This window comes from Crinia signifera, chromosome 2 (genome assembly GCF_055691185.1).
Source record: "Crinia signifera chromosome 2, ASM5569118v1, whole genome shotgun sequence".
Lineage (NCBI taxonomy): Eukaryota > Metazoa > Chordata > Amphibia > Anura > Myobatrachidae > Crinia > Crinia signifera.
In genome coordinates this window covers 346,985,192-347,194,990 of record NC_139218.1, presented here as the reverse complement: position 1 = coordinate 347,194,990, position 209,799 = coordinate 346,985,192, and the positions used below count along the sequence as shown (strand labels likewise).

Below are 209,799 nucleotides of genomic sequence, written 5' to 3'. Positions count from 1 at the left end.
GCAGTGAATAATAAATTACAAGCTCTATCTGGCGGCGCGGGAAGTGCTTCTATTTTGAAAACACTGGCCGCACGCTGATTCAGCCAATCAGCGTGCGGCCAGTGTTTCTTCAAAATAGAAGCACTTCCCGCGCCGCCGGATAGAGCTTGTTATTTATTATTCACTGCAGGGACCCCCGCCGCCGCCGCCAGGTACATAAAGCGTCGCAGGACAGGTACCCGCGCGGGCTCCGCCTCCTGTCAGATTCCGGAATAGACACCCCTTCCTCCCCAGAAGGCGCAACAGGTACCCCCCCCCCCCCCACACACACAATGGCACTGGGGCGCCCCCACCCCGCCTCGCCTGGGGCGCTCCGGTGCCTTGCGCCGGCCCTGCCTTCTCCCTGAAAAGACTAACTATGAGCAATGGTAATTCCTGGGCAACCATTAACTGTAGCCTCTGATTAAAATATTGTATAAGTACAATGCATTACTACTACTTATAGTAGAATATAGCTACAGCAGAGGTACTCATATGGAAATGACATTTGTATTAGCGACTATTGGAGCTCTGGGACCAACATTTGTGGGCTACTAAACAAACTTTACGTCCACTGTGGGTCCTCAGTGATGAAGACAACAACTTGTCTGCTATTTTATAATGGCAAAGCCAGTTGATGATTGTATATAATATAGTGTTTATGTGTATATGATATAGAATATCACAACAGATTCTTTGATTTGCCAACTAATTCCTCACTCCTATAATTGTATCTATATAGCTGCTTCAACAACATACACAATCATTTTTAGTTCTGTTTCACTGATTATAGATTTTAGAAGGTGTTCACTGGAATTGGTTCCTTGTTTCAATATTAGCTGCAATGTTTGGTACAAGAGATATCGTCCAATTCCTTGTCAGGAGTGTAGGTCTGTAAAGGTTGTTTGTTACAGCTTGGTCGTCCTCAATGAATTACTCCACGGAATTTATTTAATGGGGAGAGAGTGATCAAATTCATGAAGGTAGGAGGTAATACCTTGATTGTTGAACTGTATGTTCTAATCGAATCTTACTTATCTACTGTGTCACAATTTTGTCATTTTATATACCGTGACACTATGGGCCTTATTCTAGTTCACTCTTTCTGACAAATTCCTTAGATGGACAAAACCATGTGCATTGCAGGGGTGCAGATGTGAAATGTGCAGAGACAATTAGATTTGGGTGAATTATTTTGTTTCTGTGCAGGGTAAATACTGGCTGCTTTATTTTTACACTGCAAAATAGATCTCACTTTGAAGTAAAACCCCACCCAAATCTAACTCTCTCTGCACATTTTACATCTGCCCCCCTGCAGTGCACATGGTTTGTCCATCTAAGAAGGATTTTGTAAGTAAGAGTGAACTAGAATAAGGCCCTATGTCTAGGTGATGCTTTGAATTTCACACTGCAGTATCACTGTATGGGGCCCATTTATCAAGCAATATTTGCGGCTAAATCCCCGAAAACACACGTTTTCGTGGTTTAGCCGCAAATATTAAGTATCACCTAAATGTATTAAAGGGGACCGCAGCAGGAATCTCCGATCCCTGGTGCGATCCCCGCCTGCAGCATACCCCATAGGTTTCTATGGGGGATGCGAAGCTGCCCGACGTATCAACATCAGGCAGCCCGGCATCGCAGCCCTGGGCTATCGCCATTCTAATGTGGCGATAGCCCGTTGTAGCCTATGGCTACATATCGCACTACCAGAGCGGCAGTGTGGTCAGCGCATAACCGCGCATGCGCAGACCCCCCAGCTTCCGGGTCAGGGCTTCGCAGGGACGGGCTCCTTTCGGAGCCCTGTCCCTGCGCCCTGCCAGATGATACATGGGGGCGAAATTATCGCATTTTACAATGCGATCCTGGGTGGTAATATTCCACCCAGATCGCATTGTAAATGTGATCATGATAAATGTGCCCCTATATCTCTTGTTAGTCTGCTGTGTCACTATTTTTTTTATATCCTGTGACACTTTATCTAGATGGTGCTGTGGGTTTCACACTGCAGTATTACTACTATATAATATTTTCAGGTATTACTGCTCCTCCTTCTTGTTTTTCTAGCCTCAATAGGCTTTATAGCATGTGATAGAGAGTTCGGGGGTTAAATATATTTAGGATTTTGGATCGATCTTTAAGGTTTTATCCTTTAGATTGGTCAGTCCTAATTATTGCTAATGTTCCACTGCCATCTAGTGGCCGTTTGTGGAAAATACCAGGGTTAAATTTCCCTGTAAATTGCCAATGACCGGACTTTGAGATTAATTAATTATTGGTCTGTGTGATTATACTCTATAAAGACTCTCTTATCTCACTCCGTTTGGCTATAACTGTATCTATTTAGCTGCTTCAACAACATACATAATCATTTTTAGCCCAATAAGCAAAGTTCTGATTCACTGATTATGAACCAGTGGGTCTCCTGGAATCAGCTTGCCTCTTCTTCTTTTACATGTATTTGTACTACAATAAGCCAAATGACAGCATGTCCCCTTTCCCCAACTATCCCTCATCCATGAATATAAAGACAGTTGCCTACAGCCCCATACACACTAGAGGATATTGTGAACAATATCGCACAGAAAGAGGCTCCTGCGCGATACGGTTCATAATGCAGATTGTAAGCTTGCGAGCAGGGCCCTCCTACCTCTATGTTGGTTTGTTTCTACCCAGTTTCATTTTCATACGAGAATATTCTATTAGATTGGGGGGTCTCCCAACTGCCACCCCCCGCAGCGGGACAATGCCTGCCGCGGGTGGGACAGCGGGACAGGACCCGAAAATCGGGACTGGCCCGCTGTAATCGTGACAGTTGGGAGGTATGATATATTATAACAGAGTTTGGCTAGCCAAGCTCCAATCTTTGTGGTTTGTTTCAAAAATGATATTATCCTCTAACTATAATTTTGGCTTACCCCCAGAAAATATTCACACGCCAACGTACCTGCCCATCGTCACGGGCCGCTGCATATCCTGCTCGTTGTCAGAGAATCCCCCCCCCCCCCAACTGCCGTCTGATACTCATGCTCAAATAAGAAAAAATGTCTCTCCCAAAATGGCCACCGACTACTCTAGCATACTTAACAACGGTCTCTTGTGAGACGGTTGCCATTTTAGGAAGAACATTTTTAATAGTAGCAGGAGCGCTGTGACCACAGTACCTGACATGTCACTGATTATTCTTATATAAGATTCATTTTTTGGCCACAGATATATAAACGAATAGCTAGTTGCGTGTTTTAAACCACAGAAACTTATGTGGACATCATGTTTTAGTATAGAGAAAATTAAATCACCATTTAAAAACTTCCAAAGAAGCCTCTCAGACATACAGAAAGTGTTACCTATTTCTTGTTTAGCTCAGACTTTAGCCAAAGTATCCCCAATGTTGGAATATTTTAGAAACAGTGATGCTGAAGATGTAGGTCCACTTTTAAACATGCTGGTTCTATAAGAAACAAACGAGTCTAACATCGAAGGAGAGGAAACTGAAAGTCATCAAGAAGAAACTCTCACTATGTCATAGGCCATAAATTCAGAGATAGAGCTAAAAACTTTGCCCTGCTATAAAACAGTGCAGCCAACCAGAACTGTGTGCAGGCCAAAGGCCAAATCATTACCTTTTTTTTTTTACATATAGGGGGAAATTTACTAAACTGTGAATTCTACTTCACATGTGATGTTGCTATGGGCGACCAATCAGAATCTACTTATTATTTATTTAGCAACCTCTAGAATATACTAGACAGGATCTGATTGGTTGCCCATAGCATATACTTGGCGAGAGAAAATGAAGCAACAAACAATCAGCTTTTGTCAGCTTATCAAACACAGGGACGGATTTATCAACAATTCCGAAACTTTTTGTGTATTATAAAATGGCGCTCTTGCCAATAAGGTCTGGTCATGTACACACCTTTGAGAAAGCTGTCAGTTAGACGGCGAAACATGTCAGGGAGCACCTGCTGATTCCACTTGATTGGGTTACTCTGGTCTGAATTGGATTCCCCGTTTTGGAGACTGACTTCGCAACTTGCTATACAGTACCTTGGGCCATCAACTGAAACCAACTTCTGGATACCACCACCTGCATACTGAGGATTAAACTTTCACACTATCGTTGAGGACTCCCAAAATCCAATTGGGGTTTACACTTACCCTCCAGCGTTCTTACAATTCGGCAAGGTTTATGGACCCCCAATTCATCCAGCTATAGGATGGACTCACCCAAGGGAAATGAAACACTTGCAAGTGTTTCCAATAAAGGACCATAAACGGGACTCCACGCCAATAAGTATAAAACCCATATTCTTTTATTATTTTTATATATTTTTCTTATCATGCAGAATCGCAATTAATTGTCTTACATATGTTGTTTATACCATATTCAGTGTTTATTGATTTCATTGCATATTATCAATTAACTAATCAATATTACCTATTGTCTTTTACAAATGTAACCAATTGATCCAATTTCTTAGCGCTCCACCTTTGATTTTTGTTATTTGTATTTCCCATAGGGGTTTGACGCCCCCTAGTAGGAGCAGCTTGACAAACCACCCTATTAGGCACCCGCTTACTCTTAGGCGTGAGGCTATTAATGAACCTTCTGCCCCTGGTCATGTATTTGAAAGATTCCAGTTGGGAGCTGATTGGCTACAACACGATTTATCCTACTCAAGTCCAACATCTTGTAAAACAACAGCTAGGAGTTGGTACTTTGGGCCCAATTCAGACTTGATCGCACAGCAGGCGATTAGCCATACACTGTGCATGCGTACGGTTTACAGTATGCATTGTAAAGGCCGTCCTGCGATGAACTCCTGCAGCTAGTTCCATTCGCTGGTTGTTTCCAAGGTGACTGACAGGAAGTGGGGTGGAAACCAAATGTTTTTTGGGAGTGCTAAGAAAACTGCTAGGCATGCCTAAAAAAACGCTGGGAGTGGCAAGGAAAATGCAGGTGCGCCAAGCCGGCTCAGGGGAGGGTTAATGACATCAGCTTCAGCGGCGCCAGCAATGAGTTGTGCCCTATATAAAAATTATTAGATGGCGAGTCTGTTACAAAGGATTCCAGACATATTCGCACAGGTGCGGATGGATGTGAACCCGTACACACCCATTCGCACAGCGAGCACATCCATTCGTAAGGTGGGATTTCACTGGAGCAGGGTGGTGGTTTAACTGATTGCTGTCTGTGGAATTCCACAGCCATGCGATTACCGGTAGGTCTGAATTACCCCCTTTATCGCACTATGGCCTGATACATTTCCCCCTTATGCTGGGGCATGCACAATTAGATAAAATCGCTTGTCAGACTGACCGGTATTTCATCTGCCAGTCTGTAACCCTGCATATATCATGGCAATACACAGCGATCTCTCTCGGTATATTGGCCACAGTATCTGTGGCCCCTCCCCTGTGGAGGAGACACTTCCCTGTTAATTTGCAGGAACAGGGGAAAAGTCCACAGGGAAAACACAGCCAAGTACACACTTAGAAATATAGCCTGGAACATACTGTATATGCTGGATTTTCCTGCTTGGCTGACTGATATTTACGGATCAGTTTCCTACATGCTGTACATGCAATTATCTAAGTGAATTTGTGCAGATCGCCCAGATAACAGTGTGTATGCCAGCATTAGTTGGTTATAGTTGATTTCAATATTTTAGTACAATTTATTTTGTGATTGCATCCCTTCTCACAAACATTCCGCAGACTGGACGATCATATACAGTATCACCCGACCGTGAGGAGCGAGTGTGGCTCATTGTACAATATGCAGATTTGTCCATCAGGTTACAACAGTCGTCCTTGTCCCTAGAATCCACCTCCCCAAACAGCAGTTACCCACCGCAGCAATTAAGCATTTGGTCTACAACATGATGGTCGACAAGCATTGGGTCAACACCATTAGGTAGACATGGGTCTAGGTCGACATAGGTCAAGGTCGACATGTCATTAGGTCAACACAAGCATTAGGTCGACGTGGTCTAGGTCGACGTCAAAAGGTCGACATGGGGTTTTATATTGTTTTTGAGCGGACGTGCCGACAGGCGGTAATTCATGCCACCAGGGCGTGGTGGGATAATAAAATAGTGTGCCGACCGTAGCGAGCCATGTGAGCGGATGCAGTGCTACGTTTCGGTGTCCATGTCGACACGGCATGTGCCGACAGGCGGTATTTCATGCCCTACCATCCAAAATAGCGTGCCGAGCGGTGCCGACAGGCGGTAATTCATGCCACCAGGGCGTGGTGGGATAATAAAATAGTGTGCCGACCGTAGCGAGCCATGTGAGCGGATGCAGTGCTACGTTTCGGTGTCCATGTCGACACGGCATGTGCCGACAGGCGGTATTTCATGCCCTACCATCCAAAATAGCGTGCCGAGCGGTGTGAGGCACCGTGCCCGAGGCCTGGCGAGCATAGCAAGGGGAGCGGTGCACTTTAACCTGTGTCCATGTCGACTGTGTCGACATTCGGGTAAAAACACTGGGAAAAAACAAACGTTGACCTTTTGATCGTTGACCTAGACCATGTCGACCTTAAGCCAGGTCGACCTAGACCCATGTCGACCCAATGTTTGTTGACCAACTGATCCCAACCCAACTGTGTATTGATTACTGGACCATGCAAAGGATTTTGCTTCTAGACACATTTATTTAAGTCCCGTTTAATATACAGCAGGGGTCAGAGAACTTTTGTACCTTTTACCCCAAAATATATTTAGATACAATGACGTTAACCCCTTGATTTGAAAGGAAGGAAATCATATAATTGAAGTACACACTGTCCCCCCCCCCCCCCCCCAAATTGATGATATATCCTGCTAGTACGGTACACAGCCTGGCTGCCATTGATGATGATGATGATGATTACCATGAATGGCTGTGTGTGGTACAAAATTTGTTCTGCCGAGATGGCGCAGCAACTAGTCGACTCTACTGAAGAAGCGGGCAAACTTGGAGGCGGGACCCGGGGCATCACAGAGGGAAGTGTGTTATACACAAGGGACTGACGCACTGCACTGCATCAGGTTCTTGTACACTACAGTACTGTAAAGGCCCCCATACACTATGCGATTTTGGGACGATTTCATCCGATTTCGGCACTTTGTGCCGATAATCGGGTGAAATCGGCCCAAAATCGCAGGTGTGTGATATATGATCCGATCCGGTGCGCGGTCCCGTGCGCATCGGACCGGATCAGGGAGGTCGGACGGTCAGTACATACGATCACGTCCGACCTCCCTGTATGCATATGCCTGCCCACCTGACATGCATATGCATGCAGACACCGGGGTAGCAGTGGGGCGGGCAGCGGGTCCCTGAGTGCTAAGCTGGCGGCGCCGGGGAGTGCTGACCTGTCGGGGCGCAGGGGGCGGGCAGTGAGGAGCAGGGGGCGGCGGTGCTCTTACCAGGGGGAGCAGTGGGGCGGGCAGCGGGTCCCTGAGTGCTAAGCTGGCGGCGCCGGGGAGTGCTGACCTGGCCGAGCGGTGATGATCATAGATATCAGCACAGCAGCGCTGTGGGACGGGACGGGACGCGCAGTGGCGGGTATTAGATTTTAAAATTCCTGTCAGATGACTAGCCGTTTTCTGATTGGCTGAGCTCTCAGCCAGCCAATCAGAGAACGGCCAGTCATTTGACAGGTATTTTAAAATCTAATACCCGCCACTGCGCGTCCCGCAGCGCTGCTGTGCTGATATCTATGATCATCACCACCTGGTCATGTCAGCACTCCCCGGCGCCGCCAGCTTAGCAGTCAGGGACCCGCTGCCCGCCCACTGCTCCCCCTGATAAGAGCACCGCCGCCCCCTGACCCTCACCGCCCACCCCCTGCGCCCCGACATGTGATATATCGCAAGCAATGTATCACATGTCAAATTTGGCTCATCAAGTGCCAAATTGTGTGTGAGCCTCCCGGGGAGCTCCCGGGCGGCTCACAGGAGAATTGGGTCTGACTTGTCCTAAGGACAAGTCGGCCTAATGTATGGGGGCCTTAACACACAAAGCCGGGCATGCACATACAATCTATATATAGATTCAATATGCAATGAAATGAAATTCCTTGGGGTAATGGATGGTCACAGTGCCGAGACACAGCCGGGCATGCATATAGATTCATATCTCGGCAGCGCGACCGTCCATTACCCACAGGAATTTAGTTTTTACCCCATTTGGGGTAATTTACCCCTGTTCCCTGACAACTGATATACAGCATTGCGTAACCGGACAATTACACTGCGTGTTAGATTATCTTCGATGCTGACATTTTTATTCATGGTCGAGATGCAAACATAATATGTATTTATATAAAATACTGTTTGGTCTGCTTTTAGTTCAAACACAAACAACTGTGTAAGAAAATGACAGAAAACACAAAAAATGAATAAATGACACACGTATAGGTATCTAAATAGGAAATAAACATTTATCACAATGAAAAGGAAAACAAAGTATTTACAGGACAATTTCATATGCCTCAGTGATATGTGGCATCCGTTACGAGGTATCTTGGTCATATAGTTATACTTTTGCAGGCTTTCGTACCACACAAGCAAGGAATTTCATTTTCGGGAGCACTTCCAATATGGTAGTTATATTCCCAAGTTAACTCAGTGCCGGCTTTTAGAAAGCTGAAACAAACACATGAAAAACAATTCAAATTTAAAGGAGCGGTAAAGAGACAGAGATAGAACAGTGCTGATCATCAAACAGGGCAAATCTGCATGGGTGGCAAAGAAGGGGGCGTGTCCTCAGGGCATGATCCCTTTTTCTATGTGATGCTTATTTGTCTTGGTTCTATTTCTCTTTGACCTTTGCAATCTCATCTAAATGGGAAAGCATTGCAAAAGCATGGAGATTAGAGAGAAGTAAGGAGGCAATTTCCATGTGTGTTTTACATGAACATGGTCAATTCCTGTATTATCACTGACACGTTACATACCATCACACTGTACTGGGTTAGCCAGTACAGTACAGACTTATGGTCTGTATCAGACTGGCCTGCAGTGAGCTGCAGTATCACTTAATAACAATAGATTTCTATAGCAGCGATGCCACGCCCCTTTTCTCATGGCTGCACCCCTTTTTCTCATCGGTACAGGTTTTCCTCTCATAGACGTTGGAGGGTAGGATGTTAACAAAACCATATTGGATATGCTTGTAAATGCATCTAAACTAAGGGGGGTATTCAATCTCCTGCAGCCATCTCCAGATAGGGAGATGGATGCAGGGCCCTATTCAATGCGGTCTTCCCCGACAGCATTGAATAGGGGATCTCAGCAGAATGAGCCCGACTTCACAAGCAGTCCGGGAAATGACGAGCTCCTGGTTGCAGCTCGCGGCCGTGATCCCCCTTCTCATTCCGCTCAATCTCACTCTATGTCCTCTTGGATAGTAAGTATGCAGGTGGGGCAGATGTAACATGTGCAGAAATATTTAAGTTTGGGTGAGTTATTTTGTTTCTGTACAGGGGAAATACTGACTTTATTTCTACACTGCAATACAGATCTCACTTTGAAGTAAAACCCCACCCAAATCTAACTCTCTGCCCCACCTGCAGTGCACATGGTTTTGTCCATTTGAGCAGGAATTTGCCTTTGCAAGTGAACCAGAATAAGGTCCATAGAAGTTACTCATATTACAGCCAGAGCCATGTGGTGACAAATACATAACACCAGCTCAGCCATATCTAATCGCATGTAGAATATACTGCCAATGAGATAAATACAAGTTTTCATCTGTCAGATGTAATAAAAATTGAAAGTGCTCAAAATCTGTCCCTACAGTATCTGCATCTGTACCAGTAACACTGTAATACTGTTCTTCCAGTATAGATGTAGAGGCCTACACGTGATGGGATTTGTGCCAAGCGATTTCAGGGGATTTCCTGTGAACTTCCCGGTGTCTGGATCGCTGATGCACACGTAGTAGTGTGTTACGCAATTATTATTTTATTTATTTATTAACAGTTTCTTATATAGCGCACACATATTCCACAGCGCTTTATGAATGCCACTTTGGGTCTCACAGAGGGTACTGGTCTGCCACTGCATATTTATATGAACACATCAACATCAAATGATTTTTCCCCTGGTCACCACTTGGAGTAGCCAGCGACTTAGGGCCAGATTCTCTAAGCTTCAAAAGTGATAAAATGGAGAGTGATAAAAAGCCAGCCAATCAGCTCCTGTCTGACATTATTCAAACACAGCCTGTGACATGTCAGGTAGGAGCTGATTGGTTGGCTGTTTTATCACTTTTGAAGCTTAGAGAAGTCGGCAGCTGCGATGAATACAGGCCTATCCGGCACAGAGTAGACGTCACACACCTCATCTAAATGCTTGAGCACGCCAGTGTTTTCCTTAGCACTCCCACTAACCGGCCGGTTACCACCCCCAGATGCTGGCTTCCTGTCAATCATTTTGCGAAAGGCTAGTGAAGGAAATTAGTTGGATTTTTTAGCTAGCAGGCATCACGCAAACGTTGCGCCCATACGCCTACGCAGTATATCGTTAATCGGCCGCTGTGCGAATGCACACAGCAGTGATCAGGCCTGAATCGGGCCCATTGCGCCAGATGTACTAAAGCTTGAAAAGAACCAACCATCTAGCTCCTAACTGTCATTTTTCAAAATTGGGGCAGATGTATTATAGCGGCGCATAGCGCGCTGCAATAATACTTCCTGCTTCGTCTCATTAATGAGGCGAAGCAGGAAGGGACATCGACAAGATGCATTAACATCTTGTCTGCCGAAGCGGGGGAGCGCAAACTCACCCTCTGCCAACATCCCCCTCCTAGAGGCAGCGCATCAGTTCACACTGTCGCGCTGTCTCCTTCACCCCCAGCCGGCAAGACTGGGCATGCGCGGGATCTCGCTACTCACATGAGATCCCCAGCACAGCCCAGAGCCAACAGCAGGGACAGCGCTCTCCCTGCTGTGGAGATAGGGCTTTGCCACCCTGCTGCTGGCGAAGTGGGTGGAACGGTCAGTGATGCTGACCGTTCATACATTCGCCCTGCGTATCGGCCTGCTATCATTTAGATAGCAGTGCTGATATGGACAGGGGCGCATAGCATCTGACCCTTAAAATGCAGACAATAAGAATGTAATATAATCAAGAAGTGGTTTCATCCCATAACTATTACTAAGGAAGACATTTCTATATTTTGCAAATTGAACGGCACCTACATACAATTTAATAACGCAGCCATAGTAGTATTTGATGTGCAATAAATCCTGGCTGTTACAGATGGAACACGCCTCCTGGTTCCATCCAATCATGTGATTATCTCTACGCCTAGTCCAGCAGAAACAATTAGGTAAAGTGCTAAAACATGGTACAAACCTTTTGGTGAAAAACGCCACCCACGGGAAGCTTTTACAGTGGGTTTCTACAAATACTTGCTGCACAAACAGGTTTGGTAAACAGCTATGCTGTGTTATGAAAGGAGAACAACACATGGAGTTAGATACTGCATGATAATTCTTCATAATGTTATTGCACTCATAACCATGTACCACGCTCGGTGGCGTAACTATAAATTTTGCTCTCCCCTGCTAAAAAAAAAAAAGTTTGTTGCACCCCCATATAGTGTGTGTGTGTGTGTATATATTATACATATTACCCACATACATCTGTGCATAGAAGTAATCAAGCACTCAGCAGATATTAAAACCTGTACAGCAATCAACCAATATTTCGGAGCCCAAACCCCCATTCATCTGTTCTTTACACCTTGACAAATGGGCGTTTGGGCCCTGATACATCAGTTGACTGCTGTACATGTTTTAATACAGGCATTTGAAAATATTTGCTGAGTGCCGATACTTGAGTACTTCTTTGCACATATTAAATATTACCAGAGGGCACGACATGACGATGTCACACACAGTACTTGCGACACAGAGGGAAGCAAATCCAATTAAGGCTCATGGGGCGCGGGGTACTTAAGACCTGTGGGTCCATAAGGACTAAATAAATGCATACACACACAAGCCATCACGGGGTCTGCGGCATTGTAATTACGCCACTAACCACGCTTACAAAATTCGGATGTGCCCTTTGAACATAATCAAAGCAATGTTTACACCCTTTTGGGGAAAAGGTAAATTTTTAAGAACAGATTGCTCAATCCGGTAGTCTGCCCCCGTCGTACCCTATGTATGCTCTGTGTCATGTCTCCAAGGTGGCTTTAGATGAAACTTGCCAAAGCTTTCCGGTTGTGTGGGTAGTTTCTTGGAAACAAAGGTTCCTACCCGCACAACCGGAAAGCATCGCCAAGTTTCATCTAAAGCCACCTTGGAGCGTACATAGGGTAAGACAGGGGCAGACTACCGGATTGAGCAATCTGTTCTCAAAATTTACCTTTTCCCCCAAAAGGGTGTAAACATTGTTTTTAACAGATTTTACGTTACAGGTACCACTCGCTTTCTTTATATCAATTAACATATAATTATTAGCGCTCTTTTTTCTAAAAACAAAATGTTCTGATAGCACAAACGCGAGGTACATTACAACATAGGTCTGCGCTGAGCTTTTATAGTAAAAAAATAAAAAAACCCAAAACAAATAGCTAAAATGATTCAACTGTAACAACAATTGTGCTTGTACAACTTACACAATGATGTACTTACATTAAAAAACCTGGCGACATTTCCTTCTTTTGAAGCATCGAAGATACAAGTACTCTCCTCTAAGCTTGGATACAGAGACACCGCCTGTTGTGGAGGACAATCATCAAGTTGGGTAGATGAGCTGCTCTCATCGGACACATAACCAGCCTCATCGGTCTGTGCTGTGCCTTCTCCATGCACCGTCCTGTCACTTTCACCAACATCCTGCTTCTCCCCTTAGGTACAGGAAGAAAGTTTAACATTTACTACATAAGCAGCATAGAGACATCCCTGATGACTTTATTTCTATGAATGTTTGCCTGAATTCCCCTGACTGAGCTATGGACAAAATCCCATACAGGAAGAGTATCCCTTATCCGAAATGCTCGGGACCGGGAGCATTTCAGATTGGCCAATTTTTTTCATACTCCTGTGTCCTCAGCTTCCATCTTCAGAGCCATTCCCGATCACAATGATACATTGTGCGGGTGTGCCAGTGATGTAATGACGATGCACCCACGCAATGCATCATTGGGACTGGAGATGCCTCTGTAGATGGACGCCGGGGGACCAGGTGAGTACGGAAATAAATGAAAATCAAGTTTAAACCCTCTCCCAAAAAAACAAACAAACTGTGATTTTTCAAAAACAAACGTAAACCCTATTTAAAAGCAATAAACAGGTTGAGTATCCCTTTTCCAAATTATTCCGATAACCATAGTCTCCAGAATGTTTTTTTTTTTTTAAGAAAATGATACTTGGCATTCAAATTCAGTGCCTGAGATAGTACACAAACTTTATTTCATGCACAAATAAAATATATTTGTGTTCATTTCATGCATTTGATGTGTTTAAACATCATGCATGCAAGACACCTCATTCAAATATAATCCTTCCCCCCGTTACCCCCACAACCCTTCCCTTTATACCAGGCCTGGCCACCCTGTGACTCTACAGATGTTGTAAAACTACAAATTCCAGCATGCCCAGATTTTCTAATAAGGAAAGTGTGGAAGGGGATACTGAGATGTTTCACAACAGCTGGAATGCCACTGGTTGGTCAGGCCTGCCTTATACGCTAGGAAATGGACATGGTCAAGCACATAAGTGCAGTACACCAGCAGAAATCTCTGGAGAACAGAGTATTACAGCAGGCAGTAACGCTCTGCATAGATCAGGAGCAGTGCTATCCCTGAGGGTGCTAAATAAAAACATCATGTTTTAATTAGTAGTACAGATAGAGCGCCTCTCAGCTAGTGCAGGGGCTCGCCAGATTGGCCCCGCTGGCGAGCGTCCCACACGCATGCGCGTCCCAGTTACCATGCGTGGGGGGACACGAACCCTGCCCGTCTCCGCTTCAGTGAGACAGGCAGGGTTAGGGCGGAGAGGGGGGAGGTGGGGACCAGCGGTGAGGCAGCGGGCACCCGGGGGGAGCTCCGTTAGAAGGGGATGCAAGTGCTTCTCATTGTACTAGCAAAATATATATTTCCCATGATCTGTTTAGTTTTAAAAATGTAATGTTTGTTGCCATGGAATGGCCCTCACGTTGCTTTTTGGATTTTTTTTTAAATCATGCTTTGAATTCTATTGAGAAGTAATATTTATAGTGTGATTATATAAGCGACATTTATTTTGAAAGAATTAATTGTGGAGACCTTAGAAAAATACCCTATAGTATATCCATGAGGTAAAGTACTGTACACTAAGAAAAGAAAATCAAAGCCTCTTAACAAGTCAAATTATATATATATATATATATTTCAAGCTTTTGTATTGAATATTGATTTTACAGCAACTTTATAGGGTGAAAACTTTCTGCACATTAACGTGTGTGGGGAAGATGACATCACAATCACTTATGATGTCACAATGATGTCATAGAGAGACGGAACCTTCAGGATTCCCTTTATACAAGGATCAGCAATAATTTCTTCTCATTCTTGTTGAAGCATTGAAAGGAGACAGAGTTGCTAGACAAGTGATTAGATAGTATACAAATATTATCAAAAGTTATGGAAAGAAAAAACCTTTTCCTTGTTGGAACCTCATATGGTACAGCAGGGAAGCCTAAACATGAGATTTTAAAAGATCACCATCATGTTTTTAATAAGGATCAAGCGCATGAAGCTCAGCGTCCAGCGGAGCCAAGCTTGACTAATGGAAAGAAGAAAATATTAAGGCCCCAAATACCACCATTACGTTTACAAACATTGCCAGGGAAGGAGAAGTGCTCAGATACCACAAAATCCAGGTATGGCTCCACAAAGTCCATCAAAGCCACCACATACCTGAGTCCTGAGCAAGCACTGAAGCAATACAAACACCTACTGACAGCTTACGAAGTGCAAGAGATAAGAGACTTCCCTCAGATATACTTTGTGGGTCAAAATGCAAAGAAGAGCCATGGAGTTGCTGGTACACCTACCAACAGAGGGTACGATGATGAAGAAGGACGCTATATATTGGTACCCCATGACCATGTAGCTTATCGCTATGAAATACTGGAGTTTATTGGGAGTGGTTCCTTTGGTCAGGTGGCAAAGGTTTTTGACCACAAACTCAAGAAGCACGTGGCCCTAAAGATCATCCGCAAAGATAAGCTGTGCCAGCAACAAGCCATAAAAGAGATCAGCATCCTGGAACATCTAAGGAAGCAGGACAAGACTGGAAGCATGAATGTAATTCACATGCTGGAAAGTTTTATATTCCGAAATCACACCTGCATGACATTCGAGCTACTGGACATGGACTTGTATGCCCTTATTGAGAAAAACAAATTCCAGGGATTTAGTATGGATGAAGTTCGTAACTTGGCCCGCTCCATCCTAGAGTGTCTAGAGGCTCTTCATAAAAATAACATTATGCACTGTGATCTAAAACCAGAAAACATTATGCTGAAGAAACCAGGGCAAAGTGGAATTAAAGTAATTGACTTTGGAGATAGTTGCTTTAAGCACCAGAGAGTCCTCACACACTTTCAGACCCGTTACTATAGGGCACCTGAGGTCATCCTGAGAAGCGACTGTGGCATGCCAATCGATATGTGGAGCTTTGGGTGCATTTTGGCAGAGCTGCTGACAGGCTACCCACTGTTCTGTGGAGAGGATGAGAGCGACCAATTAGCTCGCATAATGGAACTTCTTGGATCTCCACCAACAAAGATCCTACAAGGAGCTAAGAAAGCCAGGTGTTTTTTCACTTCCAATGGCTACCCTCGTTACTGCACTGAAACACATCATGCTGGATCTATAGTCCTAAACAGAAGCAGGCTACGCAGGGGCAAGATACGTGGTGCTCCCGGAAGCAAAGACTGGTTTGCAGCATTAAATGGGTGTGAAGATGCTCTTTTTATTGACTTTCTAAAACGCTGTTTAAATTGGGATCCAGCATCACGCTTGACACCCAGTCAAGCACTAAGACATCAGTGGATCTGCAACCAGAGGCCTCAAATGCTAGTAAAAGACAAATCCTCAGAAAAAACTAGGATTACTGCCAATACCAGCAGCTTACCAAAGATGGACTCCAAAGTACCCTCATTAGGGCGTGTGGTCCCTAAGTTACGTCACAATCTGATCTAAGACTCTAAAAGTGCCCATACAATTTACAATTATTGTATACAATATTGTATACAATATAGTATACAAAAGTTGTAACATGTATGGGCACCTAATAGGCATATCTTCTTTTCCATCATAACTCAACATCTGGGGATTAGGGCTACTGGCGACACCCCAAAAACAAAAACGACATCAGGCAGCCACCTCATGGGTGTGTTGGAAGAGCTGCTAATTATTTTTAAAATGTTGACAGTTGAGGTGGCCGTACACTGCTGTGCTGTCTCCTAGCAGTGTACGCTCATCCGATTCCCCGCGAGCCGCCCGGGACTGCGCCAGGGACGCATATGATCCATCACAATTTGTTGTGATGGATCACATTCGTCCCTGCTCCCCCCACAGGGAAGGAGGTGCCAGGTCGGGTGGTCAGACACCGGCTCAGGTCCGATGCGCATGGGACCGCACATCGGTCCTGAGGGGACATCAAACTGAGCCGATTTGGGTCGATTTCACGGAATTGACCCAAACTGGCTCAGTGTATGGGCACCTTTACATCCAACTCATTGATAACTTCATAATTTGAACAATTTAACCTGGGCAATGCTGGATACTATAGCTAGTGATCAAATAAATCTCACTAGATAGCTAGAACTGCTTACAAATAGCAATAGCTGTGGGGTTTTTTTCATGCAGGGGACAATGCGTGTTTTTCTTGTATCATTTTTCATCTGTGCATGAATCTGAGTTACGCAGCACATGCTTGTTCGTAATGGGGTTCATAGAGAGTTGCTGTAGATTCAGACCCATGTACCAAGTGTATTAGAAATGTGTTGGGCATTTCTAGGTAGATAAACATGGTTGGCTAATCAGATGCAATGCAGCCTAGGCGTGTTACTGAAAGTGGTTGCATACAGACATGCTGAATTGCTCACATTGCTGGCCATATTCAGACGACTGATCTGCACCTAGCATAGGTCTGAATGAATGCTGAATTATACTCAGGTATAATAGCCACAATTAATTATTATGTAATAGTAAAGGGATCCAGATTATGTAGGTTCACCTCAGTCTGTTCTCGGCTCCACCTCGCCATCTGGTCTGTCTGGCCACACACCCTTACCATATGCAGCTTTCATCCCGCTTGTCTGATCCCCCCCCCTTTTTATGGGATCAATAATGATCTATTTCTTTATTACCAGTTAATTATATAACGTCAGCATATTCCGTGGCCCAGTTGCATGTAAGGATATGGCCCTAACCATATCCTTGAGATATATGAGAAAACGCCCAGAAAACATAAACCCTATGTAAAAGCAATATAATGTATTGCACCGTAGTTCTCATACCACCGCATACACTTGTGAGTCTATCCACTATTAAAGTCACTTTGACTACCAGGAAAAGTTATTTTCAATGACCTTATCACATATAAGGAATCTTACACAGCTGTGGTCTCCAGTAATAAAGGGTCCATAGCCAGGAAACTCCCTGGACCTTAATCCTATTTAGAACTTGTGGTCCATCCTTATGAGATGGGTCTACAAACAAAAACCCACAAATTTTCGCAAACTCAGAGCACTGATTAGACAAGAATAGGCAGTCATCAGGCAGTATAATGCCCAGAAGTTGGTGACAGGGCCACATACTGAGTCCTTGAAGAAGAAGAGTCAACACTGCACTTATTGGGGTCAATTTACGAAGATGGTCTGTTGTTCTGATTGGTTTACCATCTGAAATAGAACTCCAATCTTAGTCAATATCCCCATTCACTTAAGGCCACTTAAGGCCCTCCATACACTATGCAATTTGGTCCCGATTTCACCCAATTTCAGTGGATCGCAATGTGGAGACATTAGGTGAAATCGGCTCAAATCGCATTGTGTTTGACAGCCAGTCCTGTGCGCATCGGATTTGAGTCCACAAAGGTCGCACATAAGAAAATTACTATGTACAGCCATCGGCAGTACATCACATGTGATTTTTAACACTCGCGCTGTATCACATCCGATACGGTCTGTAGGTGTGTGCCAGCGGTGCGCCCCCGCTGGCATATACTCATCTGCAGAGCGGGGAAGCCCCGGGCAGGAGATTAAAAAACCCGTACAAAAGAATGGGCGGCCACTGATTGGCTGAGATAGAGTTCTATTAGCCAATCAGGGTCTGCCCATTCATTTGATAGAGTTTTTTTTTTTTAATTCTCCTGCCCCCCGCCTGCAGCTCCCTGAGACTTACATATGATAAATTGCATGCATTTTATGGTATGTAAAAAAGGCACATCAAGTGCCAACTGGCTTGTGAGCCCTCCTGAGAAGCTGGCTGGGGAACTCAAGATTGTTGGAAACGGGCCAAAACCTGTCGAATTTGGCCCTGTTTCCGACAATTGCACGCAGAGTGGTGGGCGTTTTGCCAATCCACGTGGCCTCGTGACCTATTCAATTTTATTTCTTTTCCCCGAAACGTCAGAATGCTCCAACCTGTCGGAAAAAAAATTTGAATAGGTTGAATCATGGATTAGGCTAAAAAAAGTCGCTTTTCAACAAATGGCAGGTTCAGACTGTAATTAAATAGACCCCATAAAGTATATTCTATGCGCAGTAACCATTTTAGGATTAGACTTGCAATGCTGAAGGTCTGTCCACTTCCTTCCCCCGTTACCCCCCAACCCTTCCCTTTATACCTGGCTACCCTGTTACTCTCCAGATGTTTTAAAACTACAAGTCCCAGCATGCCCAGTTTTTCTATTAACCCCTTGAGTGGTAGGTTTTGCTGGGGCAGGACAAACCTACCAGGGCAGGACAAACCAGCAAAACCAACCACAGCGGGAAGCCCACCCTCCCTCACCTCTGCTCCGGCGTTAGTACGCCAGAGCTTCGTAGCTTCCTTGCCGCCGCTAGTGTCCCCGCTGCCTCTGTCACATTGAGCAGTGACGTAGGTGGCAGGCTGGGGGATGTTCACGGCGGCTCGGGAGGACTCGGGTGCCTGAGCGCTCCCGAGTTCCCCCGAGCCACCCCGAACATCCCTGAGCCTGCCGCCAACGTCACTGCTACTAAAAGTATGGCGGCAGGCGGAAGCGGCGGGGGGAGAGGTATTAGTAGAGCACAGGTGATGGAGGGTTGGGGGGGGGGGGGGGGTTGATTGAGGAGGGGGGGCTCTAGAGGTGCTTCGCCAGTGGTGCACACCTGGACACCACTGGCGCGCACCTATTTCATATTTGTGGTATGCCCGGGACAGCCCGCTGCGGCAGCGCAGCTAAGCCCGAGAAATTTCCGGGCATACCACTCAAGGGGTTAAGGAATCCTACAAAAGAGGAAGGGGATACTGAGATGTTTCACAACAGCTGGAATACCACTGGTTGGTTGGCCAGGCCTGCCTTATATGCTAGGACATGGTCAAGCACTTAAGTGCAATACCCCAGCAGAAATCTCTGGAGAACAGAGTATTACAGCAGGGCTTCTCAGTAAAGCTCTGCATAGATCAGGAGCAGTGCTATTCACGCTGTTCTGGTGCTCAGGTATTTAAGCACGCTCGATCCCTCAGATATTGGGGCACTCAGGCTTTCAGGTGATTAACAGGGGTAGCAGCAGCGGGCGTTGTGTAGTCGACGGAGTGAGTGACATGTGGGGGGGGGGCACGATGGCGCACACCTACATGTCAGTGGCATACCTCCGAAGGGGGTTCAAATTTTTCTGAAAGCTTAAGATTAATCTTTGTCATTACGTAATCTTTGCACAAAATCTTTTTTGACCAGAACTGACGGGGAGTTCAAGGGAAATCTTAAAATAAATCTTAAGATTACAGATATTTCTAGTGTGTGGGTGCCTATACTGTGAATTCGTTAGCAATCAGAAAGTACATAATTTTACAAGAAGTTAATAATGTTAGAAAAATAAATGATAATAGACGATTAATGACGAGGGGCGGTGATTACTAATATGTATACAGTTTTTGCAGTATAAAGGTTACACACAACACATATATATGATTACCTGGGTCACTGGTGGGCAAACATTTTGGAGAAGCAGGAGGTGTGGATCGATCATCATCTGAACTGTGCTGCAACGTGACTGCTCCCTGGGATCAAACACAACCGATTAACATACACAAAACTATGGGGTAGATGTATGAAGCAGTGATAAAGGAGGAGAAGTGATAAAGAGCCTGGTACTCACCGGCCAATCAGCTACTAACTGTCCCTTTTTAAACCCAGCCTGGAACTTAGCAGTCAGGAGCTGATTGGCCCGTGATAAAGTACCAGGCACTTTATCACTTCTCCTCCCTGATCACTGCTTCATTCATCTACCCGTATGTGTCCTATAATAGTCAGGTGTAAGTGTACTGTACCACTGGTGCAACCACTCTAGCAAGTGCAGTGAAAGTGTCACGGCTGACATGTTTAGTCTACAACGTTTCTTAAATGTGGTGTAAAATTGGTTACGTCAATGTCTACAAGGCTGAACTTCCTTCCTAACAGAGCAAAACCCAGACAGACAGTAAGGGGTACATTTACTAACGTTTCTAAAATGAAAAAATAGATATTGCCCATAGCAACCAATCAGATTCTATCATTTTCTAGGATGCAATAGAGAAATGATAGACCTCACCTCATTGGTTGCTATGGGCAACAACGCCTCATTTGATTTTAGAAGCTTTGGTAAATTGACCCCTAAAGCTGGGTACACATTATGCCATTTTTGCACACAATATGCACGATAACGATATAGTTAATGATATTATTGTGCACTATTGTGTCTATTGTGTGCCTAGTGTATAATGATCTATGAGTATTCCCACGGGAAATTTGCTATCCCCCTGAAGTCTGATCATGCAGTCAAATCGGACAACATTCCGATCAAGGAATGTATATTCAGCATGGGGCGGTCTGGGTGACATCACTAAACAATACCGTTAATGATATTGTTTAATGCAGTGGTTCTCACACTCGCCCTCAGGACCCCACACAGTTCACGTTTTCCAGGTCACCGGACAGGTGCACTCATTACTGACCGACACATTTTAAAATATCCACAGGTGGAGCTAATTATTTCACTTGATTCTGTGAGGAGTCCTGCAAAACATGCACTGAGTGGGGTCCTGAGGACCGAGTTTCAGAACCTGTGGTTTAGTGTTTTAGCGCTAGATCATTCGCTTATGACTGCACCAGTTATATAAACACATTAAAGCAACTGTTATGAATATTGTCCCAGCCGACCCACTGGGTACACTATACACATGGTAGTAAATACTACTCTTTTAGACCAATTAGTGAAATAAATATAACATTTATTGCTTCATTTTAAAGCACAATTTTTATTTGGTTTATTTCATTTTATATTGTTTAACTAGTTTTAGTTTTGGACATTCCATAGACAAAAGAGGCAAAAACGGCCAAGACTTTTGAAGACCTCAGGCCTATGTAAGATATAGGGCTACACATCCAGTCCAAAAAATGGAAGTAGGTGGACACTCGCATGGAGATTATGGATGTCTATGTGCATACGGGATGGGGAAAAGAAAATGCTTTGTCATGTCTCTCCATAAGAACAAAATGCACACACCAACCAAAATGATCAAGAAATGAAATGCAATTATACACCACTCCATCGTTCATCTGGGGGAGTATATTGAGGCATCAACAAGGAACACACTAAGAATCAATGGTAATTCTAATGCAGACTCAGCATCCGCACAGGAAAGAATCCCAAAATAACTTTCCCGCACCCTGCTAGATACAGGCGTAACATGCAACTTGCTTACTGTACGTTGGGCTAAGCTGCTCTCTGCCAAGGCGGCCCCTCTAAGCCGGGACCTCTAACACATGAGGCACTGCAATTATAATAATAATAATAATGATATTTGTATAGCACTTTTCTCCCAATAGGACTCAAAGTGCTTCACACATTGTCTTTACAGCTCGAAATACAAAACAAGCTTAACAGTAGATGTCAGTGAAATGCTTGAGTAAATAAGTATGTCTTTAGTCTATTTTTAAAGGATTCTATAGTGGGCGCTTCTCGCACTGTGCGAGGAAGAGAGTTCCACAGAGTTGGAGCAGCAAAGTTGAAAGCTCGACCCCCAGATGAATTCAGGGAGATTCTGGGTACTGTTAGTAGTCCTTCTTCAGTGGATCGTAGTAATCGAGTAGGACAGTAAGGGATCAGCAGCTGTTGCAGGTACCTTGGGCCCTGGTCATGTAGGGCCTTGAAAGTGAGTAAGCCAATCTTGAAAACGATTCGCCATTTTACAGGTAGCCAGTGAAGGGCGTAGAGAATGGGAGTTATGTGGCAGGAGCGGGGCTGGTTAGTTAATAGTCTGGCGGCTGCATTTTGTACCAGCTGCAAGCGGTGCAATTCTTTTGCTGGAAGACCCAGGTAGAGAGCATTATGCACTGGATTACAGGACTGTGTGCCATAACTTATGTCCCTTCACATGATTATTATCTATAAGCATCGCAAATTGACTTGGGATTTATGCTGACTGCAGCTACAAGCAGATGTACAGTAGCTATGGGTTTAGCCATCCCTATATGCATTGTACGCTTTCAGTGGAGTTATAGAGTGCTAGTTAATGCAAGTTTGTAAGCTGATATAATAAACTAAACTAAGTGAAAAATCCATTCAGACTGTTCTAACCCCTCTTTTTCTTTACCTCTCATTCCTGCCCAAAAGTACTGGGATACATTTACAAGTTACAGGGTAGTGGCTGCGTCAGCCTGGCCACAAATGTAGCCAAGATTGGCCAGGAGCTTTTGCTAGGATGTCAGATTCTAGTTTGTGGTCATCATTCATGCACCCCGTCACCTACACATGATTGGCTTAGATAAAGCGGACATCTTATACGTATACACATGTGAAGGTTGCCAGGTTTTCTCTGAATGTTACCTCTTCAATTAGCTGCCGTCTACGTTTCTGCAGCATGGAGGTCTTGGTTTTAGGTCTCTTAATGGATGCGAAGTCTAATTTCCCAACTTTGGCAAGGCAGACTGTTTTTCTAGAAAGCAAAAAGGGAATATAATATATCATTTTTTAGAATATTACATCCACGCCACTTAACACATTGAGGATAAAACAGATTACTAAAATACACTAATTATATATATATATATATATATATATATATATACATATATATATATATATATATATATATATATATATATATATATATATATATATATATATATATATATATGTAAACAAAGAATGAGTGGCGCTACTTGTGTATCCTCAGTCCAGGCACCAGGTATCAATAGGCAATATCCCCTTAAATTATGGGGTGTCAGCCAATCTTCAAGGGTAAAAGTAATGGTAAGTTACTCGGGGTAAAATGTGTATATTCAATAAATGAAGATGCGGCGACTGATTGCTCTAAAATAGTAAATACTATGTGTGCTGGTATGCACTTTAGGAAACCAAATAAGTTATCTAATAAAAAGTGGGTCTAAAACACGATAAAAGATTCACTATGGATAAAAAATTTGTGTCAAGAGGTACGTATAAAACACATAAGCATTTATTTAAACAAAGTAGACATTACGTCCCTTTAAAAAAAAATACAGACAATTTTTTTTTATTTTTAAAAAAATTATAAAGTCAGAAGGACGAAACGCGTTGGGACTCTATAGCCCTCCTGTCTCATCTCTACAAGTTAAGCTACCCTTTTTTCTCTCTTATTGCACCTTATAATTAATTTAGATTTTTTAGGTTAGATTATAGATATTAAAAAAAATTTTATAATTTTTTTTTTTTTTTTTTATAATTTAAAAAAAAAAAAAATTGTCTGTATTTTTTTTTTAAAGGGACGTAATGTCTACTTTGTTTAAATAAATGCTTATGTGTTTTATACGTACCTCTTGACACAAATTTTTTATCCATAGTGAATCTTTTATCGTGTTTTAGACCCACTTTTTATTAGATAACTTATTTGGTTTCCTAAAGTGCATACCAGCACACATAGTATTTACTATTTTAGAGCAATCAGTCGCCGCATCTTCATTTATTGAATATATATATATATTTTTTTTTTTTTCTTAAGGTGCCCATACACGTTACAATTATTGTATACAATATTGCATCTCATCGCATAGATGAGATGAGATGCAATATTGTATACAATAATTGTAACGTGTATGGGCGCCTTTGGAAGATTGGAGTGCGGCCGTTTAATATATATATATATATATATATATATATATATATATATATATATATATATATATATGCAAGCAGGAGATCCGGCACTCAGGCAGAGGGTGTGCAAAGTCTTAGGTGCTCTTCTAAGTATTTTTAACGACTGCACGGCGGCAGTCTAAGCAATAAACAAGAAGACACTGGTACAGTGAAAAATGGCAGCCAGCACATTCGACCCTCTGTCCAATAACCCGTCCCTCAAAACATTTGCCAGGATACTGGAGAACAGCAGCAGCACAGTGCCCAGTACAAAGTCTCGTAATTTATCAAGAGAAGAGCACCTGGCATTGAAGAGTTTGGGGGATAGAACGGACATTGTTGTTCGTTCGGCGGACAAAGGAGGGGCGGTGGTGGTGATGGACTTATCTTACTACAAAGAGGAGTGCGACTGCCTTTTGTCCGATGGTTTGACATATGAACTACTTGCTACGGATCCTACACCAATGCACCGGCAAGAATTAGAAATCATCTTGGACAATGCCATCCGAGATTACTTAGCGTCATATGAAGTGAAAAAAAGCCTGTTGCGCCTGCACCCGATAACTCCGGTATTTTATATCATACCGAAGCTACACAAGAACGCACAGAGACCTCCTGGCAGACCCATCACCTCGGCCAGGGGGTCTCTGTGTGAACCGGTGGCGAGATATGTCGATGCGTTCTTGCAGAATTGTGTGCAGAACACCAGCACATATCTCAAGGACACCACCTCACTGTTAACTAAATTGCAGCAGCTGGGTGAAATCCCCATCGACACGCTTTTGGTGGGGATCGATGTAACCAGCCTATATACCTGCATCCCCCATGAGCAGGGGCTGCGAGCGGTAGGAGAACTCATGGCACACAATTCCAATTATACAGGCCCAGATTTCAATTTCATATTACAACTGTTAAGGTTTACCTTAACACATAATGTTTTCATGCATGACAAAAATATTATAATCAGCTGTCAGGGTGTGCCATGGGTTCTCCGTCCGCTCCAGTGTATGCAAATGCATACATGTATCATGTCGAAAGTAATGTCTTTTTGCAGAACTCAGTGTTTGTACAATTTGCACTGTTTTATTATAGATATATAGACGACCTGATACTAATCTGGACAGGACCACAGGAGACCCTGGTTGAACTGCTTGAGCAGCACAACCAATCAAGCAGTCCAGTTAAACTAACTTATACAATAAGTCCCACCCAACTTGACTTCCTAGATGTCCGTGTCATCAAAATGGGCAATAGACTTATTACCCGGCTTTACACTAAGCCCACCGACCGCAATATGATGTTGCAATTCAAAAGCTTTCCTCCCAAGGCCACCACTGCGAGTTTGCCCTACTCGCAATTCATACGAGTGTGCAGGGTCAATAGTGATGAAACAATCAGAGATGCCTAACTAGAGAGCATGGTTAACAAGTTTTTGGAAAGGGGGTATCCCTACCAATTATTAAAAGAAGCACAGAAAAAAGCCATTAGCATCTCTAGATCTGAATGATTGAAAAGCAACCCTAAAAAAACTAACCAGGCCAACGAGACCTTTACCTGGGTCAAACATTATTCTGACAAAAGCCCAGGAATAGTTAAACAGGCCAAATCCATGTGGTCCATAGTAGCCACTGATCCCCACATACCAAGCCTAAAAAACACCAGATTGCAAACAGGCTTCATCAGGGGCAGGAGTATAGGGGATAGAGTTGTTAAAACGGACATCTAAAAATGAAAAACAGAGGCTAAACATTTCCTTTCTCGTAAAGGGGGCAGCTACAGGTGTACCGGTTGTGTCACCTGTAGCTATATGAGTTCAGGGACATCTTTCCGTCACCCCCACTCGGGCAAGAGTTATAACATCAAACCAGTCTTGACTTGTATGTCTAAATACGTTGTTTATCTTTTGACATGCCCGTGTGGGTTAAATTATGTCGGGAAGACAATTGGTACCATTAAAGAATGGATGGCAAATCACAGAACTGCCATCCGTGCGGCAATAGAAAAGGGCCACAGCGAACAGACTGTGGCCAGACATTTTTTGGAAGCCAAGCATGGGGTGGCCAACCTAAGATTCCAATTGATTGACCAGGCCCCAGAGTCCGTAAGAGGGGGAGATAGAGGTAAACACCTCTTACAAATTGAGAGCAGGTGGATCCACACCTTGGGGACCCTCAAGCCAGGGGGTCTCAATGAAACTATGAATCTGGGCAGTTTCTTATAAATCTTATAGATTTTTGTGTAGAATAATAAGAATAAAATCATTATAACAACAGGACAGGTTCCAGTTAAGAGCAGGAGAGCTCTCTGCCGATAAACAGAGGGGATTCATGCAGACATCAAGGATGCATTTGTTCCCTTTAATACAGCGCATTTATTAAGCTGAAGGTATAGCTAAGTAATTCAGATATAAGAGAAGAAGCTATGCCCTTACATACATGAGATAGGAATGTGTTGTGCCACAGAGCCATCTAGTGGCCATTAGGGAACAGGTCCAGGGAAAGTGCACCGTTTTTAATTGTATGATGTGTACTGTATGTTGTTTTGTGCTTTCATCACAAATATATTAGCACTTTATATCAACATAACTGTAAGCACAAAGCACTTTATGATGAATATTAAACTATTGGCACTGTTCACTTTTCACACAGTGTGGCCTCCTCCGCTGTCAGGACGGACGGGTCACTTCCGGGAGCACCTGGAAGTCGTCATCGGGAGTCCCAGACGGAGGAGGACGCTGCACAGCGGGTCCCCTATATGTAAGTTCTTTTTTTCTGTATCAAGTTGTTGTTGCACTTGTTATATACTTCTGGTCCTGACGAAGGGTTTATCCCGAAACGGCGTAGACCGTAAAGGAGGAATAAAGTTTCACTTATTTGCACCAAGTCCCGGAGTGACGCCCATCATTCTGACATTGTATTGGTGGTGAGTACACAACAAGGGAAGGCACCCGGTCACAGGAGAAAGAGAGTAAGCGGGGAGTGCCGGACATTCCAAAGAGAGAGATATATATATATATATATATCTATATAAGGGGACGGGGCTCGGCACTCCAGACGGCTTGAATAATCTCAGGCAAACACAGATATCAGGTACAAACCTTTTAATGTGGCACTTTCGTCAGGTAGTGCCACATTAAAAGGCATTGAAACGTTGTACCTGATATCTGTGTTTGCCTGAGATTATTCAAGCCGTCTGGAGTGCCGAGCCCCGTCCCCTGCTATACTACATCAATCTGCCCGGGCACCCGACGCAGCATTACACAGTACAGGAGAGCCGGATCTATATATATATATATATATATATATATATATATATATATATATATATATATATATATATATATATATATATATATATATACACTGTTTCAGATATATATATAGGAAAATATCCAAATTTTATGTAGACAAAATGTGCAGCATGTCAGCATACAGTCATGGCGACGTTTCAAAGCCGGTGCGGCTTTTTCTTCAGGACGTGAAGTACATAAGGTGCATAAGGTGTTCACAGCACCATATGCACCTTATGTACTTCACGTCCTGAAGAAAAAGCCGCACCGGCTTTGAAACGTCGACATGACTGTATGCTGACATGCTGCACATTTTGTCTACATAAAATTTGGATATTTTCCTTAGCCCTTTGAGTGCCGCCTGTTTCTTGGGATCAGCCCCTGCTGGGACCCCCTGAGATCCACCTTTCTACCAATTTAAGGAAGGCACCTGGGTGTTTGCCCCTTGCGGATGAGAGTGCCGACCAATCCCTCTGCTATATATATATATATATATATATATATATATATATATATATATATATATATATAGCAATCCTGGCGGCGGCACTCAACTAAATAAATGACCAGTGCCTACGGTGTGGTCATTTATTTAGTTGAGTGCCGCCGCCAGGATTGCTACATTTGTAGGAGATTCCTACCTTCGGAAGGCACCAGCGCTGTTCATATACCTACTTATGACTTTTTGACATTGCCCCAGGAGTGCCTCCTCTATGCATTTCTCTCTCTCTCTCTCTATATATATATATATATATATAGGGGGAGACTGTGGTGGCACTCCGTATTGACACCACTGTGCGTGGTTACTGTAACAAGCTCCGGTGCCCTCCTGGGTGAGCGTGTAGGGACGCTCTGTACAAAAAATGCAGCGGGGGGGGGCGGCACTCAGAAATAACGACAGTAGACGGCAGCTCTTGTGACCGACGTTTCAAAAGCCCTTGGGCTTTTTTTATCAAGGTGCTGTAATGGTGACAGCACCTTGATAAAAAAAGCCCAAGGGCTTTTGAAACGTCGGTCACAAGAGCTGCCGTCTACTGTCGTTATTTCTGAGTGCCGCCCCCCCCCGCTGCATTTTTTATATATATATATATATATATATATATATATATATATATATATATATATATATATATATATATATATATATATCTGAAACAGTGGTTCCTAACCCTGGTCCTCAAGTACCCCCAACAGTGCACGTTTTCCATTCTCCACACAGAATCACAAGTGAATAATTAGCTCCACCTGTGGATCTTTTAAATTGCATCAGTGACTAATGAGTGCAGCTGTGCACCTGCTGGGTGGCCTGGAAAACATGCACCATTGGGGGTACTTGAGGACCAGGGTTGGGAATCACTGTGCTAAAAGATGTCATAACAGGAAGTGAAAGCAATTTTTGTAGGGACACTGATCTGTTTCAAACTTGCTGTATATGGAGAGAGGGAGCTGTGAAGACAGAGATTGTAGGTAGGAGCAGACAGGGACGGGGTGGGGTGGAGAGTTTGTGGGCTAAAAACAGTCACAGCTCAAAGTGTAAGTACATTGCAGAAGCCGTCATTTTTATGGACTTTTAACTAGTATATTATAACAGCAGACAGTGTACAACAGAAGTGTCACTGATACATTAGTGTAGGACGAATTCAGGACAATTACACAGAGCTGTGCGCATGTAAAATCATGGGCCTAATTCAGAGCTGCATGATATGCTGATGTTTTTGCAATTGAATGATTATTAGCAGACTGCGCATGCGCTACGATCACACTAGGCATGAGCCAAGGTTCCTTTGTGACCGCGCGTTCAGCAGTGAGTATATAATCAGAGAGTGATGATGGAAAGTTTCCGTTTCTAGGAAGTAACGGGGGGTGGCGCAGGTGTATTGTGGTCCAATGTCTGCTGCAATCATGTACACAGAGGAACATGGTGCCTGCATCCCTGCTGCCAGGGCCAGCCTGCATAGCCATAGACCTACTCAGACAGACAACGTTCCTCTTTGTTGCATTTCTGGGCGGCAGCTTCCGGAACAGACAATCACATTAGTAGGCATTAATAGGCCAATTGTCATAATTGTAATAACGTCAACAAGATGAAAGACATCCCCGACAATCGGAATTATGGGCCAGGATTGAATACCCTCCATAATTGTACAGTTTCTACATCTGCTTTGTATAGCAACAGAATTCTTCCAACGGAGACATTTCAATCCGCAGGGGTTGGCAAAAAATTGGGGAAATCTACTAAGATGTGTATTCGACTTCACATTTGATGTTGCTATGGGCAACCAATCAGAATCTACTTCTTATTTATGTAGCACCCTCTAGATCAGGCATGTCCAAACTGTGGCCCTCCAGCTGTTGTGAAACTACACATCCCAGCATGCCTTGCCACAGTTTTAGCGTTCCCTAATAACAAAACTGTGGCAAGGCATGATGGGACTTGTAGTTCCACAACAGCGCGAGGGCCATAGTTTGGACATGCCTGCTCTAGAACATAGTAGACAGGATCTGATTGGTTGCCCATAACAACATCACACGTGACGTAGAATACACATCTTAGTAAATTTCCAACATTATCTTCTGTATATCGGCGAAGTGCAAATATATTTTTAACAAGATAACATCTGTGGGGACGGGACAATAAGGGCTGTTGCCAGAAAAATTCCTTTTTGTCTAGTACCACTGCAGTCAAGGTTTTTGAACCAAGTGTTGTTCCCTGTATGCTTCTATCGTCATAAGTAGTTTCCCCAATAATTGGTTGGTGGTTTCTCTCTCCTGAATTTATCGTTCTCCAAGGCTTGGTATATCTGCCTGCTAATGAGTAACACTGTGACTCACTGTCGCTAATGAATGTCATTCCTATCACAGGATGGAGCGGTAAAGTGTATTGCCCTATGTAAGCATATATGTATTTATATAGAAGTACATTTAATTCTAACCAAGCTTTCCAGGAATATGAATGTGGCTACAGGTGTTACACTGTGCTGCAATCACTAGAGCAGAGAGATTCTTTCAGTGCATACAAATGACTACTTGACTATTATATATAAAAGAAGCGAGATGCTCAGCCAGCACTAATGTATGGAATGTTCAGGAGATCGCATACACTAGAAATGTGCATACTAATATGTATAACGTAACAAGCTTATATGTATACTCACCTCAGCATTGCTGGTCGGCCACGTCCCGGTTTTGATGGCGAAGCCCCGAGCTTCTGTTTGCTGGCAGAAATGGAGTGTGAAACCGTAATCTCGGAATCGGAGTGAGAAACGCGCCTTCGTTTAGGTTGAATGGAAACTCTCTTATTTCCGTTCGCTGGAATCACACATACATTAGGATCCTTTTCAGCATTTACGTCAGCAGATTTCATGAAAACCCGACCTGCAAAATGACAAGGTAAGTGGCTGATACATCGTCATAGTGCTGGAACTTCACCTAAGGGCCTTATTCGGCAAGGCTCGCTAAGCAGCAGTCATTCACTGCCTAGCAAGCCCATAAGCGCAAGGGTGCCGCCCCTGATGCCCCCGGTACCATGTGAGGGGATGTACCCGAACACATATCCTCGCATGCGAAATCATTTGGTGGTCACCGACCATCGAATAATTTCTCTACCCTTCGGTAATAAAAGTCAGTCTAAACGGACTTATTTCCATCAGAGTCCACCAAAGAGTCCGTCCAGATGTCTTGTGCCACGCGCCCCAACCAAGCATTGGCCTTTCTGCGTTCCCAGGGGATTGCTCAGTGTTTCCATGGGGATGCCCATTAAAAACAGGGCGTTCCCCTGCTCTGGGCCGGTGTCTGCCCTCACCAGCCCTCCTCCCTCCTTTAACCACGTGGATGCCTTGGCGAGTGCAATACTCGTCGAAGGCGCTCGCACCGGGGGTCTGTACGTTCACAAATACGCACATGCGCAGACCAACCCACTATTGGAAGGAGGCGAGATTCGGCCCCATCTGATCACTAGAGAATCACCCTCTAAATCACATCTGTACACGTGCATTTATAAAGGAGGAGAACTAGTGTGATGGGTGTCAGTGGTGGCACAATGTCATAACAACGCACAAAGCATGAATACAAAGGCAGGTCGGTGATTCGCTGATGCAGAAATCTCTTATTTGCTAAAGGAGATAAAAGAAAAATTATTCAAATTGTGTTTGGAAGATGTATCCAACAATTGGACTGTGAATTGCAGCTGTTTATGTGGCGGCCCTATAACATATGTTTGGTACGTTTTAGTCTGTCCGTATGACTAGAAGTTACCTATGTAGCAGTATGGCAGAGGGCCATCAGACGTGACAGGCAAATAGCCCCTCTAAATGCATCTTCGCTGCAGTGCAGTGTGACTAGGACGCACCAGAAGACTGGGCCGATTCACTTTATATATGACAATTGTATACCTGTGTGTGATGGAGTCTCTAGGGTAAATACACTAAGATGGGCGTTCTAGAAACAAGGGGGTGATCGATCGCACTGGAAATTAAATTGAAATAATCAAATTACCTCTTTATCAGTATTGTAATGGCATTATATATAGGATGAGGTGTGCTACCGCCAGACAGTAGAACGGTAGAATCAGGGAAACAACAGAAAGTCTTTTTTAGGAGAAGAAATTATAAAATATAACTTTTATTAATTAGTGTTTAAAATTACTGCAAACCAAACATACAATAGATTGACTAATTGTAATTTGATTGTTGTAATAGAATTGTCAGTAGTGCGTCTATCGGTTACAGTCAGCCGGAGCGGTGTGCCGGTCACTATTCAGTGATGGCATACGCTACACAGATGGCGATGCAGATAGCAGGAGACAGAGAGGCTGCATTTATTGCCTCATTCATTCTGCAGAGGCATTGTAGTGTATAGCAATTGAACTAAATATCACGCAGGGATTTAGGACGCATTGTCCTCCCCGGACCATACTATTAGCACGTACATTTGCCTACTACATGTCTGTAATAGGAGGTGACAGGAGCAGCCAGGACGCTGTCCGCACCTAGTCTCCTCCCAACATATCCTTACTTAGGTGATGTGGCAAAATTAGGGACATGGTTCCTCATTACTGATATACATTGCCAATCACTGATTGGATACTCCATTAATTATACTGTGATCCGACACACACCACACAATCTTGCAGATCCTTGATTGTAATAAAACCAACGTACTTACCCCCGCTACGTTAGGAAAGCCATTTCCTTTTTAGAAGTCCTTAGTCGATCTATGTTGTATGTTTGGTTTTATATTTTAGCAGTAATTTTACACATTAATTAATAAAAGTTATATTTTATACTTTCTTCTCCTCTTGTGCACCGTAAAAAAGAATTTCTGTTGTTTCCCTGATTCTAAGATGGGAGTTCTATTGAAGATGGGATGTTGCTATGGGCAACCAATTAGATTTGATTATCTTCTAGAACGGTGGTTCTCAACCTCAGTCCTCAGGACCTCCAACAGTGCACGTTTTACAGGTCTCCACAGAGAATCACAGGTGAAATAATTAGCTCCACTTGTGATCTTTTAAAATGTGTCAGTGAATGAATGCACCTGTGTACCTGCCGGACGACCTGGAAAACATGCACTGTTGGGGGACCTGAGGACTGAGGTTGAGAACCTCTGCTCTAGAAGGTGCTAAATAAATAAGAAGTATATCCTGATCTTTAATAGAACTCCCATCTTAGTAAATGTACCCCTATATGTATGAGGACATCTGTTGGTAAGGGTGGTAGAATAACCGTGTGCCATTGAAGGATTACATTTCAATGAATGCATTATTTGAGCCGGTACAAGAGGCACTAGGCCCAACCAAATAGATGCGTCTTCTACTATTATATTAAATTCAGTCTGATTATTTGATATATTTTAAAAACCTGGCAGCTAATAACATTCACAAATGTAAATGTCTGAATAACTACAAAGAGCAGCTATCCTTAGAAATGAAATCATGCCCTTTACTCTAGTTTATTCATGTGTTACAGAGAGTTAGTGTCCTCACATTACAAGAATCCTAGTCCTAACTAAATGGAAGCTGCCATTATTATTTCTATGCATCGGGAGTTTGAAGATCAATGACTGATTGGAGTTACAGCACGTGCAGACAGATTAATTGTCAATAAAAAAAGACCTACCTGTATAATATCACTGATTCCTAATTGCCTAGTATGCAGCTTCAATAAATAGTCACCTATCACCTATCACCCATCGCTAACCTACCCATATAACCCTGTATAAATAACATATATCGTCTACGTAACTCCCATACTTACAGTACTGTTCTGACAGATACATGTAAGGTAATGGTAAACATCAAATGTGCTGCCGCTAATTCTTCATACAATATTACAGCAGTACATAGAAATAATGCTAGTGTCTACAGCTGGCACTTGCCTGCATAGATGCACACAAATGTTCCTTTGTCAAGGTCGTCCAGGCAGCGCACCCCAAAGCCTTTCTCTTTTGTTTTGTACACCTGGAGTCGCACTTGAAGTCCATGCTGTACAACCCGGTTCTGACACATCTTTCGGTCACATTTACAAGATACGTTACATTCATACAGTCTGCATTAAAAGTTTAAATTATTAAATGACAATTCACATTGAGCCAAGCGACTTTTGTAACAGAGTTAATGAACTCAGTTTATATTATTTATATATCACCACAGGATGCCATAGCACCATAGGTAAGGGTGAAATACAAAAAAGGGGATTTTTGTCCTTACCTGGAAAATCCTTATTTCTGAATCCTTTGGTGGCCACTGGGACAGTGGGAAGGGGGCGGAGCCATGGCGACAGGCACCAAGTAGCTAACACTTTAGTGGTGCAGCCCAGGCCCCTCCTTCCCCACACTCCATCCTACAGTAGGTCAGTTTAGACTACCACCGGACTTAGGAGCACAGGAAAGGAGAGAATGAAAGAAAGAAAAAGAGAGATCTTGTATTACCATGAACAAGAGCATTCCCTAAAACCAACCCATCCGCCGATCAGGGGCGTCTGGGCGGGCGCCCAGTGTCCACCAAAGGATTCAGAAATAAGGATTTTCCAGGTAAGGACAAAAATCCCCTTATTTCCTTCATGCCATTGGTGGCCACTGGGACAGTGGGACGTCCCACCGCTGTCCCCTCACGGGAGGGAACGCTCCTGAGCTGCAGAAAGAACGCCACGGCCGAACGCAGAGTCGACCTCGGTGAAAGTATCAAACCTGTAGTGGCGTATAAAAGTGTGCATGGAAGACCATGTGGCTGCGCGGCACAGCTGCTCTGCGGAGACTCCTGAAGCCGCAGCCCACGATGATCCTACCGAGCGAGTGGAATGGGCCGTGAGCCCTGCTGGCGCCGGCCTATTCGCCAGGAGATATGCCTGCTGAACCGTAAGCCGCAACAACCTGGCAATGGACTGTTTAGATGCGGGCCAACCCCGCTTCTGATGATCATAAAGAACAAACAAAGCTTCTGTTCTTCTAATCTCCCTGGTCCTATCCACATAGATGCGAAGGGCCCGAACCACATCAAGAGCCCCTCCACTTCTTGAATCCTGGAAAGCAGGAACTACGATTTCCTGGTTTACGTGAAACCTGGATACCACTTTTGGCAGGTAACCCAACCTGGTACGGAGGACTGCCCGATCTTGGTGGAAGACCAAAAACGGTGGCTTACAAGATAGAGCGGTCAAATCCGAGACCCGCCTAGCTGACGCAATCGCCAGAAGGAAACACACCTTCCATGAAAGCCAACGCAACTCCACCGACTCCAGAGGCTCAAACGGAGCCACCTGAAGAGCTCTCAGAACCAAAGGCAGATCCCACGGGACTACGGGACTCCGAAAGGGAGGAGTCACGTGCATGACCCCCTGGAGGAAAGTGCGAACCTCCGGTCTTGTCGCAATGCGCCTCTGAAACAGAACCGAGAGTGCCGAGACCTGAACCTTCAAAGTGGAATGTTGAAGGCCCAAATCCACTCCCGACTGCAAGAAGGCCAAAACCTTGGGCAACGAGAACCTCCTTGGATTCTTCTCGTGCTCTTCACACCAGCGAAAGAAAGAACTCCAGATCCTGTAGTAGACTCTTGCTGAAGACGGCTTCCTGGCCGCTATCATGGTTCTTATCACAGAATCTGAGAACCCCCTGTCTCTTAAGATCTCCCTCTCAAGAGCCAAGCCGTCAAACCGAGACGAGCTAGGTTGGGATGTCGACAGGGTCCCTGAGACAGAAGGTCTGGCCGGAGAGGTAACCGCCACTGAGGTTCCTCCGCCATGAGCCGGAGATCGGCATACCAGGCCCTGCGTGGCCAGTTTGGGGCCACCAGGATTACCCTTACCCGTTCCCGCTTGAGTCTTCTTAGGAACCGAGGAAGAAGAGCCACCGGCTGGAAGGCGTACACCAGATCGAATGGCCAAGGTGCCGACAGAGCGTCGACCAGAAATGCGCCTGGATCCCGAGTCCTGGACCCGCAGCAAGGCAACTTGTGATTCCACCGGGATGCCAGGAGGTCTATCTGAGGCCTTCCCCAACGAAGGGTTAGAGAGTGAAACACCTCTGGATGAAGAGACCATTCTCCGGAGTGGATCTCTTGGCGGCTCAGAAAGTCTGCTTCCCAGTTTTCGACGCCGGGAATGTACACTGCCGACAATGCCAAGAGGTGACGTTCTGCCCAACGAAGAATTGGCTGTACCTCCAGAAAAGCTGCTCTGCTCCGAGTTCCCCCCTGGTGATTGATGTACGCCACCGCCGTGGCGTTGTCTGTCTGTACCTTGACTGCACGAGAGCAAATCAGGGGGGCCGCCTGGAGAAGGGCTAAGTAGATCGCCCTGAGCTCTAGAATATTGATCGGCAACCCCGACTCCTGGTGGGACCAAACTCCCTGGTAGGATCGGTCCTCCACCACCGCTCCCCAGCCCCTGAGGCTGGCATCTGTCGTCAAGAGTACCCAGTCGGAGACTAGGAAGGGCCGTCCCATGGACAGGTGACGTGGCTTGAGCCACCAGAGCAACGATAGTCGAACCTCCTGAGAGAGTACTACCTCCTGCCTCTTCAGAGCCTGTGGTGAACGGTTCCAATACTTGAGGATCTGGTGTTGCAACGGACGAGAGTGAAATTGGGCAAATTCCACCATCTCGAAGCACGAGACCATCTTGCCCAAAATCTTCATACATAGATGAAGAGAGACTCTCCTGTGCTTGAGAAACCCTCGTAAGAGGGCCTGCAAAGCCAGCCGCTTCTTGTCTGGAAGATAGACCCTCTGGGCCTGGGAATCCAGACGCGCTCCCAGATGTATCATCTCCTGGGAGGGTTCCAGGCTGGACTTGCGCCAGTTCACTAGCCAACCGTGAGCCTGGAGCAGGTCCAGCGTAATGCCTAGATGTTGCAGGAGTAGTTCTCTGGACTGTCCCAGAATCAGAAGGTCGTCCATATAAGGCAGAATCCGCACTCCCTGGAGGTGAAGGAAGGCTGCCATAACTCCCATCACCTTCGTAAAGACTCTTGGTGCTGTAGAGATTCCGAAGGGTAGAGCCCGAAATTGGACATGAAGATCCTTGGTTGCAAACCGGAGGTACTTGCGGTGATCCGGATGTATCGGAACATGCAGGTATGCATCTCTGATGTCCAGAGATACCATGAAATCCCCCGGCTCCATTGCCTGTATAATGGACCGGAGGGACTCCATGCGAAACCGCGGAATGTTCAAGTAACCATTGAGATCCTTGAGATTCAGGATTGGTCGGAATGAACCATCCGGCTTCCCGATCAAGAATAAATTGGAGTAATAGCCGTGGCCCCTCTGCTGAGGAGGAACCACTTCTATCACCCGAGACTGGAGAAGAGTCTGAACGGAGGCGTTGAGAGCCTCCGCCTTCAGAGGACAGGCCGGGCGCCCCGTGATAAAGAATCGGGTCGGCGGACGCCTGTTGAAGGAGAGATAGTATCCTTCCGACACTATACTCAAAATCCAATTGTCCGATGTCGTCTCCCTCCATCTGTTGGCAAAATGGAGGAGGCGAGCTTCTACCGGCAGGGAGTCGACCTGAGGGGTCCCCGAGTCATTGGGAGGCCTTCTCCGGGGCCTTAGGAGGCTGACGTTTGCCAGACTGGGACTGTCTGCTCTTACCAAACGACTCCCTCCTGGGAGGACGGCTTCTTGTTGAAGATTGTCCCCTCGGCTTTCCCTGCGGCCGAAAGGAACGAAAGGACTGCTTCGGCTTAGAGGGTGCCGACGGGAGGAAGGCTGTCTTGGAAGTGGCTACCGTAGTCACAATCTTGTCCAGCTCCGGACCGAAAAGCATATCGCCCACAAAAGGAAGGGCCTCCAGGGCCTTTTTGGACTCTGCATCCGCATTCCAAGTGCGGAGCCACAAGGCTCTTCTGGCTGCAACCAAAGACGCCGAGATCCTAGAGGCTAACGTAGCCGTGTCCAGGGCCGCCTCGCCCAAGTACATGGAGGCTTCTCTGATATGGTCCACCAGAGAAAGCAGCTCCGACCTGCGTATGCCTGACGTAATGTTCTCCGTCAACATATCTGCCCATTTGCCTACCGCCCTAGCCACCCAGGCCGAGGCCAAAGCTGGCCTATTAAGCGTACCCGCATGAGTAAAGATAGATTTAAAGACATGTTCCATCTTTCTATCCGTGGGGTCCTTTAGAGCCGCCACAGTGGGAATAGGCAAGGTAGTAGCCTTTACCAGCCGGGCTATGTGGGAATCCACCTGAGGCGGGCGTTCCCATTTTGTGCGCCCGTCTGCCGGAAAGGGATAAGAAGAAACCATCCTTTTAGAAATTGTAAATTTCTTATTAGGAGCAGACCAGGCCTTTGCCAGGTCTCCCTCCAGCTGCGTTGAAGATGGGAACACAGCCGGATCCTTCTTCTTGCGCTTAAAAGAGGGTGCCTCCTCCGCAGGGGGTTGGTCTGGCTCCTGTATGTTTAAGCAAGAGCGGACCGCCTTCACCAGCGCATCTACCCTGGACTGAGTCATAACCTCGTCCTGGGATGTAGCCTCCTCGTCAGGGTCGTCCGGGTCATCCAGGTCAACAGGGTCATCTGTGTCCGCCTGGTCGTCCCCTGAAGTATCCGTCCCCGTAGAGTCAGCTCTCTGGGTGCGGGCTCTGGGGTTCTTGCGCTTGCTAGCGGCACCCAGCAGGTTCTGTAGAGAGGAAGAAACCTGAACCAGTCCCTGCACTGAGGAAGAAAGGCCCTGTACCCAAACTGGCTCAGGCGCCAGCGTCAGCAACTGAGGCTGGGACTGCGTGAGCGGAGCCGGTTGAGCTGGTGGAAGAGTCGCCTGTGAAGGTTGACTCAACACTGGTGGGGGCTGAGGGTGTGAACGGGAAGCGGCTAGCTGTCCAGCAAGGTCCCTCATGGCTGCCGTCAGGGCCTGCGCCCAACCCGGTTCCCCGGAATGGGATGCCTGTGACGGGGCCGAATCCACAGAGTCCCCACCATTACAGCGTGTACACACACCCCCATGGTCTGTCGAGGTGGAAGAAAAATTCTCCTTGCACCTAACACACTTAAAGGCCCTCAGGGCAGGAGCGTCCCCTGACCGCGAGGGTCCTGCGGACTTTGAGCCTGACTTAGAAGTCATGGCTATGCTCTATCCCACTTCAATACAAGACAGAGTGAATAGAGAGATTTGCACAGAAAACCCCTATATAAAGAGGGGTGTGAAAACACAGCACTGAACACCTCAAGGGTGCAGTGTCAATGTAGTACAACCTGACCCGTCTGGAGACCGGGGAAGGAAGGGTGCCACAGTGTCCACACAAAAGCTACTTTTCTGCTGCTCCTCTGCACCGATGTGTGACAGAGTCAAGCCTCCATTAGGACAGGACGCTGGCAGTCCCCGGCGGGAACTCATATAGAGGCTCCCTGCCGGGGATTGGGCGGGGAGGAGGTGAGGGACCTCCCGCTTCCTCCTGGAACCTTGCCAGGGCTGAGAAAAATATGGCGGCCCCCACCGCAACAACAATAGCCCTGGTGGTCTAGTGGCCTCGGTTTCCCCTGTGGGGACCGAGTGTCACCGCCAGGAAACCGCCGGGAGCGCACCCACCCCCGGCGGCTACGTGCGCTGGGTTCCCTCCCTCCGGCATCTATCCAGACGCCGCTGCGAGACAGAGCGTCTCGCGGTCACCGTTGCGGGACAGAGTCAAGCTTCTATCGGGAAGAGTCTCTGTCTCGCGTCTCCCCCAGCCGCGATACCGCTGCGTGCTGTGGGGAGGGAGGGGGGGAAGTGTGGCTTACCTGCTCCGTGGCGCACGGTCCCTCTGTGCTGGGACCCAGCCTGCAGGTCCGTGGCAGTTCACGACGAGCTGGCTCCGGAGCAGGTGAGCAGCCTGGGTGGTCCACCCGGCTTGCTCACCGCAAGTGTAAAAAAAAACCTTTTTTTAAAAAACGCTGCAGAAAACTGCAGCAGCTACTAAAAACGTGCCTGTGCTCCTAGGCACCAAGAAAAAACTGACCTAGGATGGAGTGTGGGGAAGGAGGGGCCTGGGGTGCACCACTAAAGTGTTAGCTACTTGGTGCCTGTCGCCATGGCTCCGCCCCCTTCCCACTGTCCCAGTGGCCACCAATGGCATGAAGGAAATAAAAAAAAAATATGGGTACTGTCTAATACAAATATACATTAGTGGCAGTACTCAAATTACATAGCTAACAAAGGGGAGAGGGCTCAATTCGTAAGTACACATTCTAGGGGACACAAAGATGCAGAGGGGAGTAGAGATGGGGAACGTGGAGGTTAGAAGGGTAGTAGGAGAAGCTGTAGTCTTGGAGGATGGAGGCAAGATTGTTTGAGCACCTGAGGGCATTCCTGAGGCTGCATGCAACAAAGAAGGAATCCTGAAACCAGAGATAAAAGCGACAAAAGACGGTAGGTTTGGGAGACAGAGGAAAGAGATACAGTATTGTCACGGGAGAAAAAACAGGAAAGGGCAGAGATAACCTGAAAACAATGAATTCTGTGTTAAATATCTTAGGTCTAAGGAAACATATGGACATCCAAGAATAGACGACCAACAGACAGCAGGTGAGAAGTGAGATTCATTTGGGTGTCATTAAGGTGGCATTGGAGGGTGTAAGAGCTAATAAGCCCACCTAATAAAGAGAAGGGAAGTGGGACATAGAAAGAGGAGGGGAGTGTGGAGGTAGGTGTGAAGATAGAGAAATAATGGTTGGATAATGGTAGGTACTAGAGGAGAGGGATAAGTAGACCAAAAATGGGCAATACAGGAGCAGGTGCCAGGCGAAAAGGGATAGTGTCATGTGGAAGGTATATTGTGGATGTCAACCTCAGACACAGCAGAAGCAAGGCTGCCAGAACTTCAGCTTACTGCCCTCACCGCCACACACAATACCAATACCGACTTCTCAAAATTGAAAGTGTGGAGGTGGCATTTTAGAAGTTTAACACCTGCTGCTGTCTGAGAGTCATCCTTAATGTTGTGATAGTCAGACTGTGGAGCCCCTAGGAAGCTGCCTAATGGTAGAGGGGGCCCTGAGCAAGACGAAGACAAGGACAAGATGGCAGATACACTTAGTTTTAGAGGTAAAATTGTTGGTGAAGTGCAGGGAGAAAGGAGTGAGGGGGAAGGTCTTAAAGGTGGGAAAGAGTCAGCTTTCATGCAAAATGGCAATATTCTGTCATCAAACATATCACACAACTTTCTGAAGGAATAAAGCTCTATTTCATGTTAGTACATAGCGAAGTGATGTATACACTTACTACTTACCCAGTGGGGATAGGTGTTTTGAGTCGTTTGTATGTATAACCTGTTGTGAGGTCATTTTTTGGTGAGGTGACACTTTTATTACATGCTCTGGCTGTCAGCTGCAAACATGCACATGTGGAACTGGGGAAAAAAAAGTGTGAATTAAAAAATGCATGATGATAAATGAATATACTAAAAAGTTACAGGAATAGGCTCAGTCCATTATATAGTTCCTTTATGTTACTTGGAAAGTATAGCTATAGCAATAATTATGCACTGAATAGTACACAGGGAAGTGGATACATGCTGGAGCCCGGCCAATATATAGAAAATATGAAATCTATAGTATAGGGGATCCAGTGGATATATAGCTAGATGTTGGTGGGGTGTGCACAAACTGACACCTAAATTGCAGTGTAAAAATAAAGCAGCCAGTATTTACCCTGCACAGAAATAAAATAGCTCACACAAATTTAATTCTCTCTGCACGTTACCCCACCTGCAGTGCACATGGGTTTTGTCCATTAAAAAAATAAATTTGCTTTGCGATCCACTCTGAATATTAACATACCAGATCAGTAAAACGAATACATTTAAAAGGTAACATACTAAGGGACTCCCAATACTACAGTATAAATGATACATGGGGTTAACCTTTGATTTTTTTTATTAATGGTGACCTGGAGCAAAGAGACCGTTAGCTACAGTACAGAAATACTACAGGAGGCGAAAGGTCAGGGGAAGAGCAGTCAATGTAAAAGGTAATTATATAACTCCACCCCCCTCAACCAGATTGTGGTTTTGAAATTTGCTGGTAAATTGTGTTAATCTGTACACTTGCCGCATCACAAGATATTACATCTGGCTCCTCACTGTGCATCTGCTGGCTGGAATTGCAGGACTAGTGCAGTGTTCATGTAGAAAGAGGCAGCTTGATCTGCACAGCCATCTAGGAGAGTATTCTAGTGATAAATGAGAACTGGACTGGATCCAGAGTACCTGGCTGTTGCTATGTGCTTGTGTATAAGGGGCATATGTATCACAGCCTGGAGAGAGATAAAGTGGAGAGTGATATTGTACCAGCTCCTATCCGGGCCAGAAGGTGCCTCCACACATACACGGTGGGGTCATAGCCGCCAGGTCAAACCGCAGCATACGGATTTCAAGGGGAACACATACATATGAATGCAGATGAGTGCCGCACTGTGTTCCCCTTCAAATCTGGTCAGCAGTGGCTGGATCACCAAAACCCTCCTCATTTAAACGCTGCTCACATTAATGCCGCCCCACCCCTCTCACATGCCAAGGACCAGGGCAAAACAATTCAATGATCGACGACCATCGAATGTTTTTTCGGTACTTGTTTATTATCTGGGCGCCCGATTTTTTCATTGCATGCCACTACTTAAGGCATGTGATGCGATGCGATTTTTCATTGTAAAGACCGATTTTTAATTGTATAGTCAGCCATGGGTAATTTCATACCCCCAATATCCAACTACGCATGGCGTTTAATCTATATAGTGTGGCGAGCGCAGCAAGCCACCGAGCCCGAAGCGTGGCGAGCGCAGCGAGTTACGCGAGGGGTAGTGGATTACTTTACATGTTTTCTTCGTCCCCTCGCAGGGCACGCTGCGCTCGCCACGCTTCGGGCTCGCCACACTATATAAAATCAACTCCATGCGTAGTTGGATAGTGGGGGTATGAAATCACCCATGGCTGACTATACAATTAAAAATCGGGTCTTTACAATGAAAAATCGCATCGCATGAATTGTATGCCACTATATTGCATGCGATACGATGCGATACAATGAAAAAATGGGGCGCCCAGATATTACACAAGTACCGTTTTTTCAAGCGCTCGCAGATCTAAGAACCAGAGAGGTGTCTGTACGAGTGTGCGGGTCCCAGTACGTCAGCTGCCGGCACCCGTCACCAGCGAATTTCCATGGAAACGCCCATGAAACGCTGAGGGGGTGTGACCACAGCCCACTGCCCCCCACCCAATGTGTGCCAGCGAAAAATCAATTTGCCCTGCCCGCTTGCACAAAGAGGAATGAGCAATCTCTAGAAAAATCGCTCCCCTGTGCAAATGCAGGTGAGAATTAGAATCACCTCCTGTATCTCTCTCCACACTTTGAGACATGTGCCCCTAAGAATAGAATAAAATTAAATGGAATTAGATCAGGTGTTCGTCACACTGTGTGTTAGACAAGAGATAAACTCTTCCAGAGAGACCAATAGATGAAGTAAAAGAGACTTGGGGGTAGAATTATCATTTGTCTGTTTTATAAGCTTTAGAAAATATACCCCAAGTGGTAAATATAATATAGGAAAGTTCTTCGGGTGTCTACTTTCAAATGGGGCAATCATTTAAAAGGCAAAACCAACCTACAAGATGGAAAACATTCAAAGAAGTGAAAACAAAGATGGATTAACAGTATTCAAAACTTTTAATGTAGGAATATATTAATCCAGAGTATATATATATATATTATATATAAAAGAAGAATTAGCTTGCTAGCAGCTCCGTTTGTGTGGATGTCTTATTGCTTAGACTCAGGGAACCAATATACGCAGAGGGCGATATTCAATGTCGCCGGGGAGGGGGTTTATGTGGCGAGGGTGGCTGGTTTTCAGTGAGGATCGCTGAAAACAATCCATCCTCGTCGTTTAACCCCCTCCCCGGCCACTCGCCCTATTCTATGTTCCGGGGGAATCCTCAATGTCAGAGGATGGCAAGGATTTCACAATTTGGTCTCCATAATTCATAAAACAGTCCCTAAATTATTATTTTTTTTCGAAGAAAAAGAAAATCTATGTAGACACAACTCTTAAAGCCCATACACACTGGGCGACTTTGAGCTGAAAATTGCTCAAATCAGCAAGTTTGAGCGGCTTTCAGCTCAAAGCCGCCCAGTGTGTATGGCCCGGTAATGAGCGGTGAGCGCTGCTGTGCGCTCCCGCAACATCGCCGGGAAAGCCGTTCATCTGCTGGTTATACCAGGCAATGAGCGGCTTTCAGGACGGCTTTGCACTGCGCTCTGCTATGCAACGCTGTCGTCGTCCCCCCCCTCTGTCGGCGCCGGGCAAGGGGGAAAGCTGCTCAGTGTGTAAGCACTGAGCGGCTTTCCCCCCCCGCGATGATTGTCATCATCGCTGTCCAGTGTGTATGGACCTTTACAGTTTTATGTGAATAGAATATATATGCAGATTTCTTCTATACATATAAAAGCACTAGGTGATTCATCGCGCCCTACGGGCGCTCTTCACACCGTCGTAAGGGGCTGCGCCCCCTTAATTTGTGAACGTTTGTGTATGAGAAATATGGTTAGAATTGTATGAAAGATGCCCTGTATTGCAACTTAGGTGTCCGCGAATCGCGGGAGGGGGGGTCGCGGAGGGTGCCGCGAATTGCAGGAGGGGGGGTCGCGGGGGGTGCCGCGAATTACAGGAGGGGGGGTTGTGGGGGGGTGGATGCTGCGAATCGCGGGAGGGGAGGGATTGCAGAGAATCGCGGGAGGGGGGTCGCGGGGTGGGTTGCCGCAAATCGCGGGAGGGGGGTTACGGGGGCGGGGTTGCGGCGAATCATGGTAGGGGGGGTCGCGGGGGGTGTGCCGTGAATCACGGGAGGGGGGGTCACGGGGTGGGGTGCCGAGAATCGCGGGGGGTGTGTGTGTGTGCCGTAAATCGCGGGAGTGGGGGTTGCGGGGGGGGGGGGGGTGACGCGAATCGCCACAAGAAAAAATCAACACAGAAAGGTCAACACATGTAAATGTTGACATAAGTGTGGCACTTCATTGGTGTCCATGTCGACACATGAGAATGAATATGAAAACATTCAAAAAATGAAAAAAAAAAAACTTCAAAAACTCATGTCAACCTTTTTCATTGTCGACCATAGCCATGTCAGTGTTTTCCATGTGCAATTTAATTCTGGAGCTGCCGCGAATTGCGGGAGGGGGGGTCGCGTGGGTGCCGCGAATCGCGGGAGGGGGGGTTACGGCAAATCATGGGAGGGGGGGTCGCGGGGGTGTGCCGTGAATCACGGGAGGGGGGGTCACGGGGTGGGGTGCCGAGAATCGCGGGGGAGGTGTGTGTGTGTGTGCCGTGAATAGCGGGAGTGGGGGTTGTGGGGGGGGGGTGTGACGCAAATCGCCACAAGAAAAAATCAATACAGAAAGGTCAACACATGTAAATGTTGACATAAGTGTGGCACTTCATTGGTGTCCATGTCGACACATGAGAATGAATATGAAAATATTCAAAAAATGAAAAAAAAAAAAACTTCAAAAACTCAACCTTTTTCATTGTCGACCATAGCCATGTCAGTGTTTTCCATGTGCAATTTAATTCTGGAGCTGCCGCGAATCACGGGGGGTGCCGCGAATTGCGGGAGGGGGGGGTCGCGGGGTTGGGTGCCGCGAATCGCGGGAGGGCGGGGTTCACAGGGGTTCCGGTGGGGGGTTGCCGCGAATTGCGGGAGGTCACGGGGGGTGCCGCGAATCGCGCGGGGGGCGGGGGGGTGTGACGCGAATCGCCACAAGAAAAAATCAACACAGAAAGGTCAACACATGTAAATGTTGACATAAGTGTGCCACTTCATTGGTGTCCATGTTGACACATGACAATGAATATGAAAACATTCAAAAAATGAAATAAATCTTCAAAAACTCATGTCAACCTTTTTTATTGTCGACCATAGCCGTGCCAGTGTTTTGCATGTGCCATTTAATCCTGGGGCTGCCGCGAATCGCGGGGGGTGCCGCGATTTGCGGGAGAGGGGGGGGTTGCGGGGGGTGGGTGCCGCGAATCGCGGGAGAGCAGGGTTCATGAGGGTTCCGGTGGGGGGTTGCCGCGAATTGCGGGAGGGTTGCAGGGGGGTGCCGGGAATCGCCGGAGGGGGGGTTGCGGGGGGTGTGACGCGAATCGCCACAAGAAAAAAATCAACACAGAAAGGTCAACACATGTAAATGTTGACATAAGTGTGGCACTTCATTGGTGTCCATGTCGACACATGAGAATGAATATGAAAATATTAAAAAAATGACAAAAAAACTTCAAAAACTCATGTCAACCTTTTTCATTGTCGACCATAGCCATGTCAGTGTTTTCCATGTGCAATTTAATTCTGGAGCTGCCGCGAATCACGGGGGGGTGCCGCGAATTGCGGGAGGGAGGGTCGCGGGGGTGGGTGCCGCGAATCGCGGGAGGGCGGGGTTCACAGGGGTTCCGGTGGGGGGTTGCCGCGAATTGCGGGAGGGGGGGTTGCGGGGCGGTGTGACGCGAATCGCCACAAGAAAAAAATCAACACAGAAAGGTCAACACATGTAAATGTTGACATAAGTGTGCCACTTCATTGGTGTCCATGTCGACACATGACAATGAATATGAAAAAATTAAAAAAATTAAAAATAAATCTTCAAAAACTCATGTCAACCTTTTTCATTGTCGACCATAGCCATGTCAGTGTTTTGCATGTGCCATTTAATCCTGGGGCTGCTGCGAATTGCGGGGGGGGGGGGGGGGGGCCGCGAATCGCGGGAGGGCGGTTGCAGGGGGGGTGCCGCCAATCGTGCAAGGGGGGGTCGCGGGGGGGTTCTTTTTGCAGCGAATCGCGGGAGGGAGGTCGCGGGGGGGGGGGGGGTATTTTTTCCGCGAATCGGGGGGGGGGGGGGTCATGGGGGAGGGTTTGCTGCGATTCGCGGGAGGGGGGGTCGCGGGTGGTGGTTATGCCGCGAATTGCGGGAGGGGTCGTGGGGGAGTTCTTTTTGCAGCGAAACGCGGGAGGGGGGGTCGCGGGGGTGTTTTTGCTGCGAATCGCGGTAGGGGGGGTCGCGGGGGAGCGGGTGTTTTTGCCGCGAATCGCGGGAGGGGGGGGAGGTTTTGCCGCAAATCGCGGGAGGGGGGCGCTCACCTGGTGGCTGTGGAGTAGCAGTGCTGGGCAACATGGGAAGGCAGTGGGTGTCTGGCACTGTCTGTGGGCTCACTGGGCTGGTTCTCTGTCACATACCTCCCAACATGACCCTCTCCAGGAGGGACACAATGCTCTGTTTCTAGACTTCCCCTTAATGTATGATTGCCATCACCTGTTTTAAACAGGTTAATTTCTCAGAAAGGTGTTCAGCACAGATGAAGGCAATCACACATTAAGAGGAAAGTCCAGGAACAGAGCGTTATAGACACAGACACCCACTTTGAGTGACAGATGTAGCCAAATATATAGGAGATCAGTGACGTTTCCGGTCAGAGCAATCAGGTGCACCTGCACAGCAACAGGATGGACTGACCGTACACACCGCTGAGACCCAGAACAGAGCTGCGCTCTGTCACCCTCACTACAGCAGATGGGTACGTGATCAACAGATCTAGGTCGCCACAAGTTTTTCAAGTTTTTTTGGCAGCTATGTCGACAGAAGTCAACATGGACACCAAATTAATGTACAGTGTCCGCTCTCCATGCTTTGGATGGTGAAGTATAATCCAAGTCAGCCTAAAGCGGAAAACGTGAAAAACTCACGTCGACTTGTGACTGTCAATCACGTTCCCGCCGACCTAAAACTTGCCTCTAACTGTCATTAATGTCGATTCAGACGCTGTCGCCTATCTTTAGTCATCTAACTAGACGCGTTCAACTAAGCGAGGTCGATCATAACATGGACAATAGAGACACCCAGAATCTATGTTACTGTATCGAATGCACAAACCGTTACTTCAACTGCAGCTGAAATCCAAAATGTGATTCTCCTGTGTTGGGACACTACTCCTACACCCACTGGATAAATGGAGTCTAGTTATTTTACTCTGGGTTACCTCACCAATATTGATTGAGCTCTTTTTAGTTTTATATTTCTTTACATGTCATTGCTATTACCTGCTTTCTCAATATAATACTGTGTTTAGGTTTCTTATTTCCATTTCATTAAATAAGCAAAGTGTTAATATATATATATATATATATATATATATATATATATATATATATATATATATATATATATATATATATAAAATATATTATATATTATTGGTATGCATTTACGGTTTTCCATGTAACATCATACTGTAGTTGCATGGTCATACCCTTCCTCATTTCCTAGGTTTCTCCCACTATACAGGTGACTATCCTGTACAGGCTGCTGCATACCTGGGTGTGTCTACAGCAAACCCCCCCCATTTGCTCCACCACTATTAAACCCTCAATACAGCCCCAGTTGTGCCCCTCTTTGCACATAGCAGCATCCACATCTCTATTTCAAGAGAACAAAACATATAAAGACTAACCAATGTAACGTTTCGCACCTGCTAACTCTACATTGTCATCTACAGTATCTCCAAACTAAAGACTAAGGGGGTTATTCAATCCCGGCCCGACAGTCATGCCCCAGTCCCGTTTTCCATGCGCTCGACTGCTTCTCTACAGGCGGGATGCAATGTCCTGCCTGTCGAGTGCCGAAAAGGAGGCGTGGCCGTGAGAAACAGCCATGGATCAATGAGATCTGGCAGTTAGCTCGACAATCCACAGCTGTTCTCGGCAAAACGAGCCAGACTGCTTTGAAAGTTGGTCTTGTTTTGTCCGAGATGCCTGTTCAATGCTGTCGGGAAAGACCGCATTGAATAAGCGGCTGCCGCTATTTCCCCCGTCAGAAATAGCGGCATTGGATTGAATACCCCCTTAATTCTTTTTTTCGCACTTTGTGTAATTGTTTTCTACGGTAATTTATGTCATGTGCAATTACTATAAAAAATACTTACACATCTAAGCAGCCATCAGTGCAGTCGCAGCATCCAATAAACAGGTCTGTGAAATTATTGATGGAGTACCCACGTGGCCAAGGGGACTTCCTGTACGCAAAAGGAGAGGGTCTGGTATTATCGATCTCATTGCAGAATGAGACTGGCACCGATTCCGCATCTCTACTTATGTCAGCTTCCTGAGCAACAACTGGACTCTTCATAGGATTTCTGTCTAGCTGGAGGTAAGTGTTGAAAGAGAAATGATCCAGAAATAAAAAGCGGCACTCCGTTTCTAAGAGGTAGGAACGCACTTCGTCAAAGTCTCGCAGGCACCTTCCACAGGGGGCTTTATAGAGGACATCTAATGGCCTTGACATTACGCTAGACTTTGCATGTCTCCTTTGGAAGTGACACATGATCGGGAACTTCAGTGGGTTCTCTCTCTTTGTAAAGTATGGATTCACTTCAGAGAGACACATCTGTCCACAGTTGTGTGTTTCAAAATGGACACTTGAATCGATCAGCATTAAAGATATGTCACCGACTTCCGGTTCCGAGCATTTCTCTTTTTCATTGCTGTTTAGAATATAATAAAATTAACTTTATTAATACAAATCTATTGGAATTCTGTTTGTTATTCACTGTCTGGGGGAGTATTTCAGTTGTTTTGGGCACCTGTAGATTCTGTCTAAAGTGTCTGGGAGCTATTCAATAGTTTTGGGTGCTCTCCCCTGAGAATGCATTCATCGCAGTTTACTGCTCATACTTTCTACAGGTGCGAGCAGAATTCCACCAAAAGTAGGGCTGTGGGGTTGAATTTGGGTGCCTGGAGAGACTTAACTGCAGTGCTCCCGGTATTTAGCATGGAAGGAGCCGCTTTATGTAAAAATATGCAAATGTGAACTTGAGCTTGAGCCAAACCCTGCAATACCCACTTAAGCAATGCTAAACTATGCTGGTGGATCAATAAACCCCACCATCGATTCTCTCATAACATTCTCAAATTCTGCCCACCGTGGCTGTGGTGCTGCAAAAGAACCACAGCCACATGATAAAATCCGCCCATGACACTCCCCCAAAACGTCAACTTTTTAAAATAATGGTACTTGTGGAGTATCACGGCTCCCATCGTATGGCATCGTATGCCATATGTAGTGGCATACGATGGCATACGATGCGATGCGATGTTTTACCGATTTTTGAGCATTTTTACTCAAAAATCGTATACCATCGCATGGCATCGTATGCCATATGTAGTGGCATACGATGTCATACGATGCGATACGATGTTTTACCGATTTTTGAGCATTTTTGCTCAAAAATCGTATGCCATCGCATGGCATCGTATGCCATATGTAGTGGCATACGATGTCATACGATGCGATACGATGTTTTACCGATTTTTGAGCAAAAATGGTCAAAAATCGGTAAAACATCGGATAACATCGTATGCCATATGTAGTGGCATACGATGTCATACGATGCGATACGATGTTTTACCGATTTTTGAGCAAAAATGGTGAAAAATCGGTAAAACATCGCATGGCATCGTATGCCATCGATGCGATACGATGTTTTACCGATTTTTGAGCCATTTTAGCTCAAAAATCGTATGCGATCGCATCGGATGCCATACGATGGCATCCGATGCGATGGCACCCGATTTTGCACTGAAATGCATCAGAATGCATTGAAATGTGTATTAAAGTAGTGAAATGCCCCCAAATGCCATTTTTCATAGTGCACCACCCCCACTATCAACGCCAACCCGAAGCGTGGCGAGCGCAGCGAGCCCACGAGGGGCGGCGGTACGCGTCCTACGACCTTTTCATACCCCCACTATCCACGTCGGCGTGGAGAATAGAATAGTGTGGCGAGCGCAGCGAGCCACCGAGCCCGAAGCGTGGCGAGCGCAGCGAGCCCCGCGAGGGGACCTGTAAAGCCCGCGAGGAGACGCGTATAGCTGTGAAGGTATCCGCGTCCCCTCGCGGGGCTCGCTGCGCTCGCCACGCTTCGGGCTCGGTGGCTCGCTGCGCTCGCCACACTATTCTATTCTCAACTCCACGCCGACGTGGATAGTGGGGGTATGAAAAGGTCGTAGGACGCGTACCGCCGCCGCTCGCCACGCTTCGGGTTGACGTTGATAGTGGGGGTGGTGCACTATGAAAAATGGCATTTGGGGGCATTTCACTACTTTAATACACATTTCAATGCATTCTGATGCATTTCAGTGCAAAATCGGGTGCCATCGCATCGCATCGGATGCCATCGTATGGCATCCGATGCGATCGCATACGATTTTTGAGCTAAAATGGCTCAAAAAACGGTAAAACATCGTATCGCATCGATGGCATACGATGCCATGCGATGGTTTACCGATTTTTCACCATTTTTGCTCAAAAATCGGTAAAACATCGTATCGCATCATATGACATCGTATGCCACTACATATGGCATACGATGTTATACGATGTTTTACCGATTTTTCACCATTTTTGCTCAAAAATCGGTAAAACATCGTATCGCATCGTATGACATCGTATGCCACTACATATGGCATACGATGTTATCCGATGTTTTACCGATTTTTGACCATTTTTGCTCAAAAATCGGTAAAACATCGTATCGCATCGTATGACATCGTATGCCACTACATATGGCATACGATGTTATGCGACGGCATACGATTTTTGAGCTAAAATAGTCAAAAATCGGTAAAACATCGCATCGCATCGTATGCCATCGTATGCCACATGCGATGCTATGCGATGCGATTTTTAGCATACGATGCAGGTCGTGGGAGCCGTGATACTCCACAAGTACCAAAATAATTTCCCAGTCTGCACCCTTGAACATCCATAGATCATAGATGTTGCTTTAAGTCATTGCGATGTAATAAGTAAACTTGTGTACAATCACACACATTAGTCCGCAGTAAGGGTTTCCTAGGTTATTTGCGCATGTGCAGTGGTAAATAATCCCTCAACTGTGCAAACATTGGCACTGTGTGCTCCCAGACTCAGGACCAGTGTCTCTGCATACATACAGTTCCGAGGTGATGTCAGATGATAACTTCTCTTCTATCCTTACTGGTGGACAACCCTGATCTTCTTGCAGCTCATCTGCAGTATTCAAACCTGCAAAAAATGTTACATTTATGGCCAAAGGATTTTATTATTTAGCTTTAGAGCCAAATGTGTTAGTCTTTCTTTCTGAGAATAGGAAGCATGTTTCATCCACTGGTTCATCATTTCTACAGTAAAAGGCACATACTGTACACACGAGGAAAAGTACTCAGAGTCAAGTCCTCCATATAAGTAGTGCAAAGACAGACAGCATAATATTCTGCTATAATATAGAGGAATGCAATCTCCACATATATATTTATATATAAATAGTAGTTAGGCTAGCGGGATCCGGTTAGCATACTAGTGGTCGGAATGCTGGGGGTTGGGAAAGCAACACTTATCAGAAGGCCAGCGATGGGATCCCGACATCACACAATGCCAACTTTTAAATTCCGACTGTCGGCGTCCAGATCGTAAGTATACCGGGGAGGGTTAGCATAGGCTGAGGGGGGTAGGGTATGGGTTAGGCCATAAGGGGGTATGATTAGGGATTGGCCAGCTAAAAATGCAACTGCAAACAAGAATGTAATTCCAAGTCACAGTCACAATAAGTTATAATTCTGGGACCATCAACCACGTTGACGTCAAATATAAATCAATGTGAGCATAACAGCATTTCATTGACATACTAATAATGTACAGTACTATGTACTTACTACATTCGCCGGTATCATTGTCGTCAAAATTGGTCACCCAGAATAAAGCTCTCATGTATTCTATTTTAAAAAAGGAAAAGAAAAAAGAAGTTTATGGGCAGAAACATGTTAGTCAATGCAGACTATGGAGCTAAAGCAGGTTAAAGCAATCGAATTTGCAGATTCCCCGATGGATGGGAACTGTACACACTGTGATCACTGTGGGACAGACAAGAGCACACCCCCCTCATGCTCGGGATATGGTCGGTTGGTGGACCTAAAGATGGTCGTTAGTCATTCAGTCGATATACTGCAAGGTCGACAGGTCATTAGGTCAACATGGTCTAGGTCGACAGTCAAAAGGTCGACATGCCCAAAGCATGGCGAGTGCATCGAGCCATGCGAAGGGACGCGGTGCCATTAATCCTGTGTCCATGTCGACTGTGTCGACATTGGGTCAAAAAACAGTGAAAAACCCCATGTCGACCTTTTGACTGTCGAGCTAATGCTTGTGTTGAACTAATGACCTGTTGAACTTGTCCCATGTTGACCTTGCAGTATGTCGACCTAGTGGGGTCGACCTAATGAGTGTCGACCATACAATCCATATCCGCATTTTCTAGGAGTGGCCAAGCCAAGGACTACGCTGCAAAGCGCAGTTTCCTTGTCATTGCAAACCGCCCTGCGATCCAACCTGAATCAGGCCCAAAGTATCTCTGTTGTCTACGAGAAAGAAAGTTTATTTGAAAATATGAACGGGTTGAACTCAAAGGCTTTAGAAATGTACATAAAAATAATTCTTAAATCTAAATGGCAGAGCCCTGGGATCGGGTATACGTGGCCCCGGATTATTAGCTAGACAGTGTTTAGATAAACGGTCAATAAGTCTACCTCAAAAGGTCAACAGGGTCAAATATCGACATGGAAAAGGTAGACGCATGATAAGGTAGTCATGCTTTTTTCCCACTTTTTTGTGTCAATGTGGACATGAACTCCCAATAAGTGTAACGCGGGTGCTCATCTATTGCCTGTCGACCTTTTAGGGTAGACCTATAAACTGTCCTATCTAGACATCGTGCGTAGATCAACCAGAACCAGTCAATAGGTCAACCACTATTAGTCGACAGTCAATAGGTGGACTCAAAATGTCAACACAAAATGTCAACACAAGCAAAAGGTCAACATGAAAAAGGGTTGACACAGGAACATTTTTTTTTAACTGACTTGTTCTTACTTCGCAATCCAAGTGGGCATAGAGTTAGATTCTAATAGCACGCAGAGCGCAGCGAGCCATGCGAGGGGATGCAGTACACTTTTACGGTGTACTCATGTCAACCTTTTGTCAATGTCGACCAATGGTGGTTGAGCTATTGACCTAATGATCCCCATCCATTTGAAACATGCCGGCCGAAAGCTCACAGCTACGGAAGTTACATGAACGAAGGCTGTATTCCTGCTGCTTGGGATCAGCCAACTCAACCTTGGTTTGTTGCTGACCCATCTTTGATTTTCTGCCATAGTAGCTGCAGCTTGTTCTGTACTTGTTTAAAGATCTCGTCTACTTTCCCTTCTTTGCGCTGATTCTGCCAGAATGTTTGTGCTTCACCTACAAAAACAAACATTTATATCAAGTGTCATCTGGTTGCCTAGATCAATATGCAAGCATTTCAGTATTGTCTATCAGTGCGTTATTTGCTATCCCTTAGGAACAGATTTCAATTGTTAACAAACTGTAATCATTTAAAAAGAACGCCGAAGGGTGTACCAAACGTAGTACAAGGCGCTGCAAGGAAATTGGAGAAAGCTGCGTACACTTCTGTACAGTTACAATAGATAGATCTGTCATCTTTCTAATCATCACCCAAACTGCAACAAGGAGCCAATTCTGAATTTTATTTTTTTCCAAAATAGTTTTTATTAAAGGTTTTGTTCCGTTAAGCACGGAAGGGGAGGGGGGTACAGAATAAAGATGGGGGGAGGGGGGGGGGGGGGGGGTACAATCCAAGGTACATTGACATATATAAGAAAAAAAAAACAACACTGAATGTTATAAGGAACAATAATATTGTATGGAACGGCAATGGATATAGTAACAATAATATGATACATTTTCTAATATGTATAAGTATACTATGATGATTCTCCAGTAGGTTAGGCCATATCAAATAAGAGACTTGCCCCTTCAGTTGAGGATATATAATCCTGCCAGCAAGACCATGCCCTCATTGTAGAAGAGGGTTTAGTGGAGGAGGGTAGGCCCATTGTTTCCATTTGGAATGAATGGTGAACTTTCCTGACAATTTTACAGAGTGGGGGGGGGGGTCCGGTTTTTTCCAATCCTGGGCTATCGCCGCCCGTGTGGCTATGAAGAGGTGGCCTAATACATAACATTTGAGGTGAGGAATATCTGATGGATAAACATGGAGTAGCGCCGGGAGAGGGGATTCTTGGACCAGGATTCCAAGGATTTTTGAGGCAAGGTCGAAGACTCCCCTCCAGAGTGATCTTATTTTCGGGCAGGCCCAGAAAATGTGGAAAGTGTCTCCTATGTTGTTACATTCTCTCCAACATAGATTTGAGATTGAGGGCCAAATTCTGTGCAATTTAGCAGGGGTAAAGTAAAGGTTATGTAAGAGTTTAAAATGCATTTCTATGTGGTTGCTGCATTTAGATATCTTATGTGATATGAAGATAGATTTTTTCCCACTGTTGATGGGAGAGCGAGAGCGCCAGGCTCTCTTCCCATTTTGTTTGTATAGAGGATTTAACCTCAGGGGTATCGACTTGCAGCCCAGAATACCAAAAGCTTATTGAACCCTTGGAGTTACCCATAGCTAGTTTTGTTAGGATATTTGGGGGGGGGGGGGGGGGGGGGGGGGGGGGAGTAATATCGGACCTGAAAGTCTTATAACGCTCTTAATCCAATGTACAATTCGATTATAAGAGAATAGTTCCCTGTCCGGGATGTTAAATTGAGTTTGGAGCGATCTAAATGGGGTTATTGAGACACCGTCCACCAATGTAGCGATAGAGTCAATGCCGCAGGCCATCCAATTGGATAGGTTTATATTAGACATTAATTTCGATAGGGCCTGTAGGGAAAGAGAGCCAATTCTGAATTTTTAATAATGTGCAAGAAAAGAATTTAATTCACTAAAAAAGTCACAGTTGCAAAGGTGGGACTTCCCTTTTAGCCACTGCAATTTTTATTGGCCCGTATCCCTATGGGTTCTCTTCCCCCTTTTCTACATCAGGCTCATAGAATATGGGTAGAGGTGGAGGTTTTGCTGGGGGATCCTACTTTAGATGCTTGCTCCCCTATTTGGAAAAACAAGAAGTTTACTGAGCTTTGTTTTTTGGAAGGTACAGTAGCTCTGGCTGGATGTCCTTTGGGGTCTCAGTGATAGGTCACCTTTACCAAGATGGGATATTACACTCCTGAAAATCTGGTGTCCCTGTACGGTAATCCCTGGCATTATTTCTATAGAGATTTGCAGCTACGTCACGTGATAACTGCACAGTAGGGAGATACTGTTCCACAATTCTCTGAAACCCCTGTTCATGCACCGGTCCGTAAGATGCAGAACCGGAGAAAGATATCAATTCTGTACTCCTCTCCTTCTATGGGACCGGAGGTTTATGTTCATTGCCTACTAAATGGGTGACTGATTTGGGGAAGATGAGGAATGGGCCCATGTGCTTAGTTCCCCTACAGGTGCCACAGCGTATGCCAGATTCCAGCAAATCCAACTGTATATTTTTCACAGGGTCTACTGGACCCCCACCAAATTGCTCCGGATGGGCAGTTCTGCGTCAGATGCATGCCCCAAATGCTCTACGGGTGGAGCTGGTTTCTGGCATCTGTTATGGCAATGTCCTCGGGTGTCTTTGTTTTGGACAGAGGGTAAATCCAATATCCAGGATACAGGTATTCAGCCACCTCTTCTGTCTCCTCGTATATGTGTTTTTGGTTTGGATTTGGAGGAGGCCCTTCCCACCCACCTCAAGTTATATGTTATAAATCTCCTTGCTTTTGCCCAAGTTTGGATTACCCGTGCCTGTTTGAGTTCTGATCCCCATCTCCAGCTGCATGGATTGCACTCGTCAATACTACCCTTTCACATGAGCGATTTAAGTATACTAAACAAGGTTGTAAGAATAAATATGCCGGCTCATTGTCAAGAGTCACATGATTATATAAAGTGTGGCGAGTGCAGCGAGCCACCGAGCCCGAAGCGTGGCGATCAGACGCGGAAAACGAGCCCGAAGCGTGGAGAGTACAGCGAGCCCCGTGAGGGCCCACGGTATACACGTCAAGTAATACCCTTGCGGGGCTCGCCACGATTCGGGCTCATTTTCCGCGTCCGCTCGCCACACTTTATAAAATCAACTCCACACCGATGTGGACAGTGGAGGTATGAACAGGTCAGGAGGATGCGTGCCACGTCCGCCTGCCATGCTTCGGGCTGACATGGATAGTGGAGGTGTGCTAAATCGCATTGCAGGCAAATCGTCTGCAAATCGCGATCCGCGACCAGTGCCACCGTGAAACTACACAAGTACCGTCTATTAAAAATGTGCTTGGAGTTCGGTAAACAAACTTTATCGGAAATGCGCTCGGGGTTCTGTATACAGTCTATTGGAAATGTGCTCGGGGTTCCTGTGCTGTGGCTAATCAGACGCATGAAGAGAATACTTCTTATGGGCGTGTCACTGAACTGGTCACAAACTCAGTCACTTAATCACTCACATTGGAGACATACTCAGATGCAGGGCCGGATTAAGTTTACAGGGCCTGGACACATAAGACACAGGAACCTGTCCCCACTCCTCCGTAGGGCGGTGCCCCTGCATATCACCTTCACCCTCATGGAAGCTCAGCACACACAGGATACGATCACTAGGATGACAAGCATTAGATCGACCACTGAAGGTTGACATGCATGAAGGTCGACTCGGGTTAGGTTGACAGGTACATTAGATCAACACAAGCATTAGGTCAATATGGGGGTTTTCACTTTTTTGAGCCGACAGGGAGGGAACGCGGTGCACTTCTTTAGTGTCCTTGTCGACTGTAGAAAAAAGTGACAAAGCCCATGTCGACTTCCCCATGTTGACCTAATGCTTGTGTCGACCTAATGACTCTATCAACCTTCATGCATGTCGACCTAATGCTTGTAGACCTAATATCTGTCTATCCTATGATCCATACCCCAGTGCCACATGCTGCCTCTACTCTCATACCTTAGCTTTCCCCAGCTGTGCTCTGCACGTGGTGTCCCTCCCTGTTAGTGATAGTGCCTGATCTTAACCCCCCCCCCCTACCTGGAGCTTAAAGGTGCCCATACATGGTGAGATGATGGCACCCATTATGGGCTGGATCAGATCGCAATGCATGCGTTTTGCGTGCGATGCGATCAGAAGGCAGTACAAAGAGTATGTGCAGCACATACTTTTTGTACTGTGCGATGAGATGCCCGTGGGAGCGCGCATTGCATCACACCGTGTATGGGCACCTTAACACTAAATACTATCCTAATCCCTAAACCTAACCCCAAAGCCCCCTATCCCCTTACTCTCCCCAAACCGTTTTATGATTAGGGTGCCGGCATCCACATCTCCATCGAAGCACCAGTGTTTGGACATGAGTCACGATTCGGGTGTTTTTGTTTTCTCTGCCGGCATCCCGATGACTGGGATGTTAAACGCATCCCCCTTTAAGGATTGCCTCAAAGCACGGCCTATGGAGGAGAAGATTTATGACACACAACTTACAGACAGAAAGGTCTTCAGCAGCGTGCAGGCAGGAAGTGGTAGGTGGATCCGCAGCTTCTGACTGTTTCATTTCCCTGCATAAACCAGAACATGTAAAATATAAAAACAAGCAGGTTCAGTGCAAATATTTGTAGTAGAGCTTTATTTTAAATAAGCAGTAAAATACATAGACATCATTTCCTAATATAAAACCAGCAGCATATTTTCATTTTAGACGCAAAGATATAAAATTAAGGTCTGTTCATTTCAAGTTGCTTTGAGAAGCTTACAGTGCATCTGGAAAGTATTCAAAGCGGTTCACTTTTTTTTCCCATATTTTGTTATGTTACAGTCTTATTCCAAAATGGAAAAATTCATTTTTTTCCTTCAAAATTCAACACACAATGCCCCGTAATGAAAACATGAAAAAAGTTTTTGGGGAGATTTTTCCAAATTTATTCAAAATGAAAATAATTCACAGGTACATAAGTATTCACATCCTTTGCCATGAAGCTCAAAATTGAGCTCAGGTGCATCATGTTTCCACTGATCATCCTTGAGATGTTCCTACAACTTAATTTGAGTCCACACGTAGTAAATTCAGTTGATTGGACATGATATGGGAAGGCAAACACCTGTCTATATAAGGTCCCACAACTTGGCAGTGCATGTCAGGGCACAAACCCAGCAAATTCAAAGGAATTGTCTGTAGACCTCCGAGACAGGTTTGTTTCAAGGCACAAATATGGGGAAAGGTACAGAAAAAATATCTGCTGCTTTAAAGGTCCCAATGAGCACAGTGCCCTCCTTTATCCGTAAATGGATGACGTTCGGAACCACCAGGGCTCTTCCTAGAGCTGGCCGGTTGTCTAAACTGCCAGGCATCATGTTTGGAGGAAACCAGGCACCGCTCATCACCAGGCCAATACCACCATCGTTTTTCAGCAGCGGTAACTTGGAGACTAGTCAGGATAGAGCAGGCATGTCCAAACTAAGGTCCTCTGGCTGTTGTAAAAACACCATGCTTTGTAGTTTCCTGTGTAGTTTCACAACAGCTGGAGGGTCACAGTTTGGACATGCTGGGATAGTGGGAAGGATGAATGCAGCAATGTACAGAGACATCCTTGATGACAAACCTGCTCCAGAGCGCTCCTGACCTCAGAATGGGGTGACAGTTTATCTTTCAGCAGGACAACGACCCTAAGAACACAGCCAAGATCTCAAAGAAGTGGCTTCAGGACAACTCTGTGAATGTCCCCGAGTGGCCCAGCCTGAGCCCAGACTTGAATCCGATTGAACGTCTCTGGAGAGATCTCAAAATGGCTGTGCGCACCAACACTTCCCATCCAAACTGAATAGGAAAGGGAACGGGCGAAACTGCCCAAAGATTTAGTAACTGTGCCAAGCTTGTGGCATCATATTCAGAAAAGTACGAATTATAACTCACCGATAATTCCTTTTCTTGTTAGAGATCCCATGGCAGCCATAACACTGGGATATCCTCCCTTCTCCTAGTTCAGACAGAATGTTTTTCAGGGACCGACCACCTTGGGTATAATAGTCTCCTCCTCCCTCTCCTCTGTGTCTTTCATTCGTCTCCGTTCTCACCGGTTTCTGAAAAACACATATATCTGGGAGGGATCTAAATGGCTGCCATGGGATCTCTAACAAGAAAAGGAATTATCGGTGAGTTATAATTCGTACTTTTCTTTTACGATCCCCATGGCAGCCATAACACTGGGACATACCCAAGCTTACAACAAATGGGAGGGAGACCATGATATATGCAAGTAATGATTTATTTCTCTAGTCAGTTCTCTTTCACTGACAGAGCTTCATTTAACACATGGTTCCCAAAGTGGGCAGTTGTTATATCCAGGGCATAATGCCTAGAGAATGTATGAAGCGACGACCATGTTGCCGCGAGGCATATGTCCTTCACCGACGCTTTGGCCTTCTTAGCCCATGACGTTGAGATTGCCCTAGTAGAATGTGCCTTTATGATAGAAGGTACTATTTTATCTTCATGTTAATAGGCGTACGTGATCACTTCCCTGACCCATCTAGAAATGGTCTGTTTGGCTGGACATAACCCTTTCCTTGGACCTTCTGGGATGATAAATAAATGATTTGTCTTCCGTAGTTTGGCTGTTCTCTCTTTGTAAATAGATATGGCTCGTACCAGATCTAGCATGTGCCAAGTCTTTTGCTCCTCATTCTCCGGTTCTGGGAAGAAGCTTGGCAAAGTTATATCTTGGTTCAGATGGAAGGATGATATCACCTTTGGAAGGAAGTTCGGGTTCGTTCTCAGGACTACCCTGTCTGGAAAGATCACCAGGTAGGGTTCTTCGACCCATAAGGCCTGAAGTTCTCCGATCCTTCTTGCCGAAGTTACTGCAATGAGAAACACCACCTTCCATAACAGAAATTTCATGGGAATTACTGACAGCGGCTCAAACGGTTCCTTTGCCAACACTTGTAGGACTAGATTCAGGTCCCAGGGAGCTACTAAAGATCTTATAGGTGGTCGAATCTTTCTCATGGCTCTAGAGAACCTTTTCACCATCTTCTCCTCCGCCAGACTACGGTCCAGAAGGATGCTCAAAGCCGAGATTTGCGATTTAATCGTAGCGGTTGCTAGACCCATCTTGAATCCGTCCACTAAGAACTGTAACACCTTAAAAGTTGGTATCTCGTGAAATTCTTCCTTAAATCCTCCTCAATTTAGGAATTTAAGCCATGTCTTATAGTACACTAATGATGATACCTTCTTTCTGGCCTCCAGAATCATCTCTACTACTTGATTAGATAGATCGTATCTCTTCAGGACTTTCCGCTCAATCTCCACGCCTTTAAGGAAAATATGGTTGGATCTGGATGACAGATTGGTCCTTGTATCAGTAGATCGGCTTGTATTGGTACACTCCAGGGCTCTTGCACCATCATGTTGAGAACCTTCGAGAACCACGCTCTCCTGGGCCAATTTGGTAAGACGATTATCACCTCTACCTTGTCCTCTGCTATTTTCTTCAGAACCTTGCTTATCATCGGAATGGGAGGGAATACGTACCCCAGCTTGAATTTCCATCTTACCGACAAGGCATCCATGGCTAGAGCCTGAGGGTGATAGAATTTGGAGTAGAAGGTCTTCACCTTTCTGTTGCCAAATGTCGCCATGAGATCTATCTCTGGTTTTCCAAATCTTCTCACAATTGAGTCGAAGGCTGTCTTGCTTATTTCCCATTCTCCAGGTAGCATTTCCTTGCGACTCAGGAAATCCACTACTACATTTTCCGGACCCGGAATGTATACTGCCGATATCGACTGGAGATTCAATTCTGCCCAAGCTAGAATCTTCTCTGAGATAGTCATCAGCATCTTGGCTCTTGTACCACCCTGGTGGTTTAAATATGAGACTACGGTCTTGTTGTCCGACATGACTCTCAAATGCGAATCTTGAATTACTCGGGAAAGCCTTTCTATCGACCTCCAGACTGCCAGCAACTCCCTCGCATTGGAGGATCTCTGACTCTCTTCTATCGACCAAGTTCCTTGAACTGACCTTGTTTGAAGATGAGCTCCCCAACCCGACATACTCGCATCTGTAGTCAGTATTAGGTACTCTGGACTCTCCAGTTTTGTGGATCTTGAGTCCAAATTCTTCGTCCACCATAGTAATGACCTCCTTGTTTTGTCGTGTAGAGACACCAGCTGACTTTCGTTGCCCCTGTCTCTTGAATAGTGAAGAAACTGCCATTGGAGAGTTCTCATTCTCCATTGGGCCCATGGTATTATGTGAATGCAGGATGCCATCATGCCTAGTAACTGGAACACCTGACACAAAGGAGATCTCTTCTTCTGAGACAGTAGTTTTGCTAAACGATGGATCTTCAGGCACCTCTCCAATGATAGAGCCACCGTGAACTCTCTGGTATCTATTCTTATTCCTAGAAACTGGATCTTCTGACAAGGTACTAGTTGGCTTTTCTCTGTATTGATAACCCACCCGTGTCTCTGTAGGAACTCGATAGTTATCTCGATGTTTCTTTGCACCTTCTGCTTGGACTCTCCTGTCACCAGAAGGTCGTCCAGATACGGCCAGATTTGGATCTTCTTTTGTCTCAATTCTGCCATTAAGGTTACCAACACCTTTGTAAATACTCTGGGCGATGTTTTGAGGCCAAAGGGGATGCACGTGAATTGGAAATGGCTTCCCATCACTGCAAACCTGAGAAATCTCCTGTCTCGATGACACACTGGTACATGGTAGTAGGCGTCTCGCAGGTCTATTGATGCTAAGAATTCGCCTTTCTTCAATCCCGTCATAATAGAGCTCACACATTCCATGCGGAATTTCAGAGTCTTTATCCATGCATTGAGATCTCTCAGATCCAAAATGGTTCTGAAACCACCTGTGCTCTTCTTTACTAAAAACAGGTTCGAGTAGAACCCTTTCTTCCTTTGGGATTCTGGTACTGTCTCTATAGCCTCCATATCCACCAACTGTTGGATCTTCAATAGCAGCTCTTGCCTCTGTTTTATTTCTTTTGGAGTCTTTGAGACCAAGAACCTGTTGCAATAGGGTACCTTCATAAATTCTATCCTGTACCCGTTCTTGACTATGTCCAGAACCCATTTGTCTCCTATGGTCTCTTTCCAGATCTCCGCAAACATTAATAACCTTGCTCCCACCTTCAGTGGATAGTCATGACCTTCCTCCTCTCCGAAAGGACTGACGAAAAGTCTGCCTGGATGTACTGGCACTGCCTCTTCTGAAGAACGGCCGTCCCAGCCTGTAATGCTAGGTACACACCAGGACGACTAGGGCCCGATCAGCACAATCTAGATCCAATTCCGATCAATCGGATGTAGATTGTGTGCTGATTGGGCCCTTTTCTGACCTGGTGTGGAGCGATTCCGATCCGATGCGCGGTCCCGCGGGTCGGTCGGTCGTTATTGAGATCCTACCTGCTGCAGGTAGGATCTCAATGACGACCATAGAACCGGGTGCGGGTCGCCATCGGATCGGACCCGCTCACGGTGCACATCGTGAGCGGGTCGGACGAGACACTGACGACCCGCTCACGATGTGCATCGTGAGCGGGTCGTCCTGGTGTGTACCCCGCATTACTCTTCGCGTCTCTATAGGCTTGCTTGCCGACACTCGGAATAGGGAACTTATTTCTCTTGTCTTGGGGTAATCTGGTTGACTTCCCCCCGGAAAGCTTCTGTATCATACTGTCCAGCTTAGACCCAAATAAATAAGTACCTTCAAATGGAAGTGTAATTAGTCTATTCTTAGACCCTGCATCCGCACTCCAAGGTTTCAGCCATAAGGCCCGTCTTGCTGAGACCCCAGCTGCCATCGTCTTCGCCGCTAATGAGACCGTGTCCAGAGAGGATTCACACAAGTATTCAATGCCTTTCTGCATGATCTCTACACTCTTAATCAGGTATTGCTTGGAAATACGCTCCTCAATATCTGTATGTAAATTAGTCGACCACAGTCTGAGTGCTCTCACCACCGAAGCTGTAGCCACACTAGCTTTGAGTGACGTCGCAGCTGTAGAATGTACTTTACGTAAAGCATTCTCCATCTTCCTGTCCATAGCATCTCTGAAAGCCGCCCCATCCTCTACTGGGATTGTGGTTTTGGATACAATTTCGGCTACTGCACCATCCACCTTTGGGACAAGGCACCAATTGAGCAGCTCCTCATCTTTATATGGGTACATTTTCTCCAATCTATTATTTGTTCCTATTCTTTTATCAATATTTGACCATTCTTTGGTTATTATGTCTCTAACCATCTTATGGACTGGAAAGCACCTGTTCTTCTTAGACTTATCCTGAAACAGTGGATTATCCTCTTCAGCGTCTACTGGCTCTTTAAAGTTCATAGCTTTATAAATTCTCTTTAACAGGCCCTCTACTAATTCCAAATTAAAGGTCCTGGAATCTTCAATTTCCCCAGGTTCATCCTCAGAATCCTCTTTATCGACAACTTCTCCTGGATAATCCTCTGCTTCCTGTGATAAATCTGCTTGTTCCCTGGATCTTTTAGGATTTTGACTCTGTGCAAACTCTTCCTTAAATACGAATGAATTCTTCATCCACTCCATAAGATTCTTTAATACATCTGTTTGCTCAACTTGCTTAGTGATCTTTGATTGGGCTTGCAAACATTTCCCACAAACTGTAGCTTTATCCGCTGATGAAAACAGCATATCACATGCCATGCAGGTACATGAAACAACTTTCTTCTTTGCAGTCCTCTTTTTGGGAGTAGGTGAAGCAGGCACACTATAAGCAAAGGAATAATTACTATCTATTCTATAAAAGAACAATCTAATGCCCATAAAAACCAGGGTTACCTCATTTGGGCATCAGCAGGCTTAGGGGAAGAAGGTAGATCCATCTCTGATCCAGCCTAGCAGACTCCTGAAAACGAGTGACAGTCTGCCAGCAGCACAGGTTTAAATAGCGCGCTTTAACCCTGCGCTCTCCGCTCTGTCAAGGCGGAACTAAAAAATCCAACCGAGTACCCGGGGAATCATTTAGCCAGCGCACCTGTGAATGCGCTGGGCGGAAGTGAGACATCAGCATGCTTCCGCCCCTTCTGCCTGCGGCGCTATTACAAATCCTTTCGCCGCGATGGAGCTGTAAGTTCACAGCATAGAATCCAGCCGCTGCTGCCCCTCCGCTATGGTCCCACCAGCGGGAGTGACCTGCCGCCCTCCTACCACGCGCCTTGTCGGCGCACTACAGGTACCATGTGGCGCGGTCTAACCGGCAGCTTCCAGCTCTCTTTTAGGCAGGTATACTTAGCTTGTATGGCAGGAACCCAGTCCACACTCCTTACATGCTCATCCTCTTCCCGGGCAGCTACCCTTCAGCTGAGGCTGATTCTGAGGCACCCGTCTTAAACAAAATTAACACCCTGTACTGTCTAACTAACGGAGACAGAAAGAAAAGACACAGAGGAGAGGGAGGAGGAGACTATTATACCCAAGGTGGGCGGTCCCTGAAAAACATTCTGTCTGAACTAGGAGAAGGGAGTATATCCCAGTGTTATGGCTGCCATGGGGATCGTAAAAGAAATACTTTGTAATTGCTGCCAATATATTGAATACTTGTGTACATGTGATTTCTTATGGTGACCACACACGCACCGATCCCGGCGGTGCGATGCTATGCGATGGGGTGCACGCTCCCGCGGCACCTCATCGCACAGTACAAAAAGTATGTGCTGCACATACTTTTTGTACTAGCTTTTTATCGCATAGCATCGCATGCACATCGCATGCACATCGCATGCACAAGGCATACGATGCAATGCTATGTGTGCTAGTTAAGCACAGAACGCACGCCGGGATTGATGCGTCTGTGGGCACCTTTAGTTTTTGTTTTTAATACATTTGCAAATATCTCCCAACACTTTTTTCACATTGTCATTATGGGGTATTGTGTGTAGAATTTTGAGGGAAAAATGGATTTATTGCATTTTGGAATAAGACTGTAACATAACAAAATGTGGGAAAAGCTAAGCGCTATAAATTCTTTCCGGATGCCCTGTAAATATAAAAGAAAACACAATTATTAATTATTTGTCATTGTACACAGTGGTTTGATAACTATACCAAGCAGAGCATATAACAGAGCAGCCACATTTTAGATGCATTAGTAGTGAATACTTACATTTGAAACAACTTGTCATATACTCCTAAGTACTAGCCAGTGCTAAACACTCTTCCTATAACACTATAAGACTAACCCCGTTCCTCATCTCTATGGCAGAAATTCAAGCGCTGTGCACTGTACATCAGCAGCCACTAATTGGCACCTGACACAGTAATGTAAGTGTCGCTCCGTTAGGGCGTGCGCAGCCGCTGACATTACTATTATGTTGTTCCATCACTTTGACAGGCTGGTAACCAGTACTGATATAATTAGCAAAATGACTACACTTGCTGTACATGGGAATCCACAGCCCAAACATAACACAGCCACTGAACAAATAAATGTCTGAATTATCATTATTAATGTTGAAATATTCCAAACTCTAGGTGGTAACTCTCTGCACTGTGCGCTTTGCAATCTGGTGGGACCATTATCTCGCAGAAATAAGGAAGACAATGGTCTATAATGGGGCCGACACACAGGGAAATGAGCGTTCTCAGTGATGCTAGATTGCTCAGCACACAGCAGTGCACAGCGATATGCTGCACACTGGCCCTGACACCAGCGATTATAGATTTATCCAGCCTACTGGATATTAAGTGATGGACGGCGGTACCGTGTACAATGACATGCTATCGAATGCAGCATGGCATACCCATTGCACAGTTGTACCGTGTTTTGCATGTGTGCACACTTGCAGATGCAGGGTTCCATCGCAGAGGGGCAGGGCGCATATTGCCCTTTAAAAATCGGAACCAGCCTAGCGGGAACACTAGATATGCTCTGCAGTCAGGCATGTGTTTGGTTCTGCATTGGCCTGGCACTCTGCAAATCAGCTATGCATCTGGATTGTGGCTATGGGATATAGGGTCGACATGCATCGGAGCGACCTCTGAAAGTTGACATGAGCCAAGGTCAACATATGGGAAGGTCTCCATGGGCTTAGGTCGACATGGTCTAGGTCGACAGGTGGTATTTCACTTTTTTCCCCGGATGTCAACACAGTCCACATGGACACCTTATTGGTGCACCGTGTCCCCTCACTTTTATTCTCCCACCACGCCCTAGTGGATGGTGGTAGAGCATGAAATACCGCCTGTCAGCACATGTCGGCTCAAAAAAGGTGGATAAACCCATGTCGACCTTTTAACTATCAACCAGGCCATTGTCGACCTAAGTCCATGTCGACCTTCCCGTGTGTCGACCTAATGACTGGATTGTCTGCCCAGCACAGATTAAGATGCATACCAATGTCCATGCTCAGGAAACATGTGTGAAGCAGACGACTATCACTGCCAGTCAGAATGTTTCATTTTTTATTTTGTTATTTTCAATTTATTTCACCTCAACATTTTTTTAAGTGGGTGAGATCAGCAGATAGAAGGGGTGACATTATGTCAGTCTGCATGTCCCTTTTGTAGTTATTTCATATAGCAAGCAGCACTAGAGCATAGTGCACATCATTATAGGCTTGATTCTGATGCAGGGTGCTGATGATGGATACAGTTGAAAAGTGTTTTGCATCTAAACCTGGATACACACCTACAGATCTATCTGTCCAATCTGTCTGGTGGGAACAAAAATCTGGTAATAAAAATAGGAGTACATGACAACCAGCCATTTGATCGCAAAGGCTGGAAAATGGAAAGAAAGATTGGGTACTTGTTTCCTAGCACGGCCACAATCTTAAGTAATCGTGTCCCTTAATTAAGGGACACGATTACCCCGATGGACCCGATTTCTTTTGAAATCAGGTCCATTTTGCCGGCTAGGAAACAAAAATCGGGGGCATCGCGTCGGTCGGGACCATTAACATTGGTCCCGACGCGACCGACGCGATGCCCCCGATATTTGCATTGACTTCAATGTTAAAAAATTTTTTAACATTGAAATCTTGTCGGGAACGGTAAAATATCGGGGGCATCGCGTCGGTCGGGACCATTAACATTGGTCCCGACGCGATGCGACGCGATGCACCCGATTTTTACATAGGATTCAATGTTAAAAAAAATTTTAACATTGAAATGGTGTAAAAATGTAAAAAAAATGTGAAATGGGTCAATATGACCCATTTCACATTATAAATGTCCCCGTCGTCGGCCCACGATAGACGGCAACCCGAAGCGTGGCGAGCGCAGCGAGCCCGCGAGGGGCGGCGGTACGCGTCCTCCGACCTTTTCATGCCCTACTATCCACTAGGGCGTGGAGTGAGAATAGAATACTGTGGCGAGCGCAGCGAGCCACCGAGCCCGAAGCGTGGCGAGCGCAGCGAGGGGACGCGGATACCTTCACAGGTAAACGCGTCCCTTCGCGGGCTTCACAGGTGTCCGTGGCGACGCGGACACCTGTGAAGCCCGCGAAGGGACGCGATTACCTGTGAAGGTATCCGCGTCCGCTCGCCACGCTTCGGGCTCGGTGGCTCGCTGCGCTCGCCACACTATTCTATTCTCACTCCACGCCCTAGTGGATAGTAGGGCATGAAAAGGTCGGAGGACGCGTACCGCCGCCCCTCGCGGGCTCGCTGCGCTCGCCACGCTTCGGGTTGCCGTCTATCGTGGGGCGCTGTGTACGCGCTTCAATTTGGGGGGGTTTGGAATTTTTTTCATTCAATCCAATGTAAAATTGGGTCCCAGGGACCCAATTTACATTGGATTTAATGAAAAAATCGGGTCAAAAATCAGTCGGTCGCGTCGATCGCATCGCATGCGACCAAATCGCATGCGATGCGATCGACCCGATTTTTTTCAGCACGACCACCCCGATCTTAATCGGTGTGGCCGTGCTAGGAAACAAGTACCAAAGATTGTTCAGATAAATGTGTTAAACCAAATGGATGTAACCAATGTGCCTGAATGACCACTGCCTGTTTGACAGTAAATGTTCGATTGTCATCTCCCATACATTGCCATATGTTTGTTCCCACCAGATAGATTGGACAGATACATATTTAGGTGTGTACCCAGCATTAGTTGCACTGCACATACATCTGGATGGTGTTTGTACAGATGTGCAGTACAGATTTAGACACACACAAATAAACGTATTAGTTGGGCCTTCCCGGACGATTACAGGGTCTTGGCTAATAAGATACAGATGTAATGTAGTATGGACATGTTGCTTAGAGGCGGCGTCACTCACATTAGAGGAGACCATACTCAAACAGATAATCTGCACCTAGCAGATGGTGAAACGGACACACCACTGTATTGCAGAATCTGTAGATGCTAAAAGTCTTTACGCATTCAGACACACAGATGTACACCAGGGAAAGGACTTTGTAGCGGCATTAGACTAAAGTCACAGACGCAACTGCAACAAAAGAGGTAAGGAAGGCTGCAACGGGTATGGGTAAAAATCGGAACCGCATAGAACCCTGGAACACCGGACAGGTTCCATTCATCAATTTCTGTCATTCCGGAGCTTGTAGTGTCCGGTCCCGGGGAGTGCCTGTCCAGGAAAGCTCCCTCTGACACCTGTCATCAGGGAGAGAATAAAGTCTCCCTGTATGCTCCGGGCATGTAGCAAAAGCCGGAACAGTCCGAACCACACGAGGAGTCCATGTCCCTGGTGAATGCAATCACAGGCATCCCCCAGGACCGGACACTACGAGGCCCGGTATGCAGAGTTTGATGTCCGGTACGGTTTTTACTTACCGTAGTCCCATCTGCAACTGGCTCCAAACCAGAATGAGGCCTTATGAGGGATCCCGCACCACTTAACAAACCTCAAAAGACCCCACAAATATTAAGGCTGCTTCCAGAAATTTCCTGGGCTGATTTTACATCCCAATCCGCGTTTAGTGTGACAGTGGTATTAATTAAGCTAATCAATGCAGTCATTTCCCTGTCATTTAATGCATATTTTCTAATTAGCAGTCAGTACTGTACTTCATCTGAACTTCATCAAAAGATACTCTGGGGGAAACACTAACTAGAAGGCGATTAGTTGTTATGTGCAGTGCAGCTTCACCACCTGCCCGCTTTAGTGGGTTACTATTAGCAAGCACACACGTACACCAGAGTAGCAGGTACAGTAGTTTAACCTGTGTTTTTTCAAATTGCTAGTGAACTACAATTACCAGCAAACTCTACCACCAAGCGGCTGAGCATGCACAATGCGATGAGACATTCTGCAGTGTAGCGTGACGCAACCAATACCCACCTGTAAACCTAACAGACTCCACCACCAGTTGTAAAACGTCAGCATCAGCAACGGCCGACCCGGAACTAATCCCAAATTCCCAACAGTGTACTTCCATCATGCTTGGTGCCATCTTGCATGTGGGCGGCACAATTCGTTTTGCCCATACTCAGAAGAATGGGGAGTTACTTCGGGCACGCTCGCAAGGGGAGTCATCCCACAGCTGACAGGTTGTCAAGCGTGTGCAGCCTTCTCAATAAAGCTTTGTCTGAGGCAGTGAGTGTACCCATGTAAACGGCCCCGCCCTCCCCAGTGTCAGTCACGGCCGTTGCCATGGCAACGCGCAGTGTCAGAGCTGGGCAGCGGAGTACGGAATACGGAAGCGGCTGCTCTTCCTGACACAGGAGGAGGTGGGAGAGCTGAGGCAGAAGCTTAAGACGCGGACAGGTCGGTGTGTGTATGGCCGTATGTGTGTGTCATGGGACAGGTGGTGAGCAGTCTGTACTGTGTGCTCACGCTGTGCGCGGGCTCCGGGTCACCGCCAAGCTTTATATGCTCTGTCGGACTGGGAGCTCCATCTCCTACACGCTAGAAGCCCCGTCATTTAAAGGCTACCTCCTGGGACTTGTGGTTCTACAGCAACTGGGTAGAAGTCCGGCCAGTGTCACGTTGTGGGTGTGGTGACTGTGAGCTGCTGGCCCTGTCACTGTGCTGTGCGGGGAGAGTGCCATCATGTGACGCTTCTCATTATTGTAAGAGTACAAAGCCTGCTGCTTCCTGTGTCTTAGACAATGTTCCCCAGGCATCCTGCCAGCTCCCATCACCGGGTTCTCAGTGCTGCTGGGCTCATAGCACTTCACTGTGATATGTGTTCCTGTGCTTTGTCACTTCTACAGTGTACTGTACTTATGTCGCCAAGGTTCCTTGTTATTACTGCAGTATGCTCTGTGCCTGGTGCACCTGTGCCGCCTCCTGCGCATACTGTGTGCCTCCTCATTGGTCTCTGTGCTTCCTCATTGGTCTCTGTGCCTGGCACACCTGTGTGCCTCCTCATTTGTCTCTGTGCCTGACACAACTGTGTGCGTCCTCCAGGGTCTCTGAGCCTGGCACACCTGTGTGCCTCCTTCTCCGCATAGTCTGTGCCTGGCGCACCTGTGTGCCTCCTTCTCCGCATAGTCTGTGCCTGGCGCACCTGTGTGCCTCCTCAGGGGTCTCTGTGCCTGGCGCACCTGTGTGCCTCCTCAGGGATCTCTGTGACTGGCGCACCTGTGTGCCTCCTCAGGGGTCTTTGTGACTGGTACACCTGTGTGCCTCCTTCTCTGTATACTCTGTGCATGGCGCACCTGTGTGCCTCCTTCTTTGCATACTTTGTGCCTGGCACGCCACCTTCTCCCTCCTGTATTCTGTGTGCCTCCACATACTCTGTGCCTGGCGCACCTGTGTGCGAGGTCCTCTGCATTCTCTGTGCCTGGCGCACCTGTATGTGAGGTTCTCTGTGCCTGGCGCACCTGTGTGCCATCTCCTTCATGTACGCTGAGACGGCGGCACCTGTGCACCTTCTCCTCAAGGTGCTCTGTGCACGAATGTACTGGTGTGCTTTTTGCTCAGTGTATTGTGTGCTTGATGGATTTCTGCTCTTTCACTGTAGTTTACTCTGTGCATCTGTTTGCGCTCTTCTGTGTACTTTGTGCAGTAGTGTACAGTGCACCAGCATGCATACAATGTGGTACAGTCTTCATTGGAGTGTGCTTATGATTGTACTTATTTGATTTAAAATATGAATCACACCCTTTGCATATTTTTAATCTATGTAATCGAATCAGTAGCATCTTGGATGCTTTAACCAACCCTACTGCCACCAGCAACCATGCTATTTCATGTTATTTGGCCTGAAAAATGACTGCACCGTGACCAATTCTGCATGGTTTGTGCATTGAGTTGCTGCCACATGATTGACCGATTGTTATTCGTTAGCTCCATATATACACAAAACTGGTGGAAAATGGTGAAACTGCACCATAGTATTTTTTTTCTTTTTTAATTTTCACAAGTTTTCTGGAAGTTTTGTTTAAAAAAGTTTTTATATAGCTAATTTAAGAACCTGAAATTTATTATGTATAACCTCTTAAGATTTATATTTGGCATATTAAATTTGAAAGTAGTTTGACAGTAATCCTATAAATTGACTTGATTTATGTGCACAGTAGTTTACATCAGTTAGTTATAAATATTGTTGAAATCATGTTAAACTCATAAAGCTTATGGTAATCTCACCACAAGCAATGTAGTAACAAATATGTTATCCCCCTCAATGTCTTATGACTGTATAACAAGTACAAAGCACTTCATTATATTACACAGCTTATTGCATTACTGGACCCTTTCTATCTAGTAACATGTGACTTTATTACCTGGCATTATTAATGAAGGGAGATGAAGAGTTTCAAACAAAGAGACAGTGTTTCCTCTTGACATGGAAAGGAAGAAATAGTAACTAGTTTCTATACAGATTGTTTTGTAGCATTTGCACAACTAGGAAATGCACTTATGCTTGGTAAGTAAACGTTTCAGAATCATGTTGTCAAACAGGTTTTTCATTAGTTCTGTCTGTATTCTTCCTCAGGCTTAAAATAAATATCTTGGGTCACATTGGTTTTAATTTAAAGTGTAACTATAGCAGAATGAAATATTTTGCCGCCAGCAGTGTATGCTGCATGTGGTTTTATTACATGACACTAAAAATAACATTTGGCGCAAATTCTTCTTGATACTTTATATTTTATGTGATGTTTGCTTTCCATATGTAAAGCTTCTGTCCACCCACTCCTGGCAGCTTCCGGGCCTTAAAGGCCAAGATTGCAAAACTGGTTTAACTTTCAATGATGTCATGTGAATACTTATTTAAGCCGTCAAGTGATTGTTTTAAAGGAGCTGCCCCGTTTTGTACAGCTGCTCCTATAAAATGACTGGCACATATAAAATGACTTGCACATATAAAATGTCCTATTGTACTATGAAATAGAGCCGCTAATATAAATGTAACTATAAGGCCCAGAGAAATTTTAACTGTGCCCAGTGCCACCCTCTTTTAAAAAATTCTACTGTATCTTGTTTTAATTAAATTTGGTATAATAAATGTATTTATTTACAGTTTCTTACATAGCTCAGCAAATTCCGTTGCGCTTTACAATAGGAATCAGTTATAAAACAAACTGGGTAGTAACAAACCAACATACAGTAGGTGGTAGGAGGGCCTTTACAATCTAGTATAAACCACTTTCCACCTTCTCTTAAGCCCCGTACACACTGGGTGCCTTTCATGTGAAAGCCGCTCAGTTTTCTCGTCTGAGTGGCTTTCAGCATGAAAGCCGCCCAGTGTTTACAGGTCAGCGATGAGCAAATCATGGCTGCCAGCCGCCGCTCAACTGCTGGTATTACCAGCAGATGAGCGACAGAGTGGGCAGCTTTCCATAGCCTCCTGCTGTGGAAAGCTGTCCACCCCTGGGAAAAATGGCTGGGGAGGGGGGTAAAACCGCTCAGTGTGTATGCACTGAGCGTTTTTCAGTCCAGCTATTTCCCCCATCATTGTGCACCATATACACCCAGTGTGTATGGACCTTAACTGTGGAATGTGGTTCACTAAAAATTGAAGGCCCGGGCGAAAATCGCTCAGTGTGTATGCCAATTCTAAAAGGACATCTATTTCCACAAGTATAAAAACTTTTTATAAAAGTACTTAAGAAATAGTCCAGTCTAGGGCCCTACTTCAACACCACCACCCACCTTTTTTTTTTTTATTTTTTTTTTTTTTTTTATATGTGAGACTATTTTTTCATTTGACTTTGGCCTGCAGATGTGTAGTATTATAGTACTAGCATGGCCCAGGAAACGCTATGAAGTCATTTCTGTCAGTTCTTTATTGATGATGGCTGCCTTAGCCTAAAACATTCCACTTTCAATGAAGGGTATTCATAGCAGTAGCGGACTTCTTGGCTGGCTTCAGTGCCACTTGCTTCATATATAGATCAGTTATGTAGAAACCTCTGGATGGAAGTAAGGTGCTGTACGGTATGTACTTTTTACCATTTTTTTTTTTTTTATCACGGTGCCCTTGAGTATTAGGGGTGAATTTACTAGTCCACATTTGATGATTGGCAGCCATAAACAAAGGTTTGTTGCCTATTACATTGAAAATAAATCATTTGAATTGGTCCTGGATCGCCAACAAAAGGCACCGCTGCAAGTGTCACGAGAAACCCCAGGATGCCAAGGCACTCAGTTTAGGAACCATTGGCCTAAACCTAACCTGCTCTGCATATTATACGATAGGGAGTCCTCACCTATGCTGGGAATCTGGCATCCTCATCCATGCCAATGTTGGCTTTCTGACAGTTGGCAATATCCCATCCGCCGGAATCTTAACCGCATCTCTTTAGTGACTACCCTTCCACAAGCTAACTGTCTTGATGCAAACCTACTTATATAATGAGTGCAATTGGTTCCCTTTAATATAAATTAAAGGGGATGTCTGTGGCTTCAGATGCAGCAATCAGTAAAATACACATGAAGGAGCAGAGGACACTCTAATCCACATTCTGTGTTCAGACAAACAGTATACTTTCTTCCCGATTGGTTATATGCAGCGTTAAAGGAAAAACTGCCTAAGCATTTTTGTATCGTTCCCTCAGGGTTTTTTTTTTTATTATTTTTTAAATGTATAGTCAAAATAATATTTCTTAAAGAGGTTCTTAGTATTTTCCATCTTTTCCAATCTTCTGTACATAGTTGAGAACCTGACTATGTTGGGCTAGTTGTGCTATGTTATACTAGGCTTAAGGACCCTCCGATGGATGGATGGGTGAACGTTTATGCGGTACTTGTGTAACATCTGAGCGTTATGTGATTGTATGCCTTAACTTAAGGCATACAATCCGATGCGATGCTACGAGATTTTCGGCAAAATCGCATCACGACCAAATCGCATGCGATGTGATACACGCGATTTTCCATAGGATTCAATGTTAAAAGGGTCCTGTTCATTTCCCCACTATACAAGTGGGCATAGAGTTGATTTTATATAGCGTGGCGAGCCACCGAGCCCGAAGCGTGGCGAGCGCATGCGGATTACTTAAAATGTATTCCGCGTCCCCTCGCTACGCTCGCCACGCTATATAAAATCAACTCTATGCCCACTTGGATAGTGGGGAAATGAACAGGACCCTTTTAACATTGAATCCTATTGAAAATCGCGTGCATTGCATGCGATGCGATTTTTCCGACCCGATCTCAAAATCGGGCGCCCAGATATTACACAAGTACCGTTTATGCTTATGCATTTCTTGTTCCACCTAACCTTGCCAACTACAGCAGGGCAGGAGCTGCTGCAGCAGGTACAGAAGATCCCGAAAACCCTCAATGAATAAGCAAACAATCAAGAGAAAAATTAACTGACTGGGGATCGATCTCGCAACAATATCTTTTGTTAGTCTGTTTGATTCACAGACTACTACTTATTCGTTTAAGGGTCCACTTTAGGGAGTCTCTTTATTGTGTTGTATTCAGAAAGTCCTAAGCTTTCCAGCGACATATAACAATGCATGAAATAGCATGGACTCTTTTGGCAGCATCCTTTTAAGTGCTCATCCGAAGACTCATCTTCGAACTTAGATTGTCCCTTAAGATGATACGGTAGTGTGCAAAGTTTGAAGACTATTAAAGTCGAGATTTGTCGTGGAACACACACACACATTGTTCAATTATACTTAGGTAGATGCTTTTACATGTTCATAGATCTGTAGATAACCCTATACACAAATAATCCACCTAATTAAATATTATGTAAAGATCATCCAATTTTCACTTCTATTTAGCTGCTATTCTTTTTCGACTTTTCCTTCTTTTATTGTCTTTTTGTTTTTTATATTTTAATACTCCATATTTAAGTTTTTTTTTTTATTTTTTTTTATGAGCTGCCATTTTGTGTCATGAATATCTTTTTAGTGCACAAAATGGTTACCTGGACTGCGTAGGTGTGTAGACATAGCTATTTTACCAATATGTGTAGCTGTGTTCCCAGCTGACAGCCTGGCAGTTAGAGATTAGTTGCAGCTGACATAGATTACTATTTTTACTATTATAGATTACTTTGTATATGACCTTGTTGTAATACGAATAGCCATATTTACTTTAGGTTTGCTAATCATTGTAAATTCATTTTGCTGTCTATTTTCTGTTGAAAGTAGGATTTGTTAAACCGCTATTGAATTACATGCTGTTCTGGCCTGATAATTATTAGTCAATTCAAGTCTGTATGTTTCCATAGACCCCCAACTACGATTATTTCAATATTATGTCATTGTTTTATGTAGGTACACCAAATTAAAGGTTAAAAGCTCCTTGATCTCTATGGGATGAGATCAAGTTTGCTATTACTTCCCTTACAATACAACTTTAGTTTACAGTCCTATAGTGCTGCATAGAAAATTCTGCATTATCATGACGCAAGGGGGACAAGTTGTGCTGCTGCAATGGCAACACGCCACTTCATGACTAACAAAACTGACCCCTATGAGTGTTCATTGGTGAAATACATGAATAAAAGAGGAGGAGAATAATAAAAATAAGTGGTTGGCATTGGGCACACAATAGAACAATAAAGGGTACACACAACTGTGTTTAGTTCTAGCTTTTTAGATATGTTTAGCTAACAATTAGCAGCACAATTCTTAGTACCCAATACAGCTGAGATGTAGGGAAGCAAAGGAGCTGGTTGTCATTGGTGGAGGAGAAGGAACCACAAGTGAGAAAGATATAGATGGTAGCTGAGTAAGGGCCAGATGTGATCAAAAAGTGATCGAAGAATGATAAACAAATTCAGCCTGAAACATGATCGTTAAGAGCTGGCTGCTTGTAACTGAAGTTCCAAGGATCTTACAGTCTCGATACAGACAGATAACGCGGTTCAGGCAAGGAGGCCTAGAGGCAGGAAGTAAGGATGGCAAGGGCATAAAGCAGCAGGTATGAAGAGCAGTTTCAGTAGGTTTTTTTCTAGACGGTGCTTTGAACATGTGGGTTTTCAGTGCCAGTATGAAGCTTTGTAAGGTTGGCTTTTGCACTTCTTCTCCACGGGAGGTTGTACATTGGCGATATGTGCTCCATTCACATGGGCCCTGATTCTGGTTGACCCGGTAAGCTGCAAGTTTCAGAGGGCCTGCCCTGCCACCCACTGAATCGCCGCCGTATCCCCTCACAACCAGCACACCTCCCGGCCGAAGTCTCATTGGAATGCCCGACTATATATGTCGCCGAGTCCATTTGCCCGAGGACCCTGCACATGCAGATAAAACATTATGCGCAGTAGACAAACATTGGTCCCCCATGCGAACGCACGGTGAACCAAATAATTCAGAATAACCCCCATGGTGCGATTATCACTAACTTTATATTATATTTTGGCTATATAGTCAAAATTGAATAGAAATCGAATCAAACGGTTTTCAGCCATTTAGAACAAATCGCGTAGTACAGGTTTTGCTTGCCGTGCAATCCGATGGAATCGCACCATGTGTACATCAAACCTTACAATATCATTAGCGACACCATGCATGCACAACTGTCCTGCTGTACCTCCTGCAGGTCACAGTGTCCCGCAAAGGGGGGGTTGTTGGGGCTACCCAACAATCACCTCTGATGCAGGTGATCTACCCGAGGCCCTGCCTCCTCCCTCTGCGGCCTTGCAAGTCCCGCTCATGGGATTTGAATTGTTGGGAGGTTTGTACATGCTAATGAAGGGTGGAACAGTGTTCATTCCATTCTTCCTTAACATTGCTGTAGTGTGTACACACAATCCGGGCTGACTGGGATTTTTTTCAATGTTGGAATGAATCACTGTTGCTTCAATGTGTATCCAGCATTAGATCCTTTGAGGCTGGGACTGATGTCACTTATTAAACATTCTTGGTAAAGCATATTGTTGGTGCTATATAAATAATGTATAGATAGATGAGGGAAGTTGGTCAGAAGGGGTAAAAATGATTTGTGGAATGCAGTAAAGGGGACGACGACATTTGGTTTGTATATAAAATATGTTTAAAAATTGCCTTTTGTTCATTAAGCAAATCCGAGTAATAAAGGTAGCACAATGTAAGTATCTGTGTACATTATTATCATCTTGACAAAATCCTCCACAGATACAGTATATCAGCAAGACTGATTGTAACAGCTACTTATACCCTGTGGTACGGTGCAGCTGCAAGGTTTGCAGATACCATAATTATTATACTTTTAATTATAAGGTGCCACAAGTGCTTTGCAGCGCCGTACAAAGGAACAATACAGGGAGACAAAGCTTGGCATAACATTGAATAAATAACAAAAATAGAGTACAAATAAAGAGTGCCACAGTTCAATACACATTACAGCTTAAATGTAAGTAGTGAGGACTCAATCAACATACAACTAGAGGCTTGAGGCCAATGATGGAGAGGAGTATGCAGACAAAGATGGTCACTGAGTGTTTGAGTATGGGAGAGCTGTGAGTGAAATGTGAAGAGAAGTGGGCTTTGACAACAGGAGGGAAGAGGGCCCTGCTCAGAGGAGCTTACAATCTAGTAGGAAGGGGAGAACCATAGCTTACAATCTAGTAGGAACACCATAATGTGTATAAACATGTACTTATTTTTGTCGCTTGTTGATAATGTATTTTTGCAGTTGGCCAAATGTCCAGTTTGCTGATTCCTGGACCATTATTATTGTAAAGCGCTTAAATAATCTCTTCTATCTCTCAATCACCAGGGTCTCCTGCCATCATATAAACTGTAACTGAAGCAGGCACCCGTGTGTTTCTTTAAAGCGACACTTCCACTTGGTTGCTCCATGCAGCTATGGTGTCTGACTGGGTGTGAGTCGGAGGCCAGTCGGTGCATGCACTCTGGTCCTTGCGGAAAAATGGCTGCATGTAGAAGGCACCCAATTTTTGAGGGGAGCAAACTGTCGCCCATGATCTGTACATCATGTGGACATTCTAAGAGGGAGCGGATGTTTAGATTTAATGGAACAAATCATCTAGCCACACTAGTCCCACTGGACTGGGGTCATTTTCAGACAAGAAATATGGATGTAGTTAACAGACCGCATATAGTACATAACATATTCGTGTTTGACTTTTTGTTTTATGTACAGTTGTATCTGCCAGAAGTCCGAGTTGGTGCTTATATTGGTTCTTTAAATTATAGTGAATTGAGACAGTGTAATCGAGGCGCTAACCGATCAGTAGCAGCTTCGGTAATTAACCAGTCTTGCCAAATAACAAGAAATACATAGAAAAAATGAGGATCATTTCTGGAGCATTGTCTGTGTCAATGTCTGGGTCCTTTATTTATCTTCTACTCCTGAAATGACCATGTATAAAGAAAGGTAAGACGTGTTGTGTTGTGTTGCATTGTCATCAAGCAGGTGTAGAGAGGGCCAGAGTAAGGGATCCTAGTGTTGCTGGAAGGTGTTTAAATGTTCTATACTGGTGCATAAAGGTATCTAACTATCGCTATTTTATTTTACCAAGAAACTTATGTATGACACCACGGAATCTGTACATCTGTCAGACTAGACTTAGGTCTACAGTCATTAGGTCGACATGGGCCAAGGTCGACATGAGTTTTTCAGTTTTTTTACCCGAATGTCTACACAGTCGACATGGACACAGATGGAGTTGAACCGCAGCCCCTCGCTTCGCTCGCAATGCTTCGGGCACACTATTTTATTCTCCCACCACGCCCTAGTGCATGGTAGGGCATGAAATACCGCCTGTCGGCTCAAAAAAAACTGTAAAAAACTCATGTCGACCTTGGCCCATGTCGACTTTTAACCCTGTCGACCTTGGGGCCAGTCGACCTTCCGGGGTCGACCTAATGACTGTCAACCTAAGTGTGGTCTGACAGATGACTGTTTCCAGACACCACATGAAGAGATTACCTCAATGGCAATCATAGGGATGCACCCCACTTGCATATAAAGATGCTAGATCAAGTATATAATGGTATCTTTGTAGAAGGTATACCGAACTTATTCGTTTTAAAAGCTGAATAATCGCATAAAGGTGTCTTTTGGTCCTTCCAATAAACAACGTCCACTTTATTTATGACTCGTAATATATATGTTTACAAAAAATTTTTTTAGAAACCACACGCTTAAAACAAAGAGGCAATAAATAATCCCCCAAAAATCCGATACAGTGGATTGTCCTACAATTTAAAGTAACGGATGTTTTTCAGAGTAACAGTTTTTAACGTTTAAATACCTTTTTTAAATGGGGGTCTTCACCAATGTATTCCATGCAGCGCAAATCTCTAAAACTGGTGACCCTGAAATAAAATGATATCTTGTCACAACTACAGCTTTTGTTTTAGGAGCGTACCATTATTTGATGGAAAGGCTTAGTGCTTGTTTCTGTTTTAGGCGCTCTGTAATCTTTGAAGTATTTGACAAAGAATCCCCCTCACTTTGTATTGCGCAAATTGCTGCTCATTTACACCAAGTAGCCTCTGCAGCACATTGCATGGCAGACGTACTTAGTTTTTTATTTGTTTCCGCAATTTCCTAATGGACTTTATAACTTAATCCTGGTAGTGTTTCACGCTGGAAATAACTGTAAGATGTTCTGAATTTTTATTCATGACGAATGTCCGTACGTATACCTGTACACGTCCAGCATTTATGTTGGATAAACCATACAGTATGTAATGGTCTCTTCACTGAATAATTCAGTTTTATTATTGTGAAGCCAATACACTTCATTTACTTTTAATTGTGCAGTCATACCCTGTGTAGAGAGAGCGTTATAGAGAAAAAGGGTATAGGGTCATTAAGTCTACCAACCCAAGGTCGTCATGCATTTTGGTCAACATGGCTTAGGAACAGGTCGACATTGTTTTTTTTAACTTTTTATTTGTCCCGAATAGTAACATGGACACCGTATGAGTGCACCTCGTCCCCTCGCATGGCTGGCTACGCTCGCCATGCTTCCAGTACTATTCTCCCTCCACGCCTTCGTGGATGGTAGCGCGTAAAATACCGCCTGTTGGCACATGTCGGCTAAATAAAAAGAAGCGATAATCCCATGTTGGCCTTTTGACAGCATTGTTTACTGATTCAGAGCACAGTTGCTGGAGAAAGATTTAAGTGATTGCTTTCCCTATCAGGTCATATCCTCTTTAGAGGCTTTTTCTATTCCTTGAACAAAGTTGGAAATAGATGCATCTCGCGGGATCCAGTATAATGCTCATGCGCAAAAGAAACTGGCAACTGCACAATCTTAAAGCGGCAGTCATTTACAAGGCAAAACCAGGTTGCCACTTTAAAAAGTACAGGCAATCCTGCACATCCTGGCAGCTTGCTAGCTATTAAATTTAGCCCCACATCCCACCCATTAAGCATCACAGTCTCTCTGCAGTGGGCACATGTGTAGTCCAAAAGACCAGAAAATGTGTTTTTTATTGTTTATGATACGGGAGACCAGACAGAGAGATTCTTCGGCGGCAAAAGGAGATCATTGCTGCCTCGATATCTTTACTACGTCAGATATATATATATATCTTTACTAACCTGTTGCAATCTGTTTGTGTATATGTAATATGATCATAGTATTGTTTTAACAGGGTTGGCAACTTTTTTTTTTTTAACAGCCCAATCTCAAAGGACTACGGCTCCCACCCACCCTTTCCGGTAACTTGATGCACTTAGCAGTAGAGGATTAAGTCTGTACACGGCTCACAATGTGTGCTGTGTAAGCAATTCTATGGAACTGTATTTTAGAGCTTCAGTGACATCAGATGAAGCACTGCACCTGGCTTCAGGTAACAGGAGACTACATATTTGCTGAACAGGGAGGATTACTTTTTTTTTTTTTTTAAGTTTTAGCAACAGTGGCTGTTGCTGCGCAGGGTTATACACCAGCCACCCCATAGCAGTTTACACAACTTCTTTTGGGTGATGCCATTAATGTAGATCAGGGGTGGCCAAAACGGTCCTTGAGATCTACCGATGGTCCATGTTTTCCAAATCACCTAGCTCGATATATCTATGGACCATAGGCCAGTATGTACCATCTATATGTCTGAACGGCATCGTTCACAGATCTGTCGTGTTGCATCGTTCTGTGTGTACGGGTGATCCGCCCGTACAGCTGCTGCTGGAGCCTCCAATAATTGACAGCTCACTGGGTACCGCCCAGTTTTGATATCAATCATGACAAATCGGGCATTTTGTATAGAGAACAAGCTGCCCGATCTATTTGTAAATATATCTGCAAATCAATCGATCTGTCAATCTTTCTACTAGTGTGTGCCCAGTTTAAAGGTCATGCTGGAAGTTGTAAGATTGTGGGGTTGATGCGCTCCCATGCTAATTTGCACTTGAGTGCGATGTTTTCACCTTTCTGTGCATGCGCTGTGTGCGAGCGGCCATGGCAAACAGAGTCTTTGCCGGGCACTCACATGCAACAGTGCGGGTGGGGAGCATGGGACAGCGGGCCAGGGTATTCGCCCCCCCCCATAGGAACACCCCACGTTTTATGGGCGTTGCCAATGCGAGCAGGGGGGTCAGGCTAAAAAAAGACATGCAACGCTGCGTGTCAACCAGAATAAGGCCCTAAATCCATATGGGGATCTGGGCATTTTGCTAGTCTGCTCTCTGGGCAGAGCTGGCCCCCAGCTGTATGTTGCAGGAGCAGTGCCAGTGACATCACTAAAGATTTCTTCCTGATAGGCATTCCTGGGATCTGGGATAGGTAACTTATTTGTAACAGGTCTATCTACAACTGATACTTAAGGCCAGGGTATACTATTTTGAGCGGGGCTGGTCGTTTTCCCATACTCTGAGATCCACCAGCTATCCCAGTCTGTTAGATAGCGTTAGTTTGCTCTGAAAAAGACATTAGAAAGTTTATTCCCTGTGAAACTGAAATGGCTTAGTCTTAAAAAAATCGTGGGTCGGGTCAAGTAGCTTCACACTGCCTCCAGTTTCCAGAGCACATATTCATGACTCACTCTTTGGACAAGCTGTGTTAACAAAATATGTTGTTACCATCCTCTCACAGACACCTCTTGTTATTAATGCTGTAACCATGCCTCCAACATCTGTAAATTCCTATGGCTTTGGTTTAGTACATACGTCTCGTTTTATTAAAACAAAAAGTCTCTAGAGCAGAATTTCTCCAATGCTGTACAAAAGATCCTTAAACCAATGGGCCCTACACACATAGCGGGCAGTGCTGCGCCGCTGTAGCTCAGCACACAGCGCTGACAGCGCCAGTGTTCTCTGGTGGAGAACACTGGCAACCAGCGAGATTGATGAACACTGCCCATCAATCTCGGACGGCGCATTGCTGTCGCTATAGCCCCCACACATCGATGTAGGGGCATTTTCTAAGCGACTTTGCCAAACTACGCAAAGTCATGAAGAAAATGCCTTATTAACGGCATGTGTGTAGGCCCTATAAGACCAACCTATCCCATAAGCTTGTGTTTATTTAGTAGTCCATATTTGTAAGGATCATTTACACATCTGAAAATAATACATAAACTGTGACCTACTTCTTGAAATAAACCAAGATTCCTAGAAAAGTAATGTGTAAAGAATTATTTGTGGAATGTCTAAGGTGAAAGGTTCATGGTTTGGATATGTTAGTCATTTATTAGTAAAACAACTTAAAGGGAAACGCACCCATGCGCTCATGTACCAGCTATTTACCATTTAGACCACACAATTCAGCTGAATAAACATCAAGTCACATCAATGTATTTAGTATTGCAGTACAATTCTCATACCTAGCTGTGAATGTTTCCAGCATGCTGGTGTGACCAGTATAAAATGTGTACCTTTGTTTAGACACTACAAAACACTTTTTGGATATAATTCAAACCCTAAATATTTGATACACCGATACGGGTGCATGGTTAACTCATCCACATTCTAATTCACTTGGATGTGCACTCTTCTGATCCGCTCTCCAAAGCAAAAGGTGATGCTAGTGTGCAACACAAGCAGCTCCAAATACTGGTGCAAGTCGTGTGCACCAATTCTGGTGTAAGTATTCCAAAACATTGCTCAGTCTTCTAAAACAACTACTGTATTTGCTTCAGATATAAAACAATAAAAATGGTGGGTACTTGTGTAGTTTCACGGCGGCAACTTATGCTACGTTTTAAGCTATGCTATCAGCGTAGCCCAACGGCTGCCTTACTTGCGTAGTTTCATGGTGGCAGCAGCTACGTTATCAGCATAGGCTGCCACCGTGAAACTACACAAGTAACTACCGTACTGTTGCCGGGAACAGCATCTGTCACCAGCGTCCCTGGCAAGCCTACTTGGCACCTCTCTCACACCACCGGCGCCAGCATGATCCCCTCTCTTTGGCGGAGAGGGAATCATGCTGGTGCCGGCAGAGAGGCGCTCCATCTGTTTGACAGCAATGAGACGCTCCTGCGTCTGAGTAGCTATTACGGCAGGGTACAGCAACCCTGCCTACAGGGTTAGGGGTTCTGTAGTGCCTTTTCAAACCCCCACTATCCATGGCAGCCTGAAGCGTGGCTAGCGGACGTGTTACGCGTCCTCCCGACATTTTTATACCCCCACTATCCACGCTCCTGCGTGTCAAACAGATGGAGGGAATCATGCTGGCGCCGGTGGTGTGAGAGGCGCTGAGTAGGCTTGCCGGGGACAGAGATGCAGTTCCCGGCAACAGTACGGTAGTTACTTGTGTAGTTTCACGGCGGCAGCCTATGCTGATCACGTAGCTTATAACAGGGATGCTTAAGCGGCCGTGGGAACACTACGCTACTTCTGACTAACTACGCTGGCCGCGGAAACACTACGCTGATTCTGACAGGAACGCTACGCTGACAGCGTAACTGCCGCCGTGAAAGTACACAAGTACCAAATGGTCACCTACAGCTTTTATATTCAGCAGTTTTTAAGATCAATACTGAGCTTAGACGTATTTTAATTGCCCTCTCAACTGTGGCTGTGTGTACGTCCTTGCACGAGCTATCAGATTAATATTGATATATGCACTGAGGTGTAATGGGGGCAGCTTGCTATCGTATATAAATACATACAGGTCAGATCCTGTTGAAAGAGTATACAGGGGGAGATCTATCAAGCTTCCTAAAAAGTAGAAAGTTATTTGTTGCTATGGGCAACAACTCTGCCCAATATATTTTACAGCCAAATTGGAATGGCATATTGCTCAGTGTGTATGCCTGATATGCAGGTGCCCACAGTCGCATATGACGTCGGCTGTGCTGCATGGCCGACCAGACTCCTTCATTGCTGTACAGTGTAATACAGAAAGGAGGGATATGTCTGTCTACCCTACGTTACCTCGTTCTGGTGTGTACCCATGATCCATATCCTGCCTGACATATGGTTGGGTACACATCGCCTAAAATGTAACTATTCAGGCAACCATACATCATGCCTGGTACTATGTTAAGGTTCCCCTACACTACTGTGATGTATCGCAGCAGTGTTTGGACCATCCAACCCCCTTCAGTGCAGGGGACCATGCTGGGTGGCAGGATCGCATGCGATACATCGCCGCTGCCAGGAGGGGGGCTGAGTTGGAGGTTGAATGGGCAGCAGGTATGACCTATGGCTCAGGTCCGATGCACACAAAGGAGGACATCAAACACATCCAAAATGGGGCAATTTCTCTGCCCGATCCGTCGGATCGGGGGAAATCGGACAAGTGTAAGGGCACCTTTTTTTGATTCCACATCTTCTGGCAATCTTTACAAAACCGGCAAATGATAGACACACTATTAAAAGAGCTCACATTGTTATTGTACACAGTGTGGAATGCTTTTCTTGATTTTAAAAGTCATTGTTTTGGCCTCTAGCACATAAGTGGGAAGTTTTAAAACCTTAATAAATGTATCTATCTATAACACTGTGTACTGTATGCACCACATGTGCACAGCCTTATATTGCATCTAGAGAACATTCCTTTGCAAGTCTCAGGAGAAGCCCAATGAATGACGTAGATCTACTCCACTGAACACTTATTACATTATACCATGGAAACACTGAAGGTTTAGATCAGTTTACTAATAGACTGTAATACATTGTACAGAGAGGCTGGGGGTGAAGATCCTACTAGTGAAAGCAGCAAGTGTAGTTTATAAGCAAGATGTTGTACATACAGTAGTGCATCAGTATAACACGTAGAGTGGTTGATAGATGTTCTCCCACATAGATCTATGTGATGTGTTATTGGCCACATAAAGGTCATGGCTGTTCTGTAACGTAGTCTTTATACTGATTTATGTGCATGGCGTATAGGAGCAATATCTAATTAGTATAATTTAGTCAGGCAGAATTCTGAACTGGAATCAGTTGTATTAACATTCTGTTCTGCTTTACAATAGGGAACAAAACTGCAATAAAACATCCAGGATGTTTCTGTACATTGCTGCATTCATCTTTCCCACTATCCCAGGCATGTCCAAACTATGGCCCTACAACTGTTGTGAAACTACAAAGCCCCTCATGCCTTGCCACAGTTTTGCTGTAGGTAATGCTAAAAATATGGCAAGGCATGCTGGGATATGTAGTTTCACAACAGCTGGAGGGCCACAGTTTGACCAAGCCTGACTTACAGTCTATAGAGAAATGGTCACTTTTGGAAACTACTGTGTTGTATGACATAAAATGATTTTATTTTAGCATGTTCACCATAACCTTTTAAAGCTGGGGTCCCAATACACAAGGTTCTAGCCAGTGGGCGCCACACAGAAATATTGTTGGTTTAGGTTTAGATGTCACCTGCTTTCATTTCTTAGCTATAGAATTTTATATACGAGCCCTAGAATGGGTTAATTCCGTCTGTAAGCTGAACACATGTGGAGTGTGCTGCAGTTGCTTGTGAGGACTTTAACCTCAGAAGATTCTCTTGGCAAATACTTTATTTTGTCTTTTGTCTTACACACATTCCTGTGATGAGCAGCTAAGTTCAACAGCGAGAGCTGGTTGAACCAGAAAGCGCACCGCCTATATCAGTAGGAACAAGTAAGAATCTGAGCACAGCAAAAGCTGGAGTGGAAATTTACAGCTGCTCTCCACTGCGAGTCATTGATGATGTGCAGATAGTCCAGGGGATGCTGGCTAGTCATCAGAGGGACGCGGAAGCTGCCTTCATGCAGTATTTCGGCTCAAGCAAGAAGTGGTTAACAGCTGGGGATATGTAATCTGACCGTCTATTCGCTGGTCTGTCTCCTTAACAAAATTGGCTGGAAAATTTCTAAGTAAGTGCTGCTGAATATACCCACATGTAATTTGCTGGACAGTAGTAAGCAAGTTGCCGACCTGCACAACCTCCCCACCACCACCACTATGGAAAAAATCCTTTTGTTTGTATGGTTATATGGTTACTGTTTTAGTAAGAAAATATATTTATACATTTTTTATTTTTTTTCCGAATGTGATTTTATGCTTAAAGTGGTAGCAATGCTGGGGGGTGTATGAAGTGTTCTTTCGGAATTGTGCGTTGACTAATCAAGCTTGTTACGTGGTACCTACAGTACCGTTCTCGTTCCTTACTGACTCACTCCTTTTACATATGTAGCTGAGCATAATGCACGCTGGTCTTCTCTCAGCCAGTCTTGTGTATCATTGTAACAATAATGATAAACTGCATGAAAACCACATTTGTAGTAAAAAAAAAAGGTGTGTGTAATTATACCCAGTTCAAGAGTGACCGCAATATTGGAATTGCCTAGTAATGTTTTTGTTTTGTTTTGTTTTTTTTTAAATATGTTTATTGGGTTTTTCAAATAAGTCTAATGGTGTGTACACACGGTCGAGATGCCGTGATATGCGAGTCCCGATGCGATCAGATCGTATCAGGACTCGCATCGCACGGCATGCATGAGTGGCACAATTTAGACTATATAGTGCAGATCTGCACTATATAGTCTTGCCTGCCCTCTCTATCTGACTGCCGATGTTCACTCACACGGGAGCGCGCATCGTTCTGAGAAGCCCTTTCAAGTAAATTATTTGTTCCGTTCAATGCTAAGAGAAAAGGCATGACCTAAATTCTTAAACATTTCTCAGAGTAATCTGATATGGAAGTAAACAAAGGAGTAACCATCAAATCTGGTGGAGACAATAAACAGTAACAATATATCTAAAATTGAACTTAAACCAGAATAGGAATAAGGGGAGGGATGGGGATGGGGATGGGGATGGGGATGGGGATGGGAGGGGGGGGGGGGTGATTATATCTCTTTGGTAGCTGTTGTGAATAAACCTACCTACTAACATTGTTAATTACAGAGATGAAGTGCTAATGGGATAGACTGGAAGTGAGATTTATAATGGAGAAGATGTATTCGCTTGGTTAAGTGGAAATAACGCACCAGCCAATCAGCTGTGTCTGAAAAGTGACAGTTAATAGCTGATTGACTAGTGCGTTATCACTTTTCCAGGCTTAATACATCTGCCTCAGTGTGTAGTCCGTAGCATGACATTAGTTTTAGAATAGTGGCTCTACCTGTTGAACTATTATGCGGCCTTTGAAGCCATTATTGCATCTTATGGGGCATGCCGTTGCTTACAAAGTGTGACCATGTCTTGTAGAGGCAGACCGTCCCTATCATATGTGTTTTCTGTAACCTATTGTGTTACAGATGGGTGTGCTTGAAGTTGTAGTACACAAAAAAAAAAAATAACCTGCTTAATAATCCAAAAATGCCCCTGACACATTATGCCACATACCGCAATGCCCCAGACACAATATGCCACACAATGCAATGTCCTATATGCTGCATACATACATACCTCCCAACACTGGAGGTAGAGGAGAAGGGGGCATGACCTACTATCATGGTATCCTGCAAGGCCACATCCCCCATTTTTTCCGCTATGAGGGCATGGCTGCAGCTCTCAGAGCTGTGGCCATGCACCCAGCCTCTCTGAGTAGATGCTGTGCCATATATACACATGCCACCAGCAGTGCCAGTTACACAATGTCCACCCGATTGTGGTGCCATTCTAAATAATACTCTGTCAGTACTGTGTGCGCGTGCCAAAAAATGGGTGTAGCTACATGGGTTGTGGCAAATTAAAGGGGGGTGTGATATACATAGGCCCAAATAGTGCCAGATACACATATGACCCCACTGTGCCAGGTATGCCCCCACTGTGCAGCAGCAGCACAAATCACCATTGTTGTTCCTGCTGCTGCTGGGTGGAGGAGAGTCCGGTGTTCCCCTGCTGGCTGGCCTGGTTGTCTTGTCCTGTACTGTTTGGCTCCCCTGTGGCATCTCCTTCTTCTCCTCCTCCACCGCTGCTTCCCTTCACATTGGGTGTCCCCTCACTCCTCCATTCCCTTACTTCCATGACTGGGTCATCAGCAAATCAAAGCTCGCAGGCCGGCTCCTGATTGGCTGCCGGCCTGTAAGCTCTGATTGGCTGATGGCCCTGGCACAGGGCAGCAGCCGATGACCGCACAGCAGCAGGTGGCAGTGAGTCATCCTCCATGCTGTCTCCTGAGTCCCGCTGATCATAGTGCGGCAGGCAGGCTGTGCTCGGCGCTGACAGACGTGCAGTCGCCTCCTCTCTGCGGTGCAGTGGTCGAGCTCACGAGCGACGGGTTGGCGACCATTGACCTAGACAGCGTTGAACCTTCGCCCAAATACTGCATAGCTAATGTGGCAACTAGAACCGCATATCCACTTTACTGACACAGGAAGCTGTCATCATTTTGAGGCTTCATACAAATACGATCACTGATAAGCCAGAGAAATTGCAGCTGTGGCTAAAAATAAAATATTATGTCTTTAAAAAGTGACCCTTTTAAGCATGCAAGTTAATATTTAGCTCCTATTGTTACATTTAGCTGAGCATTATGGAGACAGTAGGTAATCAGAGAGCCAAAGGTTGCCCATCCTGCTGTTGCCTGTGCTATTTTTGTTCACAGAGAGGTCAAAGCAATACACTACTCTTATTGGATGCTTGCCCATGGTTACATAAATTATTGACGTGCCAACCTTTTCATATTTGAATGAATGAGGGAAAGCTGCAAAGTATGTGTGGCGTTTGTCCTCTAAAAGCAGAAAAGCAGAATATTCTTTATATTGGCTGAGTCTAGATAGGTTTGTGTAGCCTTAGCTGCCAGGACATGCTGAGACTTTTATTAGGGGCAGATGTATTAAGCCTGGCAAAGAGATAAACTGGAGATAAAGTGGAGAAATAGTGGAAGGAGATAACGCACCAGCCAATCAACTTCCAACTGTCATATTTCAAACACTGCTGATTGGTTGGTGCGTTATCTCCTTCCACTTTTTCTCCACTTTTTCTCCACTTTATCTCCAGTTTATCTCTTCGCCAGGATTAATACATCTGCCCCTTAGTCCTGTAGAGGCACAGGAAGACTACTTAGTAATATACTGGGTAATGCTGAGTGGAAATGCTGATTAGAAGTTACATACAGAGGTCACCATAAAATACTTCACTGTAATGTCACATTGGAATATTTGTCTCTGTTTCTCAAGAAGGTGTAACTTATATCTGAGGAAATTGTGTACTGTATAACTGAGTATAAATACTACACAGTCCATTGTCCCCGAGAAGAGCGTATTGGGGATATCTACTGTTAAGTCATTGCAGGCTTCCGTGAGGGCAGTTTCTTTAAAAGCAAGTGGATGCAAGTCAGACTAAAATGGTTCAAGCCAGGAGTGGGAGAAAGAAAGGTAGCAAGTCCGTTGTAGACTGTTCACTCGTGGAGTTTGGAGGCAAAATCTTTCTCCCAGGTCACCTTTCGAATTGGCATCTAGTTGGATGTTGCATTTCTCGGGTGCGCATATTCGTGTTCTGCATTGGAGTTTAATGGTACAAGTTTACGAGATTGAGCCCGTGTTTTATGTTAGGTTCCTGAACAAAACCTTGCTTTTAGATGTTTTTAGTGTAATATGGAAATATTTTTATGCTGGTTTTGGTGTGACTATTTTTACCAGTACACCCAGTCAGTACTTGACCTCTGTACACATAGCAATGAAAGAACGGATGAAAGCAGAAATGGGAAGTAATTAACAACTATGTAAAGATATCAAATGTCTAAAAAATCAATGTTTGTTTTATTTTAAAGAGAATCTGTCACTAGCTGAGATTTGTGATTGTCCTTTTTGTCATTTGGTTCGGTGTTTATGTAATTGCCTTGTGTACTACGCATGTTGCCCAGGACAGCGATTCTAAAATGAAAGGGTAAAAGTATGCTAAAAGGCATACTGCTTCCCCTCTCTTCCAGGCTGTTGCCTTGAGTAGATATAGTAGGGCAATATTAAAGTTGAATTGTATGCATCCGAAGAGCTATCTCCCAAGCAACAGTAGTGCACAGACGCACAGCCTTTAGTTTGGTGTTTACAGCCTTGCACTACGTAATGTTGCACTTAGTGACTGGGGCATCCTTACTAAATGCTGACTAGGAGCACATACAGTATCTAAAGCTGGCCATACATCAGGATGACCAGCATCTGTTACAGGTGGGTTGAGTTTGAGGAGACCCACATGAGTAGATCAGTGGTTCACAAACTTTTTTTGAATCAAGGCACCCTAGGGTATCATAATTTTCTTCGTGGCACCTCTTGACCAAAGTATTCTTATTGGGAAATTTAGAGAGAAAAAAAATATGTAAATTGTATTACAGATGGAGCCGGGCTCCCTCTTGCTGGCGAATCGCCAGACTGTCTCCGCTGGCGATCCGCCAGCAGCGAGGCGCTCCATCTGACTGAGACGCGCGTCTACGTTTCCGGGCGACGGGAACCTGTCTGGCTCCGATTCTGGGAGACGGACAGGGTTAGGGGGGGGTGCAGGGAGGCGGTGGGGACCCCGGGTGACCGTCAACAAGTCGGCGGGGACCCGGGGGAAGCGCCATCGGAAGGGGACGCACGCATCTCGTGCGCGCTTCCCCTTTCACTGATACAGATGGCCTGCCACCATCCCCTGCAAAGACCAGCCCGGCTCCATCTGTATGTCATATGTGAGGAGGGTCAGGATTAACTTCTGTTTGTCCACATATGTTATGACTAGAAGCCTATTACACTGGCCATAAATAATATAAATTGGTCCTGGACCACCAACCTGAGGCACCCCTGCAATTGTTCCAAGGCACCCCAGGGGGCCACGGCACAGTTGGGGAACCACTGCAGTAGATACAATACAGCATACACATCATCAACTCAGGAGCCCCGCCCACTGCATCAAGAGGCTGGGTGGTTTCAGATCTTCCTGGCTCTTCTGCAGTCAGTGTTTCTTCCAAGAATGAAGCTATCTAACCCTGATCGTCCCGCTTATATAAGTTGCAGAACTCTTTACTAAACGAAAAAAAACAGTAGATGGCATGTAGCCTCAATTATGAGTATAAGACACAATGTGTACATATCTTAAATAGAGCATAAAGTATTGTCCAAGGATTAGGAAACAAGGAAGAAAAACACTTGACTTGGTTCCACTGAACAACACTTGTCTGGTTTGGTCTCGTATAACCAGACTGTGGTCTTTGTCCTTCAAAAAAACAACTATCAGAAACAAAAACTGCTTATATCAGTTTATATAATAATATTTTTAATATGGTGGTTTTAATAGGACAAGAAGGGAGTGTAAAATATATATATAAATTTATATTAACATTAATTAACAGTTTCTTATACATATTCCACAGCGCTTTATAGAGAATATTTGAACATTCACATCAGTCCCTGCTCCAGTGGAGCTTACAATCTATATTCCCTACCACATGTACACGCTCACTCATTCATTCTAGGGTTAATTTTGTTTGGAGCCAATTAGCCTACCAGTATATTTTTGGATTGTGGGAGGAAACTGGAGTACCCGGAGGAAACCCACGCAAGTACGGGTAGAATATACAAACTCCGCACAGTTAGAGCCATAGTGGGAAATGAACCCATGACCTCAGCGCTGTGAGGCAGTAATGCTAACCATTACACCATATGTACTGCCCCATGATTATTATTATTTTTGCCAAATTAGGTTGAAACCTAAGCTTCCTCCTGGCACATTGCCTGCCATTGTGCATTATTTATTGGTTCATGGGATACTGAATTGATTTGTTGACTATATAAACTCCTCCAGACTGGATTAAACGATTTATAACCTATATCTTTGGTAAACATGGCAATTTTAAGGGTGTTCCACAGTGAAGAGACACGGTGCACATGCAAGATTGTGCTTTAGAAGTGCACCGTGAAACATGGACACGATGACCTGGACACATCCCTAACATAACGTTGTCACATAACTGGTTTATTTAGACATTTCTAAATGTAATAATTTCATATGTTGGCAGGTAATAAACATAAATTCATATTTCATGCAGTATAGTGAGTAACAGCTGGTTAATATTAGGACTTTTTTTATGCATGAAAAGAAGATTCTTTGTAACCTTCCTTTGGAACTAAACCTTAAGAACCGTAAAATAACAACCATTAAAATGTATTGAGATGTTCTCTACAATTTAGGCCATGTTCTGAGAAAACAAAATGCAGCTGTACCCTGTATAGTACCAAGCACTGCTAATGAGAAGAATTCTAATAAACTCTATCATATAACCTAAATCGAGGTGATTGGCACAAACCATATCAGTCAACCAACCTGTCGAGCACCTTGATTTGCTCTATTAGTATCTAGGTACACATTAAATGATGTGTGCAGGCGATGGTACTTTCCTATACTGGCAGCTGAAGAGTGTTGGCACAACTCATACTCTGCATTCAACAGCATGTTGTTCTGCATGTATAGGTATCTAAGGATGTCGCCAAATGCATTGTCGCAGACATATTTATTCTAGTGTATTTGCCCGCATTACGAATTGACCGATGTTGTAGATCTGCTCATATGCGCATGTGCATATCTTCTCTGCGGGTGCCCTCAGAGACTTGCATAGTCTCAAAGGTGCTCGCATTGGTGGTGGTGGTGGTGGGGGGCGGGGGCGTGCTGGGCGCGTTTCCTGGATGTACACTATGTTTCCTGGATGTACATTATGTATTTCCTGGATGTGGCATCCCCACGAAAATGGGTTCAGCTTCCTGCCTTCCGTGGGCAGGCAGCTGACATCATCAGATGTCAGCTGCTGGCCCTGTTCACGTAGTAGGGTGCCACAAATTCGAGTCACCAAAGAGTGACTTAGATTTGCGAGTGCTACAGAAATCATTCAAAGGTCGGCGACCATGGAATGATTTCGGGCCCACATTCAATGCTGCAAATGGATGTTTATGCAAAACATCCATTCCCCTGCCTGCGGAGACATTTGCCATCCAGCGGGGGACGGGTGTTCGGGCAAGCAGCAGTTGTTAGTTGGCTCGCAAAACAGCGAAATTTGCTGCTGTGCGAGTAAACCAGAATGACCTCCATAGTGCCTACAGCAGTGATGGCTAACCTTGACACTCCAGCTGTTGTTGAACTACACATCCCAACATGCCCTGCATCCGTTTTAGCATGGCCAATTAGTAAAACTGTTGCAGTACATGCTGCGATGTGTAGTTCAACAACAGCTGGAGTGTCAAGGTTCGCCACCACTAGCCTACACACTGAACAGTGTGCCGCTCAGAACCCTCGTAATTGGCAAAATATTGTCTAGTGTGTACCCAGCTTTAGATTGTAGAGTTCATTATAATTCCGATTAGCAGTGCTTGACACTATAGAGTGGGCATCTGCATTTTTTTATTTTTTATTTCTATGTGGAACTACAATACAAGGTATAGGATGATGGCACCACTTATGTTTGTGATTAGGGTATACCGTCTAAGATCCCACCACCAAATGTAGATCCTATTGTACAGATCTACTATACTGTAGCTTACTAAAGTGTGGATACAGTATTTTAGAAAGATGACTAGAACTTCCAGGCCAGCAGGATATGAGCGAAAACTTGCTAGCTCTCTGTGTTACTATATTTGTGCACATGGGTTTGAAAGACCATATAATTACTGGTGTATATTGTGCTTGACTCCAATAGCGCTGCTGTGAAGTAAGTATGTTTTGTCATATCAAGGCAGCTCACTATTTGCATAGATCTCGGCAATGTAATTAGTAGGGGGAAACAATGCTGCCATATGGAATTATCTGCACTGTGACTGTTCATGTGGAAAGATGCTCAGAATTCATATGGGAACCTTAAAGCATATTCTGAATATATTTTGGGACTTAATGGGGCAGATGTACTAAGCCTCGGAGAGAGATCATGTGGGCAGAGAGAAAATCCCAACCAACCAGCTCCTGACAGTCATGTCCGAATTTTTCGGGTACCCGAATAATCTGGACATCCCTATTCAGTGTGGCCGTTTTCGGCTGGCATTCCTGCTGATAGATACAACTATGAATATTTTCCACAGATACAGATTCAACTTTAAACAAATGGCCGCGTTTTTGACTAAAACACATGGATTGGAGAGTAACTCGCCGATCTTTGTGTATTCATATTTTTCTATCAGTCGACATCTGCATGGGAATTAAATACAAACATTGTCGTAAAGTACAGATGTTTCCGAGTGTGGAAATCTCCGGCGCAGCCTGTAAAGCTGCATACACACTATACAATAAAGGCAGCTGACGATATCCATAACCATTTCCCTTAAATTCCCTTGAGCTGCAGAATGAATGATTTAGTGCATACACACAATGATTTCTAATGAGTTTGTCTTTTTCACTGACCATTTTGTTTTATGACAAATGTATCTTTTGTATACACTGAGCCATATGCACAGAGTCATAAACGACAGTCATATCTTGACTGCATGTACAGATGAGAAAGGAGGCACCATAACAACCCACTGGAGCCTAATTAAGCATGGATATGAACAGCAGCGGTTTTTACCTATGGGTAAAATCTACCACTGTGAGAAGCCAGATGCAGTCTTCACTGTGACTGGCAGTGGCTTCCTATTGGAAGTCCGACCTGCCAGTCACCCAAGGCAGTTCCTCCGGAATGCCTCTTTATGGGCTGCTGCGCTGCAGCCCATAAAATGGTTTCTGTGCATGCGCAGTACTGAGAATTAGGCCCTTATTCTGGTTGACTCTCAAAGCTGCCAATTTGCACACTTGCGTGTTCCTCCAGACACCACTGGTCTTAATGCAGCCCCCCCTTGCACGGCCGGTTTGCCTGCACTGCTGAGAATGAATAAACATCCATTCGCAGACCATGGGGAAACACCTACATCAGTCCGTGGAAGGTGCACGCATATCTAAGTGACGCTCTCAGGTCACTTCGTTTTGCGTGCACCCTCGACAGGCACTGGGTGGGCAGATGACTTCCTGTGATGTCAGCTACCCACACCTGCATCACAACCATCAAGCTTGCTTTCGAGCATTCATAATGCATGAAAACTGCAAACAAATCCCAATGTCGCAGCAGTTGGACTGACTGTACTGATTTTGGTGGAAACATGCCATTTTGTGGTTGTGGTCTCTGATGTCAGCGATAAACTCTTCCTGTCACAGATTAGTGAAAGCCTCATACCTACACACATTTGAACAGACAGCATAGACCAGGCATGTCCAAGCTATGCCCCCCCCCCCCCCCCAGCTGTTGTGAAACTACACATCCCTGAATGCCTTACCCTAGTTTTAGCATTCCTTCTCTTCATAGTCCACTGTGAATTCTCTGATTAATTATTAAGGCTGAGTTAGGCCCATAGACCCCCTACTATATATACATTTTTGACCCAAGATCTGCGGCTTTATAGAGGTGGATTCAAGCTATTCTCTTCTAGAAGGTGCTTTCCAAACTTTTTCAAATTGGCAAAAACCAAGCAACATGTTAAAATTGCCAAGGCACACCATCCGACCTGAACACGAGGGGGAAAAAAAACATTGGCCTCCACAGGACAAAGATAATATACCTTGACCCTCACATGGAAACCAATATCACTTTTGGGATCACATTTTTAAAAAAACGCATATTTCCCCTAAAGAAAATTGACCTCAAGATGAGCACAGTACAGTCTGTGCCAGGCTCATATGCTGGCAGAACACAGAAGAGACCTTATGCCAATGCCCATTGTTTTCATTGTGTAGTGCCCCAGGGGGTAGAGTTAAAAATGTCCTCATGTGAACACAATAGGAGTCACTGTCTGGCTGCCATTATGTCCCCTAGGGAGCTAGTGGGGACCGTATATATAACAGCAGCTCCCTGGGGCTTGTCTTCTATAAAAAATCGGATTCTTGTCCTTTGCAATCTCCAGGCAGCTTCTTAAACAATGAGCCTTTGAACTTACTGACACCGACACCATTGATGTGAGAGGGGGCGCAACAACAGATGTTGCCAACCAGAACGTGGTGGTCTTGTATGCCTATGATACAGAGACCGGACTAGTACATGAAGAGACCAGCGAATAACAGTTGAACTTTTGGTTATGGCTGCAAACTGGTGGGGACATCTCTAGCTCTGGCGGCTTACTTGAACAGCTCAAGGCACACTTGTGTGCCATGGCTCAGTGGTTAAAAACACTGTGCTCGATTACAGGTTAAGTAAAATCGTATCGGTTGCAATGGGCAACATCTCCACTCCTATAAACCCGCACCTTTGAAAATATATGCCCCTCTGTTGTCTCTTTTTCAAGTCCCAGTTGTGTTGCTGGCATATAGTTAATGTGTTTAATTGATGTGCTTGTGTGTTCACAAAAGTAGAAGCGTAACTATATTTGTAGGACCGTGGTGTAGTGGTTAGCATAACTAGGATATTTAGTCACGCCGTTCACATTTGCAAATATTCGTGACTCAAAATGGGTCGTTCTGAAGAGCTTGGTGACTTAATTTGTGGTACTGTGATAGGATGCCACCTTTGCAGCACGATGGTGCATAAAATATCATTCCTACTGATATTCCAGAATCAACTATACGTGATATTATTACAAAGTGAAAATGTTTAAGGAGGATAGCAACACCACGTAAACTCACATAGTGGGATTAACGACTGCTAATTCACTTGGTGCGTCACAGTCGCTAATGCTCTACTGATTTCATAGCTGAAGGTTTTTGAAATACCACCAGCATTGTAAGCACAAACACTGTGTGGCGGGAGCTTAATGAAATGGGTTTCCATGACCGAGCAGCTGCATGTAAGCCTCACATCACCAATGTCAAGCATCAGATGAAGTGGTGTACAGCTCACCGACACGGGACTGTGCAGCAGTGGAAACCTGTTCTATGGAGTGACGAATCGCGCTTCTCTCTTTGGCAGTCATCTGGGCGAGTCTGGGTTTGGCGGATGCTGGGAAAATGTTACCTGCATGGCTGCATTATACCAACACTGAAGCTTGGTGGATAAGGAATAATGGTGCAGGGCTATTTGTCAGTGTTTGGGCACGACCCCTTATCTCCAGCGAAGGGGGATCTTAATGCTTCAGCATACCAAGACATTTTGATCAATTCTGTGTTTTTAACAGTTTGGGGAAGGCCCTTTTCTTATCCCACATGACTGTGCCCCAGTGCACAAAGCAAGGACTACAAAAACATGATGTATTGAGTTTGGTGTGAATTTAAAGAACTTGACTGGCCCACATAGAGCCCTGATCTCAACCCCATTGAGCACCTTTGGGATTTATTTAATTTATTTATTAACCGTTTCTTATATAGTCCACACATATTCTGCAGCGCTTTACAGAGAATATTTGAGTATTCACATCGGTCCCTACCCCAGTGGAGATTACCATCTATATTCCCTACCACATGTATACGCACACACAGACCATCTAGGGTTTGTTTTATTTATTGGAAGCCCAATTAACCTACCGGTATATTTTTGGATTGCGGGATGAAACCCGAGTACCCGGAGTAAACCCACACAAGCACAGGGAGAATATACAAACTCCATACAGTTAGGGCCATGGTGGGATTTCAACACGTGACCTCAGCGTTGTGAGGCAGTAATGCTAACCATTACACGGTAAGTGCTGCCCTAGTTTGGGATGAACTGAAACAGAGATTGTGAACCAGGCCTTCTCGTCCAACATCCGTGTCTGACCTCATAAATGCTCTTCAGAATGAATAGGCCCAGATTCCATCAGAAACACTCCAAATGCTTGTGGAAAGCTTTCCAAGAACAGTGGAAACTGTTATAGCTGGAAGGGGGACCGACTCAATATAAAAATATATGTATTTGATTACAGTGTACTTAGTCGTTGGTGTATTGGTCTGGCATCCAATATGGACTTTTCACCATATACAGTAGTTCTAGAATTTGTGTGTGTGCACGTCTGTTCTCTATAGGGATGTTTTAATGTAAGGATAAAATAGTAATTCATTGAAGCTTCTACTATGAAAGCTCATCTGTAGTTTTTGTGTTTACATGAAAATCACTACGCCTGTAGTAAAATGGCAATTGAAGTGGTCTTGTTGGGATTGGGCTATTACAATTCACTCCCATCATGTATTTGTTATTGAGCTGTAATATAATGTAGAAGAATGCTGCCTGTTATTAACTATTGTTCAAACACAGGCACACAGTGTGTTGGGGCACAATTATTCATCTCGAGCCCACATTCCTCTTCAGTGAAATCATTTCTATGCTTAATAAATAAAGCCAAGTGTTAACTACTTGGTGTTAATGGCAACAGAGGGAATGTGACATGAAATATGCAAGAAGAGGCTGTGATAATCGCAGCTTACATTGGCTCACACAGAGCACAATACAAAATGTCTACCCAGCTTCCACCCAGTCATTGAGTCACTGCTCTTCAGCATGAGTGCATTTTTGGGGGGATGCCCTTAGTGTAAGTAAGTCTGATTCATGTGTGATGTCCTTGTTCAGTGGTGAATAATACAAATAGGTGAAATGAGATTTTAATTTTAGACATTTTTGGTATTCCACGGTCCTCAAATACCACATGCCGAGAGTTATAGTTTTCATTGTTATTGTACCCATCTTACATTTCTTTGTAGTAATACCTTGTAACTGAACCATAGCCCTGACCATTACCGGTGATTATGGTGCACAGTAAAATAAACGTCACCCTATTGTGCTACCTTATTACAGCACATTTTGCACCCTTCACTTGCCAGGTCAAGGGGACTCCCTTGTCACACACTCTTCCTCTCCTAAGCTGCACTGTAATTATACAGAATGCATACATTGCGGTAAATTTACTAAGATGTGAGTTCTATGGAAGATAGGATGTTGCCCAATCAGATTCTACTTATTTAGAATCTTCTAAAAGATAATACATCTGATTGGTTGCTATAGGCTACATCCAATCTTCAATAGAACTACCATCTTAGTAAATGTACCCCCTTGTATATAGTTATAGTAGCCTAATCATTAGAACTGATATGTTCACCTCTGACCCTAATCGTTACCTAATCATAACCTCTAACTCAGGGCTGGGCAACACCGGCCCTCCAGATGTTGATGAACTACACATCCCAGCATGCCTTGCATCAGTTTCAGCATGGCCACATTGCAAAACTAATGCAAAGCATCCTGGGATGTGTAGTTCACTAACATCTGGAGGGCCGGTGTTGCCCAGCCCTGCTCTAACTCCTGACTCGTTACTTCTGATTTTGTGACATCAGACACCCCCTGACTATGTAACGTCACGCACCACATGGCCTTGTGGCATCAGGCAGCATATAAAAGAGTTCCACAAACTAACCTAAAAAGCCAGGTCATAGGAGTACAGCATCTTGGGATACATCCAGAAGAATTATATGATCCTACTTATCTGCTCAGTGTTTTTTCAGGGTTTGAGATAGATATAACTCTCTATCTCTGTCCCGTATTTTGGATCGGTGTGGCACTCCAATGGTGAGTCAGAGAACAAAGATAAATAAGCCGGTGCCCTCCAGGTAATCAAACAATGAAGCTTGCAATATATCGTGGTGACGGCGGCACTCCAATAAATGACACACTTCTGGCAGTTTGTGTCATTTATTCGAGTGCCGCCGTCACCACGATATATATATATATGTATGTGTGTGTATGTTTAAAGGGCAACATCTGTCAAGAAAATATGGTTTTGAGATGTTTTAGGAAAGTTTATTCCCATGTAGTGTGGGCTGCCGATGGCTACTAGATGTCACCTATACCTCATCAGTCAGCCTATTATAGAAGTGACCAGTTTCTAGGCCTGGGCATGTGATGTTGAATGCCAGGTGATACAACAGGCAGGGCATCAATCTAGTGCAGATGCTGCACACTGTTTTATAATGGTTGATATTTTTAGCTACATGCACTTGATAGCTGGAAGGGGAACACAAGGAGCTTCATGTCTTAACCAGCTTAGCTACGTAATAGACTAAAGCTGGCACACCTAAAGTATGACTGGCATTACAGACAGGACAAATGATTAATGACTATGTATAACCTGATAAAACCCGAGATTACACTTTGATATAGTTGTAATTCACAGTGTTGAACACATGAAACAATCAGAATTGAAGAAATGTCCATGTTAGTAAAACATTCTAATGAAACCAAAAAATACAAAGTAATAGAGCACTTGAACTTTGGTTCCCAAAGTTAGTGGTCCGATAACACCATTGGTGAAAATAAATAAATTGTCACCAATAGTTCCACATTACAGTCTTAAATGGTTCACATCCAATTCTTGGTTAGTAAGCACTTCTTTTCTTCTCCAGTACTCTAAAAGGTTTATATGAAAAGTAAAAAGAGAGAGGACATAGTGCGTAACTTTAAAAACAAACACATTTAATAAGGATGTACTGTACAAGGTGGGATGAATAAAAACATGTAAAATGAAAACCCATGGGTCAGACATGTCCTTACAGCTGGGGGAAGTGGCTCCAGTTCTGGATCTGGTCACTTGCATCCACCAAGGTCCATTAAGCCTGAGGTCCAACCTGGTTAGAGTCATCGATGTAACAAGGCGCGCTTTGTATTATTTTGTTTCATTTGTACTTCACTTTGGGTGTTTGGTATGTCACCCATTACATTGTTTATTTAGCAGCTTTTGGCTATTTCTGTGCGCACATTAGATCCAACTTTTCTATACAATAAAACATTCTCGGCATAGTCTATTATAAATGTAATGCCAGAAAGTGGTCTCCCCCAGTATAACAAGATGCCATGTAACCAATGTATGGGGAATTCATTCGGCTCCACTTTGCCATCTCCCACAATGGTGGGTTAGAGTAGTGAAGGGTGGGTGGCTACAGAAGGTGATAGTTTAGTTGTAAGTTGTTGTTTTTATTTAAATTGTTTAATATTTTAGCTATGTTTACCCCATACACTATGCGATTTGGGCCCAATTCCGATGGATCGGGCGGTGTACTACATCCGATCCGATGCACAGTCCCGTGTGGATCGGGATCCCGTGAGTCGGAGGTCGGACGGGCAGCCTGAAGCCAGGTGGGGGGGGTGCATAGAGGCAGATGATGGGTGGCAAGCAAAAAAACTCCGTAAAAGAATGGGAAGCCTCTGATCAGTAGCTGCCCATTCATTTGCATGGGGTTTTTTGCAGCTGGGTTTCCGGCTCCTGACTCCCTCCTCCTGCAGCTCCCTGGGAGTTGCATGTGATTTATCACATGCAAAACTTGGCACATCAATTTCCAAATTTTGTGCGAGCCCTCCCAGGGAGCTGCGGCCTTATACAGTAGTTACGCCACTGCCCCCACCCCATCCCCAGCCAGCACATGCCATCCCTTCAAAGTTTAAAGAGGTCACTCACTGTCTTGGTGACTTGTTAATGCTGCTTGGTGGGCTTCCTGGGCAGGAGAGGAGGAGACAAGACAGATAGGCACGTGCTGATCTCTGAATCCGCTGAACCAGCAGGCGGCTGCATTCGCAAGAGCCCGCGTCTCCCTGCCCAGGCATACCAATCATGGCACACGTGTCACTCAAAGTGCCTTGGCGTGTCACAGGTTAGCCATCAGAGTTCTAGAGGAATATCAGTTGCGCACAGAATGGTTCCTGCACATGCACAGTTTCCAGATAATCGGAAGTTTGCAAATGGGATCAATTCTGAATCATGCCCGGACTCTACTAATACCCCTTTCACATCGCAAATGCTGGGTCACAACCAGCATTTGGTCAGTGGTCTTTCCCGGGAGCGACCTGGAATTTTGCAATGTTTTTCTGCCCACAGCAACCTGTCAATACATGGGACGAGCGGCACCACGTCATCGGGAGAGGAGGCAACACCTAGGGGGTTATTCTAGTTCATTCTTTCTGACAAAATCCTTCTTAGATGGACAAAACCATGTGCACTGTGAGTGGGGCAGATGTACCTTGTGCAGAGAGAATTAGATTTGGGTGGGGTTTTTCTTCGAAATGAGATCTATATTGCAGTGTAAAATAAAGCAGTCAGTATTTTCCCTGCACAGAAACAAAATAACTCACCCAAATCTAATTCTATCTGCACATGTTACATCTGCCCCCCTGCAGTGCACATGGTTTTGTCCATTTAAGAAGGATTTTGTCAGAAAGAATGAACTAGAATAAACCCCCTAGAGCTGATGTTGTTTCCAAGCGCGGCCTCCTCCATAGTGTGAATGGGACCTAGGTCGATTGACCTGTGTTACCTGTTCACACTGCAACCAAGTAAGACCCTTCTTTTACCTGGGTCGGAATGCTGGGTTAGTGGACCCGGGAATTTCAAAAAGGCCTCTTCACACCAGGCCAGGGTTATTTTTGCGATGTGAAAGGGGTATTAATGAGTTTCCCTGTCTGATCAAAGCGAAGGGTTTCTATCATCACGCGTCAACTGCTGCAGATGCATTAGAGTTTAAAACCGACTGTAGAATGAAGGATGAGCCATTCAGGTGTAGTCAGCGAAGTAGTCGACAATATTTGTTATACATAGTAACTTAGTAATTAAGGCTGAAAAAAGACGTTAGTCCATCGAGTCCAACCTATCTAACTTGTAACTACTGACTTGAATAAGTCATATCTATAGGATTCCCTTAGTGGCCAAAAATGCGTCCAGTTTTGATTTAAATTCATTAAAAAGAGTTGCTGTAACCACCCCCACCGGCAATGAGTTCCAGAATTTAACTGCTCTAATGGTGAAGAATCCTTTTCTTAATTCACTACTGCATTTATTTTCCTCGAGCCTCAGTACATGCCCAATCCTGTATTTGAACATACTAATCCTATCACCTTTCAACCTTCGTTTCTCCAGTGAAAACATATTCAGCCTGGTTAACCTATCTTTGTATTCTAGGGATTCAAGACCTTTTACTAGCTTAGTTGCCCTTCTCTGTACCTGTTCCAATTCATTTATGTCCTTTTTAAGGTGCGGTGCCCAGAACTGAACACAATATTCCAAGTGTGGTCTCACCATAAAGAGGCACTATCACATTGGCATCCCTTGAATCCATACCCCTTTTAATGCATGCCAGTGTCTGGTTCGCTTTTGAGCAGTGTGCACTATTACCCAATTTTTCATCTATGATGACCCCCAGTCCTTCTCTACAGCAGAATTTCCTAAAATAACTCCATTTAGCCTATAAGTAACTGGTTCATTTTTATTCCCATAACGAATTACTTTACATTTTGAACGTTAAACTGTATTTTCCATGTTTCTGCCCGCCTTTCCAGTATAAGTCACTTTGTAGTGTTTCCTAATCCTCTCCTGAGTTAATTTCCTTACTCAACTTTGTGTCATCTGCTAATATTTCAATTTTACTCACTATGTCACTTCCATTAATGACTATATTAAACAAGGGGGGTCCCAATATTGAACCTTGTGGGACTCCACTTTGGACCTTACCCCAGCTGGAATGTATGCCATTTACTACCACTCTCTGTCCCCGATTGTGCAGACAGTTTTTTTTTTTTTACAAATTTGATCTCCTAACCCTAAATTACCTAGTTTCATTAATAAACTTTTATGAGGCACTGTGTCAAAAGCTTTAGCGAAATCAAGCAGGATTACATCAACAGATTTCCCTTAGTCCAGCCCCCTACTGACTTCCTCATAGAAGCTAATTAAATTAGTCTGACATGATCTATTTTTGACGAACCCATGCTGAGCCTTACTTATCACTTTCTCCTGTTCTAAGAAAATTTGGATACTATCTCTTATTATTCCTTCTAATATTTTCCCCACAATGGATGTAAGGCTGACCGGCCTATAATTTTCAGGGTTAGTCTTGCTACCTTTCTTCCATATTGGTACTACGTTAGCTTATACACTGTCTGATATTCTTCTTATTATTATTAACAGTTTCTTATATATATATTATACATATTCCGCAGCGCTTTACAGAGAATAGTTGAACATTCACATCAGTCAGATATTGACTTTAATGTGCAGTATTTTAAATATATATAAAAAAAATAATGTATATCTTTTTATATTCGTGGCCTACACTACATTTGCTGCTTGGTCTATTAAAGCCAATGCGAAGGAGTAGAACATAGAAATACATTTTAATATTGGGATTTATTTTCCCCGTTGATATCGGTGATAAATGTGTTAGAAAATATGTCAATTATTAATGAGTCATTGTAAAAATGAAATTTCTTATAAAGCCATTAGCTGGATGTGCGAGAACCAATATTTGGCAATAAACGTTCAGCAATGACAATATACAGTATTTGGGCTCTTGTGACTGATCTTCAGAGTGTTTCCATTAGGCTTTAATGTACTTTTTTAATCATGTTGTAGAATGCATTGAGCACGCGTTCCTTTTGGCTGTAGTATCCTTGTAATTTAGATATTGACAGAATGACAGACATGTATCAAGCAAAACAGATCAACAGAATGGCATGCATTGCCATATAAAGAAAGATTTAAATATAAAGATAGCAGCAGTGATAGTGTATTAGGTAATTGATGTGTGCAGCATAGAGAAGCACCAGTTCCCTTGTATATATATCTGCATGACAGAGCAGTAAACTATGCATTTTATGGTTGCTTTACCCCAGTGGTAAGTCCCACTGCAAAAAAAATACTATGGTCACAATGGATTTCTGTAAGAGAAGATATAGAGCTGGATTTTAGATGTATTCGTGCAATCACAATTACCAATTTGAAAGGAAAATAAAAATCAAAATTCATATTGACAAACAAAAAAACAGTACATACTGTAGTGTACTAATATGGGTAATAGGAAATTGGTCAAGATCTTATGATCGCTGATATATTTGGGAAAGACTAGACTAGATAATGTACTGTAGCCACTGCTTAGAGGCAGTTTTGTCAGAAGTGTTACTTGGTGGCGATTGGAGCATGGGGTCACTGTTCCGCTCACCCCATCAAGCTCCGATAGTAGGGCGAATGATGCAAATTACCATGCACTGCTAGAACCACTGCCTACAAGGCCCAGCACTGGGTATGAGACCCAACAGGTGTTTTAGATCTTACATCAGGGCATTGGGCCCTCTGTTGGATATTTAAGAGATTGGAAGTTCTGCTAATGTGACAGGAAATTACACTACAAGGTTTCATTCAGAGTGTCTCTTGCCAGTTATCAGACATTTCAAAGAACCCCTAGGAATAATACTTTTCAGTTGATTATCAAACCATAGTACACACCATCTTATCAACTACATCTGTTTGTATACAATATTTTTGTACCATAATGTGTTTTAAGTATTTTGTTACTGATATAAAAATTTTTTTTTTTTTTAACTAATCGGATTGAATTTCTTTCTTTCAGGACACAATAACACTATAATACGCACCAGAAAGACATGAAAAAAATGCCGTTATTCAGTAAATCGCACAAAAATCCTGCAGAAATCGTAAAAACTTTGAAGGAGAACATGACGTTGTTGGAAAAGCAGGACAAGAAAACAGAAAAGGTAAGATTGTGCTGTCGCTTTTCTCATATTGCAGTTAACGTATTAAACATCCTTATTTATAGATATATTGGGCGCTATCCTATTTGGCCCTGATCCCATGAGTTTTCCCGAGCCCGCCGTACTTATCCAGAAGTTTGCTTTGCATGCTCAGTACAACTATAGCACTTCAATTTAAACTTGTTCTCATTATGGTATTTCCATAATCATCACATTGTATATGTATAAGTTACATGTGATGTTGGAATTGGATACGGATTTTGGTTATCATGGTTTCAAATGAAGATCCTCCGTTATCAATGGAACAGATTCATTAGAAGGCATAAATAGTGTAATGTAATCGTTTTAAATCGCAACATTTTATTCAAGTATAATATTCAATAACCTTGACATAGATAGCAGTTGATATTATGAATTCCTTTTTATGGGAGAACAATCCACAATTTTTTTTTTTTTTTATAAAAGAAACAACAATAAACTCAATCACATTATAATAACATATTCTAAGATCTAGTGAAAATGTAGTGGGTGACCTTCATAATGAACTTTGACGAGCAAACATCGGGAGAAAGAGGAAAAACATAGGTAATGGCCAACAGCTGATGGAGTTGGGACAGGGTCGACAAAGGATATTATAAGAGCACAATGGTCTGTGTACGATATAACATTTTTGGACATGTCCTCCAAATATGGTAAAATGTGTCTTGTAGTCTAAAATAGTCTTACATTTTAGGAGTTGAGATATATATGATGAAGGCGAACCGGGACTAGATACCATTGGGTGTATAGTTTGTGAGAGTTTTCAGGTATTGCCACGCTAATGGGCCATTTGTAGATTGCGATACGAATAGAGTACCTTTCTTAATTCTCAAAATGTCTCAAGTCTCATTCCCAGGCCAGTTCATGAGGTTCTAATGTGGAGGGTTCCTGTATTAGAATAAAATTGTATAATTGAGAAAGTGCTCCTTTATCCGTAGATTGGAATATACAGAATGTTTTTATTGGGGAGGGGATTCGAGGTGGTTTAGGCTTGCAAGAGCAAGAGATGAAGTGGCGTATTTGAAGTGGCGTATTTGAAGATATTGATAGTGTAAAGTGTTAGGAAGTCCCAAATTTCTCTTGTATTTCTGCAAAGGAGTGTGGAGTGAAGTTTCCTGTGATACGGTGGATTCTAGTAATGCCCGATAAAGTCCAAAGGAAGGCCAACATGGGAGAAAGGCCAGGTGGAAATGCAGGGTTATTCCATATGGGAAGTAAGAGAGGACTGGTGCGAAAAAAGTTTAACCCTATTTGAATTGTAAAAAAAAAATTTGGACTGCAAACAGTCTGGTTAAAATATAAAAAAAAAAATGTTTTAATCCTAAATGGTCTACATTGAATGTTGAGTGATGTTAATGTTCTTATTTTAAAGTGGCTCACCGCTGGATCCGCTATTAGTGCTAGGGCTGTTGAGCCTGACTAGACTTTGGATCTATATAATAGATTGGGAAATGGGGAGTTTGATACACATATCTGATATAAATACAGTACAGTATCCACAATGTAATATCAATGATACGGTCATATCCGTCACTCCTGTGGAGGTGCTCCCTAGAGAGTAAGATAATACAGAAAGGCAGAAAGAGAAAAGTACTACACGTTGGACCTGAAAAGGTTAAGATTTTTATTTAGAGTATCCCAGACTCGGAGCCAGAGAACAAGGTAAACATAGAAATCATAGAGACTTTATGGTAGAACTAGAGGGGGATCTCTACAGGAAAGAGCGATGTCTGGAAGATATGTAGTTGCAAATATTGGAACTAACATCATGGCTGCTATGGCCAAAATCCCACCTTTAACCCTTTGAGTGCCAACATCTGAGATCCCCAAAATATTGGCAAAAAATGCCAGCATCGCATCACATTCGTTATATAAATTTGAATATTAAATATTGTGTACAAAAAAAAAAAAAAGTTATTTCCTATATAAAGGTAAACATTACAGGTCATTATGATGAATAAAAATGTTTGCTTAGCAATATTCACACCTATTTTGTAAAAATTCACTTGGAGCTCAAAGGGTTAATAAAACTCCCATCCCATGTCTATCTTTCAAGTCCAAAAGGCTGGGAAGGAGCTAAGCTGGACAATATTGTTAGTAAAAAGAAAAGGCCTGCTTGTATCCAATATCTAAAAGCATGTTTATCACATCCTGCAGGAAAGGCTGGGTTATCCCAAGGGGGTGTAGAGCGGAGGGGAGGATAAGAGAGAACCCTTGTGAGTCTACCACAAAATAGTAAAGTAAATGATATAGTAGGGTGTGTGGACCAGTGCGCTGGTCTATGTGAACGAGGCATCCATAGGAGGGAGGATATATTTCAAATATGGACTAATTCAGATTCTGTCTGTAACCATCTACGTTGGAGTGGGTCAGAGTGCCAAAGCCCTGCTCGAGATAAATGAGCTTCATATAAATGTAATCGCTTATTTGGTACCCCCTAACCCCCCCTGTTTTGGTTGTATTGTACAGGCTCTTATGCCACAGACCCCCCAAAAAAGCGCGAAAGCCGTCTCTGCTAGTCTATGAACACTGTTGAAGGGAGTTGGACTGGGAGTAAACATGGGAGGATGTAATTTTTTTTCTTTTCTTTTTTTAAGCGTTTGCTCATGGACAATAGACTAGTGATTGAGTAAAGCATAATATGCGATGCAGGTATTAGGCTAATGGACTACTCCAGGGGTCCTCAAACTATTTTGATCTGGGACCCCATCAGACAATAAAAATAATTACAGGACCCCAGCAAGTTACCGCAGAAGGCCATCACATCACATGTCAGCAGAAAGCGCATACATGGCCGCATTGTGGAGGCACAACATGATGGGAGGAGTCTAAATTTACTGACAAACAGATTCTTAAGACTCCTTGATTCACTGACTGAGATTAGAAAAGTCATCAGCCTGATCAGCAACATGGTGAGACCCTATGCTGAGGAAGTCGGGACCAACTTTGGGGTCAGGACCCACAGTTTGAGAACTGCTGGACTACAGCATCTGGGCTAGTAGGATTGCCCCCTTGAACCTATTAGCAGCGGTGAAGTATGGCATATCCCCCTTTGAGTAATACATAAGCTGCTGAGGGTCTTGGAGGAAAAAATTAACCACAAGGTTCTCTGCACTATGTATGTGCAACTTTCCTACTATGGTTTCTGTTGTTAAAGGCAGTGTCTAGTACTGGGAGTTCTATTTCTTTGGCATAGAATTTTTGCTTTCATTCTGTAGTGCACACAGGGATTTATAACTTAATCCTTTTGGCTGTCATTCATAAATTCAGTTCCACCTCGTTCATCATTTTTCCTGGCAACACCCCAAACTATTCTGTTGGAGGGTGAATTTCTCACTGACAGGAGGGCATAATGGGGCAGGAAGCCATGGCAGACTTTCCAATAAGTGAGCTGGTTGAGAGGCTAGCACAGTAGTAAGGAAACAGGGGTAAATTACCCCAAGTGGGGTAAAAATTAAATTCCTGGAGGTAATGATGGTCACGCTGCCAAGACATGCCCAGCTGTCTCTTGGCAGTGCAACCGCCCATTCCCCCCAGGAATTTCCTTTAATTGCATATATAATCTAGATAGAGATTCTATATGCACGTCTGGCTTTGTGTGTTACATTAATGTAGTGTACAAGGAAATAACGCAGTGCAGTGCATCAACCCCTTGTGTATAACACGCGTCCCTGTATGATGCCCAGGGCACCGTCTTTAAGTCCGCCCCCTTCTTCAGTAGAGTCGACTAGTTGCTGCGCCACACACAGCCATACAAGGTAATCATTATCATCAATTGCTGTACCGTACTAGCAGGATATATCATGAATTTCTGGCGGTAAATTGTGTATTACAATTGATACCCCCTTGATTTGGAAGGAAGGATAACAGGCATATCTAAATATATTTTGGGGTAAAAGTTAAAGTTCCCTGACCCCATGGCTAGCAGTTTTGTAGAAGCTAGTTATAGCATACTTACCATCGTCTAAAAACTCCTCTCTGGAAGAAGGTCAGAGAGGCGACGCATCTGGGCACTTGTTGGGACCGGGCTATGACCGCTGTCATGCCAAATTGCTAATTTCTGTGTAAAAGGGGTGATTTTTTTTAATTAATTTGCATAATTTAATGTCATCCCCTCTACTTGGACCCGCAATTCTAGCAATTGTTTCTCATCCTACCTGCAGGTGGAATGCAGGGGGATTATCCACTCTTCCAGGGGTGCAGGGTAGCATACCCTCCAACTGTACCGATTTTGCCGGTACAGTACCGTTTTTTAACAGTCTGTACCGGCAAAATCAGTTTGTACCGAATGTACCGATTTCATTGCTTCACTACTACTGGAAATGACATGACGTTGTTGACTCTAGCCTGTATCATATACTAAGATGTGATTCGTCAGCTGCAGTCCGTGGGCGCGATGTTATTGGCTGGCTGCCCTCCGTTTGTTCGTTGTGCAGCGGTGTGATTGGCTGGCTGCTATCTGGGCGCTGATTCTGCAGCGATGTGATTGGCTGGCGGCAGTGCCGTATGGAGCAGTACTACAGCTGAGCTGCTGCCTCTCCGGGAGTAGAGGATGCACACAGGGGAGAGCTGGCAGCTGTGCGTGCTTCTCTCCCGGTTCTCGCTGTCTTGTACGGGGTGTGCTACGGCGGGAGATCCCTGCCGGCTCTCAGTGGTGACATTCCCTTCTCGCTGGTCAGTCACCCGGCGATAGCATTGGGGCTTGCGCTGACTGAGAACAGGGTGCAAATATCTCTGTAAGGGAGGCCTGCCCCGGCGCGTGTGAGGGATGATCTCCTCCACGTCTTCGCAGCAGTCACTGTCCGGAGCCTCGAAAGCAGTTGATTGAATGTCACAGCACATGATCTATCATCATCCAGTACAGTGCAGCAAGTAGGTGCTCAGCCTGGCAGGCTGCACTAAATCACTCCAGCTGTCTTCTTCTATCAAGCATCCTGTCGCACCTGTTTGCCTGCAGCTCATGTCACATGGTGGCTTGGTGGGCTGCTGGCATGTTAAGTATATTTAATATACTTATTTAATATGCCAGCAGCCCACCAAGCCACCATGTGACATGAGCTGCATGAGTACACATTCGGAAAGGGGACGTGGTTACACCCTTTTTGCCCACTGACCACGCCCCTTTATTCATGGCCACGCCCCCTTCCTGAATGTGTACCGAATTCTTATCTTCAAATGTTGGAGGGTATGGGGTAGTACCTAACAAATCATGAGTCTCCCGCAAATTCTGCATGAGTAAAGCATTATGAACTAGAGAGCAACAATATCATACATTCATGTATTAATATTTAAATTAGACAAGTAGAACACAAATTAGGGTTTGTATGCTAACATTAATGAGGGTTATGATAAATAGTTTTCGTGGCATCTGCATTTTATTTGTATATTTTATTTTTTTTGTATTTTTCTCTGTGTCTGTAACAGGCCTCTGAGGAGGTTTCCAAATCCCTCCAAGCCACAAAGGAAATTTTGTGTGGTACAGGTGAAAAGGAGCCTCAGACGGAGCCAGTGGCTCAGCTAGCACAAGAATTGTACAACAGTGGCTTGTTGGTGACATTGATAGCTAACCTGCACCTCATAGACTTTGAGGTACGTATGCTTTCAAGTATTCAGAAGCTGCTTACTGTGTTTTGACATGGGTATCTTCTTCTTTTTTTATTTTTAACAGAATTGTTCTTACTTCTCCATCCATGTCTGCATAGAGGGGGAATGATAGATCCCGAAGCATGGCGAGTGAAGCCTGCCATGCAAGGGGATGCGTTATACCAGGCATGTCCAAACTGTGGCCCTCATGCCTTGCCACAGTTTAGCTATTAGGGAATGCTAAAACTATAGCAAGGTAGCCTGGGATGTGTAGTTTCACAACACAACACCGAGTTGTGTTAGAGAGTGATTGTGCCTTTCTGAGTGAATCAGAATAACCCCCATAATGTGGCACATAACTTTTATGTAGGAAACGATTTATTACTTTAAAGTGTTAGGGGGGAATTCAATCTGAGGGTCAAGGCAGTCGAGCTTGCTCGACCGCCGTGACCCAGTCCCGTTCTCGTTCAGCTCGACCGAGAACATGCAGGCGGGATTCAATGTCCCGCCTGCCGGGGACCGAGAAGGGGGCGTGGCCACGGGTTGCGGCTGGGAAGAGGCGAGCTGTGGCCAGCAGCTCGTCACTTCCTGGCCGTTCTCGGCAGAACGAGCCCGACAGCTAGTGATGTCGGGCTCGTTCTGGCGAGAAACCCTGCTCAATACTGTCGGGGAAGACAGCATTGAATAGGGCCCGGCGGGGAGATGCTCGCCGGGGATTGAAAATCCCCCTAAGCATGATGGAGGCTCTGTTTTCTTACTTGTCTCCATTTGTAAAGCATTGCCAAATATGCTGGTGCTACGTACATTTTATTAATACATATTTATACTGTATATAGTTTAGAAATCAGACAGAGGAAAAATAAATTAACCTCCATCTTATATAATCAACTATTGCAAGCAGAAGGGGGCAACTTGGGGGAGCTAAGAGAGAAATGGGAGAGGGATGTGGGGCTGATGGAAGAAAGTGATTGATCCAGTGCGATGGCTTCAGTAGCAAAGGCTACAAACTCAATTAGAGTACAGCAAGTACAGCTGTTTATGTTGCATAGGTCCTACTTAACAACAACTAGACTGCGGAAGATGGGAGGTAGGACATCTGACAACTGTCCAAAGTGCCAGGGTGAAGCGGGTTCCTACTATCATCTGGTCTGGGCCTGTCCAGTAATACAGGAGTTTTGGGAGAAAGTTATACAATGTCTGGTAGATATGGGGCTGAAGAGGGAATGTATGACATCAAAATGTTGCCTGTTGAATATAATGAGCGAGGGAAGTCTGAGTAAGGAGGAAAGGGCTTTTATTATCAATGTTTGTGCTCTGGCCAAGGAAATGATAGCCAGGACCTGGCTTGCTGATACAGGCCCTGAATTTGAAGGCTGGAAAGCACTTTTAGAATACACAGTGACACATGAAAAATATGTACACATACGCAAAAACACACTAAGTAAGTTTAGCAAAATGTGGAGTAAGTGGATAAACTATACACAAAGCACATAAACACGAATATAAGTATACACCCACAAAGAAAAAGAAGTATTTTGCAGGGTGCACTGAGAATCAAATATTCATTAATTATTTATCATAAAAAGTAGCTTTTATTTATTCACTTAAAAAAGGTCTCTCAATTCAAAGGAGACCATATAACCTTGTCTCAGAGTGAAATATTAAAAAATAGAAAGAGTGATAAAGAATGAAAAAGAATGTGTACAAATTTTAAAATCAAAAGAAAAGGATGAACATGTGTATGTCAGATTATTACTCAAATCTTGGCTACAATTGCCTTTATTAGTAGCTGTTATCTGTTATTGTTATTATGTTGCAATAATGCAAACAGATATATTGTCCAAGTAGTTCATAGGATTTTACTGATATTACAGAGGCATTGTGCTATTGTCAATATTCCTCTTGTGTGCCACGTTATTCTGTCCAGGGATACGATAGTGCTTACTGAAAGGTGGTAATTTTACACATCTGCATTGAATCGGTATGGGGAGGACCTTTACAATTTCATATTAAGCGAGAGGTATCCTTTATATATATGTTATCAAATCTGCATATCTCTGTATCTGTACTTAAGCGGATTAACCGCCAGAACAGGTGCAGTTGGATACTAAGAATTTGTTATTTGTACCTCTCCTTCTATATAGAATTAAATTAATTCTTATCATACAGCCCGTACGTATAGAAACTCTGTTACCCAGAAATAAGCGAGATCCTCGCTGGGATCAGAGTGGCTGTACCGTTATGTAACAGATGAAAACTGGAGTGGTTTGTACTAGCACCCCATTTGGTGCTCCCCACCTCTTCTGAAAACCCGGTAATGAGCGGTTTTACCGCCGGGAAGTGCTGTGATAAATATATTCAGCGTATTATTTTATTCATCAGGTGTACATTACCAATTCATAAAGATTTCAAACGTGCCTCAGGTCGGCATTCTATTTAATGCTTCAATTCTCATACACATATCATTTCCACTGAACAGTAGATATTCTATATAGGTACAGAGCAAATATATATCTCCCTTATTGTTACGTCTGTGTATACTGTGTGATTATTTCAGTGCTATTTATATTATAAGACGCACATATATCATATTTTTATTGTGTTATATATACACGTCCAATTGGGATCTCTGGGTCTGTGTGTGCATACACACTATTCCCTCTCCCAGTCTTGGACTAAAGGGATGTAATAGCCTCTGTGTCTATTACAGGATCGCGCTGTGCGTGACTCCTGGTTTAAACAGTGTTCTTTCAAAGTTTTCTGTCATATACGCATGGTAATATCATACAATGCCCTCAATATTATCTGGGGGTCCCCCTGTTTATCAGATAGGGACTACCCTCTTAACATGGGCTATTAGAGGCAGATACTTTGGCGGTCGCATATAAACTTGCGTTACCGCTTTCTCAGTGCAGCAGCTGGGTAGCACAGAATGTGTGCCCCCAGCGCTGTCTGTCGGAGTAACCTTCCGGGCAGCGCTTGTGCTGTGCTCCCGGCAGTATCGTACGCTGCGGTCGCGCTGGGTATAGCGCCGCTATTGAGACAAGCAAGTCCCGGGTAGCACTATGTCAGTGTTCCCGGCGTTCTCTGCCCGCTCGTGCCGCTATCAGAAACTGATCACGGATAAATGCTTAAATCTAACAGTAAACTATACACTGCTTTAAACTGACGTGGTACATATCCTATATTCTACATATAACAGCTACAATTGCTTACTACACATGTTCACCCTATTCTAGGGTGAGAACGCCGGGAACACTGACATAGTGCTACCCGGGACTTGCTTGTCTCAATAGCGGCGCTATACCCAGCGCGACCGCAGCGTACGATACTGCCGGGAGCACAGCACAAGCGCTGCCCGGAAGGTTACTCCGACAGACAGCGCTGGGGGCACACATTCTGTGCTACCCAACTGCTGCACTGAGAAAGCGGTAACGCAAGTTTATATGCGACCGCCAAAGTATCTGCCTCTAATAGCCCATGTTAAGAGGGTAGTCCCTATCTGATAAACAGGGGGACCCCCAGATAATATTGAGGGCATTGTATGATATTACCATGCGTATATGACAGAAAACTTTGAAAGAACACTGTTTAAACCAGGAGTCACGCACAGCGCGATCCTGTAATAGACACAGAGGCTATTACATCCCTTTAGTCCAAGACTGGGAGAGGGAATAGTGTGTATGCACACACAGACCCAGAGATCCCAATTGGACGTGTATATATAACACAATAAAAATATGATATATGTGCGTCTTATAATATAAATAGCACTGAAATAATCACACAGTATACACAGACGTAACAATAAGGGAGATATATATTTGCTCTGTACCTATATAGAATATCTACTGTTCAGTGGAAATGATATGTGTATGAGAATTGAAGCATTAAATAGAATGCCGACCTGAGGCACGTTTGAAATCTTTATGAATTGGTAATGTACACCTGATGAATAAAATAATACGCTGAATATATTTATCACAGCACTTCCCGGCGGTAAAACCGCTCATTACCGGGTTTTCAGAAGAGGTGGGGAGCACCAAATGGGGTGCTAGTACAAACCACTCCAGTTTTCATCTGTTACATAACGGTACAGCCACTCTGATCCCAGCGAGGATCTCGCTTATTTCTGGGTAACAGAGTTTCTATACGTACGGGCTGTATGATAAGAATTAATTTAATTCTATATAGAAGGAGAGGTACAAATAACAAATTCTTAGTATCCAACTGCACCTGTTCTGGCGGTTAATCCGCTTAAGTACAGATACAGAGATATGCAGATTTGATAACATATATATAAAGGATACCTCTCGCTTAATATGAAATTGTAAAGGTCCTCCCCATACCGATTCAATGCAGATGTGTAAAATTACCACCTTTCAGTAAGCACTATCGTATCCCTGGACAGAATAACGTGGCACACAAGAGGAATATTGACAATAGCACAATGCCTCTGTAATATCAGTAAAATCCTATGAACTACTTGGACAATATATCTGTTTGCATTATTGCAACATAATAACAATAACAGATAACAGCTACTAATAAAGGCAATTGTAGCCAAGATTTGAGTAATAATCTGACATACACATGTTCATCCTTTTCTTTTGATTTTAAAATTTGTACACATTCTTTTTCATTCTTTATCACTCTTTCTATTTTTTAATATTTCACTCTGAGACAAGGTTATATGGTCTCCTTTGAATTGAGAGACCTTTTTTAAGTGAATAAATAAAAGCTACTTTTTATGATAAATAATTAATGAATATTTGATTCTCAGTGCACCCTGCAAAATACTTCTTTTTCTTTGTGGGTGTATAGGTTAAACTTTAAGTAGTGGGTAGCACCCCCAGATCATTTTAGGCGAAGACTTGTTCTCACCTAAATTTTTTGAAAATAACTGGGGGAGGAGAATCTGAATTAAAACTAATAAGACTGGTGCGGGAATTTCTTTTCTTGTGTCTCACGAATATAAGTATATAAATAAATAATTATCACTTTATTTTGCCGGAAAATATAGGTAAACAAGGATGAAATGGTCAAAGTAGGCACAAGTTATTTAAAATATAACTTTGATAGAATAGGATAGAATAACATAATTACTGACACAGACGCATAAGAGAAACTGAAGCTCCTTATTAATACAATTTCTATTTTATTATTTCTTTTGTATTTTTCCTTTTTTTTTTTTTTTTTTTTTTATTATCTTCTCACATTCACTAAAGCACTAGAGGATAAGTAATATCCAGCTTACTCTAGAAACGAGGCCAATAAGGTATAGTGAATATCGGCACAAACCAAGGAAGCCGACAGAGTAGGCTATCACGACGAAATAGTAAAAAGTAAATATGGCTGAAGGACATACCAAAGGGTTAAATAGAGATGAAAAGGGACAGGGGTGGGGCAACAAGGGGCAGGTATTGTATTGTTTAGTCTGGTTAGGTCTTTGTCTTATGAAAGATTGATAAAATAGTGCGACTATATGCATTATGATGATACCTGTATAATTCTGTATGACCAAGTGTAATTCTGTGCAGCTGTGTGAATTGTTTGTCTTTGTGTCTTTTTTGGTATATGTATTGTATATGTTGTTTTATATTGCAAATGAAATTGAATAAAAAGAATTAAACAAAAAAAAAAGAAATCAGACAGAGCAATAATACATGTGAGAATAAGGTATAAAAAGAATACCACCAGAAAAAAATAGATTTGACATAAATACGGTTCTAAAAGGAAACATCAACTGTTCTGTTTAAAGGGCTGACTAACCAATTCATGGATTTAGTGTGTGCGGGAATAGTCATTGTTTTTTTGTTTTGTTGTTTTTTTTGTCCTGAATTTTGTATTCTCTGGTTTTAGTGATATTGTGATGCCATTACTGTAGTTCTTCAGTTAAATGTGTATGACCATACCTCTCGTCATGCAGGGTAAGAAGGATGTGTCTCAGATATTCAACAACATCTTGAGAAGACAGATTGGCACTCGAAGCCCCACTGTGGAGTATATTAGTTCCCATCAACATTTACTCTTTATACTGCTAAAAGGGTAAGTCATAAAGGAATACATTGGAATCACCACAACAAATGATGTCTCCCTATTAATAGATATCCTCATCAGATGCAGCTGTGAATGTTGCATAGTTTGGTAAGAAACGCAGGCCACTGTGGACTGACAGGCTGGCACAGGAGTGTGTATTCACTGGGGGCAGCGGGTTAATTAGACCATTGTATACTACCGCTATTGTGTGTAAGCACAAGAAGGATAAACTCTTCCTTTACCGTTGCATTTCATATAAGGCCAACTACATCATCCTTTAACAAATATAAAAAAAACTAATGATGTGAGCAATAGATTTTATTACCAGTTATTTCTGTACTGCGCGCACATTCTGACACTACCAGTAGATTTTTGGTGTTTTAGGGCGGAAGTCTGATTACCCGGAAGAAACCCAATCAAGTACAGGGGCAGTTTTAAAAACTTAATTGCAATAATATTTATATAGTGCTTTTCTCCAATAGGATTCCATGCACTTTACAGATACTATAAACATAATACTGTTAAGATTTTCAGAAAGTACAGAAACTATAAACACAATACAAATGTGATCCAGCCATTTTCATGCGACCAACAAAGGATCCAAGTGAGGCAGCCATTTGGGCAGAATAAGCAGTGCCTGGAAGAGCGGACACCTGTTGGTGGAGATAAAATATAGACACACAAAAGGGGATTACTATTCGCACAGGACCCTCATAATTGTTTGAGGATTATGGGTGGACCCCCAATACATTATATACACTGAAAATTTGTGACGTGTACTGTGGGGGGTGTGCTACCTCTGGACATCAAAATTGACACATTAACAAAAGAGAGAAAAGTATGTCCTGATGTGGTGCACCTACTAGGACTCATACGAATAAAAATTAACTTTTATTAAACAATCTTAAGATAGCGAAGTATAAAAACACACAAACAAAAAACATGTACGTGTTTAAAAAACGGCGGCTCCCTAATCCCACACTTTTGTTTGGGATGTAAATGGTATTAATACAGGAATAATGTTGCCGGCACCTTTTGTAGTATTTTAAATTTTATTGAAATATCTGGGTGTCTATCGGCTGTGATCCCCTGTGTATAGGCGCATAGCTATAGTATCGGTGTGATTAAGATGTGACCGTAGGGTGGCACAGTATTATGGTGCAAGCCACAGAATCAGAAGTAGTATCCCTGTGTATCTGTCTGGGCTGCTGCTAATACTGCAGATGCAGGTATGACTTAATATCCTCTAAATGAGTTGACACTGGTGTCGACCAAAATGTTGGCCCACAATCATGCGTTAGTCTAGGTTATAGCTGGTCGTGATCAGTGATAAGATCAAATATATAGAGCTCCCCAAACACGTGTGAGAGAGAAGTCCTCTATTGAAATATGTTGACACCGATGTCGACCAAATACCAGCCAGCAATTTGTGTCAATATTTTTGGCTATGATAAAGCCAGAGTCAGTTTAAAGCATAGATTAAATATGTCAGCCCCATTTGGGTAAGCCCCAGGGATAGAAGAAAACTTCTGAGGAGATTCACTGTGTTATGTGTCCATTCCGAGGACTACTAATAACATACACAGTGTTATAGGGGGGTTGAGACAAGCGTTATAAACACTGGGCAGTAAGTAACTGCTAGATATATCAGTCTCAGTGTGATCAGCACATACAGTGCATAGACTGTGTTAATAACGCTTCTCTTAGCTGTTCTGTATAAGCATAAAGATTTGCAACAAAAATGAGTAGAAGCTGCATCAGTGTAGCCACGTAGGAGTGATAATACTAGGTGTCCCCCCTGAGACCTGTGGCTCGAGAGTATCACCACTTGTGCCCAATCACACCTGTGATTTGGTCGACACCAGTGTCAACTCATTTAGAGGATATTAAGTCATACCTGCATCTGCAGTATTAGCAGCAGCCCAGACAGATACACAGGGATACTACTTCTGATTCTGTGGCTTGCACCATAATACTGTGCCACCCTACGGTCACATCTTAATCACACCGATACTATAGCTATGCGCCTATACACAGGGGATCACAGCCGATAGACACCCAGATATTTCAATAAAATTTAAAATACTACAAAAGGTGCCGGCAACATTATTCCTGTATTAATACCATTTACAGCCCAAACAAAGTGTGGGATTAGGGAGCCGCCGTTTTTTAAACACGTACATGTTTTTTGTTTGTGTGTTTTTATACTTCGCTATCTTAAAAATTGTCTAATAAAAGCTAATTTTTATTCGTATGAGTCCTAGTAGGTGCACCACATCAGGACATACTTTTCTCTCTTTTGTTAAGGAGATCAAATATAGTAGGCAAGATCCTTACAAAATAATGAGAACCATTCATTGTACACAAGAGCGTACCAGGTGAGACAGCAACCTAGGGCACAATACATAGGATACATTGAATAAGGGACCAATCAATATGATACCCCTTTCACATCGCACAAAATTATTGGGTCCATACCAGTTTCTTGTCGGTTAGACTCTGTAATTGTAAAAAGTGTTACCGGTTACAGCTAACGAACCGGGTAAAAAGAAGTGTTCTTACTGGTTCGTTGCTGTGCAGTGGTGTGAACAGGTTAATTGGGTCGAGCGATGCTCACACCTATGGAGGAGGCATCGCTTGGAGCAGCTCCAGCTCTGTGCTGCCTCTTCACCCGCCCCCGATGACGCCGCGCCCCCACACAACGTCAGCGAATCGGCAATATTGCTGGTTTGCTTATGCAATCTTAACAGACTGAGCATGCAGGGTCGCACCGAGACTGAACCATTTCAAATTCCCGGTGTGACCCTGTATTTGCGATCTGAAAGCAGTATTAGTGTAACATACCGTAGGGAATTAACGTACAGTAGTAATCTGTAACACTACATATTAATTGTGGATTTCTGAATTTGTCAGCCATGTTCTTGGCCTGTCATGTATCTGAACCGTTTAGAGGGCATCCCGTAGATGTCCCAGTGCAATTGCAAGCCAAGACTTCCCAATTGTTAAAGTTTAGTCAAATCTAATGTAATCAAGTTACAATCTATCTGGGGTGCCACTCTAGCACTGTTCCGAAAATAGCTGACCTGTCACATCTCTGTATTGGTGGAAAGCAGAGCAGGGGAGAAAACTAAACCACCTTCTTTGTGAGCCATAGTCAATGAAACTAGGTTTATTAATATTTTATTAGTTTGTTAATCATTTATGATACCAGTTTCCACTGGCTTGTTTAGGAATTCCATGTTATAGGTATTTGCCTGCATGGTAATGTACACAGATGAATAGATTAACATGTAGCCGACAGAATGTCAATGATATATGCTGCCTGAATGTCACACAGGGAAACATGACTGTAAAGCTTATTATTGAGGTCAGTTACCATGTAATTGTGGCATGTTACTTGTAGATATTCACCCTCTTTCCAAGGATTTGTAGTTTACTCTGTCAGAGTAGAATCCGTATTACGTGCTTCCGGCTGATAAATGTTTTACGTTTAAAATCCCATTGCTATTTAATTCATTTTTATTTATTTTTAAATGGATTGAGCTTAATATTTTCCAAATTATTTCACCCCTGTTGTGAGTAATCTTATTTAACAACGTTTAGATTTTAGCAATTACACCAATACCCCTTTCACACCAACATGCCCAACCTGGGTTACTGAATACTGTTTCAAGTTGTATCACAGTGGCTTGAAACCCCGTTTTGCGCTACAGAATGGACCCGGGTTATTGCCATCTTTGATTTGCCTGCACTTGGAGATGACCTCTGTATTGGTTTTGCCGATGTACAATGGTTGAGCAGAGGACAACCCATCAGGAGGCGTCTATTTAGGCATATTATCGCACGGCCGCTGCTTACATTGACGCAGTTGCAGTGGTTATCTCCGAATCAGGCCCCAAGTTGCATTACTTGACGTGTGAGTTGTCCCGTTTCTACATTATGTTCTTGTCACAACATAATGACCTCTTGGAATGACCTAGTCAATGAAACTGGGTCCTCTGGGATTTTCCTTTGCAAAATGCACTTTACACAACAATGGTTTGAAAATGCTGCTGGAACTTAAAATAACCCATGCCTGCTGGCTTGTACTGTGTAAGTGCCTGCGGCCTGTAAGATTTATTTATGTCCTGGTGCTTGAGGTTTTAGTGTTACCATTTGGGATTTTTCCAGTGTGCAACATACATTTTGTGAGTCACCCAGGAAATCTAGCAATGCTATTATATTTCCTGCTGTGTTAATAATTGTAGGTTATCTGCCTGAGATTTCCATAACCTTATTGTCAGTAAGTAGCTAAAATACTGTTCTGCCTATCCAAGCTTATGGATATCATCCAGGGGTACCTGAGCTACAGTCTGTACCCTCTTTGGATGTTCCTGCTGCCCAAGTTACCCTCCGGTAACAATAGTTCTATGTTGTTTGAGGCTGACCTCTGCACAGCAGTGATATCTACAGAGAGATCTGGTCATTCACTGACCAATTTTAGTGCACATTCTAGATGAATGGCGTCAGCAGGAAAAACACAGCAATTCAATAGTGCAAATGGGATTTTCATAATTGGTGGAGTTTGTGTTTTTCTGATCTGAACTTTGGGCTGGTTGTTTGTATGAAGGAATCTTGGTGGCCTTCTGAAAATCCTATGCATGGAAGAGAACAGCAGATGAGGTATGGATTAAGAGCATTGGATATGCTGGTGCTAGGACCATCTATGCTGGATGCAGGGTGCTTAGAACAACTGCAGGCTATACTGGATGCTGAGCTCAGTTTAGCCAGGCAGGGATGGACTACACTGGATACAGAAGTAACACAGATTAGGAAAGGGGACGACTGAGCTGATTGAACTGGAAATGGGATAACTGGTAACAAAGATCAGACTTATCTGGAGCCAATAAAAGGCTTTGAACAGTACTGTTGTAGTTAGTGTTATGGAAGCTTTATTTGGCAGGATAAGTTGGACTTTTTGGGAGCACTGGTGCTGCAGAACAGATCAGTACTGGAAGCTTTGTTAGTCAGGCCGAAGTTGAGTTGCTGGGAGAGGTGGAGTTGCCCTAAACAACCATTCAGCTTATAGCTAGCACTTATCAAGTACATTTTATGCAATGATGGCTAGGAGCTGCGTGGTTGCCATGGGCAACTAGTCCACTTGCAGAATCTTTTGTAGTTTTAATACATTTACCCAGTAGTCTCTTATTTTATCTTAGAAGAAGGTACTTGTGTATTTTGGAGGCGCCCATCGCATCGCATACCATTACGCATGCGATGGTATGCGATGTGACGCGATTTCGTTGATTAGTGTACGATGGCATACAATTTTCAAATTGTATGCCATTGTACATGGCATACAATGCCATACGATGCGATGCGATTAAACATTGTATAAGCACCCTAATGGGTGCTTACAATGTTAAATGCACCCCCACGCCACCCCCCTACTATAAACGTGAACCCGAAGCGTGGCGAGCGCAGCGGTACGCGTCCTATGACCTTTTCATACCCCCACTATCCACGTCGGCGTGGAGTTGAGAATAGATTAGTGTGGCGAGCCACCAAGCCCGAAGCGTGGCGAGGGGACGCGGATACCTGTGAAGCCCGCGAAGGGACGCGTTTACCTGTGAAGGTATCCGCGTCCCCGCGCGGGGCTCGCTGCGCTCACCACACTAATCTATTCTCAACTCCACGCCGACGTGGATAGTGGGGGTATGAAAAGGTCGTAGGACGCGTACCGCCGCCCCTCGCCACGCTTCGGGTTCACGTTTATAGTGGGGGGTGTCGTGGGGGTGCATTTAACATTGTAAGCACCATTAGGGTGCTCAAAACCACCCTTTAGGGTGCTTATACGATTTTTCATCGTATAGGGGGTCAAAATCGCGATGCGATACGTTCATCGAACGATGCTGAAATTGGGCGCCGCCAAAATACACAAGTACCTAGAAGAAAAGTGCTGGGCAAGTCTGTTACATCAGTGCATATGCAGCTATTCTATTGTCATTGGAGGCTTGCAGACTGCTCACACAGGCCCCGGAAATCATCCGCCTCCGCAGAGCCAGGGATATGGAGCACACATTGCCTCACAACCATGAACATTTGGAAAGTAGGGTATGTTCTGGGTTATACACTACATTGGCAACCAATAACACAGAACTGCAGAGCTACCTTATTAATAAAGTACATGCAGTCCTGTATATAATTTTGAAAAGACCAGTGCCAACCCACATCTGGCGGCCAGTGCACAGTGCCAACCCACGCCTGACGGCTAATGCACAATGCCGACATGTACAGTGTGATTGTTATGCATACAAATGTAGATGCAAATCTAATGGCTTTAGACGACCCCAATAATGGTGCCTAATATTCAAGGCACATTCCTATGCTGCTGGATAATATGCAAAGAAGGCCACATTTTAATAACTAGGGGCAGGCTAGATAGTCTAAATGGTTCTCATCTGCGAGCAAATTCTATGTTTCTATACAAAATAGACCACAGATCTCTGGGTTGGGGTACCATTTTCTACCCCCATATAATACCTTTTTACTGCTTAACAGCACTAAAGCCCTGAGTTCAGTATCCCTGTCACTGTGGACCAGATGCATAAAGCTTCAAAAGTGATAAAATGGAGAGTGAAAAACAGCCAGCCAATCAGCTCCTGCCTGACCGTTTTCAAACAGTCTGTGACATGACAAGTAGGAGCTGATTGGCTGGCTATTTATCAATCTCCATTTTATCACTTTTGAAGCTTAGTACATCTGTCCCTGTATCCTTCCTGAATTATATCTTCTTCTGTACAGTAACTAGCTAGCAGGATAGGCTGAATGACTTTCTTACTTTGGATGTGCTTACAGTATGTGTGCATGTTTGTGTTTTTTTCTTTTAGGTATGAATCCCCCCAAGTGGCTTTGCATTGTGGGATAATGCTTCGGGAATGTGTCCGTCATGAACCGCTGGCCAAAACAGTCCTTTACTCTGACCAGTTTGGGGACTTCTTTAAATATGTAGAAATGTCAACATTCGACATAGCTTCTGATGCCTTTGCTACATTTAAGGTAAATTATTTAATACTCTGTTCAATGTTTATGTAGTTTAAAATAGAACTCCTACCAAATGTATTTGTCTTCCTGTGTCATTACAAGGCGAGATTTCTCAGAAGTTATTTCTGTAGTCCAAATCGAAATACAATACTCTGTATAAAAAGGACCAACCAAGACGCAAGATGGTTATTAATAAAGAATTGATGCATTTCTCAGGTTAGGAATAAAATGAAAGTCTTTTCCCCCGCCATATTAGAGGGGTGCCGGACGGGTTCCCGACAGTCATTTACCCGACTGTCAAAACGCCGACAGCCGGGTGCCCGACGGCCACCCGCTATTTTTCCTCGTGGGGGACCACGACCCCCATAGAGGGAGAATAGAATAGGTGTGCCCGCAGCGTGGCGAACGCAGCGAGCCCGCAAGGGGCTTTTTTGTGCTCGCCATGCTGTCTGACTCCGGGCAGTCGGGATGACTGTCGGGATCCCGACTGTCGAAGTCACATACCACACCCATATTAGAGACCACCAGGTTGTTAGATGTATTGTATTATTGTCTTACCGAAAAGCAGGTTTTCACGGAACCTGATGTGTTGGACTTGGTTAGCGGTGGATTGCTATTGGGCTTTTACAGTACATTACAATCTGAATGCAGGGCTGGTTGAGAACATTTATCTGAATTCTCACTTGGATCATGACCTTTGGGTGAAATGATTAGAAAATAAATAGTTGTAAGATTTTTCTAGCTATCCCCTATTTGATTACAAATATATTTACATTTTGGGAACCTTGCTCTGTTCTTAGGAGTGTGTATGGGTCATGAATTTTGCAGCATCTTTACCATTCCTGGGATTGGTTTTGTCCATGTTTTTCCTTCCATAACATTTGTTTTGTGTACATTTCTTATGAAGTGGCAAGTTAAAAGTTTGGGGAGGCTGGGAGGTTCTAGTAGGGTAACAGTGAGATGGGGGCAGTGTACACATGGGATTACCCCCACCCAATGGAATGCTACCCGTGTACTCCCACGCTATACTGGTGATTGATTATTCCCCAGCTGCTGCCTTGCACAAAGGATGAAATGTCATGTGAACTGTTTCCGGCCCTGAGACAGGTGGGGAGAAGAAATTGAGGGTCAGGACAGGGAGCAGACCTGAGATTAGAGATTGGGATCTGGCGGCAGGCTGGAAGCGGCAGGATGTCTGCAGGTGTAAGACTCAGGAGCTGCCTGCAGGAGCACACTGAGATGTAAAAGAAGGCTGGGAAATGTATGGAAAGCCCTAATGGGGTGGGGTCTATATTCACCACTATTATGATTACTGACCCCTCGAAGTTACACATCACTGTAAAATATCAGTGTAAAACACTGTTAAAAATAATGCAAAATGTAAAAAGGACAAAGTATACTGACAAGACACAGAAACATTTGGGGGAGGGGTGCGTGATGGGATAGGAAAACACTGCTGGAAGATGTTGTTTTCCATGTTAAAACACTTAAATATGAAAAGTGCTCATCCCCCTTCCCCCAAAGGAAACCACTGACCAACACATTATACTCCTACTAATAAATAGAACACTCATCGTCTCTTCCTCCCACCCCCATCAACAATCCTCCCCACTGTCAGGTCCTTCACACACCGCTCCGAAGGAATGTGCCATATACTGCTAACTCGGGTCCAGTCCAGATATGTACATAGGGACAAGCTTACCTAAGTACATACCTAAGTGGTTATCTGCTGTTAGATTCTTGACAATACAGTCTTTTTATGGTGTTCTGAACCTCTTCATTGTAATGGACAATTCCTCTCTACTTATTTCTCTCATCTGAGCACTGCTACCTTCTTTTCTGGAGTCTCCCGATGCATCCTGGTCACATCATGTTGTGCTAAAGAAGCATTTTCAGTAAAAAAGATACCAGGCACTAGCAAGGTATCACAGGACCTGGTGTTTAGAGAGGGGCTGTCTGGTGCGACCGCAGCAATGACACATCGATTTCTTTAAGCTTCAAAGGAACCGATCTCTGATGATAATTTATCAATATTTTGGTATAGAAGGAAATATTCCTTGAGAGTTTTTCTTCCTTTAACCCATTTGAGTGCCAACATCTCTAATGCTGCTTTCAGACCGCATAACTGGCTTTGACCCTGTATTTGGAAACGTTTCCAAAAACGGGTCTGCCAGATAAAACCCCTTTCACACCGCAGCACTTAAACGGTATATTACCGTTTAAGTGCCGATTTTTTGACACTGGCAGACCCGTTTTTGGAAACTTTCCAAATACAGGGTCAAAGCCAGTGCAGCCTTCAGCCCTCCCCTCCGTGCAGTTCCCCCCCCCCCCTCGCGTGTCGACCGAGAGCATGTCGACGCCCCCCGCACATGTCGACGCCCCCCGCGCATGTCGACGCCCCCCGCGCGTGTCGACGCCCCCCCACCCCACCCCGCGTGTCGGCGACCCCCCCCCCGTGTCGACTTACCCCGTGCCGGTACCTCCGTTGTGGACTGCAGCTCAGTATGCTCGGAAAGCACTTATGAAAAAAGTGTCTTCCAGAAAATGGCTGCCCCATAGGAAACCCTGTTTAAAAAAACTGTCTTCCGTATGGGGGGCAGCCATTTTCTGAAAGACACTTTTTTCATAAGTGCTTTCCGAGCATACTGAGCTGCAGTGCCGGGAACCACAACGGAGATACCGGCACGGGGTAAGTCGACACGGGGGGGGGCGCCGACACGCGCGGGGGGGTCGACACGCGCGGGGGGCCGTCGACACGCGCGGGGGGCGTCGACACGCGCGCGGGGGGTGTCGACACGCGCGGGGGGGGGGCTCCAGTGCTGTGAATACTTAATGAGCGCTCATTAAGTATTCACTGTGCTGAATTTAGGACCCAGCTCATTGGCTGGGTCCTAAATACCGTTTCTGAGCCGATTTTTGCGCTAAAATACCGGTTCAGAAACGGGTAGGACCCTGCATTTTAACCGGTTAGAAAAAACGGCATTTTCTAACCGGTTAAGTGGGACTGGACCTTTCAGACCGCACACATTACCGTTTTAAAACGGTAAAAAAACGGCAATTTACCGTTTTAAAAGTGCGGTCTGAAAGGGGCATCAGAGATGTTCAAAATATTCTCAAAAAAATGCCAATGTTTGCTTGGCAATTTTCACACCTATTTTGACTAATTCACTTGGCACTCAAAGGGTTAATGATCCTCTTATATCCCATTTTATATGCAATATCAGTGCAACTCTAGCTGGGTGCATGTTAAAAGACCCTTCAAACGATGCAATGTTACCTACGATATCCCTTGAACTGGCTGGAACTCTGACAAATGATATAGTGCATACACACTGAACGATTTAACAAACAATATCGTCCAGTATGTGCCACATACAGAACCATGCTGTCGTTCACTATCTAGTCAGGATTTTACTGCATGTACAGAGGATGGAGGACATCGCTAACAACCCACGAGAGCAGGTATCATTAACGATATAGTGCTTACACATTAGACCAGTGGTAGCCAACCCTAGCCCTCGAGAGCTACCAACAGTTCACATTTGCCATACAACCTAGCTGCTGCACAGCTGCACTCATTAATCACTGACACATTTTAAACGATACACAGATGGAGCTAATTAGCTCACTTGTGATTCTGGGGTAGATTTATTATAGCGGCGCCTATCGCGCCGCTATAACAGTTCCTGCTTCGCCTCATTAGCGAGGCGAAGCAGGAGGGGACACCGACAAGATCTGTTAAAATCTTGCCGCCGGAGTGGGGGAGCGCTAACTCCCCCCTCCGGCGATGTCCCTCCTGGAGACAGCGCATCAGTTAATACTGATGCGCCTTTTCTTTCCCCCCCCATGCCGGCTCACTGCGCATGCGTGGGATCTCGCTAGTCTCGCGAGATCCCAGCGCAGCTCAGCACCAGCAGCAGGGACAGCGCTGTCCCTGCTGTTAGGTATAGGGCATCGCCGCCTGCAGCTGGCGAAGTCGACAGCTGCTGGCGGCGGAACGGTCAGCGATGCTGACCGTTCATAAATCTGGCAGGAGGCAGGGGCGCAGTGCAAAATATCGCCCCTGCGCTATGCCTCCTGCCCCACACCGCCGGCGTTAGAGTAAACGCTCGGCGGGTGTGATAGATCAGGGGAAGCGCTATCCCCTGCTATAACGCACGGGGATAGCGCAGATTCCCCTGATCGCCTAGTCATAAATTTACCCCTCTGTGAGGAGACCTGCAAAACATGCACTGTTGGTAGCTCTCGAGGACTAGGGTTGGCTACCCCAGCATTAGACGATATGCACAAAAATATAATTACTGATATAGTTGTTGAGCATATTGTTATAGATAATCATTTAGAGTCTACGCACCTTACAAAAAAATGCAGACACCCTTTCTTAAAATCTCAATGTTCCATAATGAAATGTAAAATGAACTGCAACAATAAACCTATATTGAAATTCTTCTAGTCCATAGAACAAGGAACACCTTTTTATTTCCTATTTGTTAAAATTTTTTTAGCAAAAATTCAATCTTTACGGAATAAAAATTACAGTTTTAAGTTTTACAAAAGCCCCTACTATTTAACCCCAAACGGAAGAAAAGCATTTCTTCATGACTTGTCGATGAATGTCACAGTCGGGATGTATTTGGATCGTTAAAGTTGTCCAATACAACAACATTTTTATTTCTCTTTGAATTAAATGTATTCGTGTTTGTATGACAGTGGGACTGATTCAGAGATGGAAGCAGGACAAGTTGCTGCCGCGTCTTTGGGCAATGTGTAAAAATGCTAATGCTGACAGGAAAATTATGGCTTCTGCGAGCATCTATAATCCAAGGGCAGCATTGGAAAACGCAGCATCATATTACCATTGCAATCGGTCGTGATGTGTTCAGTATTGGTCACCTCAATAAGCAAATCCTTTCTCAGAATGACCCCTGGAACTGTTCAGCCGGGGCCCGGAAATCTGCACCCTGGCCGCACAGCACCCAGAAAACTGAGGCCACATTATTGTTACTGAATTTGTTTTGATCAGTTATATAATTTATTATAGCATCATTTGGGTGCATTGGGTTCTATTTTAGATGATTATGATGCCAAAAGCAGCAATTTATGTCCTTTTATATTGCCTTTAGCTTTTTTTGCAGCAAAATGTGAGAGTAAACATGAATACTTTACTTTCAAAATGTAAGCGGAAAGTATTGAATTTAATAAAAGATTTACTTTAGTATTTTATATAGTATTATATATAAATGTAATATTTTACACCACCTAATGTTCATGTTGAACATTGAGGCCTGTATTTGGATTTAAAAAATAAAAAATGAAAGACACTACGTTACAGAAAACATCCAATAAGCAGAGGAAAAACAAACAGTAAAAGGAACAGCCAAGAATTTCGCACTGTTCCAATATTAGCACAACGCTGTGATCTGTAGCGGCTTTTACATTTTACAACTAGGCAACACAAGACAGCATAAGGTACAGTAGTAGGTAAACAGCAGCAGTCCTCAAAATATAATATGACCATAATCTGAATATTGGAAACCTAATGAAATAATAAGGTATCAAAGAAAGGGAAGGAGCAATGGGATCAAAATAAGAAGGGTAGAACAATAATAAACAGCGGCAGCTGCAGTACAGACTACAGGGGTTCAGCCAATTAGCGCAAATGAACATACATGCAAATATGTATGTAACATGCTGGCTGCAGATCCCCAGGGATTGGCAGTGCTGTGTCGATCACTCAACGATGCAGCACTCTGCTTCACTTTCCTTAAAAGCCCACCCCCTATTGAGCCAATGTGAGTATGGGGGTGGGCTTAGCCTAATGCTTCATTCCAGGTACTACGCGGTTCCAGCGATACAGCGCTGCTGATCCCCAGAGGCCTGTAACCAGCACATGTTACATACATCTTTGTATGTGTATTTATGTGTGAACTGGCTCCCACTTGCACTGGGTCATCTGTTCTATAGCTGCCGTTGATAAAAAAAAAAAAAAAAGATATTAATAGGTTCCCAGCATTGCTGAGTTCTGGAAAGTGAACTCCGAACTCATGACTTGGTGATATTTTTGAAGAGTATCCTGTAAAAGGGAGGTAATGGATTTTATAGAAGAAACCTACCACAATCTGTTGGCAAGAGCATCATGGGTGGGAGGATATTTCGCGATGAGGAGTATAGACGCATTGCACCAAACTAAATGCAAGGGCCCATGCACCAGGAGCACAAGTGGGTCCACTCACTTTTATATAACCTCACAATTATTTCTGAAATCACAGGACTTTTTGTACATCGTATAATTAAAGTTGCATTAAGTTATTAATTTAATTACACCAAGGAATGTGTGGAACAGTACCTTACTGTTCTGCCAGGCACAGCATAGTTTTAGGTGCTGACAGGCCTGTTCAAGGCTCATTACAGTGCACCAACGGAACAAATTGTATTAATGCTTTCTCCTGTAGTAGTTACATAAGCTGGGATCTATATCTTACCCGGAGAACAGCATGCAATGTACTGGAACAGTGTCTATTGTAAAATTTATATAGCTCCACTGTAGTTGCTGTATAACTATAGCAACAAAAATCTGAATCTCTGATAGGGGGGTTGGCAGCGGACCCAGCCCTGGTAATTAGAACACCCAATCCTCAGCTCCACTGTACACCGCTGCGGAAAGTGATTGGGATGATCTTGTGGAAGGCATTGACCTGAATACTTGCTCTATAGCCTGGTCACCCATTAGGCAAAGTAGGCGGAACATGTGACTGAACAATGCTATGATGTAAGGAGGATATAAATTGGAGTAGGTATCCACAGCCTGAAGCCCCATACAAACGACACAATTTTTTAAAAGCTATTGTTTAAAATTACCCTTCTGAGTGACCGCTTTTAAAAAGAGTGTAGCGTGACACCCACTGTCTTTGGAACAAACGGCGAGGGTCCCTTGTTTTTGGCAATCCACGCCGAAAGCAAGCCACCCTCACCACAGACACCCCCTCCCCGTGGCATTGAATTGGCCCCTTCAGTGGTCAACCCAATGCCTGTAGACCCAACGGCAGTATACCTTAGAAACACACGGCATGTTCCATTTAAGTTTTTTGCCACCTCAACGTACTTCACCTAACAGCCTTCATCTTCAGTGATCAACTTTTTTTTCCCATTGATTCTTCTGAGCAGGAAAAAAAATTCTAAAATCACTACAGAGCTATGTAAACGTTCATTTCTGTTCTCTTCATTCAGGACTCTCTCTGGCCAGGCTTCTCTGGGTGTGTAGAGCACTTGGCTGGAACATTCTGAGTGCTTATTCTATTGGCACAAGCAATAAAACACCAGCAGTTTGTAGCGAATAGAAATGAAGCATATGAGGTCATATTTTCCTGCTTATTCCAATCTATGTAGATATCTGGATCATGCAACACACACTCCATTTATTGAGCTAATTAACTGTGGTGTCTCATTACTTACGGGACAGTAGCCTTATGGCTTGTTCTCGCTATTTAATAAGCGGTCCGGTGTAGATGTGATAGTCACTTGTTAGGTTATGGTGACATCGCGATTATAAACCATGGGGTATCTACTACAGTATGTTCCCTATATTTTAACGTGCTAAAAACTTTTGTGCCACAAATGCATCGTTGGTTACCATCAGAGGCGTACCTAGATATTCGTAGGCCCCATAGCAAAAGTTTGTAAGGGCCCCTTATTTAGCAACTGATGGTGATAGATGTATGTAAAACATATTACTTACACAGCAAAGATGGGGCCCCTTCAGCTCCGGGCCCCATAGCAGCTGCACCTCCTGCACCTATGGTAGTTACGCCCTTGGTTACCATGGTGATTGGTGCGTTCTGTGTCAATGATTTTACACTTGAATAAACTACTCCCCAAGCATGACATGGATTGAGGATTTCTGTGGAAGCAGATGGGATAAATACTAACCCAGCAAAAGAGAGAGACCCTACTTTGTATTATTAAAGAAGTTCCCAAAACATAACCTGTATAGCAAAACTCCTCCCTTGTAATACAGATTTTAAGATTATCCATGCTTGAGCACAGGTGACTTAATTAGTACCATTGTCAATTTGACTTAACCATCTGCAAACGAGAAAGGAAAGCAAACTGGACTGTAATGATTAAGTTTGGAAACTCTCTTATAGGGGGTACTCAAGGACTGGAGCGGCCAACCACTGTATGCCAGTGGTTCTCATACTTTGTCTTCAAGGTGGCCTAACCGTTTCGGTTTTAAGGATATCCATGACTGAGCGCAGATTGTTTAATCAAATGGACCGAGGTCTTAATTAGGTCACGTAGGCATAAGTATGGTTATCCTTTAAAATCTGGGTTAAAGACCTAATTTGGGAATCTTTGCTGTATACTCTGATTGGGAGATCTGCACTGGCCTTACGGGGCCTACACACAAGGAGATGTTGCTGAGTGATCTGAGCAATGTAAATCGCTTAGCACACGTTCTCTGGTGAGAACACTGGCCCTGACCAGCAATTAACCAGATTTATCTTCGCTATCGCCCCTACACGCGGACCAATGTAGGGGCATTTTCTATGTGACCTAGTGATATTACTTAGAAACTGCCCTGGAATCGCCTCGTGTGTAGGCCCCACAAGAGTGAGCAATCCAAGGTCACTGTGCATATTGCAAGAAACACTGTTTAATCAAATCCTCACTGAAATACTTGAAGCTTTAAAAGAATAGAATACAGTAATAATTATTGCAAAAAGGAGGTTACCTTTTTTAATTTATGGATAAATATTTATTTTCCTACTGTATCTAGGAAATTATACATGGCTAGATTTTGACTATACTCCATACATACAGTACATATATTGAAGCAATACTGCCATACAGTCATCCCTCAGTGATTTTTGTTGTTTTACAGGACTTGCTAACAAGGCACAAGCTGACCGTAGCTGAATTTCTAGAACAGAACTACGATACAGTAAGTATGTCAAATCTTTCTTGATAACACAGCGCTACATAATTAGGACGAGTATATCAATAATTTAAATGCCAAATGTAAGTTGGGGAGAAAGCACTCTGTTCCACTTACAAATGCGAGTACCATGCCATGTTGCTTATTGAGCAGATGTACATATTAACTGCTCATTGCAAGACCTGGTAAGAAAGGAATATATTGTTTCTCTCCAGCACAATGAATGGCATTATTAACCAGTCTTGAACACTACATGATAATAGAATCCAGAGATATTGGTTACATATATTTGCGCAAATGTATGATTTCAAGCCCCCAAGCCGTCACCAGGGCTTCTCTGTATATTGGATATCCCTATTGCTATATCTAGGTCCGGGTGCTGTATCTTTTTTTCTTATCCAATATTACCCGCACCTGAGGGGTATTACTAAACCCTCTGGGACTTCTTTAAAAGAGCACCATGCATATATACACTCCTGGTTGTGAGTGCGGACCCTAAATTATATATATATATATATATATATATATATCCTATCCCTTACGTCCCCACCTTGGCGGAGAAGAAATGACCAGCTCTCAGGATAAATAGCAAAAAGGAAGAAAGTGTGTATAACCCCTTGAGTGGTGGATTTTGCAGGGGTAGGACAAACCTACCAGGGCAGGTTTGTCCTGCCCCAGCAAAACCCACCACAGAGCGTAGAGTCCCTCCCACCCACCTGTCCGGGCACCCCCCTCACCTCCGCTCCAGCATTTGTATGACGGAGCTCCACTGCCGCTTCCCCAGCTGCCAGTCACAGCAGTGACCACAGGCGGCAGGCCCGGGGATGTTCGGGGCAGCTCGGGAGGACTCAGGCGCCTGAACTTCTCAGCACTCTTGAGTCCCCCCGAGCCTCCCTGAACATCCCGAGCCTGCCGCCTGCTCCCTGCAAATAATGGCGGCGGGGGCAGCGGCAGGGGAGCTCCGGCATATGATTGCCAGAGCAGAGAGGTGCGGGGGAGCGACGGGCGGGAAGGTGAGAGGAGGTGGTGGGGGGGGGGGGGGGGTGCCCAGACAGGTGATGCGCCAGTGATGCACAGCTGCAGGCACCACTAGCACACACCTTGATATTAGTGGTGCACCACTAGCACACACCTTGATATTAGTGGTGTGCCCGGAAATTTTCCGGGACAGCCCGCTGCGGCAGCAAAGCTGAGCCCGGAATATTTCCTGGAATATATACATATACATAGGGAAATGGCTTCCAAGATTGCAGCCTTTCTCCCGTATCAGACAGCATGTTGCCTCCGCATGTAGCTGTTCCTTATGCAGCAACTTATAGTTGGGTTATTTGATTGCAGGTTACATTGTTGCGAGTAATAAATAAAGCCCTCTGCACACGATCTTTGCAAACATGTAACATGTGTACTTGTCTATATTCTGGACTATCAGGACTGTAGGAAAGGTCTCGTACTAATAATAAATCAGATGAGGTGTTTATTGAATATGGTGATCATTTGCTGCGGTATCACATACTTCAGTGACGGGAACATTTAAATGGATGCTAAAATCACTGGAAATAGCAGGGGTACGAATCTATATATTTAGAACATGTGTATTGTGGGACAGAAGATTCCATTCAGAAGTATTTATTTTGTGGTGTTCAGTTTTATGATGAGTGTTAGTAATCCATATTTAGTGCTTACTATTAATGGTCTGAGTTCTGAACAGTGTTACACTGACACCATATTTTCCTCCTTTTACTGTTGTGTGGTATAAAAGTTTCAGACTGTAAAGAAACATTTTTGCGATAAACAAATATTTTTGAGAAGACATTCTATCAAATCACTGGGAACCAATGGTATTACTAAGAAATGGTACATTATTTATACTAATGACTAATGTAAAACCATTGCTCCCAAACCACTTTTATAGTTCATCCATAGGGTCTGTTATGTGGAGAGTCAGGATTTGCTTATTTTTGTTAACATATGTTATGATTGGCAGCCAACAGCACTGGTTGCCCTATTAAATTGAGCATAAATAATTTGATTTGCTCCTGGACCCACCAACCAATGCCAGCAAGTGTCCCAAGACATCAGACGGTGCACATTTTGGGAACCACTAATGTAACCACTACTGTTAGTTAATAATGCGTGCCCTCACATTTTTGTGGGGCCTCCAAAATCCTTAGTTATTGCAAATTGAGTATGGAATTCCACGTACATTTTATCACTATAAAATTTTGTTTGTTATTTTAAGACCAAAGCGAGTCTACAAAGACAAAAGTATCCATATAATACAGCAGTTACAAGTTACAGAATTAAGGGCCTTATTAAGCATTGATTGCTAATTTGAAAACCTAAAATCAAGCCATTTATGGTCCATATCTTAAGTGACAGGAAGCCAGCGTTTCTGGGTGGAAACATTCAGTTTTCTTGGTGTGTCTGTAAAAACCGCTGGTGCAGCAAAGCATTTTTGGGGTAGGTCTCTGAATTCAGTGCTAACCACATCCAGCCTGTTTCAGTCACAGATTAGTGGAACCCTCAGACTTGTTCACATTTACTCTAATTCGAAGTACTCTTCAATGTTCCCGGGATTTGAGAATGTTCCCAGGATTTGGGAATGCACAGCGATTTTTGCAATTTCGCAATGGGCATTTATTTCCTACTGGGCATCGGCTTTTTGCTCAGTCAACTGCGTTTTCTCTATATATAGTAATCCATGCTGAATTAGAGCCAAAATGTGCAGCCTATTTTGCTGTCCTGAAGTTTAACAGTTGCTAAAGGAATAATCATGGCAAAGTATATTTATGAAATGCCTTTGTTTTTTTATTGAATGTCTGTAAATTGAAAAAGGTAATTTATTCAGCTATGGCACTATCTTTCCAGCTGTCCCAGTGACGTTTATACAGTGCTCAGCATTAAAATGTTTAAACCAACCACCTTGTTTGCAGTTATTGGTGGAATCAATGTCAGATGTCCTTCACTGTACTTCCCAAGCACACTGTTTAACCTGTGATTGCATACTACTAATTTGTCTATCAATTTGTCTAGATATTTAATGACTATGAAAAGCTTCTACACTCAGAGAACTATGTGACAAAAAGACAGTCATTGAAGGTAACCCCCATTATATACTCTTGTATTTTATTTATTAATTAATGTTGTTGATAAATACTTCATATTATGCTTGTGTGAATGTATATCTATGTGTTTGATCTATTACTGTGCATAATTTTTTTTAGTTATTATTGTTAGACAAAAAAAAAACAGTCAATTGCAAAAATCTGTTAAGCGGTTAGTGCAGGTATAGCCAATAGTGAAGTAATGTTTACATTTGTTTAGCACGTGTAATAGGGCCCGTACCGTTTTGAGATGGTCTACTAAAATGTAGAGTAATGTTGCAGAGAGACAATGATGTCACCATAGGCATTACAGCTCACATGTTCCCAATGATGGTGAAAATATGCAATAGAACAAATCAGAAAATAGTGTAGCACAGTTTTAATCTATAAAAACACACACAGAATAAAAAGCGGGTATCTCAATGCGGATAGGACTCTCACCAAACAGGTGGTCCACCAAAAAAGTAGACCATGAAGGCATCCCTGTTTGTCCGTTGAGTCGCTCCTCTGCCTTTATTGTCTACTTTCTGGCGAGCGCTGGCAGAGAGGGATTCCATTAAACTGGGATCTGCATGCGTCTCCACGCCCGTCCCAGTCTCTTGGCGGCTGGGCAGCGGGTCCCTGCCTGTCTTTGCTTCAGGGAGATCGGCAGGGTTAGGGGGGGTCGGGACGGCGGCGTGGAGCTCCGTTGCCATGAGGAACGCGAGCGTCTCCTGCGTGCGACCCCCCCTAATAAATAAACCTTTTTTAGAAATTGTTTTTAATATTAAAATTTGTAAAATATACTTTTCGTCAAAATAGCTCATACTGTATATGTAATTTTCCATGATCCTAGCATTTTATTGATGTGTGTTTCAAATGAATGTATTGTCCGTTTTGTTTTTTACTATCTTTTAAAAAAAATGCTGTTCTATTGTTTTGTAATTGCTAGACATGGGAGTTTATATCGCTGTGTTTCTTTGTCGCGTGTGTGTTGTTATACCAGTAGATGTACATGTACAGTGACCAACGTCTAAGAATGTTTTACAATTGGCTTTGTAGTTGCTGGGTGAGCTGATCCTTGACCGACATAACTTCTCCATCATGACCAAGTACATCAGCAAACCAGAAAACCTGAAGCTTATGATGAATCTGCTGAGAGATAAGAGCCCCAACATTCAGTTTGAAGCTTTTCATGTCTTTAAGGTGAGTGCGTTACTTTGCATCATGGTAGCTCTGTGTTTTGTCAGGCAGTAGAACCATGGAAAACCTGTTACTGGAGAACACCAGGCAATATGCATCAGGCATCTGGCCAAAGTCCCATGTACGTCACAGGTAATGGAAGCACATAGCTTGGATCTATTTTTAGGTGCTGCACTGGGAATAATAAATAGGAGGATATTCACAGTGCCATTCTCTTCATTGTAATCCAACAACATCACACCCTCCAACATCTGAAGGGCAGAAGCTTATACACATTTGGGAAGGGCTGTGGCCACTGGTAAAATGGGCATGGCCACAGCTAAAGTGGGCGTGGTCACACACACTTTCTGAATGTGTACTGAGCTTCTTTTTTGAAGGGGCGTGGCCAAATGTAAAGTGGCATTGGCACGCTCCCTTCCTGAATGTACTGGCATCATATAAACTTCATTACAGTTGCCCAAACAAGAGCCATCACATGTCACAAGAATGAGAAGATTGATAAAATAAAGTGTAACCCACCTTCTTTGCTGCTTTTTTTTGTTTTTTATGCGCTCACGACTAGCTGCACATACCCTCGTCCCCGGCCCACTGCCACCGCACACCCCACGCAGTGCTCAGCTCTCTGCTGCGCTTGGCAACCGTAAATCACCACTGCACATGTGAGAGAGTGCTAACAGACACAGTCCTGTCCCCTGAGTACGCCAGTGTCATGGTGTGCCGCACGCTGGCCCGGGAACCGCAATGCACCCTTGGGAACGGGTGCTTGGCCCAGGGAGCATACCACTGGCAGCTTGAAGCCAGGAGGACAATGAGCAAGAGAGAAAAAAAACTACATTTGGTACAGATTTTATTTGACATACGGACCGTTTATAAAAACTGTACTGTACCGCAAATTCGGTACAGTTGGAGGGTATGCAACATGCATAGATACCGCTTCATGCTATATAAAACCTATAATCATAAAGGAGCAGAGTGGTACACAGGCACCCAGCCTATGACCGCAGTCTAACCATGCACTTTCTGTGGAAGGAGTTGTGCGCTGGATGAGCTACTGGGGTTTCTTCCCAGAAGTAACAAGCAGGGTACTGGAAGTGGTGAAGGTTCCCATAGTCAAGGTCAAAAAAGCTTGTATTTTTGGAGCTTGAAGAATTTAGGTCCCCATACTTGTGTGGGGACAGCGGGCTAGATTGGAAGTGAGAGGTAAGCAGAATAACTGAAATATCCTGCATTATCTTTATAATGAATATGCCTTACCTTATTTTATACAAAAGTAAATGAAAATGTAACTTTTCACCTGCTTTGTGTAAACTGATGAATTGACTACTGAGGGGCTATTCTATTCACCTAGGTGAAAAAGTAACACTATTTTACCGCTATTGTATTCAATTGCGGCCTTTTATTTTGTGTCATCTTCGGTGATTTGGTGATCCACGTGTTTTTTGACTAGGTGAAATATCTGGGTACTTGTGTAGTTTCACGGCGGCACTTTCCTGCGGATCGCATCGTATGTAAATATTGCATGCAATTTGCATCCGCTTTGCATACGATTCAATCCGCGATGTGAATATTAGTACACCCCCACTATCCACGTCAGCCCGAAGCGTGGCAAGCGACGCGGTATGCGGCCTCGCGACTTATTCATATCCCCACTATCCACGTCAGTGTGGAGTTGATTTTATAAAGTGTGGAAAACGAGCCCGAAGTGTGACAACAGGACACGGATTACTTGACGTGTATTCCGCGTCCCCTTGCGGGGCTTGCCCCAAGAGTAAGGCCATGGCTATCTTTACTAGATCTATCTGGATGTCAACAAGCCTGTGATATTGCTATTCCAAGAGAAGGGCCCAAACAAACTATGTACTAGCACAGCATGAACAATGGTGAGGTGGAATTTGTCACAGTCCACTGTCACTGGATTGGGTAAGAGGAAGTATCATTACCACCAAGTTCTCTGTGCTTGCTTCTATTGCAGTGGCCTGCTCTTCATTATGTATATCTCTGTTCTCTGAAATTGTGACTTATTTCAAACTGTAAGTTAGCTTGGACCTAAAAAGTGCGTAATTTTGTTTTAGAATATTAGTGCAGGCCGTTGACCTTATTAATGCGTAATGTTGCTAATATTGAAATGGCTAATTAGGTGTTGTAACCAGCTAATTGAGTATGGGCTGCTTAAGAACATATGATTGTTCAGTTACATCTCATGGAGTATTTTTATTGTTTTGTATACTCCTTATGCACTGCTCCATTAATTTCTCTGGAATTTAATGATTATAAATACTTATGTGCAATTTGTTATAAGAAAATGCCAGATACAAGAATAGACAATGAGCACTGCCTCACTTTCCCAGATCCTGCCTGCTATGATGTTAGATGAACGCGCCTATAATGTAATTTTCAGAAAACAGACGTTATGCCCATCTTAGCACAGGCTTTAACATTTATTACATTGGTTTCTGGGAATCTAGTGATACAAAAATAACCGTTTTTTATTTTTTTTTGCACCCCACCGTCAAAACCAAAACAAAAAAAAACTTTTTATTTTACACTAAAGTCTCAATTTCAACAGACTGAAGAAGGTTCTTGATCTTTCTAGAAAAACTCAAAAACTGGCTATAGTGCAGTATTGTACAGAATATGGTTCTTTATTGTCATATGTCCCACTCGCATTTCATAGGGATCAATAGAGCAGGTAAGACTATGATGTTTTTTGAAGCAGAAGTCTCCATATTGCCATAAAATCTGTGAAGGCACATTGAATACCAGAAGGACTGATTGGGAAGATGAAGGACTGATTGGGCCCAAAAAAGCGTTCAAGCCAAGTAATACCACCTACTTTGTGGGTAGCATGGACACATCAACTAACCTCATTCGCAACCGCTGCTTCGGAAATGGGAAGATTGTGCGGCCCTTGAGACGAGAGAGCATCCACACCACACTGTAAAGCTGGCCATACATCAGAAAGATCGATCTTAAGATCGATTGCACTCATGATTGTGTACAATTTCCCTTGAAATCCCCAGCAGTCCTTGGTGGTTTTTGGACACACAATCTACACACAATCCATCATACAATCAGTCATGCAATCCATCTGCTGCATGATTTTGTACACAAGATGTGCACACAATCTGCATACAATCCATCATACAATCAGTCATACAATCCATCTTATGATGGATTGTATGATTGTGTACACAAGATGTGCACACAATCTGCATACAATCCATCTTACAATCAATTGAGATTGTATGATTGGGTACAATATCTTTCTGATGTATGGCCAGCTTTAGTATTCAATGTGCCTTTTAACAGATTTTATGGCATTTAGAGGAGGCTTCTGCTTGAAAAAAACATTATAGTATTACACACTCTGTTAATCCCTATGAAATGTGAGTGGAACATGAAAATTAAGAACCTTAGCTATTCTGTACAATATTGCACTTTGGTCAGTTTTTGTTCAGAGTTTTCTTTTTTTGCAAAGAATCAAACCATCAAGAACCTTCAATCTGTTGAAACTTTTAAAAAGTTTTGGTACTCTTTACCTAGCACGGCACCCACGATTTTGATCGTGGGCATCGCAGGTAAAAAAATCACGGGCATTGAATGCACTAAAAATCGGGTGCGACGCGATGCCCGCGATTTCCCATAGGGAACAATGTTAAATGTCTCAATTGACCCGATATTCATGTTCAGTGCCTCAATTGACCCGATTTTTCCATAGGAAACAATGTTAAATGGCCCACAGAGGCCAAATAGCCACCCTGAAGTGTGAAATGGCCCCCACAATTGTTAACGCCACCCCACGATCAACGTCAACCCAAAGCGTGGCGAGCGCAGCGGTACGCGTCCTACGACCTTTTCATACCCCCACTATCCACGTCGGCGTGGAGTTGAGAATAGAATAGTGTGGCGAGCCACCGAGCCCGAAGCGTGGCGAGCGGACGCGGATACCTTCACAGGTAAACGCGTCCCTTCGCGGGCTTCACAGGTATCCGCGTCCCCATGCGGGGCTCGCCACGCTTCGGGCTCGGTGGCTCGCTGCGCTCGCCACACTATTCTATTCTCAACTCCACGCCGACGTGGATAGTGGGGGTATGAAAAGGTCGTAGGACGCGTATCGCCGCCCCCGCCATGCTTCGGGTTCACGTTGATCGTGGGGTGGCGTTAACAATTGTGGGGGCCATTTCACACTTCAGGGTGCCTATTTGGCCTCTGTGGGCCATTTAACATTGTTTCCTATGGAAAAATCGGGTCAATTGAGGCATTGAACAGGAAAATCGGGTCAATTGAGACATTTAACATTGTTCCCTATGGGAAATCGCGGGCGCCGTGCTAAGTAAAGAGTACCAAAGTTTTTTTGTGTGTTGGTTTCCCCAGTGGGGTGCACGCCTTGTATTGTGAATTCTGTATATGTGGACTTTGGTGAAGGCTCCTTTTGTTACTCCGGGCTGAAATCATATTTGCGCTGTGGAGATTTATTTCTATTTTATATTGCCTTTTATTTCTAACAAATAATATATTCCAAATTAATTTTACAAGATACCTTTTAGAACTTTTTGGGGGAATTATATTTTGATGTATTTATTACTTTTATTAAAAATTATTTACACTATTGAAAATTATATTTAAATAAAGCACAAACCACACCATAAATAATAATATTGATTCAGTGGGGGGGGTATTCAATCCAGGATCACGGCTGTTGATCCCTCCCGACAGCCGTGATCCTGGCCCGTTTGTGGTTTGTTCGACAGCTGAACGACAGACTGGATTTAATGCCCTGCCTGCCGAGCAGCGCAATCGGGGCATGGCCACAAAAACGGCCATGAATTGTCGATCTGCGGCCGGGATCACGACAATCCACGCCCGTTATCGGCAGAACAAGCCTAGCTTCTAAAGTCAGGCCAGTTCTGCCGTGATCCCACATCAATGCTGTCGATAAAGACCGTATTGAATAGGGAGCTGCAGCTATTTCCCCCGTCGGGGATATCAACGGCACATTGAATACCCCCCAGTATCTTTAACAGCTGTGCTACAATATAAATTTACAATTCCTCAGACAGGAATAGCACAGACGTACGATTGCATATGTACTGGCAGAATCCGTTCTTTTTCTTTACCTTGTGCATTTGAGCAAAATACTATTCTCAAGACAATTCCTCTGTCTTACATTCTAGGTATTTGTAGCAAATCCAAACAAAACACAGCCAATTGTGGATATCCTGTTAAAAAACCAGACCAAGTTAATTGAGTTCCTGAGTAGCTTCCAGAAGGAGAGGACGGATGATGAACAGTTCTCTGACGAAAAGAACTACTTGATCAAACAGATACGAGACTTGAAAAAACCCACCCCATGAAGATCTCCGACAGTGCGTGTACCATCGATCATCTGAATTTAAAGTGTTTTAAGGATTGGTCATCATGGCATTGTCAGTGCCTATGTCTTTGTTTCAGTTTAGTTTATTAGCTGCCAAGAGTATAAAGGTTTTATATTAAAACTTAAAAAAAAATGTTTTTCTTAATTCGGTCTGTATGGGATGTGATATTTGCAGTTGGGGGTACGAGGCGTCAATCACTGCAAGTAGGGGCTGTTGCTGCTACTACTGTTGATTTGACTTGAGTACTCATTTGGTTTCTAAGTCTGAAGTTTTCTCTTTACCTTTTACAACTTGTAGTTGTAGAAAAGAGGGAGTTCATCTTCTCTGCCTTCTTATACTGGTTTCTGGAACCAGGTCATGACGCAATTTCTTTTCTCTAGCGATTAAAACCAGATCTATAGCACTTTGTCTGAAATTGCTCCTCTATTGGAGTGAGTACAATATATGTAACTGTAAGATTGTTTTATGGAAGTCTACTTGTAACTAATAAATTCCTATGAGTGATAATAGTCTATTATTCTAGGCCATTCCCCTCATTTGCCACCTGCCACCCAGGTCAAGGCATCACAGCATTTGTCCTTTGAGTCCTCTAGCATCCAATATATGTGCATGAATGTCTTCACTTGTCATTGTGAAATGATTGTCAAGACAATGACAGCTTTTACTCTTATCTACACCAAAGGGCGTGCTAGTAATTGCATTTTCATTCTACCACTGGGATGTTCTTTCAAAATGCACCTGTAACTTATTCTTAGTAGCTGGATGGGTGATGCTGTTATAGAATATATATATGTAACACCATTTCTGGTATATAAAAATCCTCAAAAAAACAATTGGTGGGGGGATGATTACAAGACTAAGATCTATATTGTGCGAAGGGCCATCAGGGTGGATTTACATAGGAATGACGTCCTTTGGAGCATTAAATGTGGTCACTACTTTTAATACGGTCTAAAATACATAAATTATGCTAAAATAAATATACAGTACATAGTTAGATCCATATATATTTGGACATTGACATAATTTTCATATTTCTCTTTCAATGGTCCTGGTGACACAGCTTCACATTGGGATGTAGGAGGGTCCGCAGGAGCCAGGCACCTATCCTAAAGCTTTTGGAGGGTAGGCTCCTCCCCTACTGCATCCCAGATTCCTCAGTTCGTGTTAGGTGCCCACTGGAGTGGGTGCTATTCTAAAGGGCTGCTGGAGCAGCCGAAGGAGTAGAGTTAGTTAGGGTTTTTATTATTTTATTAACTTCTACACTAGCTAGGTAGGCACAGTGTGAGGATTCTCATTAGTGAATCCTCACACTGCTAGCGCAGCAGGAGCTGACAGAAACGATTCCTGTCAGCTCACTGTGCACGAGGGAGACGCTGTCTGGCCTCCCTGTGCAGCGCTTACAGCTTCTTTTAAGAAGCTGCCTGGGCTCCGGAGCGCTCTGAAACCGGCTTCACGCTAGGTGGGGATCATGGGGGACAGGCGCTCCGTGATGGCGGCGGCCATTTTCTGCGGAGCTTACACACTGAGCTCCTATACTGAGAGGACAGCAGTGTTGTTACAGGCATGTTCCGAGTGGTCCCCAGCTGAGGGGGAGATACTGGAACGAGGAGATCCTACAATGGGAGCGGCTGTCTGGGGGTAGTTGGCGCCAAAAGTCACAGACCCCGCAGCAGCAGGGACTTGGTCCCTTCCCTCACTCTGTTTTTGGCGCCATTCAGAACGCTTGCAGCGGAGCTGAGCTGGCTTACTGATCCTGACAGAGTGATTGGATTTCCTGGGCTTCGCTTTCCCCATTCTGAAGACTACAGAAAGCTAAGTGGCTGAGTACACTGTATATAATGTATGTACATTTAATGCTGTGACTGTGTTATTGAGAACATCATGTCTGAGCAACAGTCTGTGGTTTTGGGGGAGGGAGCCTTTAATGCAATGAGCGCTTGCAGTGGTTGTACACTGAAATTTGTCCCTAAGGGGGGCTTTTGTATTTTATGCGCTGCTGTGAAACCCATGGGGAGTGAACCCCAGAGGGTAGTGCATCGGACCTTGCGAGGGTTAAGTCCCTGAGACAGGTCGGAAAAATGCTTTGGTGCATTACTGGACAGGCAGAGTGATGGCTGGTAATTTCCCTAGACCAGGGCCATTCTCTCAGCAGTCCGGCCAGCTCTTTGCCTCGGACCCAGACAGATCCTGACTTATACAAGTCATGCAGGATACTGCTATGGGAATCAGCAGGTTTAAATTACTTGTTTGACAAGCTTTATGGTTACTCTGGGGGGACCCCTAAAAGGTCTGATTCAGTGCCATTATTAGCTGCTGATGAGGAGGGAGAGTACACAGACATACCCTGGGTTCAGGGTGATGTTTCTGAAGAGTCCTCACCCTCAGGGGTGGAGGATTTGATTACTGCTGTAAACAGGCATTGAATTTGTCTGTGAAGTAAAAAACTCCTGCTAAGGTTGTTTTTAAGAGACAGCGTGAGGGAAATGATATCTCTCTGCAGACAAGGGTTTACAAGATTTATTGGAAAACCCCTGATATCTCTCTGCAGACAAGGGTTTACAAGATTTATTGGAAAACCCCTGACAAAAGGCTTTAGATGCCAAAATAGATGGTTAAGCCTGTATCCCATGCCTGAGGATCATGCAGACCTCTGGGAGAAAGTTCCAGTGGTAGAGGCTTCTGTGGTATACTTGTCAAAAACCAACTGTGCTACCAGTGCAAGCCTTCAAGCAAGCAAGTCCTCTGATTGGCTTCAGTCTGGGTCTCTAAGGCCAGGATTGGTGGGTCAGTGACCTGTGCTCTAGTTGACATACTGTCTTTTGTGTGTTGTTACTAGGCAGAGAAGTATAATGCTGCTGCAGAAATGTGATGCAGGCTGAGCAGGAAGCTCTCAAAATGGCTGCCAGAGTTTCCTCAGTGTTTGGAATGCCAGGAGAGTGCTCTGGCTTATAGCTTGGAAGGCAGATAACAAGTCTAAAAAGGCTTAGAGGCATTTGCTTTTAAAGGAAAGCTGTTATTGGTTTACAACTGGAAGAGATTAATAAGCAGGCCACAGGTGGAAAAAAGCACTTTCCTGCCTACCCCTGCAGCCAAAGCAGACATCAAGGTTTTCTGCTTTCAGGCCATCCTTTCGGCCCTCCCCTAGAGGAGGTGCGTCCTTTTGAGGACAGTCTTTTAAGGGATAGTCTCAGTCCTCCAGGGGCAAGGCCCCAAAGTCAAAATTTGGTTCTTTTTATAAGAAACCATAGGAGAGGAAAAATCCTCCGCATACTGCCAGGGGTTTTGCCCGGCGGTGTTTAAGGAGGGGGGACGTCTGTCACTGTTCAGAGACGCAGGGGCACTGTTAAGACCGGAACGCTTGGGTTAGAAATATAACCCAGGGTTAAAAGATTCCCTTCAGAGTTCTTCCACCGAGAAGGTTCATTCCTACACCACTGCCAAAGGAGGCTCGGCTCCGTACAGCTCTCTTGGGAGCGGCTCATTCTCTTTTAGAGAAGGGTGTGGTAGTCCCGGTCCCCAGAGCGGAGGGAAAAAAGGCTTTTATTTCACTCTGTTTTTGGTGCCCAAACCAGACGGGTCTTTCAGCTGATCCTAAACTTAAAGGCATTAATAGCTTTTTGTGGGTAGACCATTTCAAAATAGAGTCTCTACGGTCTGTGCTGCTAAGCCGGGACCAGGGAGAATTTTTAGCGTCCATGAAGGTCCAGGACGCATACTTGCAGGTTCCTATCCACCCGGAACTATTGGGGTGTGCAATAGGAGACCTTCTCCTGTAATTACAGGCGTTGCCTTTTGGTCTGGCCACAGCGTCAAGGGTATTCACCAAATAATGTCAGAAATGGCGGATGTGCTTCGACTGACGGAAATCATGGTTATTCCATTTTTGGACGACCTGCGGTTTAAAGCGGAGTCAGCAGACAAGTGAAGAGTCACTTGGCAGAAACCATCAGGTTTTGCAGATTCACGGCTGGCTTTTAAATTTACAAAAATCTCTATCGGTGCCGTCACAGAGACTCCAATTCTTGGGGATTGGTCTGGATACCCAGTTGCATTGGGTGTTTCTACCAGAGGCATAGGCCAGGGATCTGGCTGCCTTGGTACAGGAGAGCCTAGGGTCTCAGAGCACAGCAGTATGGGGGTGACTCAAACTGCTGGGGAAGATGATGGCGTCTTTCGAGACGTTACAGTTCACCAGGTTCCACTCTAGAGTGTCCCAGCGGACAGGGAACTCTCAGACCATGAGGTCAGAACAAATGGTGTTGTTTTCAGAAACTCGATCCTTCCTAAAATGGTGGATGGAGGTGGATTCCCTTCGGGGGAGTCGGTCCCTGCAGTCCTGGAGCTGGGTGGTAGTCACTACCGACGCCAGTCTCAGAGGCTGAGGGGCAGTTGTCGTGGACCTGCGTCTGCAGGGCTTGTGGACTTTAGAGCAGAAAGACTGATACTTTACAGTCTGCCTTACTGATCAACATCTTGGAACTGAGGGCTGTGTGGATGAGGTTTTCTCTGGCGGGAGAAAAGATTACAAGAGCTCCCTTTTAGGCATTCAGACCGACAACGTCACAGCTGTGGCGTATCTGAATCACCAGGGAGGCACACACAGCAATCTGGCCATGTGGGAAGTGTCCCGAATCTTCTTGTGGGCGGAACAGAATGTTCTAGCATTATCAGCAATCTTCATACCAGGAGTGGAGAATATAGAAAATGGAGGCTGAATCCACAAGTATTCCACTAGATTACAATAAGGGGGAAACACCGGATAGGGACCTGAAGGCATACAGGTTCATCCATCAGGTACCCAGGTTGTATGACAGGACGTGGGATCCACTGGCAGAAGCAGTGGATGCCATGACTATCCCCTGGGAGGGGAATCTTCTTTATGATTTAACGCCAGTTCCAATGCTGGCAAGAGAGTTGAAAACAATACAGGCCCAGACAATTCCAGTAATTTTAGTGGCCCCAGATTGGCCAGGGAGATCCTGGTACTCGAGGCTTCAGAGATTCTCTGTGGACTCGTGGCGTCTACATCTGAGGTCAGACCTTCTAAAACAAGGACCGTTCAACCAGCTGGATTCAGCTCGATTAATTTTGACGGTCTGGCTGTTGAAAACGCCATTTTGAGGAATATAGGATTCTCAAAGGCGGTGGTTAACGCAATGAGGAAAGCCAGAAAGTCAGTGTCTTCTGTAAATTATTTTGGGGCCTGGAAGACCTATATTTGGTGGTGTGTAAGACAGAGATCACGCACATCGAGATTTAAAATGGCTAAATTGTTGGAGTTTTTTACAGGAGGGCCTTTCCTCTGGGTTAGGCCTTCAGTCACTCAGAGTACATATCTCGACCGTGTCAATTTTTCTTTCCAAAGAAGGATTGCGTTAGAACCAGAAGTACAGACCTTCCTGCAGGGGGTTTATCTATTGAAACCTCCCTACAACCAACCAGTAGCGCCAGGGGAATTATCTCTGGTTCTGGAGTACTTAAAGAGGCGCCTTTTGAGCCGTTAAGGTCGGTTGACCTTAGTTTCCTTTCAGGGAAGCTGGTATTTTTGTTGGCGGTGGCGTCAAGAAAAAAAAAAAAAAAAAAAATATATCGGAGTTGATTGCTTTGTTCTTCAAGTCTTCCTCCCTTATATGTCACGATGATAGGGCTGCCTTTCGGACAGTACCCCTAGATTTTTACCAAAAGTAGTCTCTGCTTTTCATCTAAATCAGGAGATTGTTCTGCCTGTGTTTCAACCCTCAGAGGGTTGTTAGGAAAAGGGACAAATTAAGGAATTTGGATGTTGTGCGCGTCTTGCGCGTTTATGTGGACAGAGTTAAGAGTGTCAGAAAGACTGATACTTTACTGGTTTGTATGACATACACAAACTTAGTTGGCCTGCTTCTAAGCAGACCATTGCTAGGTGGTTGCGCTCTGTTATTGCGTTTGCATATACTAAAGTTGGTAGGCCTGTACCGGCCAGGATTAATGCGCATACCAACAGGTCGGTTGCCACCTCTTGGGCGGTTCGACATGGGGCAACAGCTGAGCAGGTTTGCAGGGCTGCCACTTGGTCTTCTGTTCATACTTTTGCCAAATTCGATAGGTTCCGTGAGTTCGCGTCGGTGGACGCATCATTCGGGCAAGCAGTGATGAAAACTGCAGACCTGAGCGTACCCACCCAAAAGGACCGGCTCTGGAACGTCCCAATGTGAAGCTGTGTCACCAGGACCATTGAAAGAGAAAAAGGGATTTTTGTAAGAACTTACCGTTCGAATCCCTTTCTCTGATATGGTCCTGGTGACACAGCGATCCCTCCCTTACGCTCAGTAAGTATGCCAGTGTTCATGATGTTTCATGTTATAATTGGTTGAAAAGTTAAATTTAAAATTGTGCATATAATATGTGCAGGTGTTTGTACTGAGTTAATGTATTCCAGTGGCTTTGAAAGATTGAACTGAGGAATCTGGGATGCAGTAGGGGAGGAGCCTACCCTCCAAAAGCTTTAGGATAGGTGCCTGGCTCCTGCGGACCCTCCTACATCCCAATGTGAAGCTGTGTCACCAGGACCATATCAGAGAAAGGGATTCGAACGGTAAGTTCTTACAAAAATCCCTTTTTTTTTCCTCTGCAGCCACAATGGATTTTAAATTAAATAATGAAATTTATACAGATAGAGCCATCCTCATCTAGCCCTTAATTAGGATAAACTGAGAAAGAGCTGTCAGAGTTAATCCTATGCTAATCCCCTACTGTATTGTTCTATGTATTGTATTGCAGCTGAGAACAATATGCCTTGGTGAGCCATGGGTCACCATGGCTAGCCGGAGATGGCTAGTTAAAGAAGGCTCCATCTGTATTTCAGTGCAGATTTTTATCTTTTAATGCGAGGATTTGACCAAAAATATTGTATAAAACGTTTTGGAATTGCTACCATTTTTATACTTTGTCCCATTTTTTTCAGGGGATGAAATGTGATTAAACTAATTAACAATCCTAAATAAAATGTTTAATTTTAATATTTATTTAAAAAAAAACTATGTTTTACAGATGATGTGGTATGCTTTGGACCATACGCATTCTAAGCCTTCTCCATACTTTTTTTTTCTTCCCATTATACTGCTGCAGGTTGAGCTTTGTTTCCTCTTTCCAAAGAATGCTATTCCTGAACTGGGCTGTTGCTACAATGTTTTTTTTTTTTTTTTTTTTTTTTCTAATCTGGATTTTCTATTTTTGAAGTTTATAAATGTTTGCACCTTGTGGTGAATCCTCTGTATTTAATCCTGTAAAATCATCTTCTTTTCATATACGCTAAGATAATAATATGCCTACTGGATATTGTATATTAAGTCTCAGAATGTACCGAGATTTTCTCTTGTGTTTGTAGGCTAGCAATGGCCTGTCTCACTTTCATTCAGCACTCCATTGACTGCATACTGTCACATTAACAAATGCCACAGTTTTGGGGGTATCTGATTACCTGCAGTAATTTACCATGTGTCCTCACCTGGGGCTATCCGTTTAGACCCGAAAAACTGGCGCCTCCCTGAAAGCAGCCCCAATTTTGTGCGCATAATAGTCCTGCAGCCACAAAAACTTACAGGTTGGTTGGGCCTCCACATAGTTGCCCGTAAAAAAAAAATATCTGAGCTAAAATTCCGTATTTTCCTTCCAATATTTTTTTGCCGCTAATTAGGAACCCATTTGAATTCACTCCAGATTTTTTGGTTAATGAATGAAGGAAGGAATAGCCCAGAACTGTCTGAAAAAGCTATTGCTTTATATGTCAAATTACTGTTGGTCGCTAGAAAATGAGGGGGCTTCATCATCTACATCTAGAATTCCTAAACTTTTTTAATATGTTTTGGTCAAACGGCTAAAATAACAAACTGTCAGTGTCCGTATATGTATGTATGTATAAATATATCTCTAAATTATACATATATTATACAGATTGTCTTACTTATATAATGTTATCGGCATTAAACACACTTTGTTGTTTATCAGTTCAGTGATTATGAGGAACAATTGCTGCTTATGAGGACTTATATACAAACCCCCCCCCCCCCCCCATATATGGTAAAGGATAGTCTTGATGATTTGTAATATGGTTATAATTAGTTTTAAATAGTTTATTCAAATAAATGCAGTTGGTTTAGCGATCAGTTTAATTAAACATGTAGGAATCTGAATGAGCACCATAAAGATCAGACTTCAGATCACAGCAGTTCCTAATCTCCAGCAGTCAGATCTGATCTGATGTAAATGTGTCCTTATATATATCCTTTTTCAGAGTAGGTTTCTGCCTTGTGTATTACCGGTCAGTCACTTATAATAAGTAGTGGAACCAGCTGCTTAGATCTAGCAGTGATGTTGCCCAGCTGTGACTGGCCTTCGTCTCTTCTGTGTCTGTGAGCACAGCATTCGCCCTGGAGGTGGCTGCCTGGGCATCCTACTATAAGCGGTTCTGTAACTCAGCAAGTTATCGTGGCGTGTAAAGCTTGTTTTCTATTTTTATATCGAAGTGGGTAATGGAAGTCGGCTTGTAAAGGAATTATTATTTTATTAATATGATTTTAATATATTATTAGTCTATCTTGTTTAGATTTTTATTTGTCCTTTTTGATGTGCTTGACTATCTTTCTTCTGCAGAGATAAATGCAGCCTTATGGGTGCCAGGAACCTCATTGGTACCAGGTACAGTACCGTATTGGTTCCCTGTGTGCACTGCATAATAAAATAATCCAATGAGATAATACGCTGTCATTCATTTCATGCCACGTCAGCTTCTATATACGAGATGCCTGGCAGGAGCTAACAGACACCCAATAATGTGACTCCCAATAATGTCTGTCATGATGTGACTGGGACGCACCAGGAGGCTGTGGTATGTGACACTTGCATTGTGAGCTGCTGAGTCTGTATACGTAGCATAATGGAATTTAGCATGGAAAAAAGTCTGCGGCTGATGCATCGTGTATATCTGAGTGCGACTGAATTGGTGTACAAGTGTCACATAACCAATTGATTACCACAATCCCCTGGTGTGCCCTCGTCACAATGCGGTACTGCAAAGATACAAAGACATTCTGCACTAACAGGAGTAAATTTACTAAAGATTCTAAAAATGAAGAGGTGTGGCCCATACCAACCAATCAGATTCTGGCTGTCATTTTCTAGGATACAATAGAGAAATGATAGTAACCAATCAAATTGTGTCTATGGGCAACATCACTTTTTTTTCATTTTTATAAGCTTTACTACATTTACCCCCACAGTCTTTCAGGCTCTGGTGCACTGAGAGGGGCTGTATACCTTGGCTGCAGTAACGCACGCAGCTGTATCTGTGTGTAAATGTCAGCAGATTTAAAGCTTAAAAGTAGATTCCGGTTTCTCGGTTTATATAAAAGTGGATGGGTCCTATACTTGTGTGAGCTGTATTCCTATTGCTTCAGTCCCAACATAAAAGGGAACTCTTGTACAGGGATTTGTGAGCGATAATCTGCTTGTGTCGGGGCCTGAGAAATGCGAGGAAGCAGCATTGTGCTCTGTTCTGTAGGCATTGGAGATAGCTACTGAGGTATTGCAGTACTGTGGCCATTGAAGTTTGGACGGTCTCTTGTAACGGCTAAGTTTGCCTCATCGGTGCTTTCTGATGGCAGAGGGAGGGCAACCACCTTGAGCCTCTGTTACATATTTGTTATTCAGCAGAGCCAAACCTTGTTGGCCTGGATGCTAATGTTGTTTACTTCTATTGGTGCACCATTGTCCTATTCTGCTCGTGTTACTGTATATAACTATGATCCCAGAGCTCCCATGTATGGACTTCTAACCATAAAAGAGTAAAGCAAACTGATTACTATAGTAACATAACACCGCTGCCCTAGTGGTAGAGAACAGTTCTTCACAAGAGGATTCATTGCACAATAGCAGAGATTTCAATGTAACCACCTCCTTTTTAAAGACCAAACTGAAGTGACATTTTTGGTATAAGCCCCAAATCATTGTAGAATGTACAAGAGGTTCTGTTTTGATGAATCCCCTTGATTTTATTGTACATAGGAAGTAATCTGAGTTTATCCAGTGAAGCCTGGAGTTGGAAAGAGCTGACATTTTGGGCAAGATTTAATGCCGCGTTCAGCTGCAGTGCGAGATGTCCGGTTTCAGAGTTCGGAAGATATCTCGCACTGCCGCGGAACCCCGGCGGCATTAAATCTCGCTCTTCTGATTGATGTGACTTAAATGAGCTACTTGTTCTTTCACCCACTCTTACAGTCTGTGGGGTCATGGGGTGTGGGGTTACTACTTCTTAGGCAATGGATATTCTACCCCTTTTGGGACTACTGGGGACAATTTCATAAAAAAAAATGGTGGCAGTGAAATAGCAGAGAACCTCGCGGCCACCAACTTCTCACATTGTACCTTGTACCCCCATAGACACGCACAGGAAAGTGTGCAATGGAGGGGTCCGGTATTTCTGTGGTGGGCACACATAGGCAAGAATTTAAAATGACTACCTCCACTGGACGCAGTCAGTAGGCATGCTGAGGGGTAAAAACACCTTACAGATGGATGTATTGTATAATTTACCATAGTCTGATGTAATTATAAAAATACACATAGATCCTGCTTAGATTAGTGCTCTGTAGAAATGGTTTCTGCTGAAGGAACCTGCTGTGCAGTGTGACCCTGCGCTGTATTTCCTGTGTGAGCTACAACCCGTTCTCCTGACATTGATTGTTTAAATGATGGTCATCCGACATCCCTATGTAACAGGAGAAACCAATTCTGGATTTTGCGAATTTAAACCCCTGCACTTTGTATTGCAATCTAACAACCTTTTACACAAATGTGAGCGGTCTGTGCTGCATACAGATCTACCTTCTGCGCCTTAGAAAAGGGATAAAACCTGATAACTATTTGCTTATTTAAACTATTGTGTGTATAAAATAAATGTATATCATCAGTTTGTACTTATAAGATTATATTTACAAAACATTAAAGGCACGGTTACTGAACACTTGTGTGATGCTTATTTGCACACTTACTTGGACTTACAAATCCTCCTGGAGTGAAAACCCTAAAGGTAGGCAACTGTGCATCCAGTAATCTACATATGTCCATATTCTTTTGTACACGTTAATGACAATTGTACTCCACTTATACCCCTTTCACATCGCAACTAATTACGGGTACAAGCCAGTTTTCTTGCCGGTTCAACCCGGTAATTAGTGCGATGTGAAAGGGGTTACCGGGTCTCGCAAACGGGTAGCACCACGGTAATACGAACCTGTAAAAGAAGAAGGGTTAAACGGATCAAGCAATCCGTTTCTGGTTCACACTATGGAGGAGGCAGCACCAGCTCTAAGCGCTGCCTCCTCCCCCACCCCTGATTACGCGCCAACTCCCCGCCGCGCCCCCGGATGACTTCAGCGAACCGGCAATAATACAAAAGTGCAGTGTCGTGTCGGGACTAAACCGTTTTAAAGATCCGGTATGACCCTGCATTTTGCAATGTGAAAACAATATCAGAGGGGTATTTTATGAAAACTGAAAGGGGAGAGATCAAATTGTGATGGATAATTACCGCCATTAGAATGTTAAAATAAAATCTAGATTTTGGTTTATTTTTACAACCAAATATTTGTATTCACGTGCTGCTTTATACCACAAATAGGAAACCAATTAAAAATGAGACTGTAGTATGAACTCTTAAGGTGCCCACACACGGTGTGATATGTGTGGTGTGCATTTTATACTCGCATCTTGTTCCAATTGCATGCAATATGCTAAAACAGTGTGTGATTTTAACTAGATACAATCTAATATAAAAATGACTGCCTGCACATACTTTTAGTACATTGCGATATGCCTGCACATCTCAAGCTGTATAGAAACATCAATTTGAACTAAGGACCTTATTGTGGTCCTCACGCTCTCCTGCGCGTTCGTGCAGGGGAGCAATGGTGAGCGACTTACCCATGCACATTTACATTTATGCGCATGTGCAGCCACTTGGTGTGAGCAAGTGTGGCGAACTGCTTGTCCGCTGTCCCGTTCGTACCTAGCACGGGGTGGCGGCGGCGGCGAAGGGACATGCCAATGGGAACGACCAGCGTTTAATGGACGGGCGCCCATGATGCACATGCGGGGGCTGGCAGCTGGGATGTCAGTTGCCCGCCTACTTCACTACAGGGTGCCCGCAGATCTAAGACACCACAGAGGTGTCTTAGGTCTGCGAGCGCTTGCAAAATTATTTGATGGTCTGCAACTATCAAATGATTTTGTCCCTGCACGCAAGGCTGCGAATGGATGTATATGCAAAACCTCCATTCGCATGCGTGTGGTGGGAGCTTGGAATGCGAGAGGGGGTGTGGAATTCGCACAGTGTATGGGTACCATTACAGGACTGTCACATAAATGACATAATACATATATATGCTGCATTTTACAATGTCCTGATGCCAGATCACTGTAACACAATAGTTTGAGAAGCCTGCTATAGAATCTCACATTTCATTTTATTTTTGCATTAAAAGTTCAAAATTGATAAATGCATTTATCCTTATTACTGATCAATCCAATTTTATTTATTTGCAATTTAATGAAGATCACTTTTTTAGGCAATATTTAACCCTTTATGTGAAGATGAATGTAAATGAACTCTAATGGAGCCAAATGTTTTTACATGTCACAAAACAGAGTGAAAAACTGCTATGCTATTGACCGATTAGAAAGACCCGTTTCGGCTGAGAACACACCGGCTCGGTGAAACCGGTGTATTTTTTGGAAAAGCAATAGCCTCATTTTTGCTGACGGCGGGCAAAGCAAATCCCCGAAAAGCTGCGGCGCCTGCCGGTTTTTCGGGGCTATTAAGATTGTCCCAAGCTAGATTTTTACCCATGATCACGGGTAATAGAATATCGGTACTTGTTTCCTAGCTCGGGTCCCATCGCATACTATAAGTTAAGGTATGTTATGGGACCCGATCAGACCCAACCGACCCGATTTTCGGGCTTTAAAGGTGTTTCTGTACAATTAAAAAATTGGTCGCATCGCATGCCATTATAATGGCATGCGACGCGCCCGACCTGATTTTTACATTGGACCCAATGTTAAATGGTCCCTGAGACCCGATTTTACATTGGACCCAATGTTAAATGCCCCCCAGACCTGATTTTTAATTGTATACCCACCCTGATGGTTAATTATTATGTAAAATACCCCCCATTGTTAACGCAATGCCACAATCAACGTCAACCTGAAGCGTGGCGAGCAGCGGCGGTACGCGTCCTCCGACCTTTTCATACCCTTTTATTTATTTATTTTCACTTTCTTTAATCTGAATGTTGACACAGTTGACAATGAAACGTAGCACTGCATCCCCTCTCATTCCTCGCAGGTGGGACATGAAATTCTGCCTGTCGGCTCAAAAAAAAGAAGTGAAAAACCCCATGTCGACCTAATGACCCTGATGACCTAACCAATGTCGACCTTCAGTCATGTCAATCTTCCTGCATGTTGACCTAGTGGTGTCGACCTAATGCTTGTAGACCTAGTGACCAAGAATCTACTGATATGTGCGAGATACCCACATTTTGGGTTTGTACATGGAGAGAGCGGTTTAATGCTGTCTGTATTGTGCTCTGCATGGTGATCCTGGCATGTCGGAAATGCAGACAAATAGCCACGTTTCATAATGACAGCCACAAGAAGCATGAGAACCGATGCCGTGGAATTTGTCATTTCATGTAGTTATATCAGTGGTTGTCAGAAAGGAAATTGAAGATTTTGTTGCCTGCACCCACAAGGATCAGATAAATGCTGGGGCTCTGCGGTTATAATATGCCGGGTGCAGAAAGTGCAAGTGACTCACTGCTATTATGTGTTTGCAGATGAATGTTATGTTTATTTTAAGCTTCTTTTATTTCTATAGCCTTTATTTTGTGATTGTTTTATGTGCTGTGATGACTACTGTGCACCATAGCAACAAATAAATACAAGACAATGAAACAGATTGGACAAACCCAGGATAAGCACCTGCAAATCTGCCATACAAGAACATTTATACCCATAGTAAAATAATAAAAAGAAATGAAAGCTTCAGTATAAAGATACTGTATGTTTGAATCTGGAAATGGATGTATAGAAATATACAGATAGAGCCATCCTCATCTAGCCCTTTAAGTGAGCCAGAGCTGTCGGATTTAATCCTCTGGTAATCCCCTACTGTATTGTTCTATGTATTGTATTGCAGCTGAGAACAATATATGATAATAAGCCATGGCTCACCAGAGAAGGCTAGCTGAAGAAGGCTCCATCAGTACTCCTGATGTGTATAGTAATACGTTTTCTTGACAGTATTTTCTTGGATGGAGGATGAAACCACAGTAATAATGCCCCGTGCTGAAGTAGGACCTTCATGGACAATCATTGTTTGGGTAGTCAAGTTGGTGAACATAGATCAAACCAGCAATGGAGTAAAAGTCTACCATCTTCTGCATAATACCTCAATTGTTCATATTAAAGTGCACTCCTAAACATAGTAGTGTTAACTAGCCTATGACAATACCATACCCTCCAACATGGCCCATTCCATTAGGTACAAAATGCTCTGTTCCTGGACTTCCCTGCCAGTGGCAGTTGCAGCTGTGGGGCTGCAGCACCTTCCAATATTCAAATAGGAGAGCCACACCAGCTGCCATCCCAAACATCACTGTCCTGGACTCACTGGCAGTTAATTTGACCCCCCTCTTTGAATTTTGGACTGTGATGGAGTCCCACCTCTGTAACTGCCACTGGCAGGGAAGTCCAGGAATAGAGCATTTTGTTCCTAATGGAATGGGACATGTTGGAGGGTATGCAATACCCATGGCTGTGTAGCCAGAGTGCATACGGACTGTAGCACTTGTGTGTAGTGGGATGCAGCCAGACTGAATACTGATTCAACCATCAAACTGCTGCATTGTTTGTATGCTCTCCCCAGGACAGTGTGCACAGCATTAAGGTAAGGCTTACATTAAACAGACTTTTAAACACTATGAACATAATGACATTTTGCTCCCAATTCAGACCTGCTTGCACAGTTGCAAATTTGCAGCACGGGTGTATTCTCTTATACTGCGCATGCGCCAAATCTTTGTGACAAATGCCTTTGCCACTGTACACACTAAAATATGCATGCAGGGCAGCCACTGAGAAATAGGTGTGTTGTGCGTGTTCCATGGGTGCGGCTTGCAGTCCTGCAGATGGGGGCGTGAGGGTGGGCGTGTGGCAGCACACATGCAGGTGGAGTTTTCGCACACAGACACATTCATGTGCTCCTGCTTTTATACAAACCCTTCGCAGCTGACAAGACGTCTCAGGCTACGCGCGCCTGCGAATGACTTGATACATGTGGTCCATCACCAATCAGAGCTTATAATTACCGAAACATTAATACCAAAAAAGCATTTTACTGCTATTCCACTTGCAAAGAATCTGCCCAACAGCTGTAAAGGTAATATGTTGTGCAAAATAATAATATCGGCTTTTATATGCGTCACAATTGCTAATGCTATTTGTATCTGTCTCCATTTTTTTATATAATAAATCAAATTTCCTCTACCTCCCCCATGGCAGCCATCACTTATGGGTTCTTCCCCTATTGGGTAGCTTTGGAAAGGAAAAAAAGACGCCCCTTCTCCATAAAAGGCTCCTCCTCCTTCTCTGTGTGTTTTTTTCCCTTTCCCAGGAGGGTAGCATGTGGTTTTTTTTACTAGTGGCTTACCCTGTGAAGTAGATCTGGTTTCCACCGTCGCCTTGAGCGTCCAGGTGGAAACAAAGTAACCAGGCGGCTGGTGAAAACCTCAGGAAGCCGCATGCCGTCCTCAGGTTTGGGCGGCTAACAAGCGGTGGCGTCCAAGGAGGCAAGGTGGAGGTCTCCTGCCCGGAATCCAGGTGAGACCGGGCGGACGTCGTCACCTACGGCGGGTGACAAGCAAACAAACAGGCCGCGGCGCGGCCGGACAGCGCGTCCTTATGGGCGCAGGAGGTGACGCGGCATCTGACGCGGCAGGCGTCTGACGCGGTGATCGTTGGTGTCAGCATCTGACGCGGTGACGTCAGGACGCAGCGCTGGCGCCCTCGGATGACGCGGTCGCCTGTGGCACGCGGAAGGCGCTTTCTTTAAAAGGAGGAAGCGTGTGGGAACGCTGTACCACCAACGAAGGCAGCAGCTCCACGGTCTACAGAGCGGTGTTATTCAAGAGGTGGTGAGTGTACCATCTGGCTCCACTACTGAATTTGGGGATTGTTTTGTTATATACTGCACAAATACCCTGATAGATTGTTGTTGTTTATAGACAGCCTTAAGGGTCAGTGCAAGCATGGAGGAAGAGAGGAGGCAGATCAGTCAAAAGTCAGGGTAAGCCATGAGGAGTATTGTTTTCTTTTTGGAGCATGGTCATGAAGGTGACAAATCCTGCTGATGACTATATGTTGTTATACAGATCTGACAACAGCAAGGGTAAAGGGGAGAAATCCAGGCACAAGAAAATGCACACGGCTAAATGCCTTATGTGCAACTTATCATTGCCGGATAAATACATGGGGAGTGTATGTGAGAAATGCAAAACCCCACAGTTGTTACCCCTATCACAGATGTCGGGGTTGGTCGACATGTTGAAGACGGCCCTTGCCGACACTTTTGTGACCAAAAAAGATCTGGCGAAAAGTACAGGGAAGAGAAGTCGCTCCAGAGTAAGCGAAGCGTCGGCAGAGTCTGGAGATGAGATAGCAGATACAGCAGCAGATGAGGCTGAAGATCTGGTGGTAGATAAATCGGAAAGTGATTTCAATGCTGACATGGTGGAAAACCTCCTAACATTGATACACAAATCACTGAATATCGAAGACGCGCAGGAGGAGGTGAAACTCCAAGAGCTTCTGTTCCGAGATAAGAGAAAGAAAGGGAAAACTTTCCCTTTATCTCAGACATTAAAGGATATGGTGTTGGATGAGTGGAAGCATCCGGATAAAAAGATCACTGTACCTGCAAAGATAGGGAAGATGTATCCATTCCCTAAAGATCAGACGTCCACTTGGGATGAGGTTCCTAAAGTCGACGCAGCGATAGCAAGGATATCAAAAAAGATGACCTTGCCTCTCGAGGACGCAAACATATTTAAAGATCCTATGGAGAGGAGAGTAGAGCTGGGGCTGAGGAAACAGCACCTGACGCTAGGGGCAGCTATGAAGCCTGCGGCCTCTATGGCTATCACGTCCAGGGTGTTACGTGAATGGTGCCAGCAACTAGAAGCAGATATGATGGACGGTCTAAGAAGGTCAGACATGCTGAAAACAGTGCAAAATATACAGCTTGCCGTCGAATTTTTGTGTGAAGCATCTTTAGATACGATGAGGCTGACAGCAAGGGCAAATGCTACAGCAACAGTAGTTAGGAGAGCACTCTGGCTCAAACCTTGGGCGGCAGACGTGCAATCCAAGATGAAGTTATTGTCACTTCCTTTCCAAGGCGATTATTTGTTTGGAACACAGCTAGACCAAATCATAACAAAGATATCCGGAGGGAAATCTGTTTGGCTCCCGCAAGAGAAAGTGATCAAGAGAACAGCAGTAAATAGGTCGGTTAAATACCAACCACAAAAATATAAAGAGGCGAGAAGCTACCGACCAGGTAGAGGATTTCGCAGGAGTAATTGGTCATCAAGGGCAAATTTTCGCTCCCAAAGGGGAAGAGAAAATAGATTTGCCGCAGGACAAAGCTCACAATGACGCCAAGTTTCAGGCGGTAGGAGCCAGGCTGCTGAGATATATAAGCACCTGGGAGAGGTCCACAACGGACAGGTGGGTCCTCGAAATAATAAGGACAGGATACAAACTGGAGTTCGGGAAGATTCCAGGAAATTTTTTTACAGAATCCCCCATACCAAAAGTCTAGTCAGAAAAAGAAGCCTTGTTGTCAAGTCTAAAGGAGATAATAGATCAAGGGGTAGTGATAAGAACTCCCCGAGATCAAGTGGGGATGGGTTGGCATTCCCGCTTTTTTGTGGTCCAAAAAGCGTCCGGAGGTTACAGGACGATTCTGGACTTAAGAAAACTGAATCAATTTCTAAAGGTGAGGTCGTTCAAAATGGAGTCAGTGAGGAGTATACTCCCAGACTTAAGAAGAGGTTCATACATGACCTCTATAGACCTCAAAGATGCATACCTACATGTACCTATATTCAAGGGACATCAGAAGTATTTGAGGTTTTTCATCGAAGGAGTAAGTTACCAGTTCACGGCGCTTCCGTTTGGGTTAGCCACATCCCCCAGGACGTTTACCAAGGTACTGATTGTAGTAGTTGCAAACCTCAGAAGAGAGGGGATAGTGGTCTGGCCATATTTAGACGACCTATTGATAATGGCGGAAACAAGGGACTTAGTTATAAAACACACCAGCAGGACAATGCAGTACCTGACAGAACACGGCTGGTTGATAAATCAGAAAAAGAGCCAGCTGGAACCTACAAACCGGATAAAATATCTGGGGGTGATACTGGATACGCAAGACATGAGAGTGAGTTTAAGTCCAGAAAGGCAGCAAAACATGGTGCAGACAATGAGATCTACACTAGGGAAGTCTGTCGTATCAGCGGAGTTGTGCATGAAAATGCTAGGGCTCATGGCGTTGGCTCTGGAGACGGTACAATGGGCGAGGTTTCATACCAGAAAGCTCCAAAGATGCTTCCTATCACAGTGGAATGGAATCAGCAAAAACCTAACACAAAGGATAGTATTAACAAAGAGGGCGAAGGAGGACATAAGGTGGTGGTCATGCAGAAGCAGACTAGAAAGAGGAAGGTCCTTCGCCAAGACGACTCAGGTGGTGATTACCACGGACGCGAGTATGATAGGATGGGGAGCAGTGTGTCAAGACCAGACAGCTCAGGGAGCATGGATACACAAGGAAAAGAGGAAACACTCCAACCTCAGAGAAATGAAAGCGGTCCTATGTGCATGCAAGAGTTTCCAGAAACAACTGGTCAACAAAGAAGTAGTAGTCAGGTCAGACAACCAGGTCGTGGTGTCCTATATAAACAAACAAGGGGGCACTCACAGCCTGCACATGATGATGGAAGCAGAAGAACTGTTTGCCTGGGCGGAAAACAACGTGGAGGATATACGGGCAGTATATCTGGCAGGCGAGGAAAATGTAGTAGCAGACGGCTTGAGCAGGACAATGTGTCTACCGGGCGAATGGGGCCTAAACGCAGAGGTGTTCAGGACACTAACGAGGATGTGGGGCAATCCAAAGATAGACCTCATGGCAACATTCCAGAACAGGAAGGTCAGCAGATATATTTCCAGGTTCCGGGACCCACAGGCAGAGCAGTGGGACGCTTTGACGGCAGATTGGCCGAAGGAACTGTCTTATGCGTTTCCTCCATTCCCGATAATACCAAAGTTTCTGAGGAAGGTACAAAAGGAAGGGGCAACCGTGATTGCGATCCTGCCGTACTGGCCCAGAAGGGCATGGTTTGCGCAGCTTCTACGTCTGGCAGTAGACGGACCGTGGAAACTCCCAAAAAGACCAGACCTGCTGGTTCAAGGCAAAGTAAAGAGACACCAACCGGAGGATTGGAACTTGATGGCGTGGCTACTGAAACCAGGGCGCTGCTAGGCCAAGGGTTTTCGGAGCAGGTGGTGAATACCTTACTGAAAGCCAGGAAAACATCCACCTCCAAATCTTATTACAAAGTCTGGCTGAAGTATACATACTGGTGTAAGGAAAATAAGAGATTACCGGAGCAGATACCGACTATTCTTGAGTTTTTGCAAAAAGGGTTGGAAAAACAACTAGCAGTTAGCGCTGATATTTGCACTTTCAAAGTGCTATCAGCCATGTTGGACATCAATATCGCAAGCAACAAATATATTCAAAGATTTATACAAGCGGCCAAGAAAATAAGGCCACGTTTTCATCAGCCTATAGCTCCATGGGATCTGAACCTAGTTCTCAATGCTCTCACGCAAGATCCTTTCGAGCCCGTTCAAGAAATTTCATTGAGAATTCTGTCATGGAAAGTGGCATTCCTGGTAGCCATAACGTCCGCCAGAAGGGTTTCAGAGCTACAGGCCCTCTGGGCAGAAGAACCGTTTATGAATGTGTTCGAAGACAAGGTTGTAATGAGGACAAACCTCATGTTCTTGCCTAAGGTAGTTTCAGATTTCCATGTAAATCAAGAGATTATATTACCATCGTTTTGTGCAAAGCCCGCAAATGCGAAAGAAGACAGGCTGAACAAACTAGATGTAGTCAGGGTATTAAAAGTTTATTTAGAGAGGTCAAAGAAGGTTAGGAAGGCAAAAAATTTGTTCGTACTAACTGAGGGGAAGAACAAGGGGGAGGCAGCTTCCAAAATAACAATCGCAAGATGGATAAAAAGCTGCATTACAGAAGCATACAAAGCAAGCAATCAGGTACCCCCAGAAGATCTGAAAGCACATTCCACGAGGGCAGTAGCAGCCTCATGGGCAGAGAAAGGGGCGGCTTCCATATCAGATCTGTGCAAGGCAGCAGGATGGTCGTCCGTGCACACATTTACAAGGCACTACAGGGTAGATGTCATGTCGTCGGCAGATGCCAAATTCGGAAGAAAGGTCTTATCTGCGGTAATATAAAAAAATAAAAAAAAAAGTTTTTCTTTTGTTGTATTTCTAATTAATTAATTGATTTGATTATGTACCCGGCCCAGTGAGAATTGAACTGCTGGGGCATTTCCCATAAGTGATGGCTGCCATGGGGGAGGTAGAGGAAATATCAGATTTTTACCTGATAATGTGTTTTCCTCTACTCCACCATGGCAGCATAGTTCCCGACCCTAAAGATGTTATATTTTCTGTATGCGATTAACTATTTGTGTTTGAGAGCTAGAAACGAAAGACACAGAGAGAAGGAGGAGGAGCCTTTTATGGAGAAGGGGCGTCTTTTTTTCCTTTCCAAGAGCTACCCAATAGGGGAAGAACCCATAAGTGATGGCTGCCATGGTGGAGTAGAGGAAAACACATTATCAGGTAAAAATCTGATATATTAAACCTTGGCCACGTCTGCCACACTAAAGATGGTTAATTCTAAATCTAACACCACAAACGATCGGATGATGTGTTATCCCCATTCCAAAATACTAAGCGACAATGGAGAAATAAATGTTATTTGTCATCCCATTCACTGTATTGCACCTATTCGTTTGTGCAAACAAGCATACAGTATACTGTACCTGTCTTCATACCACTGCCCGCAAATATAAGTCAGTCTCCACTGACAGGCAGGGGAAATCATTCCATGGTCTCCTGCAGCGGGCACATGCGAGGGGATGTGTTGTTCTACAACTTGAAAGATGGTTGTGGATGTAGGCGTGCATTTGTACAGCTGCGAATGTTGTGCGCTTCGTTGCACGGGAGCATGTGAATAGCCCCAAATACGAGCAGGTCTGAATCGGGCACTTAATCAGTGTCCAAATAATCAACATGGTGAATATACTGAACCTTTTGGACATATAGGGGGAAATTTACTAATATGAAAAACCTAGTTTTTCGTATTAATATTTCCCCTACGACTGCATACGACTGTTCCAGAGGGGAATTTACAAAGCAGTCAGATACGACTGCTTTGTAACCCTCCGATGGTGTAACCATTCGTATTAGCTGGCCGCAGGGGCGGATCCAGGATAAAATGACAGGGGGGGCACCATGATAAAAGAGGGTTTGGGTGGGGGAGGGGCGGTGTTAGTGGTGCCAGTGTACATACTAAGAGAGCGGCAGAGAGAGGGTGGGAATGGGATTAAAAATAGGCGCTGGCATTTAAAGTACGCAGGCCCACCATGGCAACAAAAGTGAAGGATGTAGTTGTACGCGCGCCGAAGGCGCGCTCCGGAAAAGGGGTGTGGCCACTCAACAGAGGTGTGTCCTTGAGTGTAGTGTACCACACCATATACAACTTCTACACATTATGCAACAAAATACTAGACCCCTTTATACTTCCCCCTTACACATGATGCCAAATGGAATGAAACTAAATTCACATAATGCCAAATGGAGTGAGCCAAAATTCACATAATGCCACATGGATTGAGCCAAAATTCACATAATGCCACATGGATTGAGCCAAAATTCACATAATGCCACATGGATTGAGACAAAATTCACATAATGCCACACAGATTAAGCCAAAATTCACAATACGCTTCATAAACAGGGACATTGTCCACCAAAGGCGCGCATTAAACATTTACACCATAATGTCCGTTACACATTAAGTTACAAGCCATTATGTATTATGCCAAACACCATAATGCCAATTAAAAATTATGCTACATAAGTGCTGCTTATCTACATGCTCATTGCCAAGGGTTCCATGCTCATTGCCAGAGGTTCCATGCTCGTTGCCATGTGGGATTACATGTTCATTGCCAAGGGGGAATACATGCTTGTGGCAAATGGGGGACAGCCGCCGCCAGGCAGAAGTGATAGCCACTGACAGTGGCAGACCCTGGCTGTATTCAGAGCACTGCAGGTACCGGCTATTTGAAATAATACCCCTTTCACACCAGAAAATGCATTCCCTGGTTGGCCCCATTTACACCAGCCTAGTCCCTGCATTTTCTGGTGTGAAGGGGAGAGAAAACCACCCCTCCCCCCGGCCCCCCCTTTAACCAGTTATCTCAATTAACCGGCTATATCTTCGGAACCAACTGACCCATTTACATGAGACAAGTATCATATTGAAGAACTTTTGAGTGGGCTTTGAATGATTTTGGTCCAGTGAAACTGGAACGTTTGGTTCCAAAGTAATCTGCCCCCAAAGAACATGAACAGCCATGAAATTACATTTCAAACATAAAAAAACCAGCGATTTGGAATTGAATGAGATCAAAGACAAGCTTCTGTGATGCCAGGGCGAGAACTGGCAGCCGTCGGAACCGGGTGGGGGTCGGAATTGACGGGTCCCATTCTATCCTATAAGGGAAAAACGTTACAGCTTTGCCAGGGCTAGAGACACGGGGCTGGGCTCGTTGGAAAGCCCTGGTCCTCAGCTACAAAATGAAATTACAGGGGGGCACGTGCCCGGGTGCCCCCCCCCCCCTGAATCCGCCACTGGCTGGCCGTATATACGGCCGCTAATACGAATTAGTAGAAGCAGTCTGCACGGATCAGTCAGATCCGTGCAGGCTGCAAGGTGTAAAAAAAATAGAAAATTGAATAAATTGAAAAAAAAAAAAACAGCGTGGGGTCCCCCCCACAGCTGTAACCAGCACCAGGCTGAAAAAAAAAACAACCAGCCCCAGGCTCCAGGTACGGTTCCCAAAATACGGGGGACAAAATGACTAGGGGTCCCCCGTATTTTAAGAACCAGCCCCAGGCCAAACCAGCCAGCAGGGTAATGCCACAGTCGGGGGGAGACTTTTTAATCAAGTCCCCCCAGCCAAAGCATTAACCCTCTGACCAGTCAGCCTGGCCAGGGGCCCTGGGGACCCCCCCAATAAAGGGGTCCCCCCCTCCAGGACTTACCTGACCAGGCTGAAGCCTGGTGCTGTCCTCGATGCCCCTGGGCGGTGGGCATCAAGCTGATCTTGGTGTAAAAAAAAAAGATGAATAAACTATTGTTTTAAACTGTGGAACTATGAGTCCCAGCAAGCCTCCCCTGTAAGCTGGGACTTGGAGAACCACAAGTCCCAGCCTGCGGGGCATTAAAGGGCCCGCTGGGTCTTTTAGTTCCTCAGTAAAAAAAAAGTTAAATAAATACACACTGACACCTGAAAAATAAAAGTTTAATACATACATTACACACACACTGATACTTACCTATCTTGATCCCGTAGGTAGGTCCCAGAGTCTTGATCTGGTGCCTTGTCCTGGTTCCGGATCATGTCGTCATTCTTCACCATGTCGATCTTCGCGTCGGCGTCAGGTCCGGGTACGAAGAAATCCATGGTGGACCTGTGGAAGGAAATCCAACTCACCCAGGTCCTCCATGGAAGTTCTTCTGGCTTGGTCCGACGTAGTCCACTGCTTCTTCCTTCTTCTTCCATCTTCTTGCTTCTTTTTCAAGCTCCCGGCGACTCAAGCAAGCTCCCCGACTGTCAGAGCCGCAGAGATCCTTCCTCCTCGGCGTCTGTACTAAGAATGAATTCTGGCCAATCAGGAGCCAGGAAAGTCGGCTCCTGATTGATCCGTGCAGGCTTAAAGCAAATACGACAGGAACATCAAGGTGTATTTTCCTGTCGTATTTGCGTGCCTGTTTTACACCAATTAGCAGCCGTATTATCAATACGGCTGCTCAGTAAATCAGGAACCACCATTCTTTTGAATGGTGATTCCTGTCGTATCCTATCGATGGTGTAGACATTCATATTTGTAAATACAAATACGAATGTCCCATCATTAGGAATACGAATTGTTGTATTTTCGGGATAGTAAATCCCGAAAATACAAATGTGTAAAAAATAGGTGTATTTCTGCCTACGAATACATTTATTTTTTACGAATCCATATTGGTAAATTTCCCCCATATTGGGAACACAGATGGATCATTATAAGGCAGCTTGAAGTCTACTAACAGTTCATGTTTTCCAGACTGGTGCACAGGTGTAGTCATTTATAACTGTCACATTTCAAACATGTGCAGCATTAATGGGCTTGGTGGGACTCTTAATTCCACAACAGAACCAATAGTTAAATAAATACACACTGACACCAGAAAAATAAAACTTTATTAAACTCAGAGCCTAATCGTACAGCTACCTATCTTGACACATAGGTAGGTCTCCTCCGTCCGTCTGATGGTCCTGAAGAAATCCATTATGGGTACCTGTGGAGGGAACCATACTCACGGGGGTCCTCCGGCATAAATCGCGTCCTCTTCATTCCCAGTAGCATCCACGGGTCCTAGCGGCCAATCAGGAGTCGCTAGGTCTTTGTATTTTCCAGGCGTATTTTACCGGTAATTAGCGCCTTATCCCGCTAATTACCTGCCGAATATTACATATTTCCGCTTAGTAAATTAGGAATCACCATTCTTTTGAATGGCGATTCCTATTCTTATTCTTTCTATTGCATATACATTTGTAAATACGAATACCAATGTGCCATGAATACGAACTGAGGTATTTTCAGCATAGTAAATGCCGAAAATACAAATACACATAAAATAGGAAATTTTTTAGACGAATATGCCTATTTTATGCTTATTTCCTCATACAGGTGCTGTAGTATCACATGTTTTGTTGCAGGAACACAGCAGTGTCTACATGAAATACACAAAGAGCAGAACCAGTGATATGCAGTCATTAATACTATATTCACAAAAAGGACTAAAATGTGGACATGGACAGAATGTCAACATGTAGTGTTGACATTAGGGTTAGAAGAACACTTAAAGCACATTGTTCACATTTCAGCATTGCATCGTGTTGACATGGTCAATGCCCACATTACTTCCTTGTCAACCTTTTGAATGAATATATTCTATGCCCGAGCCAGGACATGCAATAAATTATTTTGTTTAAAAGGCTTCCACAGTCCAGATCTATAACCTGAAGGTAGTATTGTAAATATTTTCATTGTACTACAGAGCAGAACAAAACACCATAACTGAATCATTTAAATGGGATGCACAAGCAGCTTCTGCTGATTAAGATTATATGTGACATGCCTATATTCAGTAATGCTGCGTTCTCATTGCCGCCCCTGCAAAATCCCGTGTCTGCCCCGTTCACACTGCTTCCCCTGGTATGCCTGCCATCAAGTATGTGGCATCTAAGAGCAGCTTTGATTGGATGTTCAAAAAGTATCTTTGACTGGTTAAAAAGCAGCTTTGAGCAATGCAATGAACTTGCTTTTTTGCACTTTGTGAGAAAAACCCGGGTCTAGTCTGTTCACACTGCCATACACCTGTGTATTACCCAGGAAAAACCCTGCAAAAAACCCGTGTGTAATTCCCGGGAATTTCACAAAGACCCTTCCACACTGAGACAGTTAAGGCCCCCATACATTAGGCCGACTTGTCCTAGGGACAAGTGGGACCCAATTTACCTGCGAGCCGCCCGGCAGCTCCCCGGGAGGCTCACATACAATTTGGCACTTGATGTGCCATTTTTTACATGGGATAAATTGCATGCGATTTATCCCATGTAAAAAAAAAACCCCGGGGAGCTGCAGGGCGGTGAGGAGTAGTGGGGGCGGGCAGCGGCGGCCAGCGGTGGTGGGGGCGGGCGGCGGGTGCGGTGAGCGCTGCTGACCTGGCCGGGCAGTGTACTTACACATAGCAGCAGCGGGGACGGGACGCGTAGTGGCGGCTATTAGATTTTTAAAATATTTGTCAAATGACCGGCCGCTCTCTGATTGGCCGGAGAGCTCTCAGCCAATCAGAGAGCGGCCGGTCATTTGACAAGTATTTTAAAAATATAATAGCCGCCACTGCGCTGCCCGTCCCCGCTGCTGCTATGTATGAATGGGCAGCCTGTGATTGGCTGAGCGCTCTCTCAGCCAATTGCTGACTGGCTGAGAGAGCGCTCAGCCAATCACAGGCCGCCCATTCATTGTATGGGCTTTTTTTTTTTTTATTTCGTATTGACAGCTCCCGCCGGCTCCCCCTGCCCGGCTCTATGCCGCCTGTGTCCCCCGCAGCGTCCCCAGCCCCCCCTGCTCCCTCTACCGCCGCGCCGCCCCACTAGGTCCCAAGTCCTGTGGTCGGACGTGCAGCAGGTCCGACCACCCGACGCAGATCCGATGCGCACGGGACCGCGCATCGGATCTGAGGGGACATCAAAACTAGACGATTTTGGTCCGATTTCGGCCAGATCTGACTGAAATCTGACCAAAATCAGCTAGTGTATGGGGGCCTTTACTCAGTAAATCGATCCCCTACTCCAACTCATTTATAGATGTAAAAGAGGACAAACAGCCTTATACTAGCACCGCCTCATATACAGTAACTTGCTTTCTATTAGCTTGCACTCGCCCTTATATGCCCTTATGTCCTATAGTGTACTTGTAAGTGACCAAATACAGAACAAATAAAAACATGGAATATCAACTTTTCATTAGACACATTTTATTTAGCATTTACTGATTGCATAAAAATCATTAATCAGCTAATAATGATTTACAAGGAAATGATTGTACAGTCTCTAGAAAACCATTACAGATTTTTTGAGTTTCTGCATTGTTGATTTCCAATATGTAGGCATAGAAGTCATTAAAACACAGGAGCAGAATAGAAATGTGGGTGGCATTTAATTGCTAGCCTTACAGTCTCCAGTGAAAAAAACAAACAGGACTTTATTGCAATGTTTTACCCAATGGTACCAGGCAATTCAATTGAGGCCCATTTATTTTGCAGGGACACTGACCCGACACAAACACATGTATCCAGGACAAGTTTCCTGATTTAAGTGGTTTTGGATTCGCAAATATGAAAAATGGTCCGTTATAGGGGGGTCTCTCCTGGCAATGGGTTAAATTGGTTTGTCTGCTTATATTAAGAATTTTACACATACACATACACAAACACACACACATATATATATTTATCCACAAGAAAAATGAGGCGGCACTTGGAGACTTGTACAGAAAATATTCAGGTGTATTGAAGGTGCGCTATGTTTGTATCACCAATAGCGCACCTCTATTCTGTCTTTCTCCATTTTTCTTTCTGGACGTTTGTTAACAGCGAGGTTCTATAGGGGTGCTGCTCTCTTAGAAGCGCAATATTGGGGACACAAGGTCACCAATCACTGGTGTCTCAAAAAACACTTGTCCATATAGTTCTTGGACCGCTGCTCCCCTCAGGTCTTCCTGATCTCCGTAGGTATCTTGCAACTCCATCTAAAACATATAATAGTGCAGTATTGATTTGATAAAAAAATGAGTACACCTGTAGGTTTTCACTCACTGAACCATGTCTCCCTTCCAGTGGGTGTCCCAGGGTAACAAACAGCTCGGCGGCGGGGACGGCTAAGTCTCTGTCAGCTCAGTCATCGTCTGTGGGCTGGCCTTCGCAACGTTAGGAGATCACTATCATCACGGAGGCCAGCCCACAGCCGAAGTCCTATGATGAAACGCGTCTGGGCATGGCCCGCGTGATGTGCCTTTGGTGTTACAGACTGAGCTGGTGGAGCCTGTTAGTCATCCCCGCCAAGTTTGTTACCCTGGGACTCCCGCTGGAAGGGAGACATGGTTCAGTGACTGTAAACCTACAGATATACACGTATGCAGCTTGGCCAGTGGGATTCTGTATTTTAAAACCCTGTAGTATCCAGCCCACAGCTGATGTACAATCCGGTACGGATGCTATACCGGAATTTTTAAGAATATAACAATCGATACTGCATATCAGGTGCCTCTATTATATGATATATATATATATATTATATATATCTCTGAGGGATGCAGTTAAAATCCCGGCGGTCGGGATCCCGGCGTTCAGAATCCTGACGCCGGAATCCCGACCGCCGAAATACCGACACATTCTCCCTCCTGGGGTGTCCACGACACCCCTGGAGGGAGAATAAATTAGTGTGCCGAGCGTAGCGAGGCACCGGGCCCGCTGCGTGGCGAGCGCAGCGAGCCCGCAAGGGGGGGGGGGCGATCCACGTCCCCCCCTTGTCGGCATTTCGGCTGTCGGGATTCCGGCGTCGGGATTCGGAACGCCGGGATTCAATACTGAATCCATCTCTGATAGAACCAGTACTCCTTTGAGGAAAAGCAGCTGCCCAGGTGCCTTTGCAGGAATGAAATGTACAATACTGAGGTGTAAACAGAACCCTTAGCAAGGATGTTACACCGCACGGAACTCCAGGGACTTGACACAGATTGAAAGAAAACTGTGTTTAAGAAAACGTTTTAAGGCTTTTGGCCCCGTCGTCAGGTAAAGAGTGAACGTTCACTGTTTACCTGATGACGGGGCCAAGAGGCTTGAAACGTTGTATTAAACACAGTTTTCTTTCATTCTAGTCCCTGGAGTTCCGTGCAATGTAACATTGCTAAGGGCTCTGTTTACACCTCAGTATTGTGTGTGTGTGTGTATATATATATATAATTTTAAAAATTACTGTGGATATTTTAGATATCATGCTTTTTTACAAATAAATACATATAAAATGTTTAAAATAAGACAATCCACTTTTACACAATTTATAGTTTTATTCTCGCACTACGCTTGTTTATTCTAGCGCTACGCTTGTTTATTCTAGCGCTACGCTTGTATTATTATAATTTGTATTAGTAACTGTCGATTGCTTATAAAAGCTGCTATAAAGGTGCCCACACACGGTGCGATTCTCGTATTAGGATATAGTTCAAATTACACCGTGTTTATTGTGTTGCACTCCCGTGTAGTCCATATCGCAAGGCAAAATAGTATGTGCAGGCAGGTCATTCTGTACTACATCACACATAGTGTCTAGTTCAAATCGCACCCTGTGTAGGGAATCGCATGCGATATGTACTTTATATATTTAATTTAATCCAAATCTTATTTACTTCAAATAGCACAGTCTATAAAGTTTAAAGTGCATAGCACACATTGGGGGGATGCAATCCCAGATCACGGCTGTCGATCCCTCCCAACAGCCGTGATCCTGGCCTATTTGCGGTTTGCCCGACAGAAAATCAGCAGGCGGGATTCAATTTCCCACCTGCCAGTCGGATTGGCGATTTACGGTCGGGATCGCGACAATCCACGGCCGTTATCAGCAGAACGGGCCCAACAGCTTTTAAAGTCGGGCTTATTCTGCCGTCATCCCTATCAATGCTGTCGGTAAAGACAGCCTTCAATAGGGCTCTACTGCTACTCCCCCCCTTGGGAATAGCGGCTCAAATCGCACCTAGCCAGGGCTGGTGCAAGGCATCTAGGCGCCCTAGGCAAACCTGCAGGATGCCATACCTGTTTCCACGACCCCCCCACCCCCCAGCTTCTCACATACACAATTGAATGAATGAATATTAAAAATGGCACACATTTAAAAATGAATATATAAAAAATGCCATTGACCAAATAAAGAGAAGGGGGGGGGAGTTCTGATTTAAATGACACTGACCAGCTTGGGGGGGGCAACAGGTACCACCCACAGATTAACGTGCTCCACGGGGGTGGGTGCAGCTGCGAATTGCCTCTCTGCAGCTGACAACAGTGACCAGCAAGGGGGAAGGGGCAGCGGGTGCCTGCCGCGGTCGGATTGCTGATGTCCAGCACTGTGGATGCAGCAGGAGCCTGCCGCAGATAATAAATTGCCTTTGAGTCAGACTACCTGGGGGGGGGGAGGCTCCCAGGGTGGGTTGGTTGCAGCCAATACCCCCGCCAAAGATGACTACCAGCGAGGAAGGGGGAAGGTGGGGGCGTACGGCACACTCACCTACTGAATATCTGGAGTCTTGGCAGCTGCTGCAGCTTTCTCCTGCTCTCCTTGGTGGGAGCTCTGCTGCTGCTGTTGCTCCTCACGCGACGGGCGGCACTGACTGCAGCTCAGTACCGCCCTCCAGTGGCCGGCGCCCTAGGCAAATGCCTAAGGCTGCCTAGTGGTGGCGCCGGCCCTGCACCTAGCACACATCTCACTGTAGGGTAACTGTACAAAGCTTGGAGAAGTGGTATCTATCCCCATAAAGAACGTTATGTGCAAGATGATAATGCACCAGCCAATCATCTCCAATATGTAAATTGACAGTTAGAAGCTGATTGGCTGGAGCATTATCACTTTGCACATAATGGGGCAGATGTATTAAGCCTTAACAAGAGATAAGTGAAAGGGTAATAAGGAGAGATAAACGTCCAGCCAATCACATCGTAACTGCCATGTTACAGGCTGTGTTTGAAAAAAGTCAGTAAGGAGCTGATTGGCTGGACGTTTATCTCTCTTTATCACCCTTGCATTTATCTCTTGTTAAGGCTTAATACATCTGCCCCATAGTTCTTTATGGGGATAGATACCACTTCTCCAAGCTTCATACATTTACCCCTGTGTGTGGGTACCTTTAGAATTAACCCAAACAAGATCCCAAATATAATGCCCCTTTCTCACTGCAGGTCTTAAACGGTATATTGCCGTTTTTTTCCCCCTTTCTAAACGTTTAAGGCTGCAGTGGGAAAGCGCCAGAGTTGATTTACCGGTTGAAAGTTAACCGGTATTTCAACCCGTTTCCAAAGCAGAGTCCTACACGTTTCAGAGCCGTTTTTTATGCAGTGAGAATGGCTCTGAAACGGTATTTAAGATCCTACACTAGTCTTCCCCCTCCCCTGGTACCTGTCTCCCCCCCCCCCCTCCCCTGGTACCTTGCAGCTGGTACTTTGCATCCGGGCAGCGGGGCAGCATGGTAGGCAGGGTAGGGTAGGCACCGGGCATTCAAGGGCTCCTAGTCGGCAGGTCCCAGACTGGTTGCTGGCACTGGGGATCCGGGCAGCGCGGTCCGTGCTCAGGAGGAAGCTCCATTTCATCGGCGGGGGTCCCTGCTGCGAATGGGAAATAGCGTGCCTGAAAAGTACATATGCGCATATCTAATGAGCCGCTCCGCTATTTCCCATTCGTGGCAGGGACCCCTGCAGATGAAATGACAATCTCCTAATGGTCCTTCCTCCGCTTCCTCCTCCTGAGCACGGACCGCGCTGCCGGATCCCCAGTGCCCCCGCTGTCTGTGCACCAGCCTCCTCCTGCATGATGCTTTCAGCAATCAGTCTGGGACCTGCCGACTAGGAGCCCTTGAATACCTGCTGCCTACCCTGCCTACCAGGCTGCCCGGATGCAAGGTACCAGCTGCAAGGTACCAGGGGAGGGGGGGGGGGCAAGGTACCAGGGCAGGGGGGTACCAGGTACCAGGGCAGGGGGGGAGCGAGGGTACTAGCTGGCAGGTTCGGGGGGGAGCGGGGGTAACACAGGTACCAGGGGACACAAGGGGATTAAACGGTTTACTGCAATGTGAATAGTACTTAAACGGTATTTAAAACGGTAATCTACTGCAATTTTAAAGGCTAATACCGTTTTAAATACCGTTTAAAAATACCGGTTCTTTAAACGGCTTGGCAGTGGGAAAGCAGCATAAAACTTATTGGTCATTTGTTGTAGCTTTAACACCCCACATATCAAGCTGTATGTCTGCTCTCTGCTCTGCACTCCTCATATCAAGCTGTATGTCTACTCTGCTCTGCACTCCTCTGCTCTCCACATATCAAGCTGTATGTCTGCTCTCTGCTTTGCACTCCTCATATAAAGCTGTATGTCTGCTCTCTGCTCTGCACTCCTCATGTCAAGCTGTATGTCTGCTCTGCACTCCTCATGTCAAGCTGTATGATTGCTCTCTGCTCTGCACTCCTCTGCTCTCCACATATCAAGCTGTATGTCTGCTCTCTGCTCTGCACTCCTCATATCAAGCTGTATGTCTGCTCTCTGCTCTGCACTCCTCATATTAAGCTGTATATCTGCTCTCTGCTCTGCACTCCACATATCAAGCTGTATGTCTGCTCTCTGCTATGCACTCCTCATATCAAGCTGTATGTCTGCTCTCTGCTCTGCACTCCTCATATCAAGCTGTATGTTTGCTCTGCACTCCTCATATCAAGCTGTATGTCTACTCTCTGCTCTGCACTCCTCATATAAAGCTGTATGTCTGCTGTCTGCTCTGCACTCCTCATATAAAGCTGTATGTCTGCTCTCTGCTCTGCACTCCTCATATAAAGCTGTATGTCTGCTCTCTGCTCTGCACTCCTCATATAAAGCTGTATGTCTGCTCTCTGTTCTGCACTCCTCTGCTGTGGAAAGCAGAGGAGTGCAGATCAGAGGGTAGATATACAGCTTGATATGAGGAGTGCAGAGCAGACAGCAGACATACAGCTTGATATGAGGAGTGCAGAGCAGACAGCAGACATACAGCTTGATATGTGGAGTGCAGAGCAGACAGCAGACATACAGCTTGATATGTGGAGTGCAGAGCAGACAGCAGACATACAGCTTGATATGTGGAGTGCAGAGCAGACAGCAGACATACAGCTTGATATGTGGAGTGCAGAGCAGACCGCAGACATACAGCTTGATATGTGGAGTGCAGAGCAGACCGCAGACATACCGCTTGATATGTGGAGTGCAGTGGCAAAAGCAGGATTTTCAGAAGGAGGTTTCCAGAGAGGGGCGGAGCAAAGCACAGAGATGGACACTTCTCATATACTGGTGACCCAGTATATGCCGAGTCAGTTAAAGTATTATAAATAGACCAAATGTAGATTATATATATATATATATATATATATATATATATATATATATATAAATAAAACAGCAGTGTAGACCCCTGGGCATAGCAATGTATTGGGGCCCCTACCGATCCTCCAGCGGTAGGGGTAGGGGGTGCTATGAGCGGAAGCTTTGATGTCCCGCGGGTGGTAGGAGGTATTATATCAACTGCTCAGCATGTAGGGCCTGGATCAGTCATTTCCACTAAATACCCCTTTACTGGACAGATGGTGGGAGAAGGGGGCATTGGGCTGAATGAAGGGGCCCTGATACATAACTTCCAGGGTGGTAGAGGATGTTTAATATGCAGAGCAGGGGTGTATAGTGGAGTGGGCTTATTATTCATGATTTTCTGGTGGGAGGACAGCTTGCTTGACTACAGATATCTCCAGTTCCTGGATCTAGATTTCTTAGCTTTTAATGGAATTAAAAACTAGAGAATCCCACCTACCAAATAGTACTGGGGACTGGGGATTCAGAGTTCAGGAAGCAGAACAATCTGCCAACGAGTATATAAAACTACATACCAGGTGTGTGGAGCTGGAGCAGTAACCAGCTGATGGAAGGCTGATATCTCTGGTTCTGGGAACAGTAGATACAAGCTGCTAGTGTCCCTCAAAGGGGGAGAGTCCCAGCTTTTGTAATATACCCTCAGAAAAACTCTAAGTCAGACAGAACCTGAAACATCTGACTGGGAAGAGCAATTAACAGGCTTGGACGGGGACCACTCCTTTGAAGTCAGATATCTCCGGTTCCCCAGGGCCGATTTTTAAAATTCTTGTACCCATGGAAAGAGGGGACCCTAAGCTTTCAGACTAGGGCCCTTAGATTCCTGGGGGGGTTTTCTGGGTACTCAGAAACCCCCCCTGCGTGCGCTACTGGAGTGCAGAGCAGAGGGCAGGTATGCTCTTAATGCACAAAGTGGACCATTAAAGTGCATGGATGCAAAACAAAGGGCCCGATTCAGAGGTGTATGCATATTCCATTGTGATGGCGATTTCTGTATGCAGCCGATTTGCAAAATATGCAAATGTATAGCCACAGGGATTTGTGGTCGCATATATACACAGCATTGGATGGATATCAGACACATACCATTGTTATGATTACTCACAGTGTTTGTCGGAAGTTATTTGCTGGAGCCATATTATATAGATTCAGTTACGCCTCCAATGGCCGCTACACTGCGTTTGAGTTGCCACCTACTGTTACCTCCCACAAACGCTCCCAGTCTGACAATCACGCTGTGTCCCAGTCATCGTCGATGTAACTAACATCTATAAATCATCGGGACACAATCACATTACAAAACTAATTTCTCAGATGCGTAAACAACACAAAGGTGGTTTGCAGTGTGAATTGCACTGAGGCCTCTGTGTCTCACAATGGCAGAACTGAACCACTCTCTTCTCTGAAAGGATTATATTCATTATAGTGCACAGAAATCCAGGCTTCTCTGCAAATACATGTGTGAGACCCATAGCTCCTCAATAGGAGAGAATCTGTAGCCGTCACAGTTAGCTGGCCCTTTGCAGCATACAGTATACACATATTCAAATATGTAAAATAAGCAGCTTGGAAATCTTTTTACTATTTATGTCAATATTGCAATTTTGTCTCCGATATATGAAAAATGTACTAAGCCTTGGACAGTGGTAACACGGAGAGGGCTAAAGTACCGGACAATTAGCTCATAACTATCACGTTACAGGTTGTGCTTGAAAATGACTGTTAGGAGCTGTGTAGTTAGTACAGGAAGGGAACAGCGGTCCTATTCTGCTTAAGTGATTTTATCACACATGGGGCCAGATGCAATAAGCTTCAAAAAGGGATACAAGGGAGAGGTAAATCACCAGCCAATCAGCTCATAACTGCCATGTCACAGGCTGGGTTTGAAAAATTTCCAGGTGGGAGCTGATTGGCTGGTTGTTTATCCATTGTATCACTTAGTAAAGCTTAGTGCTGGGGTAGCCAACGCTAGTCCTCGAGAGCTACCAACAGTGCATGTTTTGCAGGTCTCCTCACAGAATCACAAGTGAGCTAATTAGCTCCATCTGTGGATCTTTTAAAATGTGTCAGTGAGTGCAGCTGTGCAGCAGCTAGGTTGTCTGGAAAATGTGAACTGTTGGTAGCTCTCGAGGGCTAGGGTTGGCTACCACTGGCTTAGTTCATCTGGCCCAATACCAGGACACTGGTCCCCAGTCCTTTCTCTCATGTTTTTAGTTGTAGCAGACACTGTACAAGTCCACAATAAAGTGCGCAATTAAGTTGAGGTAACTGGGAATTGACTCTTGCGCTACTGCCTTAGTCCAGTCTATCATTCGCCTTACTTCATAGGACCACGGCATTGTGGGACATTAATTCAATTCCAACACATGGCGAATGGTAACTAATGGTAAACGATCAGCAGTTCTAAGTCTTCTAGCCGAAATTCTTCATTGAAAAGTTAAAGCTTAAGTGAAATAGGCAAAAATCTGTTGTACTAAAAGTCATTAGTGTATTCTCACTTGCCTCTGCTGGCTAGGCCTCCTGGACATCCGTTATAAGTCACTCAGGTCAATGCAATGTCCATAATTGCAGGTGAACAGATCACATCAATTCCTATAAATTATGTAAATATACTTAGTAAAAAAAATATAATTGTCTCTCCATTAGCAGCAATAAATAAATTATCTTCTAAAATAAAACCATCTGCGAGGAGACTTGTGCCTGGTTCACGAGCTCTTCCCAAAGCACATTCTTTTGTTCTTAAAATCCAAATCATCTGATTTACTTTTCAAACATCCATCTGCTAAATCTATGACAGGAGAGAACATAAGATAGGGTCAGTGCGGCAATGCATGACATGCTTATAGCGTGTAAAGTCTTATGGCTATTTGCCGCATACTCACCTTCCCTGGTCAAGGAATTAGTCGGATAATCAGAACAAGCCCTACGCGGATTTTGTTGCCACTGTTGAAAAAAGGAAATCTGAACTGAATAATAAAATAAAGATGAACATTTCTAAGGTGCATACACACTGTACAATTTTTTTTTGACCAATTTCGCTGAAAGACATTTCCCTTGAACCCAGTGTCCTGGATGAAAGATGTTGACAAAAGATATTGATGACAGACGAAAGACGAAAGATCTAGCTATAGTTTATAGGCTCTTTTTTTTAAAGAAATCCAAATTGAGCTGCATGCACAGTTGACGAACAACCTTGATAAACAACTGGCGGGTATGCGCATCATCATTCATTGTTCGTCGCAAACTCACTGAAAGATATTTTGACCAATTTCGTTCAAAATGGTCGAAATGAAAGAAATTGGTCAAAAAAGTTGGTCAAAAAATTGTACAGTGTGTATGCACCTTAAGTCATGCTGAATATGCCTATTTACTGGCTGCTCCCTCCAAGCAGGATGCAGAAGCCCTGCCCACTTTCCCAGGGAGGCTGGAAGTGCCAAACGATTTTCAGACCCTCCCAACCGTTCTGGGAAAGTAGGCCAGTACGGTTTAAATCAAGCTTAAAGAAGTTCACTTTTATAACCATGTTTAACAAATGAGGAACAATGTTTATTCCCTTTGCAGTGACGCATTTTACAGCACAAGTATTCTCTTTACAATCAAGAACTTGAGAGATGGTTTGGAAGCAGATACCGGTTTATCGGGTTTGGTGAGATGAACACCCAGATATTTGAGCTTCTGGTTAAAATAATTTCATTTTTTATACAGTAAATGAAATGCACATTGTACAGCCCCTTAACAAATTCTGAATGCTTTAAAGCAGGGGTCTTCAGCCCGTGGCTTACGGAGCTGTTCTCAATGGCCTGCAGACTGGGGCACAGGTTGGTGGGGGAGAGGTAGTAGGGATGCTGGTGCTAAAGGGTTGAGGGAAGGGAGAGAAGAGACAGCCAGCTCAGCTATCGCAGCCAGGGGAGATGTTGGGAGTTGATAGTGGCACCAAGAGGGGGGTGGGGTACTCTTTACCCGGATATGATGGAGAAGCCCGCTACCTCCCCTGTTTCAGAGAGCTGAGCACAGAGAGATAGAGAGTATAGGCTGCCGCTGCGGCAGCCTTTCTCCCCAGGCCAGTACACACTGCTCAGTGCTGTATGCTGAGCTGGGGAGAGAGGCAGCTGCAGTGACAGCCACACCCTGCGGCGGCGGCCCGCTGGTTTAAACACAAGCACCCCTGCTAAATGTTTCTTTTACTGGGACATGGCCACGCCCCTTACCATTGCCCCGTAATTTTACTGGGACCATGCAGAACTGTCTGTGCTCCTGCAGACAGTCAGTGCTCAGCATCACACAAGCAGGCAGTGAGATTACTTCAACTTTCTGCCTGACAGGGCTGAGCACTGACTGGAGCGGTGGAAGCCAGGCCAAGCCAGTGGAACTGCAGACCCTGCCCCAGTAGACACGCAGGGTAAAGGTAAGAACTGAATGAGGGACATGGGGAGTGGGAAAAAGGGGAGTAAGTACATTGCTATTGAGGTGGGGCACATTTATGGGGAGTGGGGGGCAAATCATACTGCTATGAGGGGGGAGACCTTTGGAAAGTGGGGGCCCTGGGGATATGACATTGTTTTGGGAGGGGGGAAACATGGGCGTGAGGGAGCTGATAACTGCTATTGGGGGGGGGAGGACAGGATGCAGAGACACATGGAAAGTGGGAGTGCAAGGTGCTAGGGACACTGCTATGGGTGGAAGGTGGAGAGTGGGGGGTCAGATGGCTAATAGCGGGGGTGGGGGACCTTTGTGCACATTCTAGTGAAGTCTTCATTATGGCTTTATGAGCCTGGAAAAGGTCTTAGAATCCTCTAAAATTAAGTCTTACTACCTCACTAAAGCTTTGGGGCCCTCCGGATTTTTTTTAATGAGGCCCAACCTCTCTTGAAGGTTGAAGACCTCTGCTTTAAGCATAGACTATAGAAACATAGAATTTGACAGCATATAAAAACCACTTGGCCCATCTAGCTGCCCCTATACACTCACACACTTACATAAAAGGGTTACATTTTGTTGTGATCCAATTAACCTACCAGTATATTTTTGGATTGTGGAAGAAAACCAACGCAAGCATGGAGAGAATATACAAACTCCACACACAGGGCAAAGTGGGGAATTGAATACTTACCATTACACAATACAATCATATACATTTATTACAAAAGACACAATGTCAGTACAACAGATATACTGCTAGAAAACATTCGGCAGTGTCCTGGAGTTGGCTGTGTTTTCAGTACAATAGTGAATGTGAACATTGAAGCGTTTAAAGCACCTTTTTCTACAGTTACCTTTTTGCCAATTTTGATTGGGGTCTTATAATATGTTCTCTCAAATCAAACGCAACTATGTCTTCCAAAATTATGCAGTTTCGAAGTTGTTCATTAGTGATGTCATTTTAGTATTACAGTAATTTGTCCACTGGGGGACACTCTAGTCCACTATGGATCTACAAAACTAACAGTACTTGGGCAATCGCAACACATATTAACATATGGAAGCATTACTATTATCATCCTTAAGCCCAAACATATCCCACTCCACTGTGTACAGTAGAGATGCCAGATGCTCTCAGCTTCAAAAGTGATAAAATGGAGTGTGATAAACAACCAGCTCCTGTATGACATTTTTCAAACACAGCCTGTGACATGGTAGGTAGGAGCTGATTGGCTGGCTGTTTATCCCTCTCCATTTTATTACTTCTGAAGCTTTAGTGCATCTGGCCCAAAGTAAGATAATTAACATTCTCTGTACAGGCTGTAAAACTCTATGTACAGACATTTTTATGTTTGGCTTGAGCACCCACCAGAAAAAACCAATCGGCACCTATGCTGGTCCAAATATACACTGGTGTGCCTAGGCACAGAGCAGTGTGGTCACATGTACCTGTACAATTCAGCATATGGGTGAATAGAAGTTATATAGTAGAGATGTGCAGGTTCGGAGAAACTCCGTTCTTATCGCCAAATTATTGCAAGAATGGATTTTTCCGATTGGCTATTGGCTGTCAAGTGGTTTGGATAGCCAATAAGATCCCGTTGTGAGAATCGAGTATTTTGTCTCAGTCATTCTTTCCACAGGAATGGGCAGGATGAATTCCCTGGAATATTGGTAAGGTCAGACTCTATTAGACAGCATGCAGGTAACGTTAATGAATACTTACAGTATATTTACTGACTCCCTTAAGTTCAGCAAATTTCATATATGATATATCGGCCTTTTTTTTCCCAATGTCCACATCTCCGGCATATATCTGCTTGATGCCGGAGCCTTTAATCAGGGGAACACATTCATCACATGGGCATTTTGTCACGAAGATCATGGTTTTTTCATCGGGCTGAATTTCATGGCACCTGGAGAAGATAAAAGTCACTTTACAGTGTGACCCACACTACGACAGAGGGATCTGATTGGCTGTGCGTAATTATAGCATGGGTAAACCTAACAGGGGAAAATATACTGGGATTTTAGTAACTGTTAACTTGCAAACTGGTCACATGGGCAGTGAATGGTAGCGGCCCCTCAAAGTGACCCATTCATATTCCACTGCAAGCTGTACAATAAAGTGAGTTAGTCGAACAAAGATCATTCAGGGCCAGATGCTCTAAGCTTCAAAAGTGAGAAAATGGAGAGTGATAAACAACCAACCAATCAGCTCCTGTGTGAAATGTTTTAAACACAGCCTGCGACGTGGCAGGTAGGAGCTGATTGGGTGGCTGTTTATCACTCTCCACTGTATCACTTTTGAAGCTTAGTGCATCTGTCCCTCAGTTTGCACTTCAGAAAGGCCTAGATAGAAAACAATGCAATATAATGAAAACATTACACCATTTTATTCTCATGTAACCATATTTATCCCAAAATTCTAAGGCACCATTGTGACAGCATGATGATAACCAGCTTGCCACATTGTTGGCCATAAATCATACATATTAAAACTGCGTTTCTATTTTTCACACACAATGATGCAAATGTTATACTTTTATATATTTGGGGAGACAATGGGGACTAGGGGGGAGATTCTCTAAAGCAGAAATTTGTTAAAAACCCCATTATCGGGGTTTTTACCGCATTTCTGTATGCTGTATGGCCCCTCTGCAGTGGCAGCACTGCAGAGGGAATCGCCAGCAAAAGCTGGCAATTCTCTGCAGATGCCTATTGGCTTCTTACCGCAGCGCTGTTTGAGGGATCCATCAAGGATCCCTCCCAGCATGCCCTGCGGCCGGCGCGTCACTCTGCGCATGTGCAGATGGACACCCGGGTCACAGACCCGGAAGTCCAGAGCCGGCACCGCATCGCAAGGGAAAGCTCTTATCGCAAGAGCTGTCCCTTGCGTTAATAACGGCATATGTTACAGCATATGCCGTTATTAAAAATGCGGTGGCCGGCGAAGGGGGGCGAAACAGGGCTGCGGATGTTACAACATCCCGCCCATTGTATGATGTCTTCGGGCCTACATGGCATTGGCCTCATGTGTTCCACTTCTCATGATAGGTCCTTGAACATTTTCAGCTCCAGGCGCATTACACCCTTAATCCGGTCCTGGGGATAAGAGTCAGGTGCAGCACATAGACCTGTACATCTCTGCACACTTACACATATACACATCTCTAGTTCCATGCATGTAAGGAGGGAGAAATGATGGCTGACTTGTGTTTAACTCTTTGTCAAACCCATCATTTATTAAAGCAAAATATTAGCACCATGACCAAATGCAATTGTGATATAAGAGATCAGTGGAAACAATGTGCATCATGGAAAGATATCAGACAGCCCATGCACAGGACCTATTGGATTTATAGCAATGACTGCATTGGGATGTGGTTGGGATCCCGATAGCTAGAATTTTTTCTCCCCCTGCCCCCCAAAAAAACTGGAAACCGCCCCCCGCCCCAAGAAGGGGCAAGGCGATGGACTACGGGTGCAGCTGGCTGAGCTGACAGGTGACTTAGGCAGCAGTGAATGCTGAGCTGGCCCTGCTCCATGCATATCTAATGAGTGTGAACCCAGCGCAGTACATATTTAATGAGCGGGACCTGCTCATTACATATGCATGGGGCGGGGACCCGCTAATTCAATATGCACTGCACTGGGTCCCTCTTCATTAGATATGTACAGGGCAGGACCAGCTCAGCGCTCGCTGCTGCCTGGGTCACCTGCCAGTTCAGCCAGCGGCGCCCACCACAGACCCCACTGGCGCCGCTCCACCAAGCCGCCGCTGGGTCTGTCACATATGTAGCTACGCCACTGGCTAGGGTTATGCTGGGATGTTGTAGGCATCCAATTGTATTTGCCAATGCATTTGTATCATCTTGATTAGACTACTGCAATGCGCCCAGCAAAGAATTGCACTGATTACAACTGGTACAAAACTCAGCTACCAGGCTGTTATTTAACCAGCAGTGTTCTAGCCACATAACTCTCATTCTCTGCTCCCTCCACTGGCTTCCTATAAGATGGACAATCATCTTCAAGATGAACTTACTGAGTTTCAAAGCCCTACATGACCAAGGCCAAAGGTACCTGTAGCAGCTCCTGATTCCATACTGTCCCACACGATTACTGCGATCTGTAGATGAAGGACTTTTAGCAGTACCTAGAATCTCCTGTAATTCATCTGGGGGTGGAGCATTTAGCCATGCAGCTCCGACACTATGTAACTTACTTCCCACGCAGTTCGAGACTTTCCAGTTTACTCAAACATTTCCATAATTCCCTTCAATATATCCATGCTCTCTGTAGTTTATGAAAAGCTTTTGTGTACTTCATTGTTCCTGTACTGTATTACATTTATTCTGTCTGTTAAGTGCCTTGAGTCCTATTGGAGAAAATGTGCTATATAAATAAAATTATTATTACTCAGTGTGTCAGAGCTGAGGGTAATAATACCTGAATGTTATTGCATTCTGCTCCGCATGGATAATGTATCGGAATTTTCTGATTTCTCTGTCTTTCTGTTTGTCGTCCATGTGAGGGAAGTCGGCATATGCTGACCCGACGGGGAAAGCGTTATATCCACAGCCAAGGAAATACATGGATCCTGTGCCGTCACAATCTAGTGAGTTCTGCAAACAGGAAGAGATGAATACATCCTGTACTTATGTGAAACGCATTACTATTATATATTTATACCCGCATATTCTAAGTACTGCTCACTGCAAAACAGACTTATCCTGAAGGCAGACTGCTGCTCATCTTACCAACATTTACACTAAGAGGATTACAACATTGTCATTTGCAAAAGCCATGTATTTTGTGCCTTATTCTGGTTCACTCACACAGGCAAATTCCTTCTCAAATGGACAAAACCATGTGTACTGCAGGGGGGCAGATGTAACCTGTACAGAGAGAATTAGATTTGGGTGGGGTTTTACTTCAAAGTGAGATTAAGAAAGTGAGAGATTTGGTACGAAATCGCCAGGGTTTTTTTTTTAAACCGGCAATCATTTACACTGCAAAACCAAGCTCGTTTTGCAGTGTAAATGACTGCCACTTTAAAAAAAACTGGAGATTTCTTACCAAATCTCTCACTTTCTGAAGTTTCCCCCTATGTGGAGTTTGTATGTCCTCTCCATGGTTGTGTGGGTTTCCTTTAGGTACTCTGGTTTCCCATGATCCAAAAACATACTGGTAGGTTGGCTTCTGGTAAGAAAGGAACCGAAGGGCGGGATGCACTAAGATCCACGGCCCCACATCGCCGGCAACCGCAAAGATAATTATCGCATATGCAATAATTATTGCAAAGGACAGCTCTTGCGATAAGAACTGCCCTTTGAGATTAGCCCGGCGGTGTGCAGCGGGTCCCCAGGGCTCCCCCTCCCTCCCTTACCAGGGGCTACTGCTACTCAGAGGGACTCCACCTCCTCCTCCCTGCACCCGGAAGGGGATGTAGGGGCTAGGGAGGAGGAGGACACCGGTCCTGCATCCCAAAATGCGGTAAAAACCCTGATAATGGGGTTTTTACTGCATTTTTCCTTTAGTGCATCCCACTCTCAGTGTGTATGGAGAGCATATAAACTCCCCTAGCAGGGACTAATGTGTATGACCAAATATTCTCTGTAATAGACTGCATAATACTTTATGTGCATGCTATACAAATAATTTAGTACATAAAGATTAATTACTCACAGATTTCCTTTCTGCCCAAATAACAGCGCCAACTCCAGTTTTGTGGTCTTCTAAGAAAATTGAACAAAATGATACTAGTTCAGTATAGTTATCTGTGATACGAGGAGAGATGAGCTACACAAGTGGAGTCCTCTGGTCATTCTGCAGATATGCAAAGTTAAGCTGGCCATACATCTACAGATCGGTTGTCAGATTGGGCTGGTTGGAACAAAAACCTGGTAATGGATGAGACTAAATGACAGTTGACCATTTGCTTTGAAATGCTGGAAAACTGCCAAAAACTGTCACTCATCCATTACCCGGATTTTGTTCCAACCAGCCCAATCTGACAATCGATCTGTAGATGTATGGCTAACTTTACTCTGCCAGAGAAGGTTGTGATGACAGATTCAATTAATACGTTTAAAAATGGGTTAGACAAGTTTGTCCACCATGTGGTGCAACAGTGAAGAGGAACGTCAGCCATCATGGTCAGTGGTTATCACGGCTGTTACATGGTGACCATGGTGTGTCTGTGCTATATCCGTGTCATATCCATGACATTGATGAAGCCCTAATGTATTTTTCAATTCTCCTGAAGTTAAACAACAGAAAAAAAAAACTTCCAGTACTTTGCCCGCCAGACAAACACATTGTGCGTGAAATAGCCGGTAGGGTGCCGGTGATTTGGTAAAAAAAACTAAAGGGAGCGCTCAATCCAAAAAGGAAGTATGACTAACTCGTATATTTAAAAAATGGAATCTAAAATAAAGCAGGATGATAAAAATGCAAAAGAGCCATAAAAGTCTGCAGACACTACATAAATCCAAGGTATTATTGTATATGTTACAAGATATAATGTAGAAGTTTCCAGATACACTCCAAAGTAGATTTCGAAAACAACTAGTGTTCCTGCAAGAATAAAATGGACTCAACAATGCAATTTCAATTAAAATATACATAATGTTCAGTTGTGTACAAAGTGGTCCAGTTTCATCAACATTGATGTAGCTATAGTGGGCGCATCCAGTGCTATTTCTCCCTGATGTTTAGAGGGACCAGACACATACTGCATGTTTCCGGAAGTGTCTGCTAAGCAACTGGGTCCGACACACTGCCTGATCTGTATGGGGTGATGTCCCATTTTCAGCAAGTGGCCTACCCGGGTGCAAGGAATGTGCCCTGCAGCCCTAAGTGTCTTCCGCCACTGAAGACAGCTCATTGTCTGGGGGCAGCCAGCATCTCTGGGGATGCTAGCCACACCTCCGGTGCAGTGGAAACAGATTTCCCAGATTTCCTTCACGGCCACACCCTTTGAAATAGGCCACACACCCTTTTCACGTTGGGGGTGTCAGTGCAGAGTGTGCAGAGGCGTCACCACGGTGACGCCTCTTGTCCATGGTTGCCTACCTGACCCTCTCCTTCAGGGAGGAAATGCTCTGTTCCTGGACTTCCCTGGTAATGTATGATTGCCATCACCTGTGGTGAGCTAGGTAATTGATAAGAAAGGTGTTTCACCACAGGTGATGGCAATCTGACATTACCAGGGAAGTCCATTTTTCTCCCTGGCTTACCTGTCTGCGCGTCCCGGCTCCCCTCCTGGCTTCAATTAATAATTCTATGCAGACGGACCAAGATAAAATGGCCGCCCCATACCGCAGACAGTTTCAGAGAACAGTCTGCTTTATGGGGCGGCCATTTTATCGTGGTCCGTCTCCATACAATTGATTGAAGCCAGGAGGGGAGCCGGGATGCGCAGACAGGTAAGCCTGCGGGGCATGGGGGGCGGGGGCATTACTATAGCACCGCAGCCCCCCGGTGCCCCCACATGCACAGCGCCCCCGCAGGGGCTGCGGAGCTATAGTTACGCCCCTGCATCAGTTGCTGCTGTAGCTGCCAGCACAGACTGTGTGCTAGTGGAGGAGAAACAATCTACTCTGTCCAATCACAACTTGCTGCATTGTGTAACCTACAGTATTTGTGCAAGAACACTCTATAGTGATACAGCAGGTGCCACCTTCCTAATAATAGTTAGAGAACCTGAGCTGACAGCACAAGTCACCAACTGACCAGTATCAGTCAGGAAAAAGTTTAGCTGTAGGCCATGTCGTATACCTTTCCCGTAATAAAGTCTTCAAAAAGCCGCACATCCATAAGAAAAATTTAAAAAAATATGCCCTCAAATTAAAAAACAACCAATACCCAGCAAATCAGGTTCAACCGATGCTGAATAGTTCGTAGCTTCTGGAGGGGCTAGAGAGATGCAGGGTGGTAGAGAGGTGAGGCATAGGGTGGGTAGGGGGGGGGGGGAATAAAGAGATGCAGGGCATTAGAGAGAGGATAGAAAGATGTAGAAAGGTAGGGAGTTAAGACAGGGTGGTAAGGAGGCAATAGAGAGGCGCAGGGCGGTAGTGAAGAGGGATAGAGAGGTGCAGGGCGGTAGTGAAGAGGGATAGAGAGGCGCAGGGCTGTAGGGAAGAGGGATAGAGAGGCGCAGGGCGGTAGTGAAGAGGGATAGAGAGGCGCAGGGCGGTAGTGAAGAGGGGATAGAGAGACGCAGGGTGCTAGGGAGGGGATAGAGAGGCATAGGGCAGTAGGCAGGGGAGAGAGAGGCACAGGGCAGTGGGAAGGGGATAGAGAGGCACAGGGCAGTAGGAAGGGGATAGACAGGCACAGGGCATTAGTGAGGAAATAAGACACTGGGTAGAAGGGAGTTGCCAGAGAGAAGCAGGGCTGCAGGGAGGGAATAGAGAGGGCGGTTGGTAGGGAGGAGAGACAATCACCACAAGTACCACAGCACATTTGAATAAATGCATTAACAGTGAAAAAAGGCACAGATATCAGCAGAAACAGCAGAATAATAAGCCCACACATGACACCCTGCTACTGACTATACAGTGATTGGCAACAATGACACCAAGGAACTTCTAAAAACCCTCCAATAAGAGGTCTGCTGACAGGTGGGTATAAGGGTACCAATGTGATGTCCAGCCCCTGCAGGTGGCTGTGCCTGGGCTATGGGCATCAACACCTGCTGGTTGCACTGCTGACAGGAAAAAACATACTACATACAGACGGGATGCGGTCATCTATTAGAATGAACTTAGGTCTACAGTCATTAGGTCGACCCCACTAGGTCGACTGGCAGAAAGGTCGACCTGACTTAAGGTCAACATGGGCCAAGGTCGACATGACTTAAGGTCGAATTTGCATAAAGGTCGACATAAGGAAGGTCGACTGGTCATAAGGTCGACATGGGTTTTTCACTGTTTTTTGAGCTGACATGTGCCGACAGGCGGTATTTCATGCCCTACCATCCACTAGGGCGTGGTGGGAGAATAAAATAGTGTGCCGAGCGCAGCGAGGCATCGTGCCCGAAGCATTGCGAGCGTCCGATTCTCATTGCCAACTGTGTCCATGTCGACTGTGTCGACATTCCGATAAAAAAAAAAACAGTGAAAAACCCATGTCGACCTTATGACCAGTCGACCTTCCTCATGTCGACCTTTATGCAAATTCGACCTTAAGTCATGTCGACCTTGGCCCATGTCGACCTTAAGTCAGGTCGACCTTCCTGCCAGTCGACCTAGTGGGGTCGACATAATGACTGTAGACCTAAGTTCATTCTGACAGATGTCCCGATTCCATACAGACAGTACATCCATTCATACATACACTGCCTCCATAAATACACACATACAGTACAAACATCAATACATACCCTGCTTACATACATACACACACTGCCTCCATATATACACACACACACACACACACACACGTACAGTGCATGCCTCTCACATACATAACCATACCCCCTCCTCTCCAGGCTGGGAAAACAGTGACTGTGACTGACAACTAAAACATCCCTGGGGAGTGATTACATGTAGCCACCACCGATTGCTGCTCCACCACCGGTTGCTGCAATATGCAATGATATGACCGTGAATAGGTGCTATTACTATGTCAAATGAAACAGACCACTAACCGGTTCGATATGCCAGAAGCCGGGCTTGGATGATACAGTGCTGGGCAATTTCCTGAGAAAGGCTCTGGTGATTCTCAACACTGGTCTTACTGAGGTAGAAACCAAAGTCAGAGTAGCTGGGAACACTGGCCGCCACTGTAGCCAGTATGAAGACGAGCTCCTTCATGTTCTGCCTCAGGCTAATGAAATAAGGATTCTCACATAGATTTTCCAGCCCTATCAGCTTGAGGATCTCCTTGTGTGTGTCCTCACTAGAGATCAAAAACATTGTTTCGAACTGCTTGACCCGTTCCTGGCGATACTCGTAGAAAGATCTCGTTGGGAATTCAGGCTCCTTCCTGGCAATCATCTGCACAAAGTCACATTTCAAGGATGTTTCTTCTACAAACTGCACCATGTTACATGACAATGGCTGCAGCAGAACGCACACATGGGCCCGACTGTTTGATTTCAGCCGCTCAACTGCATTGGCGTCCAGCCTGGCATCTCCATTGTCTGTGTGGGGAGAGTTATCTTGCTGGAGGCTCATCTCTGGATCTGAGGGCCAGTAGGCGATCTGGTTCACGCCGGCTGGGAACAGAAATGGATACACGCACAAATTACACATAAGTCTTATGGATCCAAACAAAGATATAGCGGGATGTACTGGTACACATCACAATGATGTACATCTTGGCAGACGGGACGATATATTGCAAGATATATCTTTTTGTGTGTACAATGGATGCCTGTACACACTCAAAGATATATCTTGCGATATATCGTTCATTAGACACATTCAGCTGCCTGCAGTCATCTGTCAAGTTGTCCCATTGGATGCGTAGTACAGGGTATGGGTAAAAAGCGGACCCAGACAACTCCCCGGACCACCGGTCCAAGGGGGTTTCTCGTCCTAGGGGTGTCCTGTCTGCGGGGCTTCACATGACAGCTGTCATGCAGGGAGAGGAGGAAAATAAAGCCTCCCTGTATGGTCGAGGAATGTAGCAAAAAACCGGAACGGTCCGGACCACATGGGGAGGCTGTAATCTCCCCTGCCTCATGTCCCTGGTGAAAGCTATCACAGGCATCCCTCCCCAGACAAGACACCCCAGGACAGGACATACCCCCGACCCAGACACTACAAGCTCCGGACTGCAGATTTTGATGTCTGGTCCGTCAGTCCGGGGTCTTGTCCGGGTCTGGTTTTTACATAGTCCCGTAGTACAGCACATAAAACCACCTCAATGTTGGCAAGTGGAAGCTTCCAATCATGGGTACATCAGATGTTAGGGACCCTCCTAATAACGAGATCACCTGGACATGGATAGTGTGTCTCAATATTTTTGCACAAAAATTATGCAAAGCACCTAATTTTTTGCTCTATATTAAATTAGAAAGTTCATTATTATTATTATTATTATTATTATTAAAGGTAATGCTGCTGCAGGACACAGTGGCAATCAGTGCAGGGGGAGGTGGTGGAGGGCAAGACTGTAGATTTTACATGTGCAGAGACCCCTTGTGCCAGTTAATATTAGCCAGCGGGTGTCAATATTACAGCACAGGAAGTCCTGGGTGGGCCATGTAAAAGAGTTGAAAGGCCACTGCACCCCAGGTGCATGTGATGGCAAATAAACTTTAAAAACATTTGGTGTCCTGTCTTTATATAAATATTTATTTTACAGGGGGACCATAAGTAACAGCTTTATCTTAACCCTTTGAGTGCCAACATCTGTGAGAGATGTGCAAAATATCCGCTAAAAACGCTAGGGTTGCTCACATTTGTTATATAAATTCAAATGTTAAAATGTTGTATAATAAAGATCAGATTTTTCTATATAAGGGAAACATTACTGGTCATTATGATGAATAAAAATGTTTGCTTGGCAATTTTCACACCTATTTTGACAAATTCACTTGGCACTTAAAGGGTTAATGCCCCATCTGCTGGTGAGGCTTGTTGGGAGCTGTAGTTCTAGATACATAACATATTAACATAGTGGTTAAGGTTGAAAAAATAGGATTTTGGGTACCTACCGGTAAATCCTTTTCTCGTAGTCCATATGGGATACTGGGTTGTATACTATGGGGGATAGAGATCCTCCGCAGGAGAGACAGGCACATTAAAGCTTTCAGGGTGGGTGCACTGGCTCCTCCCCTCTATCCTCCCTCCACTAGTCAGTTAATGAAAAACTGTGCCGAAGGAGAACTATGTGAGGAGGTATGTGAACAATAACGTGGTGAGATTCTCACAGCACACCCAAACCAAAATAATAAACAATAAAATAATAAAAGAGGTGAATCATAACCATTCCTGAGTTCACCAATAATCATTGAAGAAGATCAATATATGACAACAAGGCAACAACAGTGTAAGGAACAGTGTCTTTACAGCAGAAAAGCCGCACAGAGGCGAGCTCGCAGCATCCCATATGGACTACGAGAAAAGGATTTACCGGTAGGTACCCAAAATCCTATTTTTTCTACCGTCCAATGGGATACTGGGTTGTATACTATGGGGAGGTCCCAAAGCTACCAGAACGGGCGGGAACGTGCAGAGTCTGCTGTAGAACCACTTGTCCGAACTGGGAATCCTCCCTGGCCAGAGTGTCAAATCTGTAAAATTTGACAAACGTGTTACTCCCTGACCAAGTTGCGGCCCTGCACAGTTGCAGGGCCGAGACCCCTCGGGCAGCCGCCCAAGAAGTCCCCACAGATCTGGTGGAATGGGCCTTCAACGCTGGAGGAAGGGACAAACCAGCCGATGCATAGGACTGTTGTATCGTGCATCGAATCCAACGGGCTATGGTCCTTGTAGATGCAGGACTATCCGACTTCTATCCGACTTCCGGATTCTAGCCGTGCGTTTAACATACGCCTTGAGGGTATGTACCACATCCAAAGAGAGAGGTATATCAGGATGTACCACGCTGGAAGGAACCATAATAGGTTGGTTCAGGTGGAATGCGGACACAACCTTTGGCAGGAACTACGGCCTGGTCCTGAGCTCCGCCCTATCCTCATGGAATACCAGGTAAGGGCTTTTACAGGACAATGCCCCAAGCTCAGACACGCGCCTGGCTGAAGCCAAGGCCAGCAGGACAACAGTCTTCCAAGTAAGAGGTTTTAACTCAGATTGTTCCAAGGGAACAAACCAAGAGGACTTGAGGAAGTTGAGAACCATATTCAGGTTCCAAGGCGCGGTGGGTGGTACAAAAGGAGGCTGAATCCTCAGCACCCCTTGCAGGAAGGTGTGGACCTCCGGCAACAGCGCCAGTTTCTTTTGGAAAAATACTGACAGAGCCAAGATCTGTACCTTCAAGGAACCCAACCGGAGGCCCATGTCCAAGCCAGCTTGAAGAAATCTTAACAGATTGTTAAGACGAAACACCGCTGGTGGCAAGGCATTTCTTTCACACCAGGCTATGTATTTCTCCCATATCACATGGTAGTGAGAAGCCGTGACTGGTTTCCTGGCACGCGTTATGGTTGTAATGACAGAGGGATGTAGGCCCTTGTGGCCTAGTATCTGCCGCTCAACCTCCAGGCCGTTAAACGCAGCCGCGGTAAGTCCTGAAAGACAAACGGTCCCTGGAGGAGAAGATCTTTTCTTAGAGGCCTTGAATGAAGCAACCATCTTGCCCAAAGCCGCAGGCAGAGGTGCACCGAGACCCAAGGATTTGATAGGACCTCTGTTACCAATTCTTGTAATGCTGAAGCCTTTTCGGCCGGTAGGAACACCTTCTGCTCCGCCGTGTCCAGAGTCATACCCAGGAACACCATTCTCCGGCTCGGGATCAACGAGGATTTTGGTATATTTAAAATCCACCCATGATCCCTCAGTACCTGCATAGTCAGATCTAATGCACTTCTCAGGGCCTCCTCCGATCCGGCCTTGATCAACAGATTGTCCAGGTAGGGTATGACATTCACCCGCTGGAGTCTGAGAAGGAACATAATTTCTGCCATGAGCTTGGTAAAGACGCGCGGGGCAGTAGACAGCCCGAAGGGTAGCGTCTGAAATTGGTAATGGCTGTTTCCCACCGCAAATCTTAGAAAGACTTGATGGGGAGGCCAAATTGGGACGTGCAAGTAGGCGTCCTTGACATCTACGGAGGCCAGGAACTCCCCTTTTTCCAGGGAGGCAATCACCGACCTGAGTGACTCCATTTTGAATTTGAACACCTGCAGAAAGGGGTTCAGTGATTTCAGATTCAAAATGGGCCTTACTGAACCGTCCGGTTTGGAGACAAGGAACAGGTTTGAATAGTAACCCTGCCCTTGTTCCTGTCTTGGCACTGGTAAGATTACCTTGGACAGGAGTAGCTTGTGAATTGCTCCCTGAAGGAGAACCTGATCCTCCACTGAGGCTGGAAGGGCCGACTTGAAGTAGCGTCAAGGAGGGGGCCTGGCAAACTCCAGCCTGTAGCCTAGCGAAATAAGACTCCTGGCCCAGGAATCTAGGCACGAGGCGTCCCACACCTTGCTGAAGTGTGACAGTCGGGCCCCCACCTCTAGACAGTCTCACGGTGGGTGTACCCAGTCATGCGGCCGGCTTGGAAGCAGCAGGGGCGGTGGAACGATCCTGATGACCTGAGGGGTTTGACTTCCTGAATTTCCCTCTAGTACCTCGGCTAGCATTAGAGGTGCCTCTGGCCTTAGGGCGGAACTTGGACCCACGAAAGGACTGCTGGGAGGGGCCAGTGAAAGGGCGCTTTACAACAGTGGGTGCTGATGGGAGGAAAGTGGATTTACCTGCCGTGGCCTTAGAAATCCAGTCGTCAAGCTCACTACCAAAGAGCCTTTCCCCCGTGAAAGGGATGCTCTCAACACTCTTCTTGGAATCCACATCAGCCACACACTGGCGCAACCACAGTGCCCACCTAGCCGACACGGCCATTGCGGAATTCCGCGCATTTATAGCGCCCAATTCCTTTTGTGCCTCACAAAGCACCCGTGTCGTGTCCTGAATGTGACGCAGGTTTTCACCTATCTGAGCCACAGACATGTCCCCCAACAAACCCTCTTGGATCTGCGTGGACCAAGTATAAATGGCCTTAGCCATCCAGCAACTGGCCAATACCGGGCGTTGTGAAGCCCCACTGGCCGTGAACATGGACTTAAGCGTTGCTTCTATCTGCACCATCCTATCTGCACCATCCTTGAGTGTAGACACCCCAGGAACTGGTAACAGCACCTTCTTTGAAAGGCGGGAAACAGAGGAATCCACTGCTGGCGGTTCACTTCTCCCTACCAACAGGCTCAAAGGGGTACGCATTAGTAAACCTCTTTGAAAGAGGTTCTGCCAAGCACTCTTAAAAGCACTCTCAGCCTATTCAGGAAAATACACCGGCTGTTTTCTCTGAAAAAGGAATCCCCTTCAGAGGGTTCCTCCATAGGAAGCTCTAACACTTCCCTAATGGCCTTAATTAAAGCCTCAGAGCCATGAGCCAAAGACTGCTCCTGAACAATCTCCTGTTCGTCTGCCTGCTCTCCCTCTTCAAGGATGTCATCATCATCATCAGAGTCAGGGGCCATTGCAGTAGCAGGCCGCTTTGGAGGCTGAGCAGGGGGAGGGGGGAGGATATCAACCCTGGCAGACAAAATGGCTAATTCCCTTTGCACCCTCTGCGTCTGCTGTGTATTTGCAGAGAGCTGGAAAGAGTCCATCAGCGTTTTAATGCTGCTGGCCCAGGCAGGCTCCTGATTATCAGCCTGTGACCCATCCACAAGTTGTGGGGGTACCCCACTGACCTGAGTGGTCACACCACTGGGCTGTGGCAGCATACACGACTCACAGGTAACCTATGACTGTGAAGCTGGTATAAGCTGCACACCATGTATGTTAACTTTTTAACCATGATGAAGCAACAGGACACCCCCAGCAGCGCTCACACGCACACACCCACACAACACCCACACTGATGTACTGTAACTCTACACAGTATAAGTGTAATGCACCTCTGTATTAGAGACTATGGTGACATAGTGCTTAACTAGCCAGTGGGGTAGAATCAGAGCAATATGAGGGGACCAGTACACCCCAAACCTTAACTCACAGATTTGAGTGAGCTGGTAACACACAAAAAACACAGTGATATGGCATACACAGTGTAAATAACACAGCTAAGCAACGCTGCTGCGCTGTTATAACTTGCTGTCTCTGCTGTAAAGGATCAAATCCACCACGCCGCTGAGGAGCTGTAATGGCGACCTCTGGATGCGTGAAGAAGCAGGAAGCAGAGACAGGACGCGCCCAGCAGAGCCTGGTCTCGTTCTGAGCGAAGCCCCGCCCCCTTACATGGAGCTGGCGCTTCCAGTATGTTTAAACTGGCATAAGAAGCGCTTTTCACATAAAATGCTTAAAAACGCCCTGGGCATCCCTGGTGGTCCAGCAGCATCACCCTATGCCAGTGTGATGAGGGGGGGGTCGCGCTGTCCCTGCGAGAGGGCCGCCGCTACTGCCGCCGCCATCTTGCCGCACAGAACGGTTTGGGGTGTCCCCTTGTGGGACCCCCAACCTGTACTCACCACAGACGTCTTCAGACCAGTCAGGGGTGTGCGGCAGCTGGGGGGCTTGCTCGCTACAGCGCAATGCTGTGAGGTGACAAGCCCCACTCAGGACAGATTGTCCTGCAGCAGGGTCAGCTCTGCACCTTAAGAGGTCGGGGACTGACCCTACCCCTGACACCCTCAAAGTAGGACAGCTGCCTGGTCAAAGCAGCGCCCCAAAACAATAAACTAAATAAAATTTGAAGAAAACTCTGGAGCATCCAGAAAGCACTGCCTCTCCTGAGGCACATTTTTCTAAACTGACTAGTGGAGGGAGGATAGAGGGGAGGATAGAGGGGAGGAGCCAGTGCACCCACACTGAAAGCTTTAATGTGCCTGTCTCTCCTGCGGAGGATCTCTATCCCCCATAGTATACAACCCAGTATCCCATTGGACGGTAGAGAAAAGACATATTTGTCCATCAATTTCAACCATTTAGCAGGTCTCACTATAGTGTATGGTCTAGCTGTGATATCCCCCTGTGAATTAATTTGCTTGTTGTAGTTTTGGGCTAAATAATGATTATGGGTTGTATCACTGGATGTTTTTTTTTTTTCCCAGCAAATGTTTGTCTAACCTTATTTTAAATGTATTTAATTTCTCTGGCACACTACCTCCTCTGGTGGGGAGTTCCATACCTTTACCACCCTAACCGTAAAGAAGCCTTTCCTCCTAATGGTACAGAATCTAATTTCCTCCAATCTAAGCACATGCCCAAGGAGGAAAGTACTCCTGATGTAATAGACAATATTATCATTTCACTAATGGACTATTAACTCAGCACCTACAGCCCAGGAGAATGGACCCCTTTTTTTGTAGGGGGTCTTAACTTCCCTAGGAATCCCCAGCCTGGGCTGACTAGTTAGGGCGTTTAATTCTTTGGCCATAGGACCCTGTGTCCCCTGCCTGTGGCATTACCCCCCTGGTATGACATGCTGACATGCCAACACATTTGGTGTTATTTTGGGAGGAACATAAAAATTCTGTCCCCATTCCCAATTATTTTATTAATTGTCACTCCCTTCCCTTTCACCACTTTAATGAATTTAATTACTCATTAATAAACCCCACTTCATCCCCTAGAAGAATGCATTTTTTCAGCAGACTGTTGGTTGGTGGTCTGCTAAAAAATTGGACAACTGTGCAGCAGGGATCGGCTGTACCGCAGACATCTGCGAGGATCGGCTGTACCGCAGACATCTGCGAGGATCGGCTGTACCGCAGACATCTGCGAGGATCGGCTGTACCGCAGACATCTGCGAGGATCGGCTGTACCGCAGACATCTGCGAGGATCGGCTGTACCGCAGACATCTGCGAGGATCGGCTGTACCGCAGACATCTGCGAGGATCGGCTGTACCGCAGACATCTGCGAGGATCGGCTGTACCGCAGACATCTGCGAGGATCGGCTGTACCGCAGACATCTGCGAGGATCGGCTGTACCGCAGACATCTGCGAGGATCGGCTGTACCGCAGACATCTGCGAGGATCGGCTGTACCGCAGACATCTGCGAGGATCGGCTGTACCGCAGACATCTGCGAGGATCGGCTGTACCGCAGACATCTGCGAGGATCGGCTGTACCGCAGACATCTGCGAGGATCGGCTGTACCGCAGACATCTGCGAGGATCGGCTGTACCGCAGACATCTGCGAGGATCGGCTGTACCGCAGACATCTGCGAGGATCGGCTGTACCGCAGACATCTGCGAGGATCGGCTGTACCGCAGACATCTGCGAGGATCGGCTGTACCGCAGACATCTGCGAGGATCGGCTGTACCGCAGACATCTGCGAGGATCGGCTGTACCGCAGACATCTGCGAGGATCGGCTGTACCGCAGACATCTGCGAGGATCGGCTGTACCGCAGACATCTGCGAGGATCGGCTGTACCGCAGACATCTGCGAGGATCGGCTGTACCGCAGACATCTGCGAGGATCGGCTGTACCGCAGACATCTGCGAGGATCGGCTGTACCGCAGACATCTGCGAGGATCGGCTGTACCGCAGACATCTGCGAGGATCGGCTGTACCGCAGACATCTGCGAGGATCGGCTGTACCGCAGACATCTGCGAGGATCGGCTGTACCGCAGACATCTGCGAGGATCGGCTGTACCGCAGACATCTGCGAGGATCGGCTGTACCGCAGACATCTGCGAGGATCGGCTGTACCGCAGACATCTGCGAGGATCGGCTGTACCGCAGACATCTGCGAGGATCGGCTGTACCGCAGACATCTGCGAGGATCGGCTGTACCGCAGACATCTGCGAGGATCGGCTGTACCGCAGACATCTGCGAGGATCGGCTGTACCGCAGACATCTGCGAGGATCGGCTGTACCGCAGACATCTGCGAGGATCGGCTGTACCGCAGACATCTGCGAGGATCGGCTGTACCGCAGACATCTGCGAGGATCGGCTGTACCGCAGACATCTGCGAGGATCGGCTGTACCGCAGACATCTGCGAGGATCGGCTGTACCGCAGACATCTGCGAGGATCGGCTGTACCGCAGACATCTGCGAGGATCGGCTGTACCGCAGACATCTGCGAGGATCGGCTGTACCGCAGACATCTGCGAGGATCGGCTGTACCGCAGACATCTGCGAGGATCGGCTGTACCGCAGACATCTGCGAGGATCGGCTGTACCGCAGACATCTGCGAGGATCGGCTGTACCGCAGACATCTGCGAGGATCGGCTGTACCGCAGACTCTGCGAGGATCGGCTGTACCGCAGACTCTGCGAGGATCGGCTGTACCGCAGACTCTGCGAGGATCGGCTGTACCGCAGACTCTGCGAGGATCGGCTGTACCGCAGACTCTGCGAGGATCGGCTGTACCGCAGACTCTGCGAGGATCGGCTGTACCGCAGACTCTGCGAGGATCGGCTGTACCGCAGACTCTGCGAGGATCGGCTGTACCGCAGACTCTGCGAGGATCGGCTGTACCGCAGACTCTGCGAGGATCGGCTGTACCGCAGAATCTACAGGCAGGTCTGCAGCAGGATTGTACAGTATAAACTGATCTGGAGTCTGGTCTATTTTATCTCTCTCAGAGCCATAGCACAACTGCCCTATAGAATCTTGAAGCACATAGCTTACCATTTAAAATCATTTTCAAGCAGGCTGAGCAGGGTTTCCTGGAGAAGTAGAGATCACAGTCCTTGAGTCTGGACCCATGCTTGATGACCGCAATTTGACCAGCATGAAGCTCATTACTGGAACAGTGGAGACCAATGACTTTCATATTTGCAACCACTACAAGGCCAGTCTTCTTTATATGCTGTAAGTAGTAAAACACTGGATTCAGGAGTCACATACACAGTTGACTGCAGAAAAAGAACATCCAAAATTATTTCAAAGAGAAGCATACACGAAAAAACTAAAACTTTACATTTGCTTTTCAGGTATTGTGTAGTGATACAATTCATAATCTTCTACTATTATAATCGAGATACAATATATGCCTGTAAGCTAATTAGCTAGGTTTTCATGATTGTAAGCACTTATTGATATTTACAGACTGTAACATGCCTTGTGTGTTGTGTCAAACTCTGCTCCAATAAATCTTTCTTATCCTGTGAGAGGAGGAAACACTAAGGGCAGTATTCAATGAGAAAAATTCTCCGTGTTTTATGGAGAATTTGTGCTTTGTTCGCCTTGGACGGAGCATTTTGCTCTCCAAAAGCGAGCAACCCTATTCAATGTGAAATGTTCTCCGTCTTTCTAAGTGATTTTCTCCGTCTCTCTCCGTGTAGAAATTCTCCATCTTTTGATGGAGATCTGGAATGTGAACTTTTAAACTAAAAGGTATTTTTTTTTAATTTTGGTGTCAAAAAATCAGGGTTTTTTTCTGTGAAGGGGCATGTTATTTTTATTCATGTGCTTATAGCACATGAATATATATTTAATTTAAAAAAAAAAAATATATATATATATATATATTTTTTTTTTTACACAGTGCAGCCAGCAGGGGGCCGGAGCGCTCGAGCCGCTCATTAGATATTCATATATTCACTGCACCCGATCGTTAATATGCACGATCGGGTGCAGTGAATACTGGGTCCCCCGCTGGCTATAGGGGGGGGCAGCCTGTGCTGCCTGGGTCCAAGGGAGCCCCCCTACCCTCCACATTCCTCTGGAGCAGCCAGGGAGACTTTAATCTCTCTGGCTGCTTCCGTCCCCCGGCTCCCTGAAAGCTCCCTGCCGCGGACGCTCGTCCGCTGCAGGGGTTAAGACTCGCTGCGAGTGGCGGCGAGTCTTAAATACATTGAATAGTGGGAGCAGGAGGCTCCGGAACAGGGAGAATCTCCGCTAAAACACGGAGAGTGCATGGAGAGCGAAATAAAACGCTCTCCATGCACGGAGAACTTTCTCATTGAATACTGCCCTAAGAGGCTACTGGCTAACCATGATTTCCTGGGTGTGGTACAGGGGTCCGACAGTCGGGATCTCGACAGTCATTAGCCCGACATCGGGATCCCGACTGGCTGGACCCAGACAGCATGGCGAGCGCAACTAAGCCCCTTGCGGGCAAAGTGGCTCGCTCACCTATTCTATTCTCCCTCTATGAGGGTCGTGGACCCCCACGAGGGAAAATAGCAGGTGGCCGTCAGGAACCCAACTGTCGGTGTTTTGACAGTCAGGATCCTGACGTCGGGTAAATGCATGTGTGGATCCCGACTGTTGGGACCGTGTCCGGCACCCTGATTTCCCCTGGTTTCCAGGAGGAACAGGATAGCTTAAGAGTGATCTGACATCCCCCCAGTCCTGTGTGCATCGGATTGGACCCTAGAGATTGAACGTCCTGCACATAAAATGTATTGTATTGGACCCATCAGCGGCACATCGTGGGTGCTTTTTAACCCCCGCGTGTGGGGGGGGGGGGGGGGTGGTATGCAGGCAGGGTGTAGTATGCAGGTGCAGGCGGGGAGTGGGGTGATATGCAGGCATGTGGGTGGTGTGCATGTGTGTGTGTGAAAGTGTGTGGGGGGGTACCGGGGTAGTATGCAGTCAGGGAGTGGTATGCAGGTGTAGGTGTGTGAGTGTGTGGGGGGGGGACCGGGGTAGTATACAGTCAGGGGGTGGTATGCAGACAGGTGGGTGGTATGCATGTGTGTGTGAGTGTGTGGGGGGGTTATATGCAGGCAGGGGGTGGTATGCAGGTTCAGGGGGGGGAATAAGGTGGTATGCAGACAGGGGTTGGTATGCAGGTGCAGGGGGGGAGTGGGGGGGGGGGGTATGCAGGCAGGTGGGTGGTATGAAGGTGTGTGTGTAGGGGGGGTATGCAGGCAGGTGGGTGGTATGCAGGTGCAGGGGGCGAGTGGGGTGGTATGCAGGCAGGCAGGTGGGTGGTATGCATGTGTGTGTGTGGAGGGGGGTGGTATGCAGGAAGGTGGGTGGTATGCATGTGTGTGTGGGGGTGGTATGCAGGCAGGGGGTGGTATACATGTGTGGGGGGGGGGTGGTATGCAGGCAGGAGGTGGTATACGTGTGTGTGTGTGTGTGTGTGTGGGGGGGGGGGGGGTATGCAGGCAGGAGGTGGTATACATGTGTGTGTGGGGGGGGGGGTATGCAGGCAGTTATTCTTCTGCAGGCCAGTTGAGTTATTCACCAAGTAATCGCACAAATGATTGTATCCTGACTACATTACTGCTAGAATGCGACATTACATAATTATCTCAAATACAATTAAAACCGTTCTTTCCTAAATGCATCGACCATGACAATACCTGGGGTTTCTTTCTGTCATTGACATCTTCAGGGGGAGGAAAGAGCTCCATCCACAGGCTCAGTAGTGTGAATAGATTGAATCTAGAAAGCCTCGGTACCTGACCTGCAACAGGAGAGAGATGCAGAACACAGGTATTTACAGCGTTGTGCCAGGTTACAGCAGAAATGATTAATGTGCTGTTCTGTGTATCCTCTGTTCCACACACACTGCCCACCCTGTCTGTGTGCCTCTGTCTGTGTGCCTCTTCCCTTTAGAATGTAAGCTCTGCCGAGCAGGGCCCTCACCACTAATTTGCTTTTCCATCTCTAATACCCCTTTCAGACAGAAAAGTCTGAAAATCCCGGCAAATACACGGCATTTCAAATGCCGTGTCAATTTGCCGGGAGCAGCCTGACCCCCCTTCACACAGAAGAACAAAATTACCGGGTTGAAAATTTCTACCTGGTAATTTGCTGAATAACATGGGTAATTCTTCTGTGTGAAAGGGTCAACACGGGTCATAAATCCCGTGTCCTCGACCCTGGTCAATTCCCGGGTCGGAGACACGGGATTTACGACACGGGTGTGCCCTTTCACACAGAAAAAGGACCCGTGTATTTAATGAAATTCCGGGGTGGAACTGCTTCACCCGGGTATTTCATTTTCTGTGTGAAAGGGGTATTATTTAAACTATGCTCTACTCCATACTACCTTCATCGGCAATAATCCCTTCATTTCTGAGACCCTAATACTAATTTCGGTGTCTGATGCATCAGTTATATATACCTCCCAACTTTGGAGGCGGAGGAAGAAGGACATCTGCACCCACCCATTTTGCACTGTGTGAGCAGTGGTAGCACTAAGGTGACGCTGCTGCCTCCTCCATAGAAGTGAAGGGGACCTGGGTCACTTGACCCACGTTACCCGTTCACACTGCCCAGCAACCTGGTCTGACCTGGAAATAACTCAACTTATAACCCCGGGTCGGGTTGCTGGGCCCGGAATATTTGCTATGGCCTTTTCACACAGCATGCCGACCCGGAAACAACCTAGGATCGTCACAAGCTATTTTTGTGGCGTGACAGGGGTATAACTCTGACCCTACCCGTCATCTGCAATAGAAACAGGCTGATTGAGGCTGAATCTGATGTCACACTCATCTCCCTTATAACACATGGGTATGCCTGCCATATTGCCAGTGATTGGGAGTGTGCCCTGGCGATATATCGCCGGGTGCGCGCTCCCATTTTCAGCCCCTTTCTAATCGCTGGTCGCAGGAGCTTGCTCCTGTGACCAGCTGATTACCTCTGCGGCACCACCAGCAGAGGTTCCTTTTCATCAGCGAACATCTCTGGTCGCTGATGCAAAGGAGACACTGGGCAATATATTGCTCAGCAATATATTGCTAGCAATATATTGCTGAGCAATATATCTCCCTCCGTGTGTACGGGGCTAAAGGGTTGAGTATCCCTTATAAACTGCAGCTGGGACTATAATTCGTGCCCTGCACTTGGTTATAGAAAATAGTTTTTTACTCCATAAAAAATGTCCAGTTACCACCTTTAAATACCAACTGTCACATTTTGACGGGACTGCGATTAGATCCTTTCACTATATGCCGCTATTTGCCTCGCACATTCCTGCTACGATCTGTCATTCCATAATCGAACGGATGTTGAATGAGACATCTTGTGAACTTGTTGAGATGTTTCAATAAATAAGACCATAACAGTACATCAGCTGAAGAGGGAGCGCTGCTCCTATTTATCTCCAATGCTGGGATTACAACTATCTTACGGTCTATGGAACATGCACCTGTGTGCGAGTGCGAACACTTTACCTAGACCTGGGGTAGCCAACCCTAGTCCTCGAGAGCTACCAACAGTGCATGTTTTGCAGGTCTCCTCACAGAATCACAAGTGAGCTAATTAGCTCCATCTGTGTATCTTTTAAAATGTGTCAGTGATTAATGAGTGCAGCAGCTAGGTTGTCTGGAAAATGTGCACTGTTGGTAGCTCTCGAGGGCTAGGGTTGGCTACCACTGACCTAGACTATATATATATATATATATATATATATATATATATATATATATATATATATATATATATATATATATATATATATATATATATAGCTATGCACCACTGACAGGCAAAGAGCCATAGCAGAGGTCAAATTGATTGCTAAAGAAACTGCCACATTGCAAGAGCATTGGTTTTGTTAATTGTTCCCTCTTCAATCCCATTGGTACATAAGGTCACTGAGGGAACCAGGAGTCACTTTCCAAAGCTCCCCTCTCACACGCAGTGTTTACAGTAGGAGGCTGCCCGACCCTTACCCTGCATGCTTTCGGTCTGTGTCCCCGTGGAGGACCGGCTACCGGTGGGTTCCTGGTTCCTGTGCATGGAGTGAGCCTGGTGTCTGCCTCCCTGTATAGGCCTGCACAGTGTTTCCAATCTAAAATCTTGGATATCCCCTGCTCCAAACTGTGGTTTCCTGGTTCAGATTCAGAATGCCCTATTATTTTCAATCTCCATCCTTTTGGTTAAAACACTGCAAGAGATGCTGTAAAATCCTATTAATGTCAGAGCTTAGAACATTATTTTCCCTGTATGATTCCCTTTGTGCAGTGATCAGTCTGCAGTTAGTGACTGGGAGATCCTGCTGCTGCTGCTGCTGCTGCTGCTGCTGTTGATGTTGCTGCTGTCAGAACTCCACCCCTCCCCTCCCCTCTCGTCTCCTCCAGTCTCATTCCTTTCCGCTTTCGTTTCCACTCTCCACCCCTTCCCCCATTTCGTCATCTATGCTAAATGACCATGGGGGTGATTCAGGTTGGTTTGCAAAGGCAAATTTCTTTTTTTAACAGACAAAACCATTTGCACTGATGCAGATGTAACATGTGCATAGACATAGAGAGTAACATTTGGGTGGGGTGTGCTCAAACTGATATCTATATTGCAGTGTAAAAATAAAGCAGCCAGTATTTACCCTGCACAGAAACAAAATAACTCACCCAAATCTAAATCTCTCTGCACATGTTACATCACCCCTACCTGCAGTGCACATGGTTTTGTCCATTAAAGAAGGAGTTTGCTTTTTTAAACCAACCTGAATTACCCCCATATAGAATGGATCTGAGAAGATCTTAAAAAAAAAATCCAGAATTAGTCAATTTAAAAAATAAATACAAATGAATGAATTAATTGCATTTGCAGTTGCAAATACAATAAATGAATTCATATTCTCCAGGAGAACACTACAAATAAGATTACTGTGGTATTCAATTCACTGTGTGAGTATAATTCTCTTACAGTGTACGGGATACGGTCATTTGGTCTACAGTATGTTGGTCAACAAGCATTGGGTCGACACCATTAGCTCGACATGGGGATAGGTCGACATGGTTCTAGGTCGGCATGTGTCAAGGTCGATATGGGTCTAGGTCGACATGGGTTTAGGTCGACAGGTCATTAGGTTGACACAAGCATTAGGTGACAGTCAAAAGGTCGACATGGGGTTTTTCACAGTTTTTTGAGCCGACATGTGCCAACAGGCGGTATTTCATGCCCTACCATCCACTAGGGCAGGCATGTCAAACTCGCCGCCCCGGCCGCTTACTTTTGTGGCCCACAGGCTGATGGGCTGGCTGCTGGTGCTGACAGTGACAAGAAGCACTCCAGTGCCTGGGACCAAGGAGCACACAGCACATTTCCCAATTGCTCGGAGCTCAGCAGCAGCGTGTGACACTCACCCTGCAGGCACCTGCGAAAAGCACTGCTGGGAACAGGCTTCAAGGGCTGCTGATGGGCTTGAAGTTTCTTCTGAAGCCTGTTCTCAGCAATGCTTTGCGCAGATGCACGGGTGACATCACCACGGACCCGGACACTGGCGTAGGGCGCGTTCATTAGGCGCCAAAGGATTTCTGAGTCGGTGGAGGTGGGCAGTTGGAGTGGCAGAGGCAGGAAGGCATATTTGTGGGCGGGGCGCATGTTTGCGGCGGCTGAAGGCAGAGTGGCAGCGGCGCTGCAAAAAAAGTAAGACTGATTTCAAATGTGCTTAATGCAGTTATGGTGGGGTGGGGTGGGGTGGTCGGTTGGGGGGAGTACAGGGTCTGTTGATCCCACCGGGATGTTTTATGGCCCCGTCTTTTCTATGAAAAATAAAAGGTAACACTCGATGACCCCAAGTGTAAGTTTGGAGGGCATAGCTTGCTTCTGTGGTGTCAAAATCATGGCCGTCCAGCTGTTGTGGAACTACACGTTCCAGCATGCCCTGACACAGATTTTATATAATGGATTGCTAAAACTGTGTCAGGGCATGCTGGGACATGTACTTCCAAAACAGCTGGAGGGCCATGAGTTTGACACAGCTTGTAATTTATGGTGTGTTACAGGTGTCAGCTGACATTCCCTGTGTCAGTATGTGAATTTTTACTCATTCCCTGCAAATAGATTACATTAATGTAATTCTGTTTTTTTCTAATAACCCTTTGAAAATTGTATATAGGACTCTTTTTTTTTCTTGCAGCACGAGCTTGATTATTCGGCCCAGTTGGGATTTTGAGTTTGACATGCCTGCACTAAGGTGTGGTGGGAGAATAAAATAGTGTGCTGAAGCTTAGCGAGCGCTGCGGGGGATGCTGTGCACTTCAAACTGTGCCCATGTCGACATTTGGGTCAAAAAAACTGTGAAAACCCCCATGTCGACCTTTTGGCGGATGACCTAATGCTTGCGTCGACATTTACCCATGTCAACCTAGACCCATGTCGACCTAGACCCATGTAGACCTTGACCCATGTCGACCTAGAACTACATCGACCTTTCCCCATGTCGACTTAATGGTGTCGACCTAATGCTTGTTGACCAACATACAGACAAACAACCATTATATTGCACTAATTGTAACAGGTGCACTCAGTCACATTTTATTACATATTTGTATGTTATAGCATGCTGTATTTATAGATGTACAGTCATTTGTAGGTGGCCACCTGGCGATTGAATTGTTATTGTGTAATTTTTGAATAAGTAATATTGATATATCAAAATCAGTAGTGTATGGCCACCTTAAGTGTGACTTAAGGTAGCCATGCACTATTAGTTACATAGTTACATATGTATTGCTATGTATTGTAGCAGTGTATGGCCATCCAACGCATTCGGTCCTTTCACATGCGATGTTTCACATGTGACCTTGCTCCCTGCTGGTAGGGATGCCGAGTCGGAGGTCTGATGGGCAGCTGGTCTGACCTCGGCATCCGGTCCAATGCACACGGGACCGCCAGGGATGTGCGGTGAGGTAAATGGCTCAAGAGACCCTGGCAAGTACCAGAGCCAGATACTGTATGCACACAATATATGAGCCCAGGGGTACATGCCGGCATTATACACATGTGCAGCAGAATACACTGCTGGAGATTCACTGAGTTTTGATAAGAGATGTGCTGAAAAGGTAGCCAGGTGAGGCACTGCCTCACCTGCCATAGACTTTTTACTTCAGCGTTTTGACTATAAAAATTAATAGAATTATAAAAATAAGCATTTTTTTTTATATATATATTCTTTGTATTATTGACATACTTTATAAATTCAAAACTCCGGCATATACGCTAATATGACAAGAAAGGCTGTGCCTCACCTGCCTCACCCCACCGCATGCCACTGGGGACCGTGCATCGGACCCGAGGAGGACATCAAACACATCCGATTTGGGCCGGATCGTGTGAAATCAGCCCAAATCGTACTATTGTATTGATACCTTTAGACCT

General features: G+C 44.8%; 3 protein-coding genes and 1 pseudogene across 8 annotated transcripts; 2 read left to right on the top strand and 2 right to left on the bottom strand.

Moving 5' to 3' along the window:
- Positions 1-8,277: 8,277 nt before the first annotated feature.
- Positions 8,278-70,684, bottom strand: SETDB2 (SET domain bifurcated histone lysine methyltransferase 2). Of its 3 annotated transcripts, XM_083169668.1 has the most exons (14): positions 70,429-70,684; positions 58,609-58,682; positions 54,314-54,439; positions 52,855-52,914; positions 52,117-52,207; positions 49,089-49,646; positions 41,353-41,472; positions 34,027-34,196; positions 30,807-31,026; positions 23,076-23,184; positions 20,184-20,268; positions 12,665-12,879; positions 11,376-11,464; positions 8,278-8,660 (listed from the first exon to the last, which is right to left on the bottom strand). In XM_083169668.1, exons 2-14 carry the CDS (start codon positions 58,676-58,678, stop codon positions 8,543-8,545), a joined length of 2,031 nt encoding a protein of 676 aa, XP_083025794.1. In that variant the 5' UTR covers positions 58,679-58,682; positions 70,429-70,684; the 3' UTR covers positions 8,278-8,542. The 3 variants fall into 3 exon arrangements, with proteins under 3 accessions (XP_083025794.1, XP_083025795.1, XP_083025796.1); XM_083169669.1 differs by lacking the exons at positions 58,609-58,682; positions 70,429-70,684 and having other exon boundaries at positions 54,268-54,407; XM_083169670.1 differs by lacking the exons at positions 58,609-58,682; positions 70,429-70,684 and having other exon boundaries at positions 54,253-54,382.
- Positions 14,656-16,296, top strand: LOC146059434 (dual specificity tyrosine-phosphorylation-regulated kinase 2 pseudogene; annotated as a pseudogene).
- A 13-nt stretch (positions 70,685-70,697) lies between the features above and the next one.
- Positions 70,698-155,459, top strand: CAB39L (calcium binding protein 39 like). Of its 2 annotated transcripts, none has more exons than XM_083169671.1 (9): positions 70,698-70,854; positions 107,038-107,182; positions 112,643-112,807; positions 118,731-118,849; positions 125,710-125,878; positions 134,745-134,804; positions 137,832-137,897; positions 138,944-139,087; positions 144,259-155,459. In XM_083169671.1, the coding sequence occupies exons 2-9, from the start codon at positions 107,072-107,074 to the stop codon at positions 144,436-144,438; spliced, it is 1,014 nt and encodes a 337-aa protein (XP_083025797.1). In that variant the 5' UTR covers positions 70,698-70,854; positions 107,038-107,071; the 3' UTR covers positions 144,439-155,459. The 2 variants fall into 2 exon arrangements, with proteins under 2 accessions (XP_083025797.1, XP_083025798.1); XM_083169672.1 differs by lacking the exon at positions 70,698-70,854 and adding an exon at positions 87,547-87,704.
- Positions 155,460-179,261: 23,802 nt separating this feature from the next.
- Positions 179,262-206,719, bottom strand: CDADC1 (cytidine and dCMP deaminase domain containing 1). Of its 3 annotated transcripts, none has more exons than XM_083169665.1 (9): positions 206,370-206,719; positions 204,048-204,151; positions 201,418-201,598; positions 191,788-192,357; positions 187,821-187,870; positions 186,582-186,757; positions 183,856-184,045; positions 180,593-180,653; positions 179,262-180,498 (listed from the first exon to the last, which is right to left on the bottom strand). In XM_083169665.1, the coding sequence occupies exons 1-9, from the start codon at positions 206,434-206,436 to the stop codon at positions 180,416-180,418; spliced, it is 1,482 nt and encodes a 493-aa protein (XP_083025791.1). In that variant the 5' UTR covers positions 206,437-206,719; the 3' UTR covers positions 179,262-180,415. The 3 variants fall into 3 exon arrangements, with proteins under 3 accessions (XP_083025791.1, XP_083025792.1, XP_083025793.1); XM_083169666.1 differs by having other exon boundaries at positions 179,262-180,489; XM_083169667.1 differs by having other exon boundaries at positions 201,418-201,644; positions 206,370-206,403.
- Positions 206,720-209,799: the final 3,080 nt, after the last annotated feature.

Bases quoted from the DNA above. Each gene is read 5' to 3' on its own strand.
- SETDB2 (XM_083169668.1), bottom strand. From the start codon at position 58,678: ATGAAACAGTCAGAAGCTGCGGATCCACCTACCACTTCCTGCCTGCAC. The intron at 41,473-49,088 runs GTAAGTATTTTT...TTTTTTCCCCAG, and splicing joins ACTGATGGCTGCTTAGATGT to TTCCACATGTGCATGTTTGC. The intron at 34,197-41,352 runs GTAAGTAGTAAG...CTTTTAATGCAG, and splicing joins AAAACACCTATCCCCACTGG to ACTGTATGAATGTAACGTAT.
- CAB39L (XM_083169671.1), top strand. From the start codon at position 107,072: ATGAAAAAAATGCCGTTATTCAGTAAATCGCACAAAAATCCTGCAGAA. The intron at 118,850-125,709 runs GTAAGTCATAAA...TTTTTCTTTTAG, and splicing joins CTCTTTATACTGCTAAAAGG to GTATGAATCCCCCCAAGTGG. The intron at 134,805-137,831 runs GTAAGTATGTCA...CAATTTGTCTAG, and splicing joins TAGAACAGAACTACGATACA to ATATTTAATGACTATGAAAA.
- CDADC1 (XM_083169665.1), bottom strand. From the start codon at position 206,436: ATGCACAGGAACCAGGAACCCACCGGTAGCCGGTCCTCCACGGGGACA. The intron at 201,599-204,047 runs GTATTGTCATGG...TACTACTTACAG, and splicing joins ATGACAGAAAGAAACCCCAG to CATATAAAGAAGACTGGCCT. The intron at 184,046-186,581 runs GTATTATTACCC...TATCTTCTCCAG, and splicing joins CAGAATGCAATAACATTCAG to GTGCCATGAAATTCAGCCCG.